The sequence below is a fragment of the Phaenicophaeus curvirostris genome, chromosome 4 (genome assembly GCF_032191515.1).
Source record: "Phaenicophaeus curvirostris isolate KB17595 chromosome 4, BPBGC_Pcur_1.0, whole genome shotgun sequence".
NCBI lineage: Eukaryota > Metazoa > Chordata > Aves > Cuculiformes > Cuculidae > Phaenicophaeus > Phaenicophaeus curvirostris.
This window is the reverse complement of record NC_091395.1, coordinates 17,902,316-18,190,673: the sequence shown is the minus strand read 5'-3', so window position 1 is coordinate 18,190,673 and position 288,358 is coordinate 17,902,316. Positions and strand designations below refer to the sequence as shown.

General features: G+C 39.5%; 2 protein-coding genes across 10 annotated transcripts in view; both read right to left on the bottom strand.

Moving 5' to 3' along the window:
- Positions 1 to 101,968, bottom strand: part of PTPN13 (protein tyrosine phosphatase non-receptor type 13) — a 126,047-nt gene extending 24,079 nt beyond the window's left edge. Inside the window, exons 1-25 of one of the 3 annotated variants that reach the window (XM_069855368.1) lie at positions 101,837 to 101,968; positions 76,980 to 77,099; positions 62,462 to 62,631; positions 59,296 to 59,361; positions 56,754 to 56,939; positions 52,318 to 52,411; positions 41,029 to 41,592; positions 32,347 to 32,442; positions 30,385 to 30,484; positions 23,817 to 24,036; positions 22,272 to 22,346; positions 21,995 to 22,169; positions 20,839 to 20,992; positions 20,529 to 20,667; positions 19,973 to 20,125; positions 18,421 to 18,603; positions 14,794 to 14,956; positions 9,651 to 10,074; positions 9,386 to 9,483; positions 7,398 to 7,451; positions 5,692 to 5,784; positions 3,990 to 4,097; positions 3,150 to 3,281; positions 2,324 to 2,790; positions 1,245 to 1,388 (exon numbers count right to left, since the gene is read on the bottom strand). In XM_069855368.1, coding sequence (XP_069711469.1) covers positions 1,245 to 1,388; positions 2,324 to 2,790; positions 3,150 to 3,281; positions 3,990 to 4,097; positions 5,692 to 5,784; positions 7,398 to 7,451; positions 9,386 to 9,483; positions 9,651 to 10,074; positions 14,794 to 14,956; positions 18,421 to 18,603; positions 19,973 to 20,125; positions 20,529 to 20,667; positions 20,839 to 20,992; positions 21,995 to 22,169; positions 22,272 to 22,346; positions 23,817 to 24,036; positions 30,385 to 30,484; positions 32,347 to 32,442; positions 41,029 to 41,592; positions 52,318 to 52,411; positions 56,754 to 56,939; positions 59,296 to 59,361; positions 62,462 to 62,631; positions 76,980 to 77,094 — 4,173 coding nt within the window. In that variant the 5' untranslated portion in view covers positions 77,095 to 77,099; positions 101,837 to 101,968. Of the gene's footprint in view, positions 1 to 1,244; positions 1,389 to 2,323; positions 2,791 to 3,149; positions 3,282 to 3,989; positions 4,098 to 5,691; positions 5,785 to 7,397; positions 7,452 to 9,385; positions 9,484 to 9,650; positions 10,075 to 14,793; positions 14,957 to 18,420; positions 18,604 to 19,972; positions 20,126 to 20,528; positions 20,668 to 20,838; positions 20,993 to 21,994; positions 22,170 to 22,271; positions 22,347 to 23,816; positions 24,037 to 30,384; positions 30,485 to 32,346; positions 32,443 to 41,028; positions 41,593 to 52,317; positions 52,412 to 56,753; positions 56,940 to 59,295; positions 59,362 to 62,461; positions 62,632 to 76,979; positions 77,100 to 101,836 lie in introns of those variants that run through there. The other 2 variants (XM_069855367.1, XM_069855366.1) reach the window with 2 other exon arrangements.
- A 33,793-nt stretch (positions 101,969 to 135,761) lies between these two features.
- MAPK10 (mitogen-activated protein kinase 10) lies at positions 135,762 to 287,700 on the bottom strand. 7 transcript variants are annotated; one of them, XM_069855392.1, is made up of 15 exons: positions 287,354 to 287,700; positions 282,321 to 282,440; positions 234,410 to 234,566; positions 212,251 to 212,322; positions 199,967 to 200,136; positions 184,916 to 185,045; positions 181,966 to 182,024; positions 180,267 to 180,405; positions 178,856 to 179,021; positions 175,256 to 175,327; positions 156,151 to 156,333; positions 154,255 to 154,379; positions 142,945 to 143,008; positions 142,279 to 142,356; positions 135,762 to 136,142 (listed from the first exon to the last, which is right to left on the bottom strand). In XM_069855392.1, exons 4-15 carry the CDS (start codon positions 212,314 to 212,316, stop codon positions 136,000 to 136,002), a joined length of 1,395 nt encoding a protein of 464 aa, XP_069711493.1. In that variant the 5' UTR covers positions 212,317 to 212,322; positions 234,410 to 234,566; positions 282,321 to 282,440; positions 287,354 to 287,700; the 3' UTR covers positions 135,762 to 135,999. The 7 variants fall into 7 exon arrangements, with proteins under 7 accessions (XP_069711493.1, XP_069711496.1, XP_069711494.1 ...); XM_069855395.1 differs by lacking the exon at positions 234,410 to 234,566 and having other exon boundaries at positions 212,224 to 212,322; XM_069855393.1 differs by lacking the exon at positions 234,410 to 234,566.
- Positions 287,701 to 288,358: the final 658 nt, after the last annotated feature.

The following is a 288,358-nucleotide window of genomic DNA, read 5'->3' as shown; positions in this document are numbered from 1 at the left end:
CAGTATTACATGTGAAAACTCTAAACACAGAGCTAATTGTACACCATTTCTTTTCACTGCTGTACAGGACAGCAATGCAAGGGGCAGAATGGAGGCTGAAAAAGGAAAGATTAATGAATATACCACTTGGTCATCCTCTAAGGGAAATCTTTCCATAGGTTGGCATCTTCTAATGTTTTCTGCAAAAGCAATGCATGCAATTAGCAAGCTTGATGCTATTCAATAACCAGCTCCTCTGAACCTTTGTTCCTCCAGCTGTCTCAAGCTATAAGCTTGAAAAAGCAACATGACTTTGAATAGACTGGGATGCTAAAATAATAGAATTTCATTCTGCTCTCCTATAATGCTAGCCATGCATATGTAAACAGTGCTAGGCTTGCAGATTGTACTCCACCTACACCCCTACCACATTTGGGAAAAGGCCAACTTAGTTTCAGGTTATAAACAGCCAGTAAAAGCCACCAGTTTTGAACCAGAACTAATAACTGCTCTCTATATAATTTAAGCAACTTCCCCTTTTTCAAATTACAATGTAGTCTGGTGATTAATCAACCAGAGATAATATTAGACAACTAAAATATCAAAATGTAATTTTGAATGCTATACAGCAATAGGAGCAGTGAAAAATTTGTGCATCTCACTTATAAATCATTCTGTTCTCTGAAGTGCAGCTCTGGAGTATGGCAGGCTGTTAATGTAAACCACCTTCAAAATTGTATAGCCTGAAGAGAAATTAGGCCATTAAAAAAACATTTTGTCTCATATTGCAAGACAGCAGTACCAGTCAGATCTTATTTGGACTTAACTAGTTCTTTGCTTTCTGCCTTTTATCCAGCAGAGGGAGAACCCTCAATATGGTATGTGTGTGGACGTGCATAGATACTCTTAAGTAACGCTACTGCTTCCATTGCTTGCAAAGCCAGCCAGGGAAGGTCTTAATTTCTCTCCCTTGTAAATTTGCCACATGATTAGGCAGCAAGACACAAAGACCATCAATGCTTTTTGTACTCACAAAGACTCTATTAGGACTTTGGGACTTCACCATAAAACAACAAATGAGTTACTTAAAGGGAAGATGACAAGAAAAGGGATATAAAACAGTATTACTGTTCAGCTTTGATAAGATTAATTACACAAGTAATCTGCTATAATTAACAGTGACTCCAGAAGATATTTTGCTTCCTTGTAATTTAGCAATTTAATGGGTTGCTGGGAGTAGAGAAAAAGAGAAAACATCTAAAAACCTTGTCAAACAGTACCGTGACACTTATTCCCAAGCCGTTATCTTTTTTGGCTAGTTCAACCTCAAAGATATCTCCAGGTTTAAGAAGTGTTGCAGTAACCTTTTTAGAATTCATTTTGTTTGCTGTATTTGCTGAGGAAGATTCCTTTATTTAAAAATGAAAAAAAAAAAGAAGAAACAAACAAAACAAAAAGAGAGAATGATTTGCCATTAGAACAGAAGTTAATGGTTCAGATCCTATAGGATGTGTGGTTTTGAGTCAGATGCAGACAGAGTCCACATGGCAAAGTACCAATTAGTAAGACTCCTACCACTCATTGCTTTAACTCTACCATTGTTACCATTGAATAGCTTTAGCACAGAAATATGCTTGGCCTTCAGCAGCCAAGTATTGTCAAACTAACTTGGTCACAACACAAAAAGTAGCGTGCTTCAGTATTACAGCAGCCTAGGGTCTGTTGGATTAATTTGCAGGAGCTGCCACAACTTGATTGAATAAAATCCATCAGCTGGAAAGAGGAATCATTGCAAGTTAGGAATTAATTTGTAGTACTTGCCACGGTGTACTTTCAGAAAGGTCAAACAGCAAGCTGTCTCTGTTCAGGGCATGGCTCACTGCTGAACTTCACACACATGAGCTGTTTTCCATGAATTAAATCAATAGCCAAAGACACTGGGTTCTAGGTATCTGTCAGGTGAATAAACTTACCTCTAAGGGTGGTCACTAGACTATGATCATATTGGACAAAACACATACAATTGAAAGGAAGTTTTCTACAAAATCATCAAGTGCACTATACATTCACCCCAAAGCACAACCCGCCTCTAGTAATATGTGCCCATGTCATGATGCTGGAAAGCTGGGAAGGTGTTTCAAGTTACAGGAGTGATTTTCTCCATTTGTTTTGAACAAAATCATCAAATTATTAGAAATTAGCTACTAGTATTTGCCATTACAAGGATAAGTTGCAGGCTAAGCTGTCCTTCCCCCACATCCTTTCACCTTATTCACGCTTACAGTCAGTTATTTCATTACCACTATTGTACTGATGGGAAATATTCATATGAAATAGACTATGCCTTTTTAGCTGGCTGTTGCTCCTGACTGCTGGAATAAGTTGCTTCATCCATGTCAGAATCCCCTCGGTCAGAATATTCCACAGACTCCACTGCTTCAGGCCTTTTAGTTTTCGATTGAGTACTGTCAGATGAGGATCTTCCCCTCTCATTCATTTTAGAAAGCCCAGACAGGGAATCACTGTAATGCTGAGGATCCTGCTGGGCTCTACCACTCATACATTTGCCAAAGAAGCTGGCTGTCTGGCTCTGAGACAGGCTGGCACTCTCAGTTCTGGAATCCTGGGAGCTCACACTTCCATCCCGCTTGCCTCCTGTCAAACCAGACAAACTCCCTGAAGCGGGCCTCTGGTGACCACAGGACCGATTGTTTTCTTCTGAAGAAGACTCCGCTTCATTGTCCTGCACCAATGATGGCCTTCTTAAATAACCCCTGGTTCCATTACTGATGTGTGCAGTGTTTGAGGATGCTGAAAACCAGGAGACAAGACAATCATCAGAAGCTGGAAACATCTCATCGGCAGTATAATACAAATTTCTCAGCCAGCAAACAGGAAAAGTTTTACATTCATGTTATGTAGGACACCATTTATAACACAGCTAGTGTGTCCTCACCAAAGGCATTCATAACAGACTTCGTTCAGTCTCAGAACGCAATTTCAAGCATATCCACAGAAGTGCTTACAGAAGTGAGAGCAGTAAAACATCAATCTAACTGCAATCTCAGTTGACTAGATAAGGAAAGACAGGAAGTACTTTACAAAAGGTGTCAGAGAAGACAGAGTGCTCAAACTCAAACAACAATTACAAGGAATATTTCTCTCCATACCTTTGGATAGTTTGTCCTTGGGCTGAGAGATAACAAGTGTCACGTCTTCAGGTGCATTCTCCAAAATTTCTAATGCTGCACGGTGGCTGACACCTTCTAAACTTGTGCTGTTTACAGATATTAGTCGGTGTCCTGCACAAAAGAGTTTGTTCAGATACAATCTAACATACGCACTTTTATCCAGCAGTGAGAACGTAAAGTACAGGTTTGAAAATCTCTACACCGTGCCTGCGTTAAAAACTACTAAAATTCAAGAACCATAACTGTAAAAAAATCCAAATCCCAAAACAAACCACAATAATAAACCTGCTAAAACTTTCCATATTATGATTTCTACCTTGGCTTCTGCTGTAAGAAAAAAGGATGCAAGAACAAAAATCAAGAAGTGAAATAAGCAATATGCAGTGCAGTTCAAAGCACAGACTAAAATGAAAAGAAAAAAAAGCAGATAGTAAATGAAATACATTCCACCCCCCTCCCATAGCAGCCATATAGGTGCATTCACTTCTCCCAGAAATTAAAATGTGGATTTGAAATTACAAAGCATCTAGAGAATGAGAATAGCAAATAAAGCCTTTATCTTTATATGTAAAATTAATTTTCTGCTACATCAGGCTATATAATTTTTCTTTGATTTGAATGACTTTTGGTTTTGTATAGCTTAACAGAGAAGTATCACCAGTTTTCAGAAATTATTCAGAAGTTTTCAGAAATGACTCAGAAGTTAACTGAAGGTCATAATTTTTAAGGGACCAACACCTACAGCTGTAGATGGAAACGTTACTACACATGGGTTTGGCTTTTCCTTTCATGGATAAACCTCTTATCTACACTACTCACCTGGTTTTAGAGATCCTTCTAAATCAGCTGGGCCTCCAGGAATAACTGAATGAATAAAAATTCCCAGATCGAGTTTGCCAGTCTTCTCTCCGCCAACTATCTGAAAGCCTATTAAAACAGGCCCAAAGCAGGCAAAACTGTCAGTGATCACAGTGAAACTTAGAATCATAGAATCACCAGGTTGGAAGAGACCCACCGGATCATCGAGTCCAACTATTCCTATCAAACACTAAACCATGCCCCTCAGTGCCTCGTCCACCCCTCCCTTAAACACCTCCAGGGAAGGTGACTCAACCACGTCCCTGGGCAGCCTGTTCCAGTGACCAATGACCCTTTCTGTGAAAAGTTTTTTCCTAATGTTCAGCCTAAACCTCCCCTGGTGGAGCTTGAGGCCATTCCCTCTTGTCCTGTCCCCTGTCACTTGGGAGAAGAGGCCAGCACCCTCCTCTCCACAACTTAACACAATACAAGTCCGTATTTCAGAATGGACAAAAACTCAGTCATTCTAATAAATGCAAAGTAAAAGAAAACTATACATCTCAAAGGAGATGTATACAAACTTTACATGAAAGTAAACAGTAAAGTTTTTTTTATTAAGCTTTATTGTATTCTTTGGTTTTGAGCAAACGATTCAGACTTTGTCCAGCTGGCTTCCCAGAAAACTCCAGCAAAGGCTACAGAAGCCAACTGTGGCAACACATTAACAGATGACATTAACTGTACATTTGTTGACCAGATGAAATATATTTTCTGTTAAAAATTTCTGGTTTTCTCTGTCGCTAAATGCTTTATCTAAATATTTGACCTGGGCCCTAAGAACTGAGGTTTTCAACTCCTTGCTTCCTTTTGAGGTTTCTAATCTAATCCTGACAATTCCATCAGGACAACCTGGGAAGGACGTTTAATTAGAACTCTAGCAAAGTACCATAAATTGGGTGGGGAAGAAAGAGAAGAAACAGTGCATTTCATACAATTTAATTTCCTTTCTGGTCAACTATAAAGTCACTGTGCAGAGTAAACACTAAATATTGTCTTGTAGGCTTTTTAACCTCTTCAAATTTACACAACAATCCTATTTTGAATGACAGACTGAACAATACCCTTAAGGACATTTTAAAGAGCCTCTCTAAAGCCCAGTATTGATGCTAAATAGCTCATTACACATACAGGGAAAAATTATGTGGGTTTACGAAAAAACTTAGTGCTAGAAGAAGAAATAGAATGCACATATCTTTTCTTCCAGGCTCCTTCAGCCTCAAATTAGTGTTCCATCTGCTATTATACGAGTAAGAAAAAAAATTACAATTCGCTCATAACTGCTTTATAATATCTAATTTTTGTTTAAAGCCTTCAAGGTGTTACAGCTGCACAGTGTCTACACAGTCAAAAATCTTGCACTTGAACACAGCAACAAACTATAAAAAGGACAACTTTTAGGATGGCTACTTCACAATATAAATATTATCTTACACTTACAATCTGAAAAAAATGAGAAACAGACTTGCTTAACATCGCTCAGTATATAAGTAGCAGGCACTATCAAGTAAATCCAGGCTTCAGCATCTTAAATGCCTTTGAAATCCAGCTACTTTCCACATGGCTTTCCTCAGCCCTACAATAAATACTTAAATACAGGCCAGAAAGCTTAATTTTGGCTTTGGCTTCTAGAAACACACATAACGACAATTTTAATGCCACTTACCTAAGCCAAATTTTTCATCCTTTTTTAAGTTCACCAAAGTGATCTCTCTTTCTGGTGAGGCAACTCTCTTCTGTGATGTTTGCAGAGAGTCGACTGAAAAGCCAACATTTTGTGATTAGACACTACGTATATGCTTCCCTTCAGGTTTGCCTTTAAGTTCTATTCCACTAAAAAATATTATTCCTCTGAAAAGCTGTTCTGACTTACTGGTTCCAACTTTCATTTTCTAAGCCATGTCTACATGAAAAAAAATAAAAAGAAATCACCACCATAACTCACTCCCATCTTCAGCAGTTAAATCCTTCATTCTTCCTAAGAAAGCACCTAGCATAGTCTCTTGGAATCACAACACAATTGAGCCCTAGAATCTTCAAATCTATTAGTCTCATTTCAGCAAAGTATTCAGATCCATGTTTTCATGCCCTGCTCATGTAGGCAGCAGGTAAGCACGTTGTTAAAAGTGAAACTGATGCTTATTGTATGAAGTTACTAAAAGGTTACTCAGTGAGTTCTCTTAATGATGGTCTTTCATTAAGAAACAAGCAACATTAGAAATATCTATTAAAACCTGTTTTGTTCAAATTTATTTCCCCATTTGCAACTCCACAGAGGATGCTCATTCTGCCTCTTCCAAAACTTGAACACCCTCACAATAGATTTATGTCACTCCTGAAGGTTCCCAAGAGGGTGAAGTAGACCCAGGCACTTAAGAGATGGGAAGAGGAGGGAAAAAAAAAAAGCAACTTCAGGAAAAACCAACAGACTGTACTCATGAATGTCCACGACAGCAGAAACCCACTGAGCTCTGCGCACCCGTACAAACAGAACACAATCATGCAAAAGAGTGTAACAGATTGCACCACCCAGATTTCTCCCACAAAAGCAAGTCAAACCTAAAGAATAAAAGAACTAAAGGAAACAGTCTTCCTGGGCTCTACAGCTCAACCTCAAGTAAGGGAAATGAGTTTTGAAGAGCACATGCAGGAATACAGCAGAAGATCTGTGAAGAGAAACTACAATTATGCTTAAGTGACCTTGCAGCTGGGATGCAGAGAAATATATGAGTCATGCTAATCATTGTTCAGCCTTGTGTGCTTGACAAGCAGAACCTTTGTGTGTAGGTAACGTAGGCATGTGCTAAATTTGAGGCCATCCTAGAAAACATACTTGAGATTCCAGCCCTACTGTGGCAAAGATCAAAGCACTGCGGAAAAATACTTAGCTTTCCCCTAATAAACAGAGGCAAAGTGTCAGGCTACAGATACGCTCTCTAGCAAGGACTGAGCTCTGTGGTGCCTGTGTTCCCATTTGCATTTCCTCAGCCTGGGTCCTGGTTTGGAGTTGTCCCCAGATTGTGAGGTAATGGAAATTAAATTTATTCATTTTATCTGTGGCTTTGTGGTTGTTCCTGCACTCTTTCTGTGTTCAGCTCCCACAGCATGGTATGTTAAGCAGTAGCACCCTTCATGTCTCAAGCTAAACAGATACTATTCACAATTGAAAAATATTATAATGTCAAAATCTACCCCAAGAAGCACTCCAGAAGAAATATTAGGAGTCGTATTTAGGAAAAGTTCCTATCCAGCTAACTGCGAGAGATGTTTAAGAATAGTGAAGGAATGGGACAGGTGGAACAGTGAAGTACTTGAAAAGTGCTTCATAAACTGACTGAATTAATTCTGTAGAGATACGATTTATCATCTTACCACTCTCTTTAAGTGTCGATGATGGAATATTTCCTGAAGTATTCATGCTAACGCCTGTATCGTGAATGGAAATGTCAGACATTGTAATCAATTTCTTTTTAATATGAAAGCTACCAGCAAGTATCTCAGACTTTACATAATACACAGAAGCTCATTCACAATATCAGATTATTTATTTTAAGGATGACTAACTATGAAATCAGTTTTGGATTAGCAAAGCTAAATTACTCATGTACTTTGGCTGTAGCTAAAGGTTCAGAAAGACGGCAGCTCATGCAAAGGCAAAGAATTTAAGAAAAGACAGGGGTTTGACCTTTACAACCACTGTTAACTTTAGATAAAATTAAAGGATATTTAACAAACTAAATCAAAGACTAAATTTTCTAACAGGATTAGATAATTATGCCTAACCTAATAAATCAACACAACAGGAGTCTTGCAAGTTTTTGTACGGGTACAAATAGGTTCCTGGAGTAATAAGAATTTTGAACCAAGTATTTATATTTAAATTGTTTTGAATAGAGAATCATATTTTCTTTGGAATGATCAATGCCAAGTAAATATGGCCATATCTTAAAGAGGATAAGACATTAAATATATCAAGTTATGAAAGTAAATGAGGTAAGATAATTTAAGCTTCTTAGGAAAGCACTCCTGGTCTTTTCCAAATCTCTGAACTGTAAAGTTTCAACTGATGAGTTTCATCATGCAAAGAATGTGTTGTCCCCCAAAAGAGGCAATGTGATACAGCTGGACTTTCTGACATCCTTATCAGCACTGCTGTCCAGAAGATTATGGTAAGCATATGATAACACAAATTGTAAAACTAAAAGCATAGGATAAACGGCTGCAATCAGTCCCAGTGGAAACTGCATGTCTCATCTCACTCTTCAGTAACTTATGCTCTTGTGACTTAAAAAGCATGGTTCCCAAGTCAGTCCTGGTTTTGAATGCAGTGGAGGCAGATGTGAGAAGTCTTTACTACAACACATTGGTTTTGGTGTGGCTTTTTTCTGTTTGGTTTGTTCAGGGTTTTTTGTGAGTTTGTTTGCACTGACCCTTATAAACTTCCTCCACTTTTTCTGATGTTCTACAACCAATAAAAATTTTAATATTAAGCAAGAGCAGAACAACAAAAGCAAGCTAATACTGCAAATGTTTCAGTTGTTGCAGTTTGTATTATTATAACAGGGAACCTTCTATAATCAGAAGCTAATGACACACAGATATTAAAAATGAATATAGAATAACCCAACGTGTGAGTTTACTTCCATATAGCTGCTCTGAATATATATATATAATTTTTTTTTAAATGCAAACTCTGTATTTTTACTGTCTGGTGAGACTATTTGTGTGCAATTCAATCCTTGCCAAGAAAATGGAATAAGTATGCCTGGCTTAGCTCATTAGAAGAGTATCTTTGTGAAACACCCAGTGCACTGCGGGAAAAAAAAAAAAAAGGTACCTAATGTATTATATCCAAATGAGACCAAACAAAAAAACCTTGGTGCAGTTACTGTTCAGAGGGACTAGCCAGTGGCCAGCTTATGCCAAACCGAGTTCACTTCCAAAAATCACTTCCTGCATCCGTTCTACAGAAAAGACTAAAAATTTCATTCAAGCTTGACGAACAGACTGTGAAGTCTAGCAAATTTGCAATGTATTATAAGATCTAGATAATTAAAATGGTTCTGAAGGGACAAAATGGAAGATGTTTTCTGGAACAAACAGCTTTTACTGTCATGTACTAAGTCTTTGCACACCTGTGTACAGTCTGGTGCTGTCCAAAGGAGGATTTTTTTTTATTCATTGCAGCAATTATTCAGGAACAACAAACAATTGGCATGGATTACTATAACATGCAATACTCCGCTCCCTTTTTCCAACTGAAATATTACCATCAGTTAATAAATGTATCAAAGCACTACATGCGACATAATTTATAGGTTAGATAGTAAATATAGTAATGTTATTTTTTGCATGCTGACCTACAACATAGGCTTGACCGGTATCTTCAATGGATGAAGAGTCTGATTCATTTTTCTTTCTTTCAGGGCTTCTACTTAAACCTGCATGAGATTTTGAACTTAAAGAAGAGAAGGAGAGAAGGGGAACCAGACAGAGGGAAAAGGAAGTTGGGAGAGGGAAGGATCAATGTAATAAAATAATTGTATGAATAATAAATCAAAAGTGATGCAAAATGTACATTGACTGTACACAAAGATATTGCAGGGCAGTTAGAAAGACTCTTACTTGCTTAGCTTTAATGCTTGTGCTGCTGATCCAGTATCAACTTTTGGCATTTGCTGAAAAACACTTCCCATTATGTCTTCTATTTTTTGGGAGGAAGAGTCCAAAGTAGTAATAATATTTTTCCCCTGGGGGTTAACCGAGATGTGGCTTTGACTCAGATCATGAAAGGACTTGCTCATAACCCTGGGTCTTTCCTCCCACATAGTCTTCTCATTCTTGTCATTTGAGGAACCAGAAAACGGCTGGAAAAGCGAGAGCTCAGAGCAGGACAGCCTCTTCAGAATCTCTGCTTGAACAGACAGAGGTCGAACAGCAAGTCGGTTCAAAGTGCTGCTGGCAAGGCTTCCTGTGCTGATTGCTCGTCCCATGTTGAAACCTTTGACAGAGTCCGCATGAAGGTTTAGGCTCCTAAATGACACCCTTTCTGTAGATTTTTAAAACAAAACAAAACAAAAATTTAAGTTACACAGCAGGGCTAGTGTAACCCTCTTGTGTAAAGCACGCATTTTAAACAACTCTAACAAAGCCTATTTTCTCTACATGCTCAGAAGTATGTACCATCATTAGATACATATAAACAACCACCATGCAGTTCGCTCAGGAAGAAAAGTCTGGAGTTCAAGACATTACACCAATCTGCCCATCTACTACGCTGAAGTCCAAAAACACAGAGCAGCAGACTATTTATCCCCTTATTAGCATGAAGACATCTTCCCTGTTTAAACTGCTGAGCATTATACACAGGCACGTTTCTTCAAGCCAAGTGGCCTGAAAGACTACACTTCCTTTAACCTGCTCATACAAGTCTTTTCCAGAATTTGTACAAACAGGGCTCCCCCACCTCTCCACTATCAGATCCTAACAAACTTCAATCCATCTATTGCTTAGTTTTCTTCCCAGGAGTCCCTGGTAGGCTCACAGTACAGCTGCCAAGTTACAGGGGTTTGGCAGCATCTCTACCTGGTAAGAGTATCGGTTCACTCAGGTGTATTTAGGGACTTCCCATGCCAGAAATATCCCAGAAGTTTTAGCACAGAACTGAAAGTGTTGACTGGAGTTTGCTAGACTTTTTGACTCATAAACTAGGATTCCCTCAAGCAGCAGAGAGAAACAGGTTTTGGATTAAATTACTGTCAGCTGAGTTGTGGGAACTGCCTGGGTGGATGTTCTTAGCTGAAAGCAAATAGAACATAGTCTAACCCCTTCTTAATTCAGAGCAAAGCTGAGCAGGGCTCATTGCTATTAGCCTAACAGCCTCCCAAGGCTAGCAGTTAAAATTCCTGTGGCTTGGCTCTGGCACAGAAACTTGATAAGCTGTGGCAACATGTTTGCTGGTTAGAGCCTTTGAAGGGAATTAGGCCATCTGAACCCTTCATAAACTCACCTGATATCTTGGAGTGAGCTCACAGGGAAGTCTGACAAAAAGTAATCCTCAACTGTGTATATATTTCTGATTCAGGGTTAACTAGTGTTTTTTTAAACTCTACATATATCTAGGAAATAAGCTGCTTTAGAAAGCTGCACAGTAACGCAAAAGGAAAACGCTTTTTGTACACATCATACATTAGCTTTATTAATGGTGAATAGTTTGGCTTTTAAAGAGCATATTTGACAAATACAACCACAACACCGCCACTCCAAAAGACATTCCTGCCTCCAACACCTAAGGCAGCAATTAACTGCAGCAGTAACTCACACTTTCTCTGTAACAGGCATACAGACTAAAAATATTTAGTTGTGGAAAGTGTTTTTTGACCTTGTTTTGGTGAATTGGTATACAGCTACTACTCCATTACCACACCAAACACCTCTTCTAGCTATAGAAACACCAAATGAGCTACACAGGAATAATTTTGTGCAATCAGACTAGAGATCCACAAATCTCAGGTTACCAACTCTGACAGAAGCTGTCAATGACACTTGCTTATCATGTTCCCATCCTGGGGAAGAGAAACTTAATAAGCTATTCTAAGATCTTTTCTCTTGACCTCATACTTACCCTCTGCAAACATCAAACAAGATTTCCCTATGGATTTAAGATTAGTATTTTCACATCATTACATACATACACACACACACATATGGCTTTTCACATCTTTTGTCAATCCTTATCTGAAAATTCTTACATGCTCAAAACTTGTCCTTCAAAAGGCTGATTTAAGCCTCATTTCACCTTTGTGGTTTTCTACACGCTCTTTCAGTAATCCAAACATCCATCTTAAGATTCAGTGCTTAGTTCTGTTCACTGCATGGCCACAGAAATTGTGCAAAATGAATCATAGAATCACCAGGTTGGAAGAGATCCACTGGATCATTGAGTCCAACCATACCTATCACTAAACCTAACACTAAACCATGTCCCTCAGCACCTCGTTCACCCGTCCCTTAAACACCTCCAGGGAAGGCAAGTCAACCACCTCCCTGGGCAGCCTGTTCCAGTGCCCAATGACCCTTTCCATGAAAAATCTTTTCCTAATGTTCAGCCTAAACCTCCCCTGGCGGAGCTTGAGGCCATTCCCTCTTGTCCTGTCACCTGCCACTTGGGAGAAGAGGCCAGCACCCTCCTCTCTACAACCTCCTTTCAGGTAGTTGTAGAGAGCAATGAGGTCTCCCCTCAGCCTCCTCTTCTCCAGGCTAAACAACACCAGCTCTCTCAGCTGCTCCTCATAAGGCCTGTTCTCCAGCCCCTTCACCAGCTTTGTTGCTCTTCTCTGAACTTGCTCCAGAGCCTCAACATCCTTCTTGTGGTGAGGGGCCCAGAACTGAACACAGGATTCGAGGAGCGGTCTCACCAGTGCCGAGTACAGAGGGAGAATAACCTCCCTGGACCTGCTGGTCACGCCATTTCTGATACAAGCCAAGATGCCATTGGCCTTCTTGGCTACCTGGGCACACTGCTGGCTCATGTTCAGTCGCTGTCAACCAACACCCCCAGGTCCTTCTCCTCCAGGCAGCTTTCCAGCCAGGCTTCTCCTAGTCTGTAGCACTGCATAGGGTTGTTGTGCCCCAAGTGCAGGAAAACATAATTCTTCGTGTTACAGCTTATCTCTTATGTACCATAAAACTGCTAGTATTTTTACTTTTCTTTTTTTTTTTTTTTTAAATTTTGCGTGCCTCATCTCTTTCTATTCACACAGAAAAATGTTGCTTAAGAGGCATTCTCCTTTTATTTTCCAAGCCTATTTCTTTCTATTAGAATCACATGTGTTGATATGGTTTTTCCTAGTTCAGTGGAGACTTTGTGCAAGAAATGAAAAAACCTGTCTTGGTACATCACCAGGGCTATAAAGTGCTCTCCCTTATGCTTCCATCCTCTGTTGTTATGTTCCATGAATATTTGTTCACCATCACTATGCATGTCAGGCATTATCCCTCATCTCAAAACTTGGCTGAAATCAAGACGCTGTAATGCTCTATTTCTAAAGAATCTTTCAAAGCATACTAATTTTCTGAAGTCGACTACTCCAACCCATGAACACTGCATGTGTTACAGGCACGTGCATGTGGTTCACTGTGTTGTTAACTTAGAATCAGTCGTTAAGTAAGGAATCTTTAAAGTGTATACTTTTTGTGGTGATCAACCTGAGTTAATATTACTGTCACCTGCCCTTTTCTTTACTGTTTTGCTGAGTGCTTCCAATCACCATTTTCTACTGAGATTTTAAGGGCTCTGGAAAATAAAAAAGGAATACTTAATGCTTCTGTAGGCCAAGAATAATACCTCCCAGATACTGCCTGGGATTTCACTACTCTCACGAAAGAAGAGCAGTACTTACAATTAATATGCTGTTTTGAATAGCTGCGTCATTATTGTTTTCCTTCACCTGTACGACAACACTTTCTCTTTTAAAATATTATTCTAGTAACTGTATTGCTATATGGACTTACATATGCAGGACAGAGAAACAGGGCTAACCCATTTAGATCACTAAAGTTAAGACAAAAGGAAAATTTTTGTTTGAATTGGTTTTACTTTTAATAATCAAGTGGAATTAACCATAATACTGATTTATTTACTTCTGATTACAAATGATTAATGAAATTTGAGACCTCTGAATTCCAAGCAATCTGCACTGCACAGAAGGAAACTATTATTTTCCAGACTCCCAAAGCACAACACGTACTGCTTCTGTAAGAGCAACCAAGTCTGCCTAGCCAAGAAAGCCTTTCGTGTACTGCTTTTCTTTGCAATTCAGTGTAAGCAAGCACTGTTAGGGAATGGTACAAAAGCTTTTAGTTACTTGGTTCTGCTTCTTTGCACTAAGCTGGCTGAGACCAACGCAATAGAAAAAAGGCTGCACAGTTGCCACATGCTTCCCTCCTTCCATTTTTTTAATTATAGATTACCCTCTCCACTGCAATGGAGTCAAACTCCATCCCAGCTACACTGCTGGAAGTCTGAATTAACTGCAAGTGGAATGCTGACAGATAAAAACAGGGAACAAAGAAAGAATGAGCAGGCAGACAGACCAAAATAGCACTTCCAGGCTGCGCTGAAGGTCAGCCAGGCAAATAAGCTCTGCTCCAAATAGTGAAGAAATTAGCACAGAGGGTATTTTTCAGTGATAATAACACCTTTAAATTTTCTACCATGCACAAATTAGATGATAAGTCTCAAGAAAACTGACTAGCAGTGTTGTTCCTTACTAGGTCCACCAAGCGTTAAGTGGAATAAAGACAGCTACACCCACAGCTTATAGATGCAGCCTCATGAAATACTCCCTATTGTATTTGCCTGTGCATGATCATACCATTTTATCTGTAATTCCACATTGTCAAATCAATTAATTTCACATTAAGTTAAAAATCTATTATTAAAATATCTTCAAGTTCTTCTGGAAAAAAGCCAAAAGCCATTAAGCAAACAGGAAAGTACTATTAGTGACCTATTTTTAGATTCCTTCAATTTTAGAGGAGCTGCTGAGTGCCAGCTTCGTGTGATCTGTCAACTCTCTTTTTTTCTCCCTTAAACAAAATCTTAAAAAACTTAGCTAGTGGATTCTCTTTATAGTATAAACCCTCCAAATATAGAGCTACACATATGCAGCACTCGCCAGAACTATTGAGGCTCAAGTTCAGTTTTTGTCCTTAAAAAATATGTATTGACTGCTATTAAAATCCATCACAGCATCACAGTCCTTACCAATGTTCTGAGTGTCCTGGTTGCTCTGCCTGGTTCTCATTTGCAGTTGGAACTTATGCTGGGAAGAGCAGAGATGCAAAAGGTACTGGCAAGTCTTACTACTATCAGTTTGAAATGTATGCTTGATACCATCTGATGAATTCTGCAAAGTTATTTTCTTCTTCTGCATAATGGAGAGAGAAACAAGTTGAAGACAATGATTTCTTTTAGCCTACAAAGAATTTTGTATTTTGTTGTGCACAGTTACAGCATTCAAACTTTCCTGAAGCAAAATGCACTGATGGGAGAGATTTCTGTTGAAAGTAATTTGAGGTTTACAAAGTAGCACTTCAAAACTACTTCTGGGCTAGCTGACATGGTATTTTATTATTATTTAATCCTTCCCTGCTACTGTTAGGACTGACTAATGACAACCAGTACTATAACATTTTGCAGTACAGGGTTTTTGAAAGCCTCTAGGAAGTCACAAGGGGTGCTGCTGCTCAAGGGAAAAAGAACTAAATGTCCATCTAGTTATGAAATCTATCAGTTAACGTATTAATATCCATACAATCATAGAAGAGAATCATGGAATAGTTAGGGTTGGAAGGGACCTCAAAGATCATCTAGTTTCAACCCCCCTGCCATGGGCAGGGACATCCCACTAGGTCAGGTTACCCAAGGCCCCATCCAACCTGGCCTTGAACACCTCCAGGGGTGGGGCAGCCACAGCTTCCCTGGGCAACCTGTTCCAATGCCTCACCACTCTCATGGTGAAGAAATTCTTCCTAATGTCTAGTCTAAATCTGCCCCTCTACAGTTTATACCTGTTCCCCCTCATCCTATCACGACAAGCCTTTATGAATAGTCCTCTCCAGCGTTCTTGGAGGCCCCTTTCAGGACTGGACAGTCGCTATCTCCTCGGAGCCTTCTGTTCTCCAGGCTGAACAAACCCAGCTCTCAGCCTGTCCTCGTATGGAAGGTGCTCCAGCCCTTGGATCATCTTTGCAGCCCTCCTCTGGACCCATTCCAACAGCTCCATATCCTTCTTATGTTGAGGATTCCAGAACTGGACACAGTACTCCAGATGAGGTCTCAAGAGAGGAATAGAGGGGCAGAATCCCCTCCCTCGATCTGCTGGCCACGCTTCTTTTGATGCAGCCCAGGATACGGCCAGCCTCCTGGGCTGCGAGTGCACAGTGACGGCTCATGTCAAACTTCTCATCAACCAGCAATCTCAAGTCCTTCTCTGCAGGGAAGCTCTCAATCATTTCATTCCCCATCGTGTACTGAAAAAGGGGATTGCCCTGACCCAGGTGCAGGACGTTGCACTTGGCCTTGTTGAACCTCATGAGGTTCTCACAGGCCCACTTCGCCAGCCTGATCAGGTCCCTGGGGATTATGTCCCATCCTTCTGGTGTGGTAACTACACCACTCAGTGTGGCATCATCTGCAAACTTACTGAGGGTGCACTCAATCTCATTGTCAATATCATTGATGAAGATACTAAACAACACCGGTCCCAGTATGGACCCCTGAGGGACTTATCCCTTTTAAAAATGGGCGCAATATTACCCTTCTTCCAGTCGCCAGGAACTTCTCCTGATTGCTGTGACTTTTCAGATATCAAGGAGAATGGCCTGGCAACCATATCTGCCAATTCCCTCAGGACTCTGGGATGCATCTCATCAGGTCCCATAGACTTATATATGTTCAGGTTCCTCAGGTGGTTATGAAACTGATCCTCCTCTACAGTGGGAGGGCATTTACCCCCCTGGTCACCATCTTGCTGTCTCATGACCCAGGAGGGGTGAGGAGAGTGGTTATCAGTGAAGACTGAGGCAAAAAGTTAAGTACGTCAGCGTTCTCCTAGTCTGTTTACACGAGCTCACCATTTTCAACCATCAGTGGGGGTAAATTATCTTTAACCTTCCTCTTCTGATTGATGTATCTGTAGAAGATCTTCTTGTTAGTCTTCACTTCCCTTGCCAAGTTCAGCTCCAGGGCACCTTGGCCTTCCTGACTTCATCCCTACACAACCAGGCAGCGTCTCTATACACGTCCCTGGTTACCTGTCCCTGCTTGCACTGCCTGTGCAGTTCCCTCTTGTTTTTGGCTTTAACCAGCAGGTCTTGACTCAAACACGCCGGTCTCTTCCCTTCCCTGCCTGATTTTCTACACACAGGGATTGAGCGCTCTTGCACTTTTGGAAAACATCCTTTAATATTTTCCAGTTCTGTTCTGCTCCCTTGTCTTGGAGGACCATGTCCCAGGGCATCCTACTGAGTAATTCCTTGAAGAGCTGGAAGTCTGCTTGCCTGAAATTTAGGGCCTTGACTATACTCCTCCCCTGTTCCATATCCCTCTGGACCTTAAACTCCACCAGTGCATGATCACTGCGGCCCAGGATGCCTCCGATCCTAATGTTGCTGATGAGTTCGCTTGTATGAGGTCCAGTATTGTACCTCCTCGAGTGGGGGTCTCTATCAGCCGGACTAACAAGTTGTCTTCAATGCACTCCAGGAGTCTCCTGGATCGCCTACAGCTTGCCATGCTACTTTTCCAGCATATGTTGGGGTGGTTGAAGTCCCCAAGTAGGATGAGAGCTTGCGAACGTGAAGTCTCCAGTAGCTGGAGGAAGAAGACTTCACTGGTTGGCTCTCCTTGGTTGGGTGGCCTGTAGTATACACCAGCTACAAGGTTCCCGTTGGTTCTTCTGTCTTTAAATATGACCCACAAGCTCTCATCCTGTTTGTGGCTACTCTTCAACAACAGTGCTTCACATTCTATCCCTTTCCTGAGATAGAGGGCAACACCTCCACCCCTCCTTCCCGGTCTGTCCCTTTTGAACAACCTGTAGCCATCAATAGCCATGCTCCTGTCATGGGATTCGTCCCACCACTCTTCCATGATGGCAGCTAGATTCCAAAGGTATTAGACAGAGTTAGAAGTACTGTTTTCAATACCTGTATAAAGGTAAGCATTTTAACCTCAACACTTCATTAAAATCTGACACGCGACCACCAGATTACGATGTATCCACTAAAGTTGGCTGGTATTGTCTACATCAATTGTCAGCCTCTGTCTTCCATTATCATTAAACTTAACCACTCTTGGAAATAAAACAACTTTAAAGCAACACAGGTGCATCTCCTAGTTACACAGAGTACTTCTATTTGCCAGTACCCAGTCCTCTAAAGCAAAATTTGCACTCTGGTGCTCCTTCACTACCCATGCCCTATATGGCAGCATGGGCAGATTGCTCAGAAATGCAGTAAATGAGCAGAGCTTCTCCCTATGCTAAGAGCAGCCTGTAACCTATCTTTGTAACAGCTCCTTAGAAGGCAGGGCAGCCAAGTTTCACATCAATACAGATTTGCCAAAATACAGGTGTTAAATTCTATTCTGACACTGGAATCTCAGCAGCATAGAATGCAAGCTAATAAAAAGGGGGGAAAAAAAATTTTTAAAGCATCAAAACTCCTATTTCAATCCCATAATACAATATAGCTTTGCCACACAAAATATAGTCAGATTATGCTGTATAACAGCTGCTTAATTCGCAAAACCACACACACTACACCCCAGTATCTGGAGATACAAACACAGATATTTACACACAGGTAAGAGGAAAAGAGGTTGACTTACACTAAAGGATATTTTCTTTGTCTCTCTCCATGGGAAGCGTAGTACAGGTGTGCGGGCACCATTGTGAACTTCAAAAATAACAACTCCTTTGGAGCACACTCCCAGAAGAATACCTGTTTGGGATCTCTTCTCAGGCAACACATGATGAAGATGAACCCCATATTCCGTAAGCCTCTGACACAACTGCACATATCAATGTAATGAAACTTCTAAGAATATGAAGTTATATAGGCTGTTACCAATGTTTTTTACTTCTATGTAAATATTGTACCTCTAAATAAATATTTAAATATATGCACATCTATATATGGATTTTAGAAAACAAGCTTTCTCTCTGTCTGGTGATTCCACTTACACAGTTTCCAGATGTTACAACAGAGATATCAGCTACTTTAGAGGGCTCTATGTCTTGGTGGTACCTCTTGAACTGCCAAATATTAAAGCAAAGGAACCTACCATTTATTAAAATCAAACAATGGAAGCATGAATCAAGAACATCTGTGAGTAAATCAAACTTGCACAAAGCAATTGTTAGCAAACTGTAACTTGCTGGATGCACGTCTTATTGACACATTTCTTAAACACAGAATTAGATTAATATTGCAATTCTGTAATTCACACTTTGGCTCCAGAACTGCCAAAAGATGGAGTTTGCAATCCCAGTCACTCATTCCCACAATCTCTTCAATACTGGCTTAAGGGACTGATGTAATGAATTAATAGAGGGAATCTAATTGCTCTCTCCACCCCATCCTCAGTCAGACTATGTTTAGCTAGGATGAAGACCCCTACTGTTGCTCACTGTGGTTAAGTTACAAGAACACTCCCCACTGAATGAGCAACAGCCTTGCAAGGGGCAAGGTCACCCGCTTCCATGGCTTTCTCAAAAAACTGTGCAACTAGAGCATAAGGGTTATCCAGTGTCTCAGCAGCAAACTGCCACCTCCTGAACTCACTTGCAGCCATTGTATCAAAGCAGGACCTGACCATTGTGTCGTGAGCAACAGCAGCAAAACCTGCTAATCACATTTGATAATTGATCCTTTTAGAATAAACCAAATACATCCGAGATGTATAGTTTTCTTATCATTTTACATAGTCCCTGCATAAGGAATTCTGCTTAGTATGCTTATGGCTTGCTTCATCTCAAGCACCATAAACAGTATTAGCTGTAACAAAACTTTTCATAATTTAAATATTATTTTTTCTCAACAGAAAGAATAAAGAATATGGGGATTACAGGGTGTGCAACCTCATAATCACAGCTTCCTCTAGAGTAAACACAAGGATAAATAGTTGCTTTTAACTAGTTTGAGCTAAAGTAAGAGGCTACTGATCAGAGAAAAAAAGCCAAAAGGACTTCCCATCTATTATGATTTCTTTTCACTTGTAGTGATGTGACTTTTGATAAGATCTTATCAGCTTTCTTCCTTTCAGTGTTATTCAGAACCTGAGCTGTTTTACTGTGCTTTCACTTGATGTCCATGCACCTGTATTCCCACAAAGAATTTCTTAAGCCACAGATTAAGCAAGCAAACTGCTGCCCACTTACCTTCAAAAATTCTAACTCTGTCTCTTTTTCAGATGCACCCACGTAGGTGCTATGCAATTTTGGCAGCTCTTCCTTGATGTAGGACAGATCTAGTTTCTCCATCACTCTAGCTGGGACATAATGTTCTAGTCTGAAATATGACATGCCATGCACCTACAATGTGGAACAGATTTGTGAGGGAATTTCCATGTACTCTGAGCACGAATGAAGCATAAACATTCATTTTAAAGAGAATCACACATTACAAGGGATGTAAAGGGAGGGACTCAAAATCTCAACCCCGACTCAGAGCAAGATTTCACATATGGCTTCTTCCTATTAAAGTCTGACTCTACTTCCACTGAAGAGAGAGGGTTCAACATCCAGACCTTGACGTAGATTCTGCAACATAACTGAGTTAGACTAAAAGAAAACTTGCCCACAGCACAAATGGCCAAGAGCATATCAGCTGAGCTTCCAGTGCAGGGCAGAGCTGTGAAGCACGTGTGGCTGCTCACAGTCCATTCTTTAAATGAGCAGCAAGAACAGTTTCTCAGAGGTGAAATTGATGATGTACCTCTGCCTGGTAATCTCCATATTCAGCTTGAAGAGCTAGGGATGCTAATAGTAAGGCTGTCTCATCATCACAGTGCATCCTGTCTTCCAGGATGTCCTTCCGCAACTGTAGATAATACTGGTGACAAGTCAGTGTATGCCTAGAATAGGAAAACAAAACAAAAAGCACAAAAACCCCACACCATCTCTGGTCCTCTTCCCATTATAGCAAATTTCCAAATTTTATCAAATGTCCAGTATTTGATTAATATCAAATTTCTTTCCATAAATCTAGGGCTTAAGGGGTTAAAAAAATTTTTTTGTACACTCACTGCATAAGACTGACATCATCCACAAAAAACTTTATGCGAAAAAACAGAGTGAAGTTGACAGGGGGCTTGTTCTTTTTCTTTGGTTCTTCTTTCCATCCTTCTGGAGCTACTTTACTTAGCTTTATGTCAGGATCAACGAAGAAAAATTCATTGTCTGCCATGAACATCAAAGGGAAGTACATGGGTAAAAATATTAAAACCAAATATTTCTCCAGCTGAAGGATCAAGACCAGATTTACAATTCTGCAATTTGGTTTTGAAAAGTCAGGTTTTCTGTTAACTACCAATGGTTTATAAGTACATTATCTACTAAAGGGACCAGTGAATAAGGGTAAAAGAAATAATTTTATGGTTATACTGAAGATAGTAGTTAAAAAAAAAGAAGAAAAGAAGTTACCTTCCGTGATAGCTATAAAATAGAAGCTAGGATTTATTTAAAATTTCAAATTTCTTAGCTCATAGGAAATCCCAAATCTGTCAATCCACCCCTCCCTTACCACTTCTGCTCCATTTACATTTCTGCAACATGTTTTCAAGGCTTTCCAAATTGAAGAGCACCAGGAGTCTGCCATGGATAAACTAAGTTCTTGGGCTGCTAAGGGCTTTTATCTTACACAATATTCTGAACACTAGAGTTCTGCAATAGCCTGTACAATATGCCAACAGGAAACTTGGGTATGAACACGTTAGTTCTGCCACAATGAACGTTTACCCAAGGAGGGGGAAAAAAGGCCAACTTCTGGTCTGTTCTGATAGTGAAAAATTATCAGCTCTGGAGCAAGTTCTTTTTCCTTAAGGCAGCTCAGTCTATACAAGGGGGTCTCCTATGCATCCCAATGGGTCTGCCTCCACAAGCAGCTGCAACATTTCCCAGGGCATATTAACAAAGCACTTTCATGTCTCTGAGGGGTACTAGTCAGTGAAGGCAACAAACAGCAGGGAAGAAAACTCCAAAAAGACTGCCATTACTCAGGCATAGAATTTATCATGTAATGTTGTTCTTCACTGAGGAATGTATTTTGCCTCAATACAACAGAACATAATTCAAAGTAAATGTTTTGTAAATGTCAGGCAGTCTCTGCTTATCTTTCTCAACACCATATAGCTAATTCTTCTTATTCTGTATCTGTCAACTACATCAAATCATTATTCTTACCTCTCAAAGTAGCCAATCCAAAAAAGTGGTGCTCCACCATGCCAATATGGGCAACAACCATATCAAAAACATCTTTACATATTGTTTTGGTGTCACAAGTCAGCTCCAGTTTCTGCCCACTTAAAAGCATCACATTTACTTTTCGCCTGGTGTCATCATTCTTCCCTTTCTTAGTCTGCATTTGGTGAAATAGAATACCACAACATTGACACTTGTGATAAATGTTTGGTTTAACATACTTTCCTTGCCACTGATTGCTGAATAGCCCCTTTCTTACCAAGATAGACTTTGGTAGATCCAAGGAGATGAATGGCTCAATCGTCATCTTCACAAACTCAGGGCCAAAGAAATTCTGCAAATCAGAAGAGTATGATTGAACACTGTGTTGCTGGAACACAAGACCGAGGCACGGTTAACTCCTGCCCTGCAAATGCCAACGAGGAACCAAAGGCTGAAACTAGAAAATTGTACTGAATTCCTCCATGAGCTGTTAAGTCTAAAAAACTTGATTTGGCCAGCATGTCTGCCAGATACACTGGCAAGCTACAGTGTTGGTGACATTATAACTCTGCTTTCTCCCTTCTTTTGCTGGGCAAAAAGCCAGCACAGTAATATTATTTGTTTTCCTTTAAAATACAGGGTATGGGTTGCCATATTGGGACCATCTGGCCTTATCTCAGTAAGCAACTGCCTGACAATACTAAGGTTTTCTGTATTGGTGGCAATTCCACCTTGACAAATCTTTATCCGTGACACACAAGTCACATCTCCTGAAGGCTGAAAGGTTTCAGCCTAATCTTATATTCTGGGTTCGAGTAGAGATCCTGACCAATTTCTGTCTGCCTGACAGAATAAATGTAAATTCTAGGAGCTTACCTGTTCAAAGTGTTAGAGGAAGTCCTCTGCACAATACTCATTTCAATACCACATTAAAAAAGTGGCCCAAGATTCACCTTTTAAGGGGAAACCTTTCTTGGCTACTGCCTACAACCTAATGTGTGTTGCATGTTAAACATCTGCACGTAAACCTCTTAAGGGCCAGGGGAGAATCAACCAGGTTAGTTAAAGCCTACATGAACTAACTTGTCAGAGTGCTTTGGACTCGAGACAGATACAGGAAATATAATCCTCAATTAGAACAGCAAATCCACCTGACTCTTGTTTCAAGTTTTCCCATCCTTAAAATAAATAAATAAATAAATAAATAAATAAATAAATCCAGTTCACTGAAAGCAGCAGTAGGGGGCATCAAGCCATCATTTCTTCTAAACATCAGCTACTCTATTTACCAATACCTCTCTCCCTTGTTCTCTGCAATCTTATATTTCATCTAAATACCAAGACAGCTGGGAAAGGAAAGTGGAGTTTGCATGGTGATTCAGGGTGAACCCAGAGGCCAAATGAATCCTCTCTGCTTTTCTTTACCTTCCCAACTTCTTAATTTAGTAACTTTTGGTACATCCACATTCCCCCTAAATGTAAATTGAAATGGTTGAAAACACCACAGAATACAGCAGAAAAATTATACCTTACCTTTGTTAGGACACTATATTGTTTAATCGCTGCAATCGCTGCTTGCTGTCTATTTTAGCATCTCTTAATACTGCTCTAGGTTATGTAGCCACTAATGCCCCAAAACCTCAGATGTTTACCCTGTGAGAGTAGGTCTTTCATATTAGGGCAACACCAAACACCTTGTATGTAATCTGTTGAGGATTGTTTATTACAGGACATAGTTTATGACTCCCACATGTTAGAGTTTCAGTCAAGACACTACTCTGTTTCAGTGAAAATAGGAATTCTCCTGAGATCAGGGCATTACCCTCAGTTTTCTCTGCGTCATGGCTGTTTCCAGGGCTATTTCTCTCAGTGGATCTCTGGTGATGTCAAGCATTGAGGACCTAATTGCATCTCCTGGGTAGAGGCTAGGCCGGGACTGCCTGAGAGCCATTCTAGCTTGTAGCTGCATCATTTCTTCTTCCTGACGCTTTAGCATCACTTCTTGACTTATCAAATTTCCTTCAAATGGTGCTTCATGTTGCCTAAAGTACAGTCAGGGAGGATGAAAGACATTAGTAGGCATACCTAAGACATTGTGCTGCTTTAAGCACAATGTGGAAACCCTGAATACAAACTAGTTATCAAGTACTACATCAAACACATTTATTCAGCAGCCAGAAGGTTAGCCCTCTACAGCAATCTATCAATATAGAAAATGAGCAATCATGTCAAGTTTCTACAGCTGCCTGTCATTCATTCATATGAAAAGAAAGGCTCATCTGCAGCCTAAAAAACAGTTGACACTACAAACGCACTGAATCAGTACAGAACCAGTGAACACACAGGAGGAAGAAATATATTAAAGGTTTGAAAATATCTTGATTTCTCTGTTCAAGACTGAAAAAAGCATGCTCAAAAACATGTCATTAAAGAAAAAAAAATTACTTAATTTATGTAAGTAAATACTGCTTCAGTCACTTTCTCTGTAGCAATTCTTTACAAACTCTTTGCACAGCACTGTTACTTATTCTCTTATTTTTCCTGAACAACAGCATACCTCGAAATGTTTGTGTATTTTATATGTATCAACATCCTCTATACTAATTCATTCTAAATATCATATACTAATGTTTTCATCATCTTATTTTGCTTAAAAAAAGAACCCTTTCTTCTAAATTCCTAGGAATGGCTTGGTTGATAAACAGCCACCACAAAAAATTAAATTAATAATCTGAAGGAAAAAAAAGAGAAAACCAAATAAAAATCCCTCATCAATATCTCTGAAAAACACAGCTATCTATCCTCCAGTTCTTTTCTCAGCAGGCATAGATCCCAAATGTCCTACCAATTCTATTTTTTTGTGGAAATGTCCCATTTTGAGTAAACAAGAGCCATTTTCTTCTATCTGAAAAACCAAGAGGTTAGGAAATGCAAAGCGAGGAGAAATCCAAGAAAAATAAAACCAGCTTTCACGCCCCTCCCCCTGTCTCATGTTTACAGAAAAATACCTTCAAAACCTAAATTAAAAACAAACCAATCAAGGCTTCTTTAGAAATCCTAAAACAAGAAAAACAATGTTGTCTCTCTGTTAACATAACTATACAGAAGCAATTTTAAACATAAACGGACAGGAAAAATTAACAAGACTGTCATCCACCAAAACCCACTTCTAGCAATTCTAGGCTAAATGTTAGTTTAGATATTACACTAGAGTAAAAAAAAAAATCAAAAAAAACCCCACTACAAAGCAAAGGAAGCATTTTGAAGCCTGCATTTCATCACACCGAAGTTTAGGAATATAGATACATGTAGAGTAAGTCCTGTGCTGGCACTCCCATACAGCCCTTTGTAGTAAAAAGTAGTTTAAAGACTTTTAAAAACATTATATTTATATACTAACTTTTTAAAAGAACCTAGAGATACATTTGGTGAATGACCAACCAGTTAATAAACTAAGTGAAAATGCACCTGTCTGTGTTGTCTGTGTTAATTGGTGGACATAATTTCAACTTTTCCCATCTTTATACAGTGAAGTTTCCAATGAATACCAATACCGTGAGCACTGTACCACGTTCACATTCCCTAAATTTTTTTATTACTAAAAGTTTTAGTGGTTAGCATAAAACCCCCAGCATTAAAATAAGAAGTTATGTTATCATGAGAGTCCAAACAATAAAATGCCATTAATGTGCCACAAACTGAGTAAAACAACGCTGAAGTTTCTCAAATGGAATTTCAGGGAAGATATAGTTACAGAAAAACATTAATGTAAGCCCATTATCCTTTCCATTGTACAGTGCTTTCATAGCATTGCTTCCCTTCTCCCTCCTCTCTTCCTTTTTGCAACAGACTTAACTCACACCTAAAAGGATAAAGCAATGAGAAATGGCCTCAGACTTGTAAAGACATGTGTACATACTTAGCTTTTCACCAAGAGGAAGCTTATTAAGATCAACATATGTGGGAATATTCACAATGAACTAAGCTAAATACACCCATAAGTGCCCTTTAGATCAAGGTCTAAGGATGGGCTCTGAAACAAAACAAAACCAAACACTTTCTGAACATAAATATCTATGAATTACCAAAGATTATATAAAAAATAGACATGTTGCTATTGGCTGTATCTGAAAACAGTTGCTAATGTGAAAACCCCTACTGCAGAAAAATGTTTGCCTTTTTAATAACATACAGATCTGTGCAATAGAAGCAACCATAAGTTACTGTGAGGTATTATGGTTATGTTGGTTTATCACCTTTGTTGACACGTATTATTTTCTCTGAAAATTAGGGTAGGTGTGGGGTGTTTGAGGGCTAAGGTAAGAAACATAATAGTTTAAAAATTTTACTCAGTTGGTATATAAGAATTATCACCAACCAGAAAGCAGCACGCGTCAGCATCCTAGGTAAGTAAAACTAACACTAGCTTGAACATACTGTCAATTTTATATGGAGGGTATCAGCACAATTCACTCTTTAGGTTCCAAGACAAGGAATGCATCTCTCGTTCCACAGAATTGGAGATTCTGTTGACAGACAGAGGTTGAGTTCTTCCATGAAGTTCAGCATATGCAAATATTATTACTCCAACAACAACAAAAAAATGCATTCCTAACTGATAGCATCATACAAGTCTGTTTCCTGTGGTGCTTCATCAGACAAGTACTTGGCTGCGACTCTGTATTTTCATCCATGTCTGACTGCAAACCAGAATCTCTCAAGTTAACTATTCACCTGAAGACAGTCTATCAATAGTTATCTGGAAGGCTGACTGCTACGAAAGAGGGAAGTGAATTAGCTCCTCAAGCAGTGTACTTACCAAGAAATTAGCAGGTATTGGATCAGAGAAGGAAGTTGGAAGAAGGGAAGCAGGTAGGCATTCTCTAATGATTAGTGCAGTGGAAAGGTCAGGAATAGATTGAGAAAGACTGATGTCTTTTGGTGAGGTAGGAAGGATATGGAAATGAAATCTAGTGGAAGGAAAAGGCAACAGAGAAAGAAAAGATCCATGTCAGCTGCTGCTCCTAGAGAGAAAAAGGAAGAAATAGTAAAGGAGCAAGAAAAAAAATGGGAGCTGGGGGGAGAGGGACAGACACAAAAAAAAAGGAATACAAGAAGCAAAGAGGGAGCAGTCACAAGTATCCATTGCCACAAGGAAAGCATTTGAAGGAGTTTAAAGGATAACAACAGTCACAGATCATGAGAAGGGTTTGTGTGTACTCTGAGTGCACTAGTGAAAAATCCATGGCTTGTACAAGTTGAAGAGCAGGCCAGCCCAGCCATACAGCACCAGTTGTGCTGGCTGGTAACTCTGATGAGCTTGACATTGTTGGTTTTTTTGGTTTTTTGTTTTGTTTTTTTTTTTTTTTTTTTTTAATACTGGCAGCAGAATCCCTCAAATCCAAATACCTCTATTTGTTTTACAGATCAGTTTTACAAGGATAATTCCATGGATAATAAAGCAGACTGCCTCTAAGGACATGTCACGGGAAGAGTAAATTTAATATGTATTGAAATACAGATGGCATCAGAGAACACAGAGAGAAAACAGTGAAACACGCTCTCAGCTGCTGATGGAATTCAAGTAATGGATCAAGCACCATATACTTCCCAAACCCTGAAATCAAACAAACAGCCAAAAAATGTAAACTATGAAAATCTGCTCCATGGAACTACTTGTTATCAAGACTTTTAATTTGAGAGCTTATGCTTCTGAAGTTATAAAAGACATGGTCTTCTGCAACACTGGACATTTTAAAGGAGCAACATGCAACGTTCTGAAAAAAAAAAAATTAAATTATTTTCTTAGAAATCTCCCTGCTTATGTAGCTAACATCCTTGATGATATTTCTTTTTACACTTGTTAGCACTGGGAATTTTTAATAGCTGTTGGAGAAAGCAAGTGCACATGCATCATTTTCTATTCAGCTCAGATAATTATCAGAGATACTATCTAAGTATTATTTTAGGACCAAATTCTGCTCATGGCTGCATCCCTGTTTCTCACCAGGTCTACAAAAAAGCTAGTAAAACTAGCTTTCACAAGCTGTCTCATTTTTCCATCTTAGATATACTCACTAACCTGGTACTTAAGATTAAAAAACAAACCAAAAACCTTTTTCACTTTATGAAAATGGGGGAATAATTATGAAAATACATAAAGAAATATTTTTGGTACCCTAACATGACATTTTTGTGCAAGTGCAGCATGGTATCTTTTGGCAAAGGCACAGACAAGAGGCAAAGCAGAAATAGGCAATCCAAAAAAAAAAAAAAGTATAAGATTGTGTAAGTACACAGCAATGGAATGAGTTTTACATGTAAGCACAACATAGAAGTTTATGCTGCACTTACAAAACCGTATTTTCCTTCTAGACTTCACAAATATACAAATTATGCCCACTAATGGTACTAGTCTTAACAGAGCAATATAAAGTAAAATAAGGTATAACAAACCATGAGAAAGTATGTAGTTTTACCACAGCACTTTCACTCCCATAATTGGCCTGATTCATTTGCAACAATGTGAATCTTCCACATAACCCCATGCTACTTTCTGTTTCTGAAACATTTTGTAAATAGAAACCAAAGTTTATCAGCATCTGCAAGTTACTGTTGTTTTATTTTGAAGCACAGCTACAGTGTTGAGTTGGCAACTTTCCTGGGTTCAAGTCAAAGACGAATTAAGGTCAACTTAACAGTACTCACCAAAAGAAAAAAAAAAGGAAAATAATTTACAAAAGCTATATGCTTATTCTGTACGCATAGAACTATAAGTCTACTTTGCCATTTTAGTGTAGTACTAAGACAGCATAAAATGCAAAGCAGAAATTTACAGCTCTTTAACAGTGTTACATGGAACATAAACTTGTTATCTAGGTCCTTGAAAATTTGCTCTAAAAGCTCACACACTAGCCAAAATCATCTTATATCAAGACAGGAGGGATTTCTAAGACTGCTTGGACACTGCAGTTTAACATATGTGTTGTTACATGACTAGATACCATATTTTTTCCAAAAAAGCAGTGTTGACCCAGCTAAGCAATGCCTAAATACTTTCCCCCTACAAGAAACACCAATATATACATTTTTAATGTTCTAAATGACTTTGCATGAAGACACAGGCAAAGTGCAAGTAATAAGAAAACCTATGCAGCTGCTCAGCAGAGCACCTAAAGCTTTAAGATTTCCAGGTAACTGTTCTCTTGAGCATCTGCACTCAGACTCTTCTCACCTGAGACCGTGCCTAATTCAGATCCATTTAGAGCACATAAGAACACTCCTAAGTTTCTTTAATAGGATAAAGCAGGATTCCCATCCAGCTTATGTAAAAATATATATAAATATCCTAAAATATTGAGCACAGCAGCAATCTTTCTCTGAGCAAAAAGCTCCTCAGAGAAAGCTCTGTCATTGTAATGTGGAAGAGGGGGAAAACGTCTTCCCTCTCCCCCCTCCTTTTTTAAATTTTCCCCTTACTAAAAAAACTATTTGAATCATTCTTATAAAATATTCCAAGGAGATTCAGCATCTGGCAGAAACTAGAAGAAGAAATGTTCCATCCGAAAGGTCAATGTAAATAACAATTTTCAAACATTTAGAATGGAACCACTCTGAAAACGTAACAGGCATGACAAGATATGCTTCTACTGTACAAAGACAGTGTATTAAGGTGATGTACAAAGCAGAACCTTCTTTTTAAAGAAATATTAATGAACAGCACTTGAAAAAATATAATGCAAACACAGATAATATTCAAATACAGAGCACAGCAAAACAAATCTTAACAAGCACGAATTGGCCTGCCTAATCAGTGTTGAGGAATAAAAAAAAAAAAAACAAACCCAGAAAAGAAAAAAGAAACTAATCCAAAGACAACAAAACAACAAAATAAACTGACAGTTTGTCAGAGTAACCAACCAAATATATGGCTTTTGGCTTATTTCAAAGAAATAAGCATGCTATCATTTCCTTACTAAATGAAAAAAAAATATTCAAATTAATCTGTATTAATACCTGTATGTTCCAAACTTCATACTAGAAAAGTATAATCAAAATAAAAAATTATTAAATATTTCCAAGCACAACATAGCCCCTGACCTTCTGACACATATACAAACAGATAGAGTACAACCCAGTCTCCATTAAAGATGGGAACTTAATTTGGACTCCTGATGGGTACACTTACTTTGACACCACAGTGCATCATTAGACTTTTACTTCAGACTGTGATATGCAATTCTGAAATGCTATTTTCTTTCAAGTACAATAGGCCATTTTTTTTAACCTAAAAAAGAAGCTGGGATGGTAGTCAAAAAATTGCTTGCAGATTTAGAATGCTTTCTTTAGACACAGCACTCCAAGAACATATTGTTCTTTCAAGGGTTTACCTTGCCCTCTGAGAATTAGCTTGACTTGATGTGGAGATATCATCAGCACCTGGCAAAGCATCACTGGCATCATCTCTCTTGAAACCTTCATTTCTTCTCACTAGCAAACCAAAAGACAAATCAATACCCGACTGGGCAACAAAGCACACAGAGTAATCCTGTCTAAAATCAAGGACTTACCAGTCACATGAGATTACTTAGAAGGAATCAGATTCATATGTTTTGCACACTGGCATTACAGTATTAGACAGACTAGCATTATGAAATCGATTTCAGTTTTGAAAGTGATGTTATGGTTTCCCCAAAGAAGATAGCTGCAATACACAAGTCTTTTCAAGAAGAATGCTAAGGAAGGCGTAAAGAAAATCACAATACAAACCCCAACACATAGTTACATAGACACTTTTCCAAGGTGACGCATTTCTTTGTCAGCCCTGAGCTGAGACAGATATATGGCAGAGACATCATACAAAACTACTTTAGAACAGAAATACATCAGCTAGGTAATTATACATCCAGTTCACAAGAAGGGAGTTAAGAAACCAGTATATATATTGCTGAGCCCCTGTGTTTAAGTTTTGTCCCTGGAATCCAACTCCTTCTTATGATTTACTAAACAAAATTTTGTCTTGATAATATACTAACCTGCAATTCCATTTGTAACAGTTTTTTCCTGTGCTGTTATGTCTTCCTGTAGCAGCACTTGAGATGCTACACTTAAGAGCGTGATTGACATACTACTTCACTTTCATCTCTCACTGTACTAACAGCTAGCAGAAGAGCTCTTGCAGAACATATTACAGCCACATTGATTTAGAAATAGCTCTTTTTGACAGTCATTTTACTAAGTTCAGCAATACTACTACTAGTAGCCAGAAAGCAGATCTCACTTGCCTGTACAAACTTAAGAGTTGTTGACTTTGGACTGGAACATATAAACTATGTTTAAATGGCAAGAAAATGAAGGAAAATATGTTACAGGAGCCTTGCTACTTGTTACTGCTCTTTAGATTTCCAGATCAGCAAGCAGGATAGGCAAAGACAAGGAAGATACACAGAGCAGCAAGTACAGGGAGGCTGGATTGGAATTATTCAGAATACATACAGTGCAGCTATACTCTACCTTCCTAACTATTGCTTTCTCTCCTCATTTTCATCAGTTTGTCTCCATCCCTCATAATGAGTCTGTGTAGCTCGTAGTTTCATCGACCACGCTCTTTTCTTGACTTCACAATTCTAGCATTTCTTTTGAAAAATGCTCCAAGCGTTTCCTTCCAGGCTGTTCTTCTACTGTGTAAAGAAACCCCTTCTTGCTATCTATCACCAAACAGCCCTTTGTACCTCCTCCTGCTTTTCCATTTTCCTCAACTTTCTAGAACTTACTTAAATTAATCATACAAAAAGCTTATACTATGTACTATTATTGCATCACACCAAAATCATTTGTCTATAAATTATTACCCACCTAACCCTCACAGAAAAACCCACTGATATAAAAACATTTAAACTATATATGTCCCATGTAAAGCTTTTGCAGTTTACTGTTATTGTACGTTAACAAAAAACCCGATCATTTTTGTGACTCTGAAGACAGCATGTTATTTCAAATAAGGACTCTGGTAAAAAGTTAACCATTTCCAGCTTTTCCTACCAAGTTCCCTTTCAGACTGCTAAATGACAAACTTGTTTCTGAACAAACTGCCAATTATGCTGAACTATAGACAATCTTATAACTACATGACATCATCTTACAACTTCATATTAGTGGTATTTACAAAGCCTCCTACTAAAGATTTAACTTCACACTTTTTGGGTATGTTTTTTCTGTAGGTTGCCTGTTTGGTTGGTGCTTTAGGGTGTTTTGTTTTGGGGTTTTTTTTGGCACTTTTTTTTTTTTGGTGGTGGTGTGCTGCATTTTTGTTTTTGTTTTTTTTTTTTTTTAAAAAAAACCACAGGTCTTACCTTGTCTGAAATCTGGTTCTGAAGAAACAACAGATGGACTTTCACTTGAAGTACTATATACGTCACTGTGGTAAGATTTGTACCTTCTTAAAGGCTCTGAAAGTTGAAATCAGGTCATGAGAAGAGTAAGAGAGCAACAGATATAATACAAAAATCAAACACAGATTAACATTTGAAATTTTTTTAGACCTTTAAAAAACATCTTTAGATGCTCATCTGGGGCTATGGGGTCTGAAAGCAAACACTTAGTAGATGCTATGCAGCCCCATTCCGCCCCCACAGCCTGAAGGTCCTGCAGTCTGCCCGGCCTCTCTCGCTATAATAACAGAGCCATCTCCTCTGAGTTTCTCTCTCATTATTGCTTCCAAGTTAAAACTAGTATTTTTTAAAAAACAACAAAACCCAAGATAAAACCCAATCCCTCCTGCAAACAAAACTGATGAAAACATTTGGTGCGCATCTCTTGCATGTAGAAAGCAACCATCAGGATTCAATCCTTGGTTCCTTCACGATGAAAAAGGAAAAAATATCCACAGAGATAAAGTAGGCACTGGAAAATTTCATTCAGCTCATCTTTGACATCCACAAAATATGGTTAACAATCACCTAGTAGGCCCATATAGGACATTCAACTAACCAGAATAGCTAAACGCATGTGATGAAGAATCAATACAGCAGTCTCAGTTCCCGCTCTCAGTGGATTCTTTAAATAACATAGTGGAGCAAAGGACTCCACAGAAAGGGTGTGTACACAACATTTGCAAGAATCTCACAAAACTTTCCCATGCACAAGCCAAAGAACAACCACAGAGACTGCATAAAAGCAGAAAAGAAAAACAATAAAGTACCCACATTTTGGGACTACCAATGCTTAAAGTGAGAGAAAACATAAGGTTTCCTTATTTGCAGAAGGCTGTCTTTGGTGTAACTACAATTAATGTTTTTGAAAACAAAAGTAATGATATAGAGAAGACATACAACTGCTCTGAAGATAAGCACAAATCACTACAGCAAGGAATATAAAATGTAACACAAAATGGGGAAATAAATGAGCAGATGAGTTTCGATGATGCAAAAAAGAAGCCGGAGGTTCCAACTTCCCACATCCAGAAATCAAAACGCTTGGTGAAAAATCCTGCAAGAGCAATGAACCTGCAGCATAACTTGTATTAGGTCAGAGGACAAGTCAGACATGCAGTCAACAGCACTACTCATTCAGACTTCCTACAGAAGCAGAGAAAAATCCATACAGGAAAAAGGCATTAAAAACCATGAGATAATGCAGTAGATCAAAACTAAAGACGAGGTCATGTTAATTTTCGATGAATTTTCAAAAATCTCCCTCCTTACAAGACAGCATTTCCTTCAGCTCACTTGGGTTGTACAGTTTATCATTGTCCCACCAAATATAAGATTCTTTAAGAAAACTGGGAAAAGTAAGCAAAGTTGCCAATCAACTCATGTAAACAACTGCTCTCACCAGCCCATCCCAGTTGCATAGCTTAGCAGCATAAACCCCAATTAATCCTAAGGACATTTCATATTATTATCCAAAACAAGCAATACTGCTGACACACTTGCAAATCAACCTACAGCAAGATGAAGAGAATTTGCTGGGACAGGGGATGCAAGCAGGGTTGCTTCAATCTTTCATAATGGCTACTTCTAGTGTTCTGGATTTTACAACAAAAGAAATTTACCACCAGTCTAGCAACTACTTGCCTAAGAAGGGAAATAAACCCCAAATACAGAGGATAACTTTTGCAGATCTATTTTTAAAATGCTCCCAGCCCCTTAAGTGAGACCTCAATCCACAGCACTACTCATTCAGACTTCCTACAGAAGCAGAGAAAAATCCATACAGGAAAAAGGCATTAAAAACCATGAGATAATGCAGTAGATCAAAACTAAAGACGAGGTCATGTTAATTTTCGATGAATTTTCAAAAATCTCCCTCCTTACAAGACAGCATTTCCTTCAGCTCACTTGGGTTGTACAGTTTATCATTGTCCCACCAAATATAAGATTCTTTAAGAAAACTGGGAAAAGTAAGCAAAGTTGCCAATCAACTCATGTAAACAACTGCTCTCACCAGCCCATCCCAGTTGCATAGCTTAGCAGCATAAACCCCAATTAATCCTAAGGACATTTCATATTATTATCCAAAACAAGCAATACTGCTGACACACTTGCAAATCAACCTACAGCAAGATGAAGAGAATTTGCTGGGACAGGGGATGCAAGCAGGGTTGCTTCAATCTTTCATAATGGCTACTTCTAGTGTTCTGGATTTTACAACAAAAGAAATTTACCACCAGTCTAGCAACTACTTGCCTAAGAAGGGAAATAAACCCCAAATACAGAGGATAACTTTTGCAGATCTATTTTTAAAATGCTCCCAGCCCCTTAAGTGAGACCTCAATCCACACATGATACTGGAGCTACAGTACACAAACGTTTAACTGAAAACAGATCTCTTCTTTCCCAGCAGTTTTACTAGCTGTAGTTCTTTAAAGTCAGCTAAACTGTCTTTGAAGCAAGAGGATGGAAAGGGAACAATAAACTACAATCTGAGATTTTAAAGTTTTTTTTTTTCCACCTAGTCAGCAGCCTGGCCTTCCTGAATCACACACAAACTGGGGCTCTATCCTGGTTCTTTGAGTCATGAAATTTTGCAAAAAAACATGTAAAATGGTAAAACAGATATACATAGTTTAAACACTAAACAAGTATCTGTATGTGGTGATGTGATATCTGACTCTGCAGGGTATTTGACTTCTCTTGACTCATCCTGTTAGCAGGAGCTGGCACCCTGCTGTAAGCTAAGGAGTAAGTTCATGACCCAAGAAACATAAAGCAAGATTTCCAGTCACTGCTTTCCTCAATGTTTTCACAGACATCCACAAGGCCCACCTAGGTTTAAACCTATTCTCCCAGCATTCACAAGTAGAGACAGAGATGAGATTACCATCCTTTCTTATCGCATCTTTCTCTCTAAGACCATACAAATTATCCCAATACCAGAAGCAAAATTTTATCTTCTGGAGGTATTTTACAACCTTTCCACACAGGGCTGGCACCAATGATCCCCAGCTTGTTCTGCCTAGGGACAAAAATTTCAAGAAAATTAAGAACGTACAGCCTGAAATTCAGGGTAAATCCTCTATATTTTTCTTTGCTTTGCTCAGATCTGTATATCATTAAGGGAAATGATATACAGATGTGGAACTATCTGCTGCTGGAGCATCTCTTTGACAAATCACCTTCCAGTTCTCTGCTGGTATATACACGTCTATGTACGTATCATCCCAACACCGAAACTCCTTTTAACCAAACTTAATTTTTGTTGTGGCACGGACAGGATATGTACTGCAGACTTTGAACATTCAATTTAATTGTAAATATTGAGACTACTGTATCTATAATGCTTGCAAAGTCACACAAATAATTTATGTTTTCTCCTCTTCCCCTAACCTCCTATTAGGATTTAACTTCAGAGAAGGCGCTGGTATCATGTCCAAGCCAAAGTTCTAATTAAGAACTGGCTTCCAAAGATTACAAAGCCAAATTCTGGGATCAAGTTAAAGTTAAACTTTTCATGCAATAGTTCAAAAAAAGAGGACAAGCTTCTAGCTCATCTGGCTGAGAAGGAACTGAAAGATGACATCAATGAAACCTAAAAAGGCAATAAACCAACTTATCTCCCATATTTACAATTTTTCTTGGGATCTTTTAATAATCTAGTTAAGTTTCTTTTTTTTAGGGATTTTTGTTTGGTTTTGGTTGGTTGTTGAGTTTTTTTCGGTTTTGGTGACTGAAGAGAGACTTTTGAATTGACTGAACTTCTAGAAACATCAAGTACATTCTAGCAAAACTTATTCTACCAGCTACCCTTCTCAACATTTCAGTGTTTAGATAACAATCTCTTGACAGAACAGTTCAAGTAATTTCACATCTTACTACAAAAACAAACCTGAGTTTTGGCATGTTTTAATAAGAGTCCATAACTGCAATGAATATATAAAACTTGTTACTAATGATATAAGTTAACATGCTGTAGAACCAAGATACAGAGAAGAAACATTTTAACTTGAAGAATCAGCGTTTGTGCTGCCTGTGCTGCAGTGGTTCTTTTTAAAACATCCTATCAAAGACAGCAGAGCACAACCTTACAGGCACCTAACCTAACATAAAATAACAAAACACAGTTTGCGCAAGGCGAGACATGCAAGTCCAGACAAGCAACTTACAGAAAATCTCACCTCAGCCAACTCCAACAGAAACCAGAGAACCACATTTATCTTGAAATGTCATTATCCTGAACACATGACTCATATTAGATACAAAGTTTTTCAAATACACATTATTACAAAATTGTTCCTGGTTGTACAGAGAAGGTAAAGGACAGAGAAGATGACAGAGTTGAACAAGAAGTTGTAGGACACGGAGGGAACTTTTGTTTGCTCTTTGAGGTTTATTGGTGGGTGTCTACTATGCAATACCATTTAAAACACATTAAGTGTCCTTTAGGAGAGGCTGGGACTTGCTTCTTTCACAACAATTTAACCAATAGGTTAGAGTCATATTTACTTTTCTTTTTCCTCCTCTTTTCATCTAAGAAATCTGGAATTATCTTCTGCGAGGCACCAAAGGTTTAACAGCAACAACGCAGAGATCCAGAATAAATCCCTGGTCATATCCAGCAAGAGCACTAGGGAAACAAAACCATTCAGCCTTCCAAGGGAGTAGGCTCATTTTAACTTGCAAGTTTTCCATCACAGACACTCTAAATGAAAAAGCTGTATTGCACACGCAGTCCAAGTCACTAGCCATCCAGGCAACTCCCTAAAGAACCTAAGGGACATCTGATGCACCGCACCCAAGAGATGGGAAGAAACAGAATCTTGTAAAATTGCAGAAAACATACAACTCTGGGGTCTGGTAAGAACTCAGGATCTGGTATTTAGAAAGACACCCTTATTTTCTGGATCTGGATCATGCCATCTAGGATAAGGCATATAAATGGAGAGATACAGAAAGTGTGGCCAATAAAGTGTCTGCAAAGTCATACAAATTGTTTAAGCCCACTGAGAATGTAATTTGTTGATAATCCTAGACTGTGTGAGTTGCTGAAAACTTGATAAAGCAGGTGGAGCAAATGCCACCTTGCTGTCCAGTTATGGAGTTGTAACAGCTGTTTTACGACCTTATGTTAAACTATGTAATTCAGAATAAAATAAGCGGCTGATGACAGAAGACTTATATTTCACAGAAATCCCACAAACATGTATTTCTTTCTCATTGAAAAGCCAGCTTCTGTAGTCTCAGTAAAATGAACAACTGGAAGTTTTCTATCTAAAATAACATCAGTCTGTATCCTTCAACTTCACTAGACAATTTCTCAACATTGTTCGAACTTAACCTTATCCTTAGTGGACACACCAATCACACAAGAATCTATTTTGCCACCACCGAATTCAAATCATATTACAGCACAATGATTGTAAGACATGTAAACTGAGCCTTAATTTGCTTTCACATGCAAACAACTACACCACTGTAGATGACCCACATTTCCTCTGCTTCGCCTACACATGAACTGAGTACATACCATTCAAGAGAAAAAGAAAGTGCGCACACTTCATTGAATTTACAGAGGTAAGCCTGTAAAGCAGCTATTCCTCCTTTGCGTCCTAAATCCAAACACCCTTTTAATCGACTTCTACAGAAGATCTCAAATGCAAATCTCTGGGGCTTCATTTGCTGAGATAAATTTATTGTCAACAGCTGCCTGATTACCTACAGAAACGTTACGTTATTCAAAAATGCAACTTCAAACTAAGAATGCTTTTAAAATCTTTACATTTAGAGTACTCCTAACAGTAACTCCCCACCTAAACACATGCAGTTCTAATACAGAAGTTATATAAATGGGGTTCAGATGAGTCTTCAGGGTAGCTAATGAAAATATACACTTAATAATGCCTGACATTCGGAAATATCTGCCTACCCATTAAATGCCTGAAAATTACATACAATAGTAATGCAGCAAAAACTTGCAGACTGTATTTTTTATTTCTTTGACAGATGAAACTAGCAATACGCTTTTCATTGAAGATCAAGGGTCTTATCTGTTGTAAACAAGATGTGAGATAAGGAATAGCAAATCATATGGAACAAAAAGGAAAGGGGAAAGAAGTCTCAACAGCAGACTATACGTATTAAGGATTTTTGTGAATCTGCTCATTCAAAGGGAACAGAATACTTTCAGTTGGACTTTTCAAGTCCTGTAAAACACAACAGCAACTCCTATGTGAAAAAGTATTCCCTGTCTTATGGAATCACTCCTTTAAACTGGCTCTCATTAAATATCATAGACTGTTTTGGGTTGGAAATGACCTTAAAGATCACCTCATTCCAACCTTCCTGTAGTGAAGGGAAACCTTCCACTGGATCAGGTTGCTCAAAGCCTCATCCAAACTGGCCTTGAACACCTCCAAGGATGGGGCATTCACAGCTTCTCTTCCAGTGCCTCACCACCCTCACAGTACAAAATTTCGTCTTAATATCTAATCTAAACCTCCCCTCTTTCAGCTTAAAACCGTTCCCCTTTGTCCTATCACTACACTTCTTGATAAAGAGCCCTCCCCAACTTTCCCCTTTTCTCCAGCCCCCTTTAAGTACTGGAAGGCTGCTACAAGGTCTCCCCAGAACCTTACAAATGGCCTAAAACTTTTCTTGAAGTAGTTAACTGGTGAAAAAAAAAATTTGAGAGCCTAAAATAAAACAGCAGAGCACACGCTCCTAACTTCAATTCAAGAGTGAAACATACCTCCTTCCTCTGTTGAAAGCAGAAAACTCAGAAGACAAGAACATTTGAACCTAACTATCTGTTGAAAAAGCATCTTCATTTTTTTCTAGCAAGTAATGACTGCAAATTCAGAAGGATGGGCAGTGAGTCATTACCTATTGCCTCAGTATTACCTATACAGATATATCACTCAGCTCCTCTGACTACTAAGGCTCGGTTTCCAGGTTACTTTGACTGCACTTTCACCCATTCCTTTTGTGAATCGAGTAGTTTCACACGTCTAAATTATCTCGGTTTGCAAGGCACAGGTACGTTATGTTTTCTGTCTCCCAGTCTGTTTGAATGAGAATGATAAACTATTGTTCATCAATGGTTTTGGCTAAGGTCTTGGTTTTGCTGTTGTGCAATACAAACCTCCACAAAGCTGCATGCCTGAACAGCAAGGCTATTGAGCTTTCCCAGTGCAGGGAGTGGCCTCCTTTTAAACTTTGGCAGCTGCCTATCTCCAAAGATCCAGGTTGACTCAGTTACTTGAGATGGTCCCCTTCAATTTCAGAGTCTTAAACCAAAACCCAATCCACTTTCCCTGTACTTCATCAGATAACTCAGTAGACAACAACAGATGGTGAACTTCTATTGAGATAAACAATGGTATCTCTACAGCAGTACTTCCACCTCTGTTCATTCCTTCACATTATAATGTAACCTTCATCAAAAGATGCTACTTTGATAGCACAAAAAAACCTTTAACTGCCCTGTCTGTACAACACAGTAACTTTTTAAACTGCCCATGCCATTTCAATAACACTTGTTTTTTTCTGGAGCACAAGGCTAACACGCATAGGAGAGAGAGAGAGAGAATTGGCTTCCCCTTACTACCTGCAATAGAAGCATCTTCTAACAATGCCATGAGGGGCATGAACAGGCATTTTTAGAAAATCAAGCTTGATGAAAGGCTTTATGATCTCTCCTTAAGAAGAATGCCTTTACACCTCAGTGCAGGAAAATAAGGCAAAAGACCTTTTTTTTCCCACAGTTATTTCTGTCATACAATAGACTGGTAGCAATGAGTTTTCAACCGTGTGGATTTTAAATGCTCCTGAATAAATGACTGAGCTAGCTCTGTACATACAGTTCCTATATCATCTGCTTTAGAGGATTAAGTTATGCTTCCTGCCATGTCACAAGCAGGATACAATTCTGCTCTCGGCTGCTATCCAGCTGCCTGAAATTTATAACCCTTGAAAATCATGTCATATTTTCAAAGTCAACAAAATATGCAGCTCCCCTTGGAGGGCTCTGCATAAAGACCATTTTATAAGTTTTCACAGAACAAAATCAAAGACTTTTTTTTTTCTCATGCATCCTTTAATTAACTGACAGAATTTGTTGTCAAGCATTCTCACTGAGGTAAACATCTTAAGATACCTTGAGTCAAAAAAAAATTTCCTATTAAAGGGCTTAACTGCCTCATCCAGAGTTATACAACACAAAACCAGAGAGATTTGGAGATTAAATTCTCTTTCCTCTGCGGTATAAATTAATCTGTAGCAGCTGGAGATAAGGATTTTCCTTCAAGGAAAATTACTTGACAATTGGCTGTTACCAACTTCTTCTTTGTCTAATTTTAATTGATGAGCTTGATACTGGCTGACTTAGAAATCAACTGTTTTCACTGGGTAAGCAATCTGGACTAGCACATCTATCTTGATTGGCAACAGATGTTCTAATACTTTCACTTTACCTAAAAATGAAAAGCAAGTGAAGATCTCCGCAGTTTCAAGAGTTGCTACAACAGAACTCAAATTTATCATAGAGAAAATCTTTGTTTAATGACTGAGTTACTCAGAAAATCAAAAAGCTTCACCAACCTTCCACATTCATAGCTTCCCTCAGAAGCTGCAACTTCTTCTGTCTCTCTCTTATCCTGTCAAAGGCACTTGATATTGCTGCAGAAGTTGATGTCTCAGGCACATGGCGCATTTGGTCCAGTTTTTGTGGTCCAAAAACATCCAGTGCTATACTACCATCAGAGTATCTTGCTTCCTTGTTTCTCGTAGCAGAAGAAGTCTGTACTGTAAATGCTTCACATCGATGGTTGTGCCCATGGCAGCCTCCAGCATGGTCTCTCTCAGTTGTCTTGTCAGTTGAGCAAAGCAAATCTGTGGAGGAAGCCCATACTTTCCGCTTCGGAGTGACATCTGTTTGAAGGTGACCTTTTTTTTCAAATTCATTGGTTTTGCATCTAGGAGGACAGAAAATATCTTCCTGTCCTGAGTTGTAATCTGTGGAAATGCCCTGGAAAAACTCTTCCTTGCCTTGTGTTCCTCTAATGGACAAAAATCCCATAGACTTGCTAAGTCCTTTTTTAAGCATTGTCTGTTGAGAAAAGTGAGCTTTGTGTCCATCGGGTGTATCGACCATCAATGTTTTTCCTGGAATAAGGAGACATTTCACATACATAATTTTGTACTTAATACAAAAGAGTGCAACACAAGTTACTTACTGTTATAAGTGCAACCTCAGCGCACCTTTTGGCCTTGATTTTCCCACACAAAATATTGAGGTGGCCACTTAAAACGCTGCCTCAGTCAACAAAGACAGAACTCCCAACTGCATCATATCAGACAACCACTGTATCTCTTTCAAATCTGAAGTGATCCAGAAAAAAAAATATGGCCTGCTATAATTCAGCATTAACATTAAAAAAAATCAGTCTGCAGTATCACCAGTACTGTTTCATGACCAATCTGACATCGGCCATTCCTTTCACACCCAAAGACACCACCCACAATTTTTAATGACAAGTCCAGATTTGTTCTAGAGATTTACAGATGCCCTGCACTAGTGCCAGTAAGAGAAGAATGACTGTATTTAGGAATTCTAAAAATCTTGGATCTTCCTTTGATGACTGTTTTTGGTGATGACAAAAAACACTAAAACTCCAGATAGAAAACACTCTAAAACAAAAACCAGCAAAGCTTCTAAGATCAAAATGATTCTACTAGTCTGTACACTTCATGTTTCATTAATAAACAGATCAGCGAATACTAATAAATACTCAGTCCTTTCCCTCTCCCTTACTGTAAAATTACTTCTAGAATAAATGAAACTGCCAGAGGTGGATTAATAGCAATGAAATACATTCCCTATGACGAATATCATATCATGGTCACCAAGAAGTTTTGATGATCATGTAGGTCTTGAGCATAAAATATTTACTCAAATAATAAGCATCATTATATTCATGGTCAGGTAAATCTTCTACCTTATTCTCAGACTATACACCTCTTATAAGGATGGTGAATTACAGATAATATTCAGAGACACAAATAAGCCTTTTAAAAACAGCTGTTCACTGCAAAGTTCCCACTATCGATCTAAAGCAGTGGGTGATATCCATTCTGCACACACAAACTTTCCATTCATGTACTTGCACATCAAGGACAGACATTCCTAAACAGGATTTTAATTCAGTCATTTGTGAGAGAGAGAAAAATCAAAACACTGCAATATTTAAGACTGTCACTCAAAAAGCTTATCAAAAGAAGCTCTAAGAATCCTCCCCAAGGAGAGTTTCAAGATAATTTTAGGCAGCAAAAAAACCAAAGCAACATCCTCTAGAGAGTTTTTGCTCATTTTTTTAAAAGTAAAAAAATCCTAACCCTCATTCCTTCAACACTGAAAGTATTTACATGTACAAGACCTTTATGAACAAAATAATGGCAATCAAAGGAAAAAAGCCAAGAGAAACAGACAACTGCAGCTCCAATAGGATTACTTGGTACATCAGCAGTCATGTCTCAGACGAGCATTCCTGGTTCAAAAGATCATTTAAATTTCTGTATGTTTAAGCATTATCTTGTTTCAGGATCACACCCAGAGAAAAGAGCAACAAGGTACTTAAAGTACCAGTAGGCATCCTTATCACAGCACACCCAGAGACATAAATGTTATCTGTTGTACACTAGTGAGAACTGGAGTGAAAGAGCCCAGCTGCCAGAGAAAAACAGTGCTAGAGTGGAAGGAGCACACTCTTTATCAAAACTGTAGCTTCCATGGAATGGTAGCATTCAGACCAAATGCAACAGAAGCTGCTTCTAGTTCATGCAGAGACTCAGAAGACACAAGCTCCTTATCCCGAAATGCAAGAGTTGCTCTCTGTTACCCAAGTCATCCACCCACCTAGGGCTTCCTCATGAGGAAAAGTGGATGCCATGAACACTTTCTCATCATCAGTGACTGGGAAAGTACTCATCACTATAGTTTCACCACTCACTCAGCTAATTGCGTGATGAGACAAGAGATGAGCTGTCCCATGAGTGCAGGAGACATTCCACTTCCACACTGCTCTTCCGGTCTGCTGAACAGAAATGTCTGCAGGTCTGTTTAACTCATCCATATGGATTTATTCAGCCAACATGAGTTTTTAACATAGTACCAAAAGGAATCTATGGCTGCCCTTAGTATTTATTCTTGAGATTGTAAAGTTCTCCTGGACATCTTTCATCTTTCCTTTACTATTCTCCCCAGTCCCACTTCCGCTTTTCACCAGTCTCAGCACTTCTTCCTACCTTTGCAAAACCTATCCCTCTCTACATAACGCCATTTCAACAGGTTGTCTCCAAAATGCCTCACAGCATCCACACAAGCTCTTTAAGAATCATTCTTAAAAAAAAGTAAAGAAGAGACTTGAGGGCAAGGGATGCACAGCCTGCTCAAGCTGGGTATCCTGGGAAGGCAAACCAAAACAAAGCAGCAAGACAGAACTTTCAGATCCCTACTTTATACCAGTCAAGAACGCATGCTGCTCTTGGCACTAGAGAGCAGAGGTCATAGAATCATAGAATAACCAGGTTGGAAGAGACCCACCGGAACATCAAGTCCAACCATTCCTATCAAACACTAAACCATGCCCCTTAGCACCTCGTCCACACGTGCCTTAAACACCTCCAGGGAAGGTGAATCAACCACTTCCCTGGGCAGCCCGTTCCAATGCCCAATGACCCTTTCTGTGAAAAATTTTTTCCTAATGTCCAGCCTAAATCTCCCCTGGCGGAGCTTGAGGCCATTCCCTCTTGTCATTTTCCCTGTCACTTGGGAGAAGAGGCCAGCACCCTCCTCTCTACAACCTCCTTTCAGGTAGTTGTAGAGAGCAATGAGATCTCCCTTCAGCCTTCTCTTCTCCAGGCTAAACAACCCCAGCTCTCTCAGCCGTTCCTCATAAGGCCTGTTCTCCAGACCCTTCACCAGCTTCGTCAACAATCAAGGACAAAACTTCTCAGTACAGAAGCAACTCAACAGCAAATACCAATCAAATAAACTGGATTAGGCAATCAGCAATCAGTCCAGGACAATTCTTCTATTTTTAATAACTTAAGTCTGTCCTCATCTCTCCTTACTTTTAAAAGTATTTTTATTATAGACTTTGTAAGTCACAGAATGAACTGTTACGGTATTTTCACTTTTTTTTTTCCCCTGGACTTCCTCAACACCTTGTCTCACTGTTACTTAGATGAAAGATCTTAAATGACTGCAATACATCTCTCTTAGCACAGGGCACCTATGTCTGGCTTTCAGCTAAAAGCACATCTAGAGAATAGAGCAGACTGGAATAATACATACACCCTTCTTTAAAATGTGTATTTTCGGTTGAATGGTGTCCACAAGTCCAAATTCATAAAGCCAGTATGTAGTTTATCCATCAACTTTTCCCCCCTGACTTTTATGAATACATGTGTGGGAAAATGAAGGTAAGAACTATTAGTACAAATTATATATTAAGAACAAAGGTCCAAATAAGGATCCCAAAGGAACTTGAATGCATAATGGAATTTCTAAGTCTTTAACTTACAATGGATGGAGACACTCATGTTATGACCTTCCTTCAAAAAATGGCTTGTGTTTGTAGTGGAAACTGCAGAGACCAAGCCAAAGCATTTTGACTCCACTAAAGACATCAGGTATCTCACATGAGACCACACAGTTACTCCATGCTTCAGTTACTCAAGAGTATAACAGGTCAGAGAAGTACTTCCCTACTCGTCAGTGAAAGTGATAAGACATTAGCAATTAAGATACCACAGCATGTAAATAACTTCAAAAGGCATGCCTTCCCCTTCCCAAATTACTCCTCTGCTGAACTAAACTCTTCTTCATGCTCATCTGAATAGTATTTGGGTTCTTGATTTCACATATTGCCCTTGGGTGTTTATCCTCTACTTGATGTTACATTAGTGCAATTACTTATAATTACTGTAAATAATTCAAGCCCCATTATAGTAATTGCATGATTCCAAAGTGTAATATACAGTGAGGGAATATATACAATAAAAATAGCAATTAATCTCCAAGAGTTCACAACAAAATTCCCTTGTGGTGCTAAAATGAAAATCTAGCTTTCCACACGCAGTCGACTGGCTGATCTAGAGGAAGGTGTCCCTGCCCATGGCAGAGGCGTTTGGAACTAGATGATCTTCCAACCCGAACCTCTCTATGACTCTTACGTTACATTTTCTAAATGACCATAGATCTGTTTCCTTCTTCATTTGGTGTATTCAGCTACGAATGCACCTGCACCCTCTTTGACACCAGTGTCATTCACAAAACATCTTTAACTGAAATTGAGTAATCTGGTTGGTTTTCCTCAGAGTAAGAAAGTTGTTATCTGGCCCTAACTAAATTCAGTCTGATTACAATTACTTGTGTACCAGCTTGATCACACAGGCAATTAATCAAATATTATATAAGTGAAGCAGGGTCAGTGCCGTAACATCCTTCATCTGGTTTTAATGAATAAACTCAGCTCAAGTTTCTTTGAAGTCTTTAAGATTACTCCCTTCTTTTGTTTGCTCAAAACAGAATACCTTTTTAATCCAAATTGTAGCAGAGCTTAGGATACACACACACACACATATACACACAGAGGCAGGGTGAGGAAGAGACAGGGGCCAGAGAAAGAAGAAAGATATTGCCCACATACACATGAAAGCACACACTATTACTGCCAGACTGAAAGGTCTGAAAAGAGGAAATTATGATATAGGAGTTTAAAAAACATCTCTCGCACCATCTTTGTGCAGAGAATTGAAAAACAGAAAAATGCTTATGCCAAAACAATGTGGCTAGTTTCTCAAATATGAGTGGGTAGCTGATGGAGGAGTTGGGTTTGTGATCCCTTTGGGGCAGGCTAAAAGCCAGACAGAAGACAACAGAGCTAGATATGGCCTGTGGGTTGACTGCTAGGAATGGCACCTCCTCCTTACTTTTACTTTCTTAAATTGCTGAGAAAATTCAAGTTTCAGACAGAAGTAATCCTAAGACTTGGCATTCTTTGCAAAGGAAGAAATGAGCTGGACACAAGGACTGTTGAAAGCACTGTTAAGTAATGGCCAAGCTATAAATCCTGTAAAACAATTTACTTTCTTCTTTGGACTGACACGGCTCCTCTATCAAAAACCCCAAATAGCTTCAGAAACCATGCATCTTGTTCAGAACAGCAGTGGTAAAACTTGGCAAGCAGCACTTCATAAGCGCAACATCCTACCTCTTCCCTTCCTCCGCACAAGAGATGTGCACCGTTGCTCTTTCCCACTCAGGTTTATGGACCAATTTTTAGTTTTTTGACATCTCTGGTTTAGTTTCCTCACTGATCTTTCAAGTCTTTTGTCTTCAGAGTCCTGTGTTTACCCCCAGCACACTGTGACAGCACTTCTGAACTGGAAGGTCAATAAAGCAGTAGCAACTATACTTAAATTTAAGATATCTAACGAACACTACTACTCCTAAATGTGAACAGAAACATTTATTAGAAGAAATCAGACATGGTTTCTGGACTGCAAAAGAATAATTGTTTAAAAAACAAACAAACAAAACAAGCAAAAAAAACCCAACCAAAGAAGAAAACTTCATCTGGCTTCCATTTGGATCTGAACTCTGGAAGTTATTCTCCACCTACTCAGTTCTTTTTTTCTAATACTGAGGAGACAGGGGAAAGAAAATAAACATATTTCCAGATAAGAGCTTTTTAAGCCAACAGAATTGAGTTTGTGCTCTATTTTGCTTAGTTGTGTGCTTGGATTTAGCAAGAAAATGAGTAAGCTGTTTCAGTTCACACGTAGAAGCCATCACTATAAACCCTTTCTTTTAGACTAAAAGTTGCGTTTTCCCCCAGATCAGGAACTAAAATATAATCCACAATCAGCTTCTCCGGATCAAATGCAAAAGGGTACATTTTCTTCTGCCTGCAAGTTTTTGCTGGGCAGCTATATTAGTAATTGATATACCAGAGAATGAATCATAGAATCATAGAATAACCAGGTTGGAAGAGATCCACCGGATTATTGAGTCCAACCATTCCTATCAAACACTAAACCATGCCCCTTAGCACCTCGTCCACCCGGGCCTTAAAAACCTCCAGGGAAGGTGAATCAACCACCTCCCTGGGCAGCCTGTTCCAGTGCCCAATGACCCTTTCTGTGAAAATTTTTTTCCTAATGTCCAGCCTAAATCTCCCCTGGCAGAGCTTGAGGCCATTCCCTCTTGTTCCATCCCCCATCACTTGGGAGAAGAGGCCAGCACCCTCCTCTCCACAACCTCCTTTCAGGTAGTTATAGAGAACAATAAGTTCTCCCATCAGCCTTCTCTTCTCCAGGCTAAACAACCCTAGTTCTCTTAGCCGGTCCTCATAAGACTTGTTCTCCAGCCCCCTCACCAGCTTTGTTGCTCTTCTCTGGACTCGCTCCAGAGCCTCAACATCCTTCTTGTGGTGAGGGGCCCAGAACTGAACACAGTATTCAAGGAATGGTAACTAAATGCTTGAATTCCTTTTAAAATTAAAGCCACTGCACTCAGCCTTAGAATCTTCTAGTGAATTTACAACACCCAACATTTTGCTGTGCCTGACAAAGACATGTAGTCTAATTACACAGGGATTTTATTAACATTTAAAATTTTGTTCAGTGTTTCCAATTATTTCCAGTTAAGGTGAACCTTAATAATCCTTTAAATTCATTTCAAGCCTTCATTCATGTGGCATATATTCTTTTTGGAGAGATAAAGGTTGGAATTTTATAGGATACAACTGCAGTACTATAACATATAAAGTTAACCCGTGACACTCTACCCCATTGAACAAGCAGAGTTAAAATCAGACTCTCATAGTAGCAAAGCAAAGCCAACTCACTTGTTAGCAAAGTCTCTTCAGAAGATGAAATATCTCTGGAAAACTCTGTCCTTGATGTTCACAGATCATAAACATAAGCTGCAACTTTGTAAATAAATGCACAAGGTGCAGGATTTAAATTGCTAGGGGCTTAAGAAGCTAGACGGCAGGCACAAACAAATTACAGAGATTTTAACTGGGCTCTAAACAGACTACGGATCCCTTTGAAATAGAAGTGCTATAGTTTGTTGCAAAGAGTAACACCGTGAATTAATTCTTGCTTTCTGTTTGGAAGAGTTTGCCAGTTATTCTTGTCACATCAAAATAATTTTGTCAAGAAGCTTCCACAAATAATTCTTTAAGTAAAGACTCACAAGGTCTAAGGTTCTTTTGAACACATATCTTAAACAACAATGATGACTCATATCAGGTTTCACTTCTATTTCTGCTGGCTAAGCCAGTTCCTAAACACTGTTTCCGAGTATGATTTGACTAAAATCAAACACTCTGTAATATTAGTTTAGAATTACTTCCTCAGTCAGCTCTGTCATAAAGCTCATTCACCAAGATGGCCAGAGAAAGTGTGTCAAGAAAGAGACAAAAAAATAAATTTAATTGGGATGAATATTAACATTAAGGTATTTATTAATTTAATAATTATCTTCAAGACATGAAGATGGAAATGAATAGCTGAAAATACCCAGCCTTGGTACATAAAGAGAGCAAAACATCCAATTTAAGCACATGAATCACAGAATCACAAGTTGGAAAACACCCACAGGATCATCGAGTCCAACCATTCCTATCAATGACTAAACCATGCCCCTCAGCACCTCATCTACCCGTCCTTTAAACACCTCCAGGGAAGGTGATTGAACCATCTCCCTGGGCAGCCTGTTCCAGTGCCCAATGACCCTTTCCATGAAAAATTTTTTCCTGATGAAGTGGAAAAATATTTCAAAATATTTGTCCTAAGCCAGCAATACAGCAATTTTCAGCAATACTCAGCAATTACAATTTTGGATGACCACAACATGGAAAACAGATCTTAATATTAATGACTTTCAAAGACTTAAAAGACTTAGGATTTTTCAAAGACTGCAAGTATCCAAGGTATTAGTTGGCTACTCTCCAACTAGGAGCCCATAACTTTTTGCTGAACCATCTCTATAATCATGAGCTTAGGATGATTTATCAGCTATCTTAAGTTAGATGCTCATAGTAACTCTCTGATACTCTGAAGTTCATAATAAATGCCTTAGCTGAATGCTGTGTTTTCTCCATGTGACAGCTGTTCTATTAACTGAAAATTCTCTTTAAGATTTTCATAATGACTCAATGGAACTCGATTTTTCACAATGACTTGGGGAGTATCAGACAAGTCTTCTGTACTCTCCAGGAAAGAGTTCTGCTCACCATATTTACTTCCTAAAATATGACTGCTGAAATTAGACATGTCCTTACATCTGCAATTGTCCCAGTACCAAACTGGGCCCACGATGTCTTCTTGGAGAAAGTTAAACCCAAACATTTAGATAGAAGATGACTGACATCACTTCTAACTTATTAGAAAGTTAGTTCACTCAGAATCTTAATCCCGCCTTGTCTTTCTATATTTCTAAGTCTTTGCCTTTTTGCAGATAGAATGAGAAACTCATATTTCAGCTACACACAGCAGCAAAACAGTACAGTGTTAACCAGGGCAGCTGATCTGTGCTGTTATTTGCACCAATAAAACCTCATACCATTACGGAAAAAGACATAACTAAGCATTACATAGCTCTGAATCAAAAGAGAGTTGTCTCTCACTAGTGTCAGACACCCAACTTTCAAATACGTACATGCCAAATAGAACCGAAAACAGCTATAGATGGTTTCCTTACGTAGGAGGTTTTGTTTGCTTTGTTCTGTTTTGTATTTTACTGATACTTTATACTCCCTAAGGTCTCAGTGAAGTGGAGGTTACGGAATGCATAAGATCAAAATCCAGAGAAGCAAGATAGTGATCTATTAAGAGATATCAGGAAATGGGACTGACTACAAAACAAGAATTGGGAAAGGTTTTGGGGAATCTGAGAAGGTTGGAAATGCTCTAGGGAAAAGGAGAAAAATAATGAGAGTTCCAGATGTAATGAATGTGATACAGAAAAACTGAAACAGGTTGAGTGGAAGCAACTCAGGCAGAACATTTTCTGAAAATAAAAACTCAAATAACAGAAAACATGAAAAAGATATTCTGCATCTAGGGATAGGAGGAAGAACGAGTTTAACACCAAAATATCATAAAATCCACACAGTAACCGGGGGTTATCAAGTTCACTCATTCCACAAATATTATTTGAGTAAAGATTATGTTTAATTTGATGTCTTCAGACAAATGATGTTCCCTTAAAAAGAGAAACCTCTCAAAAAGTGATTTCAATTGAGGTCGCTTGAAAACTTGTGTTGAATTGACTAGTCGACTACTGAGCCAAGTGGACTCCCCGCTCTCAGAGAACCCCTAACTTTGATTGTTCTTCCTTTACCCAGTGATTTTACAAGCACACATGCTGCAGGGAACCTGTTCTGCTTGGCACTCCAGAGATCCTAGGCAGAGGCAGAAGGCAAGTGAACACAGCAGCAAGACAACATGTTCAATTCCACAGCCCCCCAGAGATTCAGACACTGCATCCTAACTGAACAGTAATTACATCATCTTGTCTATATCCTTTAAAGTTAAAGACATAGTCCTCAGAGAACATTTTAAACATTAGAAGGATGTTTTTCACCCTAGCACTGAGCCATAAAGCCATACAGGTACCTGGAGGAGCTAATACATCAATCTCCAAAATACAGAAGAATCTAAAATAAAAGATTTTTCTTGATATATACTTAAGACTTTGCAGAAAGACATGACTTCAAGGGTCGGAGAGGAATATGCTAAAATACTTAAAGTTGTGGGTAGGGAAAAAAAATGAAGGAAAAAACCTCAAACCACACTTAGAAAAAAAAATAGTTAAGGATTTTCTATGAAAATAAAAAGCAAACAAATATTCTGTTATCAAAATATGCAGCTTATGATGATCATGGAATAAAAAGCAGAACAGACGATAGAAAGAGGTTATGGAAATTACAAAGCTTAAGGTAGGAATATGGCATGGATTAGTACTGGAACATACGTTAGTACTGGTGGGAACCATGGAGAGAATTAATTTTAAGAAAGAGCTTAAGACGTTCAGACAAGAAAGGCATGACATGGTTTACAAATCCAGTCAACTAGAGTGATTTAGTTTACCAACCCTGTATTCCTACAGATCTTCCTATTGCTACAGAAATACTCTGGAAAGGAAGGAAAACAAGCCAATAAGAAAACAACCCCTGAGAAAGCAGTCAGAACAGTGCATTTGTGCCAGAAAATGAAGAGACAGTGTGTACCAGAAACTGTTCCTAAACACAGAGCACTGTACCGGAAGGGCTGGCAACCACTAACAGAAGGTTTTTACATCAAAAAGTAGCCTAATCTAGGACTCATCTCAAAAGAATCAATAAAAGAAGACCACCAATGCCTTGCTAGACTCATGTTTCTTCAGGAAAAAGGGGGATGCAGAAAAAAGCATTGTGTGCAGAGAAGAGTGCAGGGCTGCCTGGGAAGCAGGGAAAGAGGCCATGTGCAGCTAGAGCTACGACGAGAAGGCAAAGTCCACAGGAAAATAGGGACTACAAAAAGCTGCCTCCTGTTCCTGTACCTTCAGCTGAAGACTTTTCTCCAGAACAAAAACCTTCATCAGAGAACCTTTGAAACCTCTTCCTACTATCAAGACTGAACTGGAAAAAGACACGCATTTTCTTGAAACAGTTATTCTCACGTCACCATCACCAATACTTAGCTATACACTGAACCATTAGAGTGGATTTCATTCTGTGGATTACAGCAAGTCCCCCTGCAAAATCTACTCAAACTTGGTTTTCTGCTGGGTTGTATTTATTGCCTTAACCTCTGTTGCAATGAAACACTTACCTGTAGGAAGTCCTTTTCCCCTCAGCCTCTCCCGAATAGCCAGGCTCCTGTCTGGCTGCAATTTTCTATCTCCATTACAAGAAAGTTGATCCACCTGCAAAATAGGCAGTGACACAAAATCAAATATTGAAAAAGCTCACATTAGTACAAAGCAAGTGTCTGTTATGTAAACGGACAATGTAAGTCAGTGCCAAACAGTAAAGTTTGAGTTCAGAGTGGAAGTTGAAGCTTCTTTCATAAAAAACAGGTCCATCAGTGAGAACATCCCCTAGAATTATCCATATTTGAATAATTTCTGCATTATTTTTAGTACACATTTGGTCAACTTTTTTCCATGGGGTGCAAAGTTCACAAATGTGTAACTCACTAACATTCCACCCCAACAGCAAACTGAAGATAGCAACACTTGAAAACCATGTTCCATGGCTGTGACGTGATTGGAAATTGTGACTGGCCACATGAGTTTTCTGTGTAACAGGAAAAACTGTCTTGTACCTGATAGCTTTAGGCTGATACCTCACTTACCACATATGTAAAAATCCCATAGATTTGTGAGAAGTCTCCTTTTCAAATCCTCAGACAGATTCCTTTCGTGTATCAGGCCTAAAGACTCCCATTAACTTTTGACTTTATTTTTCCTACTCCCCCTGCCCCCCAAAAATTATTTCACATGTATGATCATTCAAAGAAGAGCTTATTTGCTATAACTAAGAACCTTTAGTGAGATCTTTTTATATGGTGAGCTTAGCTCAGAGGTGGGAAGGAGAAATCAAGCAGCCTTCTATCCATAACAGTTACAATGCAACTCAATTATCATTAAACATATTGAATCAGTCTTGTGCCATACTGCTCTTTAAAAAGAATATTAATATGGAAAGTGAAAATATTCACACAGGACCTCCCAGCTGTGCTTCAGAGACCACCAAATCACCAGTTACAGAGCTAAGACCTCCCTAGCCTTTGACAAGGCCAATCAAGATTGGAGGCAGGCCAATCTCGGAATAGCAAGTTCTACCATGGCTCTGATAAAACCTATTTTTTTATGCTTTTCTTATTGATTTAAAAATTACAGCACACAGAGCACTAGAGAGTAAAAAACAGCAGGGATGGCTAGCTAAGGTACACAAAACCACAGCAGCATAACTATGTAACTGTTGTTCTATCAGTGCTTGGTCCTATTCAGCTACTTAGCTATTCAGCTACTTAGGGAGACCATACAGTCCCTATTGGACACAGAAGGGACAACAGTAACAGGGGATGAGGAAAAGGCTGAGGTACTTAATGCCTTCTTTGCCTCAGTCTTTAGTCGTAAGGAGGGTCGTTCTGCCTGTGTACAAACCCAGGAGCTAGAGGAGCATAATGAGGCTCCCATGATCCAAGAGGAGGTGGTCAGAGCCTTGCTAGCCCGACTGGACAGTCACAAGTCTATGGGGCCGGACGGGATTCACCCTAGGGTACTGAAGGAGCTGGCGGATGTGCTGGCCAAACCCCTTTCCATCATCTTCCAACAGTCCTGGAAGACTGGGGAAGTCCCACTGGACTGGAGGCTGGCTGATGTTGTGCCTATCTACAAAAAGGGCCGCAGGGAGGACCCAGGAAACTACAGGCCTGTCAGTCTGACCTCAGTGCCAGGGAAAGTCATGGAGCAGGTGATCTTGAGTGCTATCATGAAGCACATGCAAGAGAACCGGGTGATCAGGCCCAGTCAACATGGGTTCACAAAAGGCAGGTCTTGCCAGACTAACCTGATCGCCTTCTATGACAAAGTGACCCGGCTACTGGATGAGGGAAAGGCTGTGGATGTGGTCTTCCTGGACTTCAGCAAAGCCTTTGACACAGTTTCCCACAGCATTCTGCTTGAGAAACTGTCAGCCTCTGGGCTGGACAGGCGCACACTCTCCTGGGTGGAAAACTGGTTGGATGGCCGGGCCCAGAGAGTGGTGGTAAATGGTGTGAAATCCAGCTGGAGGCCAGTGACAAGTGAGGTTCCCCAGGGCTCAGTGCTGGGTCCAGCCCTGTTCAATGTCTTCATCAATGACCTGGATGAAGGCATCGAGTGCACCCTGAGCAAGTTTGCGGACGACACTAAGCTGGGTGGAAGTGTCGATCTGCTGGAGGGTCGGGAGGCTCTGCAAAGGGATCTGAACAGGCTGGACCGCTGGGCAGAGTCCAATGGCATGAGGTTTAACAAGGCCAAATGCCGGGTCCTGCACTTGGGGCACAACAACCCTATGCAGTGCTACAGACTGGGAGAAGTCTGTCTAGAAAGCTGCCTGGAGGAGAGGGACCTGGGGGTGTTGGTTGACAGCCGACTGAATATGAGCCAGCAGTGTGCCCAGGTGGCCAAGAAGGCCAATGGCATCTTGGCTTGTATCAGAAACGGCGTGACCAGCAGGTCCAGGGAAGTTATCCTCCCTCTGTACTCAGCACTGGTGAGACCGCTCCTCGAATACTGTGTTCAGTTCTGGGCCCCTCACCACAAGAAGGATGTTGAGGCTCTGGAGAGAGTACAGAGAAGAGCAACTAAGCTGGTGAAAGGGCTGGAGAACAGGCCTTATGAGGAGCGGCTGAGAGAGCTGGGGTTGTTTAGCCTGGAGAAGAGGAGGCTGAGGGGTGACCTCATTGCTCTCTACAACTACCTGAAAGGACGTTGTAGAGAGGAGGGTGCTGGCCTCTTCTCCCAAGTGACAGGGGACAGGACAAGAGGGAATGGCTTCAAGCTCCGACAGGGGAGGTTTAGGCTAGATGTTAGGAAAAAATTCTTTACAGAAAGGGTCATTGGGCACTGGAACAGGCTGCCCAGGGAGGTGGTTGAGTCACCTTCCCTGGAGGTGTTTAAGGCACGGGTGGACGAGGTGCTGAGGGATATGGTTTAGTGTTTGGTAGGAACGGTTGGACTCGGTGATCCGGTGGGTCTCTTCCAACCTGGTTATTCTGTGATTCTGTGATTCTGTGATTTGCTCTTATGTTCTTGCAAAGCCAATGCGGTAGCACATAATGAATTACGTTAAGGAGATTACTGGCAGAGGAGATCTACACGATTAGCAAGACTTCAGCACTGGATAACCACCAGTAGCCCCACTCCTTCATTGGAGTATAAAAAAATAAACGTAAGGAGTTTCAATTATATAAAACCAGATAAAATTCAGGACCATCATGGGATATCAGTCCAGCAATAACACATCGCTCAGCATTTGTAATAAACAGAACACAAGGCAATCAAGTACTGCCCAGAGAACAATCTAACAATATTGACAATATTAGCTTTGCTTTCAACTCGGGGTTTTTTATTTAATTTATAATTTTATTTATTTTATTTAATTTTATAAAATTAAAATTTTATTTAATTTATAATTTAAATTTATAATGTATTTATTTTATAATTATTCTAAAGTTATGTTGTAAAGTTTTAGGTGGGGGAAGAGTTGTCTGTCCAGAATAGTAACTTTGCAAGATGAGTTAATGCAGTTTCTTTCAATTCTGGGAACACTTTAACACATTCGTTATCATTAGACAATAACGTCTTTCACAATTATAATACCCAAGAGTTGAGCAGAAATGCAAGAGAATTGGCACATTCCTTAAAATATCCCTCTTCCTGCTAGCAAACAACTCTACAGAAGTCAAGCATAGCTTTAAAAAAGGAAATTTATAGCTATCATTTTTTAAGCATTTCAATTAGCAACAAATGTAAGGCTTGCCCCAGAGTTCATCTTTTTTCTTGTGCTGTTTTCCCCTACTTTTATTTCAATGAAGACAAACAGTTCACAAAATTATCTTCCTCAGAAGTAGCAACTGTGAATGCATAATCCAAAAGGAATTCATAGAATAATAGAATCACTAGGTTGGAAAAGACCTCTTGGATCAAGTCTGATGTTTCCTATCTGCCACTAAACCATGTCTCTGAGCACCTCGTCTACCTGTCTTTTAAATACCTTCAGGGATGGTGACTCAACCACCTCCCTGGGCAGCCTGTTCCAGTGCCTGATGACCCCTTCTGTGAAAAATTTTTTCCCCGATGTCCAGTCTGAACCGCCCTAGGCGCAGCTTGAGGCAATTTCCCCTTGTCCTACCACCTGTCACTTGGGAGAAGAGGCCAGCTCCCTCCTCTCTGCAACCTCCTTTCAGGTAGTTGTAAAGAGCAATAAGGTTTCCCCTCAGCCTCCTCTTCTCAAGGCTAAACAACCCCAATTCCCTCAGCTGCTCCTCCTTTCTCCAGCCCCTTCACCAGCTTTGTTGCTCTTTTACCAGCTTTGTGTTGCTCATCCTGTCAAATCACAAACTGTTACAAGAGAAGCAGCTCTCCATATCAAAACTGCAACATAGTAAAGCAAGAGGAATAATGACTGCAAAGTGAATTAGCATCTTTGCTCTCTTCCTGCTCAAATTAAGCAAATCCTTCTCAAATTGTTCCTCAAATGCTGACACAGACTTACCCCCGACAGGCTTCCCAGAACCAGTCTGACCAACTGTTTCACATATGAAAAAGAAGGGGCACAGTTACTGTTCCTTATGTGAGCACTGCAAGCATCCAGAACAGTCCGTATAGATACGCGGGCGTAAACAACATCTTCACACATGCCGAGGAGTATGCTGTTGAGATGATCTCCAAGTTTGATAGGCTAGTCACAAACAAAAACAGGATGGATAGGAGAATCAGTTTTAATAGTGACTTATTTGGTACACAGAGAAAAAAAAGGTATTGAACACTGTAAAATAATTATCCACAAGGCTTACAGCCTACACTACCTGAGCACCAATTTGAAAGTCACCATCTAGTTAGTGAAAAAATAGTGGTTGTGGATCAGAGGGCAGGCATTCAGCATTTAAATTTGATTCCTACTCTACAACAATCTGCCAAACAAGCTGCCTGATCTGTAAGGCCAGACCAATGCTTTCCTTTCTCGAGGGCTTAATGACCAGTGAACAGGTTCAGAGGAAATTTCTTTGTTGTTTTTGAACATTCTGCTAGTCATGAGCATAAAACTCAATCCTCATTGCGTCTCTTAATCCTTTGTCTGCTACACTCATTTTCTATGGTTTCTCACTAATACTTCAGAGCAGCCAGTGACCTCGTCAAAAAGTATCAACAAAAAGTAAGGAATAAAATAGCAAAGCCACTGGTTGAGGAAGCAGAGCTTCATAGTTGCAGGACAACACCCAAACAGTTAAAAACAATCTAGATTCCTCTACCTATTCAGTTAATCCAGCACAAGGAATATCACTCCTCAGGGTATGGAAGTCAGTGATAACACTTGTTCTCAGACATCACAGGCAATTTGGACCTGAGCTTCCTGATATGTAACTCTCAAAGTGGATGGTTACACAAAAGTACAAGCATTGACATGCACATAGAGCACTTCAGACAAACTTATAACCTCCTTAAATTGTGCCATTAAAAAAAACCAGAAAAGTATTCTGGACTACTCTGATTTAATTAACATAGGCTTTCCCCATCTATCTGTTTAGCAATTCTAAATATTCATAAAAATCACTTTTCTATTCAACCACACTCCCAGCAGAGAAGCAGCTCACTAGCCAACATAGGCAGATATCTATGGCAAAAAAAATATTTAAAAACACGAAGATACACACATACAAATTAAGACTTAAAAGAAATGCCATACACGGGCTATCCTTTTGTCTCCACTAACTCCACAGCAGCAGCAGCACTACATAAGAACAACCTAAAGGTAAATTCTAGACTTCTGCTCCCCCTTTCTTTCCAGGCATATCTCACCACACTGTCTTTGGAAAAATACTGTTATATCAAAACGTAGAGTACTCTTTCCCATTGCATTAGTGTGAAACTGTTGCTCCAAACTAGTACCAATAGAAGAAACAAACAAAAAGGGAACTAAAATTCATGCCTTTTTCCTGCCCAACACCTACCACTACCTGCCTTAAGTTATTCTTCTACTACTGCTGAATACAGTGCTTGTCATCTCCTGCAAGACAGGAGGAGCAAAGAACGGGAATAGCTGACTAAAAATACAGGGCCTTTTGGGACAAATAAGTATCCCAAAAACAGTAACAGTTTCAAATATTCTGACTTCTGAATTCAGGCATCTACTCCAAATCAGTATAACCAAGAATCCAATAACTACTCCGCTGAAGAAAATATTACGAACTTAACACTTAAATTGCCAAAAAGCTTTTCAGGATTTCCTCCTTTACCCTTACACTAACAGTAACTAGCAGGACTGAACTGAAATATGAAACAGAAATAGCTTATCTCCTTGAGCTGCACAGTGCTTCACCAACATTAAATACTTCTTTTTTGATGCATTTAAACTTATTTTCACTCTTTTAGATATTGATTCCTAACAGTTTAATTGGGGGCGAGAAAGGAGCACTCAGGAAGATGACTAATCACATCATCTTCAGTCAGTTTTGGAAACACAGCTTGGGAGTTCTGTTGAGTATGTGAAATAGCCCCACTGAGTAATAACACTTGGCTCTAAGCAGTCTATAACAGTGTCTACAACAACTGACAAGTCAATAGCAAGAGTCTAGTCCTTGTTCCAAAACAATTCATATCATTTCTTGGCCATTGTGTAACTTAATTATCTGTGCAAAGTCCAGACTCACAGAAGTTACAGCAGCATAGGGTAAAGTAGCTTTATCATGAGTAAAACAATAATCTTATTCAAATATTTGTTTTTATATAAGCCTAAACCAAAATAAATAATTTTATCCTTTGTCAGCAGCTTAAACTGTTATCTTTCAGTCTATAACACTACAGGACAGACTAGCCCAGATATATCTTCATGGAAGCTACAGAAATTTAGTATCAGCACCTTCTTTCTGCAAGACACCACCCTCACACACTCCACAGGAAAAAGTGCCAAGTACAGGAAAGAAATCTTACCTTTTAGTGTCTCATTTTGACATCCTGCCATGTTAACTCAAATGCAGATTCAGTCAAACTATCAAGTCTGAAGTTTCAATATTTAACAAAATCAAACCTAAACTTACCTGACTTTGAGGAACTTCATGGTCAGCTCCCCAAAAGAGTGCCATACCAAGAGAATAAATATGGACCTATTATAAGACACAAGACATTTGTCAACTCATTTAACAGGACTGGAAACACAAAGTAAAACTTTAAAGTGAAGCAACTAACTTAACATCATTTTACTTACATATACTTCTCGTATTTAAGCTCATTTGTCTTTCAAACTGTCTTTCTCATTTGCCATTAGGGACAGAGAAGCAAATGCTACTGCTACAAAATGTACTGCATCTGACCAGTGCCTCTGTCTTCGCTGTTCAATTTTAACATTTTATCTCACATTGAACCCAGAAATACACGTAATCCATGCAATCAGCCTGGTATGACAAACAGTCTGCATGGTCGTGTCCAAGGATTCTTGAATACAAGAATCTCATCCCCCCAAAATGCAAGAACAGCACTTAGAAAGTCTATTACCAAAATTCTTAATTGTAATCAGAAAAGTGGTCATGGCCCTAAAATGGTCCTGTTCAAGAAGTGTTTGGACAAAGCTCTTTAGATATACGATTGCCCTCTGTGGAGTCTGCAGTTCCCACAACAACCTGTTTATAAGATCATCAGTGCTTGAGGTGTGTACAGCATTACGTCAAGTTCCTTACATGAGAGATAATTCCAACAATAAAACTAGGCAAAAATCATCACTGAAAAATTGTGTTGTAAAACTCAAGAACTTTGCTAATTTCAAATGATCAGTACCTTGTGTTTTTGTATTTAAAACATCCTTCTCTCTCTCTCTAGATGAAGTAATCTTTGATTTAGAGACACATAACTTGCATCTCTTAAAAATAGAAGTATTATTTCAAAAATTCTACTTCATTTTTGTATTATAACATTTCTAATATTTTCCACAATATGTAAAACATCAAAATCATTTCCAAAATTAATCTTTTCTTATAATTTTGAATAGTTTGCTCACTCTATTTTCAGTAAGCTTACAGGTACCTCAGGCTTATTTTGTATTCTAATTGACTGGGTGTCTTGGAATCAAAATGGTATTCATTGACTGACAATACTTTTTTTCTAATATTTACCCTTGAATACATTATTACTTTGTGTCAGCAAGTAAAGTTACAACTCAAGAGATGCATGCAACTGTGTCACTGTCTGTTACAAGGTCTTTGGCAGCTTTCGGAAATGGTCCAATTTCAACAACTATAAAAGGAAAACACCGAAGACTTCCAGTGAATGAATTCGGCAAGCTGTGACAGAACAACTAAAAAGTAGTTTAAATATGTTAAAATTTACCACAGTCAGCATGTACAAAGGAAGACCTAAGAAACATGAAGTCAACATACTAAGACAAATACCATCCACTGCAGAGTTTAATAGAAATGTAAAGGGAAACAGTCAAAAAAAAGAAGGATGCACCCAGACATGACTGCCACACTGGGAGAATAGCTACGTGATTTATACACAAAGCTTTAAACTGAGAACAAGTATGGTAGCAACAAGTTTTTTTCAAATGTTTTTTTACCATCCCGGGCTATTAGAACGGTTAATTCTGCCCCATGTGTGCAAAACACACAGAAATCAAGCAGAGTTCAAACACAAAATAGCTTAATTCATCTCAAGCCCAAAGCCTGAAGCTTCAATCTAATGTTAAGCTGAACACCAAAGGCTGAAGTATTTTATTTAGATTATACATGCCTGTAGGAGTGATTTACTTATGTAAAGCCAAAGGTTGTCTATTTCCATATCTAGTTGTTTCTGAATGAAAAGAGCAACACAGCTGCTGTCACCTACAGTCTCAATTTTGTCATTACCTTTCAGCAAGCAAGGTTATACCAATACCGTGAAATAAATGCAGAAGGGATTAATTAGCTCTACACATATGCAGAATGCCACTGTTTGGACATTGCCTACTGATATGCTCTGTGCTGGAGTTTAAAGCACACAGTGGTCCCTCCAAGTTAGTTTCTTCCTAAAGATCAAGAAATATCATAATATGGTTTTCAACAGTAACAGTTCTCTATTTCATAAAGAAAAAAAGTAACATACTGAACGAATACTGGCACAGAACAAAGAATGCAATCAGCTATGACAAAGGTCACAAAACTGTAATTTCAAAACTTTTTTCTGGCTTTTTTGAAGGCCTGTTTTATACATAAACGTCAGAGTTGGCACTGCAGATTACTATATTCAACGGTGTTGAACCATTAACAAGACTTAGAAGAAAAAAGCTTCAAACTCAAAACATTCAACACAGAAAAACATGCTTTAATAGCTCTTATGCACATGACAGCAATCAATGCCAACACCAGTTTCCTCTGGGGTAAGTGCATATTGCTGTTCTTCCTGGAGGAAAACTGTCAAATGACATAATCATTCCTGGATTACAATGCTAGCTGCAGCTTGCTTCCTTCTCTAAGAATTATTGATCCAGAGAAGTCAAGGAGTTTGAAATAGAGCTCAGCTTCCTTCTTACTCACTCTTGTAAATATCTTTCACTAGGCTAAGGGGCTGATTTCCTGGGTAAAGGGAACACATGTGCAACAAATTATTGTTAAGAAAACATTCGAGAAGCTAATAATTTTGATTATGTGTACCAATGAGCTGGAAGAGATGACATATACAAACTTTATTCGCCTGAACATCTACCCTTGGGGAAGAGTTAAAAAGGAAGGTGGAAAGGAACAACTTTGCTCCCATCTGAGGAATACTTACATTAATTAAAGCAGACCTTTTCTTCTGAGAAGAGTGTAGGAATATCCCATTTTTAAAGCTCTGGACTGCTTAGTTCCTTTGCATACCTTTTACATGCCTTTGGCCAAAAAAATTTTTAAAAATTAAAATTGCTGATGTCACTGAAATCTTTTAGAAGGTGGCAAAGTCTTGCTTGCTATTTGTTTAATGGTCAGTTATTCTGTACAGCCATTGCTCAAGTGTGGCTGTCAGTAGCACACAACAGGGACCTGCACACAGATACTTCATAAGCACATACAACCATAATCACTATTCCACTCTCATGGACAGAGCGAAGTAGGAGGATCTCGTCCCCTCTCACAAAAGAAATCAACAATTACACATACAAATCAAGAAATACAGTGAGACAAACGGGACAGTGTTAAAGCCATTTTGTGAAGAGCTCAACAGCAAAAGGTAACAGCTGCCAAGGAAGAGGTACTATACCTTCTCAACATCTGACAGAGATGATAGAGAATGGTTCTGCAGAACCTCTGGTGCTGTGAACACTCGCAGGTCATGTTGGGTGACATTTTCATCAGTAAATGATACGCTACCAGACGGAAGCAACAGAAGAGACCATGGAGAAATGATGAACTGCAGAGCAGTAGGATCAGCTGTATTTGAAAGGAAAAAAAACCAAACCTTGAAATAAAAACAATGTTGCTTGATGCCCTGACTTGATGTTATTTTATTTGCTCAAAGACACGTTCAGTTGATCATACATATGATTAATGGAATATATTCATGCTTCCATTTCCACCTGTGGTGCTTCATGACCGCAACAACCTCTATTTTAACCACGCTAAGGAGCAACACCTATCTTTTTTTGAATATTCTTTGCTATTACTCATAACAGCAAGCTCAGGAACAGCCTGCTAAAATACTAACAAGCTCTCCTGTCCTTAGGTTATTTCATTTATGTTACAGTAGACATATAAAATGATCACATTTTGTAGTGTATATGTCATAAAGGCTAATTCCTACACAAAGAATGGATTTAACTGCTATACTAATAGAGCACTGCTGCAGCAGCAATGATCTGAAGAAAGAAGACAAAGTTATTAGAGGGAGGAAATAACTCCTTATTAGAGTAGCTAGACAGAACTGGACAAACCAGAAAAAGTTTTGGGGCACAGAAGCCATTTTTACCCTAAAAAAAAAAAAAATCAAAGTGAAAAACAATAACTCTAGGCAGCAGTGGAACTGGGCAAATAAAGCTGAAACCTTAGGAGGGTCACCCATTGAAACTCTGTGAATAATACTTAAAAAGAGCAAAACAAGCACTGAAAAAAACCCCCATCCTTACACCATTGTTGTGGTTTAAGCTAAATTAGAGTCAGTTTTGTGATTAACTCAGTTGCTTTAAGCAACTTCATTCTCTGAATGCTAACTGCATATTTTTGAGAAAGTGTTCTTCCTAGAAGTGATAACACAGGGCATTGGTATTTAAAAAGACCAATGCTTGTACTTATGCCTATAGTAACCTAAGCCATCCTCAACCTATTGAAAAAGGGCCATGTTTTCAAGGACAGGTGACTCTAAACTGACAACACAGTATGTAAACTGACAACTGGAAGAAGGGTAAGGTTGTGCCCATTTTTAAAAAGGGTAGAAAAGACAACTCTGCAAATTACCGACCCATCAGCCTCACCTGTGCGCCTGGGAAGATCATGGAACAGATCCTCTTAGAAGCTACGCTAAAGCACATGGAGGACACAGAGGTGATTAATGGCAGCCAACACGGCTGCACCAGGGGCAAATCCTGTATGACCATCTTAGTGGCTTTCTACGATGGGGCAACCGCAGCAGTCTACATGGGTAAACTGACAAATGTGAACTATCTAGACTTCTGTAAAGCCTTTGACACGGTCCCCCACAACATCCTTCCCTCTAAATTGGAGAGATATGGATTTGCTGGCTGGATGGCACAGCGGATAAGAAACTGGTTGGATGGTCGTATTTAAAGACAAATGGCTCAAAGTCCAGATGGAGATCCATGACAAGTGGTGTCCCTCAGGGTCCGTACTGGGACTGGTGTTGTTGAGTATCTTCATCAATGATATTGGCAGTGAGATTGAGTGCACCCTCAGCAAGTTTATAGATGGCACCAAGTTGAGTAGTGTCGTTGCCACACCGGAAGGACGGGATGTCATCCAGAGGGATCTGGACAGGCTGAGGAAGTGGGCCTGTGAGAACCTCATGAGGTTCAACAGGGCCAAGTGCAAGGTCCTAAACCTGGGTTGGGGCAATCCCTGTTTTCAGTACATGATAGGGGGTGATGTGATTGCGAGCTGCCCTGCAGAGGAGGACTTGGGGTTGCTGGTTGATGAGAAGCTCGACATAAGCCACCAATGTGCACTCGCAGCCCAGAAGGCCAACTGGGCTGCATCAAAAGAAGCGTGGCCAGCAGGTTGAGGGAAGTACTTCTGCTTCTCTATTCCTCTCTTGTGAGACCTCATCTGGAGTACTGTGTCCAGTTCTGGAATCCTCAAAATAAGGATATGGAGCTGTTGGAACAGAGTTGGGGTTGTTCAGCCTGGAGAAGAGAAGGCTCTGAGGAGATCTTACAGCGACCTTCCAGTACCTGAAAGGAGCCTACAAGAAAGCTGGAGAGGGACTACTCATAAAGGCTTGTGGTGACAGGACCAGGTGGAATGGGTACAAATTGGAGAGGGGCAGATATAGAGTAGACATTAGGAAAAATTTCTTCACCATGAGAGTAGTGAGACACTGGAACAGGTTTCCAAGGGAGGTTGTGGATGCCTCATCCCTGGAGGTTTTTAAGGCCAGGTTCAATGGGGCCTTGGGTAACCTGACATAGTGGGATGCCCCCGCCCATGGCAGGGGGGTTGGAACTAGATGATCTTTGAGGTCCCTTCAAACCCTAACTATTCTATGATTCTATGTTTCTATTCCATCCCACATATGTCATACTTGGTACAAAACTGAGATACTATGAGGATCCTCCCTCTTCTGCAATGGCTAGTAACCAGTGAGGACCTTGCCTGTAATTGCTTCTGATCCCAAATCCATGCATTTCTGAATCCAGTTCCTGAGCTCAGTTCCCTCCTAACCTTGGACCCTTTCCCTTGTGTCTGCTCTGCAGCATTTGTGGTGATGTACAGTCATCAAGGTGTGGGAGCGTCATCTTATATATCTGTACATTTTTATTACTAATTGTTATCGTTATTGTTATTTCTTAGTTAAAGCTGTGGTTTTAGTTTCCAAGCCACATGACTTTTTCCTTTCATTTTCCTACCTCTTTCCCCGGAGATGGTGGGGGGAAGGGGTTTGGGAGCCCACCTGTATGGTTTTAGCTACAGAAATTAGCTGTGCCAAATGTAATCTGTGACAAACACGAATGTGCAATTTGACAGCACAGTTTTTGGCGTCCGATAACACTGCAGTCAAACTTCTGGGCAGACCTACTAAATAAAAGGGATGAGGTGGGAAGAAACAGGCTACATGCACAAGGGCAAGTGTTAAACACCAAAATCTAGCTTGAAAGTAAAACATAACTAAGTGAGGGAGATTTGAGGATATGCATATTTAAAGGATAAGTCTTTATTTTCTCTCTACATTGTAAGAACCAACAGCAAAAGAATAATTTCTTCTTCCAGCTCCATCACTAACAACATTTTCCATTCTCCTACCAGCTCAGGATGTTCCTACAGCGTTGGGTCCTAGCCTGTTCAATTATCTTGTAATCTAGAATATTTCTAATCTCCTAGGAAATGTATTAAATTACTGCTTGTACGTACCAGGTGTAAAAGGATCTACCAGGAATGCCCTTCAATTTATCCAACTCCCTTTCCTCCAAAAGAAGCTAAGAAATTGCTTTTAGCTTTCTACATTCTGTGGTACTAAAGCAAAACTATATTAATAACTTAGTCATATAACTTTCCAGAAAAGCACTCCCAACTTTCAGTTCCTGAAGCTCACAAAAATTCCGTTCCTACCAACGTGTGCAAGACAGAACAGTCAGTATAGAAGTCACCAATCCATTTTTCAGTCTAAGACTCACATACACATTTTTCTGAATATATCTTAAATTGCTATGCAGAATTTTACTTCAAAAAGGAGAAGACAAAATTGAGGGCAATAAACATTCTAGAAATGGAAAGTTCCTATAAAGCCTACTTCAACTAGTTATCTCAAGTTGTTTAATCACCTGAGAACCGAAGGAGTTTGTTATAGTTAATGGATTTTAAAATGCCAGTGTGTTTTGCTGAAAGCCAGTGCAGCAAGCTTAGTATTCACAGTACAGAATTGGATTCCCCCTGCTCTGCTTTCTATGATACACAAGACAGGCTCAGTCTTCTTGCCTCAGGAGAGTGTATTTCACTGCTCCTGCTTTCTCCCCTGGATCTGAAAGAAATAAGTAATTGATCACATAGGCTAAACCAATTAAAGCTTTTGCATAATACTACTGCTGAGCTGCCAATGAAAACCAGAGGTCTTATTAACATAAAAAAAAAAGAAGCTCCCAAACACCCTGAAAAATACCAAATGAAAAACCATGCACGATGATCTTTGTTTCACACAGAAGGCAAGATCTCAGGATGTTTTTCTATCCTACATCATGATAGGGAAATAGTAAAGGACAAAGCAATAGATGTTACTTTAACCAATCAGTGTGTTATGGTTTGAGCTAAAGCAGAACATTTTTTCTCTGACTTTTCAGCCTCACAGTTATCACCAACGTGTGGAGAGAAAAAAAAAAAGAGAATAAGGATTCAAACCTCTCCTTCTAAAAGCACTGCAGTTCAAGATATGGGTTCCAGTCTATTTCTGTCAAGTGGGCTTTCAACTGCACTAGAGCTGCCAGCCCTCTGATTTAACTCCAGAACTATGCAGCTTGGTAACAAAACACTTGTGAAAGCACAATTTATCCATCATCGCCAAGACAGAGATAAATAGTTTGGACTTACTTAAAGTGAGAGAGTGAACTGGTTTTAAATGCAAAAAAACCTGACATAATCTGCAGCTACATAGCACCTGCCAAACAAATTAATGATTTTCAAAAAGGTCCTTTACATGGTTTAATAGAATACAAGCAGCCAAAGACAAAAACCCCCACTACGTTATAAGAGATAGTAAGTTCAGTCAGAATTTTAAAATTAATCTATTTTACAATACTGATGGCAGGTAATTTTGAATCCCCAGACTACACACACAGTTCCAACTCCTTCAGTTTTGCTTTTTCCTACTTCTCTCTTGGGCCACAGTCATTAGCAAAGATGGTGAGAAGTGATGTACATTTCCACTCTTCCAGGACACAGAAGACATACCTTAAGAAAGCACAAACAATCCCAAAACATACAGAAGGTTTTCAATGCTCATCTTTCTCTTTGCTTCCCCCCATAGCTGTCACTGAGACAGAATCACAGAATCACTAGGTTGGAAAAGACCCACTGGATAACAGAGTCCAACCATTCCTATCACTAAACCATGCCTCTCAGCACCTCATCCACCTGTCTTTTAAACACCTCCAAGGAAGGGGAGTCAACCACCTCCCTGGGCAGCCTCTGCCAGTGACCAATGACCCTTTCCATGAAAAATTTTTTTCCTGGTGTCAAGCCTGAACCTCCCCTGGCGGAGCTTGAGGCCATTCCCTCTTGTCCTGTCACCTGTCACTTGGGAGAAGAGGCCAGCACCCTCCTCTCTACGACCTCCTTTCAGGTAGTTGTGGAGAGCAATAAGGTCCCCCCTCAGCCTCCTCTTCTCCAGGTTAAATAACCCTAGTTCTCTTAGCCGCTCCTCATAAGACTTGTTCTCCAGCCCCCTCACCAGCTTTGTTGCTTTTCTGTGGACTCACTCCAGAGCCTCAACATCCTTCTTGCGGTGAGGGACCCAGAAATGAAAACAGTATTTGAGGTGCGGTCTCACCAGTGCCGAGTACAGAGGGCGAATAACCTCCCTGGACCTGCTGGTCACGCCGTTTCTGATCCAAGCCAAGATGCCATTGGCCTTCTTGGCCACCTGGGCACACTGCTGGCTCACGGTCAGTCAACTGTCAACCAACACCCCCAGGTCCTTCTCCTCCAGGCAGCTTTCTAGACAGACTTCTCCTAGTGTAGCACTGCACAGGGTTGTTGTGCCCCAAGATAACAAATAAGACTTCTCCTAGAATAACAGGACCTGAAGATTTTTATGCTTCAGCCAGGCTGGAGGCAGCCAAACCACGGACGTGTCACTAGACAGGCTAGGATTAGGTCAGCACAAGGGACCGCTTATGGGTTAAGTTTGACACTCCTTTGAGCTAGCACAGCACGTCTCTGCTTGCCTGCTGTGCAGGGTAGCATTGCAGTGCTGCTGCTCCCTCTCCCTTGGGCACAAAGGGATGGGATTGAGTAGAGAGCTCTGATGGGATATTGAACCCCTTAGAAACCAGCAGCACAGGGAGAAATACTGAGTAGCTAACTGGAACTTACTTTTTCCTGAGGATTCTCAAGCAAGAAATAGGGTGAACAATTAAGCTTCCAAGATCACCCGTGTTATTCCTGAGATGTGCCCCAGTCAGCATAACACCATACTATGCTTCATAGTTACCTTGACCACATTTAGCAGAGAGTTCTGGAAAGAGCACAAGTGATCACCAAGCCTCAATTGAGGACAGGGGATTTGAAAACAAAAAAACCCAAAAAAATCCCCACCGAATCCCACAAAAGCCTCATCTCTTCCCTTTTCAGCAACCAAAAGATCAAATGGTTTCACTAGAAGGTGAAAAAAAAATTGTTTCTTAGCAGCTTTTGGTAAAAGGGAAAAAAATAAAACAATCATTAAATATCTCCCAGCAAGAAGTGGCAGGAAAATTATGATTTTTGCCACCCAATCCCTGCCCTGCATTTTCCCTCAGCAACTGAAAAAATTCATTTTCCTCTCCATCCCAACTAGGTCTATGACCATTTGGGCCCACCATTACTTATCATCAACACACTTCACACTTCAGCTTCCTTCTTGTCATTAGACTTAGCCAAGCTAAGCAGATGCAAAAGTATGACTGTTAACAAGATTTACAGGTCCCTAAAACACACCCACTTTCAGATGATATCACTTCTTTACATAAATTATTTGCCATTACAAATTTGCTAGACAGTCAATTTGTAAAGTCTCTTTCTTTGCTCAACCTACCTTTGCATTACCAGACTACTTTTTTTCCCCTTTCTCTTTTGCCTCCCTGTAAACACGTGTCCTCAAACATAAGGTCCAACTATTTTCAGAATCCACAATACAGGCTTTAGCACAGGAGTAGTTTAAGTGACTCATGAAGTCTTTCCCACTTAGAAGTTTTGATAGATCTTCTCCACTTAAACCAACCAAATGAGAGGGAGGCCTGGTTATAATTCTTAGCAGCAGAGAGCACAGCATGCTCCTTGTACACTTATAAGCTCACATTCCAAATGCTTCACTTCAAAGACCTGTTCCTTTGACCTCATGGAGTACTGAGCACAAGATACAGCATGTCTGAAACAGCTGATACACCCTCTCAACAACAAAACAGTTATTGCACATAATTAAACAGATGTAAGAGAAGGGCAGGTCTGGTATCGGCCTTTTCAAATCTCCAGATTAATCTCAACGTCACCAGTACAACTGATGTCACTCAGTTGCAGATCTACTAGACTGCCTTTCTCCTCCATTTAACAGCTTATATTATGCTGACAAGACAGCTACCAGACTTGATCTTCTAAATCAGTGATTAGCAACTGGGTATTTCAATCTAATCTTTCATTGCTTATAATGATTGAAATCAACTTTAAAAACTGTTCTACATCTGCTAGAATTGTAAATACAAATAGGCATAAAAATATGCACATTTTTGTGTCAGTCACCAAACTAGATCTGGTATGATACATCATTAATAACCTAAGGGATGGATTTTCATTCTATGCTTCTTTTATTCAGTGCTTTGATGGATAAGAAGGCAGACTTACTAAAGGACATGCAGAACTTTTACAGACAAAGAATTCATCAAATCTGTGTTTTTTGAAAAGAAAACTTAATACAGAAAATGCTCATGGACTTCAGAGCTACATGAGGAAGAAATGAACATCTCTGAGACCAGTCAGAGCTCAGTATACTGTGAACCTGCAGAAGCTAAAAGCTCACTGCCCTCTGCCCAGGACCAATTGGCGAGTTCTGAAAAATTTTAGAAACTTGCCCTCTGCCATAGAATAGCTCTTTCACGCTGTATGCCAGGTTTGAAATTTAACCAAGGAAAAGCGGCTTTCTCTAGAATTCCCGATTTTTGCTACAAGTCCTCCACAAATAAAGAACAAAACTGAGTCACAGACAAGCCTACAGAAACCTCTGCATTGTCTGTTCCTGCATCTCTGCAATGCATCTTTATAAGGCATCACAGAAACTGATATTCAGAAAAGGTATCTAGATCGTATCCTTAGTGAAGTCAAATCTTCATTAAAGACCGTCTGTTCATCCTAACACTGCCGGGAGAAATCAGATTGCCTTTGTCAACCTTACCTACACAGTAAAGCTCTTTAATTTGAAGCGCATTTTACCACAGGGCTATATCCCAGGTTAATTAAAATCATACAATCATAGAATAACCAGGTTGGAAGAGACCCACCGGATCATTGAGTCCAACCATACATATCAAACACTAAACCATGCCCCTCAGTACCTCGTCCACCCATCCCTTAAACACCTCCAGGGAAGGTGACTCAACCACATTCCTGGGCAGCCTCTTCCAGTGCCCAATGACCCTTTCCATGAAAAATTTTTTTCCTGGTGTCAAGCCTGAACCTCCCCTGGTGGAGCTTGAGGCCATTCCCTCTTGTCCTGTCCCCCGTCACTTGGGAGAAGAGGCCAGCACCCTCCTCTCTACAACCTCCTTTCAGGTAGTTGTGGAGAGCAATGAGGTCTCCCCTCAGCCTCCTCTTCTCTAGGATAAACAACCCCAGCTCTCTTAGCCACCTCATAAGGCCTGTTCTCCAGCCTCCTCACCAGCTTTGTTGCTCTTCTCTGGACTCGCTCCAGAGCCTCAACATCCTTCTTGTGGTGAGGGGCCCAGAACTGAACACAGGATTTGAGCAGCGGTCTCACCAGTGCCGAGTACAGAGGGAGAATAACCTCCCTGGACCTGCTGGTCACGCCGTTTCTGATACAAGCCAAGATGCCTTCTTGGCCACCTGGGCACACTGCTGGCTCATGTTCAGTCACTGTCAACCAACACCCCCAGGTCCTTCTCCTCCTGGCAGCTTTCTAGACAGACTTCTCCTAGTCTGTAGCACTGCATAGGGTTGTTGTGCCCCAAGTGCAGGACCCGGCATTTGGCCTTGTTAAACCTCATGCCATTGGTCTCAGCCCAGCAGTCCAGCCTGTTCAGATCCCTTTGCAGAGCCTCCCTACCCTCCAGCAGATCAACACTTCCACCCAGCTTAGTGTTGTCCGCAAACTTGCTAAGGGTGCACTCGATGCCTTCATCCAGGTCATTGATAAAGACATTGAACAGGGCTGGACCCAGCACTGAGCCCTGGGGAACACCACTTGTCACTGGCCTCCAGCTGGAGTTAACACCATTTACCACCACTTCTCTCATTTACCACCACCGGCCATCTAACCAGTTTTCCACCCAGGAGAGTGTGCTCCTGTCCAGCCCAGAGGCTGACAGTTTCTCAAGCAGAATGCTGTGAGAAACTGTGTCAAAGGCTTTACTGAAGTCCAGGAAGACCACATCCACAGCCTTTTCCTCATCCAAGAGTCTAGTCACTTGGTCATAGAAGGAGATCAGGTTAGTTTGGCAAGACCTGCCTTTTGTGAACCCATGTTGATTGGGCCTGATCACCTGGTTCTCTTGCATGTGCTTCATGATAGCACTCAAGATCACCTGCTCCATGACTTTCCCTGGCACTGAGGTCAGACTGACAGGCCTGTAGTTTCCTGGATCCTCCCTGCAGCCCTTCTTGTAGAGGGGCACAACATCAGCCAGCCTCCAGTCCAATGGAACTTCCCCAGTCTTCCAGGACAGCTGGAAGATGATGGAAAGGGGTTTGGCCAGCACATCCGCCAGCTCCTTCAATACCCTTGGATGAATCCCATCTGGCCCCATAGACTTGTGGGTGTCTAGTCGGGCCAGCAAGGCTCTGACCACCTCCTCTTGGATCATGGGAGCCTCATTTTGCTCCTCTAGCTCCTGCGTACATACACAGAGGGAACGACTTTCTTTACAATTAAAGACTGAGGCAAAGAAGGCATTAAGTGCCTCAGCCTTTCCCTCATCCCCTGTCACTGTTGTTCCTTCTGCATCCAATAGGGACTGTATGGTCTCCCTAGTCCTCCTTTTATTATTTATATATTTATAGAAAGATTTTTTGTTATCTTTCACAGACTTTGCCAATCTGATTTCTAGTTGAGCCTTAGCCCTTCTGATTTTTTCTCTACACAATCTCACTTCCCTCCTGTAGTCCACCCAAGACGCCTGTCCCCTCTTCCAAAGCCCATAAACATTTCTCTTCTTGATATCACTCAAGATCTCTCTGTTCAACCAAGCTGGTTTTCTCCCCTGCCGGCTTTTTTTCTGGAACATGGGGATGGCTTTCTCCTGAGCTGCTAGGATTTCCTTTTTGAAGAGCTCCCAGCCCTCATGGGCTCCCTTGCCCTTGAGTACTGTCTCCCATGAGACTTCGCCAACCAGCCTTCTGAAGAGGTCAAAGTCTGCCCTCTGGAAATTTAATGCTACTCTCCTACTAACCACCCTCTTCACTTCACCTAGAACAGAAAACCCTATCATCTCATGGTCACTTAGTCCTAGGCATCCACCTACTGCCACATCCCCCACAAGGCCTTCTCTGTTCACAAACAGCAGGTCCAGGAGGGCACCCTCCCTTGTTGGTTCATTCACCAGCTGTGCAAGGAAGTTGTCTTCCACGCACTCCAGGAACCTCCTAGACTGCTTCCTTTCTGCTCTATTGTACTTCCAGCAGATAACAGGCAGATTGAAGTCTCCCACAAGAATGAGAGGCATTGATCTAGAGATTAACCCCAGCTGTTTATAGAAGAGCTCATCAGCTGCTTCTCCTTGGCTGGGTGGTCTGTAACAGACTCCCATCACAAAATCTACGTTCTGGTGGGCTTCTCTGGTTTTAACCCACAGGCACTCAATCTCCTCATCACCACAATCCATCTCAAAGGAGTCAAAGTCCTCCCTTACAAAGAGGGCTACCCCGCCTCCTCTCCTACCCTTCCTATCCTGCCTGAAGAGTTTGTACCCCACCATAGCTGTACTCCAGTTATATGAGTCATCCCACCATGTTTCCGTGATGACAACGACATCATAACCTCCTTGCCCTATGACAGCTTCCAACTCTTCCTTCTTATTCCCCATGCTGTGTGCATTGGTGTAAATGCACTTCAGCTGAGCTGCTGAGCCTTCAGCCCTCTTAGAGGGAACAGAGTTCATTCCCAATTGCCTGGTAACTGGAGTAGCTAGCTCCAGAGTGCCTGTATCTCCCTTAGCACCCTCAGGTGTGTTCTCCCCAACTTTCTGTGTGGTGAGGTACTGGTGGTCCACACCAGCACACCCTCTCCCAATCACCATTGCCCCACATCCAGGCTTGTTCCTGTCTAGCCTGGGCTCAACCCCCTCCCCCTTCACGTCTTGTTTAAAGCTCGATTTATGAGCTTAGCTAGGTTTTTAGCAAGGGCTTTAGTCCCCCTAGGAGACACACATGTCCCATCCTTAGCAAGAAAGCATGGGGGTGCGTGAGTCACCCCATGATCAAAGAAGCCAAAGCCCCTCTCCTCACACCAGGCTTGGAGCCAGGCATTAATCGAATTCTTCTTCCTGGCTTCCTGCTCCTCCCTATTTAGCCTTCGCATGGAGCAGAATACTATTTGTGCCCCAGAGCCCTCCACCATTTTCCCAATGGCCCTGAAGTCATTCTTGATGGTTTTGGTCTTTTTGTTTACTAGATCATCATTACCAGTTTGGACTACTATCAGAGGATAGTAGTCTGTCTCGTGGACCAGGGAAGGAAGTTTTCTAGCTACCTCCTTCACTGATGCCCCCGGTAAGCAGCAGACCTCTCTGTGGAGTGGGTCCGGTCTGCAAATGGGTCCCTCTGTTCCTTTTAGGAGGGAGTCTCCTACAACAATCACCCTCCTCTTCTTCTTAATGGAGGATGTTTTTATCTTTTTCTGAGGATGGTGCGGCCTAGGGAAGGATTCTAGGCTTTGGGAGCCATCATCCTCATCCTCGGGGTTGGATTCCACCTGCAGCACCTGGTACTTGTTCACCAGGGGGATCTGGGGTTTTGGTGCCTGGGTGAGGGGAGCAGATTTCTTTCATCTGGCAGGAACTTGCTGCCATTCCCCATCTCTTGTAACCCCAACCTTGCAGTTTGCAGGTGGATGGTGTTTGGACACTCCAGCCCCAGCAGGCTGCTGAGTTAGTGAGAGGGCCCTGCTCCACTGGTCTATCTCTCTCTCACACTCCCTGATGGTCCCCAGCCTCTTCACCTCCTCCCTTGGCTCCTCCACCACGTGAAGGAGCTCCCCCACTCGAGCTCAGCTTTCACAAGTGGAGCCAGTACCAGAGGCACGAGTTGGTGTGGGAGGGGGGCACTGCCTGCAGCCCAGGGTCTGGGGAGCTCCCTGCACCCACTGTGGCTCTGTCTGGGTGGCAGCATCCACCCTGCCTGCTGCAGCACACAGAGCAGCTTTAATCTTCTGCCAGGTGGCCACCATGGTCCTCGGTGTCTTCTGTCTAGTCTCTAGGTCCTCTCTGCGTCCTGCCTTCGTGCCCTGCCACGTTCCTCTTCGCGGCGCTCCCAGGGGGACTGTTTAAATCTCCCGCGGTGGCCGCCGGGACCGCCCCTCCCGTCAGGCACCGCGCGGGACCGGCGTGTGGGGCTGTCAGGACCCCCGCCCCGCCTGGGTTTTTCTGGGAGTTTCCGGGCTAGCATGCAACTGAAAATAGTTTGCTGAACCAGCAGAAAAACAACTCAATATAATAGCTTCATCTCCAGGAAGAGAAAGAGTCTTCTGTCACTGATTTTATCTCAATTTGTGTTTTGGTTTTCACTGATAGGAAGTAAGACGAGAAGCTCCTGCCACAGTAGCCAGTCTTGGCTGGCACGCATTTGCGTACCTTAAAAGCATATACCAGAATTCCTGGGGCAGATTTCCATTTTGTGCCCTCATCTTTCAGCACTTGTCCCCTGAAGGAGGGCTGACTGTATTATACAATCATAGAATCACCAGGTTGGAAGAGACCCACCAGATCGAGTCCAACCATTCTTATCAAACACTAAACCATGCCCCTTAGCACCTCGTCCACCCGTGCCTTAAACACCTCCAGGGAAGGTGACTCAACCACCTCCCTGGGCAGCCGGTTCCAGTGCCCAATGACCCTTTCTGTGAAGAATTTTTTCCTAATGTTCAGCCTAAACCTCCCCTGGCAGAGCTTGAGGCCATTCCCTCTTGTCCTGTCCCCTGTCACTTGGGAGAAGAGGCCAGCATCCTCCTCTCTACAATAATAATATAATTCTCAGTGCTTGCATATAGCCTTCATAGTAATTATGATAACTCTTTTCTGCTCTAATCTCAGGCCAAGAAAAGGTAAACTCTTATTTTCAGTGGAGGCTTCCTTCTTAGAAAGAACTTAGACCTAGGTAGGATAACGTTGTAAGTGGTTTCATTACTGTATTCTCATCCTGCTGTGATCTTTCAGGTGGATTTAAAGACAGAGCTCAACGTGTCAATTCCTGTAAAGTACACAAGAGTAAACCTCTAATCATTCAAGATCTCTCCTGAGTCAAGGTCTCACTGGGTCTCAACAACCTGCCCTCCTAAAAAAAATAAAAAATCATTCCTCTGATTCTCTCAGAGAGACAACAAATAGAGAAAGAGAGAGGAAAACAGATGACAGTTTTCCCTTTATTACAACACAAGCAGCAGAGCGACAGTACAGTCAGTCAAATTGCAACAATAAACTCAGTATTCTTAATAGAGAATGCTTCTTACCATACATGGGCTGTGAGCTCAGTGGTAAAGGGGAATAGGGAAATTTGTATGGGATATCAAAACTACCCATAATTTGCCTATCAAAAATATTTCAGAGAAACTGCTAATTCAAGCTTGAACAGAAATCAAATGCTGTAGAGCAGTTTCTGCCCACATCTGCCCTCTTTGGAGTCTTTGCATAGTCCTTGCATAGTAATGTGGCAAAACAATGGCTATTTTTGAAGCATGAGCTTTTGATTCTTCTTGAGTGAAACTGAATAAGCTTACATATGCATGCTTAGACATAAGCATGGAGATGGGCCCCCTGAATTTGCTGAAATCCTAATATAAAATATAATATAAATAAAAACATAAGGAAGAGTTTCATACTTAGAGCAGTAAAACATATAATTATTAGCAGTATTGCAGATGCTCAACTCAGTAGTCCCTCAGTTGGGGAAATGGTGGAGGAGACATATTTCTACTCCTTCAAAGTACAACCCACATTCTTCCCATTACCTATATATGCCTTGCTAATTGCATTCTGGGGAATGATACTAGCTCTCTGGCAAGTTTTCAGTGGCTCCCCTTTGCCTCACTTGACACTAAATCTCTTCAGAGCAGACTGATCATGACTGCACTGTACTGTACCTGTTTCTATGTCCTCTTCAGGAACAACGTGCTCCAATGGTCTCAGACTTATCACTTTTTCTATTTTCTATCTCATTTCAATGATTTTAAAATAATTCAAAGACTCTGCGGTAGCTTCCTACCAAAGTGAAGTTGTCTCTACATGAAACAATGTGCCACAGGTCCTGGCAGAAACTGAAGTGATGGTGGAAACATCCTTTGGGCAGGGGTGCAGCTAGGCACCTTCCCCAAAGATAACCTAGAAACAAGTTATTATTTGAGTTTAGAGCCTAAGAAGAACAGGGGAGATTACTTACATGATATGTAAGCATTACCAAGATGTTTCCAGTTCTTTAAAAATACTTACCTTTTCTGAATAGTTCTTGAAGGCTCTCTGCACTTTGATTTAAAATAGCCCATATTTCTTCTTCTTGCAATGGCCCCCCCCGAACCTCCAAAGCCTCTGCCAGTGACACGTGCATGTTACCTGGGAAATGAGATAGAGTGATTTAAGAATACATAAGAGTTATTTTCTCCTTTCATATAGCACTCCAGCAGTCTTGTAACCCACATTCAATCCTCAGCCACAAAAATTCTCTTAATATTAACAGAACCCATCAAATACAAATACTACAAAACATTCACTGTGGCGATAGAGAACTCTTGAGTATCTACTACTATGAAGAAGATAAGCTTGAGTTAAGACAATAATGATACATATTAATATATTTTCACAGGGCTGTTTATACTATCTCATGACCAAATAATAAGTGCTGCCTTCAAACATGCAAGCAAGCCAGCTGTGGAAGTGATAGTTATCTCCTTTGTTCAGCTTCTTCATGCATTTAAGAAAGAAAAAGTAAAACCATTAGCGGTGCTCTACATATTACACTTCCAGAAAACAAAGACTTCCTTCTCCAGCTAAAAGAGGTCAGGCTTTAACATTTTTTCAGAGAGTTAAACCATTTTCACCCTATTACAATATAATATTCAGTTGTCCAAAACCAATTTGGGAACTGAAGAATGCACCCCTAAACATTCAGGCAAAGACAAAGCTTCATCATTTTGGTAAGCTAAGGAGCAAATAAATCATGTGTCTGCTTAATTACTTCACCTTCCTATGGACAGAAAATGTTCTCATGCCAATTTATGTTTCTGACTGAGATACAGTTGCAGTAGCTTCTCTCTCTGCTTCTCTCTAAAACTCAAAGAATAAAAAATTGAGGCAGTGAGCTGCAGTAAGAGCCTAAGGTATATTGTCAATCATCCGTAATGAGTTTGTAGGTCTCAAAGTTTCCGAACTTGATGGTGGAAAGACAGTTCCACAAGCAATGCATATTGTCTCGAGATCAGTAACGGGTATCTACAGCTTCAGATGACCCAACAGTACTGCTAGATGTTCCTCTCCCTCACTTCTAATCAACTAGCTGGAATCTCCCCATTAGCATACGATCCTGGCTCAGATGTACACTCACAGATATTAGTCTGACAATTTGCAAGGAGGACAAGCTAACTTGCTATATTTGGTTTCTGAACTGTCTAGGCAGTTTCATGCTTTCTAGGGTTTATACTTTCAGGCTCATACCCATACAATGGTAATACAAAAGGCTGAATATTCTGCATTTTCTAGCTGAAAACATGGGCTTTGGAGATACTTGCTGAACTATTATCCAGAGCCTTTTCAACTAGAATTCTATACTATGCTATCAAAAATTTACATAATGTTGGCTGCATTTCATCACAGACAGCTTATTTTTCCTTACCTCACAGTTTGCCAGTTTTTAGCATTCAATTATTCTGTGTATTTACTAAGCCAGAGATATTTTCAACAATAATGTCCAAAAGTCATAATCAAAAGATAGTGGAAGGGAAAACACATCCAGACTATATTTAAAAGAAAGATGAATTCTGAACTCCCTAAGAGAAAAATAAATACACCATTCAAACTGGAAACCTAGGGACCAATAGAAAGTTGCAGTAAATGGATGGAAAGCCAGAGATAAACATGGTTCTGCTCAGTAGGAGATTCGCATCCACGTGGCACAGAGCGCCTACTCTATCCTCCGTATCAGGGAATTTTGCGATTTCATGGTACTGTCTCAAATTTCAGTATGCGCATCTAGACTCAAACTGGATAACTAAGATTAAAAGATCTTGTCTTAGTCTAGGGACTAAAAATGTATGATATGCAAATGAAAACATTGTGCTAAATATTCCAAAGGAAGTATGTTGAGTGTAACACCACCAACAAAAACGCTCCTCTCCTAATCCTTCTCTGACATACCCTTTTCCCCATCCTGCAAAATCCTGATTTCTTTCAGCTGTGACTAAATAACAGTGCAGACTGTTCTGTAGCAGACATAAGCTGATTCGCTATTGAACATCACTACAGGGACCATAAGCATGTCTGCTCAAAGTCCCAAACATGTTACATCCAGAGTAAAAGATTCCTACAAGAAAAAAATTTCTTGATCACAGTAAGTATATGAATATCCACCCAGCCACACAGGCCTCAGTTGTAGCAGCGTAAGCAACAAGAACTGCTTGCATATTACATCCAGTCGTAGCTTGACAAATAAAACTGAAGATCACGATATACCAAACCCCCAAAATTTCAAAGTAGAATAAAATAAAACATCAGTTACTACAAACACAGCCACATACAAAACAGCAAGAGTTGGGATTTGAGTAGGACTGTCATTGAAGCGTATCTGTTTCAGTAATGTTTTGGTTAACTTGGTAACTTTTCCTGTAACTCTTCTTCCTCAAAACTATGATGAAGCTGTGGCGCTTATCTATCACAGCAAAGAGCAGGCCAACACACTGGACACTACAGCAGCTTCCACAAAATGGTTCTGTGTCACTGAGGAACTGGCTGAAGCAAGTTGAGGTGAAATGTTTGTAGACAAAGGCATGGCCATTGTTCTGCTACGCTACAGCCAACCTCTTAGCAGCTGGGCATCATTAACTTAACACGATGAAACTGTCAGTAAAAGGGCCTGGCTGAAAACATACTTCTTCCCCTCTAGTTTGTCTGCGACATGTTTTTCACAAGAAGAAAGGAGGAATAATAAAGTTTGCACAATTCTTCTGAGTTTGCTGTCTCCTAAGATCGTGGGAGCCTTCAATACCAACTGGTCCTCCGTGAACTGAGAAGCTTAAGTGCCAGGTGTTAAATACATGCAAGAGGTTTGGGGTTTGTGCAATGCCTGAACATTTTGATAAACAGCAACATAATGACAGCAACAAGTCACTCATACAAGAGAAAATCATATAGAGCTTTTATAGCATATAGTATCAAATTTGCTTATCTTCACATCTTAGCCCTCTAATTGCAGTTAGATCTGTGGCTACATGGTTGTATAGCATTCATTTTCTAATTAAAATTAATCACCACTTAAACTGTATTTAAACTCTTATGGATAAGAACTCAGGAAAAGGAAGCTGGGTGATAGCAACAGGGGACAATGGGCTAAGAACTACAGTAATCTCTTAAACTGCAGAAAAGAGAAGACAGGATAAAGATCATAGAATCATAGAATGGTTTGGGCTGGGACCTCAAAGATCATCTAGTTCCAACCCCTCTGCCATGGGCAGGGACACCTTCCCCTAGGTGAGGTTGCTCATGGCCAAGATGAATAATCTCCATCAGGGGTAAACTTTTAGCTGATTTCAAAGAAGAGCTAATCCAAGGAGAAAGGGTGAGCAGATTTTAAGAAAGCCTAATAGTACTGGCCTAAAATTACAGAACACAGAACTGTAAGAAAAACGAAGACTTCTTTTGTATTAATGGTACAAACTAGTCTGCTACAAACTTCCAAAGATGGTCCTGGCAGTTGCTATGTTTTTCAGGGTACCAAGTTGACCAGCAAAGAAATCTGGATGAACCAGCAGAGTTCTCAATGGACTATTAGTCAGATTCCTGTCAGTCCACTTTACTGCAATGAGACCTTTCCCTGTGACTTCTGCACTTAATGTAAGCAAGATTTGTTATGCTGGCAATCTGTGCCCCATTCCTTTCCTTCTAATAAAGGATAAAATTGATAATTGATAAAAATGAACACTGAAAGGTGCACATTATATGAATGAGTTAACTTCCTTTTTTCCTTGGGACAGCACTATGGTGGCATCTTAACATGAAGGCACAGCGACACTTAGCTGGAGATGGGATCAGGAGGATCCTGTTCCTGCACCTTGCTTCACAAGTGAGAAGTCCAGGTGCATCAAAGGGCTAACTGGTATGAACTCAACATGAACTGTGAAGGTGTGAATTCCCCATATACCCAAAACCCACACAAGATCACAGCTACAGAACATCCAAAAAGGGGCATTCACACAGCAGAGCACAATACAGTGTAAGAAGACTGTGGACAAATTAAAATAGTTAACGCTGGAGAAGCATAGCCGTGAACATTACATTCGAGTTGCTTGCTCTGGGACAGAATTTACTCCTAGACCATAAAGGAGTACAATTTCCACAGGAAAGGAGTTACATCATGTGGAGGCAGCTCTTTTTGCTCCAGGTCAAGACAGCAAGTTCAGGTCTAAATCATTTGTACCAACAAGCCCTGAATGCAATTTCTCACCCTCCATGCCATTCAGTCCTAAGCCATATAAGCAGCACAGTTCCAAGAAAGAATGCCGCTCAAGCCAAAGGCCTCTCCTATATCTCAAACACTTCCTTTAAAAAGCCTGTTTACTTCACAAGGACCAAGTGCCAGCTCCTCCCTCTAAGGCTGACAACTTATACGCTGTGGGATGAGTGAAAAGGGTAGTTCCACCTCCTCCCAAGGTCAGTAACCTCCTTGCCCCGACCCTCTAGGGTCCCAGCAGCCTGAGTTAAAAGCACACCACCTATGGAACATCCAGACAGTGCCAATATGGCACAGAAGGTAGCCTGACACTTTCTTGGTCCAAGGCAAGACGAAAAGTACAACAAAAGTATTACTGTCAAAATCACTGTTTGCAAGGTATACACTTGTTTTTTTCTCCTACATCTTCCCAAGTATTCAAAACATCCAGCTTTTTACATGACATTAATAAACAGCACAGAAGTGAAATGCTCAAAATTCTGATTTCCCCAACCACTAAATTTTTTACTTACGTATTTTAAGTTTGAAAATGAAGGTCTCCAATAGCAACCAAAAATTTGGAAAATTTTAATAGCTTATTCTTCCCCAATTTTATTGAACTCTTGTCAGATGTAATATTAAGGAAGCTACTGCTGTGACTGTGTTTAATAAAGACATAATAACAGTAATATTGTCAAAAAGCTCCTAAAAACAGACTGAAAGTCAAAAGTTTAAACTGCTTCAACTTAACTGTTGGTTGACAACTTTGTTTTGGTTTTAGTAATGCACTTCCATTGCTTTTTTTCTTACTTTCTGCATCAGCATTTTTCCCCATTTTGTAACTACAGAACCAAACTCCAAGTCAAAAGCCACACTTTAACAACATCAGCTAAGATGCCTGCAGTAACTCATAGTTATTTGATACCTCATCAGAATACTCTGCCAAGAAACATGGAGAGCAGCTGCTCAAGCCACACTCTGTGCATTTTTTCAGATGTGCTAAAAGCAGTGAAAAAATCTAGAACATAGTTATAGTTTCTAGATACTGTTGTGCTTGTTTTTATCCTTCGACAAAATTTAAAACAGAGAAGAAATAGCAAGAAGGCTATATATACATCCAAAATATTTTTTGTGGTGAAGAAAACAACCTTATTTCTTCCACATAAAACACTGCTAGCTGACTTTATCTGTCCCTTTTCTCCTATTGCCCCTTTGCTCCACAGGTATACTTATGCAAAACATGGTAATTTCAAAGGAGTACCTTTAGCAGATAAGCAAACAGCCCTTTCTCAGCCTCTCCTCTGCAGATACAAATGCCTGAAAGCAGAAGCTCATTTAACAAGACAGTTCTGTCCAAAAGAACTTCCTAAAATTCATCATTCTAAAGCCATGCTTAGCTGCCTTCTGACTCTTTTATTAAACACTCATTGAGTATGAAGTGCTTTCTAAAAGCATTTGATATGCACAAATCCCAGTGAAACTGAACTGGAACTAAACCTCAACAGTTTTGAAAAGTCTAGCCTCTCCCATTTCAGAACCTAAGTATCTGGAGTCGTAACCATGCCCTGTAATTTCAGAACGCTGGCATCTATCCTATTTATTTACATTGACCCACATCTTTCACCCCTGGAGAAGACCTGGAATACATCTATCAATTAGTTTATCCCCAACAAGCTTCAGTAGACTTTGAAATTTATTTTCAAATACACACATAGTTAGATGTCTGCACATAAAATGCGGTTTCCTATAACTGCAGGTTCAATTTGCATAGACTATCCACAAAACAAGGCATTATTTGCAAATACGCAAGTCAAGCATGCAGTCAAGGTGAATATACAAGGTAATCAAGTCAACTGTATTTAAAGATATTTTTTTTTTAAAAGAATCCTCCTCTCAAGTTAACTACTGCACATTATTCCTATTTATTGTCTTGAATGATAAGGCAAAACCCCCTTGTGCTATGACCAATTCTTCTTTACTTCTCTTATCTTCTTATTAAGAAGGGACAAAAAGCCTCACAAGATGTAAATCCCATGCCCCCCCCTCTTTTTCTGTCTCTAAATAGTTGCCAGAAAAAGTGCAAAATTAAGTTTTTGTGAACAAACACATTTTGGCAGCATTTTTCAATCCATTAGCTACCTAATAATAATACAATATAATCTTAGCATAAGCACTATTCCTCCCTCCTTCATTCTGGAGAGGTCAGCAGAGATTAGCATTACCATCCAAGAACTTCCTCTCCTAGTTCTGGAAGAGATTAGCTTTTTCCACTCACACTTCTCCTCATTTTCTCTCCTGTGGGCAGACAGGATGAAGTGTCATCAACAGTCCCAAGCTCCTGGGCTAATCCTTAAACTATACAAAAAAATGCCTTTGAAGACAAGATGCAATTTCAAACTGATAGCTTGCTGCTTGAGTTCAACCCTCCTAAGTAAAGCTCAAATTTGTGATAAAACTTGAAGAACGTGAGGACACCCCAGGAAACAAAGGACACTGTTGGCCTTTTATTTGAGCATACAGTGATTCTCTCGCACTTACTGTAACAGACCAGATGGCAGCATTTCTCTTTCCAAAGCCTTAAATCAGTCTTACATTCCCATGTCTGAAAGACAGAAGAATGTGCCATATTGAGAACCTTGGCTCAAACCTCCAGGGCAAGCTGCATTTCTTTTACTTGAGAAATGCTTGCTTTCTTTCCTGGAAGGTGGAAATTAATTGTTTTTTGGCATTGGACTGAACTTGCAATGGAAGACAAGCAAGGGTTATTGCTGACTCCCTCCCTAGCTTTTCTGTCTCTCTATCATCAGAACCAGATAAACTTGTTTATCTGAAACTCTGTGTAAGGCAAACTAGTAAATCCAGTCCAAAATGAATACAATAATCACGAAAGTCATGTTTTCTAGGCAACTGTAGAATGTTTTTTCATACATCAGGGTAGCTGATGTTTCACATCTGATATTAAAATTGTATTCAGAAGAGTATATAATTATCACTACAAAGTGAGCTTAATCCACATAAATCAAGGCATGACTCTTCTATCCCTCTCTTAGTTTAATTGTAAGATCCTTGGGTAACTCCCTCATCCTGCTCCACCTTGGAGAGGCACATCTCCTTGGTGCATTTCTCATACTTGCAACTTTCATTTTAATTGCTAAGCAGGAACAGAGAATCTGTGACTAAGACAAGCTTTATAAATGCAAAACCAGAAATTTTAGGACTGTGAAACAGCTCGGCAATAGTAACACTTTTCAAATAGCAGATCAACCAATAACACGTACTCACACATGACAAACGAAACTCTCCTATTAACATGAAATAATCACAAGCAAAACACATCTTGCTATTGAAAACATAACTTTATGATGTAGTGATGTACCGTCTATCATGTCACTTCACTCACGTACTACAGAAACTCTTGATAGTGCAGCAGTCTTGACAAAGACTTGGCATCCTTCCATATTACTTTTTTCAGTACACAGTGACTCTTCAGGAAGTACGCTGGGGTTCACTCTTGCTAGGTCTATGTGGGTGACATTGTTGCCACACCAAGGACAGTTTATGCTAAAAGAAAGAAAGAATGGCAGCTCCACTTGAGTCCAGCAGTTATCCCACTGGCAGCTCCTGCTAGAGTCCAGCAGTTATCCTATTGTTGCATGCAAGAGCTACACATTCCTCACATACCATAAAAAGGTCGTGACTGAAGTCTGTCCTTACTCACTTGCATCTCTTAGCACAGCTGAAGAGGGAATGAAATTTATTGTCAGAGTAGCAGATATAGTAGTATGCACGTGACTTAAATATCACAGAGTCACTAAAAAGCATTATACTAAGTCAATAAACACTACTTTTCATGATCTGTGGCATTTAAGGTATCTACAAGTAAGACTACACTACATAAATTCCCTCATATTGAAGGGTTCATATTCTGTTAGCTACTAATCCTCTCAGTCCCAACAACAGAGAACAGTATCTTGCTTTATAAATGTCTCTTCTCAGTATGATAGTCCCTTGCAGCAAATAATAGCCAGCGTAAATGAAGGCAGCACAACTGGATCAGCAAGAAACTAAGCACAATATGCCAAGAAAGTAAAGGTCCTCAAATTTCTTGGACATGGCATTAGATAGAGAAAGTCAACTTCAGAAAACTTTACAGGAGGTGTTTTTTATTTGTTTGGTTTGGTTTTATTAAACTCAGAAAATTGCTGATTTTCAGATCAGTGAGGCAAGCACCATGATGTTAATATGCTAAGATGTTGGTAAAAATAATTTTTAACATCCACCAACCTTATTAATTAGAGAAAAGTGTTAGGATTGTAGTGTACTTATTAATAACTGTCAAAGTCAACATGCTCTTAACAAGTATAAAGGCTGTCTTCACCATATGTTACTTCAAAACCAGATTTTAATCTTATATAGTCACTTCCAATCCTTCAACAAATGGCTTTTGCTGTTCTAATGGTGGGTGAGCAGTGGGGTTCACTTTGGTTTTTCAGACTTCTTCTCCCTGTAGGGGAAGGGTGGATGCAAGCAAAAAAAAAAAAAAAATCTTTGTCAGCCTCATGTGTTTGATAACCAGACATGTTGGAAAAAGAAATTTGCAGAAGAGATACTTTACTATGGCATTGAAACAGTTCCTCCACAGTTGAACTCGATGATCCGGTGGGTCTCTTCCAACCTGGTTATTCTGTGATACTGTGAAAAAATCTGATGTAGGGTACTCATGTGCTAAATGTACTGATTTCAAAAACAATTCTGTTGTGTTTTCAGTTTGAAAGCAGTACCCTTACATACTCACTACAAAAATGCAGTCTGCTAGCAGGGAGCATAACTTGTGCACTCAACCACAACAAACTTCTAGTATCCAGAGGACAGTTCATATTAACAGTTATTTCATATGTCTTGCCTGGGAAGGAAACAATATCCAACAACTGAAAATAACCTGGCCAACTAAGAGAACAAGTTTGAAAAGTGTATCTACCTGCATCCGATTCCTCCGACACTACTTTATCTTAGGCGTACACAGGTAAAGAAGTTTCACCACTACAACACAAGGATTTTTTTGTTTAAGTACACACTTAGCTCAAACACCCGCATGGATCACATTACCTACCATTACTTCTACTAAACTATACTTGAATTTTTTTTTGCTATGAAAATGAAAAAAAAACCAAACCCCAAACAACCAATTTAGAAGTCACCACCTAGCAACTGCTCGCTTCAGCTAATTAATTACTACAAATAGTTCAATGGCTTGTTTACCCAATGCCATAAGTCAATTTACAACCTCACTCACATTTTTCCTGCCTCTGACTCTGGGTGAAAACAGCTGATGAGTCTAAACAATTACTGACAAACATGGACCATCCCAGTAATAATGCTCTCCTCAGCCACGACCCTGAATGATGTTTTAGCTCCTGGTAACTGTCAGAAAAAATTCTGACGTGGCGCTACAGCTGGGGGAAGAAGTTACTACATTCTCAAACCTCAGGATGCCTGATAGAGCTTTCCATCTGAAGGGTCTATCTTGCATAATTTCTTCAGTCTTTGATGCTCAAGACAGCAATGCTCCGAGCTCCTGGGAAATTTACATTTCTTTAAGTGACTGCACATGCTCTACAACACAGGCAACACCACAGAATCCCAGGACTTGCTGCAGAAAAAAAAAAATATAGTGGTGTGCTGCCTGCCCAGACAGTTACAATTTTTGGTTCTTTTTTTTTTTCTTCCCCAGCAAAGAGAGATACTGCATAAGGAACAGAACATTATGAAGTCTGCAGCTGGATGACACCATGGATATCTTATCTGTGAGTTTACCTGTCTGGGAGTAAAGCTATTACTCACACAAATGATGACTAATCCTTATTGTGAAAGTCTGAATTTCTACCCTGAAAAACAGACAAGACAGAACATAGGCCTGCATTTCAGCTGTCAAGAACTTTATACACAAGAGCAGCTGCATCTTTAGGACTAAGGTATAAGTTGAGAGAGTCTTGCTCTACTTATCGAAAGCTGAAGAAAACACTAATACCAGCACAGTAGCAAACATCAAGTCTTATTCAAAGAGCAGAGCATTCTCTCCACTGTTCTGTAGCAGGAAAAAAAAAAAAAAAGTAATTTCTGAGTGCCTTTCTTTACTCAAGACATAGTAGTAAAAGGCATGAGATTTATACATTTTATATGCAAAAAAATACAACTAAAAAGTTCTATAATGTATTGTCCTTCTGTTAGGTGTGAAATTCTGTATAAAGATTTATGCTACAGAAATTTTAAGCAGGAGTAATCAGTGACTAAATTTAGAAAACAACTTCATACATTTCCAAGTGAGAATCAACTTCAAACAAACTACATCTTCAAAACAGAGACATCTGACAGCACTCCATTCTCATACTGAGGCCCAGTCAGGAAACATCTACATTTTGAGGGACTAGCAGAGATGTGAAGAGGCAGCTGGCTGGATTTGCCTTGTCCATGGAAAAATTGTTCCTGTGTACAGCAATTAGAAAGACAAATGATAAGCTGCTCCCTCATAACACTCTCCTCAAATGAAGGCAGACTGATTCTAAGGAAATGAGAAGCACTGGCAAGCATGATTACATACCTGGCTCTCTGAACTTTTCCTCAGCCTTCAGAAAGGATGTGCTTTTTTTAGTGCACTCCCATGTAAGAAAGAGTTTGTGTGTCCCCACACATATATATGTGCATGTACATATGCATGTATTATGTCACCCTCTATCTATAAAAAATGTTTATGTGCATTTGTCTGCATGTGTATACTTCACATATACAAAAATAAAAACACCTTTGTTTTAAGTTTCTGTTGCAGGAGAGGAAAAAACCCAGAAGGTCAGGGTTTTGAAGGAGCGGGCACACTGATCTGTTTTGAGAAGTCACGATCAATTATCTGAAAGCCTTGTTAGAGGGTCCCTAAAGTCTATTAAAGGTTTTGGTCAAGGCAGATTTAAAGTAAGATTCTGTAAGCATTAGTAAAAACAGGTTTGATACCAGCAGATGGGCTGCAACTGCAGTAGCATATACCCATCTGTCCAGAAACCAGATCTTCATTCTACATGCATGGGACAACAATTATACCGCTAACAAGTTTTAAAGGGCAGGACCATTTCCTGGGAAGCATTTCAATGGCATTCATCATCTGTGTACACATCTGTTATACCTTTCCTCATAAGAGACTTTACACCAGTTTTTTCCCTCCATGAGTGATTAACTTTCCAGAGAAAAAGTCATCTATTCTGGGCCCCTCACCACAAGAAGGATGTTGAGGCTCTGGAGCGAGTCCAGAGAAGAGCAACGAATCTGGTGAAGGGGCTGGAGAACAGGCCTTATGAGGAACGGCTGAGAGAGCTGGGGTTGTTTAGCCTGGAGAAGAGGAGGCTGAGGGGAGACCTCATTGCTCTCTACAACTACCTGAAAGGAGGTTGTGGAGAGGAGGGTGCTGGCCTCTTCTCCCAAGTGGCAGGTGACAGGACAAGAGGGAATGGCCTCAAGCTCCACCAGGGGAGGTTTAGGCTGAACATTAGGAAAAAATTCTTCACAGAAAGGGTCATTGGGCACTGGAACAGGCTGCCCAGGGAGGTGGCTGATTCACCTTCCCTGGAGGTGTTTAAGGCACAGGTGGACGAGGTGCTGAGGGGCATGATTTAGTGTTTGATAGGAATGGTTGGACTTGATGATCCAGTGGGTCTCTTTCAACCTGGTTATTCTATGAATCTATTTAACTGCTATTTCTCGAAAGCATTTAGTTGCTATTCAGGTTATATGAAAGACATTTCACCTTCCTGAACTAATGCTGAGCTATGGAGGAGAGTATTGGAAATTCATTAACATTGACTTTGAACAGGATACATCTCAATTTTTCACCCAGTAACTGAGAATCTGTCAACGTAACGTAATTTAAGTGAACTACCAATAAAGTCCAGACAAAAAATATATTAAACAGTTCTCAGTGAAACCAATAACAAAAAAAATCCCAAACGATTGGATAAAGTAGAATATAACTGAGCTCTGAGCTACATTCACATAGTGTAAACATGGAGATTCCTTCCTCTGCCTAACACCTTGTCCCAAGCACAGACTCTGTGACAACTAAGGTGATAATTTGTCCTCTTAGATTGCAGATTCCTTCTTTCTGCACTTCCTTTCATATCCATGCATAACAGAAGTTAATTTAAGATTAAAGTAGTACATATTCTCTGCCAAACAAATTTGCAGGGCACACAAAAATGTGAGAGTAGAAAACATGCATATACTTTCATGCTACAAAACAGACCCACTGCCCAGAAGATAAGCTTTATAGAAACGATACTATTCCCTACTGGTTAATCATAGGATTTCCCAAAATTCTGAATCATCTGCTGCTGATGTTTCCATATTCCAGTATTTCTCAAGCTCTCAGGTTGTTTAGGTGCTCTGTTAAATCTATCATTAGCAGAGTTTCTAAGCACATTACTCACCATCATCTTGCAGGTTCTGAATAAATACTGCTTTTTAAAGGCAGACTTTCTTTACCCAGCCACCCATAGTTGATTCACTTCCTGCAACTGATAACTACATCAAAATTTACCTGCTGTTTGCCCATCTGCTCCCAGCTGTGTGGAAGTGGCATGAACAATTGCTGAGAATAGTACAGTCCATGTGACAACCAATCAATTTGGCAGCATGTCTAGAGACATCTATCAGCTGAAATGTTCCACACAAAACATGAAGGTTTTTCTGGTCACAGATGCTTGCTTTTTAAATGAACTCTTCACAGAGGCCATAACCGTTCAGTTAATCTGCAATTAGAGCTTGTAGTAGATTATTGGTACAAAGCCGTGTGTGCTGTGTCAGCTAGTGTTTTTTGAGCAAGATCATGATTTCCTAACATAGTTAGGAAATCATGATCTTGCTCAAAAAACACTAGCTGACACAGCACACACGGCTTTGTACCAAAATTATACAAGTTAATTGGAACCTGAACGGTTAGCTAGAGTCCTTGAGGTTCTCACTCTGTTCACAGCACTTCAGAAAAACACATAATTACATATAATTCAGTATGCTGTTTACAACTTAACAATTGTTAAATTGACTATACTGCCCCTTGAACAACTTTCTAACACACACCCAATTGATGATTCACCTTAAATTCAGAGGCTATGCATAATTTAGTCAGTCCTACAGCCAGGATATTCTCCATGTCTTAACTGCCCTCAAAGGTGAGGTGATTATTAACCTTTTTCCTTTTACATATGAAAACACGACATTTCTCTTTCAAAGATGTTCATCTATCTGGTACTGCTGCCCAGCTTTAAATTTTTACCAGGCTTATGGGTTCTGAGCCAAGAAAGTGAATGGGATTCAAAGTGTGAAAAGGACTCTCACCATGGAAAAAAAACATAAGCTTCAGCATAATTTGATAGCAATGCTAAAATTCTGCAAGGGTGATTTATAGAACTCTTAACTAGGCCTTTCACACAAAATAGACTGCCTGATTGATAGCAAAGGCACAGAGGTAGTCCATGATATAACAGATTCAATGTAGCTTCACAAACTCAAACAGACAAAAACTCCATCTGATCATTATCTGCGCTCCGTAGTATTTTGGCAAAGATTACCAGAAAGAATAAGCTACAGAAGATGGCATTGCCAAAAAAAACCAGAAAAACAAGATAGCAGCACCTCCTCCTATGACACACCACCAGGCCCACTGTCGCCAAAAAACAGAGTTCAGGGAAATTTCGTTTTGTCTGGATCATAAATACATTCGTATTAGAAGAGTTACAGGACAAAGAGCCATGTTACACCCCTGGCTGCACAACAAACAAAGACAAATTAGCAGAAACTTCTCTACAGGCCTAGAAACTATGAGAGGAAAGCAAATCACAGCATCATTTTTCTTTCCTTTTAAGAAATTCCTATGAAAAATAACGTAGAGCTAGTCACACTGAGGCCATAGCAGATAATGCCCATGTACAAATTATATTTGCTGCATTAGAATGGAACCAAGCAGAAAGTCGTATTAGTGGTACAGCTGGAAGACACGGAGTTAGACCAGTTATAGAATGCATTAAATTCTGCTGACTTCTCAATTTGGTAATTCCATGTACAGCAGCTTAATCCCATACCTCTTATTTCATGGAGACCCAAGAAGACACTAATCAGAACCACCTAAAATACACAGAAACACCACACTGACACAAAGTCTTCATCCCTCTAAAACTAAAGAGCTCAAGTCTTACATAACATGGTTTGTATACAACATACGAACTTTCATCCTTCCCATGCACGGCTAGAATTTTTACAAGCCTTCTTCCAGTTCTGAATGCAGCATTTCAATTTTAGTCTTGCAAAATTAAAAAAAAGCATGTTATAAAAAAATATTATTTGCAATTTCAGTACATAAGCAGCATAAATTTTAATAGAAAATGCTGCTTTTGGAAAAAAAAAACAAATCAAAATTCTGTGCAAGAAAAAAAGAAGGGCTGAAGCACTTCAACTCCTACTTCCATCTTTCTTTGCTAAATAAACACTACGAAAAAGAAGTGAAAGAGATTTTACAGTGATACAGCAGACAAAATTTATTAACGTAAGGCTTCAATAAAGCACTTCGGAAGTGATCTGAAACAGATCTCAAAACTTTAGAATGTTTTATCAGCAATTTAAAAACATTTTCATTTTTTGATATACTTTATCTTGCTACCAAGCATCTCCTATAAACTCTGCCTATAGAATACTGAATTAGAATGATAATTGATCACAATGGACCAGTTGCACTGGTTTGCCTCTATCTGCACAGCTCACTTACCTGAGAAAGAGTAGTTCCAGATTATCAGTGAGAAGCCTTAGGGCTTCAGCACTTATAGAACATTCAATTTGATAGTAATGACAGGAGGCCAGGAGAAAAAAGAAAAAAAAAAAAAAAAAAAAGTGTGAAACAACAAAGTTTTGCGATCTTGAGATCTGCATCTCAAACACAGCAAACTAATATCTTCTCATCCATACTGGGAGGAATAATCCATAGATTCCTCAGCACAGAAGCCTGAATCAAGACTTCATCAGACAGCAGAAAGAGAATTACAGAAAGAAAGCATGGTTGCACAAAAGCATATTCATACTTTTTTAGTCAAGGAAGAAATATCCAACTTACAGACAAAGTAGCAGTTAAGGGCATTACATAAGAAAAATAAATTTTAAAAAATCATTATAGACATCAAGTCTTGCTGGCAAACCTAAGGTATTGCATGGACCGTATCAATGACAGAAGAAAAACACTTTTTCCTCAAATAATTGTTTTGAGTATTGGTCTGCTCTACTGGTCGTTTTTCATCCACTTACCTAGAAGCTGAATATTACCCTGTCATTTAAGGGAAAACAAATGCATAAAACTGTTCCACAGGCTGCATTTTAAAAGGCATGGATTTACAGATTTAAACTTTGAGAGTCTACAAAAAAAAAGAAGACAGCTGGTGCTAACCTAACTTTTGCCTTTTATCATGCTGATGAGTGATCTCTCCAATTTTTCAGTCATCTTCTTCCACAATAATCAGACTTCTGTAAAAGTGGCCTTAAAAATTTGCCCTTTATTTTATACCAACAGTCTACAAACAGTCAATGAAAAACCCAGTTTCTCCAAATGACAGATGGGGAAAAAAGGAAGAAGGAAACCCAAACTTCCTCCACTCCGAAGTCATGCACAATTTACAGTTACTCTATATCAAAGAGTCTGTTGGTCATTAATTAGAGCTTTTGTCACACAAAAATGATTTCCACGGATTCCTTGGGAAAAGTTTAAAGACAGTATATCTAGGGGTCCTGAAACAACAACAGAACACAGTTGCTCTTATTAGATGCATATTACTTCTTGGCACAACAGTTGCATTTAGTTGTTTGGTTTTGTCTTACCCCCCCCCCCTCCAATTGGGGTTTAAAGCCTAACCTTGAAAGATCATTATAAGCCTTGAAACAAATGTTGTCTATATAAAAAGTCATCTTATATATAAATTATTAAAGCCTAGACAGGCAATAGTTTCTCTTCCACTTCTCCAAAAGTACTGAAGAGGGAAGCAGAACATCTTTTGCATTAACAGCAGACTTCCCAAATAGCAGTTCATATTAAAGTGAAAAGCCGAATTCTGTGATCTTCAGTTCTTTAATAGTCTCAAAGCAAAGGTAATGGGTGAGCTAGAATCAGTGAGAATTAACGCATATATCAAAGGGTTCAGTTTATGTCAAGCACAAAAATATTTTCTATAATATTGCAAACTATATTCTGCACTGTGCAAGCACCAGCAAAACTTCCACATACCACTTCAAATGCAATGTATTGATTCTGTTCTGCTCCTTAATACTCAGTAGTGAAAGACACAAATTTCACTGGTGTCTAACGATATTACAAGACTGAAGGGTTTGCACTCAAACATCTTTGGACTGTTCTATGCTTATTTCAGCATGCAAGGCCAAAAAGCACACACAGCAAATCAGCACATGCACTAGTATCAACAGAGAACAAGAATTTGATGTTGAGGCAAGCAAGAAGAAAAAGAACGCCTTTTACCATTGCAGAATACCCTTCAGTTCTCAAGTTACACGTTTCTCATCTGTAAAAGAAATCAAACTATTTATATCTCCATAAGTTGTTTTTTGTTGTGCTTTTCATGCGATATAATTTAAAATCACAATTATTTTGCTTATATAATCTATTTCATTATCTCATCTAGTACTATATTTTCAGCTCACATCTAATACTGCAATCAAAAAAGTGATACTCCTGATGTATTCCTGTCTTTTTGTCCTCCCTTCCTGAGCAACTATTCTTACCCTAGAAGTGTATGCATGAAAATTAACTCCCTTGATTACTTGACTGTCTGTCACTTAATCCCTCTTTAAGGGGTCTGAAGAAAACGATTCCATGACAGAAAGAATGACAAAAAGAACTGCAGCTTGAACCAGACAGCTCAATGTCCTGTTTACATTCCTCCAGCTCAATGGAAACTTCTCATACCTTTTAAGTATAGCCATGACAACTGCTGATGCCTCTAATGCAAAGCACTGACCTAACTGCAACCAACAGGCTCGTGTAACACAGACTTTCAAGGACAGCATGGCAGTTCCCAGTGTTTGGATTCCTTTGATTCCTGGGGTTCTTCTCTAACTGGCAAGCCAGCTAATGTAGACACACATAAGCTTCAAAGGCAAATCAGAGAAGATTTCTTATTAAGCTGTTTTTCAAAAAAGGTTAAAGGAGTTGTCATTTTGAAGAAACTTCCCATTTCTTTGGTATTCAGAAGCCTTGGCAATATTCAATTAAAAAAGTACTATAGTGGATCAGACCACCCCTCCCGTTGCTGTTCCCTAGCAATCACCAGTTTCTTGAGTTCTGAGCTAAAGATTAGAGCTGCACAGTCAGAAATCTAGGAGTCTAATGGTCTCTGTTGTTTTAACTTCTTTCATTCATTTTTGAATACACACTTACACTCCACATGACATTTTGCTCCAGTAACACAGCTGTAATTAAGCACTTCACAAAGAGTACCTTCTATAGTTTGCTGTGAAGACAGTAACGCTATCTTCTCATATTTCACTAGTTTAGAACATGCCAGGGGTCCTGAATGACCTGGTAATTCCTCCCAGTCACCTGACTTTTACCAGCCACTCTGCAATAAATGTTTGCAGCTATTGAAAATAACAAAATGTTTTCTTCCACCAATCTTTGCTGTGTGCACCACCACCATAGTAACGAACAAATCCAACCAATATACCAAAACAGAAAAGATCATCTATTCTTAAGATAACACACGCCAATAAAATTACAAAATTATAATGATTTTCTTAGGTTTTCCTTAGAATTTTGTGACAAAACAACAGCAAGTAGGCCTGTTCCTCTACATACCATAACCCTCAAATCCACGGACGACAAATGTACCAGGGAGCAAGGAAAAAGAGTGAGAACTGTCCTGGCTGGAAGTGTTTGCTACAGGAGCAAAGCAAACACTAATGCTAATGCCATACAATGGTATCAAATACTCCTGAAAACAAGAAAAAAAAGCCCAAACCCCCACGCAGTAATTTTTACAATGTATCACCCTCTTCTGAAACACCAAAGACTTGTAGCAATCATGGTGAGTACACACATTTTAATTTGACACGAAAGAGCTTTGCAAAGCTATTTCAGTAATTCTGCTCTACACATGTGCCTAAAGCTCCAGGCTGATTTGGCTGTTCAACACATGATAATCAATAAGTGAGCCTATATATATGATGAAACAAACTTTCAGCACTGCCAGCTAGCAAATCTTTATAATCAGATAATCTTTAAGTTCTTTATTAGGGTCATTCAAGTAACTGCAATGACAGGGCACACTGAAAAATGGAGCTGTTCTTGGGAATTAGCTTGTTTTGCTAAACATGCACAACAGCACCAGAAGGCAGTTCTTTCAGAGAACATAAGTCTAATGTTTTGGGGTTTTCTCAAAAACTTACAATGCCTATTTCTTGCAATTCTTATTAAATGGATCATTATACCACACTCAAATTGTAAGAGGAGAAGAATCAGCAAGATTTTTTTACAGTACTGATACTCTGATGAGCAAACTAGGTAGAAAATTTATATAAAGATCTATTCAAATCTTTCATAATTCAAACCAGGTATGACTTTTCTAGGACACAACCATTTCTCACAGTAAGTTTCAAACTCCAATTTGGCCCTCTTTTTTAAATCCATTTAATCTTTTAAAATTATAATATATAGAAGCAGTTAGCAGAAGAAGTTAACAGCCCCATCACAAACGATGCAACACATTTAACACCAAAAAGGTGCTAAAGTTTTTATGAGTTTGAAATTTTGTTAGTTAATATTTCAACAGCAAATTCCTACAGGAACTCTGAATACCTTGCTGCACAGCAGACATGGCTTTACAAATCAAGGTCCATTACCTTTCCCTGCTGACCCTAAGAAAGCCCCAGAACCAAATGCATCACAGGTTTATCTTTTTTTTTTTATGCACTCCTTGTAGCCACTCATGTCTATAAGAAAACCTGAAAATACAATAGCCTATTTACACTCACTATTGAGATGCTAAAGAAATTAATATTAATAAGGGAAAAATCCTCATCCAAAACATAAAATTAATCACTGGGAATCAATTCCACTGAACAAACAGGGAGCTGCAAACGAGAATGCCTATAACCCTTGAGACAATGAGATAAGCCACATTCCGTCTGTACTAAGTACTAACTTAGAAAGCCTTTGCACTCAGTTCCTTGTTTTTTTTCTGTAACAGCTCTTGAGGGCCTGACCACTACCTAAGTACAACACTAGCTATTACATAAATAAAAATAAAGACAGAGTACAGAATGGACATGAAACTCAGAGAAGCTTACAACACCAAGCATACAACTTTACTGTAGATGATATTCACATTAATAACCCTTTCTGCCTTTCAATGTTGATTCTGAAATAGCACTGAAGTCAGCAAATGCAACAACTTCTAATACACTGGCATAACTATGCAATTGCAACGAACTAGTACCATTAGCTTTATACAGCACACAACAGTGGTGTTAAAGAGTCCAACATACAAGGACATCCTGAAACTTACTAGGAAGACTACTGTCACCCAGCTGCTGGAGAGAACATCAGCTGTACCTACATACATACAGAGATGTAGTCAAAACAGCTGTTTAGATACTGGATATGAAACACAGGAGATACTTATATTTCTACCGACTTATTGAGCAAGAGTCTAGCATTCATTATGATTAAAAGCATGTTCTACCTTCAAAACGTGGAATTTGTATGATCTAACAGTTTGATTCCCTTGACTTATTATAGAGCAACAAATAAAATTTGATTTCAGGGAAAGGTCTAACAGAAAAGAGCCTCTGTTTCAAGTTTTCTTATTTGAGAGAGAGTTAAACAGGAGTGTTTCCTATTAAACTCAGCATCAATTTAAAGCTTACAGCACAAATATAAATAACCTGCAATGGCATTGTTCAAGAAAACTCATCCAAATAGTCTTTCAGCTCAAGATATTTTTTTTTCTTATTAAAACAGACATCAGATACATCAATTTTGAGTGACACATCAGCTCTCTGCATATGTGCCAAGTACCTACACCACATATAAATATGTGGTTAGAGAAGATGCCAGTATCACATGAAAGTAATTTTCAGATTCACTTTTAGAAACTCCAGCAAGCTCTATAGGATGTTCCCTCCCATATCTCTACCACAGATAGAGACAAATGTTCTTTACTAAGACTTTTTTCAAGAAACAAAAAAAAATTCTTTATCTGGAGCTGGGAAAACACCCCAGAAATACATGTCCTTCCTCTGACAAAGTAGAAGTGCACAGAAATTTAAAGTCTTTTCATCTCAGAGTCTGCTGAAAAAGTGATGTTTTCAACAGCACTGGATTACTTAATGAAGAGGTTTGTGTTCAGTTTCAAACTTAAATTTTGATCATTTTTAGGTCAGTCAGTTCTTCTCCCCATGTTTTAATTCCAGCTACAAAATCGGAGATAAAGCTTCCACCTCTTTTCCAAGTGTCCCATCACATCTAATTAAATGACAGACTGTTTGAAGCTGACACAACACCTAGTCCTAAATCTGACACTACCCTATAATCTACAAATCTTTAATAACACAACATCCTGCAAGACTACAGTATTCCATATAAATACCAGCAATCAAAAATCAGCAGTTTTAATACTAGGCCTTTAATTCTTGGCATACTACTTGCAGACATTTCTGTGGTATATTCAATTTACACATAAAAGATAAACAACAACAGATGAAACCCTGAGAACAAAGACTTCTCACCTCTGTTATTCTTCCTACAGAGTTTCATAAGCTAAATGAAGCAGATCTCTATCCCAGCAACTGGATTTCAAATTCACAAGAGGCATCATTGTCCCAAGGCAGCCTACTCAATTTATTGCCTTTTATGAAAGCATTTTAATAGATAATGATGCACAAAGAATATGCTTAGTTGCTCACCAGCTATTTAACTGGCATAGGAGAAAGAGAAGCCCGGACAAAATAAAAACGACACCAAAAAGTCTTCTTCTGCCCTTCCCATCTGTAAATGCCAGATTCCTTCTCTACACTTCAAGAGGAGGTGGGGCTGGGAAACACTTCTGTCAGAAGTTCCACCCTTCTTTACAGATGCACAGATTTCATTAATAGTTAACTGGCGACATACAACATTAACTTACTCTGGTATTCATAGCTTTCCATCCACGCTTGTCCTATGGTAAGAGACAGCTTGGGGCAAGTGCTTACAAATATTTTCTGCACCATAACACAGTACATCAAATTTGCTTTTGAGTCTCTTTGTCTTACTGACCAGCTCATTTTAAAACAGCAAAATTCCAGCCAGTTTTTCTGTAAGCAGACAAAAAAAAAAAAAAAAAGTGACTGAAAAGAGTGTTGGGCTGCTACCCAACTTTCCCTCTCTACTGTCCAAAATGCAGCAGCCAGATTAATACTTCCATGTTCTTTGGTTTAACAGGCTCCTGCCAAAATCGCTTTAAGTTTTACCAATATAATCAATGGACTAAAGGTTCTACGCTTGCCACATGAGGAAACTGGAAAGCTCTTCAAAGAAAAGCATCTGCCTTAAAGAGCTGATCTTACTCTTGTTCGAGTCTTGACAGGTGCTCTGGAATAACTACTACAGAGACTCTCAAGTGTAAGGTTTCTTTAACTATGAAGGACTAGGAACAAGAGGATGCCTATATTAACAAGGCCCTCTGGGCCATGTTGTGATGTATTTCAACACACAAGTATTTGAAGCCACTTAATGTACAGCCATACTCAGAGACTTTAGTGATAAAAAGCTTTGTCCAACAGACTGTCACTTCAACAATAAACTCCATTCAGGAGTCTGCCCAGTCTCACTTTATCTGCCTAATTACTTACCTTTCTTGCACAAACAACATGCTATTAAGGTTTGCCAATTAAGATTTAAGGCACTTTGAAGATTTATTGTACTACACAACTGCTAATTATTATTGTTCATACCTGTGTTCAGTTGGAAGAAAAATAGCTTTGTGCCAGATAATTTGTTTCCCATGTAAAAGTGAAAACATTTGCTCTGCTGTGCCCTTTAAAAAGTAAACAGATAAAAGACTGCATTTTAACTTGCAGTCCTTCAATGTGATACATACTGTATAAGAACCACATGGCTGAAAAAATCCCACCATAAAGGAAAGAGCAAAGAAACACAACACCTTCCCACTGGAAAAGGCAAACGCAACATTTGTGTTTCAGTAACTTCCCACCTGCAGGAATGCAACCTCCTCCCTTTCCTAGTCTTCTTCAACTACTTCTCTTCGAGACATACAAAACGACTATACTGCGCACAAGTTAATCGCAGGCTTAAAATGAACACTTACAGCGGTTATTTTACCACTCATATCACAGCCCATTTTTACCTTCAAAGGCCTATGAAGTCCTGAATAGACGACTGGATCCTATCATCTCCATACACTCTCTTATCCAGGTGAAAGCAGGTGCTGTGCACTCACTTATCCCTTAATATCTGCCCCACCATTCTCCCACAGATACTTCCTTGTTTCATACATGTTCTTCTATCTATTCAAGTGTCCTGCAGTCAGTGGCTCTCAGCCTTCAACTCCATCCAACAACAGCCTTGGAATGAAGACTTTTTTTTAAATCAAGACATTATAACAGTATGTGATACAGCCCGCATCCTTTTGCTTGTGGCATATTCATAAGTGTTTACTTTTACTGTACCTTTAACTTAAAAAAAGGGAACATGCTCTGAATAGAAAAAAAAAAAAATCAATACAAACTCCCTCATCTACAGAAGGTTCAATTTTTTAATCATGAAATGGCAAAAGAAAAAAAACAGTCCCATTAAGGGAGGAGTATATGTTATGTGCTTTACTAGTCATCGGGCAGGATTGTTAGGTTAAAAAGAAGTAATAGAATAGCTTAAAAAGTTAGACTGTCTCTTGTTGTCATTCTTTTTCTTCTTTAAATTTCTGCTTATATTTAAAAACTGTTTATGGAAAGATGTGCTTGTTGGCAGACAAAAAAAAAGATACTCCAGATGAAATACATATGCCCAATGCGAAAGCTGAGCAGATAGGTACATTTGATAGCATTAGGAGTGGTAGCAAATTCTGCTGCAACTGCACTACCAAAAGATTCCAAGACTTGATTTCCTCATCAGTATTTCTTGCACAAGAAACAAACAAGTTGTTTTCCTGTTTCTATCTGTATGCCAGTCGATGCTAACTCTTGCAGAAATGTCTTTAAAACATCCATCTGGTCATGCAAGGACAGACTCGCACAGGCAGAGTATCACTTAGAGTCCTAGAATCCTAGAATCATAGAATAACCAGGTTGGAAGAGACCCACCGGATCATTGAGTCCAACCATTCCTATCAAACACTAAACCATGCCCCTCAGCACCTCGTCCACCCGTGCCTTAAACATCTCCAGGGAAGGTGACTCAACCACCTCCCTGGGCAGCCTCTGCCAGTGCCCAATGACCCTCTCTGTGAAGAATTTTTTCCTAATGTCCAGCCTAAACCTCCCCTGGTGGAGCTTGAGGCCATTCCCTCTTGTCCTGTCCCCTGTCACCTGGGAGAAGAGGCCAGCACCCTCCTCTCTACAACCTCCTTTCAGGTAGTTGTAGAGAGCAATGAGGTCTCCTGATGCATAACTTGCATATAGAAAGCAGCCCTACTCTGGAGTCATTAGTATAAGTATTAAACGTCATCACTTCACTAGCCTGAGCCCAAACAAATGACTTGAGAGTCAAGACACTTAGGAACATATGTATTCAATGAGAGCTTTCTGACACGAGGTTCAGCCTCCAGGAGAAGGTCTGTGCATTCTGACCCAGTTTGGCTGTACATAAAACGAGTTCTCTCCCCACTGAAGACTTCAGGATCTGATCCCGGTTAGTGCGCCAGCTAGTTTCACATGTAAAGACTTTCATATTCCCTCCTCTCAGACTCGCACCTTAATAAGATGGCTAGAGACAGATTACCCGCAACCACTCTGCATGCCCTACATTTACTTCTGATCCCACCTACAAAACCAAACCGGTTCCTAAATGTTTCCCCACTAAACAGGAGGGGTACAGAGCAGCTCCTGGCGGTTCCCTATGAAGTCACTGCCTTTGTTGTTTTAAACACGCAATTCAAACAGAATGACACAATCAGGAATACGAGAGAGATTATCCTGTGCTCTGTGGAGGTGTGGATCGCCACGAGATAAAAAGCCAATGAAACCTACGCTGTTTCTCATCGCCCGCCGACAGATTTCGGCTTCGCTTCTGTTCCTCCGTAAACGTCCATAAGGCCAAAATTACTCCTCTTTTAAGAAGTTGCGGGGGTGGGGGGGAAGGGGTGTCGCTTCCTTCGGCTTGCACGAAGAAAACCGAGCCCCTCACCGCCGGCCAACCCGCCCAGAGAGGGCCGGGGGGGGGACCCGGCCCCGCACCGCGCCGGGGCGGGGGGAGGGGGGGGGGGCTGGGGGGACCCGGCCCCGCGGGCCCCCGCGGGGAGCCAGCCCTGCAAAACCTGCCCGATCGCCTCCCGCCGTCCCACCGCCGCCCCGCGAGGAGCGGAGCCCCGAGGCGAGCCCTGCCCCGCGCCCTCGGCCGCGCACCGCCCGGGCGGACCCACCGGCCGGTCTAGAGACGCCGTTCGCGCACGCAGAGCGGCGACGGAGCCGCAGCTTCGCCCTCCCCCGCAGCAGCAGCAGCAGTAGGAGCGCCGGCGTTCGGCTGCGTTCGGCGCCTGCAAGTGAGCGCGGGGAGGGAGTCGGAGCGGAGCAGCATCTCCTCCCGCGCCGCTCGCCGGCCCCGGCGCGATCCCGCAAGGCGCGGAGGGGGCGGGATTAGCGCTGCGCCCCGCCCCGCGGCTCCCGGCCCGCTCCTCCCTCCCCCTCCCGCTCCAGGCCCGCGGCTGGGCGGGGCTCGGAGGCGCCTCGGGGATGGAGCCGGTCGGGGGTGAAGCTCCGCGCCGGAAACGGGTTTTGGGAGGCTCCCAGGCTTCTGGAGCGGGAGTCCCGGGCCTCTGGGGCTGTGGGGACCCCGTCACGGGCGGGTGTGGCGCCTCCCCCCGCCGAGCCCTCGCCGCAGTGTTCGGAGGGGAGGAGGGAAACGCCAAGAGAAGATGCACAAAGCAAATTTAGGCAAACAAAAGCGTTTACGACAAAGTTTTCCAATATGGTCAGTTGTTTTCAGCCTCTCAGGAGAATTGCGGCGAGGACAAGTTCTACTCTGCTAAGTGAAAAGTGTTTTTTTTGTAAAAAATAAAACTTTTTTTTTTCCACTTAGAATGTGAGATCCACTGTGGGGCCTGCTGACCCCCTTGTGCCGTGGGGTTGCAGCTTCTCTGGTGGTTTCTGCAAGAACTCCCTCCTTCGCTGAGAGGGACTGAAGGGAAATAGCTGGGGTTGTTTAGCCTGGAGAAGAGGAGGCTGAGGGGAGACCTCATCGCTCTCTACAACTACCTGAAAGGAGGTTGTGGAGAGGAGGGAGCTGGGCTCTGCTTCCAAGTGACAGGGGACAGGACAAGAGGGAATGGCCTCAAGCTCCACCAGGGGAGGTTTAGGCTGAACATTAGGAAAAAATTCTTCACAGAAAGGGTCATTAGGCACTGGCACAGGCTGCCCAGGGAGGTGGTTGAGTCACCTTCCCTGGAGGTGTTTAAGGCCCGAGTGGACGAGGTGCTAAGGGGCATGGTTTAGTGTTTGATAGGAATGGTTGGACTCGATGATGCAGTGGGTCTCTTCCAACCTGGTTATTCTATGACTCTATGATTCTATGATTCTATGATTCTATGAAATAGTCACGGGGCAGAAAAAGTGCTTTTAGTTGCAAAGAATATTGCCACCACAGCTGTGGTCCCAAATTCAGGCTATGTGAAAAGAAATTTTTCAGAATGAGAGTCTAGAAGAACCCTTTCTGTTTAAAAAAAGTGTAAACAATTGCTTTAGAATAAATAAAAAATGTTTGGCTGTAACTGTATCGTAACTGAAATACCAATTCCTTCCTACTAACTGAAGTATTAAGGACTCAACGTGAATCTGCCATAAGTAATAGTGTCAGTGACTTTGTGTAACTCATAACAAAAATAAAGATGAGTAGTAGGACTAGTTAACATTTTAAGAGACTATAGTAGTACGAGATGTTGTCAGTTATGTAATTTAAATATTATTTTCTTGCAATACAAGTTCCTTAAGTTGATAACTATCTGCTTTCATTTCAGGGTGAACTGAATACATTGGTATATACCTTTCCAATAAGAACTCATTTTGGCCTCTGTACATTTATACATTCCATGGCAAGGGCCCATCTCCTCTTTCTACAGGTGTGTTACTGAAATAAGAAGTTTTGTATGGGTGTTGATAATCCATCGTAGACTTGATCCTAGAACTCTGCTTCCACCCCTCAGGTCAATTTGTAGTTGCTGTAATCCATGTCACTATATATTCTGACTTTTTTTACTGTATTTGAAGACTGAGCACAGAAAGAACTCTTTGTGGGAGTATGTATTTTTGCAAAGATACATTACTATTTCAAGTAAATAGAATGAGTAAAACGGGTCTTACAGATGTCTTGAAATCTGACATACATAAAAAGACAATATTGTAGAATATACCTCTGAATATAGAAGTCTCCTTCCCCCAAAGTCACCCCTCTTAAAAGACTGCAAATCGGCTTGTAATTTACTTTTGTCTAAAGATTTAGTTCCTTGTTCTTCAATCTACTAATAAGCATCTGTTTAGGACAATATTTTCCTTAGACTTGTAAATGTATGTGAATGCCTTAACAATTATCTCATTAGACTATTTGATTTTTTTTTTAATTAAACATCTTGAACAAGGAAACTTGGAGCTTAGGATCAATGAAAATTATAATTTAAGTTTTCACCTAATGTGCATTTTACAGGGATGCAAATACATGGAAAACATTGTCATAACTTTAGAAATGTCTTACGTCACTGACTCAAAGAAAGTTATAATGTGTTGTGTGCAAAGACTGATGCCTTGGACTGCTTCCACTGTGGAAAAATGAAATGGCTTCTGTCAGTGTTGTACCTGTGCCTTTTGTAATGCATGCAGTGTACATTTACTGTAAAGAGTGACATGCCAGTACTTAACAGATTACTGATTGTGACTTTTTACTTACGGATTCAGAGGATGTTTCTGTGCTAACCAGACTCACACATTTTAAATTTTTTCTGCCCTGTAAATACACTCCAATTACTCTTCCATCAAAATTTTGCATCATTTACTCATAGATTTTGCTTAGTGTAGTACAACTTTGCTTAAGGAAAAAAACCCCACAAAACCAGCTGAATTACATTATCAACTGTTCTTGTTGAAACTTCCTTAATAAATAGATGTGCCTCTAACTATGTCTAAACTGGAGAATTCAAGAGCATCTCCAGATTCCTGGTTTGGGATGTGTGTTGGCCACGCTTTGACTGTGTGTTTGAATAAAACCTCTACGTAAACTAGAACCCTCCCTTAATCTCATGCATACGTGTAACTGAGAAGTAAAAAATTTTATGGCACACTGCAATATTTGTGTAGAAGTCAGTTTAGAAGACTAAGTCTGACCACTCACACTTTGCAACTAAGGAAACCCATAAAAAAAAAAATTTTAAAAAATGGAGAAACCGTAAGTGCATCTTAGGGCAATTCACACACAGATTCATAGCCCACAAAGCACCTTTCTTTAGAGTTAGACTGTATTAGCATATTAGGTGTTGTCCTTGTATTATCTGAAAGAGCCTAAGGATGTGACACAAGTTGCTCAGAAAGAAGCAGCAAAGAGAAATAGCTACCACAAAGATTAAATCTGTGAGAAAGATTAAGATTTAGAACAGTGACTGTCTGGGATTTTCAAAAGTTGCAATTAATTTTGGCTGTCTCCCAGCTCTGGTGCCCAAACAGGGACCTTATTTTCCAAAAGTACAATAAGTGGTGTCTGAAGTTCAGCAGCTTGATTCACAAATCCCTTTAGAACTATTAGCCATGTTATGTTCTTTGGCTAAATGACAATCAAGGGACAGGGAGAACACTGCCTACAAACATTTGATGAGGCTGCATGCCAGTGAAAGGAAGTGACTATTTTTGGTCTCCATCTGTGATGAAATCCATCTGGTAGGCTAATGCCAGTGAGCTTTACAGTGTGCTTGTTGGCCCTGTATCAGTACAGTTGCAGAAAAGAGGCCTGAAACATATTTGGGACTATAGTTACATATGTACCATGTAAACCAGAATAAAAATTAGAGATTTTACTACGCAAATGTTTCCTACAATAGGACTTACAGCTCTTGAGGATAATCTTGAAGAAAATCTAATTTACGGAAGCTAATTATCTTTAGATACTTCAAACCAGACTGGTTGAAATAGTGGGAAATATGCAGTAGGAAGCAATATTTCCCAGACAGAAACTGCTTGTTCAAACAGGTCCTTTCTGCATTTAACATTGGAGTCTATCTTAATGAAGGTTTTGTTTGAAAGTATTACAGTTAAGAGATAAATCAGAGCAGCGGAAGAGAGACATTAAAATCTATAGGGAGAGTAGGAGAAAAGCAGTTGTTTTTATTTTAGATTCAAAATGAGATGAAGGGTCACTGAGGCTGAGAAATGCACAAAGGCTCTCCCAGACTACAGCCTGTTTTGATGAAAAGGCTCTCACATCACCAGTAGCTAGATTGTGTGGAGAGACAGACCATAGTCTAGACAAGTTGTGGGGGGAAAAGTTGGGGGCATGAAGAAAAGACATTTTTTTCCAAAACTGGTGAGTTTCTATGATTCCATAATTGATGACTCTTGATAGACCAAATTCTAAAAGCCAGGCAGGCAATTTGGATTTTGAGCATTTCTTGTAGCTCTCTGACATCTAAAACCATTCTGTTTATTTTCAACTACTTCATTGCTCTGCTGCTGCAATGCAACTTAGCATCGTCCTGTCTGCAAGTGCTAGTAATGCTTTTCCTGAATACACTAAGAGTTTCATAATTACCTTAAACAGAGAAGGCTCTGACTTGTACAAACGACAGCTTTATATTTTGCAGTCATCTTCAGTACTCACATATAAACAGGAAACTCTGTTTCTCTTTTGGTAAATTCTATAATTTGGAGGTCATCCTTTATATCTGTTTTTAATGTCAAGCAATCAAAGTTGCACAATGTTAGTTTCAGTGAGTGGATGTCTGCAGGCAAACAATCTAACATGTAGATTCAGTATTTTTAGCTTGTGCACTATTTAATTACATAGAATTTAGGTTGGAAAAGACCTCTAAGATCATCAAGCCTGACCATCAGCCCAACATCAACATGCTTACTAAACCATGTCCTGAATTACCATGTCCACACAGTTTTTTAACACCTCCAGGTTTAACACCACTCAACCCCTTCCCTGGGCAACCTGTTCCAATGTTTCACCACTCTTTCAGTGGTGAGAGAAAAGTCCAGCACCCACCTCACTGCAGCTTCTTTTTAGGTAGTTGTGGAGCGCAATAATGCCTCCCATCAGACTCCTCCAGACTGAACAAGCCCAGTTTCCTCAGCCACTCCTTGTGCTCCAGACCCTTCACTAGCTTTGTTGCCCTTATCTGGACATGTTCTAGCACCTTAGAGTCCTTGTTGTAATGAGGGGCCTGAAACTGAACACAGTAGTTGAGATGCAGCCTCATCAGTGCTGAGTACAGGAGCACAATCTCTTCCCTACTCCTGCTGGCCATGCTAATTTCTGATACAGGCCAGGATGCCGTTGGCCTTCTTGGCCACCTGGGCACACTGCTGGCTCATGTTCACTCAGCTGCCAAGCAGCACTTCCAGGTTCTTTTCTGCTGAGAAGTTTTCCAGCCATTCAGCCCCAAGCCTGTAGTGTTGCATGGAGTTGTGACCCAGGTGTGCAGGACTTGACACTTGACCTTGTTAAATCTCACAAAATTTACCTTGGCCCATTGACCCAGCCTGTCCATATTCCTCTGTAGAGTCTTCCTAATCTCAAGCAGATCAACACCACCCCCCCCCCCCCAATTTGTTGTCATCTGCAGACTTACTGAGGGAGCATTCAATCCTCTCATCCAGGTCATTGATAAAGATATTAAACACAACCAGCCCCAACACTGAGCCCTGGGGAGCACCACTTCTGGCCAGCCACAAGTTTAACTCTGAATTTTGCTCCATTGACCACAACTCTCTGGGCTCAGCTATCCAGCCAGTTTTATATCCAGCAGTGAGTTTACCTGTCTAAGCCATGAGCTGCCAGCTGCTCTAGCAGAATGCTGTAATAAATGGTGTCCTCAAGCTCCACCAGGGGAGGTTTAGGCTGGATGTTAGGAAAAAATTCTTTACAGAAAGGGTCATTGGGCACTGGAACAGGCGGCCCAGGGAGGTGGTTGAGTCACCTTCCCTGGAGGTGTTTAAGGCACGGGTGGACGAGGTGCTAAGGGGCATGGTTTAGTGTTTGATAGGAACGGTTGGACTTGATGATCTGGTGGGTCTCTTCCAACCTGGTTATTCTGTGATTTTGTGATTCTGTGAAAAGGCTATAATGAATTTGAGGTAAGCAACATCCACAGCCTTTCCCTTATCCACTAGATGAGTCACCTACACTTCAGGAGCTGTTGAAATTCCTAGGCTATTCACATAAATTCTTCTGCTTAATTAAATCTCACTTTTCTAAGCTGATAGAAATGACTGGAAATTAAGGTTTTTTTTATACAAATCCTTAAGGATTGCACAGTTTTGCTATTTTTGACCAAAAATCTGCTTTATTCCTAGGAAATGTCTCTTTCTTCTTATGTAAGAATAAGGATTATTTTAATATACTTTTTATAGTTGTACAAAACTGAACTTCTAAAAAGCTATGTGCTGGCATACCTGACTATGGGTTTTAACATAATGAAACAAAATGTATTTTCTCAGCCTAAATGGATTGACTTCCACCCTAGAAGTTAAACGTTTTCAGGAAGTTATGCCCACTGAAGTGGGTAACTTTTAATTTTATTGGACTAAATATAAATGCTTGTGCATTTGTGCAGGCATTTTTTCAGGACTTTGCCTTGCTTTCTTAGTTGTTTATTAACACCAGGCTTTCATGGTAACATTTTTTGGTTTTTTGTTTTTTTTTTTTGTAATTCATTACCAATTAGTTTTGCTCTGATGGATTTTAAATCAAGTGTCTTTTAAAAAAGAAAGGCAGAAACTTCATTCTGAAGACGAGAACTCACACAGAGTAAGTGGCATTCCTCTGTTCTGGTAAATTTTGTTTTCAGTAATACATGCCAGGAACTCTAGCTGACTTTGAGAATTGCATGTGAATTACATCTGTAGAAGTTCCGTATTTTCTTGGGGAATTAGAAGAATTATATTGATTAATGTAATTATATAACAAATTTTGGGCACTTCTATTTCCGTTATATTTAGCTGTGTCACATTTCTTCTCTTAGTAACTGTTTACTGCTTTGTTAGCTGCAAATTATTTTTGAAGCATGAAGCTGATGGAGTAGTGTGTTGGGCGTTTTTTTTTTTTATCTTGCTGTTGTACTAAATATTTCCCAACCAGAAATCTTAATAGGATTTATAGCAGCCTTTAGCCCCAAAGAGGTATTTCTTTAGTATCCCCTGACCATAAATTACTTTTAGAACAAGCAGAGACAGAAAATAGTTTGCAATAGAAATATGACTTTGGAAAAGTTTCTTGTCTCTAAAAGCCGGGTTATTGTAAAGGGAGCACTTGAGAATTTGGGTCAAGTGTTAATGAAATGCTTAATTTTCCATCCTGGCTTTATAATCCCAATTACATATTTTCATGTGTTATTACATGCCTGATAATATTTTGACATCTGTAACTCCTGTCTCTTGAAGCTTTCAAAGCAAGTTGCTGTACTGATATGCTAAATCTTAAAACACATATGGAATTAAAAACTGAGGCATGACTTGATATATTCAGGGTTATGCAGGAAACTTGGTGCAAAGTACTGGAAGTTTTGACTTCCAGTCCCACACTTCTTCTATGGAAGAGACAGTAATCCAGAAGGAATCAGACTCTTGCTTAGCCTCTGGAAGTTTTTCTTCTGGCTACACATAGCAATAGTTTTCCATCTATTTTCACTTCTCTACCTTTCATAATATGTCCTGTACTATTTTGAATTTAAAACATGCCCTTTTCTCCCTGCAACTATGGAGATTGTTGGGTAGAAGACTATCTTATTTAAATTTCAAAGGGTTTCTTTGTAAAATACTTCCTTATTGTGGAACCACTAGTTTATGCGTTTAAATGAAAACTTTACTCAGCATGTTTAGAAATTACAGGGCATTGCACACAAGGATCATTTCAGGTTACTTTTGCAACAGAATTTGGTGTGTAGAGGTGCAGTCACAGTATAAGAACATTCTGATCCTTTGAGCAACTTCCATTGTTCTGAGGTTACCACTTTGGCTTCATGCTGCTTTAGCTGATTTACCAGTGCCACCTAAAAATCAAAGAAATGGTACCTTGTTCTCTTTGTTTGGCAGCTTATGTTTTTGAGAAACCAAGCATAAAACGTACTATGTGTACTTATCACATGACTAGTTACAATCCAACTATTTTGCACTCACAGAATGCATCTCATTGTGTCAATTACAATCAGTCACCACCGTTAACCACACAATGATGACAATACAGGGTGGACCGATGCAACACCATGTGATGGTACCTTCCTTCTCATAGCATCATTAAATTTGCAAACACTTTATACATCCTCTTTCCCCAGAGAACCGTGGCAGTCCATGACATGATATCATCAGTGAACAGACAGAGGTTGTACACCAGTAAAACCACTAAACATTTCTGTATTGTTCATCTGAGACAGCACATACACCCTGAACAGGTAAGGAGAGTTCAGGCTTTAGCTGCTCCTTCTACTTGCTTTTCTCCCCACATTAAGATTGCCAATTGAAAGCAAGAGTTGTTGGGACTAGCCATATAGCTAATGAACTGGATATACATTGCACAGGTCTGAGCAATTAGATGGAATTTCAGCTGCTGGGCCTGAGCTGGTTGTGTGCCAGGGGCCTGTGGAGGAAGATGTGCATTTGGAGGACTGGGTGTAAAGTCTGTGACAGGAGAACAGAGCTGTGTGACTGAGGTCAGAGCATGGGTTATTATGACAGCCAGAGGAACATGTCAGGGAGCTGTCGGACAGAGTTTTATTTGGTAACAAAGCTCAAGGGATTGTGCTTGTTTACCACATTTTCAGCAGCTCTGGCAGAAGAAGCATCCATCATCATGTACATCAGCATGTAGAGTCAGCAATGGGGAAGTCTATTAGTGCAAGAATCTGCTATGTGTCTGGACAGCACAGTCTGTACTGTGACAATTGAGTGAGGAGAAAACAGAGCCACGGGTGAGACGTTATCCATCTTTTATTACCACTGGTGCAAAAAATAATCTTATTCTAAAATGGTAATCTTCAAACAAGCTTTTAAAAGTTTTTAATTCCCCTTTAAGTAGAAAATGTAATTTTTCTCTGCTTCTTCTGCTAGGATTTGATTGTGTTTCCCACATCTCTGTGTAATTTATCCCATTGCATGGAAATAGAACATAATAGATATTGCCCCAGGGAAGACACACTTACCATGAATGCAAAATATGTCAAAGGGGCATGTTCAGGTTGTACAGCATACCATGACAGCAAATCATAACCACATTACCAGTTAAGCCTGGAGAAAAAAAAATGTATAGAATTCATCATTAATGGAATGCTCTTTTTACTTGGATTATACTATTGCACAACTACAAATAATACTCAGTCCCCTGTTTTACATATTATAGTAGGTCTACCTGAGGTCAGAATTGGGAAACTGCCATCTTTTACAGAGAAAAGTATTGGCATATGTTTTTCCATAACATGTTTTCTGACCCTCGTGTACCAAAATTCCATAAAGAAGTATTTTCAGCTTCACTATCCGGGCTTGGGAAGTGGTCTATTTTCTTGTTATTGAATTTTTGTGTCTTGTTACAGAAAAGCTGACCCTTCTCCCTCTATAGCCTTGCATAGAGGTAGCCCATTTCTGTAATGACTCTTGTATTTTCTGACTGCTGTTATTTTGGTTTTTTGTCAGTGGATGCTCTGCTTTTTCCTTCATCTCTCCCCAGCTGTGAACTTTTCATTTAAGTGTTCAAAGATTGTTCTTCCTTATTAGGGACACCCTCTGCCCTTTCTACAGACCATCAGTAGTGAATGATCCTCTAGAGAGCCAGTACCAAGGATTTCAGAGAACCAGAGCCCCACACCCAGGTGGCAGGCAGCAGATGTCTAGAGTCAAAGGGTCTGCAGTCAGTCAAAGCAAGGCATCAGCTGTCATGACTTTGACAGCTTCCCCCCGCCGAGACTGAGTGGACACCTCCTTATGTGTGTCAGGACTGTGAAATTTGACTTGGAAGACTCACAGAGGAAGAAGTTGTCTAGCTTTCATGCAACTATTAGGAAGAAAAATGAAGAAAAAAAGGAAGGTGAAAGAAAATTAGTAGGAGGTCTCTATTGCTGTATGTTAATTTCCAGTTTGGAAAAAAAAAGATAAATCAGGGGAATGCACCCACATGCAGTGTGACCAGGTCTATCACTAACTTACCTAGTTTGCATGACGGTTTAAAATGAAGTTTAAGATAAGGGAGTTTAGCATGTACTATTGGATCAGATGCTGGCCCAGACCCTTAGCTAGATGCGTTTGGAGAGAAGTCTCTTTTCTAGTACAGGAAACCATTTGATCCCAATTATTTCCTTTACAACTTTTAAGTAGAACTATTGTTTCCAAGGCTTATCAGGCAGAGGCTTAAACAAGCAAACTTAACCATACATTATGCACATATAGGAAACAAAATATGAAAGAATATATTTTTTCATTTCTTATTTTAATCTGAAGAAACTTATCATTGCTAAATAGCTGTAGGAATGCATTAGATATGAAACCACCAAAGGAAAAGAACCACATTTTTTAGGCTGTGTAAGAGTGGGAGTAAAAACATGGATTGTGAATTTATGTGGATATCACTGAAAATTTGAAGGACTTATCTTTTCAGAGTTCCTGGGAAAATATATTAATATTTTAAAAAATATTCTTTAGGATTTATACTTCCTGCTGGTATGATTGCCTTATACCCATATTAGCAATCATTTGAGTTGTATATGTTCATCTTGGCCTGCTCCAGTCCAAAACAGGGCTTTCTGTTATATTGCTGCATCTGAAGTCTTCTTCCCTGGTGTAAACTGACATGGTAGAGGAGGCTTCACTGGAGATAACTGCCTCACAATTCATGTCTCACATCCCTTTGACTTGAAACATTCTGGCTTGTCTCTTTCCATCTCTTTTCTGTCCTACTATAGCTGGGAGTTGCTTTCACCAATGGTGCAGCATCCACTTTATTTAATACCTATAAATTCTCATTTTAAAGCAGGTTTGGTTGTTTTTTTTTTAAGTGCGTTAGTATGCTCCAATGCCAGTGTTATTTATCTGTCTTCCTAACTAACACTTCTAATATTCATATATGGTATGTAACATAGGAAGTGTAACAACAATTATTCTGTTTTAGCAAATGGAATGCAATGTAGTTTTTCTCTGAAAGGGGATGTTGCAAGTAAGGCCATTTACTGATACTGCCATAAATATGCTGAAGTCAGCGGTCCTGCACTGAATAACTATACCTGCTAAAACTCAGAGTGAAGTCCTTGTTACCATTAGTTTTGTAATTATTACCCAAGAAGAGGTCCAGAGGATATTTTTCACAGGACTGCCAGAGTGCTTTCTGTTATAGAATAGTAGCAAAACCATAGTCCAAAAGTAGGTATTTTAATGTACTGCCCACTTGTAACTGGCTTAACACTGTAGATATTCTATTCTGTCTCAGAAACACATTTATCTAAAACCCACCAGACAGTTCCACAGACATTTTAAGTCAGGTGGCTTAAATGTTCAAGAAAACAAACCTGAAAGTCAGCTGGTGTTGTTAATGTTATCTGGGCAATATTGCAAAATGTATTCCTCACATAAGGGACTGCAGTCTGATGTGCATCTTCTCTGCTCTGAAAAAAATAAAGCAGCTACCTTTTCACCCTGGATGTATTTTCTTTCACTGTTAAAGACAATAATTAACAAAATCAGGTAGTCTAAGAAATGCACTTGAAATTAATATGCTACTTAGTCTTTCAGTCTAATATTTTGCAAACTGCATGCTTGGGTGTTAAGCCTGTTTAATACTTCATATTATATGCTTCAAGTACTTGCAGCAGAGTGACACCTTCTTGGCACAGCTGGCACACCATTAGCATGGATGCTGGGACCCAAACTTCTGTCTTCTTCAAATTACCAGAACAGGCAGCTTGCTGGCACATCATGTTTCTCCCCTAGATCTATTCTCCTGTAATGCTATTTAAATAAACATATGAGTATGGCTGGAACTCTGAAATTATTTATACAAAATAGTTTTATGCATCTATTTACTCTGCACCATCTTTCACTTTCATAGAATCATAGAATCACAAGGTTGGAAGAGACCCACCGGATCATCGAGTCCAACCATTCCCACCAATCTCTAAACCATGCCCCTCAGTACCTCATCTACCCGCACCTTAAACACCTCCAGGGAAGGGGAGTCAACCACCTCCCTGGGCAGACCCTTCCATTGCCTAATGACCCTTTCAGTGAAGAATTTCTTCCTTATGTTGAGCCTGAACCTCCCCTGGCGGAGCTTGAGGCCATTCCCTCTTGTCCTGGAAAATGTGGTACCCATTGGTCCCAGCTGTCAACTGTGCTATTAACATTAGTTGCATTACAAGTGGGGATGTTGCTCAGACATGGCCACCCACCAAACAAGTAGAAAATGGGTTTCCGGGAGATGACAAGGCCAGACAAATAGCTTCTTGTCCGGTTAGATTGGCCAATGTCACCCAGACGTTGGTCTTCGGCTGCGATGGGATCCACGCAGCTATACCATAGATAACTGTTAATATCAAAACTCCTCTAATCATGCTCATTTTCTTCATTTTCTTCCTCATTTATAACAGAGCTGCTCTTTTCCGCTGTACTAACATGGGTCCATTTGCTGGGTACCCATAAGGGTCCTGTTTCTGCATTGAGTATCTGGTGAGACCAATGTCCATTATGTTCCCAAGTGATTGCTGCTCAGCGAGATCGTTTACCGGCATCAGTAAAGACAGTCAATGCCCCTTGTATGGGTCTTTCCTTACAGCGAAGAATAGAAATCCATTGATAATTCCTTAGAAGGTGTCCAATCTTTTCCACCAGCATGTCCGTGGGTACGTGTCCACTATATCCCAGTAACGCAAGCTGTAGCACACTCACACGCACTCACACACATACAGCTGCATGTTTTGCTAGGTATTTTAAAACTTTTCCTTCTGAAGCCTTTCATTCCAAAGATCCCCAGGTGAATCTACCTGTTTGCCGGCTTAGTGGACATATAAGATTGAAAGGTCCCAGAGATGTATTTCTAAGATTAATCAAAACCGATTTGTAAGTCTTACAAACGTTTGAAGTACTTCAAGCACACACACACACACGACCACTCATTTCTCAGCTAGCCGAATACATTCATACAATGTTGGTTATCACTATTGAATCCACAATTTTTCCATGCTACAGATATTTAAACTACACATGGTACTGGGAACATTCAACACTTAAAATACGTAGATGCATTATCTAATAAGGCTTATATCGATTGTCTAACAAATATTTCACTTATGGTAGTCTTTTGTAGTTTCTGTATTGATAGAATCACGGGCTGGTCAGTTGAACCAGAGCCTTTGTCTTTTCATGGGATACAATTGCTGACAAACAAATCAGATGAGTGATTCTAGTGCCCTTTGATATAAAGTCAAGAGGCATAGGCATCCAAGCTATTACTTGCATCGCTCTCGTAAAGTCGGCATCAGTCAATTCTGGTAAAACAAGCAATCTTTGTAACAGGTGATGATGCAATTAACAGTGCACTAAGTCCATTTTTGCATTCTTTAAGGCTAATTGTTTAAGCAATAGTTATCTAGCAGCAATATTGTCTGCCTGCTTATTTAAGGCCTCTTGTAGTTTGTCTAGAAAAGTCACGTGAATAATGCCATTTTCCAGATTTCTTTTTTATCACAAATACAGGTGCATTCCAAGAACTATTAAATGGGACTCTATGCCCATGATCTATTTGCTCTTCCACTAAATTTTGCAATGTACCCAATTTTTCAGTCGTTCTGGCTTTCCTCCCTTTTTTTTTTTATAAGAGGTTGAGCTTGTAGGGACTAAGCCAAATGTATTTCAGGGATTCTTATGGACTCAAATCCTTGTGAGCCATGTTCTACAGAGCCAGCTTGGAACACAGCTGCTTTGAACAAAATTAAATACACTATCCGGCTATCCTTTGGTATTAATACTAGTGGAAATGGTGTTCATAACACTAGTGGAGACAGCATCCGTACCCTTGCTTGAATTATTCCAGTACAGCCTGCATCAATGACCCCAGGTAAAACAAAGATTCCCAACCGAATTATTGATAATCATTCTAATTACAGGGCAGTAAAGCCACGCTCCAATGGTCCTTTTATGTTTCATGGTATTGTGTGAAGTGCAGACGATTGCAGCACAACTGCGATGGTGGTGATCACATCTATCTCGGTGCTGCCTCTGGTTCTTGCTCTGAGGTGAGAGCTGCTGCTTGCTGCGGAGGCATCTGTGTTGGTACGTGCCTCTGAACCATGCTTTGCTCCTGGTTTTCTGACAATACTGTCCCGTTCTTATCCCATTTTGATTTACACCAACTGGTAAAATGTTTGACCTTTCCACACTGAGGGCAGGCCTCTCTCCTGGCGTTGCGTGTGGCAGTCTCTTTTAAAATGCATCTCCTTGCCGCATCTCTAACAGAACGTATTTCTGTCCCAGATTACAGTCAGGGCAGCAGCCATCAGCTGTGCGTGATAGGTAAATGATCCCAGCTGTTGTAGGATTTTTCAGAGCACACCATATCTTTCCATATGCGTCTTTAGGAGTTTTTGTTGCAGATTGCAAAAAAAAATCCTCTACACAGAATGCTATGAGAAACTGTGTCAAAGGCTTTACTAAAGTCTAAGAAGACTACATCCACAGCCCTTTCCTCATCCAAGAGTCTAGTCACTTGGTCACAGAAAGAGATCAGGTTAGTTTGGCAAGACCTGCCTTTTGTGAACCCATGTTGACTGGGCCTGATCACCCGGTTCTCTTGCAAGTGCTTCGTGATAGCACTCAAGATCACCTGCTCCATGTCTTTTCCTGGTACTGAGGTCAGACTGACAGGCCTGTAGTTCCCCGGATCCGCCTTTTGCCCCTTCTTATATATGGGCACGACATCAGCCAGCCTCCAGTCCAGTGGTACCTCCCCAGTAATCCAGGACCGCTGGAAGATGATGGAAAGGGGTTTGGCAAGCACATCCGCCAGTTCCCTCAAAACTCTTGGGTGGACTCCATCTGGCCCCATAGACTTGTAGACATCTAGCCGGGCAAGCAAGTCTCTAATCACCTCCTCTTGGATCGTGGGAACCTCGGTCTGCTCCTCCAACCCCTGGGGTTTTGCACAGAGGGAACAACTTTCCTTACTATTAAAGACTGAAGCAAAGTAGGCATTGAGTACTTCAGCCTTGTCTTCATCCCCTGTTACTGTTATTCCCTCTGCATCTAGTAGGGACTGGAGAGTCTCCCTAGTCCTCCTTTTACTGTTGATATATTTGTAGAAAGATTTTTTGTTGTCTTTCACAGGCTTGGCCAATCTGATTTCTAATTGGGCCTTAGCCCTCCTGATTTTTTCCCTGCACATTCTCGCTTCCTCCCTATAGTCCACCCAGGATGCCTGCCCCTTCCTCCAAAGCTCATAGACCTTCCTCTTCTTATTGATGTCTCTCAGGACCTCCCTACTCAACCATGCTGGTTTCATACCCCACTGGTTACTTTTCCGGAACATGGGGATGGCTTTCTCCTGAGCTGCTAGGATTTCCTTTTTGAAGAGTGCCCAGCCCTCATGGACTCCCTTGCCCTTAAGGAGCGCCTCCCATGGGACTTTTCCCACCAGCCTTTTGAACAGTCCAAAGTCTGCTTTCTGAAAATTGAGCACAACTGTTCTGCTAACCTCCTTCTTCATCTCACCCTGCACTGAGAACTCTATCATCTCATGATCGCTTTGCCCCAGGCGTCCTCCAACCCTCACATCCCCCACAAGGCCTTCTCTGTTCACAAAGAGTAGGTCCAGGAGGGCGCCGTCCCTTGTCAGTTTGCTCACCAGCTGTGTGAGGAAGTTGTCTTCCACGCACTCCAGGAACCTCTGGGACTGCTTCCTTTCTGCTGTATTATACTCCCAGCCTATATCCGGGAAATTGAAGTCTCCCACGAGGACTAGAGGTAATGATCTTGAGACTACTCTCAGTTGTTTGTAGAAGAGCTCATCAGCTGCTTCTTCTTGGCTGGGTGGTATATAGCAGACTCCCATCACAAAATCTACCTTCTGGTAGGCTCCTCTGATTTTTACCCACAGGCACTCAGTCCCTTCCTGACCGTAATCCAGCTCAAGGGTATCAAAGCCCTCTCTAACATAGAGGGCTACCCCACCTCCTTTTCTGCCCTTCCTGTCGAGTTTATACCCCACCATGGGTACACTCCAGTTATACGAGTCATCCCACCACGTCTCCGCAATGGCAACGACATCATAGTCTCCTTGCCCTACCACAGCTTCCAATTCCTCCTTCTTATTTCCCACGCTGCGTGCATTGGTGTAAATGCACTTCAGCTGGGCTGGCGAACCTACAGCCCTCGTAATAGGGTTTCTTCCCAATTGAGTGGTCCTTGGGTTAACTAAGGCCACCGTGCCAGTTTCCTGCTTACCATCCCCAGGTGCACTTGCCCCCTCATGCTTAGTGGTGATATATTGGCGGTCCTCGCCAGCACACCACCCCTTTGACACTGAAGTCCCACCTCCAGGCTCACTCCCATCTGGCCTGGCCTCCATCCCCTCCCCCCTCACATCTAGTTTAAAGCTCGATTTATGAGCTTAACTAGATTTTTAGAGAGGGCTTTAGTCCCCCTAGGAGACAGGCTTGTCCCATCCCCAGTAAGAAAGCCTGGGGGTGCATGGGCCTCCCCATGATCAAGGAACCTGAAGCCCCTCTTTTCACACCAGTCCCTGGCCCAGTCATTAATCAACTTCTTCTTCCTCACTTCTTGCTCCTCATTCCTTAGTATTGGAATGGAGCTAACTACTACCTGTGCCCCAGAGCCCTAGATCATTCTCCCTAGAGCCCTGAAATCCCTTTTAACAGCTTTAGGCTTCCTATGCTCCATGTCCTCATTGCCAACTTGAAATACTAAGAGTGGGTAGTAATCTGTGTCCTTGACCAGGGACGGAAGTTTTCTAGTAACATCCCTTACTGATGCTCCCTGCAAGCAGCAGACCTCCCTTTGGAGCGGGTCCGGTCTGCAGATGGGACCCTCCGTTCCTTTAAGAAGGGAATCCCCCAAGACAATCACCCTTCTTTTTTACAGAGGATGTTTTTATGACTGCCTCAGGATGGCGAAGCTTTGGAAATGTTTCCAGGTTGTGGGTGCAGTCCTCTTCATCCTTAGGGATGGGGTACACCTGAAGCACCTTATATTTGTTCTCCAGGGGCATCTGGGGTTAGTTGTCTGGGTGGGGGGAGCGGGAACCTGGTGCCGTTACCCATCTCTCTCCCAGCCTTGCAGCTTACCGGTGGGTGACGCACAGCCTCACTAGCTCCAGCAGCCTGTGAGAGGGCCCTGCTCCACTGATCTGTCTCCCTCTCACATTCCCTGATGGTCCTCAGCCTTTCCACTTCTTTCCTCAGCTCTTCCACCATATGAAGGAGTTCCCCCACTCGAGCACAGCTGCCACAAGTGAAGCCAGTGCCAAAGGCGTGAGCCGCTGTGGGAGGGGGCACTGCCTGCAGCCCAGGGTTTGGGTAGCTGCGCTTGCCCACTGGGGCTATGCCTGGGTGGCATCTTCCATCATGCTTGGTGCAGCCCAGCGCCAACCCCTCGATCGAGTTTTTTTGGCTTTTCCCCGCTCAGGGAAGCGCCCCCCCGCCTTTAATGGCCACCCCCACCACAGAACTCACCGGCCTGGTGCTGGATGCAGCTGTATATATATTTCATTGTAATTAAATTTACCTTCATTCTCTAGCTATATCTCCTGCATGCTTCGGTATTCATAAATGAGTTAATCAATAAGAAATCTCTTACCTCTATTTCTCCATCCTGTAGGAACGCAAGCTATCTTTTTATAAATAAAACTCAGTTCATATCCAGCCTCACGGATTCTTAAATACACGGGCACTCAGGTAAATTGTATTTCAGGGTATGTTTAGAATAATAAAAAAATTGCATCATCAGTATAACAGAAGTTCCTAAGTGGACATCTAGGTATTGTTATTTGTAACACCTTTGAAAATCTCTTAATTCAGATAAAAAAATGTTGGAGAGAGGGAGGTGGTTGGTTTTCTGCCCATGATTTTGAGTGGAGATGTAGCCATCCTGGGAAGTTTAGCTCCAAACACAGGAAACTGAATCTGAGGGAAAAAAGTTATTAAAACAATAGGCTACCTACATGGTGGTTGTGCTGTTTCTGCCAACGGATCTGGCCTTGACCAAAACAAAAAGACTGTAAATTTTATAAAAATCTAATGTCAGTATAAAATGAGTTTCAGATTTTCCTCCACAAAACCTGATTTAATTTTATTGCTTGGAAGAAATACCATGATGGTGGTGAAACTTCAGAACACTGTTGGAAATGTTAGTCATTTCCCTTATGTCTAGGATCCTAAACAAACTGTGAGATAACAAATGGGCAAGATAAAGCATGAAAAGCACATCACTTATTAAAAAAATCAGTGTACCTTCCTTTTTCCATTCTGATTCAATTTGTCATTCAATAAAGGTTACGGCTTTGCTTGAAAAGAGATTTTGATCTATATCTGGAGGAAAAACAAGGCTTTTCCTCAGTGCTGTGGTTGTAAATGGATTTGAGTTGTAAGAGAAAGGGTTGTAATTGAAGCAGCAAAGTAAGAATAGCAAACAGTTTTATACTGATACCAAAGTATCAGGAAAAAGATGAACCGGAATTCACCCTGGGAGTAAATTGTTTTCTATTTCAGTGTACTATTCAGTCTTCAATTCTCTCATCAAGGAAGTGGCTGAGAGTATTTTATCATTTCAAATGTTTAACACCACGAGTCAGAGTATTACAACAATACAGAAACTTACTACATCTACTATCTCTAAATTGAAAGCTGAAGCTCTTTTATTTGCTTCACTATCCTTCAGAGGGCAATCGCCAAACATGACTGCACTGCATTTGATAATAACAATATTCTTGAAAAGCAGAGTCTGAGAGGTGAAAGTGTATGAAGCAGTCCACACTGTGGTTCTGATTTCAAAGACTTGCTTTTATTTTCCGTCACATACATATAGTAGTTATTCATACAGAGGAACTTTAAAATCTTGAACTTCTTTTTGGTTTTTCCTTCTAAAAAATATAATTAATTCAGGATAGGGTACATGGGTAAATAATTTCCTGGACATAGTATACGTTTCTGAAAAGTCTGGTGGTGGCTGGAGTTGAAATTCAGGGAGCAGAAAATCGGGTTGTCAGACTCTTACACCGTATTTAATTCCTTCTCACACCAGAATAAAACCAGTCATAATCAGTACAAAAGAAAAATGAGCCAAAATCACTTGAGCTATTTATTTAGTTATTTTACAGAAAATAATTACATTTAGTCTCAGCAGTAAAAGTTTCTTTCTCCATCTCCATCCATATATAAGGTTTAACCTTGACTCTGACCTCCTTGTTCAGTGATATCTCCTCTTAGACAGTGAAGAAGGAGATTTTGCCTGGATGAGGGTTATAGCTTCGGACCTGTTTGACTGTTGTTGGTAAAGGGGAATGCACACAAGGGGTCTGTGGTGCAGGAATGACTGCAGTAAATACCTGAGTCTCCCGTTCTCATTGAGGTCTTTACTCTATGCCACCGTGGCATCCACGAGTGAGATGAGAAGGATAATGTAATGCAGCATGTTAGTAAACTCTGCTCCTACAAAATTGTCTTGAAATGGGAGGATGAGATTTTAATGTGACAAGAATGTGGAGAGAAAGGATTAAAATCTAAAGAATACTTTAAAGGATAAAAGGACATTACTCATACTTTTATCACTGTCCCATTAGTTCTTTTAATTGCTCTTTTATGTCCTACTCAGTTGAAGAATAGTAATTTTCTTTCTCAGCCTTAGGAGCTGCCTGCATTAGTCTTTTGAGTTTGAAACTACCTGAATGGGAGGGTCAGAGCCACGGGCTAGTGAGAAGAGGCCTCCCATGGGCAAACCAATGACTGGTTCTTAGCCTATGTGACAATAAGCATTCCAGTTTGCCTTACTGAACCTTGGGGGAAATATCATGCACCAGCTGAAGTAAAGCCTACAAGTCAAATTGTAGTGTTTGACATCAAAGGCCAGAACCCTCAAACCAGCAAGTGCTCTTAGAACACCATGCAGAAACCGAGAAGTCCTCCTGGCACAAAAAGGAGAGATGAGGAGTCCAGTTCTCTGTAGTGTAAAACTACTATGCCTGTATTCACACAATGGGACAATGGGTTCACCATCCCCAGCTCTCCATTCTTCTGCACTCTGATGTGCCTGCGTGTGCGTGTGTGTTTCAGGGATAATCTTATGCAAGATTATAAAAGCCCAACACTACACAGCACAAATGGTATTGAACTGACTTCTGACCTGGGCTAAATGTGAAGTTCTTATTTGGTGTCATATACAACCATTTGCCGACAAGAAACCTGCTTCCAATTAGCAGGTATTGCTTTGTTCTGTTGTACTCATTAAACTTGGTATTTCCTAGGAAAGGGATGACTGTATCCAGCATGGCTGTCAGGTGTTCATTCATCAGCTCAAAATGCTGAACGCAGCATCAACAACCAAATTGCTTATAGTGTTAGAGCTGTTCCAACCACCTGCTCAGCAGTCCAGCCGTGTATCTGTTCCTTTGTGTTAGTTATTTGCACAGCTTGACTGAAATGATTGTCCCACATTCTTAACAACCTGCTTTATTTTCTCTCAGCATAAAACCTCCTAGAAACATCCAATGCATTCTCACCTAAAGGCTTGAGCAACTGCAAAAAAAGCCACTATAGTAGATTAATTTGTTGTTACTACTGAGACAACTGTACTCCTCAGTAGTCAGAAGAATGAAAGTAAGAGAACATAAAATATCCTCTGCATTGCAGTGACCTGGGGGCATCTCTAAGACCATGTTTCAGTGTTGTGTTTAAAAAAAAAAATAATCCAAAATATTTCCTGGGATATTTTCCCCAAACACCACACTAATTTAAAACAACTGCTCCCTCTGTGCAATGTCATTTGCTTACCTAACTAGCCTTTGAACATATTAAGCATTGTGACATGACTTGCACACACATAGCACACATAGTAGGTAATTCATACTTGAAGAAACACCTGATAGAAACTCATTGTCTGAGACAAGCCTTAGTGGATTCTGTTTTACAAAAAATTTGTTAAGGAAATATTTTCCATTCAGCTTGGTGAATTAATTGTGATTTTTCAGCTAGTTGCTACATTGTTATGTGCACTTACTGTATTATATAGTTATTTGGTGCCTCTGAACTGTATATCACCTACACCATCAAATTGATGAAAATATTAATTCCCTGCATTTACTTCACCATGAAGTGCAAAGTCGTTAGCTCCTCACAGCAAGATTGCAGTGCTGATGCAGTAACATTTTTTTTTGTATTTGAAATACTCTTCTTACAAGCAATGTAGCAGGAATATGGATGCAATCATCATTTAAGTAGCTTCTGTGACACGTGATAATTACTGAATACAATTATCTTTAAGAGAGCTCATTTTCTGAGCTGATGGAGTAGCTCCTAACAAATAAATGCTCTAGAGCTTAAAACCATAAGATACAAATTGTATCACTTGACAAGATGAATGCTTTCTAAAATGTTGTAATGTTTTCTCTGTGCAGGAACATCAGGTTCAGTTCTATAGATCTGAAGGGAAGTTTAGACTAAAGAAGCAGTCACAGTAGTCATGTGTGATTCCTTTCAACTTCAGTTTGCTGCTCTTGACTGTTTCCACTGCTAAAGAAACTCTTATAGAGATATGGACTACTTTACATTGTGACAGGGTTGATCTCTCTAGTTTGGTGGTACTGGTGAGACCCCATTTAGAGTAGTGCATCCAGCTCTGGAACTGTCAGCACAGAAAGACTTGGACCTGTTGGAGTGGGTCCAGAGGAGCACCTCAAAATCTTTGGAAGGATGGAACACCTCTCCTGTGAGAGCAGTCTGAGAGAGTTGGGGATGTTCAACCTGGAGAAGAGAAGGGTCCAGTGAAACCCTATTGCACACTACCAATACTTAATGAGGGCCTATAAGAAAGGTAGGGAGAAACTTACCAGTAGGGCCTATTGTGATAGTACAAGAGTTACTGGTTTTAAACTAAAATAGGGTAGAATTAGGCTGGAAGACATTTTTTACAATCAGTGTGGTGGAACAGGTTGTGCAGAGAGGTGGTAGATGCCCCATCTTTGAACATTCAAGGTCAGGTCCGAGGGGGCTTTGAGCAACCTGATCTAGTGGAAGATGTCCCTGCTTACTGCGGGGGGTGGGTTGGACTAGATGACATTTAAAGGCTCCTTTCAATCCAACCCATTCTATGATTCTTTGATTGTTCCTGAATAACAAAGCAGATGTTACTACAGTACACACCACACTGGACGTAAAGACTTGTCAGTCTCCGAAGCAAGAAACACAGGAAACAGTCAATGACAGATTCAGACACCATGGGAATCTTTTTTTTTTTTTAAAGAGACAGTTACCATTACAGATGTGTAATTGCTTTTTTTTTTCCATTTTCACTACATACCTTTCTTATATTAATCCATACTACCTCAGAAAGTATAGGTGGAATGGCTGGAGAGAGCCCATACACCATCAGGGAAGAGTCCACCAAAGAAGAATCCATAGAGAGCAGGAAACAGAGATTAGCAATATCTTCCTGCTTGGGAATTCCTTTGTGTTAAATGTAGCAATTTGACCAGAAAAAATAGTTCTGTTCAGATTCTGAGAGGTACTTTAGTAAGTCAGAAAGCTCCATCTTGTTTTTAATATCACCAGAAATTAAAAGAAGGTGTGTTTAAGGTCTGTTTCAGAGAATGCCTTTCTGCTAACATGGACATAAAATGAAAAAAAAGAAATCAAACAGAGCAGAAGAAAAGAACACAAAGCAATTTCCTAGCATGATGATGTAGTCCGATTGTACTGCTGTCTGATGGCTAAGCTAACTAAAGAGAAAAGAATTCAGCTTATATAGCGTGTCAGTTTGGGACTTGTCTTGTATGCTCTGTTGGAAGAAGTTTTCACTATGTAACTTCAAGTTGGACACAGACCAGATAATTGAAAATTCCTAAGAGGTAATTCCTTAAATTGTTTGTGGCCTTTTACTGTCAGGACACCAAATAGTTTCTAAAAGATTGATGGTGGCCCAATCTACGCACAGCCCCTATCAGTTTAGTACAACCATCATCTACTCTTCACTTCCGCTCATTTGACTGTCTTTCTTGTCGTCTTCTGCACTGCAGGAAGTGATTTACACACATTCATACAAGAAATCTACTGGAAAATGGATAAAAATTCAGAAAAAAATACTGAAAATGTAGAATTATGCTTTGTCCAAGAAACACTCTAGGCCATCGAGTACACGATGAACTCCAGAGTCAGTATAGCTGGAGGAGAAATGAAACAAGCAGATGGTTTACAGGCTGAAGGGTTCGCTCGATTTTGCTCTTGCTGCAGTACCTTTCTGCCTTTAGTGGCACTCTTCACCTACAACGTGTGTGCGTCTTCCTTGCGGAGGGGAGCTGAGTGTGCAGCTCTATGGTACCACGGTCAAAGGAGTAAGATGAGCGCAGCGTTAACCTGAGGTAAGGGATCTGATCTAACACAGAGCAGAAGATGGAATAACCATGATTGCCTTTCTCCATCAGCTTTAAAAAACCTCTTTCTGTGCATACTTTGTTTGTTTTGTTTTTCTCCTTAGTTACTGGATGACCCTGTGGTCGCAGCACGATGCAAATTGAATATGAAATAACAGTCCCTCTGGATCCAGTGTTATGTAGCAGTGGTAGTGAATTTTTGCAGTACATGTGAGTGTTCGCCCGTGTGGTAACTGCTTAAAAACCGAATACTAAAAATGATGGACAGCTTGGTTATTCTCTCAATGTGCTCATGGCACTTATGGTCCAAAATAAAAATGAAAACTTCCTTCATATATTTCAGAAATCACACAACATTATTGGAAAATAAATTATTTTAGCAATACATGCTGTGATTTTATTATCAAGTCTACTAACTCTGTCTTGTGCACGTGACAAAACAGAGTCAGAAAGCTAAAACTGATCTGTGCTGAAACCTGGCTAGCATTCTCCCACTGACCCACCTGCAGTCACCAGCATGGTGTTGTGTTGCAGAGTTGTTCAAGGAGATGTTACTGTTCTCCTTTCTGGTGAAAAGAAGATGAGAGGTTTTCACATTACCAAAAATTAGTGTTTTCCTTTATGCAAAGAATCATAATAATCATTCAACTACCTGACATTTCAGAAAGATAAACATTAAAAATCTCACAGCACTCTTTCTCTGAGAGCACAGCTTTGCATTCTGGTCTATATATTCCAATACATGGCATCGAAGTTTTGAAGAAGAATTTTGGCCATGTTTTGGCTGCTTGGAATGTTGAAATTCAGTGGTTTGATTTCTGTACTATTTCTCATTCACAGATTTTAAAGCCAGAGCTTCAGCCTTCAATCCACAGTTACAAGCTGGGCCCTAGGGCATTTTCAATTTCACTAAAGAGACCTTTTGTACATACACTGAATTTTTCTGTGTTCAAATCCTGTTAATTGTGGATTGAGGCTGACATTAAGAAAAAGTCTCCATTCCCCGCTGAACACCTACATCCACAAATCTTTCCCTGAAAGGCTGACTACTCTCTATAAAACAGGCTTGGGATGGGCACATATAAAAGCATCTTGTGGTGACATACCTCCAAAAGTGAACTTTTATTCTAGCTGTGATTAACACTTAAAATGTATCCTTTCCCATCTAAGTTGACACAACTGAACTGAAAAGGTAAGCCTTGTCCAAGAGCAGGAATATCATCTAAAGAACGCTGAAGACAAATCCAGCAAAGCATTGACATAAATATATCTTCCAAGACAAAAAAAAATCCAGATGTAAACTTTCTAAAAATTTTCTATGACAATTCAAAACTTAAAGACTAGTATCTGCCATCAGTTTCCAGCTTAAACTTGTAGCACCAGACATGTCTTTACCTAGCTGGGGTTAATGACAGGAGGAGGTCATTGTACAGCTTTTTACCTCATACACAGATTAAAACATTAATTGTTCTGGAAAATCAAAGGGGTATTTTATTGCAGCAGATGCTTCTTTGTAATTTCTGCCTCATTAATTTGTAAGAATCAAAGTTTCTCCAATGTTAGATATGAAGTAGAGGTGGGAATAATTTCAGACATTTCAAATTTAGCCTAGAGAAATTTTAAAAGCCCCCATTGTTAGTTCCAGACTTATGATGCAAAAAGGCTAAAATCTTCCAGACAGCAACAGTCAGCCACTCCCTTTAGTGGGACTTACTTAACAAAAGCCCCAGTCTATCCATTACATAGACATATTCAGAAAGAGAGCTGTTTTCTCCAGTACAATAATTACTATTCCATATATAAGTGTTCCTGGAATGCGGACAGAATTTCATACTGAAACATCTGGAGACAAAAAAAACTTACTTCTTCCCAGCAGTTAATTTCATAATAAGACAAATACACTAGAAAATCAGTATTCATTTAACCAGCTTCCTAACTGTCTCCTTACAGTACACCAATTATCATGATTTCTTGGAGGCACAGCAGGTTTGCAATGCAGGCTCCAAACTGTACCATTACAGAGGGTTTGGGATACCACACTGAAAAGCAAGATAATCTTGGTCTTTATCTGCCTGTACTTGAAGCGAGTCGCAGCCACATGGCAGTGAATGGAGCCCACACAGCTGCTGCTTTCGAAGCGTTAGCACACACAGGAACAGAGCCAAAACTGAAGAGACTCCAGCAGAGGGCTCCACAAGACAAGTGAAACTTCAACTCTGCCATCAAAGCAGGACGTTGACTCCCACATGTAGATCAAAACAGCGTAGATACTGTAAGAGGAACTGGCCTCGGTGTGTTTAAATGGGTCTCACAACACCACAGTGAATGTTCATCAGTTTGAACACAAAGGTTGTTCACTAGCCTTCATCCCATTCATTTGTCTCAGGTGAAGATGAAGGAGGAGTTTTGCAGAAACCCTCAGATCTCCTTCCTTTAACACAATTCTATTGATCTGCTCTAGCTCATAAGCATGCAACCTTACCAAACAAGAGATATTTAGACCATGATGCAAGCTGACTGAAGAACAATTCCAAGGTTGCTCTGTTGCTGCAAGAGGTACTTTTATTGACTACCAAGGAACATTATAGGAGATAGACCTGTCCTGTTCAAATACAACTTCAAGTTCTGTGGAATTTAGGACTATTTGGAGCTAAATCAGACGCGGATTCAATGATGTGTAAATCACTGAAATATGGTCATAAAAATTCTGACTCCTGAAAAGGGAAAACCTCTCTCAAAAAAAAGGTTACTCTTGAATTGTCTTGAAAGGTACACAGTGAAATAAGAAAGCTGGTCCCTAGCTTTCGCATTTTGCAGTAAGAATCACAAAAACTACTTGTGTGTCAGAGGTTTGTATTATATGTTATAGCTTAGCCAATCCCTACATATATAAATTGTGGGAAAACTAGACCTTGAAAATTGCCCTGTTTTAACAAGTCAGAGCAAGAGTGCCAGCTCTGCACAGTATTTTTTAAATAGCATTTAAGTACCAACAACTAAGAATTTTGTTCTTCACAGTGCTTACAAGGTGCTTTAATTCATTCTTTTCTGTAGCTCCCCCCACTTCAAATTGTTTTGACAGAAGGCTGTTTGTGATTATTCTTTTCATCTCTACACATAATAAATCCAAACATAAAAATGTCCTTTGTGTATTATCATTTGACTTGCTTGATAATATGGGCACAGATATCTTGTGCAAGAATTGAGAAAACTAGTAATCTTTTCCCCTCTCCTTTTTGTTATTTTTTTCATTTGGAGTGAAGTGTGTTAATCTTCATGAAAAAAATCAGTCCCCAGATAACAACTGCAGTTGGTATGGTGTTTTGTTTGTTTGGTTTTTTTTGTTTGGATTGGGGTTTTATTCTTATTGGCTTGATTTTGTTTTACATTTTTTAGTGGGGGAAGAGACGGGAGAGGGACTAGCTTTTGCCCGGCAGTTTTTCTTCATTCTGTCCATCATTTTTGTGGTCATTTTCTGCCCAATATTTTAGGCAGTCATATTGGGAAATAAACTCGTAAGCTATTTAGATACAAATAGGCTGAGTCTCACATGCGTTAAGATGCCTTTACGTTTCTGTAACACTGCAAATGCTTCTTAAATGAGTGGTGGTATACAGGATTAAGCCTATGAAGCACAGCAGAAGGAGCACTAACCAGGATTTTGTAATCCTGACAGCTTCCACGTGTTTACAGCTTTATCTCTGTCTTCTAGCGAGGTCTGAAGGAAAAGAAACAAGAAGCCAGGAGAGCTGTACAAGGATACTTTGTTTCTTCTTCATTGATACCCTTCATGCCATTCAAGCAGGACTCCAGAATACACTATTTTAATTAGCAAAGCTTGATTGAACAGCACAAACACTCCTTATAGAACAGTCACAATCTCCCCTGCTCGACATACAGGCTTTTTCACCAAGATCACATTCAAACAGCATGAGATTCACCCCTGTGCAGGGCCTCCCAGAAGGCCCTTGCACTGCTCTATCTTCCACTTAGCTACTCTGGATTGGAGTGAGTGGTTTGTGGGATAAGGACCAAGGTTCACTACAACTTTCCTCCAAAAAAGAAGGTGGTCCAAATCCATCTCTGCAAAGATCAGCAGATTTACCGCTATAAAGTTGTAATATAGGCATCATGCGTAGAGTATATACCATATTTCAATTGAGTCCTGTCCTTGTGTGACTTTGAGCCCCTTTGAAAGTACAGATGCACAAACCACATGTAATGAAGCCTTCAATCAATATGGTGTGCTGAGTTGTGCTGTTTATTGGGAATACTGCAAAGTCATTCAACTGACAGGAGTCAGGACAGCAGTGAGAAGAGTATCCTCATGAGGAAGCTCTGACAGGATTCCTTTTGACACACGACAGAACATGAGATTCCCATCTTAGTTCAGTAATTGCTAAAGAAACAGGAATCAGAAATCATTGATGTGACATTGACCCATAAAACACTGATGACTGAGGAGCTGTTCTCCCCTGTGCTACACACAGGGAACAACAGATGGTCCGAGTAAGAACAAAAGAGTGTGGAAATAACGTTAGTTCCTTAACAAATGTCACTACTGCAGTCCATTTATACTGACTGACACTGGTTGTTCTTTCCAACTGTAACTGTGCAACAAAATCAGACATGTCTCGTCTTCTAGTCTTGATACTGAACTGTTGCTGTTGTTGATTTTCTTTTGTCGGTCAAGTTTTTCTTTTTTGATTTTTTTTCGTATTTTTTTTTCACATCTATGTTTACCAACACTGATATGTTACAGATCTTGTTAGGTATATTTTGAAGTCTGATCATGCAGAGCTACAGGCAGGTGCAACTTAGATCTTATTACAGGATGGACATGGCAAGGTGAACAGTGGTTTTTACTAGTTAAGATCTGGAGCTTTGCTACTGTTGTAGCTTAATGTGTACTGGCCGTAAGTCCCACTTACTCAATTTGCTAAATATACATGATTCTATATGTACATTGAAACCTCTAGCACCCTCCTTTTCAGCATGTCAGTGACTTAGGAAAAAGTCAGAGGTCAACCATATTTTGGCATACAGAGGCCTTACTGTAAAAGATTTAACAGAAATAGTGTGTTGGACTATTACGTATTAGTTACAGAGGAAGGAAAAAAAATCAATACAACTATTTACATTACAAATATCTTGCTTTCCAGAAGACAAGAATGGCCCTGTTCAGTGAAGATTAGCAAAAGAGACAGGCTTACCTGTCTGAAATGATAAGCAAGCTAGGGATACATTTATTTCCCAAATCAATTGTGTCTTCCTTTAATATGTGCTTTTCAGCTTTTCGCTGTCAGGTAAAAAGGCACCATTAGCCTCAGCTGAAGTTTTTCAACATTCTTTTGTCGAATCAAACCCTCTTTAAAACTGAAACTTGCCATGGTTTGATGAGACTGAACAGAAATTAAGTGAAACAGTTCAACTATTGCAATCAATAGTTAATTTAAGAAAGAAAAAAAGAGAAGAAATTAAAAAATCAGCCCACACTGGCAAGTTAGCAGATTCCACTAAATTCCACCGGACAGGTCTGTTTTCCAGCTCATCACACATTCACCATTCACCTGCCTCCCCCAAGCACCTTACTAAACAAGACATTACATATTTCTGAAACATTCAAATCTACTGCACAATGGTTTGCTTTTTGTATGTGTGTGTGGGAAAGATCACCTCGAGCTTGCAATTAGTTAACTGTGTTCTTTGTAAAGTGGTGGAAGTTCAAATAAGCACAGCCATCAGATCCTTGAAGATGTATGATTATGTTACAAGTACGATCTTTATCCACACTGAGATCTTGGATCAAATATGAATAGTACACAGGTTCTAAAAATAACATCTGTATCCATATGCACTCCCTCTCTTTCCTACATATGCATACAGAAGCAAAGCCTAAACTAAAGTGAACCACTAACTCAGACTTTTTGCCAGAGTAGTGAAAGAAATAATCCTTCCCTGCAGGTTTTCTTTCATATTACCATCCCTGGAAGCACATAGAGTTTGTTGCAAAATGCCTTTTTTGTTGTTGCTGTTGTCTTGGCATGTTCAAATTCACATAAAATTTAAAAAACTCAATAAGCGAGAAGAAAGAAATATAGATAGATCTGAAACTAAAATAGTTTCTTTATCCTTTGAAATACTGCAAAGCTTGTAATATAAATAAGCTGACAATGGCTATTAAAAGTTATTTTGAATTAAAATATTCCAATTATATTTTACAATGATTTTACAATACTTGAAACATGTTTCCTTGTCTTTTTTTCTAATACAAATTTGAAAGATTTGCTGAAACTGACTCTCAGGCAGTTCTGAAATTAACTCTTATCATTATTTTTTCATGAGAAAATAGGTTCATGGAAAAGAAATCACTGGTGCTCACTGACCAACAAGAGAATGGAATCCAAATCAGTTAAGTTGCATTACTTCGAAAAACTTCCTAAAGGCACTGCAACAAGTCTAATTTTTTCAGTATCATTAGCCCAAAATTTGAAGGTAAAGCAATAATTGCACTCCACTTTAAGCTCTGCTTTATATAATGCAAGGTTACTAAGATCCCTGAATCTATCTGCTGTGAAGTTCTATACAGTATGGGAGGATTATCAACCACAATGTGATTTGCATAAATCAGTGTGTGACCAACTCAAATATCTGAACTCTCTAAAGATCTATTACGTTTCAATGGAATATAGTCAAAACTCACAAGATTGCAGCTACCAAGACAGTATCTGAAGACTGAGTTCTAAAGTCACAGAAAATTTTGGATTAAAGACGTGTATAAATTTTCATCAACATCAACTTGTAGTAAACCAGTACCTCTTTTTAATTTCAATTTATCAGTGAGAAAGAAAATGGATGATGTGTCTTTTAAGAGCAATTCTGACTTTTTTTTTCTTTTTTTAGTTTATCATACTATCCAGAAATACTTCGTCTGAAAACAAAGCAAGAATGTTTTTGCAGCAACATTCCTCTCTGCCTTCTCAATGTTATTTTTTTTCAGCTAGTGCTCTGAGCAGCCACTGATAGTTAAGATGCTTCTGCAATTTTCCTCGTCCTTCTGATGGGCATTTACATGAATTAAATAAGCTGCCTAGGATGGAATTTCTTCAGGTATTCAGACGCTTAAGATACCACTAGGCTCTTAGGCATGTTTTTAAAAGTACTAAGGTGTCCAGCTGCTATTCGTTGGTGATGGAAGTTATGCCACTTCTGACACAGGCTCTCTCATTGCCCTAGTATATAGTGCCTAGATATCTTGGAATATCTGTCATAGATCTCTGTCTAACCAATTTCCTACATCTTTGCAGTTGTGGCAATTATGCTTATAACTGAAAACCTCAGAGAATGAGGTGAAAATTGTTACTCAAGTACTATTTAATCACATTTTAAACAGAGGTAGATTTAAAAGATCATTGGCAAGAAAAATAAGAGAGGCATCTATCATTATCAAATTGAACAGAACATTGGGATAAAGCAGAATAGACCTGAAGAGAAGGTATTAAGCTGCTAGAATCTGAAAGAAAAAAATTATTTACCTTAAGAAAACTGCAGAACATCATCACTGCACACTTTCATTCACAAGGACATGCATTTGTGTAAGGTATCAGCCTGCAGCACCAGCTTCCTGCCACAAAGCAAAACAAAGGATGCTATTCCTGTTCAGTGGTCACTGCTTCAGTTTGGGCATACAAGGACCAGAAAAGAACTATTGCTATTATTCATCGATGGCTTTTTTTCTAGTCCAGCATGAACAGCCCCAAGTATCCTACACCAGACAGAACTTCTTACAAAGGAGACTAACTAATTTGAGGACAAAGAGAGATGCAGTAATTCTTTTAGGCCCTATTTCAGCAAGGCACTTAAGGACAAGCTGATGCCAATTGCTGCTAAGCAAAGGACAAAAGCACATGCTAGTTGAAATTACATATGCATCCCTATAGCCAGCAATAAATGTTTGTATGAGCACTGGTGCAGAATCAGGGCTGCTGGGAATAAAGCTATATAACTTCCTCTGTTGTGGGTCCACAGAGCGCTGATAGCTAAGATCTCTTCCATGGTGACTGGTTCTTCACCCAGCACTCACAAATGCCAAAAAGACTGAATGATAACTTGGGACTAAGAGAACATTTTTTGGCTTTGATAGATAAAATGTGGGAGATCTGTAAGCAAACGTCTACTATAAGAGGCTTCTCTGCTATTGCCCATGCCACATCTCCATTAATATCACTGGCAATGAACTGTGATAATTCCAGGTTTCTACAGTCCACATTTGTGGTATTTTTGCAATTTCCCTTACATGCAGCTTTGCCTCTTTGAGACAGTTTCGATTTGTTTTGTTTAAATAACACGCCCAGATGGTGCACAGTAAGGAATGTAAAGCAGACGCTAGTTACCTGAATATTATTAGTGTGTGTGTATACATATATATATGGAGAATTAAGTCTGGAGGTGACAAATTTCATTATTGCTAAGAAGTCACCCTTAGTGTTATTGCCTTCATACCTACAGAGCATTGCTGTTTAATTTTTAATACTTTCATGACCATTGGCTTTGAAGTGAGAGTTAAATCACTCAACAATGAATTGATGTTTCATGGCTTAAGAAGGAATACTGCTAAAGATTTTTAGCAGTACTTTATTGCTTTTACAATTACTGCTCTGAAATTTTACAATGCTGTCGACCTAATTTTATTGTCCAAAATAAATTCCATAAAAATCTACCAAAAATATACCTGGGGAAAAAAAAAACCAAACATTTCCTACAGCAATTTTGACAGAGCTCAGACCTAGCAAGTCTGAAAATATTTTATTTCTACTTAATTTTTATCTTACCTCCTCTTCACCCTGGAGAGAAGCTTTTTTCTTTACTTTCTTCCCTTTGAACAAATAGTAATACTCAACTTTTTTTCCCTCCACAGAATGGCAGGCTTGTAAGCTACCTAATAGAACAGTCCTACTTTGGTAGAATATTGAATACAAAAGAATTAGTGAATTTAAAATATCCAGTAAAATGTTCTAAACAGTTTCTCTCTTTGACATTTGGAAAAGCATTAGAGTATGATTTACCTCATTTCGGTTTACATGGCATGCTTTGGTAAAAAGAGAAATGACTCAGATTTTAGTTAGTTTCCGACTCAAGTAATGATGACCTTGTCATGGAAAATGCTAATTGCTGTTTTGGCTGGAAAAATATTCAGCTACTCTGAAATTTATGTGGAGTTTTGCCATTCTCTGGTAAAAAACACTTGCTGTTACTTACCACCAGGAATACTATGTATTATTACCTGCTAAAATCAATTCAATATTCAGTCACTTTTGAGTTCTTCAGAACTTGTCAAAACTGTGTAAGGTGGCTGATTACGACCTATCCAGCTCAGTGCACTAGCTGATTGATATCCTCTGCCATTATCTGGAATATAAGAACACTAGATCCATGCACTCTGTGGTTCTGATAAAACTTCCTGGAGAGTCAGATGATTTGTCACAAGCAAATGAACAGCCAAAAGCACCTAGGGAAGGCTTACTCTCTTAGTAGCAGAGATTCCTGCATGGGAACAATTTAAAGGGAAAACAAGCCACAAATGCACACTGAGAGGGAGTGGGCTGCAAATGTACTTTCTCTATTTAACCTAGTTAAGAACTAAACTAAAACTAAGTTGTTGCATGTCCTTTTGATCATAATCTTCCCATTCCCCAATCCTGTCATACCTTCTTAAAGTACAAGCATACGTGTGATTCATAGTAATAAGCCTGTCTATGAACTGAGACAATAACTCACTTAACATAGACAGGAAAAGTTGCTTACCAAGATAAATCTTTCTGGACTAAGACATGCATAAAAAAGTCTTCATTCTTGTTCCCTGTAGCTTGCAAAAATACATGTGCTTCCTTCTAACATGGTCATAGCTTGGCATATCTGCTCTAAAAATCCGAACAAATCCTAGCATTCACAAACTAACATTTCTCTATGAAGATCTGTGTCTTCTTTCAACACAAACTAGTTATTAATTCAAAAAATATATACAATTCTTAGCAGAAATTTTGGTGCTACATCTTCAAGTGTCTGAGGGAGCCACAGTTCAGTGTGGTTATTTACACTTCCACAAATCCTTCTACAAGATATGTAACCTCATCAGTGAGCAAACAAATAGAATATATACTGGTAATATCACATAGTTCACCTGAAATGGGCCATTTAGTTCTAGAGTGCATACTAAGTACTAACGCAGATGTGTGTGTTCCTGGCACACAGCTGCATACACTGCCAGAATCCTATTGGCACATGTGTGTATGTGCTATTTGTATATGAAGAAAAATGTACATGTACCCCTATCTGCCTCACTGGGCAGAAGGTGACAGAACAGAGAGTGAAGGCAGATCCACACTTGTATGTTTGAGAGTTGCTACTGCACACCTTATCATGCCAGTGTGTAAAGGACAGTTGCAGGTTGCTGGTTTTGCAGCCATTAATTTTACATCTTATGGGGAGGGGTTAAAAGAAAGGATTTTTCAGTTCCCTTTTTCCCCCCCAGTAAGCATCATTGGAAGAAGACCAAAGCAGAGCAACTATAAGTTAAATATACACTTGAGCTTAGCTGCATTACATAACTGTAGGAGAAGCAGGCTGAAAAGATTTTTTTGTTAGTTTTGTTTAGATCTTTGTATTTTATTTCTTTTCCTTTTCATCTCTTAACTCCTGTGATTTTTTCCTGATAAATTATATCATCCTCTGAAGAATGCTGGGTTTCGCAGGCAGGCGGCTAGTCACCTGCAACAACCGAGGGGTCCCGCAGAAGCTTCCAGGCTGCTGTCTGTGTCAGACGCCAGTGTTTGATCCGTGGACATGGATGAGATGTCATTGACAGATGAGGACGGAGGGAGGCTTTCACTGCTGTTCACTGCTGCACCTGTGCTACGAAAACAAACACCAACGTGATTAAACCTGAAATCCCAGAACTCTCATGGTGTAAAAAACAAAGGATACTTAGCCTATGGCAGCAGGCATGGATGTACACAGACCGTTTAAACAATGGCAAACATTAGCAGAAAACAGGCCCTGCAAACATTGGTTAATATTAAATATTTTACCAGGAAATTCTCTCCCTCAGCAGTCTGTTGGTATAGCTCATGTTGTGTCTATCACATCACTTCTTCCCAGCATTCTTGGAGTTAGAAAACAATCAGACACCTGCTAAGACTATATTGGCACCAAGAAGATGATTAAAAAAACCCAACCCATACACACATATAAAATCTTGTAAGGTAGTTTAGTAGAATAGGTGATATCCAATCACCCAGTGGCAATGTAGAGAAGGTGGGTTTATGGGGAGGTGAGACTGGTTTCTTGCTCTTAGTTAAGGACTAGCTGATTAAGCCCAGGACTTCAGTTGTGATTGTATTTTTGTGCATACAAGTTTACCTGTCCTCTGTAAAATGATGATAGTACCAGTTATTAACCAAAAAATCACTGTGACTTTGTGAAAGGAAGAATGTACATTGATGAGGTTATTATTAGTGTCACCAAACATTTATGACATCGCTGAAAGTCATCAGAAATTATCTGTCCTATAAATGCAGATAACTGTGTAATAAATACAGAACCACATGAGCAATGTATCTTTTGTGCACATATGACTGCTCTTTGATTGGCATTTTTTCTACTGAACTTTAAGGTAACATTTTTTGTCCTCTTTCCACCAAAATTAATCTCTGTCTGCAGTGTGAGTGAGATACATTAATTTTCATTAAATATTTGTGACAATAAATTATGTGATTTTGCGTGATATTACACAGCTGGAAATTGTCACTAGTTAGTGTGACACAGATCTTTGCTCTGCAGATACATATTGTTTCATTCTTATGGCCAAAAATTTTCTTGGTTGACTTTTTATACATTTTCATTTCCTCAAAATGGACAGAAATTAACATTTATTGCCTTGAAAAGCAAGAGCACATACCTAAATAAAACACGCCTAGTAAAATTACAGAATTCATATATTCTTATTACTGAAATTAAAAGCCACCTATTCAGCCTAGCAAAACGTATGATACTATGGGCGAAAGGAGAGGATTTCTGTCACTTTCTTGTTTGCAATAGAAATATTATTTTGAGAAAACAAGCCACTATAACATAGTCTTCTATTTTCCTCAACTTTTTCTTCCCTTTATACACATCAACCATGTGTATATATTTATATGCACAAAATAGAGACAGAAACGCTCATGTTCCAAGCTCCAGGTGGGAACTGCTTTCTGCTGTTGTAGTAGTATAAAGATATTATAGCATCAGAGGAATCCTTAAATTAGTTAACTGTCTTGATCCGTATAGAAAATAAAATAGTTAATTTTGTAAGTGCTGCAAAAAGACAACACAATCTCAATGATGTCTCATTGGTGACAGCAGATAGCAATCATCCATCTTTTCAGACAGATTTGTTTTCTAGGAGTTATACATGTACTTCATTCATATTGATCAACAATCACTCAGTATAATACTGTTACTACATTGTTACATGTTATTAAATCATGTGTCATTTTATGAAAATACCAATCAGTCAAGACAAATGCCTTTAGATATAGTCAAAATATGACCGAATTTAATTATATTGTTAATTTAATTGTTTATGTTGTTAGTTTAATCTATTGTTAATAGATTACCTTTCTAAATGTGTTGGACAGAACCCTGTCATTAAGTCACGGATACTGTCCTATATTAATTAAAAGAATTCCAGTGGGTTCAATCAACTTTTGATCAAACTGTTGCTGTGCAGCTTTCTCTGATGAATGTATGATCAACTTAGGTGCAGAAATTGGATGGGTGAAGGTTTTGTTACACTCTGATTCAGCACCATTGAATTCAATAAACCCTGCAACGTGCATTTCAACAAGTATCAACTCAGCTCATACAAGCTTCTGAAAGTGTGTTTTTATAGTTATTTCCTAGCTTTGAGCACAATTCCATGTCACACAAGACACAGACCTGATAGTTACTGTTGCAGCCTCAAAGCCCTCAGACTCACAAAATAACCATAAAACCAAATGAAACCACAACAAACCCAAATGACAGAATTAAAGACCTCAGCAGTACAAAGCAGCACTTCTGCAGAAGCATTCAGAAGCCCAGGCAAAGGCTGTCCTAGTCAATAAATAAGTAATGCTTCATTTTCTATGCTCAGCACCTGCCTGGTGCTACAACAGCTTGTTCCTGAAGGGATGGGTGCTGGGTGAATCAGTGCAGAAATAACAGAGGCACATTCAAAAGAGAAAATAAGCCCCCTTTATGAGCTTGCTCTTTGGCAGGAAGCTTCTCACTGGCTGCAGTGATGAGGGAAAGTGCAAAAGGTTAGAACAGGTGAGAAAGAGCTCCTGCAACCTGTTCTTGGCTCTGCCATTGACTTGACAGTTACTCTTTAAAGCCACACATCAGCTTCCCTGCAGTAAAGCAGGGATTCCTTCCTCAGAGGGCTTCTATGAAGTCCTATTTAATTAGCACCCATGGAAGCGCCTTTGAGACTTCACCTCTGAAGTGGTACAGAGGAAGAAACTGAAAGAAGAACTGCAGCTTTTGCTGTTTCCAAAAAAAGCGCCTTTTTACAGTTTTGGAGATTTGCTCAGCTTCTTTCAGACTGTGTAATTAGTAACTTTTGATACCCAATGTCATAACGCTGAGCAAGTCCATCAGCTGCTTGTTCTAGGCTCTGCACACAACAGAAGAGAGCTACTAAAGATATCTGGTAGTTCTTATGTGATAGCAACAAAACTGACCAAATCAGACAGCAAGTAAAAAGCAGGAATGGAAGAATAAAAGAGCAATTTCAGCGAGAAAGGGAACTGCTACAAATAAGCTGCACGAAGATCAGCACTATTTACTATATTCAGTATCCAGAAAAGAGAAAACAGCTGAAAATGTTATATATGAAAGTCTAGCTGTGTCATGGAGGCTAGGGGAGAGTGTGAGAGGAGGTTAGATACTATGCAGTGTCAGGGCAGAGGAAATCTGCAAACAGCAGCTTTGAACAGATTTATGTTTAATTCCACACAATCTACAGCCCTTTAATTTTTTTTTTATTTAATGGAATTACCTGCTGTTTGATAATACTCATCAGAAACACTTTAAAATGCATTAACTAAACAGAAAAATATATTGGTAAATTCCTACTGCATCTTTGCACAAAATAGTTCTGCTTCTCTCCTTCAGAAATGATAGAACAGAAGAGTTTCGAGACTGCTAGTGTTCTAGACTGCTAGTAATTCTACTCTACTTCTTGGTAAAGTGAGTAATTGAAAATAAATAATACATCTTCTGTAGAACAGAGAAGGAGGCCTCAAAAGAAGACGCACATATGCATGTGTGATAGCCAAATAGGTGTATTTTGGAGAAGACAGCTGAAAATGTTAGGTGTGAAACTCTAGCATCATGTTATAAGGGTATGAAGTAGTAAAGAATCCAGCAGGTTGATTAAATTTAGCGTTTCTTTCTTGGTGTGTTGTTGTGGCTGAGTTTCACTGAGAAAACATTTTATTCTAATCACTTTTATTCTCCCAGCTGAATAATGATGTGGCATAGACCCTTTGAACAGTAAGCATGTCAGTAAGGGGTGCAGCACCTGAATTTATAAATAAAACAGAATTGTTTAGAAATTCTGTTACACAGAAAAGCAAAACCTACTTTCTAAGTTTAAGTTCAGTGTTTATATGTGCATGTGGACAAGAATTCATTCTTTGTATGTGTAACTTACATATTTATGTAATATATATACACACACCTACACACAAATCTTTCTGCTCAATTCAGCACTGCTAGTGTCTTAAGCAGATAAGTTTGGATGCTGTAGTCTATGAAAGGTAGAAGTCAATTAGATTAAGCGTAGAGAAAAGCAGTAAGTTTGAAAAATTGAAAGAGGCAGGTAGTGAAGTTCAAAGGAAGGAAGACTGATTAGGGATGTGATAAGGGAATTTATATGAGCTAAAAGCTGCCAGAAACAAAGATGGAGGAAACTGTTCTCCATGTTCTCTGGAGACAGGACAAGAAATAATAGAGTTAAACTGCAACAACAACAAAAAAGATTTAGTCACCACAATACAAAAATATTTTTGAAAATAAACAAGGTAGCTTACAATGGTTTCTTGGAACAGGTGGCAGAGGTATCTGTTGGTAACATCTTTAGATACAGTTGATTTTTTTTGTTGGACGTGAGAAGGAGGGGTACTTGAGGTTCCCCCCTAACCACACATTTCAAGCTCCTATGTTGTATTAACTAGTTCTTCACAGGACAAGAGGATGCACTAAGTGACTGACATCCTGATACGCAAGCACTTAAGCAGCCTGCACTGTCAATGGGCAACTACTATCCTCGTTGAGTCAACTTCAGCTGTTTCCCCCAAAGCGCTGATCAAGTAATCATTAAAAATTGTCTCCAGCTTGCTTGCTATGATTATTGATAGAGTGCCAAATCTTAGCCTTCTGAATTTCTGCTGAGAATACTGACCAATGAGCAATATGTATGTAAAGTCTCTCTCAATTCTTTTATGCTCAGAACCAGTGACTTGTATTACCTCATTCTTTCAGTATTTTATTGATTTGAAATAAGTAAAGTCAGGCACACAAAGTGATGAAAATCAAAAAATCTATTGTTTCATAAAACAGGCTAATCTCAGTGCAATTTGGAAATAGTTGCTATTCTTATTGTTGCCTAACAATGTGAAACAGTCAAAGGGGATCAGCAAAAGAAAGACAGGTAAGAAATGGCAATTTTGTGTGTTCAGAAATGTGTTACATAAACAGTAAAAACCTTCTCCACAGGAAAAGTAGAACATGATAGATAAAGAAATCCCAGGATAGTTAATTCCTGAAACAAGCAACTACAGTATTTCTTGATCATAAATCAGACTGCAACCACAATTCTGTAGGGAAGGGAGGTTTAAAAATGAGGATTTACAGATACTTGTCAGGAACCCAGATTTCTTTTCAGTGGTAGCATAGTTTGGTAAATTAAATCTGCAAGTCTAATACATTTTTTGCTACTCAGCAAGAAAACGATGGATTTTTTTCCCATATCTTACTTCACTGAAGTGAAAATCCAGGTGCAGTGCTAGCGCTGTAATATTACCATCCAGCACTCTATTAACTTCCTCTATTGTTGCCATGTTTCCCTTTGTCCTGTCAGTTACTAATAATGCATTCTTGTTCTAACATTAAGTTGGCTCAGCAGCAAGTTAAAAATGAGGATGAAAAAAACCCCAACCTCTTTGAAAATATGCAGAGAACATTGAATTGAATATTGAATCAAATAACTTTACTTTGAGAAAAGACTCTGCAGAAGGTAGTTTTACCCATAAACGCTATTGGGACACTGTGCTTAAAATCTGAGCACTTCAGGTCTGCTAGTGAAAGTGTACCTTCACAAATATGTATTTCTGTGTACTGGCACTCACAGTTTGCATTTCTGTGAGAAGACTGCTGGTGTGACTTTTTCCTCAGCTAAAATTTAGTTGCTGGTTTTTGCGACAGTATTTTAAGAATCTGTGTTTGAAGACAACTTTCTCTTCTCATCAACGTGTCAACCAAGCATGTCAGCAAACTGTTCTAATGTTATCAGACTTCTGACAGGATAAACTACCACAGTAGGTACCAGATACTTACATATGCAATGTGGTGTGTCCAACACATGGATACAAGCTAACTTCACCAATTTTGCTTATATCTACTAGCAGAGTATCAGTTTAGTTATACATTCATAAGCAGTATAATTATATTAGTGTGAGATAAGCCTCTCCATCCACAAGAATAAAATCTATAACCACAGATCTTCCCATAGAAAATACCAGTACAACTACCTCTCAAATAGCAGACAGACAAATTTTTAAGTATTAACATGACCCTGGAGCACAATTAATCAAGCTCAAACCATTAGAATCACTAGATTTTGCAAAAACTTCTTTCTTGGTCTACATAACTAAGTGTAGCCCAAGTGCTTCAACAATCTCCGTTTTCCTTCTGTCAGTATTGTAAACACATTGAAGTTATTCAATAGGGCTGAGTACCTGAAGGCGAAGGCTGTCCTTTTACTACACCATTTTTAGTCTTTTCTTCAGAATTCATTACTTCTTTGTAGATGAGTTCTAGAAGAGAGAATTGCAACAGTTACAAAAAAAGAACCAGTGTCTGTGATCAGGAGCAAAACAACTATCACAAAACATGGTGTTGTGATTCTCCCATGAGCTCCCTAGGTCTCCCCTACCTTGTCTTCAGGAGTCCGTTAGCTCTACTTGCCTAAGACCTCTCTTCCATTCTCTCTGCTCCTATTGTCTCTTTTTGGAGCTGAACTGAGACAAATAGGGTTAAACTAGAACACGTGAATTGTTTGAAGATGTACTATCTAGAAATGAAGCTGCACAGTAATACAGTCCTTTTTTTTACTGTTCATAAAATTCTGATACAATGTCTTGTTGAACAGTATTCTGTTCTCCAGTTGATATCCTTAGATTTCAGTGAAGCACTAGAATATGCCCCTCCTGTGTTAACATTAACCTGTGTAGATAATAATAGTCCTCAGGACACTTCTTATATTTTTGCCACCAAAACACCAGTACATAGGGTGGAGCCAATTCTTCACATCAAAGGAATTCTTTCCATTTTACATAAACACACTTGGCAGTGAGTCATGCCCATTTTGACACCCTTGCCATAATATTCTAAAATGCAATTACCTTTCCATTCCTCGATTGTGTGTTCCCTTTCATCCAGCTGTTTATCATATATCTGAGGAGGAGGCTGCAAGAGAGAAACAAAGATGTTTAGTCAATTGTCTATTATATTTTAAATAATTTAGAGCAATTATTTAAGTAAAGAGAATTTTCCTTCTTTGTTATTCACCCTGTACATGCAAACCCACAAGAAAAAACATTTGACTATTAAAGAGATTAACACTTCTGGAATTCAAATCTTTGTGTAGAATAAATCAATATACTTCTCCCTTTCCTCTTTTAAACAAGAGGCATAGTTGCAGTTGAAATAGAACTCAAGCCAATGATTCCATTGTCCTTATATTGAGTCCAGGTACTCTACACACAGAATGTTTGCACTGGCAAAGAGAGCACTGTCTGAGTACCAGACAAATACTAATCCTGGGTAATTAGTAGTAATATTACTATAATGTTAAATTGCCTTTAGACACCGTACTGCTATATAAACTTCTCAGAGTAACAGTAATTTTGAAGTAAATCTCCCTTCCAGAATTTCTGATGCATGTTCTAAATTACCATAGCTTTCCAGTATAGGTATTTTCAAGTAACTTTGCTTTCACCGGAAGGTTTCAGTTTGGCTTTTTTTTTTTTTTTAACTGTATTTTTTTGTTGATGAGAATATCGTAGAAGTAGTAGAACCTGGAATTTACTGAGAGAAAGAAAACTAAAATTTCTGAGAGCCTGAATACCTGCTTTCATTGGGCAACTAAGCCATTTGTTCATTGTCTCTCCTGACACTAGCTGCCAAATACAGCGCCAAGCAAGGCAGAGGACGCTCTCCTCCTTTCTTTTACCAAGAAGCTTCAACATCTGAGTTAGAAGTATCTAATACAGATGGAAACAAGGTCTACCATACTTTTCTCCTTCATAAGTGATTCCTCTAGCTTTCATCTTGGGCAGTCAACCATCACGAACCCAGAAAGATCTCTTTTGAGACCTAGCTCTTACTTGCTATGAAGACAATCAAAGGATAGCAACCAGACTCTGTACTTCATACACTACAGGATGGCAGGAGCTGCACCTGCACAGCACTCTGCTGCTGTGCTGGTGTTTGTATTGTGCACCTTTGTTTGTGCACAGAACTAACTGAACCCACAGCTATAAACCATAGCTTGTAGTAGGAACAGAGCATAAGGTAAAAAATACTTAATGTGATAATTACATGAATAAATCCCTCCTCTTCACAGAGATGGGATCTATACTGTCTAAAGGCTGTGCAGAACATAGATGAATGGAGCTCCACTGAGGGGCCAGGCCAGGCCAGTGCTCTCACACTGAGAGAAATGAAGCTTTCCCATTTAATTTCCCTGGCATAAAGAAATGACCCTTATGACATATTTTCATTGATTCAAGGTACAGGGCTGAGCTGAGAATGCCACAACAGTTTCAAGAATATATTTCTTTTCCCACAATCCTCATTAATCTTAATGAGAGCCACAAACCTTAATGTATTGTTATCAACCTAGATAATCCTCTCCAGGCTGTCTGCCCATTTTCTACTAACTTATTTGTTTGTTTCTTTCTTTCTTTGTTTGTTTTAACCAATTTCTAAAGTTATTGGTATAAAGAGAGGTTTTTAACACAGGTATTGTCACAGTAATGAAGTAGACATAGCTGGGTCCTCCAGAGCAACTGATTTCAGCATTGGTGCAAAGGACGGCCCAAAAATGACTTTGCTGCCTAACTCAAATGCCTTAGAAAGTGACTGAGTTCATCATTATTAATTTTCTACGTGAATCTGTGACATTCTGTCACGTTGAAAGGATAAGGATTTTGACTTGCAGCTAAGAAAAAGGAAACTTTCCCATCAGAGTCAACTTGCCTGTCAGTGTTCAAAACTTCTACATCTAAGAATCAACTTGCCTGTCAGCAAGTTCCATCGAACAGTCACAAATTTGACTCAGATCAACCAGGCCTGTCAGCGTCCAAGGCGGACTCCTACTGAGCAGTTTCACAAGGTTGATAGGACCCGTGTTTGTCTGTCAGAGCCCATTATGCACTGATAAGATTCACGAAGTTGAATAATAAAACAGTGTAATGAAGCGACAGGTATAATGAGTTTAGGATTGCTGATAATAAATTCACTTTGCAAAATCAAGCTAGTTCTAAAAATGAAGACTATAGTTTCCCGGGTAACATCTGATATGTTTGGAGGCACAAATCTTACCAAAGAGGCATCCCTGCTTGGGGAGGAGGGAGACATTCAGGCCTGTTGACCTGCCTGGTAGTTGGAGTTCCTATCCTCAAAACAGAGGTTTCTAACTGCCAGATTTAGATGCTTGGTGGTTCTTAGCATGGTGAGACAAAGTCAACTGTCAAGTGCCAACTGGCCCTTAGCAAGGTTTGTGGTGTTACCATCACTGGAACCCAGCGGCTCAGGATGCCTCTCCGTGTGGGGAGTTTGGTACAAAGATATGATGTAGGGGTGTGTGGTGGTGGGGAGGGGGGTGTATTATCTGATTTTTACTGCAGCAGCATATGGCTGTGAAACTTCTTAACACCACTGATAAAATTAAGTGTTAGACCACAATCTGCCCCATCTGCTTTGCAAGATAGGTAGGTTTTCTAGCCCTGCTAGGCCCCTGCTTTTGGCACCAACAAGTCTGAATAAATCCAGCACTCCACACATTCTTATAAATCCTTCATCCCAGCTAAGAGTGAACATGGTTTTGTTTGTACTGGTTTCAGAAAAGGTACAGTTAAACTAGCATTAAATCAAACCAGCATGTGGTTCAGGCCTATGGGTGGCAGCATCTTATTTTCAGTTTAAGGTAGCCATTTTCTCCCCAAATTAAATTGATTTGTAGGCAACTGCATTGGCAACAATAACAAAGAATAGAATCTAATTTTGGATGCAGAAGAGAAGGACTAAATTGTATTTTTCTGGTAGATATGAAAACAATATCTTGTTTCTGTGGTTCATGGCTTTTACATCTTACAAATGGATTTAAAAAATATTTCAGATTAAATTTAACATTCATTGTATATAATACAATTACAAACCCCCCTCCCCCCAAAAATTATCCACAGAGACTTTTTTCTAAAAAAATGTAAACCAAACCCCAAAACCCCATGAAATGCAGTTTTTTTCATGTGGTCCAATGAGCAACAGGAGACTACTGGATCTGTTAAATATCTTCCTAATAGCCAGGGAGGAAAAGCTTTTCACCAGGGGAAAAAAAGCAAAATATGTTGAGACTGATGTATTCTCACTTTCCCAGAGCAACATGGATTGATTTTGTGTGCCACTGCTAGAAAGCAAAGGGAATGGGCTGGAGCTCACACCTGAATAAATCCTACCATGTCTGTCCCTGCCTCTGCAGAGATAGTGTCAGCACAGTGAAGACCTTGGGATAAGCTGTTTTTAGAAAGCTTAGCAGGAACAAGGCTTGATTCTGCATCTGTTCCCAGAATTGCAGGGACTGGAGCCATAGTTGAGCAGTGGTGTACAAGGCAATGGTAGAATTAGCAATACACGTATAGCAGAGGCACCAGAGGCTGTAAAAGTTAATGGCATGAGGTTAAATATTTTTTTTTTTATGGCTTAGATCTTCATAACAGGCGAATATAAAAATTCCTTTGTGTTTTGCTACAACATACATTGTGTTACTGATCCTATTTACAGATTTATTTTTGCAATGCAAACCAGAGTACCACATTGTGCTGTTACCAGAGGCCTAAAGTCTCTTCAACTAGAGAGAAAAGTATCCAGAGCCTTGCACTTCACCCTGTATTGCCTAGGGATTCCACAGTGGGCTGGGCATGATCTCAGCTATGGATATGGAAGAAGAGATACCTCTGTGCCCAATTGTATACTTGGACTCTTTGCAGAGCCTTGTGGAAAATTCCACGCATAGTATGCATTGAAGAAACTGTGGTCTGTGTTGTTTCTGAACAGCTGGACTGCAAGGATACCAGACAGCAGGAGTCAAGATTACTTGGCTACACACAGATGACTGAACAGCTTGCAGATACATACAACATCAAGCTGGAAAAAAACTTCAGTTTGGTTTGGGTCAGAAAAGAAGCAAAGAAATGCCTCTTTCTTCTCTAACGGCTACTTCTCGCTAATACTAACAAAGATTGCTGCAGAAGCTCTGTTCTGCATAATTAATCAGCTATAAATGGATAGATGTCACTGACTAGACGAAATATCTGCACTTGTGTACAAAGCAGAGCTGCAAAGTTCTTTTGTGAGATAACAGATGCACACTATCAACCTCTAAGCAGCGAACCAAGCCCTGTAACTCATTGCTTAAAAAAACCCCATGGCAGATCACCAAAATGTTTAGATGTACCTACACAAACAGGGCTGAGCAAGAGAAAAGGCGCACAACCTGATAGCCTTGATCTTGCTGTTAAGTATCAAATGTAGTGAAGGTGATACCTTATTTGAAGTGCTGTTTGCCAAGGTCACAGAGCTCTCCGGAAGCACTTCTCCATCATCACGGGTGCTCAGCACTCATGAGTGAAGTAAGATTTGGGAGTTGGGTTTTTTTTTCATGTGACAAAATGTGAAACTTGAAAGTCATGTGCATTTGAATAGATTGTATTTAACAGCTGGTCACAGATAGTTTATACAGGGCTAAGACAACACAGCAGCAGTCTCTGTCCTGGAAAGGACCTTGGACTGAGAACCACAAACCAAACTCTCTTCATGAGCATTGTATGAAACAGCATAACGCTAATAAGAGGTATCACACAGGTTAGCATGCACAGAAAAATGAATGATAATACACTATTCAACCCCTTATGGGTAGTCTTAGATGCGGAGATATCCCAGTGAAATAGAAATCCTATGAAAAGAAAATCAGTAATGAAAGCAGAGTGAGTTACTGAGAGTAAAACTCACAAAATCTATTGCTGTTATAATATTCTGTCAACACAGAGAAACAGAAATGCTTAAAAGGAATATTTTTAAAATCTCGTCCGTACTTTTGTTAAGAAGTCTCCCTTCTGATGCGTGATGTGTCAGATAACAAGCAACAACTATGGGTACAGTAAAATCTAACATGAATTCTGAAATCAATTAACACAAAACATCTGATAATATTCTATAGCAAATTGGGCTACTAGATGTGTTCCCAATGGAATGAAACAATACTGTTCCTGATTAGGAACAAATGTGAAATCACATGGATATTCAAAAGGTTATGAAGTGAAGTAATTTATAGGTGAAGAAAAAATATGCAAGATTAAGTCCTACAAAATTGCCCCTAAAGAGCAAAAATTCTTCTAAGATAACATCTACCAGAAATATTCAAAAATATTTCTGACCAAAAAGTACTCGGTTAATTTTTAAGTCATGACATAATAACCAGCAAATTAAGGCAAGGAATAGGAGGCAGGCACAGTCTTGCATATGAATGTGATTTTGTCACCGATACGTAGGTGTACATCCCATTCAAAATTATTTCTAATGTCAACAGTGTGGAAGGAATTAGACTGGAGATTAGGCAGCTCAAGCCAATGCAGTCCTAGAAAACAACCAGCACAAGTGTTTGGAAATTTGATTTCAGAAACACCCAGGTAACAATGCTAAAGCTATTCTAAAACATGTCTCTAAGAATCCCTTCTGTTCACAAACACTTTACATATTTTGGGATGAAAATGATGACATGCATGTAGGCAGCACCACATAAACATTAGGAGAGGCATGAAAAATTATATACCAGATTTGTGATAATTTCAATGAAGGATAAGAATGTATTGTGACTTCAAAAACTAGCTGTGTAGATTAAAACAGAAGCTACTATGTCATCAGGGAGATATTATCTACAATAAACATCATAATGTACATGCAGAGGCAAGAAATGTTGGAAATGTCTTCTTTCCTAAGAAGAGAATAAGAGTTCTTAGGGAGAGAAAAGGTATAATGTGAAAAACCTATTCCTTATAATAGTCCAGATACTGTTATGTAGGTAAAGTAAATATCATAATACAAGAGTAATAAACATAATATTTGTTTATAAGTGGAACTGAGGCAATTTCTGCATATAACATACAGGAAGAAGGAACCTTTAACTGAAAGGTCTGTAGGTTCCTATTCTGAATTTACTACAAATTTCCTTGTATAATAATAGAAAATACTAATTTTCCCCTTTGAACTCTGGTTTCCTACGTATAAACTGGGTGTTAAGTTGGATAAGGGATTTCAACAGTTCCTAAAATACTGGAAAATTCACACAATCATAAACACACATTATCCGTATAATTTCACATTTTTTAAAAACAGGTATTTTAGTTATAATTGGTTAAATATAGAAAATATGTGAGTAACACTATTAAAATAAATTTCAGAACAATGATCTATACTCTATAGAACCTAACACTGTGACTTTATTTTCAGAGATACTGTGGCAATCTGAGTGGGCTCAAAAGAAGCTGGCTAACTACGTTACTATATTAGACATAATAATTTCCTATAAATACATTTGTTTTGCAGGTAAGCTTAAAATCTGTGCAGTGCCTGTTTCTAAATGTAAATATGATGATTGTTTCAGAGCTATAGAGGGCTTTGGATGTGGTTTGGTTTTATGCAGAAGTCTGTGGGAAAATCACAGCACTGTTCATATCACCTTCTGCTGTTAGTGAATAGTAAGTACCACATCTAACAACATATCACATTACTCTCTGTATCAGGGAATCACATGGCATTTGAGGCTGGCCAGAAGAGTTTAACGCTGTTACACATTAGGGGAGAAAGAATATTGCATTCCTACCACTTCCCATTTATGTAACAGTCTTTGCCCATTGTCCATCAGAAGGAGACATAATAGTTTTATTGCCCCCGTGCAGCCTGTAAAAAAGCTGTAAACAGTGAAAGACCATAAGCCTTTAATAGACTTATAAAAAGGGACTATAACTGTCTCACTGACTGCTTTTTAAATGGATAGGGCTATTTTATCTGTTCCCCTGTAAATCTGAGCAGACGTAGAGGTTTGTTACTTCCAGATTAAACTCTGACACCAAGTTCTCTACTTATTCCCTGAAATGTCTTCAATGCTTTTCATGGTCTACTCCAGCACATAGTGACACTTCATGACATCACAACAGCTCACTTCCAAAATTCCTGTCACGTTAAATGCTTTCAGTTGCCTGTCCTCCAAGGCTTCTGAACCAAACAAATACTGTGCAACAGATGCTTAGCTGCTTTTGATGAAATCATTTACTGAGAAATTTAATGAGGCAGCTAAGTTAACCAAATCCCCACCCCCCAACTCTTCTTGAAAATTCCACCTTGTTTGATACCTCTGTATCCTAGCTTCTGTGTAATCCCTAACGTACAGGGTTATTGATAGTGGAAGGAATCCTGTCTCACATTAGACACTGTGGGAGGAAGACTCAAACCACCCCCCCAAAACAACCCACCCCACTACCAAACCTCTAGTCACACAATTAAAGTCCTCATTCTATGGAGAAGTGCATATCAAATGTCAGAAAACACAGTGCAGCAAACATGGGCAGATGCAAGACAGTGCAGGCTTCTAAGTTTCAGTGGAGCAATCAGGAAAAGTAATAGAAATCTAAACACAATGTGAGTGTCTAAAAGCCTCTCCATCACTCATTTTCCTATCACTCATGTTTTCTCTCTCATCAGGTTTCCTGGCCTGCACATATGCAAGGTAGTCTGTGAAAAAGCAGGGTGGCTTCATAGAGCCTTGTCATGCTGAAAACCGTAAAGGAGAATTCATTAAGGTGCCAGCTCATTCTCTGCAGACTTTCCCCAAGGAAATGGCAGAACATTGATCTAGTCTGTCCTTTCTCCCACTCCTCCCTCCACTCCATCCTTCCCTGTTCACTCTGCAGTCAATAGCTAAGGCTGAATAACTACTGTGCTTAGCATTGGCTCAATCTCCTCCATTGCTTTACTATTATGTAAGTTCACAAGACTGCCACGGAAGGAGAAAACATCATCACCTCTTCCTTGGGCTGGGAATTTTCCTGACACGGGGAACAGACACAATTTCATGCAACTTATTACACACTGAGAACGGAAACTTTGTAATAGCAGGCTTGCCTTAGGCTGATACACATTTGCATAAACCTTCTGTCAACCCATTCCAATCACGAACACTTACCCTCAATCTGCATACAAAGAATCATATGAAAAAATGAAACTAAATGATTTTAAAAAATATTTAGACTGTAGTCTTTTATTTGCTTTTGTCCTTAATTTCTAAAAGCTGGCTCCCAAACACAGCTAAAACAGGATGGCACCAAAAGCGGAGACCATACTGAAGCAAACCCTTAACTGCAATCAGTGAAACAGTGATCAATACACATTTCTCTGCCTTTTTGCTGCCTTTTAAGCTAAACAAAATATGGCATAGGTTGTGGACAAAAGGGACCTAGAATATTAGTGTGAGGATTTCAACACACTTCAACAGTGCTCTGATCTAGAATCATCTTTACATCTAGAAACAGGTTCAGCTACAGAACTGAGGTCCAGTGGCAGATGTAAATTCCATTTCCATGTTCCAAAATTCAGTAGGCTGGATCCAGAGATCCAATAGAAAAGTCGCAAATGAAATGTGCTGGTGTAGTTGTTTCATAGCACACACTAATACAATGCCTTACCAAGTCAGAGAAAGATGACTTGTTCCATTCAAATTGAAATGGAAATCTTAAGATGCACACAACCTGGAAGAATCACAACACAATCTGTTCTACAAACCAATCTCCCTGAGGTTTTTTTTTTTTGCAAAAGCTAACATTAATGATCCAGAACACCATTTTTAGGTTTTCACATGTAACTCAAATACTACTTCTCTGTGCAATTGTACCATACTATAACTTCTGCAGTTTAGTTCAGTATAGACAATTTCATGAAGTCAGATTATTAAGTGAATCAGCAAAATTACCTACCTCTCAAAGAGTTCATTTGTTGGATGGTTTTAGATGAGTACCAACTCCCACCCCTCCTACAAATTTAGCAAGATGTAACTAAAATACATAAGATGACAATCATTTCCCCATTACCCATGACATGCTTAATGCATGCTGTTAGGAAATGTTTACAGAATTTGATGTTAACTCTTCTGGAACTCTAACAAGGCAGATATTTCAGTGAAGTATTTATTTGAGAGAAACGTGAAGACTTTTGTGATAGTAGTTCAATTCTTTATCCAATACCCTTACAAGTACAAAATTTCAACAACTAATAACACGGAAGTATAATAGAACAAGGGAATTAGCACAATGCAGAGCCCGGGGTTCATGGCTTAATAAACTATTGCACAAAACTGTAATGCTTTCAGACGTCAGATGTCAGCATAGTCTTACAAGAGACAAAGTCACAAAGAGATGGACACAGCCTGTTGTGCATACCAACACAGCTTTTTCCAAAAGGATACAAGTTACTTCATGCTTGAAACTAAATCAAACCAACCAACAAAAACTTTATCCCATACAGGCACCTTGCTGTCTTGTAAACAACTAATGGGTGGTCAGACTTCAGCAAGAAGTAGCAAGTTGTAACATGGATATACAAGTGAAACTTTTTGTCTAATGTAGGCACAACTACTCCTCATAGAGGCACTATCAGTTAGTAGCAGTCCCAGAACCTTAGGATACTCTTTTGAGAAAAAACAAAAAGCCACCAATCTGTGACAACTCAGCTTAAGAAACTTATTCCATCATCAGGATAATGCCAATGAAAAACACAGACTGACTGCACTTCAACAGCTAAATTGAGAGGCAAAGAAAATCCATCTATGTTTCCTGCAGAAAATAATTAGCAAATGATTCACAGATAGCCACTGTAGATGTATCAGCATGAATAGATGGAAATTTAGAATTTAATAATAGAAATTAATAGAAGAAAGCTGTCCAGCTCAATTTTTATTCTGAAAATGATATTGGAAAAATAATGAGTGTTAAGTGATGCCAGGCTCTTTCTAGAATTCCTAGCACTCTGCAAAATGAATATTTATTAACCTCATGTTCTTCTGTTTAGGTTACACTTGTAAAGACTGACTTCATTACACTGAAACATCCACTGTACCTAATTCCCTTCCTGTTCTGCATCAGAAGTGGCTCTCTGTGGTTAAATTCACAGACAAAACACATCTAAAGAGGCATCCAGATCTGAGTTCTGACATTAGAGTGGTTCCATAAAACAGAGTTAAGAAAGGCATGCAAATACAACGAAAGTTGTATTGGAATGGAATGAGATCTTCAAGCGCAATGTGAAACTAAAGCGTACTTGCAAGGGAGTAAAATATTGCAGAGAATAAAATGTTCACATTTCAGACTGATAAACATTTTTCTTGATGAAAACTAAGCAGGACACAGAAACTAAAGGCTCTCTACATAGCAGAATCATCCCCTATAAAGCACTCCTAAGTAATACACTGCAAAAATTCTACATGCATGAAATCTGATGGGGTTTTAAGCATTCCCTTTGCTTTTGAAGTTTACTGCACTTTCAAGAACACACACTGAATTGAAGCATATCACTAAGCAACAGCGATTTAATTTGGCAAGATTCAGGGTCTTAGTTTCCTATTGTGGTTAAGTAAGACTTCTAAACCTGTTAAAATATTGAGCTCTGTTTTCATATATTTAATTCACAATATTACAAGGAACATCACCAAATTTGTACCCATACCTATTATACCATGTCACTGAAGTGCCTACAGATTGCACATAGGCCTGTTAACACCAGCCTTATCAAGGTATGCAGAGAGGTGTTTAGAGCATGACAGGATTATAAGGAAAACTCCATTTCTGTTTGCACACAGAATACATGGTACTGAACACTGAACCATGATCCAGGAGAACTTGCTTCATTTTAAGGAACATTTTATGTCTTGCTACAATTTTTCTAAATCCAACCTTCAGGATTCTGTATTGTTTTGTGCAAATCTCCTCCTCTCCACACATACCCTTGAACGCAAACATAGATTGCTGTTTTCCCCCAAGAAAAGGTTTAGTGAGAAAGGTAGTATCTTTTGCCAGACTGACTTATATAGCTAGAAAAAACAAATGAGCTATGAGGTTTGAAATCCTTTCTTCACGTCACGTAGGAAGCAGAAAAAGACTTCATATGCTTGAAGTGTCTTTACTTCTCCCATGAATTGTCAGTTAATCTAACAAAGTGAAATATCCTGTCACTACAGATGTCATTTCACGTAAATCCAAAGATCACTGCAGTCACAATGATATTGTTTCTTTATAGCATGCTCATTATAAATTTGCTGTAAAGCAGTAGGGCTCTATGAATTGCATCTGTGTTTAGTAGTCTGAAGTAAGGAGTCATGCCTCACTTACCGCCTCCACTTCTGCTGGGTCATACCAGACATTAATGTATGGATGCTGTAAGGCTTCGTCTACTGATATTCGCTTGGCTGGATCAATGACTAGCATCTTTGATAAAAGGTCCCTGGCTTGGCTAGCTAGAACAACGAAGTCAGATAAACATAGCATTAGTATAAAACAATCACCACCTCCAGAGGAGGGTTAATTGGGTTAGGAAAGCAACAATGACACATCCCTTTTAGAGATTATTTGTATGTACTTCTGCCCCTTGCCTTAAACCCTTGAAGCAAGAGTTCTTCAGTAATCATTTTAGGTGGGATACATTAGGAAGGTTCCAACATCAAGGCTGCATACCGTAAGTCCCCTAACAGGTTCAGTGAGGTTTTACATGTTGTATGCAGATTCTGTGTACAGGGCTGAATAACCTACCCAAGAAAAATGTGCTTGAGGTATATACATTATTGCCTGGCTTAGAAAAAAAAAAAAAACTTGCATAACGAATTCTGAAATGATGACATTACTAAATCGAAGCTTGAAACTTACAGGTACTCTTATTGTGATTCCAAACTTCTCTGTATTTTTTAAAGTTTTTCACCTAGCCTGCTGCGATACATGAAATATTTCAGAGAGGCATAAGTACCAGTCTTATCTTAGAGCATCCATTAGAAGCAATACTGTCAAATCTGTAGCCTGGGATCACCATATAATGGTATGAAAGTATCTTGGAACTGTGCAAGACTTATTTGTCTCATGTAACAAAGTTTAAATAAGTGGGACTCATCATCCTCCACTACAAAAATGAACAATTTTATATATGCATTGAATTTTATGTGCAGCATTGATTTTTTTTTACCTGATAATATAGCCCATCATGCCTACCAGGCTGCAACAAATTGTTTTTACTGTTTAGAGTTTGTAACCAATATAGTATGATCTAAACCCATGTAAAAAAAATGATAACATGTATTTCTAGTATTACTATCAATGTAATATTCTAAGCTCCTTCATGCTCAAAATTATTTCCTATGTCCATGAAAAACAAAATGAAAGGAAAAAGAATGTAAAGAGATGTAAGTGCAAAAATATTATTAGGCATCTCATCAGATATTGTGGGTAAAAGTAATATCTAATTAAAACATCAACATTACCTTGTAATGAAAAAATTAAGCATGGCATTTGACAACACAATGATGCACAAATAGATTTTTTTTTAATTAACTCTTTCTTGTTCTGTGATTGTATCTTAAAAATTAGCATTCAGTATGCTCAGGTGCATGTGCTTCCTGTATCCAAAAGATAACAGCATGGTATTATAGTCATTTGTACTTACTAGCTCCAAATCCAAGGAGATTCTAATATTCAATTTATTGTAGTATGAGTACTTATCCAAAAGCATCTACTCAGACCTTTAACTTTGTTCCCAGAGCTGAGACAGTAGCCTTGCCACAAAACAGTTGATAATTGAAAGAGTATTCTGGGTAATGTAACGGTATGCAAACTGCAAGCAACTGAAAAGCATTAAAGACCACCAGAGTAACTGGCTCCAAGTACTCAAGTGGTGCAGAAATAATACATGTTACTAAGTTTGCAGGGGTTCAAGAGCTGTGAGTTAAAGTTAAGAATAAGAATAAAGGAACACCTCTGTTCCTCGTGATACAGAAATATTGCACAGAACGCTGTGGGGATACACTCAACACATCAGTGATAACATGTATTCCCTTGGCTGCCCAAGCACCAGAGTTTCCAAAAATAATTTTCAAAAGCTGCCTCTCAGATGAACAAATCCCATTTGCCTCTGCAATTAACTGCAGTAAAAGGGAGTGCAACAAAAGCAAGGAAAAATTGAAAAAAACCCTTCATCGCATTGTAGTTGTTAACATGTGAATCATGTCCCTTTGTAGGCCATACCTTTGAGTTTGTTGTGTTCCGAGTCAGCTGGGAAGAGAGAGTCTGGAAAAAGTTTGGGGAAAGTGAGGCCAGCATACTTGGGTCTGTTCTCCACGTAGTTCCGTACTGTTGGCTGTAGCTTCTTCATGAATTCTGGACAGGGTGTTCCCAGCTGCTCAATAACTTTATTCCACTGATCAATATCTGAACATTAGTAGTTAAGGAAACCAAAATGCAAACTCCAGTGCAGTCTTCTGACATTTTTGTTTGAATGGTCTCTGGATATTCTCAGAGATGTTTAACTTCCTTCATAACATCTTGAGAATCACTATCTGTTTTTCCTCATTATGCCTCCAGGTCTTATAGCCTGCGAAGGGCAAAACTCTCTCTCACACATGTACTTACTGACTTGAAGGCATCATCAAATCCTAAAAGCACCACCACTGTGGCAAAATACACGGCTTCCTCTCTTTGGGTCAAATCTTGTTACCAATTTCATTTTTATCCATTTTTTACATGAAGGTAATTATTGCTATGTCATCTTGCCTACACATTCACTGGCCCTTTCTATTCAGTCAATAGAAGATGAGACCCAACTGGGTCAAGGGAGAAGGGACAGAAGTCATATTCAACTCATCTGCTTTGTGCTGTATGTTTACTATCTCACACAACCTTATCGGTGCCAATTTTGTTCAAACCACCCAACTAGCAACTCCATAAAAGCAATTTGTTTGATTTTAGAAGCATGCACTAGGTCTCATTTCCTAAAGACAGCTGATGTGATGGCTGCATTGTTAAGCTGTTACTAGTAAGAAACAGGCTTTTGTACTTTAAAAGAAATTGCATTACAGTCAATTTGTACTTAGCTTTTTTTTGTTTTGCTGTTGACTTTTTAAATTTTGCTGTTGACTTTTTTAGTTTTCTTGAGATAACAATTAGGCGTCTGATAGGTGTTATGTAGCTCTTCCAGCGATGTTCAGAACAAGCCTTACGGTGGCAAAACCAAAACAAATTATTAAGCAAATTATTAAGCAAATTGTCCATAAAATCAGTACCTTTTCTACACTAATGGTCTAATTCACAGTGCTAAGCATGGCATGTCAATATTTAAAAAAAAAAAAAAGGAAGAGTACATGCAGCCATGGGTACACTGATGCCATGATATATGATGAAGGGAGTTTCATTAAGAACATATTGGAAATAAAACACTTTTAAAAGACAAACATTCAAAGCATTTCAGCACAGTTATCTTATTTTTTTACTTACTCTTCTAAGTTATTATTGTCATGGATGTTGTAAGCGTGGACAAGTTTCCCAAATGCTAAAGTCATTTCCTGACAATCTAAGAGAGAATTTAGGTTGACAGAATAAAGATAACAAGAAAAAAAAAAACAAACAAGCAACACCCAGCTCTTTGGTGCAGTAGCAATTTCAGATTTTCAAGAGTGTTTAGGGAATTGGAAACTTAGTATTTTCACACAGCTTTTATATTCAAGATGGACTTAATCAGTGTTCACCTGAACTGTCCTGTTTAACCAGAAGTCAAATAATTAATTTAAAAATTACAGCTTTACAAATCAAAAATGTTTGAAAGAATGAAAACAATTTACGTACATGCTCAAATACTGCCAAAGCCCTTAAATAAATGTTTTCAGTTCTTTTTTTTATATATATGTCTATACACACAGAGACAAATTGACATGATGAAGCACTCAGGACCTGTTTTTATCTTAACAGCAATAGCTAAACCATGCCAGGAAGAGCAGGTGGATATAGAACATTTTTCCATGAGATTGACACAAATATTTTGCTCTGGATTTGTTTCTTCACTTCTCTAGGTCTTACTAGCACTGGATAACTTTCTGAGGTCAAATACATGTGCAAGAATGTAATAGTGTTCTCGCTAAATACTGGCCTGACTCCATTTCATTGTTAAGTTTTATACAGTCACCACTCATTGCATCTGTGGTGCACCAGATCACGAGAGGTTGTATCCATCATGGTATGAGGTTAAATAAAAAAGTTTTGAAAAAAATCTGAGGTCTACTTAATGAAGCAAAGAGAAGGAGCTTTCTCTAGGTGGCAGTCAGAACTGACTTCAGCAATTCTACAGAAAACAAATGTTGCTGTAGAACAGCCCTAACGTGAATCAAAACCTATTGGAGGTTTCATTAACCCGTGAGTGATTGTGACTATAAATGTTATTTGCACACCAATTGAAAAAGTGGTGCTATGAGTTAATGATCATGTAACTTTGACAGAGATTTCCCAGGCCAAAATAGATTGACCTGTATTAGATTAACCTGTATTTGAGTGGAAAAAAAAGTAAAGAATAAAAAATTCTGCTAACAGCAAATGTTGGACAGACTGAAAGTTGGAAAGAACTACAACCCAAAACTCTAGAAGATGATAATAGTTTTAAAACTATTTGAAGCACCTCAGCTGTCCCTTGCCCCAAAACAGGACCAAGAAATATTTGTCAACTATACACAATAGCATCTGTATGGCTTAAGAAAGAAAAAGTTAAGTAAAAAAAAAAAAAAGTAAACCCTGAATTTATTAGTTTGTCCCTGGCACTGACACTGTGGCATTTTTACTAACATCAAGGTGGCCATGTAAAGTTACAGCAAAGAAACTTAATTTCAGAAAGTAGCATCTTTTGAATGAAGATTTATTGTTGAGTGAAACCTTAGGTTGCCTTAAGCTTCCCAGTCACCTTTTCTACTTGCGCTATAATACTATCTTCAGGATTGTTCTCCTCTGCTTTCTAAATAGTTGGAAAACAACCAGAATCTGAACTGCAGATAGAGACATGTTTTTTTTTTTCTAAAGCAAGTGCAAAAATTTCTAATGGGCAAACAATATTTTGAATGCACAATAAAGTATTTATATTTTAAAAACCAGATTTCACAGTAAAGTTACCTATTTAGAGGTACAGGCTGAAAGTCTACTATTACTTTTGTTTCTGTTCCCATGGATGCAATGTGTGCATTAATACAATGTATTTCAGAAGTGTGAATTAAGGACAACCATTTTTTCCCTTCATGTGGCTTGCAGTTAAATTATTTATCTGCAAATATTCAAATAACTAAGGAAATGTAGCTTGGCTATAAGGGAAAACTTACAAAACATCTTTATCTCCATCCAAAAATACTAAAAGCCTTCCTACAGTTGCAAAAATTAATAGCTTGTGGTCAAAAAAATGAAATTTAGAATTTTTGTCTTTGTACTTGAGCTAGCCAGCCTAAAAATGGCAATAAATTTTATTTTTCCTTCTCCTGTTATGTCTGAGTGATTCATACTTTTTTTTTTGAGTGACAGATTATGTTTTCTCGCATTTAGCAGCAAGGTTTTGCAGGAGGAGATACTACTTGCAGTAAACTGTTTTAGTTCTACTATTATACAAATAGCAATATACTATGATGCATATAGTCAAGTCTGTTCATTTTTCCCTGGTAGTCAGAAACTTGTCAGTGCTCAGCTATTTAAACTTTAGCAATATCTTACTGTAATTGTTCATGTTTCTTTTCCTGAAAAAGGTAGGGGAAAAATCTCCTGTTACAAACCTAACAGCCAACCACACATTGCTTTTCCACACTGCTCTGTAGTGCAGCTATGCTGGAAAAGCCTTTTCTTAAAATCGTCCTCAAGCAGCATCTGTGGACCGTAATATAGAAAACACAAATAATTCCACCAAAATGCCTGTTTATAACAGAGCTTTTGGAAGTGTGCTGGGTGGTGGTGGTGATCATGGGCTATCATGCTTCCCTGCCCAGCATACTGGACTGTACATTCTTCACCCATGAATCAGCATATCTACAGTAGCTTTGCTGCACTGGAGCAGGACTTGTTCTTTCGGGTTAAACATGCCACTTCTGGAGATGATTAGGACTAAGGCATGTCAAATCTTACTTTTGTTAAGGTGAAAAAAATGGACACAACTCTTGATAATATACAGACAGGGTGAGTTCATCTCTTTTCAATCTCAAAATCACAATTGAATCACTTTTCTGATACTTTTCTCCTTAAACATGCATGTGCATCAGTGACAACTAACTGCATTGCTTTGGGTACAAATTTTTGATGCTCTTAATTCATCAAGATTTCCCTCCCCAACATCTAATTGTTGAATCAATTAATTTTCTTTTTTTAAAATGGACCTTTTTTTTAAAAAAAAAAGAAATGTGCTAATTAAAACTTAAACTAACCAATTTCCTGTGGCAGGCATTGATGTCAGATACACGTGTTTTTCCACAGTCCCGTATTTAACATACAGATGTTAACACAGTTTAGAAAAAACATACAAAAGAAATTGAAAAACTCTAGCAATTGACGAGACAGTAAGTGTAGAGCATTTTCTGTGTCAAGGTGAACACTTTAAGAAGAACGTGGCATTTGCAAAAGTTAGACTGTAGCAGAAAATGTTTTGCAAATTCAAGAACATCAGTTGTTATTTACATGCTACAATAGAACATGTGGTGATAATAAAACCGAAGTATAACATGTAAGTAAAATGACTTTAAAAGTTTACCATTGATCATCCAGAAATCAGGAGATAGCTATATTAGTTGTGCAGCTGTCAGTAACCTTTTGGATGCATAACTATGATGACACCTTCACTAAGATTTTCAACTTCTATTTTTAATTTAGCTGCCACTGCATCCAGCTGCTGAGCATCTTTGCTTACACAATCAGTGCTTAATGGGTAGTCCAGTTATTGCAGCACAGGATTGCAATCCTGTCCTTGGATAAGTATTATCATTTCCCTTGTGGACATCTCTTCACTATTGAAGTATCTAGGCTGTTTCTATGTTTCTAGAACCTTCTTTTGTGGTACACTTTTGTCTTTGTAATGCATACAGCTGCTCTTACATCACTCTAGTGAATATACATAGGTGTCCATAAGCACTCTGAACTACAGAATTTAAAAGTACATTCTTCATTGTCTGTCTAAAATTCAGCTTTCAGAAGTTAAAAAAAAAAATCTGCGTACAACTACCACTTTCACAGCTCACAAGAGGACTAAGGCACCTTCTTAACTTCTTCAGATCATCTATGGCATGGTGAGAAAAGTATAACAGCCTCCCTCATAAAATTTTAAGAACATGTGAGCAAGACTCAACTCACAGTCAGCTTTCCAAATTTCTCCTGAGACAATACAACAAAACACATCACAGCTTTCTCCATGTTTGAGGCACGTATGTGTCCAAGCTTCACGATACTGGTCTCTAAGTAAGCAAAGCTACTGCTGTCAACGTTGAAAAGAAGTTTCATAGAACATAAAAAAAAAAAAAAGCTTTAGCTTACAATTCACTGTATCACGTGCATGCACCAAAAAATGGCAGAGAAATAGTAAAATTTCAAGGATCAGTAAAGAAAATCATGATTTTGAACACTGCAAAGCATTCACTCACAGTTGGAATTTAAAGAAAGAACAGAGGTGGGCTCCCTTCTGCTCCATTTGAGTGAATTCAAATGCATTACAGGAGCGGAACAGAGCTTCAGACTAGCTGAGCAGTTCACTCTGCACTTAACCAAAGGCATTTGCTAATTTTCTGCTTGTGGATTTTCTATGATCATGTAAGATGGCTTTATTTTGCTACGGAAGTTGCTTCTGTTAGCTAAACGGACCATTTAGTTCCGTAAACAGAAACAACATCAAATGACCTATACTCCTTAACTGGTGGAAAATTGCAAATAGTAGATTTTGCAGTCAAATGCATGACTGACAGTGCATCTCATGAATATTCTGTCTTTCAGTCTTAAAACTGCTTTTCACAGACATTTATGCATAAAAAATGACACTAATTATTATTAAATACTCTTTAAATTGCAGTGTGGTTGTGAAATGAAGCAGTGTCTGTGAAGAAAAAATCGCTGATAAGAAATTCTGGTACACAGCTAGTCTTAATCCATTTAACACCCATCTTACGCTGAAGAGGAAACAAATTTCTACTTACTCTTGCTCCTTCTACACTTAAATACATCCTTATACACTGCTCTCAAGTTCTTAGGGCTAATATTTCCTGTAGTTGGTATTATACATCTCCCCAACTCTATCACACATCTGAAGAAATAATCATTTTTACATAAATACTAAGCATTTTCTAGGCGGCTCTAAGGAATTAGATGCCACAAAATCATCAGTCTCAGCAGGCTGGGTCTGCCCTTGCAGCTTTCTGACTGTTTTTGAGCTGCACAGATGGGCAGAGGAGCAATAAGTGTGGAACCCCTGCCAGCAGCTGCTTGGTAGCAGAGGAGAATTGGGGGATGGATTTGGAGAAGATGTGGCTTTGAGGAAGGGTACTCAGTGGCCTGAAAGCAAGCAGTGGCATCATTTTCTGTTTGCATAAAACTGCAAATTTAGCAACATATTATAAATACAAATGAAGAATATGAACTCAGTTACAGAACAATCCCAAACAAATCAGCAATTGGCAATTCCAATTTCTGTGAGTTATTGCAATAATAAACAGCAAAAAATGGTTTAACTATAGATGCTTTGTGGGATTTATTTTTAACAAGTATGCAGCTCTGTCAAAGAAATCAGTTTTTGAAGCACTATATAAGGCATGTTTGATTCTTTTTGTACTTACTTGTACTTACTCGTTTCTTTAAACGATATCTTAAAAACATAAGTCTATTAACATAAAACCAGTCCCGACTAAAAAACTGAACTATGATAACTTAAATTACTTTAATTTCTCACTCTGCATTTACAGAAAAACACTAGCACCACCTGGGCCAAATTTTCAAGGAGCACAAATAGGCGATTTCCATTAACACACGTAATGGAAAGGTCTACTTTCACATATGCAGGTAAAATGTGCTCCAGATCATATGCAAACACGGGGGAATTTTATCATTCATTTCAGTATTCAATATGCTCACCCCACATTTTGGACAAAACACAAAATGAATCTTACCAGATAAGGCTGTGAAAATATTAATGATATAATTGCCTGCTTTCATTTCTTTAATGATCTTCAGGTACTACTTTTTGCACATTTTAATCAAAATATCAAACCCTTTAAGTGTGAATGAGGCCAAAAGTGAAGTGCTAAACTGAATTAATAAGTATCTGTATGCACACACATACGCGTATATACATAAGTGTACATACACATATGTGTTCAAAGAAAGTTACATAAAATTGAATAATGCCTAGAAACTCCTCTGTCATCTAGTACGGAGTTCAAATTAGATGGAAAACTTGTACACAGGTCATCTCCATTTCTCATTTGTGTAATCCTACAAACAATGAAATCTCTGGAGTTAGACCAAGCATAGTTGGAGCTCAGCTGCTGCTGTGCAAAAGAAAAAAATGCTTTCACAATCTGATAAATAATTGAGTATATATCAAATCTTTAACAAAGCATCAAATAAAGTAAGAATTATGGCTGCCTCAGTCCTGCATGCAGAATAGCCCCTAAGGAAAACATACATATGTCTAGAGTGGCTGGATTGCTTCTGATTTAATGCAACTATCTTGAAATTACTTCATGCTGATGTCAAAAATACATTCTGCTTTCACATAATAGCTACTTGTACTGAAATAAAGGATGACAGACTGAAGTCCACTACAACGGTTTCCAAGGAAATTCCCAGCTTTCTGAATCATCACATTGGTACAATGTTAAGTGATAATTTTAGTCTTGGGAAGTAGAAGTTGTCCTCAGACTGAGTCTGTTTCCTACTTCAATACCACTTGCAGCAAGCAAGCAATGAAATAAGGATTTCTGAAAGTCATGTCCAATTTAATGACACCTTCTTCCTAAAATGCAGAACCTCTTAGAAGCCGCTCTGAGGTAAACAGTGAACTTGTACCTACCATGCTACAACCTGAACTAAAAACCGCTGTCATTTATGAAACAACTCCCCCATCAAATTAACAGAGACTTTTTAACAACAAAACTGAACACAAATGGCCACTGGCTGCAGAGGCAATTCTCATGAACCATATAGGATGTTGTTTTCCATCTTCTTACGCTATACGTGCTGCAGTTTCCACCTAAGGCTTTTACTGAGAGGCAGTAAGGGGTTTATTGACCGTTTGCGTTGCAAGGATTTTGCAGTGGGACTTAGCTCTTTCGGTACAGTACAAATGTATGTTAGCACTAGTCTAGTGAGAAGGGGCTGAGGGGAAAGAGATGAAAGTGCCTGCTTAGGCTGAAATGGCTGCTAGGAAGGATACGATCAGTGCCAGGAAACAACACAGCACCTTTAATCATTTCTCCCATGATGCACCCTACTGACCACATGTCAACTGAAAACAAAAAATGAAATGAAAGTAAACAAGAAAACAGAAACAGAACAACAAATAAATGAGAAGACTCATCCATTCATGCCATAGCACAGAGCCTGCAGCCCACACAGCAGACACAGACCTGCCTTTCGCCCTCTGCAGATGCTTTTCTGCTTAAGTGTACAAGTTTCATTAAAACATATCAGGTCTGTGAAAAATTGATTCCAACAGTTTTCTTTGCCCCAGTGTGGATGAAAGACAACACTATTAAATACAGAAAACCAAGTGAGACCCACTGCTGGCTACTGTATCATAATACAACTTTGCAATTAAAATTTACCAATTAATTTTGTCTTTTTTATTTTTCTATTTGCATTCATTATCTATGTTTATATTGCTTTGTATTGTAAATAAATACTGGTCTCTGTATTCAATGAGGATATGCAAATTACTTTTCCTTTATCCTTTCAGTTACCAGAGATCCATGCATATTTTCACAAGCTGAACTGCCAGAAGCCACAAAAGGAACTTGGGTCAATGTGAAGACATATATATCTCTTATTCAGGGGTATGAATAAAATTTGTTGAAATCATTCAACTCCAATAATGCTGTCTTAGAGCCTGTTGACTCACTTCCACTGAATCTTAGTGAAGCCAGCAGTCCATAATGGGGGTCTTGAGAGTCATAAGATTTCTGTTTGCTGTGATAATAAATGATTTCTAAACAGGACAGTTGAGACACAGAAGCACTAAGCTGTACCTTCTGCACTGAAATTCAGAGCAATCCAGTGGACTATTTACCTTGTATGGAGAAGAGCCATTCAGCTGGGTCAAACAAAGCTAACTTCATTTTATGCTGAAACATGAGATGAAAATCAGACTCCTTGTATCCAGTATGGGATTAAGGTGGCATTTTCCCCCATACCAATACCATGAAACCACATTACTTCTGCTGTCCTTGCTCTATGATATGTAATAGAGCATGGAAGCAAGAAAAGGGACAGACTGGTATCTCAGGGCCAGAAACAGTGGCGGGGCGGGGGGGAAAGGAAAGCGTCATGCTGCTTGGTTAAGTTTACTCTTACAGTTTCATATTGAGCAACAGTTTAAAGTGGATTTGGCTTTCAAGGCAAATGTCCTGTCTATGGAAATCTTTACATGCCTTGGCCTAAGGTTCCCTGTTGTTTTATTTAGCAAATGAGAAGCTTCATCATTACAAAATGAATAAATCAATAAACAAATAAAGAAATAATTAAAAGGCCACTTGTTTGGAAGCAATAAGCAAACCTAGAGATGCAAGTTATTGCTGCTTTCATTATGAGCTAAATTGCATGCAAAGTATCAGGAAAAGATAGAGCAAGCAGTTGTTTGTTCATTTACTATTAATCCCTTTTTATCTTCAGAGGCTGCCTTCTGACAATACTCCTCTATACTGTGCTCAAGAGCGCACACACAAAATTTGAACTAGTAACTTACTAAACTGTAAATTGTGCAAAGCAGAGATGATTAATCTTCTTTACTCCTGAGGTCGTGGGATGGAAGCTCTTGGAAAATTTCCAAATCAGAAGAAGAAAAGATGAACATCTGAAAATAACCAACCTCTGAAGAGAAAAAACCCTGTGCCTTCTTGACTGCTGCCTCTTTTTCCTCTCCTGAGCCAAAAAAAAAAGAGTCAAATTGGAACCCAGAGTTTCAGTGCGTCTTTAAGACAAGTAGTTAGTTGGAGGTAAGGAGTTTCGGCATATACAGCAGCAGCTGTTAGAAGCCCCAGTTAAGGAACTGAGACTCATAAAGCTCCATAAGGAACTGCAGTACAGACACTTAAGCCTCAGTCCTCAATTTCTTTTAGTCCAGCCTCAATCCAGATGCAGTCTGAATAATTTGACTCATTCAAGCATCAGAAAAACAAACAAAACACAATCTCTAAACAGTTGCATTCAATTCCAAAGCACTGAAAATTACTCCTGGTTCAAGATTTTTTCCAAATGCAAGATATTCACAAAGACTGGCCATGCTCCACCAACACATGGAACTTTCCTGAGCTTTAATCAAATGCAGACTAACCTATAGTCACAGAGACCTCTGCGTGACTCTAGGTAAAGCTTAAGTTTAGAAACTATTTGCCTGAATGTTTTAGGATCACATGATCACAGTGTTAAGGAATTAAACCTAGAACTTCTCACAATTCTCTGAAATGAAATTGTTGAGAATTAGGTAGCCCTTGTTGGTTAGTCCCCTCTCTATTAGGAAACCCATGCCCTGGATTACTGAGCATAGGAGATTTTTAATTTGTTCAAAACCTCTACAAACCAGATTAGTGCACACAACTGCTCCGAAATGCATTCTGGAGTGGGCACATGTACTTCAAAATATAATTAAGTTTTCCAAGGAAACCAAACATCTCCCTGGCATATCCACCTTGGATAAATGCCCACCACAAACCATGGGCAACTGTTATTCTCAACAAGTGAAATATTTCACTCATATAGCAAATCTTAACCTCTGTCCCACCTCTTGCTACTGATTCCATGCTAAACAGAAATACCCTCAACAGTGATTGTGTCTGGGTGATCTTGCAAAATATTTGGGAATGAATCTGTCTCCCCAGAGGCTTGAATACAGTTTAGGAAGGCTGAACAGAAGTTTCTTTATTGCCATAGATGCATATCCTCTGCCCCCAAGCCCTCCTGTGTCCTGGGGAAGCAGTCTAGCCTAGTTGCTGACATGGTCCTTCACAGGGAAGGTGACCAGAAAAGGTGGTGAGAAGAGAAGGAAGAGCAGGGACAGTAAAACATTAATATAGACATCTATTCCTCTTTGTGCTTTAGTCTCACGTACTTCTTGACCCAAGTAAGTGCTTGCTCATCCTTCCAAGTTGCAGTATCCTTTCAGTAAAGGTGCAAATGCATCATGAATTTTAGAACTAGCCAAAGATGTTTCTATATGGAGAAGATCCATGCTAAGCTTCCATGGACACTTTCCTTGTAAATCAGTCGAGGATGCAATTTCCTTTTCTGTTTCTGCATCATGCTGCTCCTACCATTCAGAATGAATTGTAAGAAGCATGGGCATCACTCTGATACTGATGGACAAAGTAGTATTTTCTTTCCTCATTCCTTCGTAATGGCCCTGCATCCTTCTCCTGCCAAACTGCAGGTTCTCTGGGACTTGATAAAACACAACGAAAAGTAGCCCATAAGGAAAACATGCAACTGCCTTTGCTAAAACTACTGAGGTAGCTTTTCACCCCTGCACTCACTAAGCTGTGGATTCCATTGAATGAATATCATGGTATTCAAATTAAAATTCATGAAACGCTTGCCATGGGAAACTGTGGAGATCGGAGAGGCAGGTGCAGCTGAATGAGCTTTGCTATATTTCCCAGCCTCATGGGCTAATTCAATTTCTCTCTCTGTGCAGAGTGTTAGTGAGAATGCCAAACATTCACATTTGTATTAGCCCCTGTTTTAGTGATGCAGAAATTAACCTTCTGCAAGCTGAAAAGAAATGATTGTGTCCTCAAAGCTGATTTGGGAAGACTATGATAGACTTATTTATGCGGCAAATCGTGATACAGATTTTATTTGTATTGTAGGCCAAAATATTTAGTGCATAGTGCTGTTTCCCAGTGATTGAGGTGCAAACTAGTAAAATTTCAAGGTGACTGAGCATGCCTGCCACAACACACTGAGCTTCTCTCTCCAAATCCTCCTAAATTGGAGTGCTGGATAGGACCTCCCTTTACCTCCATCTCTGTTATTGAGTGCACCTGCAGATCTGCACTGAGGTCTGCTCTGAAGAACCATGTCTAGGCCCCTTACTTGAATTTTCAGAAAATAAAACACAGCAGCCTTTGTTGGACACCTTGACTAGTTTTTACAGGTTTTTTTTCTCTTATTTCTCTGCAATAGAAAAAGGGCATAATTTATAACAAAAGCTTTTTAATTCTTGGTAACACATGGGCATAGCTGGTTTTTTTTTTGCACAAGCTCCAAATACTACATCTGCAACGGCTTCAGATTACCAAGTGCTCAGCATAGTATCAATTCTATTTATTAAGATTTCCTGAGAAAGTCTTTCCTTTCTATTTTGAAACACCACTTTCCTCATGATGTTATTTAAACCTTACTATTTCTCAATAACAGGAATAGGTTTCCAAAGCACTTGAATATTGCATTCTTGATTTCTAATTTACTACTTGAACTGAATCTGACAAACACTGTAGAGTACAGTTACTCTCCTGACAGATTCTAGATGGGAAAAAAAGGGAGTTGCCACAGTTTTGTAAGTATGATGCTTCAAACCAATGTATGAATTTCTCTCTTTTACTGAAAACTCTCTGTGAGTTCCAAGCTGATACGCATTGTGCCTTCTTAGGACACAGTTAAGCTGTCTCCGCACCCCAGGATTCAGACCAGCAGATGTTCAGCTTCATTCATTAGGAAAAAATTTTTCACAGAAAGGGTCATTGGGCACTGGAACAGGCTGCCCAGGGAGGTGGTTGAGTCACCTTCCCTGGAGGTGTTTGAGGCACAGGTGGACGAGGTGCTAAGGGGCATGGTTTAGTGTTTGATAGGAATGGTTAGACTCGATGATGCAGTGGGTCTCTTCCAACCTGGTTATTCTATGATTCTATGATTCTATGATTCTATGATTTGGAATAGAAAGAACTGGTCTACAGTAGATAATCAGGTGCCAAAGGCTAGCCCACTGGAAAATTCAGAAGGAAGTATGAATCACATCCAAATCTGTGCTTTTCCTCAAAGGTTGGCTCTTATGTTGCAGAGCCAAACAAGTGCTGAAAAACTACTGTTTCTTTGTGGGAACTTATGTCTCTCTGTCCCTTTCAGAACTGTAAACCTTGCAGGGGGACTGGAAGGGAAGTCACAGGATATTAAGAGGGAAATGAACATTAAGAAAAGGCCAGGGGAGTCCTGAGATGCAAGCACAAGAATGAGTGGAGACATGAGGAATGATTCATGCTCTCCTCTATTTCCCATTTTCTTTTGAATATAATTATTTAAAAAAATGATCACAATAAAAGAGACCTACAGAAAATCTTGCCAAGGAATGTGAAACACACTACATTGCATCTAAAAGACAGTAACATTTAAAATACATTTTGCAGATCCTGCCGTTGTTATCTTCTCTCTTTTTAGCTTAGTTTAAATTTTTAATTTGAAGTACCTCTTCCCAGGTCTCAAGGAGTATTCAAGTACAATTTTTTACCTCTTCCAGCAGAAATCACACATGTAATCTCTCCTGCTACAATACAGATTAGCACAAAATTTTAGTATACTTATATATTTTAATATGTGATACATGATATGTGATTTTAAGTGTGTTCCAGTAGAACTTTGCTCCCAACTAAATGCCTACTCTTGACATGCTCTTGAAAAAAGACAATTCTGTACTATCTGTTTTGTCTACAAGTTCTAAGTTTCTGCTAAACTGTACAACTGAAACTCAGCTCAAATTAGTACAGTTGCCATCAAGCAAAGGGTGACTGATAGCATACAAAGTAAAAAAAAATTCATAAGTGCCTGAAAAGGCAACTAACTTGCCTTGGCTGAAATTCAAATAAGTTGGGCTGAAATTCAAATGAGTCAGCAGTAGGTGTAGCATATATCTACAACTCAACAGTCAGCCACTTTTGAAACTGTATGTTCAGTTTCAAAAACTGAAAAAACATGCTGAAAATCTTTAGTGAGTTTTGGGAAATGAGCAATGAATCATCTTCATTGTAGCAGCCAGGATCCACTACAAACACCACGCAAGTCACAGACAGCATAGAGCTCTTATACTAAGTGCAAATTGCTCCATAAACTGTTAGAGTATACATATCTGAATTAAAATAAAGAAAGAGAAGAATGGCAACAGCCAACTACAGCTACACTGAAATCTCTTTGAGACAGACCTTGTCTCATATTAGCAAACTTTCCCCAGTAAAATAATCATAATTCAAACTCTTGCTATGTTCTCAGAAAAATCCCCAGTCCAAAACCAAATACCCAGGGACGAATCATCTCGCTGAACAAAATCCAAACTTAGCCATCAATGCCATCACAGCTAACTGACACTTAAGAAGCAGGCTAACGCGCATCAGCTGATCCAATCCAGAGAGCCAGGCCAGCCATTCTTAATGGTCTCTTTTAGATAATCCTAATGCAAATTGTTGGGTTTGTTTTGGCTGTGCTTTTATTTTTTTAAGACAAAACATGCCGTAAGAAAATACTATTGGGAACATGCAAAAATGGACCACATTAAGCAAAAGTGCAGATGTTTTATTACACCAAAGTTTAAGAAGCCCCCAACATATACTCAAACAACTAGGATTATACCCACTAATAAATGCAGACCATATTTCAAATGCAAGATGAATTATTGTAATGAGTCGTGGAAAGGCAACTTCTTTTCCTAAAAGACTTTTTTGATACAAAACTTTTTCTCTAAGACAAGCAGTTTTTTTCCAATATGTATTCCTGGGAAAATACAATAGAATCATCGAGTGACGGCAGCAGACATGGTAAGTCCTGCAGCTGGGCGCCAGACCAAGGCAGAAAATGTGCTCTGTGGAGAGAATGGAGCCCCCCAAGAGCTAGCAAGAGGTGAGCAGCTCCTGACTCTCAGTCCTAGCAGCTGCCATGTAGTGGCTGACACACAGGGTGGTCCTGGAAGAAGCTGCAGGAGATTTAAATGGCCCCCTAGGAGCACAGCTACTGGAGCACTGTGAACAGGAGCACACAAAGACAGATGGGCCATGTCAGAAAGCTGGGCTTGGCCGTTTGCAAGAGCAGTTCACGAAGGCAGGGCACACAAGGAGGGTACAGTCTCTGTGCCCAGGGGGCAAGTTCAGTTGGTGAGAGAGACCCCAGCCATGGTGTCCAGCTGGCAGGAGGCTGCACCTTCTGTACCTGCCAGAAGGGACACATCAGCTCAGACTGAGCTCCCAGAAAAACACACAGCCATCCAGCTCTCAGGCTGCAGGGAGTGCCATCAGTTTGCACTGGAAAAAGAGAGCAACAGGGGCAATAGCTGTGTAAGGTGCGAGTAGGTGGAAGATCTCCTCAGCCTGGTGGCAGAGCTGCTAGATGAAGTGGAGAGGCTAAGGAGCATCAAGGAGTCTGAGCCAGAGACAGACTGGTGGAACCAACCCCTGAGCTCCTTGGTACAGGAAGAAAGACAGCCACCAGAAAAACACTGATCAAAGGAATCTGGTATCCTTTCCCCTCCACCGGGACATAAGCAGGGACTTAAAGGGAAGTAGTGAATGGAAGCAAGGCCATCGACGGGGCAGAAAAAGAAGCCCCTCCTTGCCCATGCCTCCCCAGGTGCCTCTCCATAACAGATATGAGGCTCCAGCTGTGGAAGACCGACCAGAGGAAAATGTGGGTGATAACTCGTCTACGTAAGAGGAAGGGCTTTCAATTAGATGTGAAACGGGAGTGAGACAATATCAGGCATATCTATGACAAGCTGCCAGAGGACACACAATGGTTGGAGGGTTGGGGTGCTGGTATAGGCTCTCCACCTGCTGCCCTGGGGCATGCTGAGGATGACATGACACAGTTGAAGTCCTGTGGAGATGAGCAGGAGCCTCCTGAGGTTGTAGGTGCCAGGAAGGAAACTTACATAGAACACCTTAAAGCAAACAAAGGGTCTTCCACTATGAAGGCAATGCAACCAACTCCTAAGGAACCTGAACGTATATAAGTCTATTGGATGAGAAGCATCCTAGATTCCTGAGGGAATTGGCTGATGTGGTTTCCAAGCCACTCTCCATGGTAGTCAGGAGATGCCCCTGGCGACTGGAAGAAAGGCAACATTATGCCCATTTTATGAAGTGAAGAACAGAGGACGCTGGGAACTGCTGACCTGCCAGTCCCACCTCTGTGCCTGGGAAGATTATGGAACAGATACTCCTAGAAGACATGCTAAAGCACATGGAGGACATGGAGGTGATTAATGGCAGCCAGCATGGCTTCACCAGGGGCAAGTCCTGTCTGACCAGCCTAGTGGCTTTCTATGATGGGATAACCACAGCAGTGGACACGGGAAAACCAACAGATGTAGTCTACCTGGACTTCTGTAAAGCCTTTGACATGGTCCCCCACAACATCCTTCTCTCTAAATTGGAAAGATATGGATTTGATGAGTGGACAGTATGGGGGATAAGAAACTGGTTGGATGGTCGTATTCAAAGAGTAATGGTCGATGGCTCACAGTCCAGATGGAGATCCGTGACAAGTGGTGTCCCTCGGGGGTTCACACAGGGACCAGTGCTGTTTAATATCTTCATCAATGATATTGACAGCAAGAGTGAGTGCACCCTCAGCAAGGTTGCAGATAATACCAAGCTGAGTGGTGCAGTTGCCACAGCAGAAGGATGGGATGTCATCCAGTCGGACCTGGACAGGCTGGAGAAGTGGGCCTGTGAGAACCTTATGAGGTTCAACAAGGCCAAGTGCAAGGTCTTACATCTGTGTCAGGGCAATCCCCGTTTTCAGTAAACGATGGGGGATGATGTGATTGCGAGCTGCCCTGCAGAGAAGGACTTGGGGGTGCTGGTCAATGAGAAGCTCAACATGAACTGACAATATGCACTCACAGCCCAGAAGGCCAACCATATCCTGGGCTGTATCAAAAGAAGTGTGGCTAGCAGGTCGTGCGAGGTGATTCTGCCGCTCTATTCTGCTCTACCCCACCTGGAGTGCTATGTCCAGTTCTGGAGTCCTCATCATAAGAAGGATATGGAACTGTTGGAACAGGTCCATAGGAAGGCTACAAGGATGTTCAGAGGGCTGGCGCACCTCCCATACCAGGGCAGGCTGAGAGAGTTGGTGTTTAGCCTGGAGAAGAGAAGGTTCGGAGGAGACCTTATAGCAACATTCCAATACCCGAAGCAGGCTGACAAGAGAGCTGGGAAGGGAGTTCTTATGAAGACATGTAGTAATAGGATGTGGGGGAATGGATTTAAACTGGAAGGGGGGAAGATTTCAACTAGACATAAGGAGGAAATGCTTCACAATGAGGGTGGTGAGGCACTGGTCCAGGCTCCCCAGGGAAGCTGTGGATGACCCATGCCTGGAAGTGTTCAAGGTCAGGTTGGATGGGGTCTGGTAGGAGGTGTCCCTGGCCACTGCAGCGGGGATGGAACTGGATGATCTTTAAGGTCCCATCCAACTCAAACCACTTACCATGCTGCTACTTTTTTACACTGAAATTTTTTTCTGCATTAGAGTTGCTCATAACTAAAAACTGAATCAGACTTCTCCAGAAATAGATTGAATGGGAATATCCTCAGTCAGCGTTTAAAGCTGAACCTCAAATACATTATGGATCATGTATTTTTTCTTTGAACATTAAAAAAAAAAGATAAAGGCACAGTATTTGGAAGAAGAATTGCAATGGGGTTTCTAATGTGTTGTTACCACAGCATAACTGACACACTGAATTACAGATCTTGTGAATGCTGGGAGCTGCTCTGCGCTCTTGGATTAGAGCAGAAAGTGGGTGCGCAGCCTGCTCCATGTGTTCCAGGAAAACCTCAACATCTCAAAGCCACCCAATAATAAAAAACACCATTCTTGCCTCATTCTATTTTGCATCTACTAATTTTCCAGTCCATATTCCTATAAGACTGGAAACAGTGCAACGTTGCTGTTTCCTCCTTAGCAAACACGGGGTACCTGCAGCTTCCCAGTCTACCTGTTAGAGAAGTATACCTGTATCTTCACTTGGGTACAGGCAGACCTCCATTTTCAGAGAAAGTTGACAGAGCTGTGAAAATAGGACAAGCAGGATCTAACAAACACTACAGGAATCACTCAAAAGCCAATAAATCCCCCTCCCCAAGTTCCATGACTACATGTCTGTAGAAGCCGAGCTTTCTCTAAAGCAACTGCAAATGTCTGCAGATGCCCGATTTTTATAGTGTCCTTCTGCCAATCTACTGAAAATAATATGCCTTTTTGTTTCAGAAAGTGGAAAACGTGTTTTGCTGCATTTTATCCTCATGGGCAAAATACACATTACTTACACTTCCCAGTCTTCACAGGCAGGTTGCCTGGCTTAGCCTGTGATAAACTGAAGACTAAGTAGACACTGTCTCTTTTGTTTTCATTTTCTAATATTGCTTTCACCACCTTGGAAGTCGTAAAAATAGTATCACCCAAGACAGAAACAACAAGATGGGAGGGAAAACAGTTTAATTAGTGACATAGAACTCATGCAAACAAAGGAAATCTCATTTTTAAATCAAGAGAATCTGATTTCAGGCCAATTTAGAAACCACAGCCGAAAAACAGTTGCCTGAACAAGTAAAATTCTTCATTTTGTTTTAAAGAAAAAAAATGTTGTATTGACTCAACTTTGAGCCTATACAGCATTGAGATGAATCCAAATCCTCGATGCATTAGCAAGCAAAAGATTATGATGTCACCACAAATGTTATGAAGTCACTGTTTCCAAAACATAAAAGCAGGAAAAAATATTTACAGGAACCAGATTGGCCAAGTTAGGATTCTTTTATTTTTTTTCTTATTTTCCTTTCAAGTATAATAAATGAAGCTATCCAATTTGCAATTCTAGTGCTTGTTTTCTCTATTGCTTATTACTGTGACATAAAGACTACATAAAATGGAATGATTACAGGTTTTAAAAGAAAGTAACTTATTTGACTGAAATAATTATGTGCACCTGGTTTTAGTTTTCTATTTTGTTCTTATTAGTATTGTGCTATTTTCATTTACTTATACCTCTGGGATTCAACCTTTTGCTTCTATTTTTACAGTTCTGATATAGTCATTTTATAGTAACTGGGATGGGGTGGAGGAGAGGAACAGATCATAGATGAAGTTGCAGCGAATGGCACAAGGATACAGTCCCTTCCTGGAAAGAGGATTTTGTGGCGAACCATTTCTCCCATAATGCATCCCACAGACCATATATCCACTAAAACAGCAGAGACAGGGAAGTGAAGAAGGAGGAAAAAAAGCAAAGTTAACTACAGCATTTCACTCCTAAAGGAGGGGGAAAGAGTAAGTTGGTCAGAACAGTACAGTTTGTTTTGTGGTTTTGTTAGGTCCTTTTCATGTCTCACCAAAAGCTAAAATAAATAAGTGAATAAATAAAAGCTGTGTCAGCTCAATGCCATTAACAGTGGTGGAAATAACTTAAAATCAACATCTTTAGGAAAAGGCCCACAGCTATCAAGTAAGGATTAAGTAACAACTGCACAGACCCATGGTATACACTGATTTTATGGTTTTGGGTTTTTTTCCTTTAAGAAAAAAGCTAAAGTCAAAACCCCCGAAACCCAGACAAAGATAATCTGGAATAAATCCTACTTGCAGCCAGACAGTTTCTAGTCTTTGTCCCGGAGGACTGAGTCTCTCTGCAGCAGTACACAGAGGTTCCAAATAGAACTACGCACAAAAGTAAAGGCTATATGGATAAACAGCACTCTTAATTTTTCAATTTAATTATTAATTTTTAATTTTTTAAAATGTTAATTTAACTATTAATTTTTTAATTTAATTATTTTAAACTCCTTATTCAGGATCCTATTTATAGGTACCTATGTGTATGTGTATCTGCTCCTCTTACTGACTGGAAAGAACTGAAAAGCGTGACCTGTGTCAACTCCACTTTTTACTCTATAGATACTCAAAATAAATGCTAAAACAAACACTTTGCAAGACAAGTACCAACATGACTAAGAGCATTTCTTATCTTCCTGATCCTGCTTTCAGCTTTTAGATGCAACATGTGTGGTTAGGTTATCTACTTGACCTGGGTAGGTTTGGGTTTTTTTCCCCTTTAAGTCTTGCAAGAAAAAAGGCTAGATAGACATACAATATGCCCAGAGAGAAAAACCTGCATTCCATGAGAAGGGGAGAAAACTGTTTTGAAAAGCTTTAAAACTATGTTATTTCTTAGCTGCGAATCCTAGTTTTGTGGTCATGTTTGACCGACACAACCAGTTTCTCCTCTTTTTCTTCTCCTTTTTTATTCTTCAAAAGCAAACCAAAACAAACCAAAGAAACAAACAAACAACTCATTTCTTGGTAAAACAAAATAAAGGTGAAATGTTCCATTTGGGAAAAGGAGGGTACAGGTATCAGGGACATGGGACAGCAAGAGCATGCCTGAGGCAGTGGCAGAGTTTTCTTCATAGTGACAGTTTTGGGACCTTCCACAGAAGTGCAGCAATCTGGTGACAATTATGCATCTTTAGCCAGTGCAGAAAGAAAATTAAAGCAGTGAACAGTACTTACACAGGCAGTGTACATATTAGAAGAAAAAAAAGTAGGGGAGCTTCAGTAATGTGGCAGTGTAGGCCAGAGCAGGGAAGCAAAGAACAACCCTTTCTATTGACTTCCTTGGGGGCTGGATCTGAGCCTCCAAGCAGCCTGGCTTCTCAGACAGCTGACCTTCAATTTTTTTTTTTTCTTTCTCCGTTTACTTTATTTTCGCTTTGTACAAGTAAGACAGGATCATTCATCTTGGGCCAGATTCATTGCCCAGGGAAGTCAAAGAACGTCTCTATGTTAACTTCAATGGGCATTTGATCAGGACCTTTGGATGTGGCAAACATTCTTAGTACCTTCTCAGCTCTGTACTTCATTGCAAATGTGTGCTTATCTTTTTCTTGGTGCGATTTTAATCATGTGAAAAGCAAGTGCTTTCTCTGCCCTCTCAGAGACAACAACAACAACAACATTGGTAATCATCTACTAAAAGTCTGGAGAGAAAAAAAATGCAAAATAATTTATTTCACAACAGAAATAAATCAATATATTGACTAAGGAACTATCTAAACTGTGCTGAGCCTAGTTCAAATGTCTAACGACACTTAAATATATCATTACAAAATACTTCAGTGAAGATTATTCCTTTTACAGAAGTTATTCTATATGCTGACTCTGCTTACTTTTTAGACTTTCATATTAAAATATGTAAATTCATAAACATTAAAAAAAATCATGCAGAGACTTACTAATCTTGGAAGAAGTTGTGTGAGCATGCCTTTATTCCTGCTTAAGTCATATAATCAGCTCCCCAAATCAGTCTCGCTGCCCTTTACAGGATGCATTTGGCTGTTGGTAAAAGTTCTCCTGCAGATTAGCTAATGTTTTCATGTAGGAGACTTTTTTTTTGATTTTATCAATGCTTATAAATATCTAAAGGGTGTCGAGAGGATGGAGCCAAACTCTTTTTGATGTTGCCCAGTGATGGGACAAGGGGCAGTGGGCACAAACTGGAACACAGGAAGTTTCACCTCTGGAGGAAAAATTTCTTTACAGTGAGAGTGATGGAGCACTGGAATAGGCTGCCCAGGGTGGCTGTGGAGTTTCCTTCTCTGGAGATATTCAAAACCCTCCTGGACATGTGCCTGTACAACTTCCTGTAGGTGAACCTGCTTTAGGAAGGGGGTTGGACTAAATGATCTCCAGAGGTCCCTCCAGACCCCTAATATTCTGTGATTCTGTAATAAGTTCCTGGATATGACATCTGTATTTGACATAAAAAAGTATCCTTGTCAAACAGACAAGTGGTAGAGTTTCACAGCAGAATCTGAATCATAGCAGATTTTTCTCCACTATATGTTATATCTCTTCCTGTCTGATCTACCTGACCCTCAGATGTAATTCTCAGTTTTGTTACAAATGAGAATAACTTATAGTTTTCCCTTCATCCCCTGCAAAACGTGAATTTTTCCTTATCTGCTTCTCTATAGTGAGTACCTGCTTTTCACAGTCTTTCCAAGGATCAAGAGGTATCCAAATCCTTCACAGACCGTTCAGAGCAAAATCCTATTTATATCTAGGGAGATTACATACAAATTAGATGTATAGTTTTTTTAGCTTCAGGTTTTTCCTCTCCTCTCCAACCTTATTTTCCATTAAAAAAAGACTCAAACTGCAAAATTTTTATCTAGATCTTGACCACATGAAACCTGTCAGCAAAACCTGGAACTAAACCTATCATAAAAAGCAGAAACTATTCCTGAAATTTAGATCCGGCACTGGGTGTGGAAAAATTCTGGAAAGGCTAGGATTCCCTGTTTCAGAGTTTGTACCTCTTCTTCTTCCGTCAAACAATTCAGAGACTCAGACTCAATTTTAGAACACATCACTCACTCAGCATTTTCAGTGGTCCCCACACTGTCTGATAGCCATGGAAACCAAAGATATTCTAGTCAGAAAGAGCTAATTGTATTTGTTAAGTTCCACCATAACTAAGAACAAGATTCTCACTACTCTGCAATCCCACACTGATAAATTCACCAACATTGCATCCCACATACATTCTGTAGCTGAAATGACTGAGAAACTGCTCTAAGTGACCTGCTTTTTAAAATTCAAGATACCATTTCCCATTCCACTTTCTTTTCCTCCTTCTAGTGCCCCTTATAATTGTAGAGGCAGACTTTACATTTTGGGTTGCACTGTGCTTGCTGTGAAATTGCAGCCCTACCGTTCTCCTTGTAGCCCATTCCCAAGATGACCTCTGGTGCTCTGTAGTAACGTGTCACCACATATGGAGTCATCATAAAGCTAGTGCCTGCAGTCCTGGCCAGTCCAAAATCCAAAATCTTCAACGTGCAGTCAGATTTTACCACAATATTACTTGGTTTCAAATCCTGCAAAAGATAGTGAAAAGGCATATGACTGTCCTTCATGAAGCCTGCCACATCTGTGATATGGACTGATATTTTAAGTGACCCTCCAAATATTCCTTTAGTCTTCTGAAAGTTACATTTTCTCTTAGAAATACTTGTAAATACAGAGCAAAACCTTGTTACTGTTTCTCTAGAATAAACTATTCTGGAAGAATATGTTCTAACCTGACATACCAAGAGGCATTATCTGGATAGCAGGAGCTTACTGGTGTCAAATCAGTTGCGTTTAGCATTTCAAGAAACTAGAATTAGTATTAGAGTAGTGTTTTGATTATATTTTTTTAATGTTGTGAGCCTAACGGAGACATTCCAACTATGTGTGTGAAGATACCTTAATGCTTCATTTATAGTAACGAAACTCATCCTTTGGTGAATGACTATCTGGAAGCCAAATCTATCATCCTTTGCTAAACACACAACATTCCATGAAAGGAGACCTTTGTTATTGTAAAGGAACATCCATTTTGTCATCCATTTTATCAGTCGTTCTTTTCTTCCTCTCATAATGGAAGGGAAATATTTTTTATTTGTTTTTAAGTGAGAAATCCCAAATTAGTAAAAGCCCATTTGAATGAAAAAGTTAACTTGGGGTATTTTCAGTTGATTTAGAATTGCTTTCTGCTTACAGTCATATGAACTGTCTGTTCTGTTGTCAACAGTCACATATAGCACCATTTGTGGCATTCATAGTCAGGTGCCACATCCTTACTAGACACAGCACACTGATGTGGAAAAGCAAAATGGGAAGATAGATATATTTAATACAGACATAGCAGTCTTGTAATTTGATTTAGCACATATAAATGACAGCAAATGCCAATTCCATGTGGTCTGACCTCTGCGAATCCTGATCAATCAATACTTGAACCATACTACAACGTCAGTTCAAAGTGTCATGTGTAGTAGATGTAGCCAGCTGCATTTTCGGGAGAAATAACATTTATCTACACATTTCAGAGATCATGATCGCTTTGACGATTTCCAGTGCTTATTATTTGTTTATTATTTATTTTTAATAATTTCATTACCTTTTTGTCTGATTAAGTGCTCAAATAATTTCATTCCTAACACAATCATGAAGCAATTCTGCTAAGATGGTAGACAGATAGGGCTTTGACCCACAGTAGACAAGAAACTCAAGTGATTTCTAATGTCATCATGACAATGTGACATGCTGCCTTAAGTTTTAAACCAAAGGCCCCTTACCCTGTGAATAATTCCTGCAGAGTGAAGATGTTTGATACCACAGAGCATTTGGTACAGTAGATAAGACATTCGCTCATGGTCTAGCTCCATCTGAATAACTTGGCACAGATTGGCATCCATTAACTCCATTACCAGGTAACTGAATGAAAAAGCAAAGTTTTAAGGTTATTGTCTGTGTTGAAGAGGAACACACAGCAGCATCTCAAATAAGTAACTATGCCTCCTCTTGCTTCAAATTCACTTTATTTCTGATGATTGGGTGTAACACTGTTGGTCCTGCTCACAAAGGTACCATTGTGGTATTTGTTTCTCATTGCACCATCTCACTGCAGAGATACCATTCTTTCAGCATCCCAGTAAAACAGATGGATCGCTGGCCCCTTCTTGGTGTATTCCTGATGGCAGAGTCTGTCCCCTACATGGGCAAACAGGCGGCAGCGCTACAATGAAACATGCAGAAAACAGAAGAACCACGAGTACCAAATGACATGTCTGCTTGGCCTTAGACTACGATGAATAGCTACCACAGTACATGCAGGAACTGGGGAGCAGTAGAGATGTCTAAGAGGCTAAAATGTACATCCCCATGTGAAATTTCTCCAAAATCCCTTTTAATGGCATGACTTCACACAGTTGTCATTATAACTATCTTTTGCTTCTGACAAATCAGTTTCACTAACTATCTCAGCAGCATGTTAACCAAAGCCCCTTTATTAGTAAGTTAATATGTTAAACATGCCAGCTCATTTCTTGAGACATCTTACAAACACAGCTGATTCACAACTGTGACATTACATTAAAGCGCTCTCAGACTTTGTGGAAAACACTAGCACTCCATTTCAATATGAGCTACACACCTTGTCTTCTTTCCAACACTAGTTACCTCCTCTGCTTTCTAAAAGTCTGCAACGACAATATTATGTAGAATTCCATATACCAACATATACCAACACCAGAACAGCAGTCCCCTGACTTCAGCCTTTGCTACCTGCCTGCTGTCAATTAGAGTACAAAATGGAAATATATTTCCATACAAGGTATACACAATATGTGAAACACTGAAAGATGAAAGGAGTACAACTATATAGAACACTGGGTATTTAATTCAGGCCAGATTCATACTATGCTCAGTAGTGCTGTGCAACAGGGCAATGTTCAGCAGAGATGCTAGTTGTCCTCCACATAGCTCTAGCTCCCAAACAAGTAATTTTATGCAGTCAAAGGTTATATCAAAACAAATATGAAATGAGCAAATGTTTCACATCAGTCTCTTTTACCAGAAATCATTTCATAATGAAGTGCCACATTTCAAAACTTCACACGCGTCAGGGAGGCACATAATGACCATCATTTCCTAAACAAATTAATAACACAAAATCAGGCCCTTTTAATTATTCATACTCCTTCTTCTGCATATCAAGGCAAACGCAAATGCACTAACCTTCTCAAGAAGAGCCACCAGCAGTCTTTGCACATTATTACAACACTTAAGAAACTCGGTATTTGGCACCTTATAAGTGTCTAAAGTGCTCTCAGTACGGGGATGCAGAACATCTCTCTACTCATGGTGTATACTACACAAGATCATTTTAGAGGGGCTTATAAAGTTTGTATCTTACTGAGTTGTTGTGTTCAAGGTACACTATATTGACTGACATGTCTCTAAAGTTTTAGTTTGATCACTGCCTGTGTTACTTACACATCCTGGAACTCCTCCAGAGATTTCTGTGGTGTGAAGACATTTAATAAACTGATAATCTGAAAAGCAAAATAAGAAAACAGGATGAAAACAAGTGCTAAATGTAAGCAATCAAACCCATTTTTTGCAGTGAGTGTTAAAGGATAAACTCTGTTTTTTTCACTGCTTAATTTATACTAACACTTCCCCCTTTATGGACCAGTAAAAAGCTGGCAGCATTCAAAATAAAATACCACAGATTTCTAAGATTTTTCTAGGTGCACTTGAAATGGTTTCTGAGAGAACAATTAGTGTTGATCAATGACAATCCAAAATGCTAATGGTAAAGCAGTCTTATGAATTTTGAAGTTGCATGAAGTTGCCAACTTCAACTCAATCTAAGGTAACAGTCCCTGTCTTACAGCCAGAAATTTCTTATATGGGAAGAAGGCTCATCTGAGGGGACAAATAATCAAGAACCATCTTATTAAAAACAAACTTCTCTCTGGCACAGCCTCAATTCTTTTGAGGGCACACAAACACACGTGCTGACACGAATTCCATCATGGGAGGTCCTGCTCCTTAGTAGAAACACTTTAAAATGGTACACACATTCTGGCAAAGACACCTTACAACTCCTTTGTTACTTGCTTTTTAAATGGGCTGGGCTGTTGAAAAACACCCATAAGAATGTATGAAGCAGCATAGAGGGAAAATGCAGCCTCAGGGATCTGAATGTCCCATGCTTTCCGTCTGTGTGGGCAACAGAGATAGAAAATAACAGCACAGCCGCCATGTGGACAACATCTGAATAGCTCCCTCCCTGTCTCCATCACCTCTCTAGGCTTTCTAACAGGAATGGCTCAATGGTCTTTCCATCTGCTCTGTGTATTCTGACAGGGTTTTGCGTCCACACAAGTGCCTTTACAATCCTCCTTTCTTTGCACTTCTCTGTAGAGACAGAAAAGTTTAAACCAACAGATGTGGTTCTGTTATCAGCTCTTACGCAGCATTTTAAAAATTATATATTTAAACTTCATACAACTTCTGCTGCCCTCTGCTCTTTCCGTGCCACTAAGAACTCCCACCTACAGGGAGAACTACTTACTCATCTCTGCATTTTCACAGCCCTGCACATTGCTCTGACTGAGGGCAGTTTCTACCCAAGTCAACAGGGAAGACGCAGGTAGAGTCCTGACCAACACAGTGCAAACTTGAGGACAAGTCAATACCTAGAAGTGGGGAAGAGGACACTATCGGTGACAAGTCCTGCTCTTTGCCATTTTAGGGTCAGCCCTTTTTCATTCCATATGAATTTGTGACTGAGAACAACTGTCACATCTCACATCAGGCTTTTCAAGCTCGTTTATGCTTGCAGAGGGAGAAAGAATCATTTCAGGATCTGAGGCAAGAGTAAACATGTAGCAAACTTAAAAATTCACATTGTGAAAAGGAAGGGAAACACAGGTATGGCACTGTGAGAATGGATATTAAGGAGATTCGTGTCAGCATGACAGGAAATGGTGGCAATTGTGAAGTTGTGAATGTTTATCTTCAAGTTTAAGCGTTTGACAAAATTTGCGGTTTAACATTGGTGCAGGGTTTAGCTGTATTGGATTTTACAGTCTGGTGTTGTGTGGGGATGGGGGGTCTGCGTTCACGGAGGCTCGGGGAGGAGCTCTTGAGAGTCCCTGGACAGTCCAGGAGGGGCCAGGTGCACTAAGGGGAAGGAACATTCTCGAAGATATATTCATGAAACTAATATTAAAGATATATATAGATATAGATATAAAGATAAATATATATAGAGATATATAAAAACGTATATATATATAAAAAAAGATATATTCATGAAACTAATTATAATATTCATGAAACTAAATGAATATGCATGAAGGAACATTCTCGAAGATGATTGTAATATTCATGAAACTGAATGAATATGCATGAGAACTAATTATAAAAAGGTGTGGCAAGCGGGGTTTAGTCTGGGTGTTGGTGGGGCAGGAGCTCCCTGCGCACTCAATGCTGTGTTACACAGCTCCCCATCCCTGGATAATAAAATACTTTGCTGCTGAATTGGCCTGGCAGTGTAGTCATTTATAACAGCACCAAGCTACAACAGAAGTCAAGGAATTGTAGAGAAACTAAATACTTTGGAGATTCCTTGACAAAGTAATGGGGCATTCTTACATATCTTACTACAAAAAAAAAAAGCAAACTTATACTGTCAAGCAGATAGTTCTAATCTACATGGCTACAATTAATACACAAACCTGTTTTGCTCTTTTGTTTTGGTGTAGGAATATTTTCATTAGCTGCAGATACTGAATGCTGTACTATAGGCTATGGGTATAAGAAGCAAGAAAGCTAGACCGTGTTAGTGCTGTTTATAGTGCTGTATATTGTGATTAGAAGGAATGGCACAATGTGTTGAGCCTTCAAGAGTCCCTGGCTCATAACATTAGCCTACACACAAATACATAAGAATGGAAAAAGGCTTTCAGTTCTTAATGTTCTTTAGCAGTTTTGCAGCAAACCTCCCCGTGATGACATCTTCATCTCATACAATCTATATAATACATCTATATGACTAGGTTTCAGATGAAGTCCAGAACAAGGAGAGACAATTGTGCATGCTTACTCCAACTCAAGAGACACTGCTTTTGAGTCACAGATCCCAAGCGGTTTAGAGCCAGGATTCTAACAACCACTTATGCATTTTTGGATAAGGAGTTGACAAGAAAGTATTCTGCTTTCTCCTCTTCTATCACCTGAACTGTCCTAGCAGCACCTTCATTAGGAACACGGCAGATCCGCAGGCTCTCATGTAAAGTACCAGAAAAAATGCAGCTCTTGAGCATAATTTACTTCTCATTTCTTCTGTATGAAAAAGGCACCCAACAAACCAATTTTCTTCCTAGTAAATAAATAAAAATACCACTTATCCCGCTACCTACTGAAAACTTACGTTTTTATGATTCACACACTTCATGAGGACCAGCTCTCTGTAAGCTCGCTTGGCATGAGTTTGATTCTGAAATGGTCTGCTGAGCTTCTTAATGGCCACATTTCTGTCAAGGATGGCATCATATGCAGCACTGTAGTAATTAGAAACACAGGGATTATGCATCTTAGAGGGTATCCTGCATTTCTCATGGCAAATTCCTGAGCCTTAAGTTTACTGTTGTGTTTTTAATTTTCAACTGAGAAAATTACTAGGACAAAAGGAGAGAGTTTCCAGTGAGAAAAAAGAAGACATCAGAAGAAAACATATCCCACCACATCAGCAGAAGACAGCATGCACCACTACTTCTAAACTCCAGTTACATAGGAAATTAATATTTATTTTCAAGGTGGGGGGAAATTTCAAATAAAGATAAAATCAAAACTGGGAGAGACAAAAAGTTGTTTCATAATGCAAGTGTCTGTGCATTGGGCACAGTGGAGAGGCTTTTGCTTTTTCTGTCATGACAAAGGACACCTTCACCAAACAGCTCAGTGAACAATTGCCCACTTTTGTCTAGAATGAAGCTTGTATTTTCCTTAAGATATTTCTAATGGAATCAAGTTATTTAACCATTCAAGATCATATAATCCAATTCCAATAACATACCTAGAAACAGGATAATTTAATAAAATTTCTTTACCATTTCCTTCTCATAATGAAAAAAAATTGTTATATACTCTTAGTTAAAAATTTTGAAAACATGAAAAAATATAGGTTCTGGTTTGCGAAGTGGGGTTTTAAAGCTGGGCTCCTAAAATTCTTCTTAAACTTTCAAACCTTGCACAACCTTCAGTTATTTTGATAATCTTCACCTCCTATGAATCTGAATGACTTATTTTGGTGGTTCAAATCTGATACACAAATTTTAAATTCTATGTTTAACAAACATGCAAATTCTTAGAAATGTTCCCAAATACACAGTCTTTAGACCCTCTTCCTGAATCTCCCTTTCAACAAGAATGAGGAAAGGTGTGATACACAAATTTTCTTCTACTCCATGAAGAGCAACACTGTATATCCCAAAAGATAAATTAACCAAACCACTAGTTGTTCTAAAAATAATGACTTTTTAAAGCCTCAAAATAAATATTCAAAATCCTGTATTTTTTAAAATTAATTCCTGCTTATTGTAGACGTTCACTTACAGAGTCTTATTAAAAAAGTACAGAACAGAAATCATGCAGGCAACAGAAGCTTAGTCACAAAGCCAACAAAACTGTACATGTTCTCTAAGTAAGTAAAACAATGTTGGCAAAGGATGTCTTTGAAACCACATAGGTGGAGAAAAATCAGAAATATTTCAATTGTATTACTCCCACATAAATAACACACCAAATACATCCCACAGGTAACAATAGTTGTTTGCTAAAGGTGATGAGGAGTTTGGCAAAGAATGTTTTAATCTACTGTTGACATTTGTTGAAACTACTTAAAATCAAAAACGTTAATTTACGGAAAAAAATTAAAAATAAATACCGAGTCTCCTCAAATTATTAACACCATGAAGTTCCAGGCTCTGCAACTTGGGAGGAATAACCCAAGGCACCATTACAGCCTTGGGGGCTGGCAGTCTGGAAAGCAGCTTTGCCGGCAAGGACCCAGAGGTCCAAGTGAATGACAAGCTAAACGTGAACCAGCAATGTGCCCTTGTGGCACATACGGACAACAGCATCCTGGGCTGCGTTAAGGAAGGCTGTTGATAGCAGGTCAAGAGAAGAGATCCTTCTGCTCTGCTCAACGCTATTAAGGCCACATCGGGAGTGTTTGGTCCAGCTATGGGTTCTCCAGTGCAAGAAAGATAGGAGCATACCAGAGCAATTCCACTAATGAACTATGAAGATTAGGGATTACAATATCTGTCATACAAGTTGAGGCTGAGTGAGCTGTGGTTGTTAAGCCTGGATAAGAGAAGGCCCAGGGTGGGGGGAATCTTGCCACTGTTCTTAACTACCTGAGGGACAAGTAAAGAAGATATAGCCATACTCTTCCAGGGGTCCTGAGCAAGGTGCTCCAGTTGACACTGCTTTGAATTGATAGTTTTGGCCAGGTGGTCTACATCATCCATTCTGTTCTGTGGTAACAATTCTTTTTTCTCTTACTCATTAATAAGGCATGTAACTTTTATGACCCATGTAATACCATGCTAGGCATATATATAAACGAAGACATCACACTCACTTGTTAAAGCTATATATAAAGTAGCAGAGGTGATAAGGCTACCAGAGATCCAGTCTGACTTAACGTTATTCCAACCAGAGAACTTCACTCAACTAACCTTTACATTAGGTTAGTTAGAGGTGAGATTTATAGCCTAATAGTATGTAGCAGAAAGCAAACCTCCTGTAGCAACTGTCAGAACTGTCTTTCATTCTCGTTTCATTCAGCCACAACAGGGCAGCATAAAGGCCACAACTAAAATAACCCCTTAATTTCATTAAGAAAGTATTGAACAAATAAAATGCAAAGCCAAAGGATTGAAACCCCATGATCTTTCAACAGTTAAATGTTTTGTCTCTATCATTCATGGATATATGTTGCAAATGCACTTCAGCAGAAAAATCTGATCACCCCAAAGCTTTTAAGAAGTCGTCTACATAAGACTCATCTGAGCTATGTAAGAGCATTTTGAATCATTTTAACAATCTTTTCTCACATTTTAATCTCATTCGTTACATGAAAACTTCACAGTTTTGGAGTCAGAAAACAGTAACACTGAAAATTTGTCTGGGCAACCATTTTCTCCAGTTTCTGATACTCATTTTCTTTTCCCATCAAAATAAAAGACAAAAAAGCATCAATCTAAAATCAGAAAACAGAAGACTTGTTAAGTCTTTGCTTTTATGACCCATACCCAGTCCTTTACATACCATGGAGGAAAATAAAACAACTGAAGTAATCCTATTTACTTTGAGATACAAGGATCTTGACTTTAGTTCTACCATTGTCTTCTATCAAATGGGAAGCGTCCACTACTTAAAGAATTCAATACATAAATTCATCGCACTGTGTAAATTAATAGTACTGACATTTTTTTTTTCCTATTCACCAGAGAGAAGCTTTTGTTTCCAGACAGCCAAGTACGCATTTTACTACAATGAAATTACAGATACCACATGTAGGTCCTCTCTCTGGTGCTTGCTACACAGAATCCTTACCTTGGAACACCAAGGTTAGTATTGATGATATATCAGCCTTCTTAAGACACACTTCAGTCACTGGCAGAAGAGTGGCTGTATGAACAGGTGACTCAAGGGAGCAGGAATAAGAGAGAGAGAGTAATGAGTGTCTGTGAACTGCTATGAAAAGGCTGAGCGTAAAAGTAAATTTCAAGATCTCCAGTAAGAAACTGGACTTGCATCTAAAAGCTTCTTTTTCCAGAAACTGTAGCATAACACTTCTTGCTCAATCATGAATTTATTTTTTAATTTATACAGTTGCCCTGTTTTTATAACAAAGACTATAATTCACCCCATTCTTTTAATGAAATGATAGTTTTACTGCAACATGAGCTCAGGGAAATCCTCCAAGTTTACTAGCTTATCTCTGGGAGCTATACAAACAGAAAATGCAGTAAACCAACTGTTTCCCTATAAATTCTGTTTATGGCTAGCTTGGCAAGGTAAATGGTAGTATTAAAAAATGCCTTTTTAAACTGTAATCAATTTGAAACAAACCTATATAACAGATATAAAAAAACTAAGCCAGATGCAAATACAAATTCACAGCTGCCAAGAGCTAAATGTAATTACAGCTATTTAACAAGACTCTGCTGATTTCAGCAGGAGGGGAAGAGGCAGGGGGAGGGGGGAATAAATTAAACTCATTCTAGTTGGATCAGACAAACCAGATCATAATTTACCACTAATACTGTGTGTGAATTCAGACTGTAATGATCAATGAGCAATGCTCTGTTACCATACACTTGAGGGACTAGGCATTCATTTTTATACCTATGCCAAAAACCAAAGAAAAGCATTCTAATTTCATGTCCAAGTTTGTGTTTCAATGGGCATACCAAGTAAACACTTAAAATTATTCTTCCTATACAGGAATAAATATTTTAATCAACAATGAAACTTAATATTCATCACTTGCATTATACTGAGACCCAGAATAGACTGCCAAAACCTCAGAAAATGTATTTCTTAATTGATTCATGGAGATGGCTTCCTAGGATAAGAAATGGCAGATTTTGATAGTCTTTAGTATTAATGTCCTTTGGAGGGGGCACACACATCCTTTTCAAGATCCTTACCATTTTTCAAGACAATACTTCATTGAAGAACTATTATTAGCTCTCAGATGATGGGATGGAAGCCTGAAACAGGAACGAAAGCTCCCAGCCTCCAGCCTCCCAGGACAGGCTGTGAAATGGAGACTCTTGACAATCTCACCAAACAGCTTTCTATATTAAGAAAGTCTCTTCACACGATGTTGTAGAAATCAAGGGGACATTAAACATTCCTTTTACCTATCACTACATTTATGTATTGCTACAAATACAGTATTGAAATCTTTCTGAAAAGCCACTTGATATTACATCTACTTTCTAACTGGCAAACTTCAGTCATCTTTGCCTACCTCCAGAAAGACTCCAGCTGCAACTCTGTTTACTATGAATCATTGCTATTTATATCTGTATTACTCGATCCTTCTAAGTAAGGTAGTGTCACCACTGATGTAAGCATTTTGCCCAATTTCCTTTATTCCAGCACAGCAAGAGGGAAGAAAGCTGAAAGTGCTCTTGTTAAACAAAGCACCAGTCTGTGTATTTGAAATGCCCTGGTTATTCAGTGTTGAAATCTCAATCAATGGAGGAAATTGGTAACCTGGAAAACCACATTTAACAAGAATGTTAATGATAGCTCATCCTCCACAACCACCACTGATATATGGGGTGGAATACTTTTGATATACACACAGAGATACAAATCTAAATGTATATACACATACACATAAGAAGAAAAGTATAGATTGATGTATAACTCCTTTTCACAGTAATTTCCCTGACTTCAAACTCCCTGCCCTAGGTTTCAGATAACTAGCACTATTGCACTTTCTGAAGAAGCATCTTTTAATAATAACAAAGGCCAAATCTCTTCTCCCTGTACCAAGCAAAATTTCTGTAAAAGTGGTTTATGAAACTTTAATCATAAAATATTGTAAGTGCTTTTTCTTCTCTCTACTTAAGGTCCTGTTTCAGGCAAGTGCTCTAACCAAAAAGGGCGAAAAAAAGTTATTTTTCTTTAAATGTAAATTTTAAAGTGTATTCTAGTAGGGGGGTTGGTGAGTTTTGTTTGTTAGCTTTTTATGTTGACCTCACTTAACAGTCCATATTTAGAATGAAATTAGGCCTTCTCATTCTCACTTTTTCTTTTCTCCTTTTAGCATATAACTTCTGAGTTTCTAAAGGTGGACATTGATATAGTTCTAATTACAAACAATGCAATAATTACTCTTCAATAATTACTTTTAAGAAACATCATTCTTTTTAGAGAGAAAACTTCTTTTCAGAAGTATCTTTAAAACAAGTGGATGTTTTCTATTGAAACAGTGTAAAAGAAAAGAATTCCTCACATGCACCAACATGCAGAAAGTTTCCCCCAGCGTAAGTCAAAGGCCACTGTAATGAACAAGAACCTTTCAATGTCCTTGTTATGTTTGGAACCCAGTCTATATGCTGAAATCCCCAAAAATAGTCAATATGACCCAAATGAAGAGTAGCAGAACTGTAGTCGGGAATGACTACTCTACACTCCAGATCATGGTAGGAAAAAAAAGTGAAAATAAAAAGCTACTCAAATTCTTTTTTCCTTAAACTAAGTTGCAATCTCTGCAAGGCTATCCTAAGCAGACAGAAAATCAGAGATGCCGAAATGTAATTTGGTGTTGTTCTGGGAGGGAAGAGAGCCAATGCTGCCCCATGCAAAGGGCTAGTCCATAGCTTGCCCATATGCTGACACTAACTCAACCAATGTAGGTTGCTCTAACCCGTTCAGGACTCTAGTCCAGCTGGGGTAATTCTGTATCTACAGTCCCTCATGCTTAGAGACCTCCTTGACGGAGGTAGGATGCTATCAGGTAAAACTGATGGTTTGTAAGGATACAAAATACTTTACCTGCTGGTATAACAAACCAAAATACCTGTAGAACAAAATTAAAAGATACTTAGGCTTTTAAGTTGCCCTATTTCACCAGAAATTTCAAAATATAGATGTTCTGACATAATTTGAAAACAAGATTTTTGTTTGAATTAGAAAATATCCCCTTAAATGGCTCATGGTGAATTACTGACCTCAGAGATATAAAATTTATTTCCAGTTTGCAAATGGGTACCAACAAGTTTTGGATGGAAAAGTGTAGCACCATGAAACCAGAAAAGAATTAAAAAACCCAAACAAAAACCAAAATAACCCTCGACATTCTGTTTGCCACTTGCTTACATTCCTGCCTTTGAGTCTTCCTCCCATCTTCTTCCTTGCCTGACTCTCTTTATCACCAGATCCTGCATTCTGGTGAGTTTTCCTACTTGTGTCACGCCAGATATGTCTCACATTGTTTACAAACTTCACCTAGGCTTCATACACAATCTCTTGTTTCATGTTCTCTTTCTGGTTTGCTCAACTTCTGTTATATTGCAATTGTTTTGGCTGTCACTGAGTTTTATGACTGTCTAAGGACAGCGAGTCTTGGGACAAGCTACAAGTTTTTGCTTTCTGTAAGGCACTGTGGAAATATGTAGATGCATTAATACCAGAGAATAAATATCATCAATACATGTAGGCAAACAAAATTGAATTATCTGTACTGCCTTTCCTTCCAGACTGGTTCTATTTTTTCTATTCTGTTTCTGTTTTGTTTTGGTATCTGCCATTTTATTTGGATGCTCTGTTCTATAAGCCTGCCTATCTGATTCCATATGGTCACAGCTATTATCATGGTCCTTTAGGGGGAGCAGAAGTGTTAAGTGCCATTGCTTTCATGTTAAACACATCATAATCAATGATGACAACGTAACAGTCTTCATTTCTGTGGTGACAGGATTTCAAGTAAATAAAATAGAAGGATAAGTCTGAACTCAGTTAAGGAATGGCTGCAATGCACTGACAATAATTAATTCCAACCCCAGTTTCCAGCTTGAATAGAAATGTCACACAACAGGAGAAGCAAGGAGATTATTGGAGAAAATCGGTCTGATATGTTGCAGCGTAGGAATGAGAGAAAACCAGTGTGAGTAAAGGGAGATCTGTCAGTGACTAAATGGAAAGTTTTGATGGGGTCAGAACAGATAAGTGCCTGATATCTGTAAAGGGAGGTATAAAATGTTACTGCCTAAGAGCAAAAAGTATATAATAAATTGAGATTTTTAATCAGCCAACACAGAAAACAGCTTGAGTTACACAAACACCAGTTATTATCTACAGCCACAGAATTTACGAACAGTTGATAATTTTTTTAATGGCTCTAACAGGATCACAGGTGCTTATCCAGTCATGGTTCTCAACAAACCTGTTCAGTACCTAGGAGTTGTACTGATCTAATTGAAAATCCTGGGTGTCAACGCTCTCAAATGATTCTGGCAGTACCTTCACAGCACTGTAGTTTATGTCCAAGTAAAGGAAGTATTGCTGTCAGGGTTCAGAAAGCCAAGTTGTGCAGAGATAATTTCTACACCGATTTATTTACATTTTTCTCCTATAAACTTATGGAGAGAAATTTTGGAGTATATTTTGCCCACCTAACTATTGTAATCGTGGAAATTACAACTTCTATAAGAAGAAAAGTAAAAAGGACAGAGACAGAAATACAGGCAGTCTGAGTATTTCAGAGACAGAGACTCTGATATCTTTGCTAGGTGAGTACACTGTCTATATTTTATTATATATTGTTTTTTATTACCAGAACCTAAATTACATTTTACATTTCTGTGTACTAGCAAAGGGAAATGAAACATGAGAAAATAAACATGAAATATGTGGTGACTTCCTGCTTAGCAGGAATCTCTGCAGTTAGGTAGAGAAAGGACATAAAAAAATAATTGAGAAATATTTTTTGTAAACTAGTTACATGTCAGGCCTTTAGAAAAAAAGATACAACAATAATTCTTGCTCAAACAACCATTACATCTCAGGTACCCCTTTGATATAAAAAAATGCATCTTCATCCTGCCTCAGACACCTTCATGCACTGCTAATGGATGTATATCTTTTTTTTCTTGGTTCTTTTCCACTTACATTAAAGACAGTAGTAATAGATGGAAAAAGTTGTAAGAGTCAAACCAAACATGAAGCTGCTTATTCTTGAAGGCAAATAACTTATCTCATTTTTCAGATGTATTATGTATAGTTTCACATGTGGGAGCTGCTAAGTTCTTTGTTGAGTCATTAGCAAGAGCATTGCAAGACAATGCCTCCCTCCTCTCATCCCATAACTAAGTAAACTGTCTCTGAATACATTTTACTCCGCAAATTCTAATTAAATCACCTTAAGAAATACAAATCTGACCAACCTAGATAAGTACCTTCACTCAGCATTCTGGAGCTCAAATCCACAGAGATACTCACTTTTTGCTATTCCCACTGGGTGTTTCTCGGCACCTTAAAATTCACATGCTGGTGATCCAGACTCCAAACATAATTGGGAAATCTGCTATCTTTCTGAAGAATCAAGATATATCAGAACAACAAACTGGAGTGTGATGTTCCAGAGGTACATCAGATGGTGATCAATGTCTAACTAAATACATGCAATCAAATTTCTGGCATTTCAGAGCACACACTGGAAAATCTAAAGAATATAAAAAAGTGAATGCTAATTGGTAGTTGGAGAAAAGTCCTGCAATGTACAAATGAATAAGTAAGGCTTGCTATGAGTTTACTTCTGGTATATCAACTTCTAAGAGCTTCCAAAAGTGAAACAAAAATCTGGCAATAGTTTAAATCACTTGTTCTCAGGAGAAAAAAAAAATCTCATCAGGTATTGTCATTGTATGAGATGATACTGGCACTAGGAAACGTCAGAGAATTTCTTTAGATTGGCATGCTCATTTCACAAACAGTATAGTAATAGTTCACAGTACAAACTGACAGCAGTTTTCTACATTACTCTGGCATAAAACATTTGTAAAGCTCTCTAAATGTTGTCTTCATGAACCTCCTCAGGACTGGAGTGTCAAAGCACATCAGCAAAACACACACCAGTATGAAGAAGAGAACACAAGTTAAACTAATGGAGGACCTTTAACAGAACAGGATGAATCTGCAGTATCAGCTGACAGAATGTTAAACACAAAAATTCTGCAAGATATGACTCTGTAACTGCACCACACACGCTCAGTACTGATTCACAGGAGAGACTAGGACTGACAAGATTACCACTGCCAATCCCTTCACGGCCACTGAAATTCTAGGCATAGCTGGGGACACAGTTCACTTCATTTTTCCTCTGAATGACATGTATTCTTTGTTCTCCTCTTTTGAGGAAAATGAGTACTCTATCCGATGCTGATAACACCTATGAACTTTAATGGAGCTATGCCAGTTTTTACAAGTGGAAATATTGACCTTTGTCAAGGAATACAGTATTTCAATTCAGTGGCACAGAGAAACCAAAACAATATTACTTGGGATGGCAGGATCACAATGGAGAAATATATTGATGTCCAAACAACTTTAACATACCAGTGTCCTGCTAAACAATACATATAAAGTTGTTTATTATCTGTGACACACTGAAATGCCCATTAGTCTGTGTCTCTTTTCCAATGCACCACAGCAAAAGGTAGACTATTCTTTGAAAGGTATGGGCTCGGAACTGATTATGCTCAGAAGGGTCAACTCCTTTTCTATGGCTTTTACCAATACTGCCACTGCAATTTCTTTTCAGAACCTCATACTCAGGTCAGGACGCAATTGTGCTACACAAAACCAGAAGTGAAGGATAATCATCATACAAAACAGGTCAAGTGTTTTTGCAAAATCAAAGTTCTGATCATCTTCATCATTTATAGGCACAGAAGGTAGACAGATTAAATGAAAATGTAGTTCTGTTGGTAGACTACATTCATATCGTCACAGAACCCCAACAGAGATCTAGGGGTTAGAAGAGGTTTCCCTACAATAATTGTCTTAGTATGTATAATATATGAATATATGGAGAGTTAGGAGAATTTTTAGCCAACTCCATCTTAACAAAACTTCTGTTATCAGTATTGTGACACAACAGGACACTTCCCTATGTTGTTCCAAGGATGACAGCAACAACAACAAAAAAATCATACCAGGCATCTTGTAGTGGACAGTATCTGTTGCATTCCTCCTTCAGCCTTTGAACACTATGGGAGATGATTGAATCACCATCCCTGGAGGTATGTTAAAGATGTGTAGACATGGCATTTAGGGACATGGTTTAGTGGTGGACTTGGTAGTGTTAGGTTAGTGGTTGAACTTGATGATCTTGAGGGTTCTTTCCCACCTAAACAATTCTATGGTTCTATGATTACTTCAGGGCAAGAATCAGCAGTTGTATAAGCCACAACAAGGACCACCATCACTACATGCTCATTTTTAATAACTCCTTAAGATTTGACCACTTAATTACAATTGAATCAGCTAAGGAGAACATATGGTAACCTTAGGTAATACAACAAGCTATCTGTTGACTTGCTGACACCACCTTTTACAGGGAACACAAAAGGACTCTGCAATCATGTCCTTCATAATCAGGCTCAAAGACATCACCAAATCTCTAATTCCAAGAAAAAAAGCTTACCACAACAAATTGCCCTCTTTAGTACTTCCAGCACATATTTATAAACTTCTCTATATCTACAGATGACATATCTTTCTAAATGTATAAGTCATTCACTGAAAAGCTACCAGGTCTCTTCAACACTATTCTCAAACCATCAGCCCTGCTTCTATACTCTCCCCACATAAGAAGTTCTTGCATAAACTAGACAACATAAAGCACTTCCCAGCTAACAATTCCCTGGTCCAGCTGACAGATCATTAGATTACATCCCAGCATCATGTGGCATGAAAACCTGTCTTCACTCTTCAGAAAAGAGTAAGACAAACATTCAGGATTTCAACTGAAAGACATATGTTTGGAATTATCTACTTGATATTCACCCAGAAAACTTTGTCTTTAAAGCTATCACTTTGTCCTGATAATAAATACAAGCATAGATACCAACGTGGTCATAAACTGCTGCTAAAATTTTAATTATTGTACCCTCAAGCCTGTAAGTATTATCTTTGCTACCTGCTGTGGAAAACTGGACTTCATCCTTGCTTTCACCATAAATTCAAAAAGTATCACAATCCCTTCAAAGTGCTTTCAAAATACTCCTATACATCACTCTTCTAGACATCACAGGTAGTATCAAAAACATCACAAGCAATATAAAAAATGATAGCCTGCAAACCACAGCAGAAAACCTACAGATCAATTGCCTTACATCCAGGCAGAAAGCATACATTTAAAACACAAAGAAACACCCACTCCAACATCAGCACATTTCCATTGACTTTATGGAACATGAGAATTCCTCTCCCTCCACCCTTGCCTAAACCATCCACACCTGCAGGCTGGAAGTCTCTCTCTCCCCCTTGTAAAGTCAGGTAGCCATCAACTCCCTTTTAAAATTGTAGAGGTGTACTTGTCTCAGTGGTTTAAGTGGCATGTGTCTAACTAAACTCAGAAAACTGATCTAAACTCATTTTACCTTTGATTTTTTCTGTTTCTATCATACTTGAAGATCAACTTGTATGGTTAAAAGCCTGCATATTTTTTACAACTACAGCTTTGTCTCAGAAACTACAAGCTCTATTTCAACTATGCCTCATTGTCGTGATGCCTCTAACAACATGATAATTTTATGCAAACACACCATATATAGTCTTTCTCACAAATGTCAGTGTCATGTACAGTGAGCAAACTGCTTACACTTGCATTATGGGAAATTCTGGCAGAGTAAAGAGGAACTTCCCTGCTCAAGGGATTCCAAGAAGCTTTTTCTTTCTTCCTGCTGGCAAAAACGATTTAGGCAACACGGTTATCACAAATCCCATTGAAAGGTCCCACAATTAATTTTTGTGGATATTGAATGCACGATGTTTACAGCCAAGACCACTTTCTCACTGAGCTTATAGTAATTTCTCATGGGCACAATGACAACTATAACACTCACACCACATAATACAATAAATAAATAACCCCGATGACCTTAGTATCTTTATTTTAATGCTTCTGTATCAAGAAAGCAATATTTTCTTTGATGTGATTTTCAGAATATTCAAGTGAAATCAAGTCCCAACTTCTTTCATAACCCATGCCCCTGCTTCTGTTCTATGACACAAATAATTTTCCACTGAAATTCTCCTGCTTATGCTGACATCTATTTATAGAATTGTAGGAGAAAGATTTCAGCACTCCATGGTTCTACATAGGAATCCTACACACTAGCTTCCAGAGCAGCGCGAAACCATCATGTCTCTACTCCATCTCCCTCTGCCTCTCTTGGGCAGCAGACACTTTGCCTGTCCAGGTATATCTGGCAAGGTGCTAAACCAGCTAACATGCTGCGCATGTAGGGTCCCAACTCCAATTTAAGAGGGAAGATATTGCTAGCAAGTGGACTTTGGTCCTGAAGTGAATGCTGCGGCAGTCCTTGGCATGGAATATCTGGTACTTGATTGCTATTGAGAGGCTTTATGCCAAATTATTGAAAAAGTCTCTTATTAAATAGGTCTCCTTTTCTCTAGATGTGAGATTTACAGTTGTGTGGCCAAGTAGTAGACAAAGCAGAAAAATCAGCAGCAGCTTAGTAATTCCAGTGTGAAGAAGGCAGCATGGACTCCACTTGCCAAGCTGCAAAAATTTAGACTAATCGAAAAGCAGGCCACTGGCTGCAACTGCTGGCAACAGTTCAGTACTGAAAGGGTAAGTAGCATTTACTAATAGTATTCTACTTTTATCGCTATGTAAAAAGAGATGTTACTAGGTACTAAAGCTACTTCCAGTAGCTGTATAACCCATCGCTCCACCCAGGTAAATGGTAGTACCCTTTTACCTACAATTATCTGCAAGGAAAATCCAGAAATAGTGCATGCTATGAGAAGTTTGAGCCTAAACCCCTCTAAGCTATCCTACTTGTGTCATCCCTTGGTGGAGGAAGCTGTCAGGAATCAGTCATGCAGGTCCTACACTTTTTGCTAATTCTAATACTAAGAGACAAAATTGCATCCCAGACCTGTTATGCTTCTTGAACGAGTCATTAAGTATACACAGCCACTAGATTTAAAAGAAAGTATGGCCTAGGTTTTTCCCACCATTTTCATAGAAGCATTCCTTGTGGCTGTTCTTTGCAAAAGTACAATATGTACAGGGCAAAATATCTCCCTCACTAGAGCCAGATGCACTCTGCAAAGGGGTGTTTTTTCAGCATTTTTTCCCCCACTTTACCATTTACCAAATTTATCACTTTACCATTGATGCTTTGTTCATAGTTTGTTAATGTTTTTCTCATAAACTATGTCTCATGACAGGTAGATTAAATATAACACATACTAAGCAAAAATGCTCATTAACTTCCCCATTGATCACGTAATACTACTACTTCTGCATCATCAAACTCTAAAAGGTCTTTTATGGCCTCTCCATGCTGCTCAGCCATTTCAGGAAATTTGTGTAAACTTTCACTTGAACTACTTGTTTAAGGATTTGATTTTCTTTCCTAAGGCATTCTTAATTTTTGCCTGTCAACTGTTAGTACAAAAGACAAATTCAGAGGATGTTATTTATTTTTTTAACTTATCTTCTATATATTTTTGCTGCCCATAATTGATCATTACAGCAATTCAGTTGCAGAGAGTTTCAACAGAATGTGATTTTCCTCTAAAGTGAATAGAAGATAGTAAGTAGGAAGAAAAACCTTCTATTGCTACATATGGAAGTAGACAAACAGTGCAAAATGAACATTAATATTCAACACAAAGTATGTTTCTTTGCCAAAGCTGATTTTAAAATAACCTTTAGCCCTTTTGTGTTTAAGATATGAAATGAAGTACTTAATCATTTAGACCAATCTCTAGACTTGTGTGGCCTCAAATTATAGTAAACACGGAACATGACAGACTGCGACCTAAGGATATGTTGCTAACTGTTGTTGCACTGTCGATTATAGTGCCTATGCCAACGATGCATGGAAGTCCACCTGCCCCTAGATTAAAAGAAATGTTTTGCCTTATCACTGCCTCCAACTGTGAGGTAATACACTTTACAGCGAAGTCAGAAAAGACCAGGGATAAAGATGATAGATGAAACTATACTTTATACTTTGATCAAGTTATAGATAAAAGATATATTAGTTACCTTAATGCCTCATAACTAAATAGGTAACAAATGCCTGCATAGAGACATTTAAATACAAGCCACTGTAATTTAAGCATCATCTCTAAAAATGTAGACACAAAAGCCAACCAGGATATTACAACTTCTGACCATAGTAATTTTGAATTCCATAAGCCTTCTGTGTTATTTAGGAAAACTACTGAATTTGTGTCTTTTGTTCACATTATTCACATCACTGCAATGTCAGTTTTAAGAAATAAAGGAAATCTAGCAGTTACCTCAATTCAAAAGGCTTCCATTCTGAATACTTAAGACTCCTATGGGATGTGACTTTTACTGTACAAAACCTAAAATTACAGGGTTTACTCGGGATATTATTTGCACTGCCTCTGGAAATAGTGTCACAGTTGTCAATTATGATAAGGTCTTTCTCCCACTTTCTTGCTAGTTACATTTTGCTATGTGGAGAAACAAGCCTAATGCTGTCATTCTCACCAGCAGGAGAACTTATTAGCAAACCACTAGGCTACTTCTGCCTCAGGATATCTGTTGCCTGTTATTTTAGCAATTTTAGACAGTGTCTATGGGTAGCAAACTGTGAAGAAATGCAAAAGACAAATCCTGTTTAAAAGCATAAGAGAAACTGCTGATACTTACCAAACTATTCCCTGAGCCCCGGAGCCAATAGGTTTCAAGTTCTGGTAGCGTTTGAGAACTGTGAAGGTCGAGTCACCTACTTCCACACTGTAGAACTGGTTGTCAACTTTGCTTTTGCTCATGTTGTAATGTTTGGCAATATATGACACATCCACTTGTTTCCCAAATCCCTGTTGTACAGAAGAAGGGAAGCGGGGAGGGAGTGAAAAAAAAATACAGAAATCAAGCTGGTAAAACATCAGAATACCAATAAAACTTGCCAGCATAATTTTCCAATATAAATTCTTGTACTTTTAGTCTCATTGTCATAGATCTACATGAACCCCCAAATGCTCTCAAAGACTGTATCAAATTCTCTTTCACTCAGTAAGTAACTGCAGAAAGACATTGATTAAAGAAAGCTAGTGAATTACCTAGCTAACGCTTGTGACACAGATACTCCCAACTACTAGTCTCTGCTTGCTGTTACTGTTGCTTTATGACTACTGTCTTAGGCATTCATGCTGATTTTACCCTCATTTCTGTTGCCATAAATCAGTATAGAAGTGTGACATTGGAATTAGGCTCTTCATCATTGGTCAGACAGAGCAAATAAATGTATTAATGAGTGCTAAAACTCACCTTAAGCATATAATAAAGGCCTTGAGAACTTTTCTACAGGAGAGGCAAAAGAAACAAGAGCAGTTTATGAGACGAACTGTGACCTGACATGGCTCAGTATCATGGAGACTATTCAGTAGCTCAGAGGTCTTCATAAGTTCTGAGTTCCCAAGGACAGAAGAGTTGCTCTTGTGACCTGACAGATTCATTAGTCCTATGCAAAAGCTAATTTTCATGACACATAGACAAGTTACTGTAAAGCTTATTGCTTTCACTGAAGTTATCACTGCAGAGCTGTATCCCCTCCCATATTTGTAGAATTACTATGCAGGAAGTTATATTACATTCATTTTATGACTACCAGTGACCTCAGTTCCCTGAAGATGGTGAAGCAAAGTACATAGAAATCTGTGATAAAAATCAGAATTCTAAGTTTGCAATTTAAGATTCTGTGTTACGTGATGCTGAGCACAGGATGCAAAAGTTCAACATACTACTAACAGATCTATCCTCAAGTATTTAGTTGACAATTCACTATGGAAGTCAAGACTTTTCCAAATTACTTCTAAAAGGAGAAGCAAAACCAAATGTGCCTCTCTTTGCCTGTGCATTTATTTTCAGTGTGCACAAATGCAGCTGCTAAGTTTTCTTATTTTGTTTATTATAAACCACTTCACTCCAAAAATCTAAATAATCAACCATGTCGTCTGAGTATGGACTACTAAGTTGAATTTTGATGGATCAAGGAATCATAGAATAATGAAATCATAGGTTGGAAAAGACCTCTTGGATCATTGAGTCCAACCATTCCTATCTGCCATTAAACCACGTCCCTGAGCACTTCATCCACTCATCTTTTAAATACCTCCAGGGAAGGTGACTCAACCACCTCCCTGGGCAGCCTATTCCAGTGCTTGATGACCCTTTCTGTGAACAATTTTTTCATGATGCCCAGTCCTGACGCAGCTTGAGGCCATCCCCCCCTTGTCCTATCACCTGTCACTTGGGAGAAGAGGCCAGCTCCCTCCTCTCTACAACTTCCTTTCAGGTAGTTGTAGAGAGCAATGAGGTCTCCCCTCAGCCTCCTCTTCTCCAGGCTAAACAACCCCAGCTCTCTCAGCCGCTCCTCATAAGGCCTGTTCTCCAGCCCCTTCACCAGCTTTGTTGCTCTTCTCTGGACTCGCTCCAGAGCCTCAACATCCTTCTTGTGGTGAGGGGCCCAGAACTGAACACAGGATTCGAGGAGCGGTCTCACCAGTGCTGAGTACAGAGGGAGAATAACCTCCCTGGACCTGCTGGTCATGCCGTTTCTGATACAAGCCAAGATGCCATTGGCCTTCTTGGCCACCTGGGCACACTGCTGGCTCATGGTCAGTCGGCTGTCAATCAAACCCCCCAGGTCCTTCTCTGGGTAGCTTTTTAGCCAGACTTCTCCTAGTTTCTAGCACTGCACAGGGTTGTTGTGCCCCAAGTGCAGGACCCAGCACTTGGCCTTGTTAAACCTCATGCCATTGGTCTCAGCCCAGCGGTCCAGCCTGTTCAGATCCCTTTGCAGAGCCTCCCGACCCTCCAGCAGATCGACACTTCCACCCAGTTTAGTGTCATCATCCGCAAACTTGCTAAGGGTGCACTCAATGCCTTCATCCAGGTCATTGATAACGATATTGAACAGGGCTGGACCCAGCACTGAGCCCTGGGGACACCATTTGTAAACAGCCTCCAGCTGGATTTCACACCATTTCCCACCACTCTCCGGGCCCGGCCATCCAACTAGTTTTCCACCCAGGAGATTGTGCACCTGTCCAGGCCAGAAGCTGACAGTTTCCTAAGCAGAATGCTATGAGAAACTGTGTGAAAGGGTTTACTGAAGTCCAAGAAGACCACATCCACAGCCTTTTCCTCATCCATCGTGTAGCTGATTTGGAGAATATATTTTTTTCTCATTTTAAAACTATCACTCCTATGTTTCACAAAGCTGGTCATTAAACACAGATAACTGATCTCGCTGAGCACTTGGATTCTCAGGTTTGCCTTAGGACCGTTAACATTATTTTTCCAGCCATCACACTGTCAACAGCAACACTGGTTAAATTCTAACTATTTCATGAAGAGACTTGGAAACTTTTAATAAGCTTAGCTGTTCATACACATAGACAATCTTATTTCAGAAGAACAACTGAAAACATGACACTTACTTGTTAAAACATCAGGGCAAGGCTTTTTTTTTCTTTTTTTTTTTTCTTTGAACACAGAAAGTGAGAGATTTATGGACATTGACACAGTGCTAAACTTAAGCTTATGGAGAGTGGAATGACTATGAAAGAGGATTGAATTTTTCTGCTCTGAAGAAAGACAGGTTGGTTCTGATTCACACTGTGTAGCATTAGTTGTAAAACTCCTTCCGTGAAAAGAGACGCGTAAATTGGTTAGCTCAACTATTCATGACCAGACCTGGAACTGAGAGGCTTTATTTTAATAGTATGGTCCTGACAGATAGGAAATCATCACAGCTCCCACTGGCTACGCAAACACATTTGCAGTATGTTTTTTCTAATGTCATTATCAGTACAAGGCAGATTATACTCAGCATTAGCATCCATTACTCTGAAACCAATATTATATGAAGTGTCAGTATAAAAATTGTATTCCTTAGTGAGTTTGACTCATAGCTAGCTCCTCTGGTAGTACAGATACTTTTTTAAACAAGCCAGTTGACTGCTTTAAGGCTTGGGTCAACCACGCCTGCCATAATTTCTTTGCAACCTCACTCCCAGGTTACCCAACAGCTTGTCACATGGTATGGAGGTATACGGGAGAAGATGCTTTCTCACTTTACATTTAGAAGTCTATGCACATCAAAATTATTTGTTTTCAAGTTAGACTGACCGGGCACAAATCTGGCCTCAGGAATCCCATGCTGCCTACAGTGGGATTTATGAAGTATTGAAATTCTAGCAGGTAATTATTTTAGATCCAGGAATGTCTTAAAAACGAATTAAAACAGCTCAGAAGAACCACTCTGTAGTATTTCAGTTATATGGATAATCAATGTATGCAATTGCTTCAGTCATTTCAACAGTACTTAAAGTGATACTGATCAACAGGAAACAGAAGAGCACAACTGGTAAGACCTGGTCAGAACACACAAGTGTCCTAATGAACTCCTCTGTGTAACACAGATCTTTCCTATGACAATCCACTCCTAACTGTGTGTGAGTAGGAAGGGTAAAGACTTTATTTTTTCATGGATTTTTTTCTTTTTAGCTTAACATTTTTGTGAAAGTCTGTCTACTTAAAAATCTGTGATCCTTAAGAAGCTTTGTTAGACTATATCAGCACTAATAACTACTTATAAAATTCAAGACAGGCTGATTTAGTTTGAAGTTGACTCCAAGCAGAATGCCTTACTGAGTCACAAGCATTTCAGCTTTGTGGACAGGTCAAACAGTCTCCAGGTAATCTACTTATTTGTTTCCTCCATTTAAACCCACACTGCTAAAAAAATGCAACCCCCTTACTCTTTGTATTTTCCTGACTTTTATCAAATCCTAAATAATCAAAATTGAAACACAGTAAGCCTGCAGCTTATGCCCAAAATACCGCTTACTTTTATATGCACCATGAGATGAATGATATAACTATCCTTGTCATGACTAATTTAAATCAAATCCCTAAATCATTGCGTTAACAGCATAATTAGATTAATCACATTTGATCACAAAGTATCTTTGCATAGAAAGGCCAACTAAATTATTTTTCATTGTGTATTCTGTATAGACCACACTGATGGCAGAAACATTATCTATTTTTTTCACGATAAAGCCAGTCTTCTAACTTATTCTGGCTCTCTCAGAGCCAGAAGTCCATAGATAGTGATCAAATCTCTTACAACAAATAGTTTCTCATCTTGTGTGTGTGTTTGGGTCCAGTATTACAATTTTTCATCATACCAACCACATCACTCCACAGTTCCTCATTCTTCCATCTCAATCCCATCCTGTATGGATTGTATCCATCATGGTGTCTTCCTGAATTTTTTTGTGTTTTTAGTGGGATTTTTAACAGGTTAATTCTCTGCTTTCTTCTAATGTCTCTCCAGTAGTCTTATCTTAGCCTCCAGGCACAATCTATCCTCCTTTATGAAGTTAGCCTTCCAAGTAGCCAGCCAGCCCTTGCAAACCACTCAAACTTGATTGATTAATCATTGATCTTTTAACTATATTTGCTCTGTTCACTCTATTTTAAAACATTATATTACGACACTGATATTAAAACATCTTATTAGATGCAGTACAACACTTCATGAGTGCTGGTTGGGGTTTTGAGGTTTTTTAGTTTGTTTGTTAGTTTAAACACACTGTCCTTGTTTAAACGCTTCTAACTAAGATACCAAAAACACAGCACCTTCAGAGATGGCTCTTACACAAGAAGCAGCAGGACTGCCTTCTATTTCTTTTTCATTAGCATCTACTCAAAACACAAAGCAAAGAACTCTTCATGTGTTCTCCACTTGTCCTCCATATGTTCACTGAGCATTAACTACTTTTGATTGCCTCTTTCTTACAGGCACAACATTTTTGTAGTTCATTTGTTACTGTATCATGTGTTGCTCAGAAGTCACTGTGACCCAAAGATGTCTGCTTCATTCCAGACCAGATTTCTAAGACATGAGCAACTGAGAGCATGAGAGCATGCACAACATGAGAGCAACTGCACAACAAAACAACTAGTTCAAAATGATTCCTCATTCCTACAATGTCTGAAGAATTCAGCTCTGACACACAGATAACATCCAACACTTGTCATTGTATCAGAGAAGGTAAGGATGAGAAGACTGATCAAGACACACTCAGAGAAAAGATTCCTTGAGAGTGGGGTTTCTTTATGGACAGGAAATTAATCAGTGTTCCAAATGGAAAATGTAGACAAAAATACAGGAGAGAAATATTTAAGAGTAGGTGAGAAAGTTACAGTAAAGATGTTTGGAAACATTCAGGCACAGCTCCAGAGATAAGCTAGGCAAGGCACAAATTTTGTTCAAAAACAGAAGAAAGCAATGGCAGCAATCACATCTAGCTTGCAGGAGAAGAGAAGAGTGGAAAAATTTTAGTTTGTACTAATTAGTTTTTTCTGAGGCCCTAGATCTGGAACAGAAGCAATAACATGGGAAGAAACAAGATACAATTAAGATTAGGAAAGATAAATGGGATCACTAAAAGTTGGACAAAACATTGCAACACTAAGAAATGAAAAGTACACTCAATTTGTCAACAGTAGTGAAGGAGACAAAGAAACACAGTGTCTTATGAGGATAGAAGAGTTAAATGGGATTAACAGCTCCTCTTTATTGCATATATTGACACTACAGTATATCTCAAATGGTTTACACTTCTCAGGAAAATTGAATGACACGGAAATACTAGTACTACTTAAAAAACTTTCCTCTATATGCAAGCAGGGCAGCAAGAAGACTGACTACACAAAATGCTATGCCCCAATGCACATCATGGCTTCCTGTAAAAAGAAGAGTAAAGAAGAAGCATACAGCAGTATAGATGAAGCATGCAAAGAATTAAATTTATCAATATAGAATTATAGTTTTCACTGTGAAGATGATAACTACTGAAAAGACTCTCCATTTTATAAATAAAGACTACAAGGAGGCCAACAATTTGATCATAGACTCACAGAATCACTAGGTTGGAAAAGACCTTTGAGATCATCAAGCCCAACCATACCTGTCCACTATGAAGTCATATCCCTAAGTATTTAATCTACCTGTCTTTTAAATACCTCCAGGAATTCTGACTTGACAACCTCCTTGAGCAGCCTGTCCCAGTGCCTGATAACCTTTGAGGTGAAGAAATTTTTCCTAATATCCAATCTGAACCTTCCCTGGTGCAACCTGAGGGTGTTCCCTCTTATCCTATCACCTGTCACTCAGGAGAAGAGACCAACACCCACCTCTCTACAACCTCCTTTCAGGCAGTTGTAGACAAATATAAGGTCTCCCCTCATCCTTTTCTCCAGACTAAACAACCCCAGTTCCCTCAGAAACCCCTTGTAAGACTTGTTCTCCAGCTCCTTCACCAGCTTCCTTGCCCTTCGCTGGACGCACTCCAGGACCTCAATGTCTTTCTTGCAATGAAGGGCCTCAAACTGAACACAGTATTTGAGGTGTGGCCTCACCAATGTGCAGGGGTACAATCACTTTCCTGGTCCTGCTGGCCACACTGTTTCTGATCCAGACCAAGAGGCTATTAGCATTCTTGGTCACCTGGGCACACTGCTGACTCATGTTCAGCCGGCTGTCAGTCAGCACTCCCAAGTCCTTCTCTGCCAGGTAGCTAACAGCTTTTGTTAGAGCTAGACAGCTCTTGATACTATGAAGTATCATTTTAGTCCTAGGAACCTAAGATATAGGTCATTGCTTGTTAATGGCTTATGAATACCAATTAATCTCCTGTTGTAAAGAAGGCATAATTATAGGATATTCAGTTTTTCTCAAGGTCAAAGTAGTAAATTTATCCAATCTGATTAAAGCATTAGTTGTAATTAAAGTGGTTTATCAAAGTTAGGATAAAATTTAGAAAAACAGATCAGATGAATCAACCCATCAATGGAGACCAATGCAAATAATGAAGCTTCTCTTTTCTGCTTGTAAAATGAAAAGATTTCTAGAATCATGTGATTTTTAAATGGTCATTGACAAAATATTGCATCTATGAAGTCTATACACGTTCTGTTCAAAACAGGTAAACATGACTGTCAAAATGAAGCAAGTTAGCAGAACATAGGGGAAAAATGTCTAGAGAGAAATTAAAGCTTTTGAAATAATTTTGCCTCACATTTTTTCAAAAACATGAATAGATTAGAGGTTTTCAAAAACACCCTTGCTATGCAAACTAAAATTTCATTCTAAGGTTTTCCTTCAATGGAATTGGTACACCACCAATCCCAATTTCAGTATGCAAAAATGCTGATGTACTCTATCGGGGACATGAAATTGTTTAAACTGGGCAATGATGATTAGTGATGATGCTGTACATGAATTTACACCCCTGATTCACATTAAACGCTTTCTTAATGTGCATGGTCAGTAATCTCAGTAATCCCATGTCCTGCTTTTCTTTAAAAAAAATCAGTTGTTGCAGCACTTTGGAAATACTGTGACATACAAACTCTAATAATAAAGAATTTTTTTCAGAGACAAGAAAATTCCGGATCATTACTCCAGGTTAAAAATCACAGAACTATAATCCAAATAAAGGCACCCTATGCAGATATAGCTTAGAAAATTCGAAAAATTCTGACAGGCTATACACGTCCTGATGTTGATAAAAAAAAATATTGAAAAACTAAATGAAGGAAAACATGGATGAAGCACTATCCTTTAGACATTGTTACCTGTTATGCAGCATTTAATCTTTAATATCCAGTTCTGCTCAGAAAATACTAGTCCGCATTATGCTTTGCTTGAATAAGAATGTGTAGGGTACTACAGATAAAATTTGTTGGTGATATCAGCCTTACAAAAGTCTAATGAAATTCTATAAGCCTAAACCCCAAATCTTCTTGTCCTACCTTTCTATTACGGTAGAAAAACAGATGCCTTTTTCCTCAGCCTATAAAGAAGACAACTGTTTCATAACATGATTTGGCTAGCAATGCTAGACTTAGATATTTATATACTTCAAAGGATGGAGCAGAGTGTGTGTGTGTAGGCATATCTAATCCACTTATGCTATCGAGTATTTCTCAGGAAGGGCTTTTCTTTTTTTCCTTAAGTTGGAAATCCGTAAGATTCTATTTCTGCTGATTTAGTATTTCACCATATAAAACTAATATACTCAATGACATAATCTCTGTGTCAAGATGAACAGCCTATAATAAGGCATATGTCACTTACTTTTATAGCATGTAAAGCTATGCGTTTTAGGCCACAAGAGAGAAATTACCACGAAAGAAGAAAAATATGCTCACAGTACTAACAATCATTGTAGTACTCTTCAATATTGTACCTTTGTAAAAGATACTTCAGTACTATATTTTGCAGAAAGTGCATAGTGATGCACAAGTTCCAAATGGGAACCACACTGACATTTTCTGATACCTGTTGCATGCTTACATGGTAGAAATAATTTTTGCATTTGTTGAACCACATGTAAACAGTATTGAGTTTAATTATGTTCACTGGAAACTACATTTTTGTAGTGTCTTGTCTAGATACTACAAATCTTGTTGGGATTTTATCAGTTGTAGACACTTCAAGATTTGAGTGGCAGTATCTGCTTCTTGCTGATGATAGTTATTCTGCTGTCACACCATTATCTTTTGTTAACAGTAGTTCCTGAACTTCTTAAATTTACTGATTCAGCATATTGAAGTTTCCCAAAGGTACAAATTAACTACTTAGAACTGAAGATTTGCTAGTAAAAGACAGGGTATTTAATTTCCACAGTAGCATTATGAATACGCATGAAATAAACAATATTATTACACGGAGCCTGTTGAATCGTCTCTAAGTAATGATCTCAATGTTTGGACTAAGAATCATAGGATACAGATATAACCCATATACCACTTTATGCAATACAAATGAACAGCACCCATGACAGCTAAGGTCTTAATGCAACAAAACACCTAATTTAGAGACAGTTCTTTTGCTTCATGTTATCTATGTGCTTAACTGTTATTTGGATCAGGGCCTATCTTTATGGAGAGAGCAACTTAACATGAGGCTTCAACCAGCTTTTATCCTCAGGAGAATAAATCCAAAGATCTGAAGACCTTGAAAAGTTTTTTGTGTGATAAGTGCTTGAAGGATAGAATACTCTTTCCTCCAATGTCAGGATATCATCTCGTGTGTACTGCTCAGATGACTCCTCTTTGGGTATCAGCTGTAGGCATTAAACACAAATCAGTTTCAGTCTGTGATAAAAATTCATCCAAACGCTGTTGACTTCATCACGTATACTTTAACAAAAACAGTTTAAGTATATTTGGGTTTGTATGTGTCTCTGAAGACCTTTTATAACTTAGGGTAACTGCAAAGGAATACTTACAATGGCATGCTTCCATTAAAGAACGTGGTGTGGAGCGACAGAAAACATGCGGTACACATAGTCACGCACTGATTGATGCCAAGACTGAAGGTGCACTGAACTTAGAAAGAAGTGATTAAGAACATTTTTCCATGTAAAACAGAAATGTTTCTGTACAGCTCTGCTTTAGTCTAAGTAAATGGGAGAAGAAAGCCAGCAAGCAAAGCTATGAAAAAAACCTCTGTTCTACACAGTGAAAGTAACTTTTTCATTGATAACATTTTTTCCAAATGAACTGAGGAAAAACTCTTCTTTTGCAAATATTGCAAAATTTTAATTTTTTTTTTTGCAGGTGATGTTTGACAAAAAATACAAAAATCCAATGTTTGACAAAATCCTGTCTTGTCTCAAAAATAGTGGAAGAATTAAGCCAGTGAGATAAACATACACACAGGAAGAAGAGATGAAAAGGACAGAGAAGACAGTTAAGCTGATTAGCCAACTGAATAACCAAGATCCACCCTAGACCTGATGGTATACTAAGTGTAGATCCAGCCTTCTCAATTGAACAAATATTTAGTGTTCCTGAGTTAGAAAACACAAAACAAACTTCCCAACACCTGTCACTGTTTTGTGTTAAATGCTTACATACAAATAATACCCCTCTCTTTTTCAGAACTGTATTTTCACTTAATTGGACTTCATAAGTAATATAAATGGAATAAGCCAGTGTTTATTATGATTCCATGTCTAAGAATGTAGCATTGTTCTTATCCCTCAAAGAATGATGAATGTCCCTAATGTCTCTCCAGCTAATTGCATTACATCTCACCAAAAAACTTCAAAGAGACAAAATTCAAACACAAAAATGTTCAGGAATAAGAAAAAAGTCACCTTTCATTCATGATGGAAAAACATGCACACAGATTTCTGACTCGTGTGTATGTATATATATATATGTTAACTTACTTAATCTAACCAAGAGAACTAAAAAGTGGACAAATCAATATGCTTTTTTCTTCATATGACATAATTAGTTTCAGTCTTGTAGACTTCCAAGCATTGGGACCAAATAATTTCAAGGGTAATTTCATCCTGCTGGGGGACTGCAATTACCCTGACATATGCTGGAAAAGCAGCACAGCAAGATGTAGGCAATCCAGGAGACTCCTAGAGTGCATTGAAGATAATTTCTAAACCTAGGTGAAAAACACCCCGATCTGAGGTGATATGGGACCCCGATATGGGACCTGATGGTCACCAATACAAGTTTGCTCAGCAGTGACGTCAAGCTTGGAGGTAGCCTGGGCTGCAGAGATCATGCACTGGTGGAGTTCAAGGCCCTAAGGGATGCGGGACAGGAGAGGAATATAGTCAGGACCCTAAATTTTAAGTAAACAAACTTCCAGCTCTTCAAGGAGTCAGTCAGTAGGACCCCTTGGGATATGTTCATCAGGGACAAGGGAGCAGATTAGAGCTGGCAAATGTTTGAGCATGTTTTCCATAAAGCTCAAGAGAACTCAGTCCCCAGATGTAGGAAATCAGCCAGGGAAGGGAAAAGATCAGCCAGGGAAGGGAAGAGATCAGCGTTGCTCAGTGACCTGGGAAAAGTATAGGGACGCTGCTCGGTTGTGTAGGGATGGGGTCAGGAAGGCCAAGGCACAGCTGGAGATGAACTTGGCAAGGGAAGCAAAGGCTAACAAAAAGGGCTTTCTACAGGTACGTCAACAAGAAAAGGATGGTTAAAGAAAGGGTACAGCGACTGAACATGCAGTAACGGGACTTAGGGCAATGGCTTTAAACTGGAGGGGGGAAGATTTCTACTAGACATAAGGAGGAAGTGCTTCACAATGAGAGTGGTGAGGCACTGGCCCCGGCTGCCCAGGGAAGTTATGCATACCCCATCCGTGGAAGTATTCAATGCCAGCTTGGATGGGACCTTGAGCAGCCTGATCTGGTAGGAGGTGTCCCTGTCCATGGCAGAAGGGTTGGAACTGGATGATCTTTAAGGTCCCTTCCAACCCAAACATTCTATGATTCTATAATTCTAATTTAGAAATACAGATTTGGGTGTACTGCAGTGTCATGACTTCAGAATCTGCATAGCACATGGTGTTCGGCTGAAGACAAGACAAACCCTAAAATTTTAATTGCTCTCCCTTCACCTGTAGTACAGGTAGACAAAGGGACAGAAAACTGTAGTCACAGGCTACAGTGTAAAAGGCTCTGTCACAAAAAGAGGCTGAAATAAAATAGTTTTAATGTGCATATTTCTGTGAAAGCCTCTGTACGTATAGTTACATTGTTTAATTCATCATTAAGTTTATTGGAAGTACAGCCAACATTTTTTGTTTGCAAATTCTGCCACTATTTTTACCTAAAAAATTTGCAGGACATTAACTGACATTTTAGCACAACAAAATTAAAAATAATGAAGAGCAAACTATGAAATACATTTTGAAATAAGTATAAAAATATTCTTTGTGATACATTCTTCCATTTTTTATTTTAATCTCATAAGCAGTTACTTGCAGTAAGCTTCTGAAACTCACTTCTATTTTTTCTTGTATGATGGCGTGAACTGCGAAAATGAAGTACAAGTATATACTGTACCTTGTTTTACCTGTAAGGAACACACACCTGACAAAAGGCAATCTTCACATCCAGAATAGGTTCACCACAATAATACAAGAAATGGCGGCTCATAAATACCTGCAATTAAAGAAGATTAAACAGAGTAATCCTGTATGTCTGCTAATGTGCAAGTTCAATGCAGTGCTGTCTACATTTAAACTATAGAACCAACCTGAGCTACCCAGCTCATGAACAAAAGAAATCAGTTAGGACACTGAGCTATAAACAAGCTCTAAACTCTTTCTGATACTTGTCAAGGTTATGGCCTCAAATATGACTTGGTTACATGTGCAAAATTTTACAGTGACTGATGCCATTACCTCAAATTTATCATGTCACTTGTTTATTCCTCAACAACAACAAAAAATCAGGTCAATAGTATTCTAAATAATATGGGAAGACAGTTACTATTATGAGGAGGGGAAAAACAAGTCCTAAGTTGACAGTTATTAGGGAAGTTATAGAAATGGAAAGACTAATTATGTCACTGTATAGATTCATGGCATAGCCACTTCATGAATGTTACATGCAGTTCTGGTTCTTATCTTAACATTTTACAACTCAAAAAGTTTCAGAAAAGGATGGTAAGAAGGGTCCAAAGCAGATACAGATCCCTTACATGAAACAACTGCACAGACTGAGAATTTTTTTAGCCTAGAAAATTGCTAAGTGGAGATAACTCTGGAGATCCATTAAATGAGTGGCACAATGTAATGTGAAAAGAAGAACACTCTTCCCTGTATTTTTGAAATAAAACTGTGCGGCATCATATTAAATTATCAAACAAAAGATTCAGAATCAGCAACAGGAGAGAATCCTTCATACAAAGTTTTGTCAGACTGTGGAAGGGAGCTGCCCCACGTTACTGTGGATCTAAGAAGTCAATGTGAGACTTAGTATGGTTACACAAATTCAAATAAGAAGGAATCTGCTGAAGGCTATTAATCTCAAAAATATCATCTCTGACTCAGTGCAACCCTGATCACAGTCTACCACTCTATGCTAACCTTATTTTTAGGTTCTTTCACAAGCATTTGATGTGGCCAAGGGAGCCAAACACTGGACTAGACAGACCTCCCCATGTATCCCATTACAACTCTTTAACTTAATTCCACAGTACCACATACAGGTCTGACTAACCAATCCATTCCTAGTTCTATTCTAGCATGTGACATCCATGAAAAAAATTCACAGAAATGCTATTGGCCTGGAATAGGTAGCTATGTCACAAGGCTTTGGAGTGCATTGATTTTTCTGCATTGCTTCACTTTAGTAAAACAAACAAAACTTAACAGTACAATTGAAAAAAAGCAACTTCAGGTAAAAAGAGTAAACAATATAGAACTTCATGTTTTTCTTTTCAATATAATCCTGTTGCAAAGACTTAAAGCCCAAAAAATGGCAGCTATCACTCCATTAAGATACAGCCACGATTCTGAAACACTATGTGCCTTCTCACAGCATCTGTCTTCAATACGAACAATTAACTAACTTCAGGTGCAGATGCCACTAAATAAGATAAGATTTAATTTGGAGTAACTTTTTCTCACACAAACTGACCAAGACTTAAGAAACTACAAGAAAATATTCACCAATTCTTGCCAACGTGAATGCATCATGTGCTCCAATATGTGTTCAATTTTTAATGAATAAATGAATGAATAATCCTGTTATGAAAGAAAGTGTATGACCTTTTCTGCATCATGTTACAGTGTCTGAGATTGCTGCCTCATTGCTGAGTGAGTCATTATCAGACCTTCATATTCCTCAGAGGGTTTATATTAAAATGAAAGGGAGAAAGAAAGATATTTAAAAACCTTCTAACATTAGTCATATAGACAGTGATTTCAAGAAAACCAGGAGATAATTACACCCTCACACTGCAGATTTATACACTGAAATCTTATGGGCTGGATGCAGTATATTGCTATAATAATCAGACTGAAACGTCGTTAGTCATAACATACCATATTCAAGACAGAATCTAATAGTGGGAAGTGAAGAAAGGAGGGGAAGGGAATTGGGGAAATCTGGTTCGTCACTGAATTTGTTGTGAGGAGCTACTGAGAGGAGACACTTTGCATTATATACACACTAGTAGACATACACAGCTCCTTAGCTTTCCCTAGGAGTGACTGTAAATGTTAATAGTCACCCTGGGCAGAGAAATAGACTGGAGAATTTTATGAGCTGGAATACATTTTACTATTTATTATGTTGTCCTTGTATGCAGTTACAGCATATAAAATAACAGATCTATGATATGTTCTAATGGCCTAGATCAATACTCATATTCTTCTGTACATGAGATATATCGTATGAACCACTAGACAACTGAGATTCTCCAATTATACACCAGGAAAGAGAATATTTTTCTATAGCACAGAGGTCTGTAAGACTGCATACTCATGGTAAAGCAGATTCCTGTTTAATATAGCGTGTGACTTCGTATATTGAATTCATATAAGATTCCCTTCAGTGCCCTGTAAGTAATCACACATGTATGTAACTTGTAATTTCTTCATGCAAAAAATACATTCACATTCAACCGTGTAAATATCTTTGATCATACCTCCTCTGGTGCTAGATGACACCACAGAAACATCACTAGAGACAATCAAGAAGTATCAATGTAAAGCAAATAACAACTGGACTGATATAGGGATAATTATGTCACAACATAAAGCAGTTATAAAGCAAGCTACCGACAAATGGCCTCACTCAATAGTGATCTGAGCTTTAGGCAACAGCATAAGCATTCAATATCTTTTTACCCTATTTCGGTGCTTTATCTTTTCAACTTGGAGCATTATCACCCAGGGTGGAAAGAACTGGAAGGATGGAACAGTGCTGATACAGCAAAACATGTTGCAATAACTCAGGTTGGCATCCAGTTGGGAAGCCAGAGACCACAGTAGCATGACAGGGAGAAAACCTGTTTATGAAACAGCAACACGGCAACTGAATCTCAAATTTTCAGGATCAAGGTGCCTGTATGCCAGAACCCATAACAACATGCAAGTCTCAGCAGCAAATACATGATCTATTTTCATGCAATACAAAACTAGGAGGCATTAAAATAGGAGGAGAGCAGACATGATAGCAAGGGTAAGAAAATCAGACATGATAGCAAGGGTAAGAAAATCCCCCAGATCCTCTAAGCTGTCCAGTGGGACACCTCCCAGGTGAGCTGCTGAATGTGAAGATATCACTGAATCCTGGCCTCTACCTGACCTGCTGCTTCACCTTCCTATTTTTCACCCCAATCCTCCTCCCTTATCAACAGCTGTTCCAAAATGAATGTAGTCGAAGTACATGCCCCTGTTTCAGACTTGAACTTCCCCTTCCCCTCAGCACTGCTATGAAATCTGTCTTTTCTGGAGAAGGACTGTTCATTTTCAATAGTGCATATCTTTCTCCCCAGGGGTCAGAAGGATTATCTCATTATTATTCAAACAGTTTTTTGAAGACTTAAAGGATTAAATCAATACTGTCAGTATAATTACTGAGAACAGAGAGGAAACTGTGCAATGACAGCGGACAAAGCAGAAACTAATAGTAACTGTAGCTCTCAAGCATAACCTCCCACAGTAAAGTTTTCTGCTCATCCTTGAATTCCTTCCTCACTCTCAAAGCTATATGAGGTTGGTACCCAGTGAATGTCTGGGCAATTTGGCAATAAGTCTTTTGTCCTAGGGAACCTTTTTTTCCTTCCCAGACTACACTATTGTTCATATAATTGGCTTTTGGATCACGAATGGAGGGCCTATGTTTGTCTTAGGCCTCAGAGTTAAAATCTTCAAGACTGGGTGACTTGAACTGCTGTTGTACTGGTCCAAGGAGAGTCTCGGAGCTTGCATTCATCCTGATGCCTCTAAACTGTTTCTCTAGCTGACACCTCACAAGCTCTCTTTGTCTGGAGAAAGCATCTTTCTTTTCAGAGAAGATCTCCATGATGTCTTTTCATGCCCAATGGATATTGCCTTATCCTGTCAAAGAATATTTAAAGATTTTTTGTGACAATTTAGAAGACAAATATGGAGCCTCAGGAAAATTCCATATAACTTACTAATTCAGAGAAATGAAGGAGCCAACTGACCTGATGCAACACTTTCTTCATCACAGCCTAGACAGACAGGACTCTTCACCTCACCCCATAGCAAATTCATCTTTGTTAAATACACTGATCTGGGGTTGAAATAAAATTCTTGCTGAGAAAAACTGCAGCAGCTATTTGACATGTATTTAAACCAGCGTCGCTACAGGTAAAGTGTATCAAGTCCCAAAGTAGCCCTGGCACTGTTCTCGGCACCTCTCACACTCCTGAGGCTGCACTCTGAGAGGTATTCGCATGCCCCGCATGAAACAAATTTGAAACAAATCCTTCAAATCCTAATTCATTGAATAACTCTGTATGAAAAAAAAATATTAAAGAGTACAAGTTCCTATTTAAACAAATCAAGTTGTAGCTGAAGATACCATAAACAGAACTGCTTATATCTAAAAGATCACTACTTTTAAACCTGGCGCAGTATGGCTGCAAACTGGAAAGTTTTAACATAATCACAGGATGTCCTCCAATAACATGCTATAATTTGTCACCAGTGCCACCAAATGTGGCATAATAAGGGGAAACTATATATATTAATATCAAAAATCAAATCCAGCATTTCTTTTTGATTTTACCATCTGAAGAGATCCCATGCAAAACACATACAGAGAAGGTGCTGTCTGTCTTCACAGGCATGTACTTCTATACTTGTACTACAAAAGGCTAATTAAAGTATTTATTGCTGTTTCATTACATTTCATTCATGGAACAAAATATTCAGAGCATGAAGAAAATTAATGAAATAGCACAATCATTTGAAGTTATTTTTTTAAAAAGATAAATAGATGTATATTCAGTCTCATTTCAGTCGTCACTTAAAATCCTTCATGAGTAACGCTAATGTTCAAAGACTAACATTTATGAATTATTAATACTGCCTGTTTTGAAAATGTTTTTGCATCATTTCATGCATTTCCAGTACTGGAATTCTCGGTCCTTCATCTGAAGATATACACTGTTATCACAGTAGTTCCTCAGTTCTTTGAATCTTTGAGTAATACTTTCACTTCTGCAACTACGTTTTTCCTTTTCTGAAATTTGACTGATCTGCTCAGTATAAACAACAAGTAGAATGATAAAGAAGTTACAGACTATTGTCAGTATACTGCATCTTTCCACCTAAGTGGAAAGTATCCTGAATATATGAAATGATGAAGGCCTGACGAAAATCACATAGTGTGAGAAAGCATACTGGGAAAGAACGGTAGTTTCTGATCCCCAAACTCCTACAGACTTTAAGATGTGGGCTCTGTATTCTTTAACATGCAGGATCAAAAAAGAAGTACTACAATTTGCCTGATTTTTTCAAATAATTGTTGCCAGTTATGATTGGGATATATATGTCCAAACATCATATCAAATTAGTCTTTAAAGACCTTTTTGATACAATGTTTGGACATTGCTTATCAGCAATTTTTCTATATCTTTTTTTTTCTTCACATCTTATTTAGACCAGAACATTTTCAATATCAGCTTCAATGAGACCCAATGCCTGGCAAGAATCTTCAAGCCTTGACAGAAAAAATATGAACTAAAATTTGTAAGTGAATTACTAATAGACAAGGAGAGTTTTTCTACTGAGACTGCTTTTCAGTTTTGTCTATGCTCTGATTTTAATTATTCTTGGAATAACTGGAGAAAGCAATGGTGTGAACAGGGTAATTATTAAGGTTAAATCCCAGCAGAAATAGATCATCTTCCATCTGGATGAGAAGCGGTGTTATGTAAAAATTCACAAGAATCATTCAAGCAGCTCTAAATCTGAACTGCTGGAAGAGAAAAGAGAATGGTAAAGAAAGAATTCAGATATAGCACTGAAAAGGTTTTCAGAGGAGATACATATGAAGGGAAAAAGAGCATACAAACTGAAAAGGTAGGGGACATAAGCAATTTTCCCCTTGATCACAGCTCACATCCAGAAGACAGAAACAAATGAGCTCCAAGCTTTCTGTGTATTCTCAAGTCAATTACTAGGAGTCAGATTTCCACACTTTAGAATACCTGGTATAAATGCTTATGTTATAGAAGTCCAAGATGTCACATACACAAGCAATACTTACTTTTATGAACTGATATTATCAGAGAAAGAAACTGCCTCTGTGAGATGCTGTAGCAGATTAATTTGTCAAATTATTAATTTGTCAAATTGTTAATTTGATCATTTGTCAAATGATCTTGCTATAAATTCTCCTAACATCTTCTAATTTGTAGTTGAATATCTTTTTTCTCTGATGAATATTCAAAGAGAAAATAAAATCTAGCAAGTTCCTAGAAGAATTAAATTAGACTTCGATGTAGGAAGCAGCTTTAAATTTACACAGGATGAACCTCCAGTGGTAGGCATGCAAGTGGTAAGCATGGCTACTATTGCCACCAAAACATGAAGAAAACCTGATTGGAAAGCACAGAAAAACACCTACTACTTAAGTTAACCACCTTTACCACAATGGTAATAGCAAGACTTTTTTTCCTGTTTTCCTGGATTTTTTTTCTGTTCTGCCACTTTAATCTTCTATCTCTTTCTTGAAAAAAAAAAAAACCAAAACCAAAAAAAACCAAAAAACCCAAAAACCAAAACAAAAAGACAAAATATTGAGGTAACCATGTCATCAGTTGAACTAAAAACTCTGCCTTCTCGGAAATTTTTTTTCCTATATTAAAATAAAAAAGCAAGCTCAAAAAGACATACATCACAATAAAAAGTGGTTATTTAGATACATGTCAGTAGTAAAACTGTCTGAGGTTATATAATCAATTACGGAAAATCTCTTCTTAATATGCTCCCAAGTTAGAGCACCACCTCCAAAATGAATTCAAATTCAGCTGAAATTTGCCTTCAACAAAGATGGCCCTGGCACTGCGTGACTGGTGAAAATTACATATTCAACAGAATACATAGAGAAAAATATTCAATTACATTCTGCATCAAGTAGTATCAATAAAATTAATAGATTTAATTAATTACATATTCTCAGCTCGAACAGTTTGGAACTAATTTCTAATACATTTAACTATATGCTGTCGGGTCTAATTCTTAATATGCCATTCATTTATGCAAGTTAACCACCCCATTAATTACTGCATGTAAAAAGAATTAATATACTGGTCAAAAGCAAAACTAAATTTGAGATAAATGTATGAAAGGCTAGAACACAGATTCAACTGTAAATCCTTTTTCAGGAATCTTTCAGTATGTGGCATCATGACAGAGTAAACAGCAATTTCTACAACACTTTCATTCAATTTAGGGGAAAAGTTTATATTTTTTGTGACTTAGTAGAAATAGTTTAGGTAAAGAAAATAATATTTAGCCATACTTTTACTTGTTGGATAAAAAATTATATTACAATCTGCCGATGCTCCTCTTTCCTTTATCAGAGCTTGTATGATGGACATATGAAAAGAAGCTTAGGATTATGGAATAACTTGCTCAACTGAAGCATCCATATTTTTCATTATAACTTTGAAAGAAATGTATAATTGGTCACTGAACTAAGCTGGTCAATTTACACCTCACAGTTATTCAAGAACATAATCATAGAATCACACACATTGGAAGGGACCTTGGGAAACTTACTGTGCAACCTCTCTGCTCAAAGCAAGGGCAGCTGCTTCAGTTATTTGAATAGCCAAGATGCTCAGCCGCTGCCTTGGTTTGTATCTACATATCAATACACTAACTATACAGCTAAAAATATTGTTACTCTAAAAAGATGTAAGAGGCTTAGTTCTGGGGTATAAGACATGAACAGATTACACTATAAATTTTGCAGCTAGAAAACAGCTTATTTCCAAACAACTAAAATCCAGATTTCTTGCCTTCTGAAAAGCTTTCCCCCCTCCTAAACTTTAACATATTTAAATTTTAATTACTCTCATTACAAAAACACTACTAGAACTACTCATTTTAGACTTGCAAGCAACATTTATTGCAAAATCACTGCAAACTGTTAGTAACAAATGGCAGCTCCAACTTGTTTAAGAAAACACAGGAAATATTTTGATACTTGCTGGGTTGTGTTGATTAAAACTCTAAATATGTAAGAAAAAATTCATCATGGAGTAAGAAGACACCTTGTGTTCCTGGTAATCAGTAATTAAAGCTAATATGATGTGAGACTGGAAAGAACAGCTTGTCTGCTGCTGGACTTATATCCATTTACCTATGCTGCTGTTGTTTAGAATATATAGAATCATAGAATAACCAGGTTGGAATAGACCCACCAGATCATCGAGTCCAACCATTCCTATCAATCACTAAACCATGCCCCTTAGCACCTTGTCCACCCGTCCATTAAACACCTCCAGGGAAGGTGACTCAACCACCTCCCTGGGCAGCCTCTGCCAGTGCCCAATGACCCTTTCTGTGAAAAATTTTTTCCTAATGTCCAGCCTAAACCTCCCCTGGCGGAGCTTGAGGCCATTCTGTCTTGTCCTGTCCCCTGTCACTTGGGAGAAGAGGCCAGCACCCTCCTCTCTACAACCTCCTTTCAGGTAGTTGTAGAGAGCAATGAGGTCTCCCCTCAGCCTCCTCTTCTCCAGGCTAACCAACTCCAGCTCTCTCAGCCGCTCCTCATAAGGCCTGTTCTCCATCCCCTTCACCAGCTTTGTCACTCTTCTCTGGACTCGCTCCAGAGCCTCAACATCCTTCTTGTGGTGAGGGGCCCAGAACTGAACACAGGATTCGAGGAGCGGTCTCACCAGTGCCGAGTACAGAGGGAGAATAACCTCCCTGGACCTGCTGGTCATGCCACTTCTGATACAAGGCAAGATGCCATTGGCCTTCTTGGCCACCTGGGCACACTGCTGGCTCATATTCAGTCGGCTGTCAACCAACACCCCCAGGTCCTTCTCCTCCAGGCAGCTTTCTAGACAGACTTCTCCTAGTCTGTAGCACTGCATAGGGTTGTTGTGCCCCAAGTGCAGGACCCGGCATTTGGCCTTGTTAAACCTCATGCCATTGGTCTCAGCCCAGCGGTCCAGCCTGTTCAGATCCCTTTGCAGAGCCTCCCTACCCTCCAGCAGATCGACACTTCCACCCAGCTTAGTGTCATCATCTGCAAACTTGTTAAGGGTGCACTCAATGTCTTCATCCAGGTCATTGATAAAGACATTGAACAGGGCTGGACCCAGCACTGAGCCCTGGGGAACCCCACTTGTCACTGGCCTCCAGCTGGATTTCACACCATTTCCCACCACTCTCTGGGCCCGGCCATCCAACCAGTTTTCCACCCAGGAGAGTGTGCGCCTGTCCAGGCCAGAGGCTGACAGTTTCCGAAGCAGAATGCTGTGAGAAACTGTGTGAAAGGGTTTACTGAAGTCCAGGAAGACCACATCCACAGCCTTTCCCTCATCCAGCAGTCGAGTCACTTTGTCATAGAAGGCGATCAGGTTAGTTTGGCAAGACCTGCCTTTTGTGAACCCATGTTGACTGGGCCTGATCACCTGGTTCTCTTGCATGTGCTTCATGATAGCACTCAAGATCACCTGTTCCATGACTTTCCCTGGCACTGAGGTCAGACTGACAGGCCTGTAGTTCCCTGGATCCTCCCTGTGACCCTTCTTGTAGATGGGCACAACATCAGCCAGCCTCCAGTCCAGTGGAGCTTCCCCAGTCTTCCAGGACTGTTGGAAGATGATGGAAAGGGGTTTGGCCAGCACATCTGCCAGCTCCTTCAATACCCTTGGGTGAATCCCGTCCAGCCCCATAGACTTGTGGGTGTCTAGTCGGGCTAGCAAGGCTCTGACCACCTCCTCTTGGATCACGGGAGCCTCATTTTGCTCCTCTAGCTCCTGGGTTTGTACACAGACGGAACGACCCTACTTACAACTAAAGACTGAGGCAAAGAAGGCATTAAGTACCTGAGCCTTTTCCTCATCCCCTGTCACTGTTGTTCCTTCTGCGTCCAATAGGGACTGTATGGTCTTCCTAGTCCTCCTTTTATTATTTATATATTTGTAGAAAGATTTTTTGTTATCTTTCACAGACTTGGCCAATCTGAATTCTAGTTGAGCCTTAGCCCTTCTGATTTTTTCTCTACACAATCTCACTTCCCTCCTGTAGTCCACCCAAGACGCCTGTCCCCTCTTCCAGAGACCATAAACATTTCTCTTCTTCTTGATATCACTCAAGATCTTCCTGTTCAACCAAGCTGGCTTTCTCCCCTGCCGGCTTTTTTTCCGGAACATGGGGATGGCTTTCTCCTGAGCTGCTAGGATTTCCTTTTTGAAGAGCTCCCAGCCTTCATGGGCTCCCTTGCCCTTGAGTACTGTCTCCCATGAGACTTCGCCAACCAGCCTTCTGAAAAGTTCAAAGTCTGCCCTCTGGAAATTTAATGCTACCGTCCTACTAACAACCCTCTTCACCTAGAACAGAAAACCCTATCATCTCATGGTCACTTAGTCCTAGGCGTCCACCTACTGCCACATCCCCCACAAGGCCTTCTCTGTTCACAAACAGCAGGTCCAGGAGGGCACCCTCCCTTGTTGGTTCATTCACCAGCTGTGCAAGGAAGTTGTCTTCCATGCACTCCAGGAACCTCCTAGACTGCTTCCTTTCTGCTCTATTGTACTTCCAGCAGATATCAGGAAGATTGAAGTCTCCCACAAGAACGAGAGGCATTGATCTAGAGATTAACCCCAGCTGTTTATAGAAGAGCTCATCAGCTACTTCTCCTTGGCTGGGTGGTCTGTAACAGACTCCCATCATAAAATCTACCTTCTTATGGGCTCCTCTGATTTTAACCCACAAGCATTCAACCTCCTGATCACCACAATCCATCTCAAAGGAGTCAAAGTCCTCCCTTACAAAGAGGGCTACCCCGCCTCCTCTCCTACCCTTCCTATCCCGCCTGAAGAGTTTGTACCCCACCATAGCTGTACTCCAGTTATATGAGTCATCCCACCATGTTTCCGTGATGACAACGACATCATAACCTCCTTGCCCTATGATAGCTTCCAACTCTTCCTTCTTATTCCCCATGCTGCGTGCATTTGTGTAAATGCACTTCAGCTGAGTTGCTGAGCCTTCAGCCCTCTTAGAGGGAACAGAGTTCATTCCCAATTGCCTGGTAACTGGAGTAGCTAGCTCCAGAGTGCCTGTATCTCCCTTAGCACCCTCAGGTGTGTTCTCCCCCACTTTCTGTGTGGTGATGTACTGGTGGTCCTCAGCAGCACACCCTCTCCCAATCACCATTGCCCCACATCCAGGCTCATTCCTGTCTAGTCTGGGCTCAACCCCCTCCCCCTTCACATCTAGTTTAAAGCTTGATTTATGAGCTTAGCTAGGTTTCTAGCAAGGGCTTTAGTTACCCTAGGAGACACAAGTGTCCCATCCTTAGTGAGTAAGCCTGGGGGTGCGTGAGCCACCCCATGACCAAAGACGCCAAAGCCCCTCTCCTCACACCAGGCTCAGAGCCAGGCATTAATCGAATTCTTCTTCCTGGCTTCCTGCTCCTCCCTATTTAGCCTTGGGATGGAGCAGAATACTATTTGAGCCCCAGAGCCCTCCATCATTTTCCCAATGGCCCTGAATTCATTCTTGATGGTTTTGGCCTTTTTGTTTACTAGATCATCGTCACCAGTTTAGACTCCTGTCAGAGGATAGTAGTCTGTCTCATGGACCAGGGAAGGAAGTTTTCTGGCTACCTCCTTCACTGATTCCCCCGGTAAGTAAGCAGCAGACCTCTCTGTGGAGTGGATCCGGTCTGCAAATGGGTCCCTCCGTTCCTTTTAGGAGGGAGTCCCCTACGACAATCACCCTCCTCTTCTTCTTGATGGAAGATGTTTTTATCTTTTTCTGAGGATGGTGCGGCCTAGGGAAGGATTCTAGGCTGTGGGAACCATCATCCTCATTCTCAGGGTTAGATTCCACCTGCAGCACCTGGTACTTGTTCACTAGGTGGATCTGGGGTTTTGGTGTCTGGGTGAGGGGAGCAGATTTCTTTCGTCTGGCAGGAACTTGCTGCCATTCCCCATCTCTTGTAACCCCAACCTTGCAGTTTGCAGGTGGATGGTGTTTGGACACACCAGCCCCAGCAGGCTGCTGAGTTAGTGAGAGGGCCCTGCTCCACTGGTCTATCTCTCTCTCACACTCCCTGATGGTCCCCAGCCTCTTCACCTCCTCCCTTAGCTCCTCCACCACGTGAAGGAGTTCCCCCACTCGAGCGCAGCTTTCACAAGTGGAGCCAGTACCAGAGGCACGAGCTGGTGTGGGAGGGGGTTACTGCCTGCAGCCCAGGCTCTGGGGAGCTCCCTGCACCCACTGTGGCTCTGTCTGGGTGGCAGCATCCACCCTGCCTGCTGCAGCACACGGAGCAGCCTTAACCTTCTGCTGGGTGGCCACCATGGTCTTCGGTGTCTTCTGCCTAGCCCCTAGGTCCTCTCTGCGCCCTGCCGCTCAAACTACCCCACTCCTCTTCGCGGCGCTCCCAGGGGCACTGTTTAAATCTCCCGCGGTAGCCGCCGGGACCGCCCCCTCCCGTCAGGCACCGCGCGGGACCAGCGTGTGGGGCTGTCAGGACCCCCGCCCCGCCTGGGTTTTTCTGGGATTTTCCCGGCTCCGGGAAGCTCCCACCGCCTCACAAAGTCCACCCCACCACAGAACTCACCGTCCTGCTGCCGGGGGCTGCCGAAGAAGTCGGCAAGAAAATATGTCGTGTTAGTGCAGAAAGACTAAAGAAAACAAGATGCTCATTGAATTAGGTACAAACCCAGCAAAAGTTTTTGCTCCAATTTAGTTGTAGTTAAAGCTGGGTGAAGTTTTCAAAAGAATAGTTATCTTTGTGCTAAATAAAATACTAATACAGAAAGTTTTTCAGCCTACAGGTTGATGCACACAATTGCACAATGTTTTCTTCTTTAGCTTCCTTGGCTGTCTGGATGCATTAGATGTAGTACATGTACACTGATACTACAATCACAACTTTCTACTACTCATATGTAGATTTGGTTTTGCTTCTCCAAATAGGGACTTCTCCTAAAATGGCCATGAAGTTCTTACATCAATCAAGCCCTTAACTATACTAAAAATGACATGCAGCACCTACACTTTCACGGATGCCAACTTCTTCATGGCTGACACACAATTCGCAAAAAAACTTAGCTTGCTATTTTTAGCAGCTAGACCAAAATTAAAACAACCCCCCCCCCCCCAAACTACACGTTAATATAAGGAATAGTAATGATAATTATATATCCAGTGAACGCAATTGAAATTCATAAACTCATAGAATGATGTCCAGAGTTGGAAGAAGGGACCCACAAGGATCATCGAGTCCAGCTCCCGTCTCTGCACAGGAGAACTCCAACAGTCACACCATGTGTGTGAGGGCATTATCCAAGTGCTTCTTGAATATTGCCAGGCTTGGCACCATGGCTGCTTCCCTGGGGAGCCTGTACCAGTGACCTTTTCCTAACATCCAGCCTAACTCTCCGTGACACATCTTCCAGCCATTCCCTCAGGTCCTATCACTGGTTGCCAGAGACAAGAGATCAGCGCCTGCTCCAACTCCTTCCCTTGTTAGGAAGCTGTAAAAGGCAATGAGGTCTCCTCTCAGTCTCCTCTTCTCCAGGCTGAACAGACCAAGTGACTTTAGTAGCTCCTCATAAGGCTTCTCTTCCTCTAAACTCTTCACCAACTTTGTGGCTCTCCTCTGGACACTCTCTAGTAGCTTTATATCCCTTTTATACATGGCACCTCAAACCACACACAGTATTCAAGGTGGGGCTGCACCAGTGCAGAGTAGAGCAGGACAATCACCTACAACAACCGGCTAGCAATGCATCGCTTGATGCACGCCAGGACATGGTTGCCCTCTTGGCTTCCAGGGCATGCTATTGACTCATGTTCAACTTGCCATTGATCAGAAACCTCAGATCACTTTCCACAGGGCTGCCCTTCAGCCTCTTGCTCCAGGGTTGCCATGTCCCAGGTGCAAAACCCAGAACTTTCTCCTGTTAAACTTCATGAGGCTAGTGATTACCCAGCTCTCCAATATGTCTAGATTCCTTTGCAGGTCCTATCTGCCCTCGAGTGTGAACAGCTCCCCCAAGTTTTGTGTGATCTGCAAACTTAGTTATTAAACCTTCAAGTCCTGTGTTCCAGTCATTTATGAAGACATTAAAGAGTACTGGCCCTATGACAGATTTCTGCAGAACCTGTCAGTGACTGCGCACCAATCCAATGCAACCCCATTTACTGTGACCCTTTGAGCCTGAGCCATCAGCCAATTGCTCACCCATTGCATTATGTATTTATCCAGCTGAATCCTGGACATTTTGTTTAGGATCTGACATAACAATGAGAGAACTATTTAAAGAAAGCATATCTACTGCTGCTGAGTGGTGTTGTTGCAACAGTGTCATTTGTTTTCCCAGAAGCAGAACTAGAAATACAGTACCTGAGGAATGCAAAGATACAGAATCCTGAAGATTATTGTTAGTTACCTGTTATACAGATGATCACAAACTAGCACATTAGAAAAAAGTTCATACTTTTGTGAACTCAGACAGAACACATAAGGAGTGATTAAAAGTCATCCTCCTGTTAGGTTCTTGTATACAAGTAAAACAAGGAATGGCATGTTAAAATACAAAGATTAACTGTCATGAGAAAGTAAATTTGAGCCTTACGTGAAAAGCAAGACCATCCAGGTTTATAACAGGTAGTGCTTACAAGAAATAAGATGGTTTAGGATTTCGGTTAGGCTTCTGCTATTTGACGCTTATTGTGCATGTAATATCCTGTATGGTTATTTATGGATTCTTATACTTACCTGTGAATCTTCTGCGAAAGACAATGAGAAAAAGATACAAACAGGACAGCCAGAGTACTCTCTTCTTCTGGCTTTACTGCAGCAGAAACTTTGCATCTCTGTTGTATGTACTACAGCACCCTTTTCAAACCTCTGCCATTTCAGGAGTTGCTTTTCGAATTTCTCTCTGTTTCTAGGTTATTCCATTTTTAATAGTCTGTCACAACTTAAGTGAACAGGGACAAGAGATAAAGGGGAGGAGTGTGAACTTTCTTGAACCCTTAGCCAGCCTCCATTAGCCTGGGATGCTGGCTTACTTCAAATATTACCCCACAAAGTACTGACTTCTGCAGAGGGCCCAGCAGTTTATTTCAAAGGGCAGGGACTTTGGAGAGCTGGGCTGAAGCACACTCAGAATTATGCATGAAAGTAATCATAGCATTGGCTCGTTACCCAGGTGTGAAATGACCAGCAGGAATCATATATACCAAATTTAGTATCATCCACTGCCAAGTGGCACAAAAATGCTCAAGTGAAGTTAAAACAGCAACCCTGGGAAAAGATAACTCTGTTGCAAAATACTGTCTTGTAGTTGTTATCTTTTTGGAGTAAATAAAAATATTACAGCATGAAAGACATTGCATTTTGAAATTGAAGAAAACATAGCAAGATTCCAGTAACAATGCAAAAATTCCTCTTCAGATCACTGCATAGTAAGCTGAAGGTGTAAGGGCAGAGGTGCCCTCTCAGCATGTTCTTTTTAACAAAAGAAGAGCTACTGCTAGTGTCTTGATAAGAAAAAAGAGGCCAAAGAAGAAAACTTGGCTATTTTCAAGGAGAATAGTTTGGGAAAATGGAAAAAAGACAGGCTGTTCCATAATTTGTCCCTCCTCATTGACAGCAAGACACAGAAACAGTAGCTTATACATTTTTCTGACTGTATGGAAAGACTCCTTATTATGCATAAACAGTAATTTGGAATTGATTCTGCCGGGCAGAGGCACACAGCACCATTTAAACATATGTGCACCCCTACAGTTATAGAGAAATGCTGTAAGTGCAGATACAGTACAGATATTTTAGACAAACAGCTAATTATCTGCTCCTCCTATTTTTAGTCAGCTGTCAAAAGTTTTCAGAAATATTTGAATGTGTTGAGGAATCAAAGAGTTCAGAGACAGGGACAAAAAGCTTTCAAAATCTACAGAAACACATAATGTCGAACACCTCATATGAAATCAAGATTTTCACAGTTATTAAATATGAGGTCCAACACAAAAAAAATAAGACTGTGCCTGCAATTCTTTTTATTTAACAAATTAAGAAAATCAACTATGATCACCTTCAAAATAATTCTTTTCTGAGTTGATGCAAAGCTGCATATTATGCTGCCAATGGTCAAAGGAATTCCACAGATAATTTTCTGAAAAACTGTTGAGGAGCTCTACCATTTTCTACCAACAAAAGATGGGAAGAAGCAGAAATCTCAGGAAGCCAGGTCTGGTGAATAGGGTAAATGTTCAAGCACAGTGATGATGTGTTTACTAAAACTGCTTCACATACAAAGTGTTTTTAACTCACTGTTCCCTCTTGCACACCAACATTTTCCAACTGAGGGTAAGAAAATGTCTATATCTGAGCATGCATCCACTCATACTGAAGAAAGCAATTGCGTTGAGCCTTGTCTTACTGTGACAGATTAGAACACGTTCTATATCCATGTCTTTGTCTCTCCCCTGCCACTTTTTGTTCCCAGGCTATAGGGTTAGTCTTGGGATAGTTGTGTTGGACCTTGTATATTTCAAATGTGAAATGACATCAAGAACTGTATTATTTCTACAATACAGGAGCCAGTTTAATTTACCTGGGTACATCAGGGGGATTGAGGACTTCTCTCCTCAGTTACTGTCATTAATAAGGTAAGATATATCTTAGCAAGAACAAGCTGAGTGTCCTTGAGAAAGTCTTTGCCACCAGAACTCTGCAGTGAGTAATGCCAGGAAGCAACAGAGATAGAAAGAATAAAAAGTAACTTAAAGGACAAACTGTTGTATTACTCTGAAAGAGTTTGGACTGGAAGATCCAAGATGGGTACCACGAAACGATATATTGACATGATCAGCAGAAACACGTATTTTACATGAGTTACTTTTACTAAAGAATTTAAGAACTGCAAGAACACAACCTTATCCTACTTTTGACTGCTTAAATGTAAGTGTAATTCTAAAGCTCTTCATTCCATTAGCTCTTACATTCTTATGCATTTTTCAAAAAATACTGCAATCCATAGCTTGTTCTAATGTTTTTAGCTTCTTCCTCAGGTATGACTCAATTGCCAGAGCTTCTCCACAGCTAGAACCCTTCTGATGTCCATAGTGCTAAGTTTTCTTTAGGCTTACAAAAAAATAGCAACGTAATTTCTTTTTATTTTTTTCCAGGCCTTCACATTTGATTAATTCCACTCTGCATAAATCATTAACCCATCTGCCTAATGCTCATCCCAGTTAGACCACAAGCTTGGGGAGTATAAACACTACATATTTCATACAGTTTCATGCATACATGCCATCAGATCAGTATTACATAGTTTTAATAATAATTATACCCCTTACATGTGTGCATAATGCACATGATCATCTAAAGAAGAGAAAGCTCTTAAGGGGAATATAAACCCACAAACCTTTTTTGTTCTAGGAAAATCTCAGTGATTCAGTCTGTGCCCAAGGCATAAATGCTTCCTAGAGCTGTCATGGGGACAGTGCAACTTCGCATTAACCTCAGTGGAGGCCTGTGCTCATAAAGCATAACACAGCCCACACACAATTCCACTGGAGCACTGGCATTAACTCTTCTAAGCTAGAAATGCAAACATGAATGAAAAATGTGGAACTTGGCCATATGGTAGGGCTCTAGAGTTTTAGATTAAGGTTTCAGGGTTTTAACATGTTTTTCTGATGGCAGTCTCTATCAAGGGCTCAACAGGGGATAATTTTCTGCTTTTGAAACATCTGTTGGCGGGTAAAGTCAAAATTACCCCTAGCACTTTCGTAGCCGCGGGCAAGGAATATATACCACAAGAAAGCAATTGGCATTTGAAGGACTAACAGACCAGCAAATATATGGGTTTCTCGATTAATTTCCTAGTGTTTTCAGACTTTACAAATGCTAACCTCTACCAAATTAGACAGGAGATAGTAAAACCTTGCCTAACTTCACTCCTATTCAGTTCCTATCTTCTAGATTTCTCAACTGGCGTGAATATTATGAAAAACAAATATATATATAAAATAAATGAATATTTTTCTTAAATATTAGCAGACAAAAGTCTCAAGCTTGATGGGTGGTGACTCTTTCTAGTATGCTCAAGTTTCCACAGCACTAACAGAGCCATTAGAACTGCATATTCCAATCTGTGGTATATGCAACACTTCAAAAATAATTCTAACCTAGAAAGAAAACCTTAACAGTCACAATTTCAAGGAAAGAAAAAGAGCCTAAAAAGAGATATTCCTTAGAGCACAGGAAAATACAATTTAATAGAAATATTTAGTCTTTGATTGATTTTCTTTAATTCCCTCCTGCCAAGTAAATGTCTCTGTTCTGTTAAAAGTGCTTTTTGTAAAGTCTTCTACCAACATTTTCTTCAACCAGGTGTGGTTAACAAATTCTCCTAAACACACTCTTGAGTCTAAATCCTCAAAGTTCAAAAAAATACATGTTCAGGAGTAGTCTGCTTCAAAAAACCCCCCTCATCCTCTGCTGCAGAGGTCTGTGAGGTGCTTGTAGCATCTGAGAGTTGTCTGTCTGGTCGCAGCCTTTCACATCAAAGCTATGCTGTCTGGCAGAAAGAGCACAAGAGTTTGCACAAGCTGAAACATTGCATCAACGTGGCTGGACACATTTTAGACATTGTTCTGCATATCCCTTAAAAAAAGAGAAAAAAAATAGCCAGCCTCTGCCATTTAGAAGATCACTGGATATGCATTAGATAGAATACACCAACATTTCCAGCATGGAACATGCCAAAATGAACAGGACAAAACTGAATGGTTGACAAGCTGTGGCCTGATCGCCATCTTCTAAATGCTGTAATGTGCCTTCTCTTCCTAAGGTCTGGTGTGGTATTTTTGCTCAAGTTATACAAAACCAGTTTACCAACTAGGGCATGGGGAGAGGAAATACATATTCACAGAATAGCACCAGTTCGCATGAATACTTTAAGATAATTTATCTCAGTCTCCAGGTGAATAAAAGATGTGAGTTCATAAATTCCCTTGAACTCTTTCCACCTGTCTATGAATAGAATAATTCTTTTTCTTCTTAGAAAGGGAATTAATATCAGGGCTGTTTTGCTGAAAAAGAGACTAGTGTTTCAGGCAATTTTAGGAGAGTGTTCAGTAAGAAGACAGAAACTCTTAGAAATAGGAAAAGACACATGATCAGTCAGACATGCAGTTTCTTGATCACTTCATAAAATGCAATAATAGCTTGCAAAAGAAACTATCTGAAGAGAAGACTAAATTAATGTTTCAGTATTTCTTCAATAAGAAATAAACAAAGTAGAACTTCCAGAAATTACTGTTCCCAGTTTATAATGGATGTGAATGCATGAAACTGTGAATGAAGTTTGAAGTTCCAGGAAACTGTAGTAAGAACATCAATCATTGACATCTGCTTTTATTTCTGCCGACAACACAGACTTGACAGCTGAGATGTTGTCAACACTGTGATAATATGCACAAATCTTAATTAATTAATATTTATCATATTCTTGCCATTTCCCCCCTCATTTTACCCTCATCTTGTCACTTATCCTCAGACTGGATTATTTCCACATTGCAATCCCACTAGGAGATGCCAATAACAACATTTCAGTACCTACTGGGAAAATACTGTGGCTATTACCTCAACCTATTAATTCTTTTTGTAAATGGTTAGGAAAAAAATCGTGTGTAAATAGCTGGTTGGTTGGCCTGCATAAACTCTGTGCTGCTGCCCTTAATTTGCAATTGGAATTTGCACTAAGTATTTTAAAGTCAGTTAAAGGTAAGTTTCCTCTGGAGCAACTGTCTGCTGTGTCTACTACATCATTTAGTGGGGCAGCCCAACTGGCAGTCTGATACTGAAACCTTGTCCATGGGCTTCTTACACTGAGGTACCTGCCCGTTTTTAAGGCAAGTGACTACTGTTGCCATGACCACACAAGTGAAGCAAGAGGTATTCTTTTGTGCCTGCACATGAACCGCAGCTGCTACTCCCTTGATAGAGCAAGGGTCAGGCTTGCCTCTTTCTCTGTTCCTATTTCCAGCATGCTACGAAATTCCATGATTTCTTCTTCTCTTGAATCTCACAAAGGCCATGTGTTCAGAATACAAACAAAACCACACAGCTCTGCAGTCTACTTTTCAATGCCAAGGAGAAAACATGTACTGAAGGACACTACTTTTTCTATAATAAATAACACATTCTCTGAAATAACAAGAGAGGCATTTTACAGTGAGTTGTGACATATTAGACTGATCTTACCTCAATCCTATTTAAAAAACGTGTCTGATTTCAGTTCCCTCTCACAATCTCTCAGGCTTTCTAATTTGCAGGAACATTTTATCTGCAGGTAGCATATCTCTGTAATTTGCAGCTGAAGCTATTGTCTTTGGAAAAAAAAGAAAAATCCAGGGAACAGTGTCACATTCTGACCATGTAATTTTACACCTCAAGAAACACTCAAAAATGAGAAATGGAATGGAACAGGCTTAGCAGACTAGATAGGTGAAATATATGCATGTTTGTTAATGCCATGATTTCAGTATCTATCATAGCATACTGGAGATGTTCCTGTGCTGAACTGTACTATCCACATATGTAAACTATAAAGATTTTGCAAACAGTCAAGCACATTTAAAGATACATGAGAGTGGTGACAACTTCAGGGTACCTAAACTATGTAAATAATGACTTCCTCAGAAATGTAAACCCTGTACATCTGGCTAACAGAGACTATAGTGTCAGAGGGAATGTCTACGTTTTTTTAATATTAAACACATACATCCTACCAAAAATTTGCAAGAAGTTACTTCTGGGGAGGCACGGAGTCTGCAAGCTTCAGCCTAGATCCTCCCTCCATTAGCCATAACCAGTAACTCCACCTTGTTAGCAACTCTTGTTGCTTGTTGGTCTCATTTATTCGTATTTCCCATGCATTCACTTAACATGCAGCCAACAGTTATAGCTCCAGTAGGGCCAGTACCTAGGAAGCTTAGTTTGCCAGGTCACATGATATCATTAACTTAATTGGCTGTGTTCATCAAAGTTAATCAAAACACTGAACAAAGAAAGTTTAAAAGAAAGTTGTTCACCAAGAAAAAAGAAATAGGCTACAGAAGATATAAGAATGCTTTGTGATTTTCTGCAGCTGTTCTCAGCATTGCATAGCAAATTAATTCAACACAGATTGTCATTCAGAACTATCCTTAGTCCTTGTTAGTGTCTTATTATTAACCATTGTTATCACATATAGGCACTTAAAGATGAACTGAGAACAACCACATTGCACTGGGTACTACTAACTCATCTTTTATATTATCATTCACATTATTATAATATTCTATTTATATTATAATAGTATATGTCCATGCTACACAGAGAAGAACATTACAAGTGTATCGAGATCTTGATTTTTGCGAAAGTTTGAATATGGGCTTAAAGGAAATACCAACATATACAATGTCCTCTAGACCACAGGTAAACACGTGCATAAGGCTTTACATATGATCCACAGCTGCACAGTCACGCTAACAAAAAGGAGGTAATACTGGAATTAGATTCAGAGGTGAAACTTTACATTGAGGTACACAGGTAAATAGGTCAGGCCTACAGAATACAGCCTACCTCATGCACACACCATCCAAGCTTAGACCTATCATGCAAAATGTCATCTTCATCTCAATGTTTTTTTAACGGTTCATTGACTGCTCAGTTCAAAACCAGCTCTGTCATAACCCTCATAGGCATTTTTCATAAACGAAGTCTTTGGTCACAACCAGTTCTCCCTCAGAAGGGGCAGACTACAAACAATATCTACAAACAACAAACTACAGAACACCTTTAGAAAGTATTTCTTTTCCTGTACTGAATTTCCTCCCGTTCCTTAGTCTGCATTTTTACAGTATGCTTATCACAGTGCAAAATGAACCTTTCACAAATATGTGACACCTCCACAGTAGTTCACTTCTTTTGCAGGGACTTTTCTTTTTATTACACTTGGTTTTAATCAGGAATTATGTGCCCTTAGATGCCTTACCAGGGACAGAAGAGTCTGACAGTGTAGTTTTACATTTTGTCCAGGTGACACACTTGTAACTGTTCTGATGTCTTCCCAGGGAGAGCTGCAAATCTGAGGACCACTGCTCAACAACTGTGGCCTGGCGAAGTTTCACCTCTGTCCCAGTGGAAGACAGCTGTCAAAGGAGTGAAAGACATGCAGCGTTAAGGAAGCCTGGGTATGATTCAGGACAGTTAGCTCATTTTGGAACCATTTGTTCCCTTTTACCATTCTCCAATTCAAAACAGTGCAGATAACATGAACAAGGGACACTGAGTGGTCTGTTTTCTTTCATCCAACAAGCTGTTTTCTTTCAAACACTCTGCAGTCTTTCAAAGGTCAATACTTTCATGCACTGGTATACCCTGTTTGATTAAAAAAGCCTGGAAGTCACTGCAATAGTCAGTGCCTATAATTTCCTGTTCAGCCCTGGGTAGAGAACATGTTTGTAATTGTGAACCTTTGGGTATGGAGAATAATCCGAAAGGCAAATAACATTCCTTAACTGTGCCATTATACAAGAACAAGGAGTTCACATCCTGGACTTTCTTTCTGCACTGTATTGAAGGCTTACATGAAAGGAAAAATTCTTTATTTGGAGAAATAAAGAAACCTGAAGAAAGGTAACTTGCCCCCTCCCCCCCAAACATCAGTATTGAAAAACTTGAGAGTATAAATTTAATAGAGGCAATCAATAACATCTTATCAATTGCATATCAGTTAGGAAAGGGTATATTAGAAAGATGTATTGTTGTCTGATCTGTAAGAAAGATATCAACACTTCGGTTTCTAACAGACTCGTGAAATTTCAATAGCTGTTTACCAACTTGCATTTTTGTGGTCCTGCCAACTACACATTTCATCTTTCTCTTTTGCTTTGCTGTCCTGACCAATTGTAGTAAATCTTATAATCTAGGAAATGGGGGAGGAGATGGCAACAGCAACCAAGAGCTTTGCAACTTCTCCCATTAACTTATTCTATAGGCTGCATTCAAGCCCCTCTTAAAGACAACTTGGCAAAATATGCACTTCAGACCTCCATATGCCCTTAGTCTTCAAAAAAGAATTTTATTGTATGCTGCATCTGATTTAAGGTACAAACTTTAAACGAAACAAATAGCTGTTTAAGGCCTTCAAGACATCCTTATGTATCAGTGAAAATCAGGGAAGCATTTGTACATTCAAGAGCCTCAACATCTTCAGAAACACTATCTGTGAGCATAATCTGTTTTCTACACAGTCATGGAATTGTAAGCCCATGTCACAAAACACTGTGCAAAACCAAGCACAGAAGATTAATAAGCCTTTCTTTTTCCTTTTTCCCCTTACATATGATTTTATGATTTTCTCACCATTTTGAGTTAAATTCTGATATTCCTGGCAACAGAGCTATACAGAACACTGCTGACGAAAACACCAGTAAATTTTCCAGTTTATATTCCTGCCCAGCAGCTGGGTCAACTGTAATTTTTTTCTGACAGATATTTTCATAACTTGTGCTTCACAATGGAACATACCCTTGCAATTAACACTGCATTCACTGGAGAAATGCCTGTTTACAGAGAACAAAATCTGTGGCATCAGAACAGTCCTCAGCAGAATGTTAGGCTTGCAAAGATATAAAAGAATTCACTCATAATAGACATACTCTGAGCCAAGTTAACTCCAAGTAGGAAGTTGAATCAGGGTAATGCCCACCTCCATGAGGAACCAGTATCTGCCCTCTGTAATACTTTAAGAGTTTTATCTGTTAATGAAGAGCCTGTATGTTTAGTAAATTCATTGTCAGTTCCTTCATGAAAGTCAAATATAATTGTAAATAGCCACTGCATTTGAATTCCTGAAATCCTATGATACCGGTCTAATCATCCCCACCAGAAGAGCTCAAAGTTTCATTTAAGTTAACGAGTTTTCTTATCCACAACAAGCAGAGAAACTACAGACAACAAAACTTGATCTTATGGCTCCAAAGCACTATTCCACCAAATCTGCATCAAGTTTAACACCACATAGAGTAAATATCTTGGTGTGGGCATTTATCCCTTGATTTTGAAAGCCTGCCAGGCAAGGACTGTTAACCAGTAACTGTTTATGATTGGTTTGTTTGCAGTGGGGATGCTGGTGTTGGTTTTGATTTGTTTTTAAATTATTATTGTCACTTCAAAAGTAACCACAGTAACTACTGATTTCTGCTCAACATGGAATGTATGCCTACTCTGAGAGCTCATAGAGCACCTCTGAAAGACACAAGAAAGCACGTGGCAGCTGAAAGAACATCTTACTGCAGCACATTTCCTCTGTATAAGGATGGCCCTTTACACTCCTATAGTATTGTCAAGGCCCAGCTTCCACAAAATGACACCAGAGCTGCTCAGTGCATATGTCATAAGGGACTGGCAGAAGACTGGGAGATAGAATACCACTGTATCCAGAGATGAATACCAGACTTGGAACAAGATAAGTGTAGCAACCCACACACACTGTAGATCTCAATAAGGGTGAAAATTCATAGCACTATTTCATATCCACCATATAAGAAATTTAAGGTTTATTTTAGGCCAGACAACAGTATCCAAGCAGGACAGACTCTTTACCCCTTTGGGAACATGTATTTTGCTTATTTTGCAGCTAGTACAAGAGATGTACAAGCCAAGCAAACCTCAGTCACAGTGATAAACTTCCTGGCTTGCACTTTGAATTTATCATTTTAAAATTATACTACTCTTATTAAACAGATGTCAGTGTGCAAAAGAAATCATGATGTCTATTAATATCTCATATGCTTTAGGAATGCCAAATAGGCAGTAGTGATGCATGCCACAATGGGCACCAGCTTACAACACCCTTCTTCAGAGGCAGAATACTTTCTTCAACTGTATTTTCTTCATTGTATTTTGCTACTTAGCAATTTCACTAATTCAGAGGCACTTCTTTGGGGATTTTTTTCCTATAAGAGAGATCACTCTGTCTAAAACTGACACTGCTGTTTGAAATATGTACTTTTATCACTTGCCTCTGTCTCCTTTAAAGTGTGTATTATTAGAATTGTAGCTATATCTTCCTCTGTATAATCCAAATAATGTCTGCAAGCTGCTCAGTGAGAATGCTGGTGCTTTATTTTAAGCAGAAGCTCCTACCTCAAAGACACACTGAAAGAAAAATAAACTCACATTTATAGGATACTAATCTTACATGATTGCAAAAGCACTCAGGCAGTCAGGTAGTTATAGAAGGTTCAGTGACAAGCAACCACTCCTCTATGAGAAATGGATCCATTTTCCTACAGCAGAACATAACCTCCCCAGCCACATACCACCAGTGAAATAATTTTACTGGACTCCAGAAAAGGCATTAGTTCTGGGCTAATTTTATTATTTCAATGAAGTTTACAAATTAAGCTTATTTGATTTAGTAGAATTGCTTCATACTTACAGAATCAGGCAGCATTTGCCATCAAACTGACATTTGTAGGTGAAACACTAGGCACATAGTGCAATGTTTGGGAGCTTGGGGGCCCAGATTTCTTTGGCAGATAGAATTTACTTGCAATGCTTGAATTGTTAGAGAAGATCATCAGATTCTTTTCTATACTGGACAGCATGTGATGCTCAATAGTTATCTGTCCTGAAGAACATTCAGCCATGATGTAAAAAAAGGAATCTCTATCCTACTGCTAGCAGGATGTAGTTTATCAGTCCATATGTTGAAAGAGATGTTGTACAAATGAAATTCACAGCATCAGCAATAATAACTTGAATGTTTAAAAAGCTCATCAAAGCAAGATGAATGCCTCCAATTCTCAAGGAGAAAGGCGTATTAAATCAGTCACAGAAAGGCATTTCCATTTCCAAGATATTTTAGTGGATTCATGCATAGTCCCAGCTGCATTTCAATGAAGATAAAAATAAGATGGTATGTGCACTAAACCAGCTCAACTGTAGGAGCACTTCCATGACTGGGAATGGAAAAGATAATTTCTAAAGCAGAACTTCTCAAAGACCTGCAGAGTCAGCAAAGCACAAAGCAGCTGTTGCTGCTGACAGGATGGAAACTGAATTTGCAAGAAGTATGGTTTGAGCACATTGTGTGTGTCAGTGTGCTGTTGAAATGTCTTTGGCTTAATCAAAAAACCCCTGCATATAAGATGGAGGATCTATAGGGCACTGTCTCAGAGGAAAGTATTTTATTTGTCAGAAATTACTGCAGTGTATCACAGACACTCTTTAACAAGAGATTTCTATATCATTATAATTACGTAAATGTGAGAAAATGGCAAAGAACACTGAAAAAGGGCAAAGAAAAGACCTTAATGAGAAGTGTGAAATATATTTTCAATATGAACTGTCATCCCAGTCTCTCTAGACAGCTTTTCAGAGACTAAGAGGAAGAATTGAACTTCAAGATCTTATACACACACTATTGTCATAATACCATTATTACAAGAGTATTGTATTATATTATGTTTTGTATAACACCCCTATTACAATAAGAAACCCAATAAAATACATTAAAAGATAAATAGCATTCAACAAGAATGATAAACATATTAACAAACAAGTTCTGCCTGAATAATGTAAGCAAGCAAATTTAGGCCCGAAAGAATAGCCAGAAATATTGTCCTGCACATGCCATCTTGTACAAAATTTTCACTGAATCATAGTGTTGCCAGGATTAGAGATCTCACATGCTGGCCATGCCTAAACTCTGACTACTTGGTCAGACACTTGATGTCGCAATGACTGACCAGAATACAACTTGCACATTCTCTGGCTAATTCTTCTCCCAAAAGTTAAATCAAGTCAAGTATCCAAGTAGGTAATGATGTGAAACTTGGTGATCAGAATGAATGCTAAATATTTAAGCATGAATTATGGAATTCTACAATGGTTTGGGTTGGAAAGAACCTCTAAAGATTATCTAGTCCATGCTCTCTACTGTGCAAAGGGACATCTTTCATTAGATCATCTTGCTCAAAGTCTCATCCAAGTGTAGCCAAAATATACTCCATTTGAACCATAGTTCAGTGTGAGAGGAAGCTGCCTTTCACAAAAATAGTTTCAATTGAGTTAATCTTTACATTGTCCTCTTCTACTGACATTACACAGAAGCTTTCCTCAAGATGAGGTTTTATTAGCTCTTTCTGTACAGTGGGTATTCATCGAACCACAGAATGGCTTGGGTTGGAAGAGACCTCAAAAATCATCCAGTCCCAAACCCCCTGACATGGGCAAAGACACCTTCCACTAGACCAGGCCATCCATCCAACCTGGCCTTGAACAATTCCAGGGATGGGGCATCCACAACTTCTCCGTGCAACCTGTTCCCCTGCCTCACCATCCTCATTGTAATGAATTTCCTCCTTATATTCTAAATCTACCTTCTTTCAGTTTAAAGCCATTACTTCTCATCCTGTCACTACGTGCCCTTGTAAGAAGTACTTCTTCCACTTTCCTGTACAACCCTTTTAGGTACTGGAACACTGCTAGAAGGTGTTCCTGGAGCCTTCTCTTCTCCAGGCTTAACAACATTAATTCTCTCAGTCTCGACCCATAGGAGAGTTGTTCCAGCCCTCTTTTCATTTTCTGGCCCTCTTCTGGACATACACCAAACTGATGTATGTCTTTCCTGTGCCAAGGGCTCCAGAACTGAATGCAGTACTCCAGGTGGAGTCTCATGAGAGTGGAGTAGAGGGCCAGAGTGACCGTGGTTGGCTTTCTGGAGCTGTGAGTGCACATAGAATCATAGAATCACCAAGTTGGAAAAGACCCACCGGATCATCGAGTCCAACCATTCCTATCAAATACTAAACCATGGCCCTTAGTGCCTCATCCACCATGTTGGCTCATGTCCAGCTTTTCATCCACCAGCACCCCTAAGTCCTTCCCTTGAGAGCTGTTCTCAACCCCTTCATTCCCCATCCTGTACTGATACAGAGAACGCCCTAACCCATGTGCAGGACCTTGGCCTTGTTGAACTTCATGAGGCTCACACAGGCTCACCTTTCAAGACTGTCAAGGTCCCTCTGGATGGCTCGCCTTCCTTCCAGGTTGTCAGCCACACCACACAGACTGATGTCCTCAGCAAACTTGCTGAGGGTGCCCTCAATCCCGCTATCTATATTACCGACAAAGCTACTAAACAGCACCAGTCTCAATATGATGGGGACCACCAAGGAATGCCACTCATCTCTTGTCTCCACTTGTACATTGATTTTTTGACCACAACTCTTGGAGTGCAACCATCCAGCCAACTCCTTATCTACTGAGTGGTCCATCTATTAAATCCCTGTCTCTCCAATTAAGACACAAGGATGTAGGGTAGGACAGTGATGAATGCTTTGCAGAAACCCAGGTAGATGATGTGGTTCCTCTTATCCACCAAATCTGTCAGGCGCGATTTGTCCTTAGTGAAGTCATGTTGGCTGGCACCAGTCAACTCCTTATTTTCCATGTGCCTCAACAGAGTTTTCAGGAGGATCTGCTCCATGATCTTGCTGGGCACAGAGGTGAGACTGTAGTTCCCCTGATCTTTATTTTTTTCCTTTTATAAACATGGAGGTTATGTTTTCCCTTTTCCAGTCCGTGGGAACTTCACCATACAGCTACAACATCTCAAATATGATGGATAGTGATTTAGCAGCTTCATTCACTAGTTCCCTCAGGATGTTCAGATGCATCTCATCAGGTCCCATAGACTTGAGCACCTTCGGGTTCCTTACATGGTCTTCAACTTCATCTTCTCCTGCTATATTATCCAATCCCTTTCTAAGTGCAAATACCCAGTGTCTACAGAAACAGAAGTTATATTTCAAACTGGAATGCCAAGACAGTCAAAAGAACCCCTTGCTAACCAATGTATTTCTCATCAGACAAAGCCCGTGGGTGGAGAACAAACCAGCAGGACCAATCACATGGATTTTAACTAAAGAGAGATGTAAAACTTTAACAACATCAAGGGAAATAATTTTGTTACTGTTCTACCATTTAATTATAATTTATTTTCCTCTTTACATTATAGGTATGAATCCATGCTACCTATTTAAACCTATACTTGTACTATAATGTCAACCCTCTGCAGAAAGTTACATCTAATGAATCCCAGTTACTGCAACTGAGCGCTCACTGAGGAAACACTGATTGACTGTTACTTAAGATGAAGATTGGAACAGTTGAAGCAGCTTACAGCTGGGGCAGGAGGGCAAAAGGGAGAGAGATAAAGAGAGAGACTAACTCTTTTTGTTTTCTTCCTATTATATTGACTAAACCAACCTATTCTGAAACACACCACCATGAAGCAGTTAGGTACTGCTTTTGTTTTTTCACTATGTGGAGGGCTGTTTCCTGTTTCACAGTATTCTTTCTGCCACTGACATTAAATATGGTAAAATTACTAAAGTGTGTGTCAGATAACTTTCTGAATTCCCCTGACATACAGGAACTATGAAGCACCTGGTGGTAGAGGTTATAAGATAGCTATCAAGATTAAAGATTGGACAAAATGTTTAGGAGATATCCTTTACAACATTGATAGATCGTAAATAAAGTATCAACAAAATATTTGAATGCAGCAAACCCATCATTTAGCTTCACTAACGAGCCTCTCCTTTCACGACTGCAGTTGTATTCATAGTCTTAATGATATACCAAATTAAATACAGACTGCTGTGTTTGTGTACTTCAGTAGCACCTCTTGTATTTATGCAGACCCTGTACAGCTCAGAAGTTGCAAGGATACAGTCTAGGATAAGCTGCTGATCTCTGCAGACTTCACTGACTGGCCTAGCCTCTTCTCACAAAGAGAATAAAAGTACTAACAGCACACTACAATGCAACAAAGTTCGTACTTTGTCTGGCATCAGCATTTTTTGCTAGATGTTCCTACTTATCCCATGGAAACCACAGATAAATATCTAATTCACAGTGCCTATTGCCTAAATAGCAAGCACAGACTATACCATTTAAAATGTATATAAACAAAACTTACTATCAGAGAAATGCTTTCAGAAACACCACTGCACAGGCTGTTTGGTTTCACTGTCAAACAGATACTTATTCCCTCTACTTACAGCGCCCAGAGCTCATCTGAGGTTACTCTCCCTCAAAATTCTCCCAAGACCGCTCCTTGAATACCGTGTTCATTTCTGGGCCCCTCACCACAAGAAGGATGTTGAGGCTCTGGAGCGAGTCCAGAGAAGAGCAACAAAGCTGGTGAAGGGGCTGGAGAACAGGCCTTATGAGGAACAGCTGAGAGAGCTGGGGTTGTTTAGCCTGGAGAAGAGGAGGCTGAGAGGAGACCTTATTGCTCTCTACAACTACCTGAAAGGAGGTTGTTGGAGAGGAGGGAGGTGGCCTCTTCTCCCAAGTGACAGGGGACAGGACAAGAGGGAATGGCCACAGGCTCCACCAGGGGAGGTTCAGGCTGGACATCAGGAAAAAATTTTTCACAGAAAGGGTCATTGGGCACTGGAACAGGCTGCCCAGGGAGGGGTTGAGTCACCTTCCCTGGAGGTGTTTAAGGCACGGGTGGACGAGGTGCTGAGGGGCATGGTTTAGTGTTTGATAGGAATGGTTGGACTCGATGCTCCAGTGGGTCCTTTCCAACCTACTGATTCTATGATTCTATGAAAAGCCTTCAGCTCATATGGGGCAATGTGTTCATTATTTGTCATTCCTCACATCCATACAGGCAGAAGTAGCACTATTGGCATTACATCTGAGATTCCCCAGGCCTGTAAAATAAATGTGCACAACATGCCCTTCAAAGAAATAAGGTATTAAGTGAAAAACAATCACAATGACATTTTTTTTTAATAACTGGCCACAAGCAGCATGAAGAGAAAAAGCACTATTTAACAGAAACAAAAGACAATCCTTTGAATGAAACACCAGAGCACATGGTACCTTACTCTACGAAGTGACAGCGAATTTACACAGTAATACACCTCATAGAGTAGCTGCATATAAAAAAACCCACAACAAACTTACTGCCTCTTCAAATACACATTTATCTGTTGTATTCTATGCAATATGCACCACATATTCTAAGTGTAAAGATAAACTCAGATTAGCAGGTGTCTCAGAATCACAGAATAGCAGGGGTCAGAAGGGACCTCTGGATATTATCTTGTCCAGCCGCCTAGATGAGGTCACACAGGCACGTGTCCAGGCAGATATTGAATGTCTCCAGAGGAGGATACTCCACAACCACCCTGGGCAGGCTGTTCCAATGCTCCATCACCCTCACAATAAAGAAGATTTTCCTCACCGTAAGGTGAAACTGTAAGTTGAAAATTGTATCCACATCTGCCTAAAATTCTTATTTCTTTACATACTGTGAAATTAAAATACAAGGGTTTCTGAAGGCAGGGTAAAATAACTACTGTAATTGACTCAATGATCTTTCCATAAACAAATATATTGCAAAGGCATTCTTTGCAAATTTATTAAGGCACACAGCAATAATTCAGTTAATATTGTTCTCAAATTTAGAGGGATATCTATTTCAATACCTTCCTTTCCTGGACTTAGTAGAGCTACCTCTCTCTGCATACTGCTAGGTCACTCACGCTATAAATGAATCTACAGTTTTTCCACCTCTACAGTGGAATGAAGCACATGAAATAGCAAGATATTTAAAACATCTCTGACAGAGAGCAAGTACAGATCTTTGTCCTTTACCTCTTTCTATTGTCAGATATGCACATTCTTGCATGTAAGCCCATCCGAAAGTCCAGAACAAAACAAAAATAAGCCTTCATTAAAATTCTGTTTGCATACTGCTATTGCTACAATCATGGCTCACACAGGAGGACATTGTGAAGTTTAGAGACAGATGCATAAGGACATGAAAGGCAGCTCCCTTTGAAAATTAAAGGCTTAGGATAGCCTTTTCTTTTCTCTCCTTTTTACTAGACCTGGACAATAAATCCCAACTCCTTCAGTTTTCAGGGGAATGCAAACTCATATCCAATACCTAAAGTCAGGTCTTACATTATCTGTTGCAATACTGAAAGCTAGTTCAAATTCCAAAATAGGTTTAGCATTCTTGCATTAAATTATCAGTAAGTTCGAAGTGTTGCATCCTCAGCTTGAACACATAGTGCCATCTCAGGCACTGCTAATAAAATAGCCACAGTAGCATGCAAAGGAGCAGCAATCCATTCTTCTGCAGTTCATAGTGAGTTCCACACTGCTGGGACACTGCTCTTCTCAGCACCCAAGTTAGCTAATTTATAACCAGTTGCACATGTACTAGAGACCTGCGCTGGCTATACTGCAGACATACATTTAACAAACACCAAATAAAGGAATGAGCCACTTCTGTACAACAGATTCTACTTGCAGCATACAGATACTTCAAAATGATTTGATTTTCCCTGAACTTCATGAATGGATAAAGAGTTTACACAACTGGTATTTATGTTAAAAATAGGAAAAGATAAATATTAAGATAGTAATTAGGAAGAACAGTAACAGAAAAAGATAAATGAAAAAAGGCGAAGTAAGATCCACAAATAGCAATATATATACAAATTGGAAATTTGAATGCTAACTGCATGGCTAGATATAAAATAAAAATGGGGAAAAACCACAGATCAGTGTTTTAATATTTTACTCTTAATAATATAAAAACTATTGTCTCGTCAAGAAAAATGGACAGTAATGCTGCAACACTACAACATTAAACATTACCTAATGAGATAAAATAGTTGCATGATCAAAGTACTTGATAGAATCTGTATGGACACAAATGTATATGTAAGGCTACATTTATTCTCTGTCTAAATAAAAGATATTGTAAGCAAAAAACCCCAAGACAACTGTGTCTAACAGAATGAAAGACTGCAACTAAACATTCATCAAGGGAAGCAGTAGAAGTACGACGCTAGTCCCACTTCACGTCACGACAGCCAAAAGGAATAGGCAGTACAATTACTTCAGGTTTTAATAGAATCTACAGTTTAACATCTTACTAAAGAAAGTACAAAATGTATCACTGTGAAAGTAAATTTTCAATCAAAGAAAATCAAACAAGAGTCAGAAGGTACTAAACAAAAGGCAAGAAATTGTGATCCATTGTCTCAACCTGGAGCAGATATACACATATCTCCCAAAAGGCATTCACACTCCACAAGAATAAGCTAGCAGTAGGGCAAAGACTGGATGAATGTTCATGTACAGTCAGATGCTGACAGCAATTGTTGACCCCTATTCCCTGAATATCAGTGGCATCTTGTCTTTGGATTATATTATTTATACAAAATGCAAGATTTTTTAATTTCTTGAAAGAGAAGCTTCCTATTACTGATACAGATGTTTCAACCTTAGGAATATTTTTTTATGTCAGTTCAGTAACTTCATTTCTGATTGTACAAATTCAATATCTCAAAAAAATGACTGCAGGTCACATTTTTTTCTGGTACTGAGTTACTGTATTCAATACATATCTTCCTACTGATCTCACTGGGCTTTGGATTATTTCATTAAATGTTGTTCTAATTTGCAACAATGGCCTAATATTTATAGTGCCACTCTACTGCCTTTCAGTTACGTTTTAGAGTCTAGATTCAGCAAAGTAATTAGTCTAGAGCATTCTGCTTTTCTGATGAATGTACTTAAAGAGTTCACATAATGAATCTAAAAGTAAGCTGAAAATTGCTTAATGGATCAGCTGAATTTTAAGCTAAAAAAATATACTCTGATCAATGATATACACATAAGAAAATTTTGTAATTTTGTAATAAAAAAGAGAAAGTTGTCATCATTTAAATAGTCTGTAATATACAAGACCACCCAGCCACATTTTAGTAAAAGCTGTATAAGACAAAGCAGAAGTAAATAGAAACTTCTAGTTATTAACATCTTAACATAGAACAGTATGAAATTACTGACTGAACTGCAGCATTAGACCATTGGCCTAGTCAATGACCAATAAAAAGAAGCAATGCCATAGAGGAATGGACGTCATTCAACCCTGGCACTCACAGTTCCTCCTCTGATGCAGTGAATAGCTGGAGACAAAGTCCTACTGCTGTGGGAGCAGCTGGCACACTTCTCTGGGAAGCAAAAATAACGGCAAAGCCACCTAGTGAGTCTCTGTCCTCCTTCACTGGTTGCACATTGCCACCAAAAGCAGGTAGCTAATACATTTTTATGGTGAACTGTTCCTTATTTGGGGAGTTTGGGGAGGTTTTTTGGTTTGCTTTATTTTTTAAGCCCATAAGTATCAAGTCATGTAGGCACCACAATGTCATCTTTCATTGAATATATATACACAACAAAGTCACATACTTGAATGAAATATATTACATAATCTGTCATGATTTAGCCTGGCAGCTGGCACAAAGAACCACATGGAGGACTGTTGCACTCGTTGCCAGAGTTCAGGTAGCCACAGTGCCTGTCACTGGGGTTGGAGTACCAACAGTGCTAGTCATGAGGGCTGGAGTAGCTGCAGTGCCTGCCCGTCTGCTTCCCTCCTCTTTCCCCTGAGGGTTCTGCATAATGTTGAACAGCCCTCAGTAGGCATAGGCTAGGCCACAGCACATTGCAATGATTTTTCTCTCCCTTAAATTCCCAGGGCAACAGTATGCTTCTTCCAGATATTCTACTAGCTCTTCAGGCTCCTGCAGTTGTTCAGAGGTGAAGATCCAAAAGGCTGGAGGTGACCACCATCCTAAGCATTTTTTCATGCTATTCCACACAACCTGACACATATAATTATTCAGACTAGGGAAAGACCTCTGAGTTTTTTAAAAAAATCATTATTTAATGCTAAACAAGACCTGAAGCACGTTCAAGACAGACAGCAACAGAAGCATGCTGGCTTGAATGTCCAAAGGATATTAAAAATTCTCAAAAGCTGTTGTAACGAGCCAGAGGAAGAAAAGGGAGGTGAAAGAGCAAGGGAAGTGTACACACCCCTTTCTTCCCCATAGACTGGGTGTGATTATTAAGAATTATGAGCCTGAGGTACAGAAATTACATCAATGCCATGTACAGAAACCAGCCAAACCTCATTGCCAGTGATAGCATCATATCATGCATGGGTTGATATTACACAGTACAGCAAAATGATAACACCGATCCTTCTGCCAGAGATGATAAACAGCACTGCAGGGAATACACAGAACGTGTAAAGATTTATGTAACAACCATGCAAACAAATAATACATTGTGACCATAGGCTATTTAATTAATACAATAAACACATATAACAAATTTGTTTTAACATGCTGTGGGCAGTTCTGTTGTTACCTCAGCCCCTCAGGTTCCACATTGGGTGCCAAAAGGGACTTTCATGGTTCAACCCAGAAGCCAGCACAAAGAATGACAGGGAGCCCAGCCAGCAAGAAAAAACAATGCAGAGCACAGCTAGTAACAAAGAAGCGTGTGGCCACTCATTCACCTGTCTTGCCTCCTGGGAAAATGGGGAGGGGTATCAAAAAGAAAAGGTGAACCTCATGGGTTGAGATAAGAATGGTTTTACAGCACAGCAAAGGGAGAGAAAATACAACAACAATAGTAAAAGTATCTACAAAATGGGTGATACACAATGCAAAACCACACCAACCATTCCCAATCTGGAATCCCAAGTTCTGAACCTGTGCCATGGAAAAAAAAGAACACACTACAAAATCTGAAACCACAAACAGTCCAGTTGCACCATGCTGCCCTGCCAACCATCTCTCTTGTGTATACTAGACATGACAGTGGTGTCATGGAATACCTTGTTGCCCAGTTTGGTCAGTTGCTCCAGCTGCATCCTTTCCCACATTCTTCTGAAAACCCCAAAACCCATTCTTCTGAAAAACTCAAACCCCAAGTGCTTAACTCTTTCCTAGCCAGAACCAGGACATAATTTTATTTATTACATAAGAGAGATCTTTAACTTTATCACAGATACAGATTTTTGGTGTTTTATTTACATTCACACGCCTTTTCTGCCACCATGGTTATGCTGTTTAAAATGCAAAATGAAATGATGTAAAAAGGTTAAAAATATTAATTAGAGTAGATGCTGCATCAAGCAAGTGTGGAAAAGCACAGCAGCTCTGTAGATGAGATCACAGAAAGAGCACTCAGTCCAGCTACCTTTGATATCCCCCAAACAAGACAAAAAGTTAAATTCACAAAGTAAGCTTTTTGCTGCTGGACATGTGAAGCAAAGCCCACTCCACAATGTTCACTTAGCATCCCCAACCTCACCCTCTCCAACAAACCACGTAAAGTCTGCCACTGATAATTTTCAAACTAGCATTTAGCAGCCACTTCACAGTCTCAAAGGAAACGTTCTTAAGGGGTTTTTTTAATAACTTGAGAGGACATTAAGCTAATGATAAAAGCTGTTGCAGGACTCACATTAGATACTAGTTCACTTTCTTGGTGCCAAGGCCTAGAAGAAGGATAAGTAGAGAAATATGAGTGAACAATAGGGCTCCTGAAGCTCTGTCTCCTTTATCACCCTTTGAAAACTTATTTTGCATAAGCAAACCAGCAAAATATCTAAAAGCTAAATATCAGAGTGAAATTTGAAGCTCGTATTTCATTTAGCTTGGGCCATAATTCTAGTCTATGCTAAGTTCATTTCACTGTCTGTTTCTGAACTTTTTTTGATGTGGTTATACTTAACCTCTTTGCGACCTGTGTTAACACATGAAGACTGACTTGATTTGGGGGCTGCTGTACTGTGACCCTGTACATGCTAAACTAGAATTCATTCTTACAACTTGGAACAATGAGAGAGGCTTCAAAGCAAAGAACGACAGAGCAAGTTTCTATTTCAAAGTAGCTGCTTTTTGTTCGAGGGGCTCTCTGAGTCAGTACCTGAACTGCCTGAGAAATAACAACTCACAATAAAATACGTCTGAAGCTTCTCTATATTTTTTCAAGATATAAATAAAATATCCACCAAAGACTACCTAAGTTAGTTGTTCCTCTCCTACAACAGGAATAGATTTCAAAAGACTTATAAGGTTAAAGTACATGTAGACACTATATTAGTAAGGAAATCACTGACCTCAGTGCCGGGGAAAGTCATGGAACAGGTGATCCTGAGTGTGATCATGAAGCACATGCAAGAGAACTGGGTGATCAGGCCCAGTCAACACGGGTTCATGAAAGGCAGGTCTTGCCAAACTAACCTGATCGCCTTCTATGACAAAGTGACTCGACTACTAGATGAGGGAAAGGCTGTGGATGTGGTCTTCCTGGACTTCAGTAAAGCCTTTGACACAGTTTCTCACAGCATTCTGCTTCGGAAACTGTCAGCCTCTGGCCTGGACAGGCGCACACTCTCCTGGGTGGAAAACTGGTTGGATGGCCGGGCCCAGAGAGTGGTGGGAAATGGAGTTAAATCCAGCTGGAGGGCAGTGACAAGTGGGGTTCCCCAGGGCTCAGTGCTGGGTCCAGCCCTGTTCAATGTCTTTATCAATGACCTGGATGAAGGCATCGAGTGCACCCTTAGCAAGTTTGCGGATGATGACACTAAGCTGGGTGGAAGTGTCGATCTGCTGGAGGGTAGGGAGGCTCTGCAAAGGGACCTAAACAGGCTGGACCGCTGGGCTGAGACCAATGGCATGAGGTTTAACAAGGCCAAATGCCGGGTCCTGCACTTGGGGCACAACAACCCTGTGCAGTGCTACAGACTAGGAGAAGACTGCCTAGAAAGCTGCCTGGAGGAGAGGGACCTGTGGGTGTTGGTTGACAGCCGACTGAACATGAGCCAGCGGTATGCCCAGGTGGCCAAGAAGGCCAATGGCATCTTGGCTTGTATCAGAAACGGTGTGGCCAGCAGGTCCAAGGAGTTTATTCTCCCTCTGTACTTGGCACTGGTGAGACCGCTCCTTGAATACTGTGTCCAGTTCTGTGCCTCCAACCAGAAGAAGGATGTTGAGGCTCTGGAGCAAGTCCAGAGAAGAGCAACAAAGCTGGTGAGGGGGCTGCAGAACAGGCCTTTATGAGGAGCGGCTGAGAGAGCTGGGGTTGTTTAGCCTGGAGAAGAGGAGGCTGAGAGGAGACCTCATTGCTCTCTACAACTACCTGAAAGAAGGTTGTTGGAGAGGAGGGAGCTGGCCTCTTCTCGCAAGTGACAGGGGACAGGACAAGAGGGAATGGCCTCAAGCTCCGCCAGGGGAGGTTTAGGTTGAACATTAGGAAAAAAACTTTCACGGAAAGGATCATTGGGCACTGGAACAGGCTGCCCAGGGAGGTGGTTGAGTCACCTTCCCTGGAGATGTTTAAGGGATGGGTGGACGAGGTGCTGAGGGGCATGGTTTAGTGTTTGATAGGAATGGTTGGACTCGATGATCTGGTGGGTCTCTTCCAACCTGGTGATTCTATGATTCTATAATAATTACTACATCACATCTTCTAGAAAGTTACAAAAGCAAGCAAATGAGATAGAACTGTACTGGAGTTCTGTAAAAGCAGTGACTCAGCTACAGGATTTACCTCTTGACACACTCACTGTTCATGCAGCTAGCTCATGCTTCCCAAGGCAGATCCATGTTTGGTATTAGTCTCAACAACTGCAGAGCACATTAGATTATTAAAACTACATAGGAAATATTAAGGGGGAGAATCACAGAGAAGTCACATCGTGGCCCTGTTCTGATTACCTTATCTAATTCCTATCCAACCAGGACTTGCACACAGGCAAAACACAACAAAATTAATTTTAGTTACCTACCTCCCTTTAAATGATGCAAAATCCATCCCACTGCATTCAACTATGCTTATTAAGTCATGCTTCTTGATATGTACCAACATAATTCAGATCAGAAAAAATGGAAGAATGGCCTGCAGGACAGCGCTGACAGCTAGCAATTTTACAACTTGAAATTGACTCCAGCAACAAGTCACAGAATCACAGAATCACTAGGTTGGAAAAGACCCACAGGATCGTCGAGTCCAATCATTTCTATCAACTACTAAACCATGCCCCTCAGCACCTAATCCACCCATCTTTTAAACACCTCCAGGGAAGGTGAGTCAACCACATCCCTCGGCAGCCTGTTCCAGTTCCCAATGATCCTTTCTGTGAAATTTTTTTTTCTGATGTCCAGCCTGAACCTCCCCTGGCTGAGCCTGTGGCCATTCCCTCTCGTCCTGTCACTTGGGAGAACAGGCCAGCTCCCTCCTCTCTCCAACCTCCTTTCAGGAAGTTATAGAGTGCAATAGGGTCTCCCCTCAGCCTCCTCTTCTCCAGGCTCCCTCAGCCGCTCCTCTTGTTCTCCAGCCCCTTCACCAGCTTCGTTGCTCTTCTCTGGACTTGCTCCAGAGCCTCAACATCCTTCTTGTGGTGAGGGGCCCAGAAATGAACACAGGATTCAAGGAGCAGTCTCACCAGTGCCGAGTACAGGGGGAGAATAACCTCCTGGACCTGCTGGTCACACCATTTCTCATAGAAGACAAGATGCCATTGGACTTCTTGGCCACCTGGGCACACTGCTGGCTCATGTTCAGTCGCTGTCAACCAACACCCCCAGGTCCCTCTCCTCCAGGCAGCTCTCCAGCCAGACTTCTCCTAGTCTGTGGCACTGCATAGGGTTGTTGTGCCCCAACTGCAGGACCTGGCATTTGGCCTTCTTAAACCTCATGCTATTGGTCTCAGCCCAGCAGTCCAGCCTGTTCAGATCCCTTTGCAGAGCCTCCCTACCCTCCAGCAGATCAACACTTCCACCCAGCTTAGTGTCATCTGCAAACTTGCTAAGGGTGCACTCAATGCCTTCATCCAGGTCATTGATAAAGACTTTGAAGATCCATATGTATGCAATATTTAATGGGCAGTATTTATTGTATGTTTTGCCTTGAACTATCTAAAGCTGCACTTTTCAGCGGCTTTAAATAAAAAGCATTTCAATTCAGAAATCACAGGTTACAGTGACTGAAGAGAGTTCCGTCTCAGTAATTCGAGTTTGCTCCTCCATCACTACAACATAACATGACAGCTTTCACAGTGCATCACCTTCCTTAAACACAGACACTAGGTCTCTGAAGCCTTGCCAAAATGCTTGGCATAGTTGCCAGTTTGGATTACATGGAGTAGACCACTACAACACTGACTTACTCAGAGCAGAATGCTGATTGGGCAAATGCATTGACCCTTTTGAAAAAATCAAAGATAATACGTAAAGTAACAGTCACAACCATGGTAGTCATCTACCTATGATGTGTACAGCAGGTAACCTTCAGTGACAAAACAATGATCATCAGCTGTTAATGCTCTAACTTCACTAACACCAGTGAAGATTGGAGGCTCTGCTTGGTTCAAAACAATTTTAAGGAAAGATAGCCACGAGTGAGCTATTGCAGAAACTCATTAATCATCCATGCTGCTGATGTTAGGATTTCTAGGGCTCTATCATCTGCAATATATTCATTTTCCCATCTAAACTTACATGTAATTTAACTGGAGTTATTTACCTGTATGGATTTTAGCAATAAGATATTTGGCTGGACAACTAGCTGCATCTTCCACTGAATTTATTACTAAGAATATACACAATACAGTTGAACAAGATGTATGCTACTGCCATGGCCCAGCACCACACATTTTCAAAGCTTTCAAATCAACCATTAAATGCTTTAGCAGTAAAGCTCTGTTACTGGTTCATTGTAGCTGAAGGCAGGCATAGATTTTTGGGACAATTGCTATATAAACAGTTCTTTCCAGAGCAGTCACATCCAAAGAGACAGAATCTGTGCCCTACAGAGCTGTTTCACCAAATAGCAATAAGTGGTACAGCAATAAAAAACAAACTTGAAACAGACAAAGCCAATGGCTACTAGAAAGGCCATCATAGAAAGCCACTAGGTTGGTCAGGCACGACTTGCCCTTAGCGAAGCCATGCTAGCTATCTGGAATCACCTCCCTGTCCTCCATGTGCTTTAGCATAGTTTCTAGGAGGATCTGCTCTATGACTTTCCCAGGCACAGGGGTGAGGCTGACAGGTCAGTAGTTCACAGGGTCATCCTTTCTACCCTTTTTAAAAACAGGCACAATATTTCCCTTCTTCCAGTCACCAGGGACTGCACAAGAAAACTCCTCTCCCGCAGACTTTTTCCTTTTTTTCTTACAGCCTCACCTGCTTTTGAAGGTCACACAAAAAGACCTTTGGGTACACTTTTTAAAACAGCATCTTCATCTTGCTTCACTTGAAGCAAGTTTTCCAGAACTGACACCTTTGTATTTTCTACATCTCCAGATGCTAAATTTTGTGTTTCTTTTCTAATTTTTTTTTATTGTGCTTCTTTTCACATAGCTTTAATAGAAACACACAAAACATCGTGATGTCATAGAATTTTGTATTTTAAGCATTTTTCCACCCTTTTGTGTGCGTTTCTACAAACTACATAGTACACTTTTGGCATTATACAGTGTGAAGCTTTATAAAATTACCTATTTTGGGCATGCTGATGCATGAAGACAATTAATGCACCAGAAAACTTTCTGAAAATGCCTCTATAATATTTGGAAGAAAAAGTACTATCCTTTTTCTAACTACTAAGTGATTTGGTATTTTGGATACATGTATGTGAATCTATAACCTTCCTTATGAAAAACTTTTCTTTCCTTAGTTCTTCTTAGAGATCATTTTCCATTTTCTTGTGGGCTACAGTTCTTCCTAGCCTTTTAGCTCTATTGAGAGCAGCTAATTTCTGATTATTTCAGTTTGCTGCAGGACAGAAGACTGCAGAACATCCATTCAAATTACAAGTAAACCCCTACTGTCCCATGTGGGTTTTGGTTTTAGACTGTATCTCATCTCTCCTACGATTAGAATCTTCCAGCAACAATCACACAACAAAACCAGATTTGCTCACTGAGTTTTAACAGTTTGATTGGTGGGCCCCATTGAGATTCTAAATCCTTCCTATATGAAACATAAAATGATGAAGATTTTATTTAATGACTCATTTAAAGATTTGCAGCTTTATCATGTAAATGTTAATATGTCTATTTTAATAATTTCATAGATAATAAAAATCTTAGAGAATAAATTGTCTGTATTGATTCCTCCCATCCATTCCTCTTCAGGGAGACTCAGTATATCCATATCACAGGCTTTTTTCCAAGAGTCCATTATTATGAAGCTGTATTCTTCTTTCTCCTTCAAGCTTATATTTATCTCCCATTGCTCCTACTACAATCCCTACAGCAAACAAACAGTAGTCACAAGCCTACAGTTATCACTATAACATGATCTGCCAAAAGCAGTGAAAGGGCTAATTCCATACAAGCAGAAAAAAAGGAACTTGACATCTTTCAGTGAACTGTATGTCCTTCAGCTTTCAGAGAATCTAGACACTGATTTGAAGGAGTTCCTTAATATCTGAAGCTTAAGAACAGACACTTCAGTAAAAAGTCTGAGTCATCAGGCAAGAAAATCCTTGCTGAGTTCAATATGAATATTAGAAGTTAGAAACTGCCAAAGTAAAGAAGCTATTGCTTGTTCCCGAAAAAGTGAACTCTTCTGCTCCCTGCCTGAGATTATCAAAACCACTTTGAAAAGCCTCACAGATACTGCCAAACGTTTTTTAAATTGCAGCCACCAGCCAAAATCACTGAAAGCAAAAAGAGAAGCCTTCCAGAAATTATTTAATGACAGGAAATTATATCAATAATCACCTCCTTTCTCTGGGATGCACAGCAAGATGAGCCCTTCTTTGTGTCTGCTTTCTGGGACGGGAGTTTACTGGAGCAGAAATTCCCTTTATATTTGTCTCTTGTGCACCACAGAGAATGTTGATAGTATTCTGCAAATACAGTGCTGCAGCAGAACATCAGCACTAAGCAGCTGATAGTCAAAGTGGCTTTATAAACCTAAGATTATGTTTCTAGAACATGGATGTTCAGGGGACTTGTTTTTCAGTGCCTTGAACTGAAAAAAAACTTCTGCATGCTTACATAAAATTAAAAGGGATAATACGGCCTGTTATCTCACTGTTGAAACTAATATATGCTATATTAATCCAAGTTTAGTTAATCCTGGAGTGAAGGCGCCCTCCTGGACCTGCTGTTTGTGAACAGGGAAGGCCTTGTGGGGGATGCGGTGGCTAGAGGACGCCTGGGGCAAAGCGATCATGAGATGGTAGAATTCTCAGTTCCAGGTGAGATGAGGAGGGAGGTCAGCAGAACGGCCACCTTGAATTTCCAGAGGGCAGACTTTGGATGGTTCAGAAGGCTAGTTGATAAAAGTCCCATGGGAGACAGTCCTTAAGGGCAAGGAAGGGCTGGGAGTTCTTCAAAAAGGAACTCCCAGCAGCTCAGGAGAAAGCCATCCCCACGTTCCAGAAAAAGAGCTGGCAGGGGAAAAAAACAGCTTGGTTGAACAGAGAAATCTTGAGGGATATCAAGAAGAAGAGAAATGTTTATGGGCTTTGGAAGAAGGGACAGGCATCTTGGGTGGACTACAGGAGGGAAGTGAGATCGTGTAGAGAAAAAATCAGGAGGGCTAAGGCTCAACTAGAATTCAGATTGGCAAAGTCTGTGAAAGATAACAAAAAGTCTTTCTATAAATATATTAACAATAAAAGGAGGACTAGGGAGACCATACAGACCCTATTGGACGCAGACGGAACAACAGTGACAGGGGATGAGGAAAAGGCTCAGGTACTTAATGCCTTCTTTGCCTCAGTCTTTAATTATAAAGAAAGTCGTTCCCTCTGTGTATGTACACAGGAGCTAGAGGAGCAAAATGAGGCTCCCATGATCGAAGAGGAGATGGTCAGAGCCTTGCTAGCCCAGCTAGACACCCACAAGTCTATGGGGCCGGATGGGATTCATCCAAGGGTATTGAAGGAGCTGGCAGATGTGCTGGCCAAACCTCTTTCCATCATCTTCCAACTGTCCTGGAAGACTGGGGAAGTCCCACTGGACTGGAGGCTGGCTGATGTTGTGCCCCTCTACAAGAAGGGTCGCAGGGAGGATCCAGGGAACTACAGGCCTGTCAGTCTGACCTCAGTGACGGGGAAAGTCATGGAACAGGTGATCCTGAGTGCGATCATGAAGCACATGCAAGAGAACCAGGTGATCAGGCCCAGTCAACACGGGTTCACAAAAGGCAGGTCTTGCCAAACTAACCTGATCGCCTTCTATGACAAAGTGACTCGCCTGCTGGATGAGGGAAAGGCTGTGGATGTGGTCTTCCTGGACTTCAGTAAAGCCTTTGACACAGTTTCTCACAGCATTCTGCTTCGGCAACTGTCAGCCTCTGGCCTGGACAAGCGAACGCTCTCCTGGGTGGAAAACTGGTTGGATGGCCGGGCCCAGAGAGTGGTGGGAAATGGTGTAAAATCCAGCTGGAGGCCAGTGACAAGTGGGGTTCCCCAGGTCCCGGTGCTGGGCCCAGCCCTGTTCAATGTCTTTATCAATGACCTGGATGAAGACATTGAGTGCACCCTTAGCAAGTTTGCGGATGATGACACTAAGCTGGGTGGAAGTGTCGATCTGCTGGAGGGTAGGGAGGCTCTGCAAAGGGACCTGAACAGGCTGGACCGCTGGGCTGAGACCAATGGGATGAGGTTTAACAAGGCCAAATGCCGGGTCCTGCACTTGGGGCACAACAACCCTGTGCAGTGCTACAGACTAGGAGAAGACTGCCTAGAAAGGTGACTGGAGGAGAGGGACCTGTGGGTGTTGGTTGACAGCCGACTGAACATGAGCCAGCAGTGTGCCCAGGTGGCCAAGAAGGCCAATGGCATCTTGGCTTGTATCAGAAGTGGCGTGACCAGCAGGTCCAAGGAGGTTATTCTCCCTCTGTGCTCGGCACTGGTGAGACCACTTCTTGAATACTGTGTTCAGTTCTGGGCCCCTCACCACAAGAAGGACGTTGAGGCTCTGGAACGAGTCCAGAGAGGAGTGACAAAGCTCGTGAAGGGGCTGGAGAACAGGCCTTATGAGATGGCTGAGAGAGCTGGGGTTGTTTAGCCTGGAGAAGAGGAGGCTGAGGGGAGACGTCATTGCTCTCTACAACTACCTGAAAGGAGGTTGTAGAGAGGAGGGTGCTGGCCTCTTCTCCCAAGTGACAGGGGACAGGACAAGAGGAAATGGCCTCAAGCTCCGCCAGGGGAGGTTTAGGCTGAATATTAGGAAAAAATTTTTCACAGGAAGAGTCACTGGGCACTGGAACAGGCTGCCCAGGGAGGTGGTTGAGTCACCTTCCCTGGAGGTGTTTAAAAGACGGGTGGATGAGGTGCTGAGGGAAATGGTTTAGTGTTTGATAGGAATGGTTGGACTCGATGATCCGGTGGGTCTCTTCCAACCTGGTGATTCTATGATTCCGCCATTTTGCACGTAGAATCATAGAATCATAGAACAGTTTAGTTGGAAGGGACCTTAAAGATCATCTATTACCAACCCCCCTGCCACGGGCAGGGATGCATCCCACTAGATCAGACTGCCCAATGCCTCATCCAACCTGGTCATCAATATCTCCAGGGATGGGGGCATCCTCAACTGCCCTGGGCAACCTGCTCCAGTGTCTCACCACTCTTATACTGATGAAATTCTTAATGTCTAGTCTAAATCTGCCCCTCTCCATTTTATACCCATTGCCCCTAGCCCTATCACTACAAGCCTTTGTGAACAGTCCCTCCCCAGCTTTCTTGTAGGCCCCTTTCAGGTACTGGAAGGTTGCTATAAGATCTCCTCAGAGCCTTCTCTTCTGCAGGCTGAATTGGTCCAACCCTCTCAACCTGTCCTCGTATGGGAGGTGTTCCAGCTGTCTGATCATCTTTGTAGCCCCTGTCTGGACCCACATGTCACTGTCTAGAGAAATTTCATGGAAAACAGTTTGTGTGTAAAATTAGAGGCGCAGCATACCCTAACTAGTGGAGTCCAGGTTGTATTCTTTGTTTGGCATCTTGTCAGTCTTTATGTGGAAAGCTATGGTTTACTTGCAGTAATGATGCCTTCACAATCATCGTGTTTATATTACAAATTACTTTTCCTTTTGCAAATAATTTCTTGACATCCAGTGAAAACTTCCTTTGTCCTTTAACTTCAGGCCATACTTTTGCCAAAGAACTAACACAACCCTCGTTTTGCAAACATAGCTCTCTCTGTCCTTAAAATATCATTAGCTGTTCAAAGGGGGATAAAGCATTTGAATAATATCTAACAACACAACAAATCTGAATGTCACCCAGGATAAGTCAACCTAACTACATGAAAGCAGACAACCAGTCAACTGCCAAAAATTTTTATTACAATACCTGTAGTCTTTTATTAAAATACCTGTACCTCCTTCCTGCTGTTGACAAGAGCAAAACACCTGTTGTCAGTACCGAACATAAAACCATCATCCACAGAATTTTGGAATCATACACAAGTCATTTTTAAGTAGTATTTTAAGTTTTTATGTACTAGAGCAAACCAATTCTGGATTGATGATAAAAGTAGATGTGAATGTGTTTATTTGATTAGTATATGGTATCTTTGTATTGCCAGGATGGCATAATGCGAGCAGAGCATATCCTTAATCTGGATAAAGAAAGACGAAGCCATTGAAAATATAGGAAAATCTCTATATAAAAGGTGAGCTTACAGATGAGTGGGCATACTAAAATGTACAGTAAATTAATCCAAATTTGTCTCAGTAAGCTGCCCCACAAATTCCACTGCAAGAAAACAAGAAGCACTAACAGTGAATCATAGAATGCCAGGTTTGAAGGGACCTCAGGGATCATCTGGTCCAACCTTTTAGGTGATACATAGTTTAAATAAGAGGGCCCAGAATCCTGTCAAGCTGAGCCTTAAAAGAATGCAATGTAGAGGAATCTACCACTTCCCTTGTGAGATATTCCACTGTTCAAATGTTCTCATGGTGAAAAATTTTCTTCTGGAATCCAGTTGGGATCTCCCCAGGAAATAAGTGAAATATATAAACACCCTAATACATTTACCATTTTAACTTCCTACATGGCAACTGACACTCTCTGCAAAATAGTATTTCCAAAACATTACCTAATGTACAAACTGGAAATTTAGGAATTATTTCTTACCCTAGGAACATAACAACAAACAGAAGGCAGTTGTGCTAGGTCTGTCATGTACAATATGGGTGCTGTACCATGTTAAGGAAAATAAAAATGGGAATTTAAAAAGCAAGTACTACTTCAATCACTTCTTATGTGTGAAATACAGTCTATAACAAATACCTTCTACAAACAGACGCATTTTGAAAAGATGAAATATTGGTGGAAATAAAAGTACAGTAAGGCAAATAGTTTGAAACATAATTGACCGAATCAGTACTTTTTCAACAGAATTAAAATTTTTCAGACAACAACAACAGACAACCCAACAATCCAGGTGATGTTGCTTTTGCCTTTACATGCAAATGTAAAAATTCTAGTTATCTGGGAGTACCCAAATTATTGTACTTGCATTTCTCAACAGGGCTATTCTACTCACAAGTTAAATAATGCTGGAAATATCAATCATAAATCACAATATACACATAGATAGTGGGAAAAACCAGACAAAACAGTCAAAATAAGATCCAATAAGCCATACCCTACTAAAGAAAATGCATACAGAAAATAACAAAGTATAGCTACCTGCTCACTAAGCTGGTTGACATTGATGTCACCCTGTACTGAACTGTTCAACCCTTACAAGGCTGAGAGGTTTCACAATACCTTAAATTCCAGGCAACAATACCATTTCTGTTGCTGTTAAACCATTTCTGATGGTATAAAAATTGATAACACACAATTCACAAGGGGCAGCTAATTTCAGTGATTTTTTTCAGCACACCATTCAAACATTCTGTGTCAAACTCTATATGAACTGTTTGTGAGAGCAGAAATCTAGGACTAGTAGAAAATTTAACAAATCTAGTAACTTTCCATAGGAGTCTGGGCACAATCTGCTCCTCAGAAAATCAGCTCCAAATTATTCTTTCATTAGGAAGTGAAAAGTGAGTAGTCCAAAGCAGCGGAATTATTTATTACTCACTGATTCAAAAGGCTAAATCCCATCAAACACTTAAAAACCAGAAGGATCACATAAAATCAGCCATTTTTTTTGGCAGACAAAGCAACATTTCTTGCCTCTTCTCCTGTCTCTCATAGTGAACAGTAACATTGCTCAACTTCAGTCCAACATGGTTAGTGTTCTCATCTTTCACAGAATACGCTTCACAAGAAATTACTCCTATACACTCATGGTTTTATCAGCAGAATTTAAGTTTACTTTGCTATAAAGAGCAAACCCTAGGAACTCTGTATGTAATCTAGCCATGCCCTTAGTTTTACTGTTTTTAAACCAATGATAAACATGATCTTAATTTATGCAGTAACATCTTTTGGGTGCCTTTCAGGATGGGGGGATGTAAACATGGTTTAAGATTAATATTTTGATTCTATACAACAGGTGTTCAGATGAAAACTCTTGAATTTCAGTTTTAAATTAACTCTGAACATTTTCCACTGCTGACAGTGCAACTGTTGCTCATAATTTTAATAGTATTGGCCAGACTTCCCATGTCAATAAAAACTTACCCTCAACTTAATATGGATAATTTTCATCAGCTTAGGCTCTGAACTATCTAAACTACTGATTAAAGTTGTGGTTCTGATCTGTGACAATGGAAAGAGATGTCTGTGATTAGGTTTCAGTTCAGAGATGCATTTTACATGTTGAAATTATTTAAAGCTGAAGTGAAAGGTTGGTTGTGCTTCACATACCAGATATTTTGGCTAGATATCCAACACAAATTGAAAAAACAATTTGAACGGTGTGCAAGTTACAGTTTGTACATCAAAGTAAATGTCATGCTTAGGAAGTTCCATGGAAGGCCTCGAAGCTTTTAAAAGAAATGTGCAAGAAATTGTTTAAACTGCTGTTCCCTCTATTAAATGACTAAAAATAGTACCTCTGTACACACTTCATAACAAGACAAAATCCTAACATCATTAACTAACATGATTCACTAACATCATTAACAACAGTAATAATATGGACAATATACAGCAGTCACTGTAAAAAACTAAAAGTACTTTTACCATACTAGTTATCAGTGTGTCAACTGCCTTTGGGAAGAGTGACCACCAGCCATGTCACAGAAAGGGTGCAAAGTCTTACAAAAAGTTTACAGAAGGCACTGGAATGAACGTCTTACCATCTCCATGGCAAGAAAAGATCTAATTTATGTCTAGAAACTAAATCAAAGTTTTTTGGATCTTTTGGTCTTATCTTTCATAATAGCTTTGGGCTATCTTTATTTTTTCATCTTGAGACACTGTGTTCAGAAACAAATATACCACACGCAGTTACAATTTTTCTATTACTTGCATATTTAGTTTCTTTGACTCCGGTCTTTGGAGCCAAGCAAGTAAAATATACACATGAAAGTAGGTGTTAGCTACATAACACACTCATGTATGTCGAGCTTCTTCGTCTTCTGTTTATTAGTAAACCTTGGAGAGGCAAACAATACTTAGATGTGCCCTACCGAGGGTCAGGTCAAGAGGTCAGGTCTCACTCAGAAGCATTTCGCCTTTGAACATTATACTAGGGACAACAATATGAACGAGGTCTTTGCAACCAACACACACTCTTTGAGAGACAGGCAAAGCATATTTCTGTCACCTGCACTGTCAGTTACTGCCTCAAAGAAGCACGTCTCTTGGCAAATACCAAAAAAAGAGGCAAAAAAGAGCAAATAACAAAAGAGTTGTAAAGCAATGTTTTAGACAGTCCAGTTTTAATGTGTTTACCTTTACAAAAGCCAAAGATAAAATTACTGCTGTGGACTGTTTTCATAAGCTATGTCTCTCCAACAGCAAGTCTTGACTGCCTTAGGAGTTATAAAAGTAGTCAGCAGCAGGTCACTTCTGCCCTCATCAACAGTGGTTTAATTCTTGCAAGGCAGAAGGAGCTGTGACACTCACAGAAAGCATCCACTAGCTGTCTTCAATAGCTGGCAACAGCTGCCATACTTGTAGAGTTTTAGAGGTACTATGAACAACTGCAGTGAGGAATTAGTGCATGGAAGACAAACTGATGCTGATTGAAGATGCACAGGAAGACAAAGGAGGCAAAGGGGATCATCCTTCTGAAATGCATGAAGAAAATGGCTTTGCAGGGAAGCACACAATTCAGATGCTATCCTTCAATTTCATTCCTCCTTAATTCCATTCCTAAACTTGCTTGCTGCCTTCACAATTCAACACATTTCTTTTTACAAATAGTTTTTTTTCCTCTGCATCTCTTATTCTCTCCTTTCTCTTATTTTGTTTCTTTACTACATCTTTCACCACTTTCTTTTCTGCTCCTTTTACCCATACTGACTCCTACTTTGGTATTCTGTCCACTGCTGGTTTTTGATGCCAAAACACTTCATTTTCTTTTATTTCTATTGCCCAGAACATCCTCTCTTCTCATTTCTTCATTCAGGATGTCTCTTCCTGAGCACGTCCTTCTCACTTCAATATTTTCTTTCTTTTTCTGCTCAAGAATACTTCTTGACTCTTCCTGCCTTCAGTCTCCACACTTGAAGATATTCCAGAAATGAAGCCAAGCCAAACGCCCTCTGTAAACTCTGGCATAATCTTCAAGCACCAGTCAAAATAGGAGAGCAGGTTATTGGCTTTACTAGTCAAAGAAAGTGAAAATACAGGTGAGAAACAAAAGCGATATAGCCAAGAACAGTGCTTTGATCATATGGATGCTACACCTCTAGTTGTAAGTTCTCTGTTGGCTTGAAAGGAGGGAACTGAGGCACGCAGAAGTATCAACTATGATTCTGCTTGATGTCCCCGATGTCCCCATTCACTTTGTAATTAAACTGGTGTGGGATCCTCAAAAAATCAGCAGAACTGAAGCTCCTTAACTGAAGCAATTTAAGTTTCACATATAATGGCTACTGTGAAAGATGAAACAGATGAACCAAAGAAGACATGGAAAAAGCTGTGCGGCAGCATGTGCTATCCCTTTTTGAAAATTTTTTCAGACACAGGCAGGTGTGCAAGCTGAACGACACCTTGGGGTATTCCCTTAACAGCTTAGGGCTCTAGGGGAACAGGTTGTGCCCCCAACAACCATCTCCAGCACTGAAAATTGCCAGTAGTCCCCAGCCCCACCCCTCCACCACCCCACCCCCCTCACCTCCCCTTTAGCCTCCTTGGGACCACTCTCCTTGGCATCTATCTCTAATTCAAGAGCATAAAAAAGTAACAACTCTGTAGATGCTTTTTGTGTAACAGCCTTAATAAACATCATCTTCTACCTACCACAGGCAAGCCACCTGCCTGCTCCTGTAAATGACCCTCATGACCTCCCCTATCCCTTTTACAATTTCCCATCGAATGAGTAGCCCTCATATCAGACCATAATGCCAGTATCCATCATCCTGTAATCCTCATGCTCACTTTCACATTATCTGCCACATGTAAGTAATAGCCTCCAAATGTCTGCTGAACAATGTAAGCTTACTCCTTACATGATTTTTTTTTTCCTGGATGATTATTAAAAAAAAAAAAAAAGAAAGACCGTAAAGGCACAGGAAATGCCACCACTTCTAAATTTTTTAATTTTCTTTCAAGCAGATTCCAGGAAGACTGCTCAGATTTTTATCCACGTCTGAAGATTTTTCCAGAGCTTTCCAAATACACTTACAGCAACTCCACCAGGCATTTGCAAGACCATACTAAGTGTCCGAAAGGGCCTACGGAGAGTGACAGAAGTGCAGATGTGAAAGACTGATGCCCAGTACTGTCAGCAGTAATCATTGCTAATTTTTGTTCTAATAACATTTGACACAGGAAATGGTGAATTAACTATTTTGCAGCAGGTATAACTATTTCATTACTCATCAGTAAGGTTCATGTTTATGAGCTAGTGTCAGGGAGATTTCTGGATGAAAATGGGGAGTAGATACTGATATACTGCTTAATTTAGAAACTGTTGCCATGGAAATATCTTTTTTTACTGACTGCTGCAAATTATCTCATGTTTGAAATGTGATTTATGCACATTCTATTTATGCAGAGAAGAATATTTATAGATGAGTAACCAAATTGTGGTTATTCCAACATTAAAATGCAGTGTGCTTCATGTACTTTTCAGAAATACATAATTTGTCAGAATAGACTATTAAACATACATAAGTACTGGCCTCCTGCAGTATATAACCCAATTACCAGAGTAAAGCTGTAGCCCTTCCCAGATTTGAAATAAACAATAACAGAAAATGTAATGCAATTCCCATTTTCTTCCTCTTATCTTCTCACAGGAAATGGGAGGGGCAGAACCTAGGAGACTAGCTAGTCCAGCAGCTGCAATTGTTATGGATTTACAAATGCACAGGCTGTATGAAGACATGCTCAGTCTACTGATGCAGGATTTTTGTCAGTTTTCTTCATACTGGGCTTTGTGCATAAAACTCATTTTTAGAAACAACGCTCCTCCACAAGCTTAAACACATTGTTTTATCTGCTTTGTTCTGATATTTGCCTACCAGTCAGCCATCTCTTATTTCACACACTTTTCTATTTTGAGTGACCCAGCTACAACAAACAGAGAAACCATGGTGATAATGCACTTACTTTTGGGGTGGATGAGTGTGTCTGTGTGTGCATGTAAAGGAAACGATGCTGAAAATTTGATACCTCCATTCCTTTTGACAACCCTTCAAAACAGTAAGGCCAGAAAGCGAGGTTGTCTTTACCACTTGCAAAGAAAGACAATGAATGAAGCCAGCAAGGATGAAAACAAAATGGATGATGGTGACTAGAATAGCTTCAAATGTGGGGAAAAAAAGCCAGGTCTGTTACTGCAGACTGATAGAAAAAATCACATAGCTCTGTGAGAAAGTCCCAGCAGCCAAAAGAAATCACCTATCTGAGAAGTTAGACCTAAATGATGACTTCAGCTCAGAGCAACTTACAGTACTGATAGGCCTTACAAGCATCTAAGAAAATAAGCACAATATCTTTATACTTAGATATAACTTGGTTTTGATATTACATGCAGCTTGCCATGCAACTCCTGAGTATCAGGGTAGGGAGATGTTTCTGTTGCATGCATTTGTGGGCAGGAGTAGGTATTATCATATTTTCTATCAATGAACTAGTCTAAATGTATAAATTTATAGTTACAACTGACTTTAATGCTGAATACAGAGGCAGAGGAAGAATAGACTGAAAATTGTCATCCTAGTTGAGCAACAGCGATAAACTTATAGAACAATCACAGTATGTTATAGCTTGAACTAAGGTGTTCACCATTAACGGATGTATAAAGTATAGAAATATTTAAGTTTAGTTGTAATATTCCTCTCTTTCATTACATTTGTCTTTGGTGTTATCTGTAAAGTTATCAAGAAGAAGCCTGATAATGGAAGGGCCACCAGAAGAGAGAGATTCTTTTCTTCAGGAAATAAAGGTACTTAATGTTTGTTTCTAACTATTTCTATGTATGTCTGCATGTAAAAAAAGAGTAGCTTAGATAAAAAAAGAAACTCTTCAGAATCAAGAATAATTACAATTATGGAGCAATGGATAACTAGACAATAAGAAGACATACTGAAAGTCCCTGTTCTAAGGTGCATAAAGCAATGTATAATTGCAGAGCCTGCCTTAAGTGACAATAATCTAAAGGTCTCATATTGACCACCCTGTATGGCCAGCTGCACAAAATCAGTTCCAATGCAGGGAAGGAGAATTGGGCCAGGGAAAGTAAACACAAAACAACAGGTCACATAAATTGAATAGACTCTATAATTGTACACAGCCATCCAGAATATACTCAGTATTCAAAGCAGTAGCAAAAATGCAGAAAATTACATGTCCGTCCTAACACACAAAAAGCCAAAATTGTGTGCTGGACTCAGATGTGATCCAGCTGTTCTTGTGTATAAGATATCACAGCTTAGGAGTAATTGCACAGTACATTGGTTTCCAAAATACAAACTGAGAGGGCAAACAGACCACTAGCTATTTGTAGATGTCTTAACTTCCACTGACAGAGGCATACTCTTAGGACATGGAAAATCTTTGCATGAAAATATCCAAACTGCAGACATGTTCCCCCTAGGCACTACGAGCTCCTTGGATACACTATTGTGGATCAGGTCTCATTTCTGAACTGTGCAGCTGTGAAAGGAAATCTGCTAGTGGAGTGGAGGACTGGAATTCAACTATACTTTGTTTGATATGAAAGCAATATACAAATGAATTTCAAGTTCGGTACTGCAGCTAAAATTTATCTGCTACCAGACATTTGAAAAAGGTCATTCAAAAGAATTAAAAAACACCTGATTGTTGTGTTTGTAATATATGAAGATCAAAAAGGAGTCACTGGTGAAACCCTCCATTAGAAATGACAATCGAGAACAAGACCAGTCTTCAGTTCTCCCCCACTTATATTTTAATAACAACTAGATAAACACATGAAGTTAAAGTTAGCATACAGTATAAGCTTACTATAAATAAGGATGTACAGCACCAAAAAAGAACCGATAATACAGTATCCAGAAATTTTGATGAAATACAAGATTTCTTGACTAAGCCAAATAAATACATCATTTGCTGAGCCACAGCCATCATATGTGGTTGCAGAAGTACTTTCTTTACAATGACAGAAGCAGGAAGATGTGTGCACAGAGCTGGTAAAGGAGGGACTCAGAGCTGAAGAAAACAAGCCCACTCTACAGGATGACAGCCTGGCAAAAACTTCAGAGATACCTAGCAAGTCATTCAGTACAACCAAACTGTTTAAAAATATACTTAGTGATCCATATAGATACTAACAATTCATATTAGATAATCAACTGCCTGAAGTATGTACTTTGAAGGGGTGGAGGGAAAGAACAAATGAAAAGGGGAATGTTTTCCCATCTACTTAGTTTTGGCAATCAAATCAGCTAACAAAGTATTTTTCTAATGAACACAGAAAAACCTAAAGTTGTTGACAGCATTCATATAATAGTTGATGACATAAGAGCATCAATTCATGCAGAGACTGAAGCTGGAGATGGGAAAGGCCCAAGCAGGAGATTTTAAAGTCAGTCCAGGTAAAATCCAGTTTGTGATAGAAGACAATTGCATGTGACACCTCCTCTTATCTGACAGAGCCCAGCCAGTGAATTTGAAGCCACTTCTAAATCTGAAATTGTAAAGAGTGTTTCAGAAGTTCCAGTTAGGTACTATGCCGGGTGAAACCCATTATGACCATTGTGACAACTGCTAAATGACAACTGCTTAGAAACCAGGAACAGAAAGACAAATACACCTGATAAAAGACACAGATCACCTTTAAGACTGTGGCTACAAATAACCACTGGTTCCTTGCACAGCCGTCACAGCAAACTGAGACATCAGCAGAGTATCAGGGCAACATGAACAGGAAACACCTGTGCTATGTGGCATGGACACAACACATTTATACTTAAAGAATGGCAGAAGCAACAACCAACATTTGCACCAGTGATTATAAGTGCCATCTTTAGAGAGGCACTTTACATAAGAAGTGTCAGTAAGTAAATTAAGAAGTGGAAACAGGTTATGCATTCTAGTTTGACAGTATGGCAACTTCACTCAGGCACTGCATGAAGAAACAGACTCAGAGAGTAGTAAAGATTGAGCTCTGACCAGTTAAGTGTTATTAATACCTGACACACATGGATGAGGATTAATCAGGGAGTTATCAGGACTGTTATAATAATGGCTGCTTGAAATGGTGTTCAGTGGGAGGGCTTCTAAAAATGAAAATACATTCACTTAGCAGTGTAATGCAGTGATGTCTTTAAAATTAATCATTAATAATCATTAGGGGGCTTCTGGTCGGAAGGAGGGAATAGCTGACATGACCCAGATCCTGGCTGTAGACCTAAACAGATGGGATTATAGCTATCTGGTATCTAATAATGAGAGCTCTGTTTCAGACTTATGTCTTTTATTTCATTCTTGGTCTCTAATATTGGGGAGTAATGACATTTAGAAAGTGCAGCAGCTTTAGCCAACAAACATGCTGATATTGCTAGGGTAGAAGAAAAGTATGATGTAAATACAACTGTACATGTGGGAGGTTGTCAAAGATGTATGCGGAAGAGAAAACTGATTTTCCTGATGACATTGCTTGTTTTCCTTCCCTCCTAGAGACAGACTAGATTTACTTCTGGTCCACTACTGAAACTGACAATGCATCAAGAGGATTATGTTCTTTCCTGTTAGAAAAAATCTTTCTTATGGTAATTGTTTATTCCTAAAAATGAATTGAGACAAAGCAATATTTTAATTTCTTTCTCCTTCCATTGTAGTGAGGTACCAAATATCATTGCCCCTTTAACCTGTGGGTCAAATATTAATATGCTTGAATGCAAATTCTATTTAACAATTAATTTAGGGCCAAATACTGTTTAGATATAAGTACTTGAAGTTCTGAAGTGCACAAAGGTTAAACTCTTGTTAAAAATACCTTATGTTCTCACATTGAAGTTACCTCTCATGAAATAACAGAATACTCAGTTATGTCAGTCTTTCACATATTAATTTGTAGTCTTGAATACTTGCAGATAGATTTCTATATTCTATACAACAATGTATTTGTTGTTATATGGGAAAGTGCCTTTTCAGCCATAGGGTTTTAAGCTCTCGATCAATGTGAATGGCATCAACTTCTGCATTTGAGACTTTATATGAGCTAAATAAATACTGTATGACACTTATGAAAAATACAAGTAACCAACACCAGACTGCAGTTTAAGTCAGAAGCAGTCTTTGGCCATGCCAAAATTCTCCCTGCCTGGCCTGCTGTGGCATGCCTTCCATCAAGGCATCTGTAATTAAAGTGCATTTCCTGCTGTGGTGCAGTATATACGTAAGGTCAGCTTTTTTTGAGTCCAGCAATTTTATTGGGTTTTTTATTCATTAAAAGCGTCTTGATGAGGTCCACCTTTCTACTATCCAATGAGAAGGAAAGTTTTCCCTATGGTAACATGCAACTACTGCTTAGACTTCTTTGTTTTCCTGCTTACACCCTTCTCAGTGACATATGCCTTAAGCACAGAAAAACGTGGAGAGGTTACGTACAAAATGTTTGCTTGGAAGAAACTGGAATTACTCTGAGGAGCTAGGAGAACACATGAGGTCTTTCAAACCCTGGCTGGGCGTTTTTTCAAAGGATGGATCAAAGTTCTATATCCCAGTCAAAATTCAGGGTCTTCCTGCCTAAACAGACGAGCTGTGAAATAATAGATTATCCATGATGCTTTGCCCAGCAAAAGTTCACGGACCGCTTTTGTGGTCATCCACTATAGGTCGTGCACATTCTCTTAATCTCCACAGCAGGAGACAGGGCAGAGAGACCTTTGTCCTCTCGAAGGTTGATACACTGCAGGCCTCTGTTGGGACTTTACACAGCTAAAGTTCAAGGGTCTGCATTTATATGCTGGAAGGGCACAAAACCCTGTTCAGAAGAGGAACTATTATTTTTATGGAAAAAGCTGAGCAGAAGACCTCAGAAAAAAAGGGCGTATAAACCAAGCCACCAAGTCCTTGTCTTTTCCCCTAAATCTCAGACCCACACTTACTGCCACAATGCATACTATTTACATAGTTTTTTTCATCTACATTAAAAATTGTTGAGCTCTTTTTTGTTGTTATTAAACCTTAATATTTAAGGATCTACCCAGCTATCTGACTAAAGTGTGTGTTAAAGTGCAGACATTTTAAAACTGTGGTCCACACAGCTGGAGGAGTATCCAGGAACTGCTCTTTGCAGTATTTGTCACTTAAGAGCAAATCACTTACCCTCAACTATGTTAACCCAACGGTAAAATAGGGGTAATAATACTTATTTTTCAAAGTTGACATGAGGCTTATTAATGTTTGTTTTAGTGCTTTGTTATGATTGAATGGAAAAGGATGTTATTATTATAATTTTAAGTGAATATTAATTATAAAACTGTTAACATAAGCATATTAGAAAAATGAGCTCCAAATCACAAACCAGAAATTGCTGACTTACTCTTAAAACAGTACAAGATGATTCTATATGCATCTTGCTCTCACTAATCCCCACTTTTTTAAATTCTACATTTGTTTTCCATAGTAAGCTAAGAAAAGGTAACATGTAATATCAATTTAGTGTCTAATCAATCAAGAAACAATACTACCTTACTTGGCGACATGCCATCATCAGAATCTTGATAAAAATATAGCCTCCCTGAAAAACTATGCTGTTTGCTATGCATTAATTTAAGCTACACATGTGATTGTCACTGGCACAACTCCTAATGTGGTAAATAGGCTAATTTACCAAGATCACTTAAAATTTGTAATAAAGTTCTCTTGCAATGTTATACACAAATCTTAGACAGCACAGCAACATAAAATCCTTTGAGTGGCTTGCTTATATGACAGTTTAGGACTTGCAAAAATATATATGATACTGAAGATGGTACAGTTTTTATAAGGAAAGAATTGAGTAAAATAACCTGATATAGTGAGAAATTGTTTTGACAAATATGTCAAAACAATTATCTTTTCAAATCCTCACTCCTGAATCTTCTGCAAATATATTCTATAAGCTTAAGATCTGCCACTTATATGATATCTGCAAAATCAGAAAAAAAGGTCAAATATCTTACTCCAGTTCCCTTCACCCTAACACCTACTTGTACTTCAGAGGCTCAGCACAAAAGGTAAATAATCATAAACTCTATTTAAATGAGGTATCGCTCACAAATCTTTTTAAGAGATGATAAGTATCTGACACTAAACCAATGCATCTTTAAAAAGGCTTCTCTACAGTTGTCACACTATTCCCTGCCTGGAACTGGTATCTCTTTGGGAAGGCAATGATTGTTTTCAAAAATAGTCAGATGAAAAGATATGTTTGAAGGGATGTGGAGAGGTGATGTGTGAAGCAACAACAAAAAAAAGAGAACAAAAACCAAAAAAACCCAACCAAAAAAGCAAAATTGATATCCATCAAAAACCCTGTCTTGATGTGAAGAAATGCATAAATGATTGTTGTCCAATATTAAAACAAACAAAATGTCTGCATTAGAAACAGGATTTAAGTGGAAATGAAGAAGACAGTCATTCTTCACTGAATGCCAACAGGAATATCTCAACTAAATTAAATTCTTTAAGCTTAAAAATCAAGGCTTAAAAAGAAAAACAATTTTCTAGATTTATAACAGCAGTAAGAAAACCACTAGTAAAATCAAGAGATTTCTGTCAATCATGGTCATGAGATGCAATGGTACTCATGTGTGGCTGGACTTTGCCCTGGAACAAAGGAGCACAGCAGATTGTTCCCACTATCCCCTCACATACGTAGAGCTTTTGGAGCATCATCTTACATGCCATCCCCCAACACCCTTCCCCAAGCACAAGATGGAAGAGAGAAAATGGAAAGATGTGACAATAAATCCACCAGAATGATTCAACACAACAGCCTTGATTCCTCCTACAAAATGGGAAAATAAGGACAGCTGCAACAGTAAAGGCTTAATACTAGCAGGTCTCTGACAGATAAGTGAATATGAACAATGTCACAGAGATACAGCAGAGTGCAGTTGCAGAAGTGACCAGGGAAACTTACAGTTAAGAACCAGAATGTGTCTGGTTCTTTCTGCAGCTGTAAGTTGTCTCCTCCCCATGGTGATCTTCCAAGAGCAAGTAATTCAAAGAGCCATGTGGTTATCCACTGGGTTGCTTGCTCTTCCTTCCTGAATGCAAACATTCCTTACAGCAATTTCCCCATCTTCTAGACAGCTTAGTTGAAGGCAAAGGTTTTGTTGATTTTGAACTACCAGGAGTGTCAGACACTTACATCTACTTTCTTACTCCAAGCTTTATTAACAGATCAAAGTCATAATTTGAATGCATATTTCAAATGCTGGTAACTAATTATACTTGTTCTCTTGGCAGTTTTTCCCATGGCATTGGCTTGTTCTACCATACAACTTCAATGACAAAGGCTTAATATCATGTTAGCAGAAGGATTTTTCTGTCCTCTTACGCAAACACCCTTTACATTGGCCTCCATGTTTCTAGACCGCTGGTTCTGCAAGCATAGCATGCTTGTCAGCTAGATTTATTGAACGTTCACCAAACACTCACTGACTATGTGAGAGTCTCCTGCAAAACAATTGCAGTCACATACAGCATGAAAACTATCTTGTCCCAGACTGCAAGAACAGCCATGTCAAAGTTGCTGCCAGTTGTCTTTGCTCTGCACCCTTTCTCTTCCTCTTTTTTTTCTTTCCAGCTGGTATTACATTACTTTTCAATACAAGACATGCTACCTTGCAAAGAAACAAACGCTTATATGCAGGGACAAATCAATTTATTCACTGTCTTAATTTTAGGTCTCAAAAGACATCTATGATTTATTACATATTCTATTTATTTAGAAAAGCAAGACTGACAAGTCAACACAAATAAGCAATGCTGATGATGGTAGAAAATTAAGCCATAAAATTCTATAGCATGGAAAATAGTGCAAAATACCACATGCAGAAGGAGGCCAAGTTCTGTGTCCTGAGGAAATAGTTTTGTATTCCACAAATTTACTGCATTTTATACCTCACAAGAGGAAATTACAATAAACCCCAGCATAACTTTTATTTATTTATTTATTTATTTATTTAACTACCCCCTATGTGCATTATGGGGAAGCCTTCATTAAAAGTCTAACATTTAACATGAAAAAAATAACCGAGTATAAGGACTGAGTGCCAAAAAGAAATGTATTACCAAAGCAGCACCATTTTCTGATGGAAAATTGAAGCAATTCAATGGTAGCATCTGGTCTTTCTGATAAGTAGGCAGATGCATTTTGGGCCTCATGTTAGCTGAAAGAAAATGCTTGCATCACTTAACAAAAAGTGGTATTTCACAAAAAAATCATAATACCTGAACCATAATGAAAATTTTATTCATTCTGATGACTTACTAGCCTTGTAGAAGCTTTTAGGCCAAATTTCTTTTTACTACAGTCACAAAGTGACTCTAGACATGAATTTTACGTTATCCATATATAGTGTTACTCAGTATTGAAAATGGAATAAGGGCTAAGATCTCTTTTGACACCATTTTTTAGATTTTTACACATGGTAACAGAGAGAAGAAATTTTTGTTAATGTACAGCCATGAAATCTACTAGGAGATACACCAATACTGTTCACCATGAATATGTACTAAAATCTGAGGATTTATGGGTAGTTATATATTCATTAAAGTTACTGTAAAGCATATCAGGTGGAGGTGTAATCAACACAAGAAAGCTCTAGAGGGTTCAGGTGTAACCAGCATTAAAAAGCTTTTCAGATGCCATTAATTGCAATGATGTGACAGAAATAAATCCAACTTAATGGCACAGTTAAATACGTCTTATTACATTTAAAACTCATTCTGCCTCTACCTTGCTATGTTTTGCCTCTGTCTAGCTGCTATGACTGCTGCTTATCTTCACATATGCTTGTCCTTCGTTGCAGTGATATAGAGTCTTTCCAATCTGCAGCTTGCTGCTACAAAGCAAAATTGCTGGAGGACGACAGTCCCATTCACAGACAAACCGAAGGCATTCCTAGCACTCTTTCTCTCAGATGACTCTCAATCCAAGTTGAAGCTTTGCATTAAAACATAAGGATTGAAAATAAATAACATACATTTGAAGTGTCAAAAGCAAGTGCCTCATCTGGAAAACCAAATCAGCAAAGGAAATCTTGCAAACCCAAGATACACTGCTTGTTTGTTGTCTGTTCTGTCTCTTCCCCAGCCTAAGATATGGTGCCCAATGAGCTAACTGAAACAGTTACTGATTTCTGGACTGGACAATGGCAAGAAAATTTTTAGAATCTTTGACAGATTATGCTATGCAATTAATTAAGGATTTACTGATGGAATCTGAGGTAAGGAAGTCTGTTCCATTTCCAGCATGGCTACTGAACAGTCTCATTACAACCAAGCTTTTCAAGGTACAGACTTGCTAGTGTGAACTTGCTCTACATCTTGAATCTGAATTTTTCTCAGAGTGGTGAATTTTCATGGTATTATGTTCAAAAAGTCATTTAACTTTCTTGAAAGTTTGTAACATGACACTTACTTATCACCTTGAGCTGCATTAGACGCAAAACAAGCTTGCAGATCTAAACCAAAATCATGCTGTTGCGCTCTTGGGCATTCCACACAGTATTACTTCGAGCATTTATATTTTGAAATATCCACTGAATCTTTTCAAGGACAGTTTCTAACATGGAACCAGCAGAGGATGAAACTAAAAGCAGTTCGTTCTGAGAGGGAAGAGCAGACACTGATAAGGAACAGAGGTGATGGATGCAGTACAGCAACAAATGAGGTACAACAGTTTTGTAGATGAGGCACAGCAACAAGAATAACTTGAATCTGGAATCTGTTTTTATTTCAGAAGGAAGTTCCAAGTTAAAATACAAAAAGAGTATCTTGGGAAAAAGAGAAAGGGCATGACCCTAAAAGTCCTTGTAAATTATGATGTGGCAGAATCCCTTTAGAAGATCCCTGCATGCAAGAGATGAGGTCTGACCAGAGCAGAGTAGACTTAATTAAACTAATTTATCCTCTAGATTACTAAAATTAACTCAATGAGTACTAGAATGTTTCTCTGCAATGTTTCCAGGTGTAGAGTGGGAGGTCAAGCTTATTTTAGTGATCACCGCTTACATCCCAATTTGAACTTTGTTCCTGACAGTCAAATCCTGACAACAGATTTTTGAATGCATTACTTAATGTTTCTTCTTTTTTTCTATTAAAAAAACAACCTAATGTATGATGGGCTACTGTTTGATTTATGTGCCCCAGGGTCTCTAGGAAGTAATTTAATGTATAATATATTTGGTAATTTAAAAAAACATCACATCTGCCCTCACTCTGTTAGTTAAAGAAGTACCTAACTTCATCTGTGTATTGTGCTCTTTCTTGTCACAATTCAACATTGCTCCTTTGAAAACACCCAAGCAATTCTAGCTTGAGCCATCTCAGACTCTGCTTTGATCTATTCCGATCTTTTACCAGTTGTGTAATACAGAGCTCGCACATAAATTAATCACTAGTCCAAAAGTACTCTTACAGTGGGGGAAAAAAAATGGTAGCACTTGCGCAGGGAATGCACTTGATATACATTTACTCTGAAATCTTGAATATCTCGAGATACCCATGAGAAATGACTCAGCTATAATTTTCAAGGCTGCTAAGGCCTATCTTGATTATAGGTCCCTTCTTTGCAGTTCTCTCCAGTCACTGAAACTTTGGAGGCATGAAGAAGAGTGTTTGTCCCTGTGTACTAGCTAAACCCTTAAGAAAAGCTGCAGCATAACTAGCTGAGATAACAGTATCACTGACAATTACACAGGACAGTATGAGATGCTGCTCACTACTGCAAAAGGGATCTGAGAAATAAAAAGAGATGAATGTTTGGTTTTATTTTCATCTAATTTACACCACCAGAATCTAATGTCAGAAAGCTTATGATCCTCATACCATTCAGAATTTGAGCAAAGTTTTAATTTTTCTTTCATTCATTGACTAAAGAACTAATGAAAGGGTAGCCTGATAGCCCCAGAACTATAAAAATAGACTGCACAGCACAAGGGATACATGTAGGTTGTCTTTGTCTATACTGTTTCCATGGCCCCATCAAGCCCTTCTTTGTTGTTCAATTGGTACGGACTATCTTGTGTACAGATCATTCTGATAAACAAACTCTTGAACCAAATAACTAAGTTCATACTAAGTTTTAGGCAGAAAATATCTGGGACATACATCTTAACTGATGCAGCCCAGGATATGTTCTCCTTCCAACTGCCCACCTTCAAGATGCAGTAAAGTGTGTCAGAAAGCTGTAGAAAGAGCTATATCTCATTTTATAATTTTAACATGTGATGGTCATTCGGAGGAATACTGACAATTATTTCAAAAAAAAAGGTAAGAAGTACTTCCCAGTTCAGATTATACCTGGTAAGAATGCTAGGTAATTGATTTCTTAACATTACATAAATGTATGTTAAAAATATGTCAGCATTCTGTAAAACAGAACTCTCTTTCCAACAAAATTTGCTGTAAAATTTATCACATCACTGCTGACTCTGAAAACTTTTGCTGTAATTTTCCTATTACTTGGTTTATTCCCTGAAGTCTATCTTAGGTTTTTATGCCCTTTTGGTTTTCAGGGAAAACCTTAAGAATGAGACCCAAAAGTAGCCTACAAGCTCACAAAATGAAAATCAAACAGCTTCTGAGTGTGAACATTTCACTCCAGGTTTTTCAATACTTCCATTTTGACAATACTGCTTCACATGTGGCAATTTCAGCTGGAGATATTTTTTCCAGAAAGAAGAGCAGAAGAGCTCAGAAATGAAGCTTGGGTGAAGTGGAAGAAAAGTCTGTAGTTTAGAAACTCAGTTTCCATCAAATCAGAGAAGAAATTATCTGTGACAAACGTAGTGTTACTTAAGAAACAACATTAAATCAAACTTAGAGAATACACATCTCAGGCAGTATAAGTCAGCCCATTCTTTCTGCTATCAATGTAATTATATAGAAGATTTGATCCTATGCATGTAACCTCAATTAATAATTGCTACAGATAGCTAAAAAAAGCCAAACCCAAGAAGATATTCTTGTTTTAATTTTTTCAGATCTTCAAAAGAAAAGCAGAGAATTGCACTATGGGTTTGTTAGATCAAGACCTATACACCACCTTGAAACCACTGTTTAGTTTTTATAAAGGTATTTCTAGATCATCAGCATTTTCACACTGAAGAAATACTCAAAGTTTCAGAAGATAATTATCTGACTTTCTACTCCCATATTCTACAGAAATAGTCGTGGACATTTTCCATGATCTTAGGAGGGGAACCTGCCAAATACTGAACTAGCCTGCCAGGTGGCACAGAGTTATTTTTTCCATTAGCAACGCAAAAGATACAGGAAACATACAAATATTTCATGTGATACATTCACAGGTCACACCTGGCACAGGGACATATTAAGCTCTCACAGTAAGTTCACTTCTTTTCAATAAGCACAGACTGATATATAGCAGAATAAAAGTATTTGATCCATCAGTACTTCAGAGCCTCAAGTTTTTCATATATCCACATTTCCTTTTTTTTTCAGGAATAATAATGAAAAGCATATTTTAATTAAAAGAAAGCTCAAACCTCAATTTCTCATGTGTAATTGACACTGAGCCTATGGCATTAAAAACCTAAATACCGCAAGAGTTAACAGTGCTATATTACAATATCATTTAATTAAAATACTCTCTTACAGGCTGCAAAGATCAGTAAAACCAAGCCAAGGATGAAGACAGAAGGGATATAAATCAGAATGAGAAGTAACAGCATAAAAAAGAATGCTATCTCAGTTTAAAAGGGAGTGAAAACATCCTGCAAAACAATATCTTGAAGAGAGAAAAAAAATTAATAAGAAGAAAAAATGCAAAGGCAGGAAAATTCCCTATTATGAGAATTTCCAGTGAGGTTTATTAAAATAAAAGATGATCAAGTGGTTCCACTGGAAAGTCTGTAATTCACAGTGAAGAACTCAGCACTGTCTGGGAAAAATCCAGCCTCCTTGAAGAGCAGGGACAGTGAGCAGTTAAAGTGTTGACAATTACAGATCCCTTCTGGAAAACCTTTGTTTGTATGTAGTTGATCACATGACAAATAGCTTTTGGAAATATGCTAAGGCAACAGTTCTCAAATGGGAAAAAAGTTGATCATTACATCACCAGCATCAATTACAGATAAGAAGACTTTACATTTATCACATGGAGCAAATCTAATGGAAATGGGTTTTTTTCTGGTAAAGAAGGCAGAGGAGCAGAAAACAGATTTTTCAGAAAATTGTGCTCTGAGCTCCTCTAATACAAATCTAGTATAACTGTACTAAACTAGAGTTATCTTACATTTAGTTGGCCAGATGGAGTTCAGAATTTCTCTTTGTGCACTCAATGCCTGCACAAGGATGAACATAAGAGAAACCAATGCAATGTTTCATAAAAACGCACAATTTTAGTTGCTAGAAACAAAGCCAAGACTTTCAAAAGAAGAAAGCACTTGGAAAAAAAACCCATGCTATTACTGTATCCCAGATACTTTGTCTAAATATATATGTATAAACCTCTCTCTGACATGGTTTCTAGCAAAATTACCAACTCAGCTCTACAAAAATCCAGTCACTCATACTGCTAACCTTATGTTCATGTTAAATAAAACATCCTAAGTTTTTTCCTTCTCTGCTCTTGTTTGTCATGAATAATGATAAGTAATTTTGTTCTCCAAATGCTACTTTTCCTGACTAGGAATGATGAAAAGCAGTTGTTTGACAGTTAATTTAACAGTTAAATGCTAAGTTTTAGACCTGGCTTCTGATTTCACGTACAAATTCCACAGTTCTAAAGGTTGCATTTTCAATAAAACAGAAATGACTGAATGTGAAATACAGTTATATGTTTGAAGTGATTTGTATGCCTTAATGATCGATATCAACTGGAGACAACCTGCACAGAAAGCATAAACATTTTCACATCAAACCCTCAAATTTCAAGTTGTGTTTGCTTCACATGTTTACAGGACTGTATTCTTAATTCATATTCATACAAATCTTTAAATACATCCTAAAGGATTGAATTCTATACCTGAAGACGCTGACAGACATTTTCTTTGGAGCTGTAACTTCAGAACGAGACCATGAATTCCATAATTTCTGTAAAAAACATGTAACTATTTTTGTCTGTTGAAATTTTATCAGTTGAGAGGAAAACTTCTCAAGCAGTTTTCTACCTATGACATCTTTGAGTTCTTTTGATTCATGTCACATATTGTTTCTGAAAACCTAATGTCTATTTGTACTGATTACCCATCCTAAAACCTAAATTGGGAAGAACAACACTGGAGGAGGTGATTTAGATGTGCTTTGAATTAGTGAGTTAGATCACACCCTCAGCAAGTCTGCAGATGACGCCAAGCTAAGTGGTGCAGTTGACACACCAGAAGGCTGCGATGTCTTCCAAAGGGACCCGAACAAGCTGGAGAAGTGGGCCTGTGTAAACCTCCTGAGGTTCAACAAGGCCAAGGCCAAGGTCCTATAACTGGGTCAGGGCAATCCTCTATTTCAGTACAGGATGGGGGTCATTTGATTGAGACTAGCCTTGTGAAGAAGGGATCGGGGGTACTCATGGAAAAAACGCAGCACATGAGCCAACAACGCATGCTTGCAGAAGGCCAATTGTATCCTGAGCTGCATCAAAAGAAGTGTGGCTAGTAGGCTGAGTGAGGTGATTCTGTCACTCTGCTTGGCTCTGGTGAGACCCCAGCTGGAATACTGTGTCCAGCTCTGGAAACCTCAGCTCAAGAAGGACATGGACCTGTTGGAGTGGGACCAGAGGAGAGAGCAAAAAAAATTTTCTAAGGGATGGACCGCGTCTGCTATGAGAACAGGCTGAGAGAATTGGTGTTGTTCAGCCTGGTGAAGAAAAGGCTGTGGGGAGACCTTACAGCAGCCTTTTGATACTTAAAGGGGGCCTATGGGAAAGATAGGAACAGACTTTTTAGCAAGGTCTCTTGTGACAGGACAAGGAGTAATGTTTTAAAACTAAGGGAGGGTAGATATAGACTGGGTATAAGGAAGAAATATTTTACAATGAGGGTGGTGAAACACTGTAACAGGTTTCCCAGGAAGGTAGTGGAGGCTCCATCCCTGGAAATGTTCAAGGTCAGGTTGGATGGGGCTTTGAGCAACCTGATCTAGTTAAAAGTGCCCCTGCTTCTGCAGGGGAGGTTGGACTAGATGACCTATAAAGGTCCCTTCCAACCCAAAGTATTCTATGATTCTCTGACAGAACTCAGAGGGAAAGTACATGGAACAGAGCCATTGATGCACAGCAATATCAATTGCTGCCACATTAAGACAAAGGCATCTTGGTGACTTCAGGAGCAAATGATCAAGTCACAATGCTTGTAGACAGCAGTGTCATTGCATTGCAAAGTTAGCATTGCAGATACTATTAAACACAAAATTGTTAAGAGTGGGAATTATCATCTCTGATCTTCTTCAAAAATATTTTTCTACATATAAAGCAATTTTAAATATGTGAATGTTGAGAGGAACATGTATTAGCACATACCCAACACCATAAAAATTCCATGCAACTTAGCCCTGTTATGGACATGTTAACAAAATCCTTTATCTGCACAACACTATCGACTACCATAAACCATACATACTTTGCTGTCCCAGTTTATTAAAAACTGTCCTTACCTACGACTAGTGTATTACCTATATACTCCTAAATATAAAAATTAAAAAAAAAGAAGTTAAAATGTTTGTATAGGTTTGGGCTTCATCATGAAGCTTCAAAATTCACCCAGTCCCTTTCATGTAAGAAAGGTTAAGTGTCACAGTTTTAGAGTTCACATATTAAATCAATACGAAAGCTATTTCACTAACAAGAATTGCCTTAGGACAAATGCAGTAGGCCTTAAAAGTCATAAGAAGTTTAAAATATCACAACAGTAATACAGGGAAGTTTATAAACTCTGCATAAATGGATATCCAGAAGTCAAGGACATTAGTATCCAGACCAGAATTTTTCATGTCAGAAACCACTACTCATGTCCAATGTATGGTTTCTCCCTTTGGGAACCCCCTTAGGTTTCAACAGGATGCAGAGTCTCTCAACTTACCAGTAGGCACTGTTTTCTGCTACTTTCTCTCATTTCAGTCCAGAGCAGAGTCAAATCGATTTAACTAACACCTATTCCATTTTTTCAGCAGCTCTACCAAGGATGAAAATGACATGTTCTTAGAGCACTGATTTCAATAGTGTTATTTTAGCCATGAATCCCTACTGCCCACCAATCAGTACGTACTATAATTTTCCATCTCTGCCTAGTTTACAACTAAGAATAGAGTTCCATCTCCTACAAAATGGCAGAAATATTTTAGTGACTTGGATCTACACCGTATTTGTGTAACAGAGCCAGGAATAAAATCTGGCCACTGCTAAAGGCTAAAACACACAAGATATGCTTGAAATCTACAGATAAACCTTTAAAGATGTTGGCTTTCAGTTTATGCTAGTTGTGGTGACTGCAGCTGACAAATGTGTAGCTAGTACAAAGAGAAACAAAATGAACAAGCTTGTTTTCAACAGAAAATTGGTTACCTTCAAGAGTTACAAGATTTTATAATAATCCTATTGTGATGACATGGGACACCTAAAACCAATTCCTCATTTCCCAAAGGTAAATTAAAGACATGGTTTAGAAATTATCAAGATCAAAATGATTTATTATGTACAAAAAAAATGCAGTGAAATTATTAGCAGACTTACAGATAGTTAAAGCCACACAGTATTTTTAAAAAAGGCTATTTGCTGTTCATTGCTATTTTCACAATTTAGTTTCATGTCCAAAGACAGATACATGTCAAAAAAAATCTGTCAGGATTCGTCTTAGCTGTCTTCAGTCATCTCAAAGAGAAACAGAACAACCTTTCCTGTCCCTCACCTCAAATCAAAGAAATGCAAAACATTACAAAAATGGTGCAGAATAGTGGTTGTATCAAGCCCAGAACACTGCATACGTAGGATATTTTTATTCTTTGGCTATCTTAACACTTTCACAAAAACTGTATTCCCAATGCACGCCTTCTAATGAGCACATGTGCAATGCAGAACTCTTGAAAAAAGGTATTTATAAAGAACAGCATTATGCTCACATGTACTAAAAATTACCAGAAGTTGTAATTTGAATGTGTTGCACACACATACAGCCCTCCCCCCCACCAAATAAAGAGATCAGTATACATTTTGGCATTAAGCACTCTTTTTTTTTTTTGTCCGAATGAGTATGATTTAATAAAATAATACAATGTTGACTCACCACAGCGCGTGCTATGTCTCATCTATAGGAAATGGTGCAAAGGCATCAACTTCATGCTTGGGCTGCCATAGCTGATATTTGAGTCTGGCCTGCTTCTAGCACAGGTTTCTAATATTAGCCCTAAGCATGAAAAAAGAGAAAGAAATATTTGGGGTTTGTTTTTCAAGGCTAATAGAAAAAGTTCAGAAAACTAAGCTAACCTGGAATGTCAGTATTTTCACATCATATAACAAAGACTTAAGGTTTTCCTCTGTTAATACCATAATGCATCCATTTTCAGGCAGTATATGTACCATAAATTTCCTTCACCTATGCAAAGAAAAAAGGTGAGAAATAGAAAGTAATGCAGAATGAAGTGTTATTTGAATGGCAGAGAGGTATCATTTTCCCCTAAAGCAGTAAAAAAAACCCTAAACCCTAAATTGAGGCCGACAGACCCTAGTGCTCAAGAGTTCATAATCAAGACTGTTCAGATTGCAACACATGCCACTAAAAATCAAAAAACTGCTCTAAAATAATTATTTTTGTTTCCATCCTTTCTTTCTCGGGTCAGGTCTTCATATTTTTCTTTGGGGTGATTCGTACCCAGTCATGTGTCACTAACCTGGGGACTGAAATTAAAGATTACTCGTGACATTGTGAACAGCTTTAAAAAGTATGCGATACGGATACATAGAGGCATAGGAAAAGACCTGTAAATTACTGCTCTCTATCAAATTAGCATCCTTTTAAAACCAAACCCCCAAAATTGTGACAACATATATTCAGCCAATAAAGTGTTTAGGAAACTAACAGACAACTACGAGAAATGAGGTGAAAGGGATCTGAACAGGTTGGACCGCTGGGCTGAGACCAATGGCATGAGGTTTAACAAGGCCAAATGCCGGGTCCTGCACTTGGGGCACAACAACCCTGTGCAGTGCTACAGACTAGGAGAAGTCTGGCTGGAAAGCAGCTTGGAGGAGAGGGACCTGTGGGTGTTGGTTGACAGCGACTGAACATGAGCCAGCAGTGTGCCCAGGTGGCCAAGAAGGCCAATGGCATCTTGGCTTGTATCAGAAACGGCGTGACCAGCAGGTCCAGGGAGGTTATTCTCCCTCTGTACTCGGCACTGGTGAGACTGCTCCTCGAATCCTGTGTTCATTTCTGGGCCCCTCACCACAAGAAGGATGTTGAGGCTCTGGAGTGAGTCCAGAGAAGAGCAACAAAGCTGGTGAGGGGGCTGGAGAACAGGCCTTATGCGGAATGGCTGAGAGAGCTGGGGTTGTTTATCCTGGAGAAGAGGAGGCTGAGAGGAGACCTTATTGCTCTCTACAACTACCTAAAAGGAAGTTGTGGAAAGGAGGGTGCTGGCCTCTTCTCCCAAGTGACAGGGGACAGGATGAGGGGGAATGGCCTCAAGCTCCACCAGGGGAGGTTTAGGCTGGACGTTAGGAAAAAAAATTTCACAGAAAGGGTCATTGGTCACTGGCACAGGCTGCCCAGGGAGGTGGTTGATTCACCTTCCCTGGAGGTGTTTAAAGGACAGGTGGACAAGGTGCTGAGGGGCATGGTTTAGTGTTTGATAGGAATGGTTGGACTCAATGATCCAGTGGATCTTTTCCAACCTGGTGAGTCGATGATTCTATGATTCTATGAAAAGCAAATGTTGTCGTAGTAAGACAGGGAATGAAAAGAGGAACAATCACACATATACCACTCTGATTTCTAACCACCAAATGAAATTAGGTGACTAACATTAAGAAGAAGGTTTGGCAACATATTCTTATCATGGTTTCACAACATGTTTTCAAATAGCTCAGAAAAGAGGTGAACTAAAACTTTGTACTAAGAATAGAAGATTAAAAATCCTTATGAGTAAACAACTGCTTAACCATAAAGGGCCCACTACACTGCACTGAACTGGGACAAGTGTTGCACTTAATCAGGCTCCCTGCAATCCCACTTCCAACAGCAGCTCCTAATTTCCTGGGTTATATGACTTCTTAGTGTAGAATCCTTGTGAAGCACTATAGGGGCTTGAATTTCCTGTCCATCTTTTCTAATAACAAGACGAGACTGGTTATAAAGCTTGCTAACAATGCTATCGCTATAAGGCTAAAACACAACATAGTAACTCAAGGAAAGTTGTATAACTTATGCAATCTGTGGACAGGACTGTTAAATTCAGTACCATGCCCTATACTGCTTTTGATCTGTACTTTAATCTCACTATCACATCAAAGAGAAAGGAAACATAACCCTAGCATCTGACATTTCACAGTAATTAAAGTTATATGTTGCTTTCAGCTTTAGATGGTTACTTGAATCCAAACAATTTCTTGTTTCTGTTATTTTCTCTTATGTCTGCCTCTACAGATGGTGCTGCAAGAAAGAAATTAAAAAATGAACTCATGGCAAGTGCAGCATTTTTTGGTTTAACTGGTGTCCTTTTATGAGGGTTAGTTTTTCTTGCAAGTGGCCTTGTAAAGAGTAAGCACACAAGAATCATAGAAAAGGAGAGCAGAATATGAGTATTGGAAGCCAGGTTGTATTCTGGTCCAGTGAAGACTCTTGTCTTTTTTCCTGATGACATAATATTGCAATCACTAGGCTTCTAGGTCATAATTGCTAGCAGTGTTATTATAAGTTTAAAATGTAAATGGTGGAATGGGAGTGGCTATGGGTATAGGATGCTTGCCATAAAAAAACACAAACAGAAAAAACCTTACTCTGTTGTGAAAATTTATCAACAAGCATGTGATCTTATCTATTATTCAGGAATTGTCCAAATAACTGTGTGGCTTCTACTTAATAACAGATGAAGAGATAACTAATTTTAAAGCTGGGGACCTTTCTGTAAATGCAGCTTTCTGCCTTTCAAATCTTAATAAAATTATGATCTCGTCTGCAAAAGGAATGCTGAAACCCTCTTCCTCTGAGTCTCCTTTAGATCTCCCTAAAATTGCATGAATTTTGCAATGAACTGCAAACTACAAGTGAGCTTTATGACATTCTCCAGTACCACGACAGGGAATTTCTGATAGCTCTCCCTTTCCTTTCACAAGCCTAATCTGGCACTGCAACACCACTGAAAGTTATTTTATCTTACAATTATTGATCTAGTGCTATTAAATCTCCAAAGAATGGCTGCAATCATGCCAAATGCTGACAGCAGGAAAGAAAAACCAACCAAAACCAACCTACAAGAAAACACTCATCCCCATGGTCTGCTCATATAAAGCACCTTCAGAGCACACACATATTTCTAACAATAAGAGGGACATGTCAGGTGGGCAGACAGGCAGCCGAAGATAACTGACTTTTCATGTTTAGCAAATTTCGCCCTTATCCGATCTAGGAACATCTCTAATCCTAGTATTCCTAAAAAAATCATAATCACAACAGGAACCTGGCAATTTATATGTACTCTGAAATAGCAGGAGAGAGCAATGCACAAGAGTGCCGTTTACTGAGAGTCAGGGAGGAAGAATATCGTTTAATTGTTGGAGTCAAATCACCTTTGTCATTCACACTTGACTCCCTGTAAGAGGAAGTCATTAGTTGAGCCAATTGAAAGGTATTTCTATGACACCTTTCCTAGCAGGAAGAGTGAGCACCACAGAAGAAAATGCTACTCCAGAGTGTTCCTGGTTAACAATTACAAAGCAGTGTTCTGGAAAAGGGTTAAAATAGCAGAGGTTTAGCACACTCCACTTTCCTCAAGGCACAGGAATCAAGGATAGCTTATATGTGAGCAAAGACAACAGCCTTGTGCAGTACAACACCATCCTATTCTATCTTAACCTTTCTCTTTTTCTGAAGATGGCCTTGCATGGCAGGCTTAGTGTCTTCCAGCTGGCTGATTTCAGGCTTCTCCTGATCATTTATAACATATTCATTTATGTTTTCCTCCTAAAAAAATTCTACTCTATGCCATCTTTTTCTTCAAAATATGTATTTTCATGCAGTGTTGGTTAGTCTTTATACAAGTCTCTGGCAAGAATTGCAGTGAACATAGGGGAGGGGAACGCTGCATTGAGGATATCATGAAGCTATGCAGTAAAAGGAACCCATGTAAACAAGATTACAATCACTCAGTACACAAATGGTGTGCAGCATGCCCATCACCATTCGCTGGAAGAATTGCCTATGTATTAAACAATGCTGTAACCATAAAGTCAAATTTGTATTATTTCTAAAAAGGCTTCTCTGCAGTAAAAAACAAAACCAACCTTTCTTCCTGTATCAATAGCTTTTCTGCCAGAGGATTTCCCTGCAAAGCAACATTGATTTCACTGCAGTATCTACAGCCTTTTAATTTGCTTCTGCAAAATAACTGGCCTGTACTGTGCTGTAAACACTTCTAAAAGCTCTTGGTGTGTTTGTGAGACACAGCGGACTCAGTCACATGCATCTGAGAGTAATGCAGAAGGTTACTTTAAAAGACCACTTTCTTAAAAACAACCTCCACATCCAACACAGTTTGTCAAATACTCACGTCTCCTCATACACATGGGGGTTTTTTTGGCATTCAGCCACCTTGCAAAAGGCCAAGACTTCTGTTCTCTGCATTGTCTAGTTGCTTATCATTATCTTGGGTTTTTTTATTTTTACAAATTCAAATTTTATATGGCTTCGTATGGACTGTATGACCCACACAAAGTGCTCATTTTTACTGAGTTGCAAGCCAAGACACCCCCTCTCCCCCAAAGCCTCCAGGCAGCATTAAAGGTGATGAGGCTGAGTGAAACACTACTGTTTACATGAGCCAGCTAGTAAAGCACTATCACAGTCCTGCCCATACACTGCTTTCACAACCACCAGTCACCTAAGCTACCCAAAAGGAAAAAATCATACACACCTGAACACAGGAAAATGATGGTCCTCTGGCCACAAAGTATACAGCTGCAACCTTCTTGCTTCAGTTAGCACATTATTTCATTAACCTATCTCTCTCTCCTTCTCCCCCATTTGTTTTAAACAGCGATCAATATTCATCACCCCACCCTGCGAAAGCAGTTAGTCATAGAATATTAGCATCAACCACCTACCATTCCGTGCTTGCGAGCTACTCTCCTCGTCCAGAAACCTTTCTCCCAAACTGCGACTTTAGGTAGTATTTTTAAATCACATTCCAAGCAGTGCTGAGGAAAAGATGGGTTATTTATAACAATGAAAAAAAAAAATGAAAAGATGGGCAGTTGGATTCAAGGTAAACCACCGCTTTCTTTTAAAGAGCTAAATAAAACCCTGGGGGAGAAGGTAGAGCAGAACAGAAAAAAAGGAGGCAAAATGTCTGATAATAATGAAATAAAAGAGGAAAAAAAGAGTGGCTTGCTGAATCATGCTCTTTCACTGCCTGGAAACCATTGTGCAGTGTGATGCTGGCTGTACCATTGTGGAAGCTACCAGCGGAGACAGGCAGAGAGCTTGGGGAATGGGGCTGCTATGGCAACTGAAAGGAGCACACATGACGTCAAAGCACACAGAGGTCTCGCAGGGGGAGGGAGAGAAAAGCCTAATCTGCAGCCACAGCTACTCTATCTTCTGGTGAATCAGTGGACAGAGCAGACTGCAATGGGAAGCTGAATAGTCTTCAGTATTGAACTGACGAGGAGCAGTGGCTCAGACATATGCAGCATCAGTGCAGAGAGGAGGTAGTAACAACAGTGTAGATCCACTCTTTTGTTAGCATTAACTGGTATACAAAGGCATAAATGTCCATCATCCTAAGAGAAATCCAAATATTCAAATTAATTTAAGTTTCATGCTGTGGCACCAGTTAAAAAAAGAAAATCACAACAGATCTCCTTCACAGCTAGTCCCGTGACTATCTCCACATAGTCTCGTGTGACCTGGAACTCTAACAGAGACATTATCTAACTCGGGCTGGGTAAGAGTTGCCACTCTGTGGGCCAGCCAAGTGCCTTTATCAAGCCATATGCTCACATATGATGTGATCCATAAACGTTTTAAGTGTTTAACAAAAGTACAGATTAAGTGAGGTTATTGGTTGTGTTATCTTAACTATACCATGTTCCTTCACCTCCTTTCTT

Coding starts and splice junctions, on each gene's coding strand:
- MAPK10 (XM_069855391.1), bottom strand. Junction 179,022..180,266: donor CTGCAGGAATTATTCACAGG/GTAAGGGGCCTT, acceptor TATCTTTTGCAG/GATTTGAAACCAAGTAATAT. Junction 143,009..154,254: donor ACCCAGCAGAAGTGGAGGCG/GTAAGTGAGGCA, acceptor TCTCTCTTGCAG/CCTCCTCCTCAGATATATGA.